The sequence below is a fragment of the Condylostylus longicornis genome, unplaced genomic scaffold (genome assembly GCF_029603195.1).
Source record: "Condylostylus longicornis isolate FDR11 unplaced genomic scaffold, ASM2960319v2 ptg000010l, whole genome shotgun sequence".
Lineage (NCBI taxonomy): Eukaryota > Metazoa > Arthropoda > Insecta > Diptera > Dolichopodidae > Condylostylus > Condylostylus longicornis.
The window spans coordinates 20,268,092-20,556,449 of NW_026577979.1; the positions used below are offsets into that span (position 1 = coordinate 20,268,092).

Genomic DNA, 288,358 nt, shown 5'->3' on the forward strand with positions numbered 1-288,358 from the left:
CGTTTTGTTACATTTTTATATTAATAAATAAAAAAAAAAACTATACGGATGTACAGTATTTTGTTAAGATCCATAAGTAATTTAAGGGCAAACCATAACTTATTTGATGTATTTGGGATAATAATATTGAAACCGCATATACTTGAATTAAATAACAAAACTACTTATTTTGCAGTAGCTTTTGGGTTTGAAAATTAGAAAGTAAATTTACAAACAAAGCGTGATAGAGAAGCAACAAATTTTCCTACAAGGAGATTCTTATAAACTGAGGAGAAGAAGGAAAAAACTAATTGGATTGGGTATATGGATCGACACTGCCCTATCTATTTTAAATGTCCAAGATCTGAATGTCCAATTTAATTATCCAATGATCTGAATAAATTTTGCTATATTTATATGTCCTGTTCCGTTTTTTGGAAATGTTATTGACTCTTCCTAAAATTGAAAAATTGTATAGAATTTTTCCTAACATGTGCTTTTAATAATTAGCAACTGAAGTTATGTGGTATAATTATATTATGTACCTTCAAAAGAATTGTTGGTTTGAGTAATCAAATATAGCTTTACATTATTTTCTTGATTCTATGCACTTAATCGTCTAAATTTTTCAGAACTATATTGTAAATTTAATACTTTTCAACCCTTTATTCTCCATGAATTAAAATTATCATTATGAATTATCGTGTTTTTTTTTATGAGTACCTTATGTACGCGCACCTGTTTGTTTTACAGTTTATGTGTAAATTAAACGGAAACAGTATCAAACTTTTGGGTTTTTAAAATAGCAGAACAGCTGATGTTTTTGTGTTCTTTTTTAATTGTTGTTTATTCCGTTAAAAAACTGATAAACTTTCATTTTCCGTATTTTTCTGCTATTTCATTTCTGTTTTTCTTTTTAATTTTTTTTCTCTTCATTTTAGTCCTCGCGTTTTATGTTTTTCTATCTCTGTATATCCTGTTTATTAACGAAATTAATCTTCTCTTTTTATTGTGTTGTAATTTCATATTATATGGAAAAAGAAAAAAAAAAAATAACTTGTGTTCATAATATTTTCCAAATAGTGGAAAACCAAAAGAATATAAAAGAAAACGAAGAACGGTGAAAATAAGGTAAAGAAAAGGAAAACAAAAACATATCCTTGTCCCACTCTTGTTTTTTATTTTTTCTGGTTTCCGATTTTGTTTTTCTTTGCGTTTCTTTTGGTATTTTTTTTTTGTTTTGTTTTTCATATTAAATAAAAAGGAAAATAAAACTGTTAACGATGTTAAACAATAATGTAAAGGTAGATATTCTCAAAATGTCATTAGTCAGATACATTACATTAGAACATGAACGAATATTTTATTCCGACTTAATTGAAAATATAAAATTTACAGCTATCCGTCTGTTCTCCTGTGCAATATAACAAGACTGATGGAATTAAATAAATCTGAGTTTGAAAGTGTTACAATTTTATTCCCTGAAAAATTTTCAAAGACTCATGTTTTATTAAAACGCTTGTCTTTTGCAACAATTTTTAATCTTGCAATTCTTCAATTGGAGATTAACGTTTTAGATGCAATTAATTTTATTAAAATCAAAATGAAAATATTTTTATAATTAATTATTGTAAAATTTCAACTGCAAATACTGAAATGTACAAACTCTCAAAATTAAGTTATATTCTTCCCCTAAAATTTATTTATGGGAGGTTCTGTGATGCCATCAAATTCGGTATGTCGAGTTTTCCGTGACATTATATTTCTCTTTGATAGTGAAGCTTTTTTAGCGAAATATCAGTCTGTTAGACTGATTGCGCATGCACTCGTGTATCACGGATTGATCAACTTTATCGATATGCCAGGTCTCGAAACTGAACTTTTGGATAATTTTACATTTTTCATTATTTTTAAGAAAATATTCAACTAATTAGTAATTTAAAGTTTTAGGGATAAGTTAAATAATGACAATATGACAATCTACCTAGCTCTTAAAGAAACTCTGGTGCCAGCAAATTAATGTGTCAAGACTTTTATTAAAGGCCGAATTTACATTTTTACATTTTTGGTAAAAATTATGTAGAAAAATTATTAATTATATTTTTTTTTTAAATTTGTTATTTCAACTCAGGGTGTTAAAACAGTGAAATATTAGATTTTTCGGGAATAATACAGCAAGAAAACCGGACTTTCACAAAAGGACCATTTCAGATTTCCACCATGTTTTAGAATTTAGAAATTAATTGACGGATTTTCTTAAAAATTAATACTTGAGTTCTGTTTTCTGTTTAAACCAAATGCGGACTTGAACTTTTCCTAAGAGTCAAATTTCTATTTTTCTATGAGTATGTTAACTAAAAGCTGTCTGGTAAAGCGTTCTTAAAATTTTTAAGAAGTGTTTAAAAAACATTTTCAAATTATTTTGCAACACTTTCACCAAACGAGAAAATACACTTCTGCGGTCGTTTATTAGCTTACCACATCAGATTTTTCTGAAAACAAATTGCAATCAATCGCTATTATTTGTGCTGCAAAAATTGTTGGGGCATAATAATTTTTTTTTTATGTTAACATGATAGTGTTATTCTGATTATAATATTAATTAATATTATGCCAATTGCAATAGGTTTAATAATAAGATTTGATTAAATTTAAATTTTAATTAAATTCGCGGCTGAATTTGATATTCATTTAAGTTTTCTGCATTACAATATTGGAATTTCTACACTGTTGTGTTACATTTTTATTTGGTTTTTCTAAAATATTTTCATTCAATTCACTGTTATGGAATGTAATGAGTCTGCAAGGTTTTTAACTCAGAAGTCTTTGAGACTAATATTGGACCAGTATGAAAATTATTGGGATTCCTTTTTATTTTGGCGGGTTTTGAAGTTTCAACCATTCCACCTTCTTTTATATTATTTTTGTATATCTTCTTAATAAAAAACAATTCCTTCACTTACAATTACCTTCCATTCGCAGGCTATTGATATTGCGGTTTATGTTACATTTACTTTTTGTCAACTTATAAAATAAAGGATATTAAAAGGAATTAAAAAATAAAAAACGAAAACAAAATAAAAGAATTGTGAAACGTTCACATAATTTAAACATATTATGATTTTTCTTTTGTTATTTTGCTCTTATTATTATTATTATTATAATATAATTGTGTTTGTAATTCAGAAAATATACAAATACAGAAACAGAAACAGAAAAAAAAGACAAAATATTACGAAAAGAATGCCTTAAAGAGAATTTTTTATATTTGGTTGGAATTCTAGTGTTTCATTATACATGTAGGTATGCAATTACGAAATTGTATATATGTACACATTATTCATGTATGTATGTATATATATACATATGTATAATATATATTAAAGAGGAACCTACCTTTATCTAACCTATATTTTTTAGTGATTTTAAAATGAAATGTTTCAAGAGTGTTTTTTTTAATTAAAAAGTTTTCGGAGCATGACAATTTATGGAGAAGATCCAGGAAAATATTACAGGTATACATTTAATCTGATTTTTTTATTTTTCTTTTGAGTTTCTGTGCTCTTATTTTGATATTTTTGTTTTATGAGAATTTAATTTTATTTTTTTTTTTGGTTTTGTTTTGGTATTTTGCCTAAGGAAGGATTCAAGGTACAATAATAATAATAATAAAATAAAATGAAGGGAAAAACAAAATAAAACGCGTCGTTTTCATTTAAAAAATCATTCATTTATTTTAGAATCTCCTCATCATCCAGTAAATTATTTTATAATAACTTTTTTTTTTTTTGTTAACATTATTTTTATTTTTTTTTTGCAAATAAAACCACGGACGACAACATGAATATCATCCCGAATATTATAAAATTTTTTTGTTTTGACTTTTTTTATCCTCGTTTTCAAAGTAGGACGTTTTACAACCACGTATAAACTTTTTTTTTTGTTTTTTTTTTTTTTTTAATACATTATTGCTCTCCTTTTTTTTAAATAAATTATAATTTTAATATATTTCGTACACATGATTTTCTTATAACGTACCTTACGTACGATACCTAACCTACGTTTAACTTATATTCAGTTTATTAAATTTTTTTAACTATCCTAAGAATTTGAGTATTGCTAGCTTTTAATAATATATTTTACGTTGCTTAACAAAATATACTGTCATATAAGATGCCATAATGTCAAATGAGTCGACAAATATTAAAATATTATTATGCATAATGGTGGGATCCGAGAAAGAGAGTGTTTAAAATGAGTTTAGAGCAACTGAATTAAATGAAATTTCAATTTTCATAAAATCTAATGAGTTCTTATATTTATAAAGCCATATAGTAATAATTTAGATCTATTAAAATTATAATTTATTCAAATTAAAGAAACAGAAAATAATGAAAAGTAATAATGAGTTTAAAAAAAATTTATGCGAGGTTATAAAACGTTCTACTTTGAGGACTTTGGAATTTTGTACAAATTATGTTATGCTTATGCAAAACATATCATGTTCATATTAAATTTTGAGAAGAATAAAAATTAAACTAATTAAAAAAACCTAAATTTTAATAATTTATTTTAAGCCCAGTAAAGTTAGAAGTACTGCTAACATGATTGCAAATATTTTCGTATTTCTTAAACATGCGAAATTTTAGAGATATGAGAACGAATTTAAATTCTATTAGAAGCGCTAATTTATGTATAATTGACCTTTTTATTTCTTCTTATTCTTAGGCGCAAAGTTTTCCTATCTTTTGTTGCTTCTTGTTTCTTTTCATATCATTCTCGATAGTTTTCTTCAGTGTAGTCGGAAGTCTCCCTCTTTTACTATGCGGTTCTTTGATATTCATTGCTTTTTTTACAATGTGGTCATCTTTCTTTCTTATATAAATACTTTTTTGACTTGTTTGCTCATCATTCAATGCCACACATTAATGCCATCCTGACAGCAGTTTTAAACAGTTTTCCTTTTAGTTCGGGTGGCACTCTTTTGTCACACAAGATTCCGGTAATCCTGATCTATTTTGCCATCTGCTGTTATAACTGATCCAAGATATTTAAATTTAGATGCCATTGTCAGAGCTTGCCCTTCTACATAGACTATATTATGAGGTCCATAAACATCATTACCATGAAAAGATAAGTACATATACTCTGTTGTTGCGAGATTTATGCGTAAACCGTTACATTTGAATCTTCCATTACATTGATTTAAGAATTTTCACTGAGGAAGATTCGATGAAACACAGAGGCAATGTGCTCTTATTTGTTACAGTTTTTTCAATAAAAAGCGTGATCAGATTGAAAGAGTGATTTTGCTATGATAATAAGAATCTAACAAAATTGGAACCAACGAAAACTTTAATCACGAAAACGTGATCCTATAGAGTAGAGTGATTCTTAAATTAAATTTTTCTTTTAATAGGTTTAAAAATCTTTTGGGAAGTATTGCTACTAGCTTATTAAAATTTAACTAGCGTGGTAAAATTACTAGTATAAGTTTTTAGTTGGGAGTTAAGTTTATCTCTAGTATTCCATAATCTAAATTTCTAACAAATTAACATGAAATTAAAGTTTTATTTTCATTTTAATTGTTCTTTTTTCAATTTAATCTAATAATCTCAAGTTTTTGCTCCATTCTATGATTATACGGCTTTAATGCAGTTAGCCAAAACAATTAAGAAAATTCTCAATAAAAACTCTTCATTTATTCCAAGAAATTGTTTACACAATTTTTCGTGAAAATGAAATTTATACGAAAATATTATGAGCTCTGTTCACATAAAATCTGCTTAAACGTTTTATTAAGAGTGTGTAAGCTTAATATAAAACAAGTAAAAACGTTTCAGTCGGTATAAACCGATTGAATTATACCCTGCACCTTTCGTTGTTGTATGGCAATTACTCAAACCTGTGAAATCATTCTATAGAAACTTCACGATTACGAGTATGTCTGACCTATAACTGGACACACAACTGCCAAGTTTCATGAATCTGACTTTATTATTTTTCCAAATATTTAAAATAAGCTTTTGGGCTTGTATGGGAGCCACTCGAACCTGTCAAGCGATTCCACCAAAACTTCAGAAATATCTTTGACCTATAATTGGACACACGACTGCCAAGTTTCATGAATCTGACTTGATTATTTTGCCGAATATAAAAAATTTGCTTTTGGAGTTGTATGGCAGCCACTCGAACCGGTGCAGCTATCCCATTAAAATTTTTAGAGCATATGTAGAATATAATTGGACACATGTATACAAAATTTTGTATTTGTACCTTTATTAGTTTCTGAAAAATTTAAAATAAACTCTTTGAGTTGTATGGCAGCTACCCGAACCTGTCAAGCAATTTCACTAAAACTTCGCAAATATATCTGATCTATAATTAGACACACAACTGCCAAGTTTCATGAATCTAACTCTTTTATTTTTCCAAATATTTAAAATTAGCTTCTGGAGTTGTATGGCAGGTACCCGAACCTGTCAAGCAATGCCACTAAAACTTCAGAAATATATCTGACCTATAATTGGACACATGACTGCCAAGTTTCATGAATCTGACTTTATTATTTTGCCGAATATAAAAAATGTGCTTTTGGAGTTGTATGGCAGCCACCCGAACCGGTGCAGCTATTCCATTAAAATTTTTAGAGCATATGTAGAATATAATTGGACACATGTATACAAAATCTTATATTTATACCTTTATTAGTTTTCGAAATATTTAAAATAAACTCTTTGAGTTGTATGGCAGCTACCCGAACCCGTTGTCCGAATTGGTCCAATAACAATAGGGTTCGTCCTTGGCACAAAAGAAGCAACTTGTGAAAGTTTGGTGTCGATTGCATTATTCGTTTTTGAGTTATCGTGCGATCGGACGGACGGACGGACGGACGGACGGACGGACGGACGGACATGTCTAAATCGACGCAGAATTTTACGCTGAGCAAGAATATATATATATATGTCCATACCGCAGATGACTCCTTCAAGTAGTTACAAACTCCATACCAAAGTTAATATACCCTTCACGAAGTGCAGGGTATAAATATAAAAATCAGTAGCTAGTGTTCTGCTTTTCTATCAGTAGCTTTTTCTATAAAAATCAGTAGCTTTTCTGCATACTGTTGATTTAAATTTTTTATTCTTCATTAAACTTATAACGACGCAAAAAGTTCTGCTTCTAAAGAAATTTTTCTTTATTGGCTCATACTTAATCACATTTTGAAGCCACAGCTTAACTTTTCTGACGTAGGTAATATTATAATTCCTAAGATAATTTTAGAGGGAATATCTTGTTGACTACGAGTTAAATGAGTGTTTTTATAGCGACAAGCTTTCAAAAAATAAACACATTTGGAAACACATAACATTAAACTAAAGCAGGTATTTTAGCTGGAAAGCTAGTAAAAATGTAATGAAATGAAAATAGGCGTGAAAAATTGGTTGTTGAAGACTGAGTGACAGTATTACAAAATTACATTTGAGAGGTTAGTTTCTTAAGAGTAATTCTTCGTTAATTTTGAGAAATTACAACTTACTTTAACAATATTATGAAAGAAAACAACACATGAAGAAAATTATTTCAAAACCTGTGGGTTCTTAGTAAATCTTCAAGATAACTAGCTAACTATGATTTTTGGTATTTGCATTAATTTTTTCATACGAAGAAAAAAATTAATTTAAATTCATTCAAAAGTTAGTTGTGAACGCTAATCTTAAAAATGTCAGAAAATATCCTGCTTCAATCATGTTGTTTTACTGATAATTTTTTTCAGTATTTCAAATACACTTGCGGATATTACTTGCCTTTGTATGTTTCAATTTCGATGAATTTTTTAATATTAATTTCACTTCTGTAGAAAAACATATTTAAAATTACATAGGTACATAAGAAGAACGTATTGGGCAGATTAAAAGATTTGAAAAGTTTTTTGATTTTATGACTTGCCCATATTACTGTTATTCCAAAATTAAATATGAACATCATAAATAATTTCAAAAGAATCAAGTCCTTTTTCCTTACAAATGATATTTATTATACCAATAGAACATTAATTTGTATACGTTTGACATGAATTTTCTTTTCAAAGTAATATTTTACTTCAATATAAATGGAGTGGACATTGTAATCAGAAACACATTTCATCAAGGTCAAAGAAAGCAATGTTGAATTCATAAAACGCACGAGGAAATATTCAAAATCGTTCATCATTATCCTGCTATCAAAACCATTGATCCCATAGGTAATGTAGTATTGTTTTTGAAATTTAATACACTTGTATAGATTTATGAAGAAAAGTAAATTTTTTAATAAATTTTATTATGAAAAAGGCGTACTTAAATCTTTTGAATTTTTGAAAGAAAGGTAATTATGCTTAAAACAAAAAAAAAAGTTGGTTAACCACATAAATTGAAAAAGTTATTTTATTACATAACAAAGTGAGAGAAGCAGAGTATAAGATATTGTTGCTATAGCCTAAGGAGACTGCTGAATCTTCAATTAATACAGCATTTTTTAAAATATATTTAGGACGAACGTGAACTTAGTCGATTTTATCTTTTAGAATTTTGAAAGTCTTATGAGGTATTAATAGACGCTTGGCAAATTCATTTCTAGAAATTAAAGGTAATGGCACCCGTTTTCACTTTAAAATTGGGAAAATATTAGTATAACAAAATTGCTGTTGAACACGGTTAATCTTGTTAAGTTTAACGGGGAAGCTTTGAAATTTTCTTGAGGTGGTAAAAAGCAAAACCTTGCCAAGCTGTCACAGTGTGCCAAACAATTATAACATTATATGCAATACAGTTATAATACTTGCATACATAATAAAATTGTCAATATAAACAATTATTACATACGTGGTACGATTTATTTTCATATAAAAAAATTTTTTAATAAAATATTAGTAAAAATTAAGTGTTCAGTGTGATAAACATTTTTGCTGTTAAGATACGTATAAAATAATTTGAAGTTAGTTCATATGAGCATGAGGTCTGCAATACAGGAATAAATTCAAGCCATCAAAAATATTACTTAATCGAAGTTGAAAGTGTGGTTCAGTAATTTCAGTAAACTACCACCTTTTGCGAAACAATTTGAATTCAACAACATTTTAAAAATCTTGAAGAAATTTCCTGTAAAATTCTTTAAATTTCTTGCTATAAAGTAATTTGTTTAATAATACCCACGACACAATTTATAAGAATTTGTAGTTCAATTTAAAACCAAAGCTTTTCAAATCACATTTCAGATTCACATTAGGATCGAACAGCCGATTTATAGATATTTTTTTGTTTTTTCATTATAGTGCCTAGGTTATAATTTTCTTTTGAAAAAAAATTAAAAAGTTCTCAGAATTAATTTATTTAATTTTATTAAAGTAGTTAGAAATTGAAGTGGTCACAAGAGCGATTGAATCCTAAATGCATAAAGGTTAACCTTTTCAAAGAAGAAATTTTTTAAAATCCTTTTAAAAAATTTATTCTTCTTAGTATTTTACATACAAAAAGCCTCATGTCACCTTTACCTTTATGTGTTTTTATATTTTACGTATAGTTGGGAAAACATAAACTCAAAGGGTATGCTAAACTTGATATTGTGATTGTAATTTTGTTAAGAAGACTATCATCCAAATTTTTGTTATTACATTAATTTGTTTCGTAAAAAAGATTTTTCTGGCACTAAAACTATTGCTGTGTAAAGTTTAAGTATTAGAAACTTAAATTATTTTGTATGAATGTGAGCAAATTTTTCAGCATTGTGTACACAAGAATGAAATAAGCTTTGATTGTCAGGGTACTTGCCCACATTAAAGAAAATATATATGGTCAAAAATATTTTTGAATTACTGGGCAAGAATAGAGGTAGAATACAGACGTAACCTAATTCACCCTAAATCAAATGTTGTCTCCTTGCATAATGGATACTTTTTGTAATTATTAAATGCTTTTTATTTTTTCAATAGAATTGGTTAACCAAATTTTTCTTTAATTTAATTTTTTTATAAATTTTTTTTAGAAAAGAAATACGAGTAACAAGCTCGTTAAAGATTTGGAGAACAGACTTTTGCCTTTATGTTAGACAATTTTCTTGCGTATTTTAAAGAAAAGTTTTTATTTTATTTTTGTTTTTTCAAAGTTTTTCACATAAAAATAGAAAAGGTTTCTTCTTAGCAACAAGGAGAATTAAAAAAGGTAAAAAGAGATGTATTTTTTTTATATTTAAAAAATTCTACTCATTTTACGCCCTATGAATAACCCAAATAATATTTTTCTTTCTAATATTATGAATTTTCTTAAAGAAGCAATGTGGTTTGTGTATTTTAAATTAATTTAGATAAAATTCAACTGAGCATAGAAAAAGGTAATTTTAATTTTATACATAAATTATAAAAATAAAAGAAAGAGTGAAAACAAAATAACTATTTTGAATTATCATCTTTATTCTCCATTTTATATTTTATAAGTATAATGAACTGATATTTTATAAAAACAATGGTGTCGACGAGAACCATGTTTTGTAAAATAGCACATTTCCTTTTAAAACTCGGAATCTTATAACTAGGATGACAAAGATCTGCCTTATTTGAATATTTATTTTATTACCATAAAATTTGCATAAATTTAGGGGGTTAATATTTTTTTAAAATTTGAACTGGTATAAAGATTGAAATGCGTTGGAAATTAATAATCGTTTCAGTTTTATTAAGACTCAATAGATTTTATGCCGAACGACGTTGACATTTTGAGGAACAATAATTGCGAATTCGAGCAAATATTTAATATTTTGTCGATGTCCATCGACTATTAATATTTTGGTCGCCTGTGTTGCGATCTGGTGAAAAAATTATTTTAAAAATTAGCGTAAAATAAGTTAAATAATACCGTTAATTTGATTGGAAATTTAAATAAAAGGATTTTTGCTTATAGCTTTGCTATTCCTGATAATTGGTTGAGAAAGTATTTCATTTTTCTATTTTGAGGAATCTAGAACTTTTGCAAATACAAAAAGGAGCTAATAACCGTATTTCTTCACTTTTTTTTAAATATCACAAACATTTCATAAATATTGTTTCAATTACAGTTAATAACAGTTACTTTGGTAGAAATTGTAGTTTTTTTCAAACAAACAATAAAATAACTTTAGCTCTATTGAGACGGGGTTTTTGCACTAAATTTTAACAATCCTATAAAGAATTTATGTTAAGAGTTTAATTTTATAACAATACCACAATTTAAGATTAAATCGATTTCTAAATAGTATAAAAAATTAAAAAAAATATTAATTTTTCGTTAGAATTGAATCAATTGTTGATAGTCAACCCTTTGGCCTCACAATAGGAATATGTAATTTACTTTAACAAAAGTGTAATTATAGATAATGAAATAATTAAAATAGTAGAACTATCAACACCTATTCAAATTTCTCTATTTGAATTTTGATAGTTTAAATTGTAAAAGTTTTTTTAGCAATGTGAACAAATTTTCTCATATTATTTCGTCAGCCTGGGACTCTGTTAGATATTTTTTTAATAAAATTTTAATCTTTTATATAAAACTCTTTCTTTTCCATAATTAGTTGTCACCCATAGTGAGAAAGTAGGTATATAAAGAAAAAAAGCAAATCTCTTGAAAACATGTTAAAACCAATAAAGGGGTTTTTTCCAAATATACTTTGAAATAATTTTGTATTGTTCTTACGTTAAAAGTAACCCAAATGCCGTAAGCTTAAAATATTTTGTATATGTAAAATTCATAAAAGAAAATCTTAAAATAACGCTTTAAGCATTAAAATAACCCATTTCTTCAAAGCATACAAATATTTTTCTTTTGAAAACCTTATTTTTGGTTTGGATAAAGTTTTTTGTTAGGTTAGAAATAGTTTAAGGATTTTTATCCTTGAATTATTTTTAAGGAATATTAAATTTTGGAAAAACAAAATAAAAAATTTTTAAGCCTATAATTACAATATTTTCACAAATATTGTAGAAATTTTCACTTTCATTTTACTCTCATCAATTTCTTTAGTTTCTATAGATGAAGGAATTTACAGTTTTTTAATAAAAATTAAATCTAGACTTAGATTGTTTACAATATTAAAGTTGAAAAATAGATTGGTGTAGTTAATTAATATTATTTTTGAAAAAATGAACAAGGAAGGTTCTCGTAATGTTCTCGCAAAATATTGTTAAAATGTATTTGAATATTTTAATTAATATTATTAGTGAGTAAATGGAATCGTTTCCTTAAATAAAGTGTTTTCTTCTTTTGACAGGATTCGGTTGAAGAATTTGTTAACGCAAATAAAAGTACCTTAGAAGAATTCCAGAAAAATAATATTGACAATAATTAGGTAATCATTTAAAGAAAACATATAGAGTTAGAAATAAGAAATTAGGTTTGAAGTTTTGAAGAAAACCAAAATTTTGTATACCTTATAGGATTTGGAGTCTAACATTTTAAAAAAAACAAACTCTTTCCCTATACTCTTCAAAACTTTTGAATGTTAATTGTGTCGAAACATAATTCCTGGAAATATTTTACAAACGAAAAATTAATTTGATGTTTTCTGATATAATCAATCGAATGGGTCCGAGAAATTCAGAAAACAACTTTGAGATAGTACAATTCGTATTTAAGAGAGTAAAAATTCCTATTTAACTCAGACAAAATAAACATAAATTAAAATAAACATAAACTTGAGAAGAGCAATTTTCTAAAAAAAAATATGCATACCGCACTTTGTTCTTTTCTCAAAAAACCACAGTTTTAAAAGAAAATCTTCTTAAATAAACAAAATAATATTGTTCATAAATTTGTGAAATTTCTCTGAGCAAAACTTTTCAAAAGAAAAAAAAAAAATTTAAATTTAATTCCTTTGTAGTTTTTATAGTTTTTATCAAGGATAAAATTATCTTTTATTTTACAGGAGTGTGTGTGTACAATATTTAGTTTATTTATTTTAGAATCCTTTTTTGATTATTTACATATGATAGCTGTTCTAAAACGCGACTTTTTTTTTTTTGCAACGAAAAGGAAATCTATTGAACCAAAAATACCAATCTAATGTGGTAATATTGAATAAAATGGAGTTATAAAAAGGTTCAACATCATACCATAAAATTTTAAAAGGAAAATTTTATTTTCCTAACACTTTCATTGTAACGAGATATCAATATTGTCTAAATGAATTTGTGGTTTATGTCAAGTACATCATATAAAATGTTATTATAATATATGTATAACTATATATATATATATATGTATATACAATATATGATAAAATACTCAATTATATACACCTATAGATTTATGTAATCAATATCTACTTTTAATTTTTTCTTTAAATTTTTGTTTTTAATATTAAAATTTTCAAAGAATTTTAAAATTTCAGCTTCATTAAAACAATAAGAAGAAGAAAAAAAACAAAAACAGAAAATAATAAGCACTATTCAAGGTTTAATTATAGTGAGGTGAGGCTAATTGAATAAATTAAAAGCGAGAATATGATCAAAAAAGAATTTTTTAAGAAACCGCAGAGCAGAAAAGTTTAAAACTTATACTCGTAGTATGAAAATTGAAATTTAAAATGTATTTAAAAACCAAAATATAAGTATGTATGTATAAATTTGTTATGACTACTGCTATACCCAAAGTATAGCAGTATGTATGTGGTATATATATGTACATAATTCTCGTTACCTTTATTTTTATATCAAAAAACACAAATTTTTGATGTTAAATTTTATGATATTAATTTTCCTCAAGGTTTTTCAACATTATTTTTAGTCTTAAAAAGAGTTCAGTTCGAGTATAATTTAAAAGTGATACCTATGTAATGAATTTCATGTTAGAGAAAGTTTAATTTGTGTTTTCTAATACATATGTAGCTCCATATAAGGTTGTTATGAATTAGTGAAAATAAATTTAAAAGTTCTACTTTAAGTTGGTAAATTTTGAAGCAACTTTTTACATGCTTTAAATTTGTTAAATATTACTTAAATTTTTTTTTATTTTATTAACATAGTAGAAATTTTTTTTTTAATAGAAATTATTAAAAACCATTAGTCCTATTATAAACCATCTCAAGTTATTGTAAAAATTTTCAATTTTAAAATTTAATTGTTGCTAGTTTGAAACTTGTATAATAAGTAGCTTCCTAATTAGTTATTCTAAATAAAAATTTTGAAGCTTTAACCCTTAGTTATGCGCATCCAGAAAATCACACAATTAGTCTCTTGGGATCCTTACAATTATTTCAATAAAATAGTTTAAAATAAATTTTAGAAATAAAAAAAAAACTAATAATGAAACTCTGATTTCTACATGTTTTATTCAGACACTCGTTTTACACAATGTTAGCATACTTCATTCAATTACAATTTCCTTGTTAGCTTATTTTGAACCAAATAGGAAAGGGGTGTGTTTGTGACTATTACTCAGTCCTCTCTGTATTTATTAAATTTTTAGCATGAATTTTTAGGAGACAGTAAACTGCAGTAAATTAATTTAGTTTAGCACAATTGTTAAAATTTTAATTTTATAGACAATTTATTTCTTTGAAACTATGAGCTTTGCAAAACTTTTATAAAGAAATTCTTTCTTTTCATGAAATGAATTGTAATATTCTATAAAAATAAAATTAAGCATTTTAAAACGCCCAACTCTACAAATTTGTCACAGCTTTTTGTAATTTTTTCTTCATCCCGAAAGTATGGATTTATTAAAATAAATCGTCGGCTTAATTCTAATAGCAAATAACTCATTTTTGTCATAAATTTTTTCATAACTTCCTGTAACTCATTGTTCTAGGTAAACAGATCAATGAAAGGTAAGTAAAGGTTATATTCTAATTAAAATTCTTTTTAAAAATTAAATTAATTAAAAACATTCACAAGCAACCATATAAAATATTGTCACAAAAAAATTTTTTTTTTTGTCTCCTGAAAATGAGTTATTTGCTATTAGAATTAAGCCGACGAAATATTAATATTATAATGAATCTGACATCGTTTAAAAAATTATTCTGCTTAAAAATTGGGGTACTCTACTATTGATTTCATTCGGATTTATTTTAGTATACTTCGTTAAAGTCGCTTTGTTTTGTCGTTTGTCGCACATATGCAATATTTTATTTTCTTTGTTAATTTTCTACATTTCAGCTTCACCACTGGCAAACATTTTTAAAATGCCATATTTTTTCTTAAAGCGGCTCCATTACCTAGTAAAATTAATTTAGCTACTGCCAAAGAAGAAAAATCTAAAATACATAAATAAATAGTTTATTTAAAAACGTATTATATATAACTTGTTTAGGTTTTTTAAATTTGTAATTCCTTTTTTAATAACGTAGAATTCAACGTACAGTTTTTTCGGCTTTTGAGCTTTGCCTCAAAGCTTGAAAATTTTTAATTTTGAAAATAATTTCGACGACGTGCATAAAGTCTCCATGTAAAGAATCGCAGAACTACCAGAATGCTAAAAAAGCGCTTCTATTTATATTTGGATTGCTTAAATGTTAAAAAACTTTAACTGTTAAATTCTACACCAAATATGAAAATTCTTTGACAACCTGCTATAGCATCCTTTACAAATATTTTTAAATCAACTATAAAATTATATTTAATTTCCTTTTTTTTTGTATTTATATTTTAAATGACTAAAAAATATTGTAAAATGTTTCAATTTAGAAGAAAGAATTTTTGATTCCATCTTACATAATAAAAACTTACAATTTGACTAAAATGTAAAATTATTTTATTTCAAAATAAAGGCAACAAAGTAATTGGAATTCACATAAAATATTTTTTGATTATTCAAAGTGAAAACCTTACGAGTAGCTTTTCCTTTAAGTTTTTCCTTATTTATTTTCTTACGATTTTAAGTTGAGGAAGATTTAGTCATGTAGATACTACCACACTTAAGTTTCTACTTAGAAACTTTTGCGAATAACTAGCTCCGAGATATGTTTAATAAGTATAATTATTAAGAGTGAAATTTCAGGTTATTACTCCATTACAAAAGCAATAACCTTATATTTGGATTTGTAAGAGTGATCATAACTTATGTAAGTGGGAAGTGTTAAAAGTTAAATCTTATGTTTTGTTAAAAAATTTGGTGTTGTAGTTATAAACAACGTATTATTCTAAAGTAACTAAATTTTTGCAGTATTGCGGCTCCTCGATTAGAGTGGCAGCAGTATTAGAGCGACTACTTGATCTGAACAATAGTGTTGTATTTACGACACCGTTCTTCCCGCCGAATCCTGGGTTCAAATTCAAGTCACTATCAATATTACTTTCAGTTTCATTTTCAATACTAGAAAATTGCATAGGTTTATGTTAAAAATAATTGACACATATCCATAATATTCATTATTGAAAACCAACAAAAATAAACAATAATTACCAATTACTCTAAATATACAATTAAAAGAAAAATAACATAAACATAAGAAAAACTACAGTAACCAACTAATTTAATTGGCTTTATGAAACAGAAGCATTACTCTACCAGTATATCAGATAACAGTCCCACACTCCATGTAGGAGCGAACAAAAAAATTAATTGGAGGGTAAAATTACTGAAAATTACTGACAATTCATTTTTTTCCTGAAAGGAAAAGCATAATATCAACGTAAGATTATATGAGATGAAAGTATAATTTACTTTGCAGAGATAATTTTATACGCTCGTGGGTGATATTGTTTTTCTTGGTCACTTAATTCCGCTCACAAATATGTTATTCGTCGAAAATAAACCTTTGAAATTTAGCAAAAATGTTTCATTTAATTTTTTAATTAATTGATATAAGTACACTTAGTAAGTTTACTAACTATGTCGATTACATTCATATATCAGATCAATACAGCTGACCAATTCAGCAGAAAAATCCTAATATCTTAAAACAACTAGAAACAAAGAGAATGTTACTAGTTTTGTTTTTCTTCTAGATTCTGTAATTATATAACGATGGGCGAGAACTATTTTATCTAACTACAAATTATTAAAAAAACGAATTACAGAAATCAAATTATTTTAAATATTATTCAAAATAAGGTTGTGTCTTTAATATTGTTGCTTTCAACGTTGTACATCTTAACAAGAGCTCATAAAAATGGTATAGAAGGTGATTCAGAAAGCTTTACAACAACAGGGACCTGGACTGGGTGCCAGATCTCAAGAGTTTCCGAATTCCAGGGATTTTAACGAATTTTCACGAAATTTTTACTTATCCAAGGTTTTTGATTATAACTTTTGTTCTGAAAAAGAAAGGAAGTTCAAGCAAACAGTTTCTGAAAGGCTTAGTAAAGTGCTTAAAATAGACACACTGCTTGATTCTGTATTTTATGTACCTTCGGAACACCATCATTTGAACTTTAGGGAAAATAAAATTTTTCACTTGTTTTATTTTTCAGTTTTTTTAACCAAATAATTTCGTAAGAAATTTTTTTTAAAGAATTTTGCCCAGCTGCGTAAGCTTTAATTTAAGTGCTCAATCATTAAAATTTTGTTTATGGTACAGAAAATATATCACAAAAACCATTCCTAAGTAAAGATTTTAAATGCTTTCTTTTCACTATTTTTGATTTTTATTGGTTTTAAGCGCTCTAATTATCAACTATCATTAATTTAAAACTTTTCTTGGTAGATTAAATTGATAGGTTTTTTATTTTTGCCAGTTTTTGTAAGAAATGGTACCTATATGGTTCGAAATTTTTAAATGCATTTTTGTCAGATTGGGTGCAATTTAAAAATTTGAGAAAAATATTTTCGGAATCTAGACACCACTTGGCATCTGACGTTATTAAAATTAACCAGCTAGAGCGAATTTTTAAAAACATGCCATACAAATTTTGACATTTATTTTATTAGAAAAATATTTTTTTTAATAGGAAAATTTATTTTTTTTTGTACAAAATGGAGTTTGTAAATTATATGGTTCATAATTTATATTTATAATTTAATTAATATTTTGAAGTTAATAAATAATATTAATAAATAATTTAATGCGATTAATAAATTTTAAACAAATTTCTACAAAAAACTAAAATTGGTGTACGATTGATGCAACTAAAGAGCTGTTCCATGTAAGCAAATAATTTCAAATATGTTGTTGAATAGAAACGAATTTGAAAGAAGAAAAACAAAAATGTTTGCCGAATTATTGAATGAATTTCATAAAAAATTTTGGTGTTTGTTTTGAGAAATTCGTAAAGTTATTGGATAAGAAATTCGTATTTTTCCAAATTTTTTGATAAAGGAATATTAAATTAAATTTAGTTTTAGTTTTAGCAATATCTGCTTTAATTTTAATTGAATTTTTGGTGTTTGTGGTATATTTTCTGTACTTTAAAAATTTTTTAATATTTGAGGGCTTAAATTAAAGTTAAGGTAGCTGGGAAAAATTCTATAAAAAAAATTTCAAGGTTTAAAAAGTTTTCTTACAAAATTATCTAGTGAGAAAAAACTGAAAAAATAAAACAAGCTAAAAATTTGATTTTCCCTAAAGTTCGAAAGCTTGGTATTCCAAAGGTACCTAAAATACAGAATTAAGCAACATGTTTGTTTTAAGCCCTTTACTAGGAAGGGCTCAAAACAAATTACCTTTCAGAATTTCTTTGTTCGAAGTTCCTAATTTTTTCAGAATGGAAATTATAATCAAAAAAACTTGGATAAGTAAAAATTTCGTGAAAATTCGTTAAAACCTCTGGAACTCGGAAGCCCTTGAGATCTAGCACCCAGTCCGAACAAAATTATGTTGTTGTATATATTTTGGAATTACCCTGTATAAAAAAAATTTTTTTTACGTGCCATTAAACATCTTACTCGTAATTTTCCAATAGATACAAAGGTTGTGTCTACTAGTTTTTGTTTAAAGATTTCATAGAGTTCAATATGTTATTCAAATACTTGAAACAAAATTTTATTTCAAGTATTTTTCTTTTTAATAAAAAATTCAAATCATTTGGTATTTGATTGCGGCAAAAATAATTTAAAAGAAAAAAATTGTGTTTTTGTGTACTTTATTTCATTTTTTCGCTGACTGTTACAAAATTATTTTAACATTAATTGCTTTATAAATTTACCTTTTCGTTCGTAAAACTTGATGAGTCAAAATATAAAATGTCAAAGGAATTATCAAGAACATTTTTCATTCGCACTCAACAATTCAATTTCAGAACGCATATATAGCAAAATTGTTTGCGGGGAACTTGGAAAAATATTATTCTCTTGTTTGTCAACAAGTTGTGGAATAAAATGTGACATATTTTTCTCTAGGGCAATGATATTTTAAGGATTTTGTTTTTTTTTATTATCACTACTTTATGTATGTATTTATGTATGTATGTGTGTACTTATAATATAATGGATGCATAAAATATTAGCTGTGAAGTATAAAGAAAACAAACTTTCAAGACTAAAGCTAATATGGAAAAATATGAAAACATTTTTATAAGAACATTTACATAGGTACATAAGATTCAAGAAATTTTTTATGTAAAGTAAGCCTTTTTTAGTTGATTTTTTTTCTTTTTTTTTTTGAAATTATAAAAGTGTATATTTTTTTAAACTTTATTCATTTTCACTTTGAAGTCTTTATAAATTTTTATAAAGATTTTTAAAAAAAAGAGCGATTATTGTAATGAAAGTGGATGTTTCTCGGTTACTGTGTCAACATGAAACAATTTGAGAAAGCAAAATCTGTAGGTGTAAAAAGAATTTTTTTTATACATTACAGCGCAATTACCTAATTTCAAAGGTTTAGAATTTCTTTTCGAAGGAGCTACTATGTGTAGTGTTTAACTTTTAATATAGATTTGCATTACTCTATTTATGAATCACTCATTTTAAATATCGAATAATAATTTATAAATAACTATGTATTTAAATATTCTAATATTAAAATGCTCAAATCTAATATTAACAAGTAAAAATTTTTTACAGACGTTTTATCGACGTTAACACCGACTGAATTGCACCCTGCACTTTGTCAATCTGACCATAAAAGTTAATTTTTGAAATATTTAGACTTAGCATCAATTTCTGTTGGCAATCACTTGAACCTGTCAAATCATTCTATAGAAACTTCACGAATACATTTGACCTATAATTGCACACACGATTGCTAAGTTTCATGAATTTAACTTTATAATTTTTTCAAATATTTAAAATTGAATAAAAATATTCAAAATTGAAATATTTATAATGCTTGCTATTCGAGTTGTATGGTAGCTACCTGAACCCGTTATCCGATTTGGTCTAATTGTAATAACAGCCTTTGGCGGAAGAGAACAAAACAAGAAAGTTTGGTGTCGATTGCATTATTCGTTTTTGAGTTATCGTGTGATCGAACGAACGGACGGACATGGCTAAATCAATGCAGAATTTTACACTGAGCAAGAATATATAGACATGTCTACGCCACAGATGTTTGCTTTAAATGGTTTCCAAAGTTATATACCAAAGTTAATATACTATTCACGAAGGTGAAGAGTATAAAAATGATCTACAATGCAATAAAATTAAGTCCAATTCAATTCTTTCCTTCAAATTTTTTTCTCTGCTGAAAAAATCGCTGAAATTTTGTATATAAATTGGTGTTTACTAGAAACTTGTTTCGGTAAGAAGAAAATTTTTATTTATTTCCTCCCCTCTCAAAATTCTAAAAAATGCCATTTTTCAACTATTTATTGTAACGAAACCATAAACATCTTTTAAATTCTGCAAACGCAAAAAGGCAGTGGTAAGCGTTTTCTGCTGTGGTATACTTTGCTTACCTTTTAAAAAACAAAATGGCCATTAAAATTAACGATAAGTTTCTGAAATTCGTTTTTTTTTCAAATTTTTGGTACTACTTTTCTTTTAAACGACCAGTTGTAGTAAATTTTATCGGGCTTTAGATATTAATAAACAATTCATTTTGCTAGAAATTTTTTTTTAACTCGATCCTCTCTCAACTTATTACCGACCGTATTGTGTAAACAATAAGTAGGTTATGTGATGGCAACAAATTTTGCATATCGAGTTTTCGGTGGGAACGTACTTCTCCAGAGTAGGGAAGTGTAAATAAACTATTTTTAGCAACCTGTCGGTCTGTCGGTCTGTGTGTGCACGCGTGTATCTCAAGTTCGGCTGAACCGATTTTGATGAAATTTTATATGTAAGTTTGTTTCCACCATGGCACGGATCGATCAACTTTTGGTATATATCAGGCCTCGGGAACTGCACTTTTTAGCGGGCCTGTTTTACATTTTTGAACATTTTGAAGAAAATATTCAACCGATTTACTTGAAATCTTATATATAAGCTCAGCTCGACCGTCCGCAAAAATTCGTATGTTTTGGAAGAAATCAGGCATCGGCAACTAGACGTTTACTACGGGCCAAATATACATTTTTGTGTATATAAAAAGAAATAATCAACCGATTTCATTGAAATTTAATACATAAACTCCTCGTATTAAAATAATGAACATATAAATTTTTTGGAAAGATCAGGGCTCGAAAACGGATTTGCGGGCCGATTTTACATTTTTCACCATTTTGAAGAAAGTATTCAACCGATTTACTTGAAATTTCATATATAAGCTTTGCTCGATCATACGCAAAAATTCCTAACTTTTGGAAGAAATCAGGCATCAGCAACTAGGCGTTTACTACGGGCCAAATATACATTTTTGTGTATATAAAGAGAAATAATCAACCGATTTCATTGAAATTTAATATATGAATTCCCCGTATTAAAGCAATGAACATGTAAATTTTTTGGAAAGATCAGGCATCGGCAACTAGACGTTTACTACGGGCTAAACATACACTTTTGTGTATATAAAGAGAAATAATCAACCGATTTCATTGAAATTTAATATATGAATTCCTCATATTATAGCAATGAACATATAACTTTTTTGGAAAGATCAGGGCTCGAGAACTGATTTGCGGGCCGATTTTACATTTTTCACCATATCCACAGCACAAATTGATGGAATTTCTTGAAATTTGATATTTGAGTTCTGGTTGTTACCCAAACTAACTGGCGAGCATTTCAGGGAATTCGGGTAGCACAAAGCGAAACTCTACTATGAGCCAATATTACATTTTTCTAAATATGTTAACTATAAGCTTACTAATGTCCTAAAAATTCGAAAGAAGTATTTAACAAACATTTTTATAATATTCTGTAACACTTTTATTTAACTAGACAATACACAATGCGGTCGGTTATGTGCTGACCACATCAGATTTTTTTTCTTAACTCGATTGCTTCACCATCAGATATAATCTTATGTTTATTCATTCTAAAAGTAAGCAATAATTTTATATTTGATTTGGTATATCAGTCAAACTAATTTAAATAATTTGATTACTTTTAGAAGCAGTATTTTCACTTATTGAAAGGAAAAATCTTTCTATCAATACCATTTCCGACATTTAAAATCATTTATTCCCATGGGTATAAAAGAGTTCACGCGGTCAACTATATCCATTCCTGCATTTTCGATATTTTATTATTTTTACAATTACAATCGTGATTCCGGATCGTGTTGGGAAATTAAATTTTAATAAAAAATTTTTCCTAAAATATTGAGCAACTTTTTACAAATGTTTTCTATAATTTTTACCATGTCATCAATAATTCATGTAGAGTTCAAAAAACTCATTTTTCCTAGTAAAAATTAGAACTTTTAATCAAATTACAACAAATGTGGAAATTGTTTTTCTTTGTGAATCGTCGAATGTGGTATATAGACACTTTTTTCAAGTTAAGTACTTTGAACCTTTGAAAGATAAAGAAAAGGAAATTAAGATAAGGATGAATTATGTAAAAATAGTGATTATCATTATTTTATATGGAATAATGCTTAGTATTAAATTTTTTTTGCCTAATAAAGTTCTTATACAGGTTCTTACGCCGCGTATCTGTTATTCAAAAAAAGAAATATGGTGCTCTCTTTTTATTGAAATAATTTCATTTTAGTTGTGTTAAACGAACAAGGACACAGGAAATCAAGCTTAAAAAACAAAATTAATAATGACAAATTTCCAAATAAATTGAATAATTGGCTAGAATAAATTTCATATATCTACTTACATAATACGTATAGGTTTAAATTATCACAGCTCATTTGTTCTATTTGGAAATTCCAAATAAAAATTATTTTATTTTGAATGATTTTTTAAAAATATTTTGAAATCGCACATAGAAAACGCAGTAAATAATTCAAAAGGATGTGATTTTGTACATAAATAATAAAAAAATTTATGTATTTTCTAGAGGGATAAGCAAAAATTTTAGCTTTGCTTCGTTCTATAATTTAGGCTTTTCGATTTGAATCTGAAATAATATACGCAATATAACAATTTCAAATTCATTTTTAAGACTTTGATTCTGGAATATACGAAAAAAACATAAAATTCATTTATAAAAATTTTCCTGTTTTTTTTTTCAAAATATAAATTGAATGAATTTTTGCTGAAATTGAAATTTTCCTGAATTAAATTTGGAAAATTATATGAATTTGAAATATGTAGGTATGTATTTAATCTAACCAATGAACTTTATGGAATTATTCTGTGCAATGTAGTATTCTTTTTGTACATAATTTTTGTGTATTTATTCAGATAAAACTCTGGGTAAATTATGCACACTATTTTTTATTTTGTGACATATGTGATAGAACTAACCATGGTCAATCAACACCGGTATTCTTTGCTATATGACTAGTGGAAAATCTTTTTATTCCTACCCTAAAATAAATTTAGTGAATTATCTCTTGAAAATGGCATGATTGCTAGAGACCGTATCAAAAACGATCTCATATGCGATTAATTTTTGCACAATGTCTTGTGAATTACACCAATAAGCAATTTTTAAAAATTCAATTTTGAATTCCGTAATGTTAAACTTTTTTTCAAAATATTAAGAAATCTGTTAAGAATATTGCCGAAATTTTAAAAACATTCACTTAATTGGCAAAAAAGTTGATTGTCGTTACTTAAGGATTATGTGATTACTCGTGGACAAAATTACGCATGCCTATAGTTGTCGGCAGAAATGCGTCACTGTGTTATAAGGGAAGCACGAATAAACTGTTTTTATTAATATGTTTAGCTACATCTCTGTGAACTCGTGTGGCTTAACCAAAACAAATTTAAAAAAAAAAATTATATCTAAGTTCACTTTGGCCGTGTGACGAAATATCAGGTTTTTGTCTATCTTAGGCCTCAGGAACTGGTCGACAATCACTATTGCCCAATTTTACGTTTCTGATTTTTGAGAGAATAATAAGCAGATTTTCCGGAAATTCACATTCGTGTTTTCATCATAATTTCGTGCAACATTTTTGACGAAAACCTTATATGGAATTGTAAACATTATTAATAAAACTCACATTGTGATCGGTTGTGTCGTGCCGCATATAATTTATTTTAAACCAATGTAAATGATTTTGGAAGAGTTCTTAACGAGGTTTACAGAAAAACATTGTATGGAAACTATACCGATTTTAAGTTTCTCAATAGATACACTTATGCCAATTATAACAGTGGTAAACCCAAAATATTATTTTTGCTTGTAAACTCAAAAAATATGGAATGAAGTGTAAAATTTCTTTCATTTTTAAGAGCTGTGTAGTACCGGCTTTATCTATACTTTGTGGTTGTACGATATGCAAATGAGTTTTTCAAATTAGAATTAATAAAAAATTCGACACAATTCATAAAATTTTGAGTATTTTTAATTGTTGAATCAAAAAACCATGTTCCATTCAAAATATGCTGGTATTACAAATTTTGCGATCAACAAGCGTAAAATAATATTATCAAATTTTTAATTTTAAATAAAAAAAATTAATGATTTTTTTTTTTATCGTTATCACTTTATTTTCAATTTGAAAAAACCTTTTCCCTTTTTTTTTAACGTTCCTTTGAAATTTTTATCAAATCATTTACATGAAGCAAATATGAGATTTTACAAACTCTTTAATTATTCATTAAAAATTAAATAGTTTTATATTACAATGTCAAAATATTATCAATTTATATTCATACAATGATTCCCACTTTGTTTTCATTAACTGACCCAAATATACACGAAATATACAACATTATGTAAATATATTACATATAATATAGAATTCAGAACATTAAATAAAATATTTTGTATATAGATTGAAACTGAATATTATCTACACTATTTTGTATGTGCGTATACGGTGGTAATGTATGCATAAAAATTCCCTAGAATAAATAAGCCTAAAATGTTTAAAATAAAATAACGAAAAAAGGTTTTTTTTTCAACTTGTTGTCAACATTATTATAAATATTTTTATTAAATTTTTCATTCCAATTTGAAAGTAAATCTGATTATGAAGGTATACAAAATTTAGAAAGGAACAGTCAAATGTTGTACAAATATTGTAGTAGGGACATACATTCATTTTGTATAATAATATAATATTGTACGTATAATAGAAAATTTATTCTTTCAAGGGTCCAAAAAAACAAAAAACATCACAAACTAAGAAAGTCAAACTGACCTGTACATGATTGTATACGAAATGAAACAATTTTCTCGTACCCTAATGTGATCATCCTTTTAAAAATAAAAATGAAAATAAAAAACAAAAATTAAATAAATCCTTGGGGAAAATCTTGTACGTCACACAAATTGTGGAACTAAGGTTTTGGCGATGGTACATATGTTACTTTTGTGTAATAGACAAATATTTTTTTGATAAAAATGAACAATTTTTATTTTCAACAGTTAGTGTCTCGGTTGAAGAGAAATGAATCGAGACAGCTATTGTGTTGCGTAAATATATTTCAAACCTGATTTTTTAATTTTAATTATGAGAAATCAATTTAGATAGAATAGTACAGTGCTACAGGTATAATTATAGAAATCAGTTATTAATTTAGAACCTGTTAATTTCTGTTTTATTTACTGGAGGCAAATTATAAAAAAAATAATAGCAAAAAAAATATATTTTAAATAAAGTGTAAAGTTTGTGTTGGCGATCACTTAAGCACTGTCTTAAGAACGATCTAGTATAAGTATTATATTTCATTAGAGAGTTTTTCGAATAGATAAAAAAGTATTCAAAGATATTCCATACGTTCGGCTTTTTCATCTAGATTTAGCACAAAACTATGCATAAGGAAACTACATATATCATTATTAAGAAAAAAAAACTATAAATAAAAATATTTCATACATTTGATTTAACTTTAAATTTGTCCATTTTGAAAAAATTTTCCAGAAGAAAACCCAATGCTAAAAATGTAAGTGAAACCTTTTTTTGTCCTTGAAAATTATAATATGCTTTCTTGTATAACATTATATTATTTTTGTTTACCCTTTAAAGACTGTGTATAGCGTATATGTTCATAAATTGAGAGCAAATATACTTGTTTATATTCGTATACATTTCGTATATAATTTTGCTGTAGTAGTTTACAAAAAACATTTGATTTGATCCCTTATTTGTTTAAATCCCAATAAGAAAAAAGACCAAGTATGTATGTATAATATTATATAAATATTTGTAAATATTAGAATCTTAGGAAATGCTACAAAAAAATATATATAAATGTATACACAATCATGAACTTGTAATTTAAAAATTTTCCAGTGATCTACAACAAAAAGTATAAGTATAATTCGGCTATTTAATGCATATAATTTTGATTAGCTAATAGTGATTTAAGTTCTAATTTTCCATGTAAAAATTATGTATGTATGTATAAATTATGTATGTATAATTCGTTAATTTGTTAATGTGTACGTTACATGTCCTTTACAGATTTTATATGAAATATGAATTTTTTTTCTTGTGCTTTATTAAAGAAACCGTTAAAATTTTAATATGTATAATTCCCAACTTTAACTTAGAATTAGAACTTCACTTTCCATTTGCTTTTTTGTAATAAAGAGGTTCTAAGAGAAATTTGTCCTGTATTTTGAACTCTGATGTATGTCGCTTTTAAGAAAAATGTACATATGTATAAGCATATTATGAAATATTCAATAATTTTGTTTTGATGGCGGCGAAAATTTTTAGCATTCACTTAATTCTTTTCATTCCGTACGTGGTTCGGTCTTTTTACAAAACTTCTACAGTGTTGAAGATAGAAAGTTACGATTTCATATGTAAATAGAACTAGAAACTTACTTTCACAGAAGAAAGTTTTTACCTCGCCCCGTCTAAAAGTTACAGCCCTCACTGTCCATAAAATGCTATTTTTTGACTATTTATTGTAACGAAACCACAAGCATTTTTTAAATTCAGCAAACACATTTTGCTCATCCTAAATGTATGCAATAGTTTTATATTTATTTTGATATATAAATGAAACTAATTTAAATAATGTAATAGATTGCTTTTAGAAGCAGTATTTTCAAAGGAAAAGTGCTTCTTTACAAATCATCGGTTTGACCCAGCTTTATTAGTTTTTAAAATTAAATACCTTAAATTTTTTAAATGTAATAAATTAAAAAGGTGTTATTAAAATTTGGTGTTATTCACTTGGGTTATTATACGTTAATTAATTTTAAAATTTACTTAAAAAATTTTATTACAAAAGAACTTAGAATTCAATTTAGACAAAAATGAAAAAAAATATGACAAATTTTTTGGTTTTTACATAAAAAGTTTATGTTAGAAAGTAGCAAAACTCAAATTTGCATTCACCACTCATTATATTTTTAGACGGAGCAATGTAAGACTGTCCACTTTTTTAAAATTCACATTTAATTTCGTTTGATAACTCATGTTTATTTGATCATTGAGAAATAACCTCGCAAATATACTGAGAGCGCAGATACATCGTCGAAATTTCACCTGGAACATTTGTTCTGCCAAATTCTCTATTCAAAAAATTAAAATCGCATATAAATGTTAATGAAACTGTGTGTTCGTGCATTACTTTTTAAAAGAACATGTACAGATTTCATAATAAAGAATATAGACAAAACTCGAAACTAAAATTTACACGAGCACGCAAACGTATATCTGAAATAGAGTTGGATCAATATGGGATAAGTTATTTCCGTGAAACTTTAATTGTTTTGACACAATTTTGTAGTTGGAAAAATACAAAGGAATAATTTAATAAATAATTTGTATTGCATTCTCGCAAATTACACATAGTTACACACTGTTCTTATATGTTCGAATAAAACCACAGTATAAATTGATGTGGGAAAGGAAGAAAATCTAAATAAAGTCTTCAATAGCTATTACAAATGATTCAAAAATTGAATTTATTGTTTGTTCTTCTTTCAGTTTATTTCAAAATTTAAGAATTCACATTTCACATACTTAAAGACAATCAAAACCTATCATAAATTGTAAAAAAAAAATGAATTTTCTTTTTTTTTAAAGAAATAATTTCCATTTGTATTGATCGCACTCCCATACACATAAAAAATAAATATTGTTCTATATATCTTCTAAATCCTTTTGGGATTTATTGTTTTGCTTACTTTTACTATTCATTTTATTCTTTATACTGATAACAAAATAAAGGTTTTCTTAAGAAGGATCAATTTCGCACACATATCAGATATTTTTTGATTCTTATATAGCGATTTAATAGCAGTAAATATTGTTTTCTTTTTGGTTTTCTCCTTATTTTGGTAAAATGTGATAATATCTATTTAGGTATCGTGCACATATTATTATTTTCTTATATCCTTTATAAATCTTGATCCAGGATGTTTATATTAGTTTTTCTTATTCTTCCTTTTAAATATTGAAATTATATTTTATCTTTCAACATTATTATTTAATGTATGAACCTTAAATAAGTTTGGTATTTACTATCATTTTTTAGAAAATTAAAGCTTTTGAAAACTGTTTAAATTTAAAGTTAAAAGTTTTTTATTAGTTTTTTAATATTATTGTAATTTTGTATGTGTATATGAAACAAAAATTACTCGGACATTAAATTTTGATATTTTGAGAATACAAGCAGTGATAAAAAAAATTACAAAATACATAATTTGGCACACATTTCCACTGCTGTTTTTAATGCTTGAATATTTTTAGAAATTTATTTTGTACAAATGACAATTTGTTATCCTACATTTTTATAGTCATTTGAAGGGCCTTTTCGGGTTAAAGATCAGGTAAGAGTTTGGATAAGGGGATGGAAGATTATTCGTACAAGCTGTTATATGGGCAATGATTTTTTTCGGAGATACCATTTATGTTCTTGTCAATCACATTAGCCTGGAAGTTAATCGAAATTACCATTACATGAGCTATTCAAAAGAAATTTTTTCTCTAGTGTTAATATTCATTGTTCAGAAAAACTATTATAGATATTAAAAGTTGCGACTATAACAATCACCTTGATAAACTTGAGTTTAATATTTTTAATATGATTTATATAGAAACCAAGTGTAAATGGGTAAATACTAAAAACGAATCAAGCACAGAGTGATTAGTTGTTCCTGAAATATTTTTAGATCAATCTGTTCATTTGACATGCCTTATATTAAATTTGTACTTTCAAATTAATTAAAAATAATAATTGTTATTTTATGCTTTTAAAAATGCATAATCATCCATAAAACAGAGAAGGTTGATTTGATTTTTCGCCATAGACTGCCTGTTTACCAATTCTATTCTTTTAAGCAAACTTAATTTTAAAGCTTTGATGTCACATATTTTGGAATTAATTTGATTAAACAACAAAACCTCTAAAAATTTCATGTGCAAAAGTTAATGTACATGTATTTACTTGAGTCTCCACAGTGACATTTTCATATTTAAAAAAAAAATCATTTTTTCTAAGAAAATACTTGTGCAAAATCATTGAAAATTTAAAATAAATTCTATGTTATTCATGCACGTGCAGCGTTACTTTTATTGTATTTTAGCGTTCAACATAATGAACTTTGTCATTTTTATTTTAAAAATGATTATTTCTTCAAAAAAAAATTCGAAAAAAAAAAACAAATATATTAAAAATTAAATCATTTTGATAAAATTTTGTCCAATCTATTTTATTAAATTTATTTACCGATGATGAAAATTTTGTTTCATTGTACTCGTAAACATTTTATTTTAATAGAATTTTTTTTTTATTATTATTATTAAATAAAGAAAAATCACTTAATTTTATGAAAAAAATATGACAAAAACTTTATTGGCACTTCAAAGGAAAGAGCGAATGACATTCCAAGGTAAGTCTTTCGTATAATTTAATAAAAATTTTAAAAATTTTACAAGAAATAAAGAGACTAGTTGCTATAGGGTCAATTTAAAATTTTGAAAAATTTTGTGTGTTTTGAATATATTGCATTTGCTTATTCAGAAAATTTAAGAAAAAATTAATAATATCTATATGTGAATCAAGTAGTGAACTAGAATTATATGGACTCCAATAATTTTATTGTTATTCATTAAGTGAGTGATAAGCCTGTTCAAAATTATGTTATCAAGATTACGAGTAGATTAAAAATTAGTAATTTCTTGGCGTTCGTTTCATTCACAAAAAGAACTCAAATCCTGAATTTCAAGAAAATCTGGTATAATTATATTAGTTCGGTTACTGGGATTCCTACGGCAAAAGTTAATTAACTCTTCTAACTTTTAAATAAAGTCAGGAGCAAGTCTATATCTAAATCGATTCTGCTATAGCAAAAGAACGGAAGTGCGGTAAGGTTAACAAAAATTTTTGCATCAATATATTTAAAGTTCTTCAATGATACAACAAACAAATTGAAACAAAAGTGGCCATGTTTGCGGAGGTCAATATTATGAAATTTTTAGAGCTTATGTTAAAAAATTGAAAAATATTTTGTGCTTAGAAGAATTCAACTACTTGCTTCCCAATTAAAACTTAACATTAAATCTTATTGTCCTTTTTGCAATAAATTTTTTATCGACTTACTTGTGACCGTATTTTTATGTTTTACTTATTTTTTTTTTAATTTTGCAGATTTAAGGAAAAATATTTATTTACACAATACGTATACGTAGTGTAGAGGAATACAATTGCGACTAGTACATGTAAGATGAATTTGAATATTAAATTTTTATATTCTGTTAGTTATTTACTTTAATATTTACTTAAGACGACCTTCTTAAATTTTGTTTGTATTCTTACTCATATTCCAATTTTAGAATTTCAGGTTTGTGTACTTTTTTAGTCTGAAGCTGTATTGTTGTGTATAACATCTTTGAAAGTATTCACATACTTTGTATATAAAATTGCGTACGTTTGTTTCGACCTCCACCTATAAATATTATTTTAGTTGAAGTATACATATTTGTAAATGTCTTACAAACAGCTCTGTAGTAAAAGGAAGCAGGATTTTTATTAAATATATACTTTTATAATTTACAATTTATTATTTTATTATGGTACATTTACATGTCATGGATATCGTACTGAAGAGGATAAGAAGGTACAATACGAATTATTTATTCGAAAGAATATCTGTTGGCTTTAGCTAAATAAAAAAGTGATTGTAGGTTAAGGATGTATAACATGGTCATTATATACTATATAACATAATTATTAAACTTTTGGTTTGGTAGTAAATCGATTTTTAATGAAAACCACAAAGAAGATTAATTTTCTATTACTTGGGAATTTTTGTTTAATCACAATGTGATCGATTAAATCCATGGTTTGAAAAAGAGCACATTTCCAACTTATCAGATTAAATACTTACAGCTTAATTGTGTACCTCTGCGTAAGTGTATAATTTTGTAAAAGCTTAATAGAAGCCGCAATCTAAGAATGAAAAAAAAAACAAATATTGAGATATTTAAGATTGATTTAGACATCTAACTAAGTGAGCAGAAATGATAAGGGAATTTTCGCTTTTATAAAAGCATAAATACAGTATATATTTAAAGCACATTTCACTCACAGCTTTTTGAAGCAATATCTTATTGGAAATTTTCACGAAGTTAAGCACTAAATCTACGACAAACGAGCATTAAATAATTGCAGAATACAATAAAAAATTTTAATTGTAATTGAATTGAAATTTAATAGCGGTTTTAAAATTATAGATAACTTCGAAGCTTGGAACGATTCAAATAAACCTAGGATCCGTAGTTATATATAACACTGGACATCCCGGCCAACAGTAGTATTTGCTTAAATTTACTGAGTTAAAACAGATTCTTTCTTGTATTATTTTCTTAACTTTAAAATTTCGTTTGTTGTAGAAAATTTTTTTTAATGTCAACGTGTTAGTTTCGGCTATTTTTTGCTTGGTAGTTCCAGGCTGATATCAAAATTACATAATTATACCATGCATCTTCGTGAAGGGTCTATTAACTTTGGTATGGAGTTTGCAACTACTTAAAAGAGGACATGTATATTATATATTCTTGCTCAGCGTAAAAGTTGGCGTTGATATAGACAGGTCCGTCCGCCTGTCCGTGCGATCGCACGATAACTCGAAAACGAGTAGAGGAATTCTATTGTAATTGGACCAATAGGCTGTTCAGAGAGTTTTTTAAATATTTTAAAAACTTATAAAGGTATAAATATGAAATTTTGTATACGAGTGTCTCATTACATTCTACATATGCTCTAAAAATTTTAATGGGATGGCTGCACCAGTTTGGGTGGCTGCCCTTCAACTCCAAGAGCAAATTTCAATAAATTCCGAAAAATAAAAAAATCAGGTTTGTCAAACTCGGCAGTCGTGTGCCGAATTAATGGTCAGACATATCTGTGGAGTTTCTAAATGAATTGGTTTCACAGGTTGGAGTAATTGCTATACATCAATGAAAGGTGAAGATATACATAATTCATTCAGTTTATACCGATTGAAACGTTTTTACTTGTTTTAATTAAGATTTGTTATCTCTTAAAATACATACGCTGAATTTATTTAAATAAGTTGGGAAGAAATAGTTATTTGTGTGGGCATTATAAGAGACGACGTGTATACTCAGAAAGTATAGCATGAAAATGAGTTGAATGTGAATATATTTGACTTTAAAGCCCTTTTAAAATAATTTTGTAAAGTTTTAGTAATTTCAAATTTAATTCGTGTGGAATACATTTTAATATTACACATATAGAATTTTTAGCTTGTATTTAAATAAACATTACAACTTATAAAATATAGTATGTCCTACTTTAACCTTTTTATGATCTTTTATGCTAAAATAATTTTCAAAAGTTGTATAAAAAGAGAATAACAATTTTTCATTTTAGCAATTTTAAAAATTATTATTTTATTAGCTGAATGGGCATATCTTCTTGCAAAGAAATGTTAGCAACTTCTATACCATTCAGCTGCAGTGCGTAAAATTCACGTCTATCACAGTTGACATGTCATTATAAATCAATAGAAGTGCATAGCGTATTTCACTGATCGCACGATCTTTAAATTTTAACCATAAGTTGTGAAATTTATGGTTGTAATCCAAAATTCAGCTAAACCGCTTATTCTAAGATGAAGCATGAGAAACAAAAAATTGTACTTAACTGTTAATTTCCGTTATGTGGGCGCAGAAGTCATTTTTATTAACAACCCAGGATGAGCAAAAATTACTTGTGCGTGAGAAAATCAAAATTTTTACGTTAAAATAAAAAAAAAAATCTTTCAAGGATAAATTATGTGTGAACTGAACTGTGTCTAACTTTTGTTTATGTTAAATGTCAGATTCTGCTCATATTTTGTTTTTGTATCTAATAATGAGAAGAATTCTGAAAAGCATTGATTTAATGCAAAAGGGAATTTTACAAAATGAATTCATCAATTTTGCCAATAGCCGTACTTGAATATGCAAGCTAGGTTTTATAATTTGTTCACTCAGAAAACAAAAAAATTAGAAAATAAAAATTAGAGAGAGGTCTTTCTTTGGTTGGTGTTACACCGTATTGAAAAGGAACTTCCCATCAATTTAAAATATATGATTGTTTTGTTTTTTTTCATCTCCGGGAGTGATATTGGGCCGTTTTGTGATATTTTTACATAATTATATTTTATTGTATAATAAGTTAAGTATATATGTACAGTTGAATATAATTTTTTCATAATGACCTGACTTCGGGGCTCAAACCCAAAATGTATGATAAACTATCATTTCAGATGTTATAAAATTAAGTAAGATTTATTATTAGTTTACAGTTACAGTTATAAATATATAGAGTAGATTTTTTGTGATCGGAAACCTTAATCTAAAAAGAAGCAAAATTTTGCTATTTGGAGTTTTAATCAAACCAAAATTATAAATTTTATTATTTTGAAGTTGAAATATGAAGTTACAAAAATTAACTAAAAGTTAATACAATTTAACTTACATATGTATGTGTATGTGTTAACTGAAATAATGTTTTTGCTTTTTCTAGTATGCTTTTTATATTAAAGCATTTTGCGAGCTTCTTTCAACGAGAAAATTATTTTTGGCGCATTGTGGTGAAGTGTTTACATTTTATACTGCTATAACAATTTTTTATTTAAATAAACAATTCAATTGAGCAAAAAATGCTCAATTTCTTTTGAAGTTTCAAATTGACATTGTCAGAATTTGTTATTTGAATTATAAATGGGCAAATACAATAATATTTTTCAATTATTTTAAACTGCGTATTTGACGTGGATTTATGTGAATGTCCTAAATATTAATTCAAAATATTTTCGTATCGCACGTCATTTAAAAAAATTCAATTTGAATTGAAATAAAGTTGAAAGTCAAAATTTTAATAATTTAACTTGAATTTTTTAAATATTTAATTCAACAGTGTGTTTAGGTGTATGAGAACCAATTATAAATTAGTTGTACAAGCTACTTTAAAAGATAGATTGCTCTATTTGAATGAATAATGTTTACAATGTAATCAAAGATAATGAATTTATTTCCAAAATAAATTGCATAATTTAAAAATGTAAAAATTTTTTTTATATAATGCAATCAGAGATCACAAGTCGTTTGTAAATCACAAAAAAAAAACGGAAGAAAGAACACATACAATGAAAATAATAATTTTTATTTTCTCTGTGATTAAATACAGGAAACACAGAAAAAAACAGATTATTTTTCAATTTAATTTTTTTTTAAATTTCAATTTGTTCCGCTTTTATTTTTCTTCTTATTGAAAAATCCTTTTACACAGGATGACTTTTGAAAAAGTACAATCAATACTTCCTTTTTTTTTTGTTGTTATTTGAAAAAGAGACATTTCTTATAAGAATATTTTTGAGTGAGAACTTGTATCATACCGGTACAAACTGAAAAAATTATTAAAGAATCTTCGTATTTCTTTTCGAGAAAATTCATTTATACTCATATATAGCGCGATTATTTGTAATCTTTTTCAGCTTTTAACCTCATTTGTATGAAAATAAATCAGCAATTATGAAAAATTGAAAAATAAATCTTTAATAACTATGCTTAAGAATAAGCTTCCGTAGATTTTCCTTAAAAGTATTATACGATTGGATTACAATAATTCCGTAATTTTTTGCTCAATTTAAATTACCTGAACCTAGAAATACAGCGAAATATTATGTTAATGAATAATTAATATTATTGGAAATAAATTTCTAGTAAAGTATTGCTATAAATAGAATAATTCTTAAAAATGCTTTGTAAGGATTCTAGTGCAATTTCTCATATATTATATTATTCAAATGCATATCTCGTATTGACATATTCACTAACGTGTAGCTCTTTCCAAATTTCTTGTTTATTTTTTGTAATATTTTCAATTACGTTAATAAAACTTTGTCGATGGAAATATGCATTGATTATTTTTTTTAATAAAGTGAAGGCCCGAAGAATTGCTTAAGCTCTCGACTTAAAATTAAAAAAAAACAAAAAGCACAATGGACAAATTCACGGTTTCAATTTGCTATTCAAATATTTCAATTTAATTTTTATCAGTTACTACACTTTCAATGATCCTTTCTGATGTTCCAATTTTTCGTACAATTAGGATAGAATTTCATTGATTATACGTTCCCAAAATTTGAATCGATAGTCGATATAAGCGAGGAAATAATATAATAGAATGCGCTACCAATGTCCTAAATAAAATAACGGAGATATTAACTGAGAAACAATTGTCTTTATAAAAAAAAATGGCTGTAATGAAAGCAAAATAGGTTTTAAAAAAAAAATTGTGAAAAATATTTAAACGAACTTCTTAGAGATGCAATGCTTTAACCTAGTTTGTGTATCGATTGCGATCAAATCCCTTCACTTTAATAGTATATCGAGATAGAATAAATTATTTAAAAAAATTGCACGATCTCACAATTGTTAAAGAAATCGCTTCTTAGTTATATCATTCTAAGTTCTAATATACATCCGGCAAAATATTAATTTCAAAATTTATGAGACCGTTACTTAAAAATAACCCTGTATTTACTTGTATGTGTATTGTGTACATCAAACAAAATATATTATGTGTTTTGTATTTGTTAGTGAGAAAAAAAAAATTGAATATTAAATTTTTGAATTTTTTATTGAAATTAACTTAATTTTTTTCTCTCTCTCTCTTCTTTCTTAATACTTTTTGCATTTGGATTTTGTACTACCAGTAAAAAAAGCAAATGTTTTGTAGCTAGAGGATATTTTACTCAGCTTATTTTCACTTGATTCTGTATAACGTTATATCATTCATAATCAGATTTTCCAATTTTTGACTTGGATTTATTTATTTTACTTTCTTGTTTGTGCTGTTGTTAACTTTTTGATATAAATATTGACTGGAGTGTCAATAACCTCGTTTTTCCTGTCTCGTCAACATACATAAAAATATTCCATTTTTTTTTAGTTTTCTAATGCAAATATATATGAATTTTGTTAAGAGATGGTATATGAGTGATGTTCGGAACAAAAATAATTTTTGCTTCTAAGCAATATCATGACATATTATACATTATGTTACAACAATAAAATGTACATACAAAATCGAAATTTTCAAGGGAAAAGGTAACGCTTATGGTTGTAAAGTTGTAATCTCGAAAAAATAATACAGTGGCTCTACAATATATTCAACTTTAAATAATATTATGACCTTTTTTAACATATAAGACCCAAAGGGTCTAAAGTGGGTAGATAAGACCTTAATAGGCTCGCATAATATTTATTGTATCTAGTTACCTTAATTATTACTTACAAAATAGGATGAGATAGAGAACTAGGATTTGGAAAATAAGTTGTGCTCCGTTCATCATTTTGATTGAAATAGTATAGTTTTTCGAAATTTTTCAGTCCAAGCAGAAAGTAGTCACAGCAACATTATTTTATAAGCTGTGTATGCGTTTAGTAGAAAAAAACAGTTCATTTCTAATAAATTTTAATCAAAATAGACAGTGATAAAATGGAAATCAATTTTAAACACAAAACAATTGCTATCCAGATGGATTCTATCTCATCCAGAATCTATGTTGAAATTTCTGATGCCTTATATTAAATACATATATACTCATTAATATTACATATACTAAAAACGAAAAAAGATACATACGTTTTCGAAACGACATTATTTTTCGATAAGTGTAAGACATTTTTGTAAAGTAAAAGTTTGAAAAATAAAATTGAGAATGAAGATTCAAATATGCAATTAGAAAGAGATGGAAAAGGAAACTGTTGAAGGAATATCAAAGAATAACTGAATTTAACTCATCATAATTTTTAGGAATAAGTTAACTTATAGGTGTGTGTGTGTGTTTATTTGCACAGTATAGTAATAATAATATTTTCAAAAAGAAAAATTGACTCTTATTATTTTCTTATATGCAAATATTGGTTGATTCATGACAGATCACTCCTCTTTCATAATTCATGTACCTTCTTTCTTTTTTTTTTTCAAATTTAAGATGAAAAAAGAAATCATAAGGAAAATGGCACATTGAAAATGTAATAAATAAAATATTATGAAAAGATGGAAAGTCAAACAACATAAAAAGAAGTGTACAGAAAAAATAATGTGCAATTTCATAAATAAATCGAAGGAATTAAGGGAACAAGAGGAAAAATCTCAAAAGAACATGTCACTTAGGATACTTAAACTTATCCCGTAAATCAGAAATTTTCCTGATTTTATTTTATCTGCTTTATTGCAGCAGAATTATATTTTTTGATTTTATTTTCATTTGATGGCTCAATGCATTATTACCAAAAATGTAGAAATTTATGATTGTAACATGATGTTTCTATTATGCCGGAACGGAAATGAAAATGTTTGAATGCCTTTGCCGTGTAATGCAATTAGTTGAAGGATAATTATTAATAAATGCGGTAAAAGTTGTCCCATAATTACAAATATTTAATTTTTCAAAAATGATAATGAAGCAAAAGGTGACCCTTACATGATTGAAATCTTATTTTGTTTTTGAAGTACATATATTCAAACACTTAATTATATACATATAAATTTACTTAAGGGAAATCAAAGAGTATTCAAAAATTACTTTGATTATACTGCTAGCTGGTTAAAATGTTTAATCTTAACTTAAAGGATAATCTTAGTTAGGATATAAAGATATAGCATAATTGTGATTTTGAAAGATGTTTTTCAAAAGAAAGAATAATGGGATTTAAAACTAGAAAAAAGTTTAGCTTAAAAAAAATTGAAGAAAGATGCGAAATTTACTTTTTTAATAATAACAACGTAATGTTGATTACTTGTTTTAGAAAACTGAAACTAAAAATACGAATTTTAAAAATTTTTAACATCTAGTATCGTTATGATTTGTTTTTAATACATATTTGGAAATATGTATATCTAAATTTGGAAATTTTATGGAATATTTCCATATCCCGAACAGTTGTTTTCAAAATATGAAGAAAAATTTGCATTTTAATAAATTTTACTTTGATGTCTTTCATAAAAATTAATATTCTAATTGAAAATAAATTAGACAATTTTTGATTAACTTAGATTGTGCCAAACAGCTTTCCTTGGAAATGTTCAGTAAGATATTTCGATCAAATGTTCGCATCTCCAAATTATAGGAAAGAGAATAATCGTTAACATTGTGATAATATGCATCAACTGACTTGAATTTTCCAATTTCTTATAATTATTCAGTTTTCAGTGTCTATAATATTTCTCGGTGAGATTGTTGTCAATAAAAATAATGTGATGAGTCGAAAATAAGTTGGAATTGCATTTTTAAGCATATCTAACGTTTTTTTTACATACTATGGTGAATTAATCCTCTGCAATCGTATGTCATACTGAAAGTGTTAATACTAATTTACTCTACAACTCGTATTACACACTGGAGGTGACAATACTAATTTACTACTCTACAATTCGTATGTCATACTAGAGAAGGAAATACTAATGTATATCTATAGAGAATAGCACTAAATAAGTGTAAATTTATTTGGGTTATTTGAGATCTTATACAAATTGACACGCGACAACCTTGAAAATAAATCAAGTGCATGTTTCTCATATGTACGTAAGTATCACGCAAAAAATATCTAGTATTTTGTATATGACACCATGATTTCTGTTAGAAGAGCAAAATATTACTTTTATCGTTTGGCACTACTCAAGAGAAAAGCAGCTAGTACCAGAAATTGTCTAATGCGTATTTTTTATTACATAGCAAGACGTTAATAATCGGGAAACATTATAAAAATTTTATAATTTTTTTTATTTATAAGTTCAAAGTTTAAGTACTCAATTTTTTAAAAATACAAAGCAAAAAAAAATAACAAGGTCAAATTTATTATCAAAAGTCACAGGAAAATTTAATTTTCTATTGCATATTTATTTTTCTTTTAAATGTAAACTTAATTCAACAATTATTTTTCTTGGATTTCTTTTATTCAGTATGCATGTTGTAACTAAGAAAATCTTTATTTTTCAATAACAGAAAGCAAAAAGAAAATAAAATAAAAATAAATGTCCTTTTATCCTATTTCAATTGAAATCTAATAAGAGAATATTGTTATATAAAGATTTTCTTCTTTTAAAGAACTCTGTGTTGAAATACAAATCCTTTTTCTTCACTTTACAAAAGAACGGAGCAACAAAAAAAAATACATTTGTCAAGGATTTTTATTTTTCTTTTTTCCATACGAATCAATAGAGTAACAATAATAATGTGTACTAGAGGAAAAAAAATCAAAGAAAATGTGAGAAAAAAACGGAAAAATAAAGAAATGAAATTAAGTTGTGCATTCTAGTTTAGATCCCGTTGTTGCAATCCCTGTTAACTTCTTCTCCCATTTTTCTAACAAAATAAAATGATGACAAAAGAAGAAAAAAATAAAGACCATGTTCCAATTGTATAATAAGGATGGGAGATATGACATTAGAATTATTATTTTATACGGTATACAAACTTAGAATTTATGTACAAGAAAGGACATTCTAGAGCCGCTATGATCCTATTACATATTATGTTCATAGCTATGCATTTTATGTCGGATCTAAACAAAAAATATAGTTTTTCTAAGGAAAGGAACAAAACAACAGAATATAGCAGAAAAAAATTAAGAATAAAATAATTTTAGTAAACGATGTCTAGTCTTACTTATATGGGAATGGCTGCTGCAGAGATTGTTGTTATAGATAACAATATAGCCATTTTGTCACAATACAAACTGCTAGAGATACACTGCATTGTAAAGCTCTTAAAAATTTTCTATAGTTATGCTGCATTTATTATTGTTTTCTTAATATGAAATAAATATTTTTATTAAAAATTTAAATTGTCTGTTTCGTCAACAATTTTAAATAGGTCTATAGAATAAAAACAAGACATATAAAAACTAATGGTTTTATTGTAGACACGGTAGACACAAAAAATCAAATGTTCAAAGCTCTACGTTATTTAAGAATATTTTAAATGGTTTGCAAAATAAAATAAAATGTTATGCTAAGGTAATTCATTCCATTGTTTAAGAACTGAAAATTTAAATTTTCTTGTTCAAGAAACTTATATCGAATGAGGCAATTGACATTCTTACATTTATTTTATCATTGATTTGCAGACAGGTCAACCCTGGTCAATATTGTTAATGAAAATTTGTTTTTACACCACAACAATATTGTGTCAAACAGTGTACAAATCAAATAGAATATTTATTATTTGATCAATAAACTCCTAAATATCATAATACATAAAGAGGCTGAATATATAGAATATTTCGTATTTCAAACCATATGCGAAATATGTTTTCTGAGAAGGTGAGGCTTCATATGCTTGATCAGCTGAGAGTATCATGACATTCCTTTGGAAAATTGATTAACAGGTTGTGAAGAATGGTACATTGTTTTCAGTGTACTGGTGTTGATTGAAGTTGGCAGAAGAAGGAATGCTCGATTTCGTGTATGTACATGGACTGGTGTACATATACATATGTAAACGTATATTAATATTTGTACGCAGTCTTGTTCTAATTTTAAGACATAAGTGATTTAAACTGCGTTTCAGTCTAAAGTTAAACTTAAGCCAAATGTTAGACATTCTTTAGAATAATTTACAAAATGTTGTTACATCTTCAACTCGCACAAGTTCAGATATTGGAATTTTCTAAACAGATAAATTAAAGTTACCTGATTTTTAATTTCATAAAAATTGATTATAGTTTCAATTTGGAAATGCATGATTAAATTCTAAAATTTTATTGAAAGCAATTCCAAATACTCTAACACTTATAACAAGTCATTTATTTCAGTTTGTTTTATTTTTCTTGTTTCTTGCCTCTCGTAGCTAAGTATGATTCAAAAATCATGCAAAGTAAACGTTCTAGATTTAATGCAGCCTTTCCTATCAAATGGAACAAAACATAAGAAAATATCTTTGCCCATTAGAACTAACGTTGCAACGATGGTGTTTTATTATTTTGTCCTGGCCTTATGCCAAGTAATCTTGTATTTTTCTTTTTATTGTTGCATTTTTTAGTCCCTTTTTCTATTCTTATAACATTTGTATTTTGTTTTTCTTTTATTTATTTTAGTTTCTAGGCGATTACCTCTGCAATTTTGTTATGCTCATGCAGTTTTTATACTTTTTTTTTTGCTTTATTTTAGAAGGCTAGTATAGATGCAACATTAAAAAAAATTCTATTTGTTTTTCCTTAGTCACTTTTTCTAAATATTGTCGTATAAATGTAAGACTCTTATGATAAAACTTCTTTATGCATTATATAACAGTCACAGAGAGGAATGGCAGTGTGTAGCTGTGTATGTGTGCTCATGAACGACAATATACTACATACGTATTGCTGTAAGTCATGGAGTTTCTTTCACAGAACATAACATAGCAATTTTTTTTTAATAAATATTTTTGATCTTAACATGTACCTTCACCCAACATGCGATGTAATGAGTTGTGAGTTAGAATTTATTGCTGTTTTTAAAATTTAGTGGTTTCATGCCCTTTCTTTGGCAAATTTTATTTGCTTCTTTTTTATTATTTTCTCTGGAATTTAGAAATAAATTTTTCTTTCAAAAATAATTTTTCTCTTTTGAAAAATAAAGAGAACAAAATTCTTAAAAGGAAGCAATAATAAGACAAACAGCTTATTATGAAAGACATTTTGAAAAAAGATAAAAAAGAAACTAAAATTAAATCTGCAATTTTTTTTACACTTTATTCGCAGGACAGTATTAAAGGACGATTAATTTAATTTTGAAATTCCTTTTACTTAACTTTGTAGTTTTTAGAAATATTTTTCTTTTTCGTTGCTTTTCTTGCAATAACTACAAGAGATGGTCTTACTTGCATTACATAATTTATGCAATAAATGGTTAAAATTAATTTCTTACTTTCTTAACTTTTTACAATAAAAAATGGTGTTGGCAAAAACTAGAAAGAACGTTTAATTCTCAGAAGAAAAATGTAGAAGTTAGAATTTTTATTGAGGGCGATGTAATCAAAAATTAAATATTATGTAAGAAAGAGGTATAGGTGTAGGATTCTCGTAAATAGCTGTGAAACAGTTTTATAAACAACGGTTTTTAAGTTTTGGTTTTAAAATTTATAAAAATGTTGTTTTATTGAGTCTACCTAGCTAACTTAGAAATCTATTTTCCTAAAATATTATTTGAAAAAAAAATAAAGTTGGGTCAAACCAATGGTTTGTATTGTAGCACTTTTCCCTTCAACTAGTAAAAATTCTGCTTTTAAATACAGTATATGTGTACCTATCACACTATTAAAATTATTTTCATTCATATACAAAACTATTTCTAGGATTGCATATATTTAGGATGAACGATTTATGCAGTCTTTGAAATACAGCAAAAATTAATATAAAGTGGGGTTAACATAATTCTCGATTTTTATCGTTAATTGTGTGAGTTAAGAAAAATAATTATATTTTTTAATTTCATGGAATTTACCGTTAGCTTTATGCGTTTATAGAAATTTAAGAGAAGGCGATAACTTGAGAGGGGGTGGACATGGAAAAAAATTTTCTTCTAATGAAATGAACTATTTGTAATTGTTTAAATGCCCCTAAAACTTCTAGATCGGGGGAGATAGGTAAAATTTTGCTCTACGGAAATAAGTTTCTAGTAAAGATCTATGTACGTATTAAATTTCAGCTTTCTATCTTCAAGGGAGATACTGAAAAATTTTTTGATTGCGATATTCCGAATGACCATAACTTTTATTTACTTTAAACAGTACTTACTCTATTTATTAGCCATACATTTCATTTTCGGTTCCAAAATTAAAGAAACTTACCTGAAAAGAGAAAAAAAAAATTTCAAATTAAACCATTTACCATATTCAAGTTGTATTAAAAGATAAAGTTATTAAATGCTTAGGTTATTAGAATTTTCTTGATTTTTAAAAGAAAAGTTGACCGCCGTACGTGCAATTTTATTGTAACTATACTCGAATGTTAGAATTTATAATGAATTTAATTGTATATCGTCAAATTGAAACTAATTTTCAATGAAAATTCTCGAAAAGTAGCTAAGAATGTATCATTGTTTTGAAATTTTCCTCAAAATCTTATCTTACGACGGTATTGACACTACGATGACTGAAAACGGAAAATTGCTTTTCGTGATCTGACAAAAGCATTATGTCAATGAGTCAATAAAATACTCAATAAAACAAGGAAATTTACAAGTCGGTTTGACAAAAATAATACTACTTTATTTTGACAATAATTAGCCTCAGCTATGGAAGTCGGCAGTAAAATTTTAGTTAAAAGAAATTACTAACGAAATAAGGCAAGATACAAAAACTTATCTATGTCTACATTAAGTCAAAATTTTGAAAGGAATGTCTAGCACTGCGGACGCCATTATTATTATTCATTTAACGACTCACACTCTATTCGAAATCTTACTTTGTGTAAATAGGTATTAAAATTAATTTATTTTAATTTCAATATTTTTACATACCGATATATGACATACCGTTGTATAAACTATTAAATTAAAACAATGATAACATGAAATGCTGAATTAATTCTTTACACACAACTTTAATTCAAACAATTTCAATATTTAATTTTACTATTAACACAATTATAATGAACTCTAATCTATTCTCCATTCAAACTTTTATACTATTGTAATAGAATTTTTATCTCTTATAACTTTTATTTGGTTTTTTGCCCCGATTTTAAAAAAACTTATGTATTGCAATAAATTATTTGGTATCTATATAAAATAACGTAAATACGGACTTCTCACTGAATCTAAAATTACTGTGTAATGAGGATACGAAATTTAAAAAAAAAGTTCCCCTTAGACAAATGAAATGAACTGCCTGATCTAATTTTTTTTAATCACAAAGAATTTCATTGAGCCTCAAGAAATTATTAATGCCATAGAACTTAGTTTTAAAAATAGAATTTTACATTTACACGAATGTGATTGCAAAAAACAAACAGAAAAAAAAAATAATACTGTAAAAAAAAATTGTAGTACAATTGATAAAAGCAAATTTTTTTTTATGTTAATACCCAACAGTGTTGTTGAATATGAATTGAAAAATATTTTTTAATGATTTTTCGCTCAAGGATATAAAGTTACACAAATCCTGCATATAGAATCACCACCATTGTCATAGCTAGTTCTATTTTTGTCGCGATTTCTTTTTTTTTTGTTTTTTAATTTTTACTTAAAAGCAATTAACCTTCATTAAAATGATATTCAAAATATACATACATACATACATACATCCATACATAAATATTTGTACTTTGCACTAACAAAAAAGAAACCAGTAATGTTATTAAACAGAATAGATTCAAATCTAATCGAAATCATGTACATATTAAATATTTAAAGAAATATGCTCTTAGAAAATTATTCAAATTTTAACAATCATTTTTTTAGCAACTATAACTGTTTAGCATAATTTTTCCTACCGAATTTAATGACCTGTTTATATAAATATGGCCAGGAAATTATGCGGTAGGGGAATAATATTTTTATTTTTTTTTTATTTTTTTGGTTTTGGTTCATTAAAAATAAGTGGTAGTAGCAGTTAACTATGAAAACTTAATAATAATATTGTGATTAAGGAAAAAAATCGCAATATTAAACTTTATTTCTGGAACATACCCATGTCGATGTTAGTTAATACAGTTGAAAACTGCAATTGTCATACTTTATATTAAAAGTGGTTTTATAAATAAACTTATTTGCATTTTTTATACCCTGCACTTCGTGAAGGGTATATTAACTTTGGTATGGAGTTTGTAACTACTTGAAGGAGTCATCTGCGGTGTGGACATATGTATATATTCTTGCTCAGCGCAAAATTCTGCGTCGATTTGGATATGTTCGTCTGTCCGTCCGTCCGTCCGTCCGTCCGATCGCACGATAACTCATAATAATAAAGTCAGATTCATGAAACTTGGCAGTCATGTGTACAATTATAGGTCAAATATATTTCTGAAGTTTTAGAGGAATTGCTTGACAGGTTCGGGTACCTGCCGTACAACTCCCGAAGCTAATTTTAAATATTTGGAAAAATAATGTAGTCAGATTCATGAAACTTGGCAGTTGTGTGTCGAGTTATAGGTCAGATATATTTCTGAAGTTTTGGTGGAATTGCTTGACAGGTTCAAGTAGCTCCCATACAAGTCTAAAAGCTAATTTTTAATATTTGTAAAAAATAATAATAAAGTCAGATTTATGAAACTTGGCAGTTGTGTGTCCAATTATAGATCAGATATATTTGTGAAGTTTTAGTGGAATTTCTTGGGAGGTTCGGGTACCTACCATACAACTCCAGAAGCTAATTTTAATATTTGTAAGTTGCATCTTATGCATGTAAGAACTTACGTGTAGAAGGAAAGCTGTAAAGTAATTATTTAAAAATTGTTTCAATTTCAGTAAGAAAAGAATTATTATTTTCAGGTTGTCTATATGAGTTGAAATTTTATGCGAATTCATAGTATCATTATAGTATTAATAATACTTAAAGTTGTTACGATATTTCAGATTAGATATATATACTCGTATTATAAGATCATTAAAGTGGGGAAAAAATTCTCATCATGAAACAGACATTGAAATAATTTTTGTTATTACTACTATATTCTTGTTTCCATAGTAAACGGGAATATAAATATATGTTGAGCTTATAACTTATTAATATCCCGAAGTCCATTTGCACTGAGAGGTTGAAAAAGCAAGATTATAATATAGGCTAGCTAGTTAAAACTCTATGACGCAATGAAACTGGGGCGTGATATCATGTACTAGCTCTATGCTCCTCATAGGAGTGAACAAGGAAAAAAAATTTTTTTATAAGAAAAAGGCCATAAGTTTATAAGCGCTAAATAACATTCGCCAGTGAATCAAATGGTTATTTATTGAACCGCGAGTAAATCAAATGGTTATTTATAGAACCCTACCCTATAAAATCAAATATTTACGATATTTGTGGTAATACTTGTACTATACAAGCGTTATTTAAGCTTCGATATGTTACAGAGCTGCATTTTTAACCAAACGTGTGTTTCGCTATTTATGAAGTGTACCTATTTTTAGATTAAGTTAATCGGACTAAACAATATTACCGCCTTACAGTTTTAAGGCAAAAATTTAAAAAAAAATTTATAAAGTTTTTAAGAACTTTATTTATTGAAAAATAATTTAAAATTAATGTCTGAACAATTCAAATTGTGTGGTTCCTTTATATAAAATTTTTCCACATAAAAATAGAAAAACTTTGAAATACACATATTGTTTGTACTTACAATTTTAAAAAATAATTGAAACAATTGTAATAACTATTTTGCCGCCCCATATCACTTTACACTTGTATAGACTCTTTAAATAGACAAGGTTATGAGCAATAGATTCCTTAAATCAATAAATAATAAAATTTTTACAATTGAAATATTCCACTTTATATGATTGAATTGATACTATAAAAATGTATTTAACAAATTTTTTTAATACGAATTTCATTTTTTATGTATGTGTTCAATATCGAACATTTCGTCCTTGAAAATTCAATACTCCCCTTATGCATATTTTATAAAATTAAGTACAGATTAATTGGAATTTCTAGAATTATGAAAAATGTGCGTCAATACTGGCATTGTTTGTAACAGCTGTTGATATACTAATATTTATACATAATTGATAAAATAAAAGTCACTTTTAATTATTTTAAACTATTGGTAGTTAACATTTAACAGGTAAATATAAAAGCTTTTCTGAATTGAATGAATTAAATTTCGAAATTCAATTATGTTTTTCATGTTTTGCTAATTTAATTACAGAAGAATTTTATTTATAAAAAAAAATTTTAATTTAACAGGTTGCTAATTAAATTATAGTTTTTCATAAATTGCGATAAAATAAAAAAAATAGACCTTTTTTTTCTCTTTGCAATGTTCTTTTTTACTGAAATACCCAATAAATAATACAAGGCGCTAATAAATTTGTTAACTTTTTCCATAATTGCTGACTTTTGCATCTATATTTTTGAAATGAGGCATGTTGACCTTGATTATCCCAAAATAAACTCATTCTTAGTTCTAATCAAAACAGTGAATGAAAAAATTATTTATTAAGTCTTACAGAAAAATTTTTGGTTTTTCATAATATTAGCATGGACACTGCAAAATTTATATTGTTGCTCATTATGTCTAGACAAAACACATTATCTCTAAAGAAAAGAAAAAAATGATTTCATCATATAAATATTTTCAGCCTACAAAAGAAACCAATTTACAAAAGTTCATAACTAATTTATATTGAAATCATCGATATTTTTCATTATTGATCAATTTTGAATGTGTATACATACCATTATTACCCTCATTAGATTCATATATGACATTTGAACAAAGGTTATTAAAGAAAATCTATGAAATTCATCAAACTGGAATAAAATTTTTAAATTTTGCTTAACTATTCACAATCTTTTATTTTTATAATAATAAAAATACTGAACCTAGACATTGTTAATGTGATATAAAACATTGTGTTATATCTGATATTGTTCTTTTGCAAATTTACCCATTACGCGTTAAATAATTTAAGAGAGGTATTGTAATCATACTAAAGAGATTTTAAGGAAAGTGCACTTTCATGTGAGGGAAACCTAAATAATACTGTCTTTGACGAGATATCGTTTAATCAGTAGTTTGGCATATTGGTCTGTATGAATTTTAAGAATTCTTTTGCTTGGGAAAATCGTACAGTAATACTCTAATGGAAGATAGATAATAGAAACAGAAGCATTACTTAATTCAAATTTTACATTTCAGTACCTTAGCGCGACTATAATGTTTAAAATAACTTAAAAATTTAGTAGCAGGATAAGGTATTCTAAAACAGCATAATTAAAGGTTTGTATAATTTGTGCAAGTGTGAGTCCCTTTGAGCTTTGGAGCGCATTTATTCGGGTATCACGGAATCAAACCATTTTTTCTTGAATGAACTTATTTTTTTTTCGTTTTACTTTTGAAAATAAACTAAATATATTTATTGTGTAAACAATAAAACTGCTTAAAGTAATGAAAATATTAAAATATCACAGACTACGAAACAATATTTTTTAATATTTTGGTTTGTTTTACATAAAAAAGGCTATAATTTTCTCATATTCTGAATTCAATAGTACTAGTGGTATTGAAAGAAAATTGTGCTACATTTTATGACTAATACAATTTGCAAGTTAATTCAAATTCTCAAATATTATTTAAAGCGGCATTACGCGTGAACAAAGCCATCTTAATGACAATATTTTTCATCTTAATTTTTGTATAAAATAAGTACATTAAATTTTAAAAATATTCATAGGTACGAGTATAAGAAATTGTAATAGTTAAACAGGTCCTACGAGCTTTATTTTTTTATTATGTGGAAAACACACATTTATCTAAATAAATAAACAACGAGTATACATTAATTACTTAGTGCATATTTAGTTGTTTCAAAAATGGTTTTTTTTTTGTATGTCATTATTCCGACTTAAATTTTATGTTCCGGAATGAAACGCCCAATTATGTTTAATTGTTTTGTACATACTCTTAAACTGTAATGCCTAAATATCGAGTTTTTTTTTTCTTATTTTTCTTATTTTTTTACCATTATACTAATTTTCATAATTACACTTTACATATTTATATTATATAATACTAATATATGTGTATATATTAATGTAAATGCATATTTGTTGTAATTGGTATATAATATAATGTGAAACATTACACTCATCTTCTTATTTTCCTATTTTATAAGATTATTATAGAACCACTGTATGTATATATATAAAAATAATGTATATATAATAATAAACACCGTAATATTCTGTTATCAGAAATAAGGCACTTATATAATTTGATATTACAAGTAAAATACAGCAATTTAATAAACACATCTCTTTACACTCATGTGTGTACATACACACATATAACATGTTTATAGATTTTATATAATTATGTACATTTATATGTATATATATTTATACCGCAGACATTTTTTTTCGGTGATTTATGTACAAGATACTTAATTAATATAGCTAACTTTATATATGCATACATACGGACATATATACACTCAGATAATAAAAAGAAAATAAACATAAAAAGGACATTGCTTGAGGTGAAAGGTTCTTAAGTTATTAATGTTAACACATATGAACCAAAAATTAACATGATTTACCATTTTATAGAACTGAAAGAGTCAATAAAACTTGAATTGACTTTGTAGCAATGTGACAAAAAAAAAATGTTTTTGTTATTTTTCTTTTTTGTTTTCATACTTACGTAAATATTTTTGTTCCTTAGAAGTTTGTTTTTTTTTTCTTTTCGTTGTCGACCAATAAATCCTAACTATACATACATGCATATTCATATAGAAATAAGACATCAAACTAACGAGATTCATTTATTCAAAAACATTCTAAAAAGCAAAGATATTTTGTTCCTCAACGGAAAGAGAATAAAAAGACAATATTCCCGTATCCTAAATACCACCAAACACGTACATATACATACATTCATACACATAATTTACGTAAAACATTAAGCGGGTAAGAGAATTTTTTCACACTTTTATACACTATACGTAGATACAAACTTATGTATCTGTATACTAAACTGCGATGCTGTATCTATAATCATAGAAAGATTTTCAAGTGTAAATTCCTTAACAAAAGAAATGTAAATAAAGATGAAAATGTTGTCAAATGTTTTTAGCTTCATCTATTATAAATGATGGTATATTAAAAAGTTAATAAAATTCTGGAACTAGGTATATGAAATCATATATGAAGATAGATTGTGTACCAAACTACTTTTCCTTTAATAATTTAAATAAAATTTTGAAGAATTAAAAAAAAAAAGATTGGATAAAATTGTTAATACAAAAGCAAATACAATAGTGTCACGAGTGAAGAAGTAAGCTTTATTAATTATTGTCACAATTTTTTATTGCAAATACATATAAGCCCAGCTTTTAACATTTTGACTGAAATAGGGTTTGTTTCTTAAGGTTTAATAACCTAACCATGTTTCATATTATGACAAAGTGAGATTGGTTTGTCTCGAGTTAGACATTCTAACGACATTATCAGGTAATGTCGTTAGAATTATCATAATATCAATTGAAATATTTTCAAATTCAATAATTTTCCTCATTTAACCCTTAAGGTGCTATAAGTAATGGTACATACACAATAACCAACCTCGAACGTGAAGATTGTTCTTTCAGGTAATTTAAATGCAAACTTTTTTCCGCCAATTTTATCGTGTATCACGAACGTATGAGAAATTTGTTTTATTATCCTAAAAAAAATTGAAAAACGAATTTATATAATTTTTGACTTTAGTTCAATGAATAATGTTAAAAATACCGAAAAAAAACACTGCTATAAAAGAAAAATAGCACATTTTTCTGAGAGTGAAAAAAACTGTATATCAGTTACGTAAGTGAAAAAAAGTAGAACAGTTAAGCGTTAAATTCAAAATTGAATTAAATAAGTATAGGTAGAGCTGATCGCGTCAAGTTACATGATAATTGCCATTTCGTTTTATACGGCATCTTGTTTTCTTAAATAAATAAAATTAAAATTTATACCATACAAGCTATAGAAACCATTAGTTACCCTATAAACTCATACCATCTCAGAGCTTTTTACCGAAAATAAGCCATACTATCAAATTCGTTTGTATACGATTTCACCATTATACAGTTAACTTTTGAAGTTGTATGACAGCTACCAACGGAGTGAGGGAGCTACCAAAATTTTAACGATAACCAACAGTCCTAACAATATGTTTATTTATGAGAAATCTTGATACTATATCTTCTATAATTTCTGATATGTTGCCTAAAAACTTTTGAAGTTGTAAAAGAACTTGCTCTGCAACCACATCCAATTAAACTAGGGTTTTTGAATTTACTATAATAAATAATTGGTGCAAATTTGCTAAACTTAACTCTTTTTAGCACTTTTCCAAAAAATTTTTTGAAAAAAGTGCTTATTAGTTTCACTCTGTCCGTCCGTCCGTCCGTCCGTCCGTCCGTCCGTCCGTCTGTCCGTCCGTCCGTCTGTCCGTCTGTCTGTTTACAAAACTTCTACACCTTTGAAGATAGAAAGCTGAAATTTAATACGTACATAGATCTTCACTAGAAACTTATTTCCGTAGAACAAAATTTTTACCTATCTCCCCCCCTCTAGAAGTTATACCCTTCCAAAACCCTAAAAATGGCCTTTTTTAAATATTTGTTGCAATGAAACCATAAGCATTTTTGAAATTTTGCAAACGCAGAAAGGCAGTGGCTTCCTTCCCCTTGCGCGGTATACTATAGTTCAACTTAAGAAAAACAAAATGGCCGCTCAAATTTACCGTTATTTAAAGTCCTTTTTTTCCAAATTTTTGATGTCGTTTTTCTTCTAGACCCCAGACTATAGAAGCTTGAAATTTTAGGAGCTTTTAGATATTAATAAATAGTTCATTTTGTTAGAAGAAAATTTTTTTCCATCTGCACCCCCTCTCAAGTTATCACCTCTTGAAATTCGTAAAATTTGAATTTTTGACACCTTATATTTCCGAAACCGCAAGGTTTTCCAAATTTTTATAAACGCAAAAAGCTAACGGTAAATTCCGTGAAATTAAAAAATATAATTATTTTTCTTAACTTACACAATTAATCCTTAAAATCGAGCATTATGTTAACCCCTTTTTTATATTAATATTTGCTTTATTTCAAAGACTGCATATTTGCGTCATCCTAAATATATGCAATCCTAGAAATAGTTTTGTATATGAATGAAAATAATTTTAATAGTGTGATAGCTATACATAGACTGTATTTAAAAGCAGAATTTTCACTTGTTGAAGGGAAAAGTGCTACAATACAAACCATTGGTTTGACCCAACTTTATTGTTTTAAAGTTATAGTTAGGACGGAAGGACAGATATAGCTTAATCGGCTTATACCTCAAACCGTTATTTCTTATACCTCAAACCGTTATTTCTTAGCATATTTATACGAATATAAATTTTATTTGAATAAGGTGAAAATACAGTAATCTACTATTGCTAGGGAATGTATACATTTTTTTTTAAATATTATGCAAAAACTCGAGCAACTTAATACATGTACCTATATTCAGAAATTGTCTACATCTCAATTTTTTTTCGAATTTCCTTACTATATCAGTTATATTTTTTTATTTTCTTAAAAATTTTGCTTTTTTTTTATTTAACAGTTTGGTTTGTGTCATAAGTTTTTCTTTTTTGTAAGGATTTAGCACTAAATCATTTTTATAAAATATTTTAAGTTTTGACTAAAGGCAAGAAACAGAGAAAAAAGAGACAGGCTTTGATAATGGCATAAATAGAGAAAAAAAGAAAAACAAAATTAAGTATATCAAAGGACATGTTTAACATATGGAATATAACAATGATTCTCAAAATGAGTGAAGATTTCCAGTTAGAATCGAGACGTAACATACTCGTATTTTAAAATAGTTGATTTACTATGTTCGAATCTGAAAAATATTATTTTGTTTTTTCAATACAAAACATTTTTCGATCTGAAAAAATATTCGAGCTGACAAAGTCTTTACAAATTTTGAATAATTTTTGAAAGAAATTAATATTTAGATATTTAAAGCAAAAGATTTGGTTATTCAGGTTTATTTTTTGATAAATTTAATATAATATCACATAAAATATGGGGAGAGGCCCAAATATGTTGCAAATATTTCCGAACCCACATTTAATGCATAGAATACAAAATTTTTGGTTATGGATACAAAATTCATATAATGATACATGGATACATTCCTGTATCTCAATTTGAGAATCTTTGTATTTTTACACCACAAGGAAATGTTAAGGATGTTATTTATTTATAAGTCTTGGAAAACTGAATGTGACAAAAAAATTTAACAAAAGATTTTCTTATATTCTCTCTTACTGATATGCATATGCCGCACGTCGAGTCCTAAAAAATAAGTTTCAGTATAACAATATATACCAACATATGTGCATTAAAAAATTTTTTAAGTTTTCTTAATTTTTATGAAACTTTTCGTGCATATTCATCCAAAAAGTTTAAGTGTTTATAATATAGAGATTTTAAAATTTTGTTCTTTTTAGATTTATTAAGTACGTACATGGGAATTACGGTATATATGATTTAGACTTCAATACCAAAACAATTATATGAGCATTCATATAATAAAAATTATTTTGAGAACACAATACACAGTAATCAATGAAGCTGTTGGAGTAGGTTTGTGAAAATACAATTAAAATACTTTCTAAGTTTTTGCCTACTACTAGCCTTACCTAAATGGTGCAGTGTTTGTTACTCTGATACTTTAAAAGAAGGGTCTCGGGTTTAAAGCCCAGTCAGGTCACTATAAAATGTATGTTCTATATTATATAGCTTTATACACATTACATTATACATATCAACTAATTGCCATATTTCAATAATATCCAATATTAAAAATGCCAGCAAAATAAAATAGTGAATATCAATAACCTTAAATATTTAATATTAAACTACGGTAGGCTCCTAACCTACTTGGCAAACTCAATGATGTAAGAAACTGGTGTTCATGGTTATCTACAATATCGTACACTAGCCCTACGCTCCTCCTAGGAGCGAAGTAGGAATAAAAAAAAAACTGGCCTGTTTGCTTGTGGTCTATAATAAAAGAAGATATTTATCAACTTCTAGAAGATATTTATCCAGAAGTGTTGAAATTTAAAATTTCTTCCAGTATAGAGAAAATTATAAAAAAAAAACAATTCAAAAAAAGGGTTTTAAAAGTTTTGCAATGAACATATTTTAACTAAAATGCATTTAAAAAGTTGTTTGAATTTTTTAAGCGAATTATACAGGGTTTTATACATTTAGAACCAATATTAATTTTTTATACATTTTATGTTACTTATTTAAATTCATGCAATCAAAAATTGTTCTTAGGATTCAGTTCATAATCATTGTTCTCTATTACGCATAAAACCCTTGTATAAGTTTTCAATTTGCTACTCAATAAAATCAATTCAATAATCTACAAGGACAGCTGGAAGTCATGACAAGAATTAAGGAAACTTATAAGTTTTTGTAATTAATGCCACAATAATTATTTTATTTGACTTTTTTCTAATATATTTTTTTATGGACCAACATTAATACAAGTATTATACATATGTATGTATACATACGTGCATATAATATATTCATATTTATGTAGTAGGACCATAGAAATAAACATCCTATTATACTATTATAATAAGCATATTATAAATAAAGTTGGGTCAAACCAATGGTTTGTATTGTAGCACTTTTCCCTTCAACAAGTGAAAATTCTGCTTTTAAATACAGTCTATGTATAGCTATCACACTATTAAAATTATTTTCATTCATATACAAAACTATTTCTAGGATTGCATATATTTAGGATGACGCAAATATGCAGTCTTTGAAATAAAGCAAAAATTAATATAAAAAAGGGGTTAACATAATGCTCGATTTTAAGGGTTAATTGTGTGAGTTAAGAAAAATAATTATATTTTTTAATTTCACGGAATTTACCGTTAGCTTTTTGCGTTTATAAAAATTTGGAAAACCTTGCGGTTTCGGAAATATAAGGTGTCAAAAATTCAAATTTTACGAATTTCAAGAGGTGATAACTTGAGAGGGGGTGCAGATGGAAAAAAATTTTCTTCTAACAAAATGAACTATTTATTAATATCTAAAAGCTCCTAAAATTTCAAGCTTCTATAGTCTGGGGTCTAGAAGAAAAACGACATCAAAAATTTGGAAAAAAAGGACTTTAAATAACGGTAAATTTGAGCGGCCATTTTGTTTTTCTTAAGTTGAACTATAGTATACCGCGCAAGGGGAAGCAAGCCACTGCCTTTCTGCGTTTGCAAAATTTCAAAAATGCTTATGGTTTCATTGCAACAAATATTTAAAAAAGGCCATTTTTAGGGTTTTGGGGGGGTATAACTTCTAGAGGGGGGGAGATAGGTAAAAATTTTGTTCTACGGAAATAAGTTTCTAGTGAAGATCTATGTACGTATTAAATTTCAGCTTTCTATCTTCAAAGGTGTAGAAGTTTTGTAAACAGACACACGGACAGACGGACGGACGGACAGACGGACGGACGGACGGACGGACTGACGGACGGACGGACGGACGGACGGACGGACAGAGTGAAACTAATAAGCACTTTTTTCAAAAAATTTTTTGGAAAAGTGCTAAAAAAAGCGTAAAAGTGGACATTGTGATGTGTAACGAATCCGATGTAAAGTAAATAAATTTGTAACAATTAATTTATAAAGGAGAAATTAATCAGGAAGAAAAAACCTTGTACAATAAAAACGTACTATATTTCTTTACGCACGTAAATGTATGTGATTATATTTATATATACAAGGCTCTCAAAGAGGGCTATAAAAACTGGAAAAATAATCTTCAAAAAAAAATTAATAATATAATAAGAGAAATGTACACCCATAAATTAAGAGACCTATTAGTAAATAATGAAGATTGTCACCATTATGTGGTATTTTTACTCATACACGAGTAAAATTGCTCAACACAAATGGTATAGGAAATAGAAAATGCTCAATAAAAAATATTATTTGAAATTTATAGACAAAAAAAAAAATTTATATAACCCCGTGAATGAATGGAATTAAATTTCAGCGTAATCCTATACCACAGTGTCCTTCAATAAAAAGGGAACTTGATTTTACAAAAGATAAAAAGAAAATTGAAAATAACGTTTTAAAAATTATAGACAAATGTGAGTAAAAGTGTTTCTCTTGGAATACATTGTTTTAGATTTAGGTTAACTTGTTTTATAATTAAATTTTACGGCAATGATTTCTAATTATGAAACGGACTAATTCAAATCATAATATTTGTGAAAAACAGAAAAATCTCCAAGCCTTTCGAATAATTTGTTGGGTTTGAATGATCTTCTATTAGTAAATTTGGAATATATACGCATTTGAGACAAACAAATGACTACAATACCCTACGTAAATAACTGTTATAGTACAACCATAATTAGAAATTAATATTTTGGTTTTCATTATCAATTCAACATAAAGAGAATTATTTTCATGATAGTTAATTAAATGCCAGCATGCTGATAAAATTTTTACGAGCGCCTGTTTTTCTAATATTACAATTTATCGCCAATCATATTTGCTTTTATAATCACTGTACTCGTATAGACTTATAAGATAATCGTATCTACTTTATTTTTTAAATTTTTAATTTTCATGTGAATGATATGCTACACATAACACGAATAATATAATAAATTCGGCTCTGTAAAAATCTTTACGCCTCCGATTTTATAATTTTGTAATACTCGTACTTATTGTTCTGGATTGTTAGAAATCTTTTACCTGTGAGTATCAGCATAGCGGTTAAAAAGATCTAACCTAAATTAAAATAATATCTATATTTTAATTAACAAAAAAATTTTTCAATTTCAATCTTATTGAAATTATTTTGAAGCATAAACTTTCCACAAAGCCTCTCCACCTTTCTATCTGGGCTATGTTCCAGATTTGCCCCCATGTTTTTGCTTGACTGGATATTTCGTTAATGACTGTCCTTATTTATGTATTTGTTTTTGTATGACAACTCTTCTGCTTCCTTGAGGGTTCCACTCCACTGCTAGCCTTGCTATAATACATTTTGGCATTCTTAGTATATATCCCAGCCATTCATTTTTTTTATTTTCTTTATTTGTATTTCTATCGGCTGTTGGTTGCATAGAGACCACAACTCATCGTTTGAAATTCTGTTTGGCCAGCATATCTTGCTGATAATTCGATGACATTTGCTAGTGAACACTTATTTATCTTTGATTTATTTCCTAGCAAGGTTTCGCTCCCGTATAACATTGTTGACTTCACGCAAGCATCGAATATTCTTACTTCCAGACCTTCCATAGCCTCGCGAATGTATAGTCTTCTTTAGTTTGTCTTCTATATATCATTTTGTTCCGCTATTTATGCTTATGATACCCTCCAGTAGTTAAATTTATCGATCTCATATTTTTTATCGCATTTTCTATTTCGATTCTTTGTGTGTTCGTGGAGTTGATTCCCATGATATTCCTTTTCTTCTTATTTATTCACAGACCCGCTTGAAATAGTATTGAGGTTACAACTAAATTTTATTTGGTAGTATTCTATTTATGTCAGCAAGAACTAGTATCTAATTTGTTGAAGTATGGTGATCAAATTCAAGTAAAATTGAAATGTATTTTTGTGAAAAAAACGTATGTGTAAAAGGATTAATTTTTAAAATTTGGTATAATATTTTTAAGTAACTGAATTATCAGTTTATTATTATTAAATTATATAACCGAAGATAAAATTTAGAAATCTCAATATCTTTTTTTGCAACAACCGCAATTCAATCGTAGGACCACTCAAGTTACACAATTTCTGAAAAAAATTACAACAAATTAATAGAAAAATTCAGGTTTTACAGTTGCACTGAAAATTGTGATAATAAAAATTACCTGCGGTGGAATCAGAAAAATAAACTGCCTAGAGAGCACGTTAGTGTGTGGGTAATTGAAATTTTGGGTGGCTAAATTTGGGTGTTGGTAAATTTAAAACTATTATTTTACAATATCAAATTGCTTATTTCCCATTTTTGTAAGGACCTAGCATCAGTTTTTCATATTACATGAAAATCACTAAATAATTAGTACTTCTTACTAATTATGGAAAAATAAATTTTTACAATAATTGCAAGTTTTCAATTTAGTTCTAGAATTCAAATTTTTATTTAACATGCAATCGTTAAATTCATAATTCACAAATTATATAAGTTATAAATTCCTACTTTTAAACCTTAATGAAGTGCTTTAATTTGCGATTACGACATCATATTTAACTATACATATTATATATGCATTTCTCTTATGTGTAATAATGTTTTCAAAATTGAGTATTTGTCTACAAAATGGGAACATTCAAATATCATATTAAGACCATTTCTTGACATACTGACTTCTTCTGGTCCTGAATTTTCGTTTTCCATTTTTCTCATGAACGATAGCAAAATACTAAGAACGCACGTACATTTATGTATATATATACAATGTATATACATTATATGTATTCGATTATATTTAAAACATATTGAGATCAAAAGCACCTACAAGGATCTTATATTTAATTTCTTTTCTTTTTTATTTTGTTTTATATTTTTCGCTTTTATTGGATGGGCTTTATATAATAACATTCCATGAATAACATATTATTTTGATATGAACTGAAAAACCTGACAACATTCAGTAAATTGAAAATTCAGAAAGGGAAACATCTTTTATATAATCTATACATTTTACTGTATAGAAGAATTTCTTTCAGTCACGATTTTGCCAAATTATGTATTACTTTTTGACAAATTATGTATTATGTTGGATACAATTTATGTCGGATTATAGCGGTTAAATAACTTGATTCCATATGTACATATATGTAATATGTTTAACCGTATTAAAATTTTGATAAATATAAAATCTGAACATTTATAAAATATGTAGGAATATACAGAGGAAAGTATAGAAAGGATGTATAATATTAAAATATTGTACATTTGTGCATATGATTTATTAGCTTTTGTTTAATATATATATAATCTATTTTGTGTATATATAAGGAAATTACAAACATAAATATTTGATATTCCAATTCTCAAAAAAAACTTTTCTCAGATAAAGCACTAGAAAACTACTTTTCTTTTTCTGTTTCTCAAATTTATTTGCTTATATTTCTTATATTTTTAAATAAATTTTTATTTAGTTTTTTAGAAATAAATCAAATTACCATCATTAACATTGATAATATCCTCTTATATTTTAGTCAGAAGAATAACGAGGTAGCTCTCACTGTATTTTATTCCATATGCAATTACTTGTAAGTACATAATATTTCATACGTTGTATTTAGATTTACCCTGAATATTTTTGGAGAATTTCTCTACTTAAATCAATAAAATGTGTCGGATTAATGAAAAATTTTTATTAATCTAACCCATTCATCAAATTTATAACTTTATAGAAATCTTCTAGTTTGTCGAATTTTTTCAATAAAATCGTATTGAAACATTAAGAGAGATTTTTTTCCAAAGATTAGGGAAGATTTTCATTAATTTTGATAAAAGAAAAAAAAGTTTATGTTCCTTGGTGTTGTAGATTTTAAAACTCCCAATTGCAATAAAAATTCGAAACTAAATTATTCAATAAACAATATTCAATTCAGTCACAATTTTACCCCCAATGGTATGCAATTTTTTTGGAAGTCAATGTGGAAAAATTAGTACATACTTAGAAGCACTGCATTATAAATTCTCATTGCCTCCATTTAATGCTTATTATACTAAATGTTAATTTTAGTTTAAACTCCTCTAGGAAACTGTGTATAAAATCGTATATATAAACATATATAAAAAATTATTCAGACTTTAAAGTTTTGAAAAAGTTTTAAACTTTTGGATGAAAATAGAAAAGTAATTTAGACAAATAAATCATTTTTTTTATATGAAAAAATTGCTTGTCCTTTATTGTTCATAAATAAATGCATTTGAAAATGTAAGTCTTTTGCTTACATGAAAGAGACAACACTTTACTTTTTTCTATAATATTATTGAAATTTATGATGGTATTATTTTGAAAAATTTTTGATTCTCAACCTTTGCTCCCCCTTAAATATCGGTAAATTTTTAGTTTTTGATCTGTCAATGGATTAAGTTTAGAAATTTTTCAAATCCAATAAATTTTAACTCATATATTTTAATAAAAATTTTTTTTATGACTCAAGTTATGCTGACATTATAAGAAAGTTTGTGATAATAAAAAGTCTGTAAAATGAAAATGAAAACCAAAGGTTTTTCTTTAGCAGTTAACCTTTATCAATTTAATACACTTTATTAGCTAAAATACCAATTAATGAAAATAAACACTTGTATAAAGTGAAGGGTGCACACGTGAAAATGCAATTCTCATGCATGGTAATGGTATTAATTACCAAATTACTAATTTTATTACTATTTCTTATTGCAGCTTTTATTGCCCTTCCTGTAACTTTAAATTTGCACTTTGTTAAGAATTTAAATAAAAACAAGTAAAAACGTTTCAGTCGGTATAAACCGATTGAATTATACCCTGCACCTTTCGTTATTGTGTAGCAATTACTCGAACCTGTGAAGTCATTCTATAGAAACTTCACGGATATGTCTGACCTATAATCGGACATCCAACTGCCAAGTTTCATGAATCTAACTTTATTATTTTTCCAAATATTTAAAATTAGCTTCTGGAGTTGTATGGCAGGTACCCGAACCTGTCAAGCAATTCCTCTAAAACTTCACAAATATATCTGATCTATAATCGGACATCCAACTGCCAAGTTTCATGAATCTGACTTTATTATTTTCCCAAATATTTAAAATTAGCTTCTGGAGTTGTATGGCAGGTACCCGAACCTGTAAAGAAATTCCTCTAAAACTTCAGAAGTATATTTGACCTATAATTGGACACATGACTGCCAAGTTTCATGAATCTGACTTTATTATTTTGCTGAATATAAAAAATTTGCTGTTGGAGTTGTATGGCAGCCACCCGAACCGGTGCAGCTATCCCATTATAAAATCTAGAGCATATGTAGAATACAATTGGACACATGTATACAAAATTTTATATTTATAGCTTTATTAGTTTTTGAAATATTTAAAATAAACTCTTTGAGTTGTATGGCAGCTACCCGAACCCGTTGTCCGAATTAGTCCAATAACAATAGGGCTCGTCCTTGGCACAAAAGAAAAAACTTGAGAAAGTTTGGTGTCGATTGCATTCGTTTTTGAGTTATCGTGCGATCGGACGGACGGACGGACGGACAGACGGACATGTCTAAATCGACGCAGAATTTTACGCTGAGCAAGAATATATATATATGTCCATACCGCAGATGACTCCTTCAAGTAGTTACAAACTCCATACCAAAGTTAATATACCCTTCACGAAGTGCAGGGTATAAAGATTGGTTTACTGTAAAAAATTTAGAGCGCACACTTCTTTTTACTTAAAGAATAAAATTTTAAATTAAATTTATGGGTGCTTTCTTTCAGCTCCATTTCTTTTGCATAAATGTGTTATGCCAGTCAAAAAAAATACTCATTATACATAGCTTCTATCGATGAAGTAAACAAATTTCAAATTATTTTTGCAACTGTGTAACTTCTTGGGAGATTATTATCAGCAATCAATATTCCAAGTTCAATAAAATAATTTTTGTACTAGGCTTTAAATTGCACGGTTGAGGTTTTTTCTTTCTTCGAAAGAGTTAGGAAGCTATCTTGACATTTAACCTTATTTCAGATTCTCAGTAATTATTTTTGTTAAAAGCTAAATTTTTGTAGATTTATACCGTTTTAGGCGATTAGGGTGATTCTGAAAGTTATACAACAACACTGCCAAATCTCAAGAGTTTTCGGGTTCCACGGATTTTAATGAATTTTCACGAAATTTTTACTTATTCAAATTTTTTTGATTATAACTTTCGTTCCGAAAAAGATAGGAAACTTAAAGTAACTGTTTCTAAAAGACCTAGTAAAGGGCTCAAAATAGTCATACTGTTCGATTTTGCATTTTATCTACCTTCTGGATAACAAACATTCGAGCTTTAGAGAAAATCAAATTGTTCACTTGTTTTATTTTTCAGTTTTTTTTTAACCAGATACTTTCGTAAGATATTTTTTAAAACCTTGAAATTTTTTTTCATAGAATTTTGTCCAGCTGTTTAAGCTTTAATTAAAGTGCTCAAGTATTAAAACTTTTTTTATGGTACGATATAGCACAAAAACAATTTCTAAGTGAAGATTTTAAAGGCCTTGTTTTTCACTATTTTTAATTTAATTGATTTTAAGCGATCTAATTATTAACTATCATTAATTTTCGATGACAAGAGTCACTCAAAAAAACAGTTGAATTTTTAAGAGCAGTTAACAAATAATAATAAAATTGAAACGAAATTTTATACAAACTTTTAATTTGAAAAACAAAAATTGATTTTGAAAAATTTGAAATTTTTGAAAAGAAAAACTAGAATTTTGTATTAGGAAAAACAAAAAAAATCTAGTAATCAAAAAAATTTTTTTCGAAACTTTCCTTGGTAAAAAAAATTGATAAGTTTTTTATTTTTGCCAGTTTTTGTAAGAAATGGTACCTATATGGTTCGAAATTTTTAAATGCAGTTTTCTCAGATTGGGTGCAATTTAAAAATTTGAAAAAATAATTTTCGGAATCTAGACGCCATTTGGCATCTGAAGTTATTAAAATTTACCAGTTGGAGCGAATTTTTAAAGTCGTACCATACAAATTTTGACATTTATTTTTTTAAAAAAATTTTTTTTTTTTAATACGAAAATTAAATTAAACAACAAATAAACAAAATGGAGTTTGTAAATGACATGGAATTAACATTATGAAGCTAATAAATAAATAATTTAATGGGGTTAATAAATTGGCATAAGGTTGAGGTGTTCCAGTAAAACAATTAAGATATGCGATTGAATAGAAATAGATTTGAAAGAAGAAAAACATGAATTTTTGTAGAACTTGATGAATTTCATAAGAAAATTTGGTGCTTTTTTTAAGAAATTTGTAAAATTTTTGAATAAGGAATTCGTATTTTTACAAATTTTTGAAAAATTTCGTGAAAATTCGTTAAAATCCTTGGAATTCAGAAACCCTTGAAATTTGGCACTCAGTCCGGAAGAAAAGTTTTACCCATTTTCGATCCTCTAACCAATAATGTATGTTGTTGCATAGCTTTCTTAGATACGACAGAAAATTTTCTATTATTTAGAGTATACAAAGAGCTTAGATTCATTTCTCTCTATGGTATTAACAAGAAATGAAAGCGCTCAATTTTTGCGACAGATATTATTTTAGCTTTTAGATACAATATAAAACATTTTCTCAATACTATGCACGAACTGAAGAAACAACGGTGCTGTTAATAATACGTTTAGTATGTTGTCAGAATATTAAAGCGAAATTAGAATCAAAATTTAAAAACTTGTAGTTTTTGTTTTGAAAGAAAATTTAGGAAATTATAGATTTGAGAGTTGATAACATGTGCATACAACACTGCCTCTTATTACAACATTATCTTTGCACCTTTTAATTAATATTTGTGATAACTATCATTATAAAAATTAATTTATTTAAATTTTCTTTTTATTGTTAAGTGATAATTTATCTAAAATTAAATATTACACATTAAGTTTTTTTGCTATCAAATAATTTTTTTTTATTGTTAGAGAAGAGCAGAATGCTAAAGAAGAACTTTGTATGTACTATTTGCTCATAAAAATCTAATTTTCTAGACACACACATGCATGCATGTGCACATGATATTGCTATTATCTAGGAAAACTGAGAAAATGTGTCGAAACACATTAACATAAAACTGTCACTTAATAGCAAGCAATAAATTAAATTTACATTATGCAATAATAAATTATTGTAAATGCTATTATGACATGTTTTTAATTTTTAAATAAAAAGAAAAAAATTTGAAAATCTTTTTATATTGGGAATGTATGTGATAACTGTTAAAATCTTCTTGACGCGCGTTGTAAATGAAAATTGCGTAATGTATGAGATTCCTTTTTATTTATTGTGGTATTGAATCATGTTCATACAAAGCCATTGAAAGTTATCTAGGTGATTTTCATGTAATTCTATAATGTATTTTTCCGTGAGCGCATTATTCTTCTTCTTCAACTGATAATCCACTACTAGATGTTAAACGCTCACATGTTACTGTAGATTTGCAGTTATGTTAGCATAGCCTTCTTAGCATCTTGCACTATGTACTAATTCTCCTATTGTGTTAATACCTGTCCAGTTTCGAATGTTTCCAAGCCATGACATTTGCTCTCTACCTATGTTTCTCTTGCTATCTATTTTGCCTTGTATTGTTAGCTGGAGTAGTTCGTATTTTGGGCCTCGTATAATGCGACCAAAGTAACTTAGTTTTTTGCGCTTGATAATTAGAAGCAGTTCTCTTTTTATATTTAGCCTTTTGAGAATTTCTTGATTTGTAACTCTGTCTGTGTATGAAATTCTCAATATTCTTTTATAACACCACATTTCAAACGCCTCTAATTTGTTTAAACGTCGTCATTTTTACTGTCCACGCTTCTACTCTATATAAGAGCACAGACCGAACATAACATTTTAGATACCTTAATCGAAGTTTGATGTTTGTTTCGGGATTATACACAATACGTTTTTGTATTTAACAAAGGAATTTCTTGCCATTTCAATTCTACGCCTTACTTTCTTATCTAAAGTCCAACTCCTATCAAGTTGGCAACCCAAATATTTAAAATTGACAACACGTTTGATATGTTCGTTATTCATTATGATAACACCACAATTGGTAACAACATAATCGCATTATGGTTAAAAATATTTTTGTTAAAAAATTACAATATATTATAAGACTTAAAAATAGTACAAAATTTTCTAATTAAGGCTTGATATACTATATTAATAAAAAAGAATTTGTAGAGCCCAAATAACAACCCATCGCATTTGAAACTTAATAAAAAAGGAATTTAAATGGCACTATAAGCAATTTCAAGCTTAATGAATCTGCCTTTTTCGGAATTTCTATTTATTTTATAAAATGAAACAAAGAGCATGTTTTCGAAAGCGTATATCCGCAAGAATTGCTTCGATTACTAAGAACGCTCCACTCGAATAAAATTTTCACTCCACATTTACTCTAAAAACAAAAAATTTTAAATTTCTTTAAAAATAGCTGAACATTGACATATAAAATGTTCATTTTAAGGCTAGATATTTGTCTCATACACCACTGCAGAATCCAAGGGTTTACTGATCTCATAACGGTAATTAAAATAGAAGTTAGTAATTTTTTTATTAAGTTTGATAAATACAAAAATTTTACGAGGTCATGTAAATCTGCCTCATTTACTTTAATCGACATGATTTGATTAAATTGTGAAAATTGTGTTTCGAATTTTAAAATTTAATAATTACTTTTAAAATTCAATTTAAATTTTATTTAACGGCATCTATTCTGGAAATGGACTGATTTGAATTACGCACACTTCAGTTTCATGATTAACCTAAGATAATTTGCTTTCAACTATACCTAAAATTCTTCTTTGGTCAATATTTTTCTATTATTTTTTTATTAAGAGATGCACTACAGCTAATTTCGTCTGCATTACAAAAATTACTCAACGAATTAAAAAAATTGTCCAACAATATTTAAAACACTGTGACTTTACACTAACTAATGCTTTCCTGTGACACTGCCAGTATCCACCTAAATAATTTACTTAGTTCCATTACAAGGGTTTTCTCGAAAAAATTAATCGCACGAAAACTCTTGCACGAAAAAATTTTCATCGAAACTTCTCTTGATACGAGTGCATGCGTATGTGCCTGTACTTATGCAATTAAAAAAATATTATTAGGTACATTAAAATTTAATGTTTATATGGTAATAAAATTAAGTCAATATTTTTATGATTTTACATTAAATGGGTGTACATTGAAAATTCTGTTCTATTGAAAATAGCACATAAAGGTTGTAATTAAATGAAAGAAGCGAGGTCATCAAACAATATTTAATTTGCTATTTTTTTCATGGAAGGTGGTTGTTTTTACAAAAGGAAAATTGAGAAATGATATTAAAAATTTTTTATGTTCTCATTTATCATTTATATATGAGTATAACGATTGTATGTGAGTGTTATATACTGTACTTGTACGTAAATATATTTAAAATATATATATATCAAATATGCAATATTTAAAATTAAATTATCATAATAAAATTTACCAATTTTAGTGTGCCTGTACGATTTCTGTACTTATCAAGAACTCAAATAAATATTTTGTAATTTGTATAACACTCTAAAATTCATAATTTATTGAATATGAAGGACTTGTTTTAATACAGTCAAAATATTTTATACTGTAATTGTTTGTTTTTAATAAAATATTATTGAAAATGAAATTGGAAATAAAATTTTATAATAAATTAATTAATTATGACACAGTAAATTATTCAATTTTTCTAAAAATCATTGCAACATTTTTGCTGCTTTGATGCAAAATTTCAGGTCTATTTAAGCAACTATTTCCCGCACATACAATTGTATATTAATTGAAATTATTTAAGTGAGGTATTTGTAAACTAAAAATTTTAGTTACTAACTAAAAAATTTAATAGTCTCGCAATATTCTAGTATTAATATTTTAAATTTTTTAGTTTAGTTAACGTTACTGTCAGCTTTTCTAAGCAGAAACAGATACGTCAAAAATTGCAATTTATTGGACAGATAGAATTTGAAATATTAAGGCGAGTATGTACTAAAGTTGTTAATTAAAAACCTTTGAAAAATCAACTACCTATAGTTTCAAGGTAATAATGGAGGTAAAATTGACATTTACAGTCTGCACAATTGTAGCTCAAAAATTTCAAATGTTTTCAAACATTTCCATTTAAATTTGTAATATGAGAGCTTCCAAAGAATTTACTCATTATACGTTAAGTTTACCAATAATAATTTGAAAAAACAAAACCATTGTTGTTTCAATATGATTAAAATAATTCAGGAAGTCTGCATTTAAAATTTCTATAGATATTAAAATTAATTTGAAATCTCCTTATTAACATGGCGTACAGAGTGATGATTTTTAATTAATTTTTTCGTTTGAAATTTTGTATTACATACGTTTTGGAAATAGTTTTTCTTTTGTGCTTGTGACATTATTATTTCATATGAAATTAAAGTTGATCTACTTTTGTTTTTTCTATAGCGTGATTGAACAAAAAATACTTCACCCGAACTTTATTTTCTATCTGAATTTAAAAATAAATAATTAACAACAAAGGGAAATATTAGTTTAAAAGTGAATTGTTATTTCAGTTTTTTGCTTAAATAAATTAAATTATTTCAAAAGCTATAAGCATATTAAGGTCTCAACTAGCTATGTACATACGAGTATGTATAATAAAATGTTGATGTTGCTAATTATTTACAATTACACAAATTATAATTTGAAATTGTCAAAGTGAATTAGATGGATGAGTTTAAAATATTTTATCAAAGCAAGAATTTTATTTCTATAAATTGAAAAACAAATATGTACAAATGGTTTGAAATAATAGCACAGTCCTCTTTTGTCTATTCGTTGGTCTAGCTTAAAAATTTTTTTAGCAATCAGTTAAAGGCAGCCTCTAAAAATTGTTAATGCATATTTGGCTGAAATTAAAAGCTTTTTGAAATCGGCAAAAAAGGCAATATTAAAATATGTTGATCTGATTTCTAAGATTACTTTGTCTAATTTTTTTGAATGCTGAATGATTTTGAGAGTCTATGCTGTTTAAAGACAATATAACCTTTGATATCTAGTTCATAGTAAACATTTAAATGATTTTAACAACATGCGGATAAGTGTTTTGCTAGGATGAGGCTGGCAGATAGTGGTCTTTCAAGGAAATTCAATATGCTTGTTGAAAGGAGATTTTGCAACATTTGCTGTGCCACATACCAAGAGAACAGAAATTAGTCGCGGAAACTGATATCCCTATGAACCCAATTATGGTCTATGTGGACCATATCCGCCATGTTATCTCATCTAATCGTTATAAAACAAAACAAAATTTTATAACTTTGCTAAGTTTTTTAAGTTATCCTTTAGTACGTTGAAAGGTAAAGGTGCTTTTTGCTAGGCTGTGTGATTGAAATTTAACGGAATTTGATGTTAAAATGCATTGTACGTAAAATTTGTTTTATTTCTAATTTTCAGTAGTTGAACAATTTTAATTATGTATCTTACATTCGTCATAATTCAAACATCATTATATTATTATATTCAATCATAATTTATAACATAAAGGCTTGTAGAGAATTTTTGTTTCGAGTCAAATTGATTTTTCATGTGATGATAAATTGCTTGCCTTTGTTATTTGAGTATGTGCTTAAAGTTGTAATATTTTATAAAAATTATTTTTTTTATTAGAGAGTATTTAATAATTTTCAAAAATGTAAAATAATTTAATTTTAGAAAAGTGCATTTTAACTTATTTAAAATTGTTGTTGATTTCAAAAATTTATTTCCCTCTTTAAAACATAACCTTAAAAATTTTTGGACTGAAGCTTTTTAAGACGCAGTTAAATGATTTATAGAAAAACGTTATGAATGAATTATAAGGGAAGCCAATATTATGTCTGCAGACTATATTGAGATTTCGTGGTTACTAATATCGAGTTTTTGGAACTTCAAATTTCACATTCATTTTAACATTTTCTGTAAAAAAGATTAATAGAACCAAAATTCTTAAAACTATTCAAACTTATTGAAAGATTTCTCTTTGTTGCAGAATAAAATTTGGAATCCTTAATTCACTTATTAAAATAAAAAATTGAAAAATTTTTTGCGAAAAATAAAATGCTGTGAGGTGCTGCGTAGGTACTTTTTTTTTAACCATTATAATTTTAAAATTCAATCAAGCACAAGAATTTCTTGTAACACACTTTTGTAAACATCACCCCGTAAATAAATACTTTGTACTAACATGTGGGAAAATAGCCGAAAAGTTGTTTTTTTTTCACCCCTATTATAAATTTAGCACACAAAAGATTTCTAACACAAATAATTTTCTTTGTTACGTACACACAATTGTGATTAATGTGGGCTGCAATTTTTATTTTTAAATCACACAATTTTAAATTTTTTTTTTTATTTACATTAAATTGTTATTCAAAGCATTTCAGAAATTTAAGATGTGAATAATAATTAGGGTGGATGACTTTACAATATCTACCTCTTATATAAAATTTCTAAACAGTCTTCAAAAGAAATACGTTTTAATAAAGGAAAATAAAGGAAAATAAAAGCAAAAGCAATATGTAAAACTTGGCATGTGTCTGCATATAGTCTTTTAACCCTTATATCAAATGAATAGTGTGGATTTTGAGGTGAGTTTTACGTGAACATTTTTTTTTATTCATTTGAATGAAAGAGGCGAGAAAATATATGCTACCAAAATCTTGAAATATTAAAAAATTTAAAAATGTATACAGTTTATCATTAATAGCTCAACATTTCTTTTGAAGAAAATGCTGTAAATTGATTTACTTGCCGTCGTTTATTCAAGCTTTAGAAGGTAAACATTTTTTGGTTACTTCTTCAAAAACAAGTAACAAATTTCTTTCACAAATTTATTGTACCAAAATGTTTACCAACATGAAACACGTTTTGTCAAAGCAGTATATTGTGAAATGTCCTCTAAAACACTTTAGTTTTCAAAAATATACGTGGTTTTTTACGAATTTATTCCGATATACGAGTAGCATACTTTTGGAACTAGAACGAGAAATTTATGAAATTTGTAGCACACTATAACAGTAAAAACGAGTTTTAGCTTTCTTCCCCAAAAGGTTTTAAAATATTTTAAATTCTCATATAGAGATGGCGGATAACTGGACAAATGGAACGACACAGCGAAACTAGCGATCACATTTTATTATAAATTATATTACAATTGCGAAAGATTTTGCAACAAAAGTACATGGTGCCTGCTAAATAGAGTGGGAGTGAAATCGACACATTCATTGCATTTAATTTTTTTTTATTTGTTTACTCAATTAAACTATTACTTAACGTTGCATATTCAATGCCTAATTTAAATTCTCCTTTTCCAACCACAATTTCAAGTGATTTAAAAAGAACTGATTATTTTACAACACGGGGGTGAAATATAGAAGTGTCCTTGAAACTTTAAAATTTCGTAAGCAAATGAATAATACAAACCAGCTGCAAAATTATCTACTACACAAACTTTAAGTTATTTAAAGTGTAAGACACTCATTTCTACTGGCTTTATAATAAAAAGAATATTTTATTTATTTTAATCTCTTGTTTAAAATATTTTACATGAAAATATTTCAGCCCTTAGGGAAAGCATTAATACTAAAGCATTTGTATTTATGTAATTTTGTGTTTTTTAAGTAAAAATAAATTTAGTATCCTTTTCAACATAAATGAATCTATTTGTTGTTGTGCTCATGGATGTATTTATTTGTGATTATTTAATATTATTACTTCAGCATTAATTTTAATATTGCAGAAGTATTTTATTTTACATAATAACAAAGTTAATCTTGAAAATTCATTGAACTAAATAATTAAATACGAACATTTAGAGAAGTTCACAAGCTGTCAACAGATTTTCCTCATTAATTATTTTAAATGCATAGTTAAATTTAATACATAAAATTTTTATATAAACTTTATTTTTGTGATTGCAATATTGCGAACCTACATGCACACATGAATTGCTTTTGTTTTTTTTTTTTAATAATAATGAAGTTATTTAATAATATTATGATCAAATGAAATTAATTTTACATTTTATAGTTAATAATTATGCTTAATGAAGTGAATGATTGTTAAACTGATTCATGTATGCATTTAAAATATTAATTTTCTTGCAGCTTATTGGGATAATTTCCAAAAAAAAAAACATTAAAAATTATCATTTTTTGTATCATTTTTGCAATCTAACATTGTTGATGACAGTTTGCTGCGGTTAAATTTTCTGTTCATTATTATTATTAATGAGTGTTTTGGAAATTGCGAACTTTAAGTTTTCTGAGTATTTATGAGAATTAATAATGGTATAAAAGTGCATCAAAATTAAATAATGTAGAATTATTAAATAATGCATATATACTGCAAAATTAGTGTAAAAATTCTTAGAATTTTTGATTAAAATAATAGAGACATAGCTTTAATATTACAGAATTAACTTATATAACAATAATGATAAAAGTATTTTGCACAAACATACTAAAATAATAAACTAACTAAAGTAGTGGTACGAATTAATTAGCTTTGCTTCAAAACGATTAGTTATTGAGGAAAATTTTTGTCTTTAAGAATTGTTACAATCTTGTGGAAAATTTTAATCAACAGCAAATCGGCGGAGTTTACATTTAGCAATGAGTGACCAATAGCTTTGCGCAAGTAATATTGAGACCTTTTCGTAATATTGATGTCGGCGATTATGGATTCGAAAAGTGTTTCTTTCGTAATAAATAAAACCGGTTCAATTTGTTTGGATACAAAACAAAGCTAATGTTTTCTTATTAATTTACCATCGCAAAATTTATAATGTAAGTATACGCTAACTCACAGTCAAAACCATTATTAACATACTATAATGCAATAACTTTTACTGTATAAAATAAAATCTGGTATATGCAATATATTTAGGTACATATTTCAAATTGCTTGCAAACTTTAAGATATTTAGGATTCAATAATCAATATTACTTAAGGATCATAATAAAATCCATATATGAGTAGCTAAACTTTTATGTAGTTTTCATAATAGTTAAGAAAAATTATTCATTAACCTTTTTATAAAATGGATTTTCTTTAATAATTGTGATGATTATTATCTTCATTAACATTTTTTTTCCATTTTATGGTTCTTATTATCAATCGTTATGGCCATTAAAATTATCATACATATACAAATTATTGTGCTGACCGTAATCATATTGAAGGTAATATTATTATTTTTTTTTACAAATAACCCAAAATATTATTGAAAAGGACGAAATTTTGCACTCGGAATAAATTTTATTTTTATGTATATAATATTACAGCTTATATGAATTTACCATACACATCACAATATAATGAGTTCTTACAAAATTTGTATTTATGTACATGATTTCTTAATGTATGTCCATATGTATGTTAATAAATTATAGTGCAAAACAGGCATGCGTAGAATGATAATTTGTCAGGGTAAAAGTATTTGTTTTTAAAGCTTCGTACATGAAAAATGCCTGGGTTGTGTCTAAATTTCTTGTGTTTTTATAAATTTTGCGTCATGAATTTTTTCATTGTTACAATTTGGAAATGATAACGTATAAAGCTGGTAAAATTCCGTCTTGTAGAATTCGGATCCGAATTAATTTACTTGTTTATAAATAAATACGCAGTATCAATATTTTGGATAACAACTTCTATATGAGACTCCTATCCTTCTTATTTAAACGAAAACAAATTTTATTATTAAATTCTGATAATATAAAAGAAGAATTTTTGTCTGATTGACATCTATAGTACCACATTAAATTAATCTAAGTAATTCTACAAAAGTTTTAATTCTTGTAAATGAGTTTTACTTATTTGAAAAATTCAGTTCTCTAAATCATTCCGGTACTTATTAGTTCATATAAATGATAGTTCATAATAGATGATTGAAAAATTGCCAGTCATGGTTTTTATATAACGTCACTTTAATTTTGATTTTGCAAATTAATTAACACTTAAAAAATCCAAATAATAATCTTCCTCTTGAAGGTTGTTCAAGTATGGAAAATCACATATCTTTTCTTATAATATTTTCGCGCTTGCTTATTAAATTATTTTGATGAGTCCCAAAATTACCATTCAAATTTAAGAAGTAATTTTTTTTAGTATTACTTTATAAAGTATCGTACAGAAGTGGAGTCACTGTACTTAATTTTGTTAATATTTAATATGCGTTTAAAATTTATTCATTCAAACAAAGTAAAAATATTGATTTTATAATATCTTTATAATATGCTCATATAATTCTGTGTACTTATTATGAACAAAATATAAATTATATATTAAATACAGATATAGGAGGAGTCCAAGGAATTATTATACATATAACAATTTATTATGAATCCTTTTATATTACATTTGTACCCATATATATCCTTTTTCTTAATGGTTTTAATTATAATATGAGAAAATATCCCCGCCTTTTACTGTTACCCTAATAACAATAACAATATTAATAACAAAATACAAAGAATGAAAAAAACTTTTATATTTACAGACCACATAGAGCCATGATGACCACAACAATATAAAACAGAAAAAAATCTTTTAAATATGATATAGAGAAACTTTGTTTCTCTTCCTTGTAATCGCACTTAAAAAAGCAAGAAAAAGAATTTATTCTGAGTAAGTAGATGTCTAACTTTAGTTGATTTTTTGTTTTAGTTCTTTGAATAACAAAAGAAACTTTCATTTTTATAGAAAATGGAAAAAAAAAAACTAAAATGAAAATTTAATAAAATTGGCCTCATTTTGTTATACGCTTTGTTCTTCTCAAACAAAATTTTGATTTTGTCTTTATTTTTTTGCTGAAAAAAGTTATTAAAATTTCACATACTATAAAAATTATTTTTATTTTGGCAAAATATTTAAATTAATATGCTTTAAGTAATTATTCAAAGCCATATTTAAAAAAAAAATATATTATTTTGTTTCTCTACTTTACTAGATATGGTGCGCTCTCTATAGGGTATTTTTCATATAATCCCACCATATTATCCACACACACACAGAATAACTTGGTAATATCTTTGGTTTTCCTGTTTTATTTCCGTAACAGTTTTCTTAATTAGAAAACTTTTATTTTTTTTTACCTTTAGAAAACTTTTGTTTTTGTTTTAGTTTTGATAAAGAAAAAAAAAACTTCCTTAAGGGTAAAACCTATTTATTTTGTTCGCTAAAAATATACTCATGAGTTTTTAACTTTGGCATACATTCAATATTAATGTGTCAGTTTTGCAAGAATAATGTATATTATATATGTATATGTGTAAGTAATATGTATGGAATGTACGAGTATAATAATAATGTTTAAAGGGTATGTTCGCAAAGGATAAATGTGTGGTTTTATTATTTTAATATTTCATTTTAAAAAATTAGTAATAAAGTCAACCCATTTTTAATGTTTCATAATCCCATTGTACAAAATATGAGAATTTTTTATAATTTTTTTTGCCAGCTCTCACTATCCTCATGTACAATATTGTAAATTACTTTTACCTTAAATAATTACTTGAATTCTTTTAATTAAAAGATTTTTTTCGGAGAGTTGGTTTTTCTTGGTTTTTTCAACACCTGTGGAAAGGGAATTTTTTTATTTTTTATTATTATTCTTTCTACTTTACATACGGGTATACTAAGTATTAATGTATGAAGGTATATTGTTCATAATAATATGGAATATCAAGAATGTTATAGTGCATAAAAAATGCTATAACTGGTATAAATGTCATTTTGTAAATTTTAAGAAATATTTTAGAGAAAAAAATTTTCTATCTGAACTAGCTTTAGCCATTTAAGGATAATATTTTTTTTATTTAAATATTAGGTAATGGATTTGTATTTAAATTAATTTCAAATTGAGAACGACAATTAAAATCCTTATAAAAAAAATTTTGTCCTGTAAATTGAATCTTTAAAAAGCTCTTACGTAAGCTTTTATTCTTATACTTTTTATTCAACTTTTTTGGTATTTTTTATCAAAATAGAAAAATGGTAAAAATTACTGCCATTAAAAATGAAGAGAGCATTATTTACATGATTTTGTATAAAACAATCTTTCTGTCTTACTCTATGTTTTACACTTTTTGTTAGTCAGAAGCTAGTTTCATAAAAATTTCAACGATTTCGAATGTGTAACAGATTTGACACACAGTTTGGTTGCGTCAAACTTGCGCGCGATGACCGCAGTTGATCTTATTCAAATGCGTGACGCAATAAAAATGTAGCCCAAAATAATCTCATTCATTGTTATGGGGGTCATTGTGTGTATCTCATAGCAGTCTACACGGACACTGGCCATTGGGCTACCGTTACTCTTTAACTGACCACATGGAGTAGAGTAAGTATGTTGTGGTTGAATGAAATATCGGAGATGAGCATCGGGAACTTAGATAGATTCCTCAAGAGAACCCGGTGATTTAAATAAGCCACCTGTAAGCAATGATTAAATACAAAGTAAAGCCGCCTTATGGGATTAAATGTGTATACATATTATGTACATATAATACGTTCTTTGAGAACTGTAGTGATTACAAATACTAAAAATATCAAATACTAAAAAAACTTTAGCAAATTTTCGATTACTTCACTTCACAATACCATAAATTCGAACATCACACTTCACAATACCATAAATTCGAACAAAATCAAGTTGGAAAATTTTACAAAAAAACTTTCACTTATGTCATATAAGTGACATATGGATTTTCAACTTTGGTTGAAATTATGGAATCCTTGGTACCTTGTTAAGAATTTGTAGTTTTGAATGAACACGACTATCAAAATATAATATAACCTGGCATGTAACATAAGTGAGGAACTAAGTTTCCAATCAATATATTATAATATCGAATTCTGCGACATAATTAGGAAAACCGAATCGCACTCCTAATGGTAAACAAACACGATATATCAACGTATTATTCTTATGAAATTTTCATAATTTGTTCTATGTGTAGGCTTATAACTATTACTTAGCGTGTTGTTATTTAAACTTTTTTCATATCCATTCTTAGGCATACAATCATATTGTGTGTTATGAAGACAATAGTTCTTATTATATTTGTCCCTTCATATTTACATACATATTACATAATTCAATCCATCACAAGCCCTGTATTTATGCCGTTTATTGAATGCGATTAAAATTTGTTATGAGAAAAATTGTATGTGTTATTTTATTTTCTGGGTCACATGCATACTAGAAAATATTAAACATATTTTTGATATTGAAACGCTTCTCTCGGCAGTGATAATAAATCACGTGCAAACAAAAGATGATCTCTTTAAGACAAATGACTTTTTTAATGCGTGCTTTTTTATTACCATGATATACGTAAGCACGTATCTCATTGATAAAATAAAATTCTGTAATATACAATCAATATCGTAGCACATGATAATATTCTCCTTATATTATTTTGTTTATTTATTTATTTATTTATATTTATTTGTTTGGTTATAGATGTCGTAAACAATTTAAAAAAATCCAATGTGGGGACATATGCATGATAATATCATTGACACATTGGATTATTGAAATCGATATTTCACAAATTATACGTACTAAAAAAAAATTATTCAAACATTTTTAACGTCGATGGTCCTTATATTTGTATGAAAAGTGTGCCTGAAAGATATTATGAATTTGTCACTCTAATTATAATATACTGAGAAATTTATTTTAACCACTATCTTATAGTTATAGATAATGTTTAGTAATTGTATAGATAACATTAAAACCAATTTAACTGGACTCTAGTTGAACTCAGAACAAGAAATAGAAGTAAATGAGAAAGAATTAACGCAAAAATTCTATTTATTACTGAAACTTTTATAGAGCATAATTATATAGTTTGTACATTTGTAACCCAATCTAAAGTCATTTTATACAGACTTTATGCAAGCCATATCGAACATACCACGAGGATTGTACATTGCCTTACCTTGTTCAAATTTTCTAAGAAGCATACAGCCGAAATCTTAGAATTTATTTGTGTAAAGAAATTTAAGAACCGAAGTAATATTCACAAAATAATAACAGAAAATCGTATAAAAGTTTCATATTAGAAGATGTCATGTAGCGGCACCATGCCCTTCTGAAGTTTTAATTAAAATTTTCTATACGCTTTCAAAACGACTAAGTTTTCTATAAAGCCCAAATATCTCACAGTTAGTGAAATCAATTCGACTTGTCATTGTTACTTTTTACTTAAAATGTCAAAGGCCATACAAGAACGGCCGCCCATAAAACAGAATAAAATAATAAAATAAATTTTTATACTGTTTTTATAAATAAAGAAGCGATAAATAAAATAATATTGTTCAGTAAAAAAATTGATAAATAAGAATTTGTTAATATCCTTTTTTTTAAGACTTTCTTGTGTGAAAAAAAATTGCGATTTTCAAGGGACTTTGTGAAATGCCATTCACCTTATTGCGAAAATATTGTAAAATAAAAACGTCATATACAATATAAAAAAAAAATCAGAATTTTAAATAGATAAAAAAGTTTATAAGGAAATTATTTTCCAAAATAAAGGTAAAATTTTTGTGCTCTGTGAAGTTTAATTAATCAACAGCACCAAATGCCTATTTATTGTTTCCAAATTAATAATTTATCTTGTGTGTGGACTTAAAGCTCATATAAAATCTATGATTAATTAATTCAATTAAATTTTATGTAACGATAAAAAAATATTGAGAGAATTATATTTTAGCAATCCTTATACTTTATAGATTTTATGCTGTTTAATCCGAAATATAGCTGTCACACATACGCAAGTAAATGTAATTATTTTATTTTTGGTTACTTTTTGTGGTGATGAAGTAAATGTGATGGTTTTTTAGCAATTCTTTTGTGACATCAGTTAAGTTTATACAATATTCTTCATAAGTCTCAATAAATGACATACTCGTAACGAAACAGATTAAAATTTATTTCTCAAAGCTGCTGTACTGCATGGTTTCTTATTAAAGATTGATAATAACTAGAATAACTAAGCATCAGCTTTCTCAATGGACGTAGAAGTCCATTTTTTCTTCATATGCACAAATTAACTATTGAAGGAAATCAGGTGTCAGTAAATGGATTTCTTCTACAGGCCAAATTTGTATTCATTATCATACATAAAAAACTAATTTTCGGAATTTCGTGGAATTTAAAATTTGAGTTCTGTTTGCTTACCGTAAATAAATGACGAACTTTTCAAGGAATTCAAATGGCATGAAATGCATCTCTACTAAGAGTCCAAATTACATTGTTGTAAACATCTTCAGCCCTATCATGAATTCCACTCGAAGAATTCTATGAATTACGAACCTAGCTACGACACGGACTTTTGAATGATCGCAAATTCCTTTCGTGGATTTTATGCATCAGCAATGCCAGCAATACTATTTTTCGGAATGTCAAAATCTGTATTTTATTTAAACTGTCAAATGTTTATTTATATATTTTTGTTGCTATTTGAGTAAAGAACTTTCATACAGAAGCATATTCTGTAGGAGCGGAGTTTTGTAAATTTTTTTTTAATTTTTAGCAATTACGCAATCATTTCCCTTCGTGGTAAATTCGTTCGTTAGAGAAACTCAAACAAAAACTTTCAAAACTTGAAAATTTAAAACAATCATTCTCTTTAAATAACTTGTTAAGTGTGACAATTTCTTTCGTAGACTTTCGAGAGATATTTTTACTACAAACGTAATTTATGATTACTCTATTATGAATATTCGGAGCAGAATTTTACCAATTCGGAATTGGCAATACGAGTATTAAATTAGGCTTTCGTAATTTTTCGAATTTCATAACTACGAACAAAATTCATGATAGGGCTGCTTAACTGAAAGTTTGCTAGCGTCCTTATAATTTGCAAGAAGTATTTAAAGAACAATTTTATATTCTTGGGCAACATTTTTGATAAAGCTAGACAATACACCTTTCGGTCGATTATGTGCTGATCACATCACATTTTTTACCTAGTAGTAAAATAATGCTAGGTAAACCTAGTAAATGAAGCATTCTGAATTTTATTTCACACTTCTTTTCGAAAATAAATTTGAAGTTGATTAAAATTAAAGAATTTACTGTTAAGCTTAAATATAGAAATTTTTTAAATTTTAAAAATATTGGAAATGCATTGTACTATAAGTTCACTGATAACACAAAAAGTCATAATGCTAGGTTGAAAATATTGTTATAAAAGTTGATTTCTTTCTTCTTTACAAACCAAAAAATTTCTTTTTAAATTCCATATATAGTAAAACTTTTCAAATTAAACTTTTTTCCTTGATTTCTGATCGAATTTAATATAAACTATACTCTTTTCTTCTAAAAGGCAATAAATTAAATTAATTTTTTTTTTAAATTAATAAGTTAGGATTGTGTTATATTTCTCATTAATCTTATCGGTATACAAAACTCATCTGGAAAAAAAAATCAGAAAAACTTCGATCTATTCTTTGTGTACTCCGTTACCTTGAATAGATTTTTGATTGAAAAACTTTTACTTAACTTTTTTAATTTTTTCCACCTGGTTCAGTGATTTCTTATATAGGAAATAATATGAGAATACATGAAAATAGAATTGAATTGATTCCCAAAATAATAAGGTATCATACCAGTTCGACTATAATTCATTAAATTTACTTTAGGATTATTTTTGTAGTAGATATCATTTAATTTTATTAAAGAAATTTTTGCTTTATGCATAAAATAACTTTGCTAATTTCCTCTTATAATTATATAATTTTATAAATGTGTAATAAACACATACACACGCTTTCAAATAAAATTTAGGTCGGACAGTAAATTTAAGTAAGTAAAGGAGTTGAAAATACTTTGATCTCTTGAAAGAATGTGGATAGTGGGAGAGTGACAACGTAGACAGAGTTAAATTATAATACACCCAGATTTTGATGAAGAGATTTGGAAATTTTAAATGGGAGCTTTTCCTACTACTAAGGAATATTTATGGAATTTCCAAAAATAATTTCAAAACTAAAATAGAGATCTCTAATATGTTTTCACAATTTACAACATTCATACATGTACAAATAGTGTAATGTCGTTGTCATCTTTCATATTATGTACATGATAATGTCGTTGTTGTTATTGACTTAAAATATTGATTTTTATTGTTTATTGTTTATTTTTAGTACATTTCTAAACAAGTCAAAAAAAATGCCCTATTGGTGAGACTGTTTCCGTTAGTCATCGTCTGCTTTTAAGGTACAATATCTTCCAAATGTTATGATATTCCCGGTAAGTTGAAGAAGTCTGAAATATTGACAGCTTCCGGGCATTGGTAAGTATTTTATTTTGCTGGAGCATTCTTTTATTTTTTGGTACTTCCCTCCCTTTCTAAGTTACCACACCTCAAAATTAGAAAAACTTCACTTTTCAGCTCCTTAATTATATTGGTGAAACGACAAGGTTCTCCAAATAACACAAAAATGCTAACGATAAATGGCTTGTCAATAAAAAATATGCTATTCATCTCAACTAACCTAATTAACTGTCGAAATCGAATGATTCCACCTTTCGATTTCATTTATTTATTCATTTTTTTTAATTTTTAAACAACAATTTAAACACAAGATTGCAAAATGGGAAAAGTACTATTTTACAAACCATTGGTTTGTTTTGTATATATTTGAATAAAATCTCGCTTTGAACTAAATGCCTACGTGGCCTTGTCTTTGTCAATTTTGACACTTAATATAGCAAAGTTTTATAACATAACGACAATGTTTACAAGCAAAATGTAAGTTAGATGTGAAATGTCAAAAAAAAAATTTATTTTAAGAGCTTTTGCAAAAAATTTTTTTATATTTTAAAAAATTTGATTTAAACGTAAAGTTTGTAAAAACTCTGGTTTTCTAATCTCGGAATAATGTATCAAAATAGATCTTAAAGTTTGATTTACTTTAAAATATTTTTTTACCACTTTCAATTATGAACAGCATTAGGCATTGTTTTTCGCAAATATTGAGAAGGAAAAACTCAGAAAATAGACGGAAAGTTCCCATTTTATAGCAGAAATGTGCCTTACATTAGATAAATGTAGCGCTTTTTTAAAGTCTGCAGATTTTTTAATTCCTTGGAACAAAATTTCAGAATACGATTTAAATATTTTTTTTTCAATAGTTGTGAGATGAGTATGAGTTAGATAAGCTTGCTAAGGTTTTCGAAGAATATAGTCAAAGTGACAAGGAATTAGAAAATAAGTTAGGAATTGCTAAATTCCATTTATCCAATTCTAGCTTGCTGTAAAAATTATTAAAAATTCATTAAAGTTCATTCAATACAATTTTATGTACGTTCATTATAAAATTCATAACAAATGAAGAAAAACAAAAAGAGGATAGTAAAGGATTTCCAGATCTATAAAATATACAAACCCCACTTTGTAATAATTAAAAAATCTTAAGTTGTGATTATAAAATTTTTTATTCTAACTTTCATTAAGAAAATTATAAGAAGAAAATCATTTAACGCGGTATCTCTCTATTAAGAACGTAATTTAACTGTAAGAAAGCACTAATTACCACAAAAGTTAGGCAATATGCAAAAAAAAAAAAATTTTAAACAGGATAATTTTAGTATACCAGTGCAATATGCAACATTCATTACCTTTATTTATGGATTTTTATGTGTACGTACCGCAACAAAAAAATTAATTATGTTTCTAAAAGTTTTGTTGCCTTCTTTACTTTTATATATTAAAAATGCATGAATATTATCTTTGTTTTAATAGAAAATTAAAGTCTTAAGTCCTTAATTTGTTCCACAAAAAGAAAAAAGAAAACTTCTTAGCTTCTAAAAAGATAATTAAGGATTTGTTTCACAACAACGGTTTTCTTTCCAAAGTAAATATTGTTTTCTTTCTTTTTTCAATTTTTCCATTCCAAGTTTCATTTTTTTTCTGACTGGATCGTTGAAATTTAATGTTAAGATGCAGGTAATTAGTTGTTTTAACTCAAATAAGAGCTCGATTTATGCTACTCCATTAAATATTTTATTATGAATAAAAACGCGAACTAAACTTTATTTTAACATAATGTAGTTTTTGCGGGACCTAAAATATGTATGTATTGAATACATACAATACATACAATATGTATAGATAAAGAGTTAAATAAAAAGAAAATGCTTACACAAGTAACGTGTACACAACAATCGTCTGGTATGGAATTAAAATTTCGTTGAATTTTTTGGATCAGCGATGAAATAATTAATGTTTTCTGGCAAAACTTACAGCATTCATACTTTGGTATGTACAAAATCCGTAAATTACTCTTGTTATGTACTTTTGTGTGAAATTTTAACTTCTTTACCATAGTCAATAACATTTTAACTTTTTATTCTGCAAAGTCAAATCTTTTCGGTTTATTAGTCAAAAAATATTTTCTTCGATTTTTTCCAGGTAATTTTCAACATCAAAATTTTGGAGATAAGAAAGTTTTATTAATGTTTGATAATATTTATTTTATATATTATAAATAAAGTTGAGTCAAACTAATGGTTTGTAATTACCATTTTTCCCTTCAATAAGTGAAAAAAAAATTGGAAAAAGCGTTAACATAATGCACGAGTTTAAGGGTTAATTGTGTGAGTTAATAAAAATAATTATATATTTTAATGGCATGACATTTGCAATTAGCTTTATGAATTTATAGAAATTAGGAAAAGCTGAAAGTCTTGAAAATATAAGGTGCAAGAACTCGAATTTTTGCAAATTACGTGAAGCGATAATTTGAGAGGGAGTGGAAGTGAAAAAAATTTTCTTCCAATGAAATTAACTATTTATTAATTAAAAATTTGAGCTTTCACAATTTGGGGTCTAGAAGAAAAATTACATAAAACATTTGGAAAAAACGAATTTTAGATAACCGTAAATTTTAACGGCCATTTTGTTTTTCTTTTAAGAATAGGCAAATCACTGCTTTAATGCTTTTGCAATATTTGAAAAGTGGTCATGGTTTCACTGCAATAAATATTTGAAAACTGACAATAGGTAAAAATTTTCTTCTACAGAAATAAGCTTCTAGTAAAGATCTATATATATATATATATATGAAATCTAAGCTTTCTATCTTCATAGGATGTAGAAGTTTTGTAAACATGTCCGGGGATGGAAGCACAGAAAGACGGAAACTCGGAAGGAGGAACGGACAAAGTTAAAAATAAATTTTTTTTGGAAAATATTAAAGTTTTGAACTTTTTTACCCAAGGTAATAATAAAATTGCGCCATATAAAATTAAATTTTGATAGTGTCATTACGCTAACCTTAGAGAGTATCATTAATTGAAAGTTTTCATATAATTTAGCATGAAGGCAGATTACTCATTGCATGTTCATTCTAAAACTACAAATGTTATCCCTGTAGTCGATTAAAGCGTACAGAAAAATGATTCCTTTGTTCTTGCATACGTATAACTCCTCAAAATTTAATATTATTCAAAAAATTGAAAAAAATATTAAAAAGACTTTGTTATATAGTTATGTTTTTAACTACGCTTCATCTTTATAGATATCTAACCTATATATTAAACAAATAAGACAACTAAGAGATGCTGAGCAAAACAAAAACGTTAAATATTTACAATTTGCTGTCAAGAAAATTTATTTAACTGACATAATTAATTTACGTTCCTCTATATTATTATTTCTAACATTTTATTTTTAAACGCACATTTTACAAATCAATATTATTTTTTTAAGGCTGAACCAGTTGCTGTATTTATAAATAGCTCCAATATTTTTAATTTTCGGTAAAACAAATCTAAATGTTTTTGAATGAACAACAATTTAAAACGCTAAATTTTTTATACCCTGCACTTCGTGAAGGGTATATTAACTTTGGTATGGAGTTTGTAACTACTTGAAGGAGTCATCTGCGGTATGGACATATATATATATTCTTGCTCAGCGTAAAATTCTGCGTTGATTTAGACATGTCCGTCCGTCCGTCCGTCCGTCCGTCCGTCCGTCCGTCCGTCCGATCGCACGATAACTCAAAAACGAATAATGCAATCGACACCAAACTTTCACAAGTTGCTTCTTTTGTGCCAAGGACGAACCCTATTGTTATTGGACCAATTCGGACAACGGGTTCGGGTAGCTGCCATACAACTCAAAGAGTTTATTTTAATTATTTCAAAAACTAATAAAGGTACAAATATAAAATTTTGTATACATGTGTCCAATTATATTCTACATATGCTCCAAAAATTTTAATGAGATAGCTGCACCGGTTCGGGTGGCTGCCATACAACTCCAAAAGCAAATTTTTTATATTCGGCAAAATAATAAAGTCAGATTCATGAAACTTGGCAGTTGTGTGTCCAATTATAGATCAGATATACCTGCGAAGTTTTAGTGGAATTGCTTGACAGGTTCGGGTACCTGCCATACAACTCCAAAAGCTAATTTTAAATATTTGGAAAAATAATAAAGTCAAATTCACGAAACTTGGTAGTTGTGTGTTCAGTTATAGATCAGACATATCCGCGAAGTTTCTATAGAATGGTTTCACAGGTTTGAGTAATTGCTATACAACAATGAAAGGTGCAGGGTATAATTCAATCGGTTCATACCGACTGAAACGTTTTTACTTGTTTTTTATTAGTTTGGTCCTGGGGAATAAGTTTCTAATAAATCTTGAGAATTTTGTTTTCTTGTGATTCCAGCGGTATTCTCAAGGGATATTTTTGGCTGATCTATTATCCATTCTAATCTCATATTAGATTTATTCTTTAAAAAATTTTGAAATTAAAATGAAAATTAATTTTATAAAGATATTGAAAATTCTTGTGAATTTTATTGCTTATTTTATAATATAAGAAATTGGGCTAGTAGCAAACTTTTCCATTTCTTAATATCATTACAAATTTTTTTTCTTTTCGTTTTCTCTTTAATAATTTCAGCATTTTGTAACATAATTATTTAATTTTATGTGTGTAGGAATCTTTATGAATGACTCCTGCTGTGATGGGCATTTCAATATTTGCAAACTTTGTATTAATTAAACAAATGTGAAATCGCGACTAGGCTGTTACAATTTAAGACTGTTAATGTTGAAATGAAACAAAAAATTTTGAAAAAATTCATGAGAGAAACTTTAAAGCAAAAGGAATTAATCCGTCGTGAAAAACACGCGTTTAATTAGAGATTGCCAACTAATTCAAAGTACGCCTCAGATACAAAATGATTTTCGGATTTAGTTGATGATAAACAGAATGTCTAATAATAAAATAACTTATAATACTAATAAATTTCAATAAAAAATGTAAATTTTTTCTGGATGTAAAAAAATAAAGAAAATTTTTTTTTGAAGAAATGAAAAAATTTTGTCGAATATCACAAAATTTGAAATTATTGCAACAGAATAATAAGAAAATACGGTATATTTTTTCTTTTACTAAATTAAATAACGAGGAAATAACTCAGAATCAAATAGCTAGAACAACGATAGTTGGAGAAATATTTAAAAATTTAAAAATCAATCGAATAATTGCCCTTAAATAAATCATTTTTTGTCGTTTTGCGCTGCACTACAGTGTAATTGCGTAGCGACAATATAAATAATTGTATCGTAATCTATATAACCTGCTGTCAAAGATAGAGTAGTTTTGAAAAATTTTGATTTTTTTCAAGTTTATTTTATTATTTCCTTTCATCTAAGTTTAGATTTTTGGATTTAAATTAATATAAAGGCTAGTCAAACCACTGCTTTGTAATGTAGCACTTTTCTATCCAACAAAGCAAAATACTGCTTTTATAAACAATCTAGCTATTAATCTACATTATTAAAATAACTTTCATTCATATACGAATATATTTCAAAAATTGCATACTTTTAGAACAAGCAACGCGTGCAAATTTTTTAAAAAAGGTATTAACAGAACGCTCCAATTTTAGTGTTAATTGCATGAGTTAAGAAAAATAATTACATTTTTTGATGGCATAGTATTTATTTTTTTACTATATTACATTTTTAATGGCCTTAGCTTTCTGCATTTATAAAAATTTGGAAAAGTTTGCAGTTTCGGAAATATATACGTAGTGCCAAAAATTCAAATTTTACAAATTTCAAGACGCGATAATTTGAGTGGTAGTGGAGGTAAAAAAACAGTTTCTGCTAGCAAAATGAACTATTTATTAGTATTTAAAGGCTGTTACAATTTTAGACTGTTATTGCAAAAGTTTGGAAAAAAAGGCATTTAGTTTTTGTAAAGTTCAAGTATGGTATGCTACGATAAAAGAAGCCAGGAGAATATGATATAACACGATAACTCTTGCAAGTGAAAATATAGGTAAAAATTTCTATAAAAAAAAGTCTAGTTAAGATCTTTATACATATAAAATTTCAGCTTTCTATTTTCAAAGGTGTAGAAGTTCTGTAGACATGTCCATGGACGGAGTGAATCTGATAAAAACTTTTTTTTCAAAATTTGTTTTGGAAAAGTGCTAAAAGAGTGAAATTTGTGTATCTCTTAGTTAAAACCTTGCTTAGAATTTACCAAAAACTCAAAATCACGAAAAACAAAATAAGAAATCAAATTGGAAATTGCACAGGCTTATTTATTACAGAAAGAAGATTTTTGTCTGGAACATTTTTCTGTCTGATAATTTGTTTTTATTTCTGATTCAATAAAAACGTCAAATTTTTTTAATTCTTTATTATACAACAACAATAAATATTCAAATTTAAAACAATACTATGAGATGGTATTTTGAAAAGTTGAGAATTTATGGGCCTCAGGGTTAACATGTATACTAAAAAAGAAAAAACAAAAATTATATTAGTCTCGGCTTATATAAAGGTGTCAGAACGAACGTAATTCTCCTCACTTTATTTTCAACATATAGAAAATGTTGTTCATACACATACACAAGTATTATTTTCTTCTATATATTATTTAGTATATATGCAAATATATTCAACTTCAAGTGTGTTTGTGATTCTACTAATTAAAAATTAAGAAAAGTTGAAAGAACTTTTTAACAAATTTAAGAATTTCTCATGCTTAAGAAAGTATAATAAAAAAAATAAAAAAAATAAAAAGGCTAAATTCGCGCAAAAAACGATTTGAATTATGCAGTTAAATAATGATTTCCATTTTTTCATTAAATAGTCCTGAAATTCTTTTTAAAAAGGATAATTTTATTTTTAATTTGGAGCCTCTTGCCCTTTTCATGTTACACATTTTTAAAATCAATTTCGTAATGAAAGGTATATGGGAAAGACATTTGTCTGGCGAAGAATTGAGTAGATTAAAATCGCTTTGGAATGTTGAAGGTTTTAGTTATTTTAAATTTTGAACTTGCATTCAATGCCACCGAAATCGTGGCAAAGTTTTGTTTTCTAATTTGGCAATATAATGTTGATTCTGTCAACTCCGGGAAAACTTTGGGAATGTTTTCAGAAGTTGTGCAACCGACAAAATTATTCACATAACCTTCATGATTACTTAGAAACCTAATTTTCATAATAGAAAACAGACACAATTTTGAAAAACTGTCGTAATTTTGTTTAAATAATTTATGTAAGAAAAAATCAGTTTAAAAATCCTTTACAGAACTTTACTCTTCCCAATAACTTTCAAAACAAATTGAAACTTATTAATGCCATACGTCACCACCATATAGAAGTCTTATTTATTGTTGAGGTTAATACAATATTGTGAATTGACTCCCATGAAAAGGCAGACACCGTTTGTACACCAAATTTTATCACGATTTTTTCTCTCGCAACTCGTAAAGATTTGTAACGTTATTGGAAACCGCATGAAATTTAATTTTTTGCTGACTAAAACATTTAAATTTACTTGATTTCCGTTTGAAAATGAGGTTAAGGTCAAAATAAGAGGAAAAAGAAATTATTTAAAAATATGAGATGAATTTAATTAAACCCGTACTATGCAAAGGAAAAATTAATTCTTCGCAAAGAATTTTTAATTTTCTAATTAATAAAATAATAGCTTTCAAAATGAAATTTCAAAAAAAAAAATATTTAACTTTAGCGAATTTTTGATATTTTGTAGTTTTGCAAATTAATTAAATTTATTATAATTTTGACGCTTTTGATTAGATTTCCTTTTTATTTAGAAAAAAAAAATGAATGTATAATAAAGCGTGTATTTAAGTTGCTGTGAATTAAATTCAACATTTTACAAAACGATTTATTTAGATTTTTTTTCTTTCTAATCTAATAGATTTTAGTTGAGTCCTTATGAAAGGGAAAAGTGCACAATTATTATGTTTAGTGCATTCATTTCGGAATCAGTTTTGTTGGAGGTATTAGTTGATATTATGGAGAGGGTAAAAAGGTGGAGAAACCTTTATTTTGCTACGGTTTATCTGAAATTTAATTAATTAAAAAAAAACCTTCTTTGGATTCAATTAATTGAAATTTTATACCCTTTGAAATAGATTACTTGCTAAAATAAATCAGATAATGAATTAAATATGGTTTTAAATCAAAATTAAAATTGTCTAAATGAAATTATGAGAATAGTGATTCTTATTGAAGAAGGTGTTAGATTTAGGTCGAAGTGATTTTCCGATTATTTTAATGAAATTGAACTAAATCACTACTATAGGCGTGTTGAAAATGTTAAACAAAGGAGACCTAAATAACAATATATAATTTAAACCTCAAGAAATTCTCAGTTTATTGTCTTCTAAATTTACGCTATAGTTTACAAGTAATATTGAAAAAGCATTTTATTCAAGTTTTCGAGAAAATTTGAGTTTATTAATATTTTAGTTTATAAAATCGAGAAATACTTTATATCCAACTATCCGAGTGTGAGCTTGAATGCAGCAAAATTCATTGAGTATGGAAAGGTTCAATGAGTTTTGTTCTTGAATAATTATAATTTCTGACTAGTACGCTTCTTTTTATAAAAATCTTATTATTATCTTATTATTAAGATTTTTATTATAAAAATTTTTGTTTTTTACAAAGTCTAAAATTTATCCAATTGACCGATGCGAAGGCTTGTTGCTTTAACTATGTGCAATTGTTTTTCAAATTCTGATGTAATCAATTGAAACTCAAATAAAAATTTTATAGCACTCCAATTCTTAAAGCATTTCGAACATATATCTTATGTATTGTGCGGTATGTATACATAATACCTACTTGCAGGGATCATGATAATTTTAAATTATGTACTTAATAAATTTAAATCAGTGAAATCAAATGTCATAATGCGCTCTAATGTCAATCTTTGAAAGAGCCTACCAATTAGATAAAAGAAACTCCTCCGTTGTTTTCCTTATTCATTTATATATAATAGGATGAAATGAAGGTTAAAGATTACTAGTACCTACTTCATATGAACCTATACATACAAACATAATAATATTAGATTGTGCTATTAAAAAAAGTCAGTTGAACACTGTTTGAAAGGAATAGCATTTTTAATTTTTTGAAAGACTGTTTCCGAAATGTTCATTAGTGCGCTCTTCATCATTCTCGTATTTTGTTTTGTTTTAGTTAAAAACTGCACGATTTATAATAAAACTTATTTTAAAAATGGAACGGAAGCTTCAAATTCTCATCGCAAAAATGAAATTCAAGTAAAAACTTATTATATTGTTCAACTCTTCTTTTTTACTTGAATTTAAAAATCCTTTCAAACGAGATTCAAACACTTTTTGTTTTTTCTATCTTTTCCCTTTTTTTTCATTTTATTTTATTTTATTACTATTTTTTTTTTTGCTATTTTTAAGGGAAATTCTTTTTGATATTTTATAATAAGGGCATTTAAAATTTCTGCAAAAATCATCCTTTGTAAAACAATTTGCTCATTTTCTCTACAAATTGGAAAGAGAATGAGTCAAAAACAAAACACAAAAAATCCTTTTTCTATAATCTATTGTAAATTTTTTCAATTTTATCTAAAAAGAGTCTTTTTTTTCATTTTGTATGCATTTAAGTAAAATATAAACAAAAAAAAAAAATAAAAGGAAAGAAACGAGAAAAAAAATAAAGGCTTTGTTATCACAGAGACAATTACAGGCACATCCCAATAAGAATTGTTACAAAATAACTTTAGGCAATTCTATTCTCAATTGTATTTTTAGATCTATGAATACTTTTAATACGGGCGTTAAACTCTGCCATATTATTTTTAATAAAAAGATCTCTAGAGTTTTCTTTATTTTTTATTTTTTATTTTTATAATTTCTATCCACACCATTAAAATCAAATAAATATTATTACCATTAAGAAAATGATGAATAAAACTCGATTAAATGTGGAAAAATAAAAAAACCCTTCTTTTGTTCAACTTGAAATTATGTGCTGTCGATTTGTGTTGTTAATGGATCAAGCTCGAAGAATATTACAGAAAATTACAGAAAAAATATAATTATTTCGTACAGTTGCTCAGGAAAACTTTCCGAACATTATAGCCATAACAATTTATGTACGACATTTCATGGAAAACTGCTATGTAAATTTTTTGGTTCTTGTGTGTGACGATGTCTCCCACAGTTATTTGAATAGAATCATAGTTAGTTGGCTTAAGTCACTATACGATTTACCAATAAATCGTTTTAGACAAAAATCTAAAATGATTGAGTTCCCAATTTATTAATTGTGCTGTAAATATCTCTAATCAGATCTGTAATTAATCTATCGGTAAGAAAACTAAACGATGGTCTTTTTATGGGATTTATATTAGTTTTTGATAATAATAAGCAGATGGAAAATAATAATATCATGAATGGGACTAAGTTTATGAAAATTTAATTTGAAAAACTGATGAAACATTTGTTTAATCACGGCTCAAATGAGATGGCCGATAAAGACCTGAGATTTATGCTACAATAAAAGTCTCGTAGAAGAATCTATATCATGTGCAGAAAAAAACGTACCATTTTCCATTACAGTGATTATAAAAATATACAAATGGCAATTAGTCATTGCAACTGGTATCATATATCAATTTTATTAATTTCCAGAAAGTTTTTAAAAATCATAATATTAAAATTCATAACGAAAGCTCATAATTGAAGGAAAAATTTGAAGGATAAATGATCGGTTTTCGAGATTTTTTTTTAAGCCCAAAAAAAAAAGATTTTGTAACACAATATGACTGGATTTTGTTTTCCACGAGTGTGACTCAAATTCAAGAATTAAAAATTTCGAATTTCTATTTAAATCTATAATATCGAAATTCTTCCAATCACAGTTTTGATTGACAGCAAATTTCGTATTTTCAATATACTATCAAAGTACAAAACTTGTACCAACTCTACCAACTGATAAACTTATCAGTTGCGAAACTATTGCATTTTTCAAGTATTACAAAGGAAAGTACAAATATACCATGACATTAATGTAAAGCTACGAGTATCACAACTGTTTTTATATTAATGAAAATTTATTTAAACAACGCTCTTCATCCACAAGCCCATTATAACACTTTTTAATATTTTGAATACTGGAAAAATTACTATTTTTTTCTAGAAAAAAAAAAACAAAAGTAACCAGTTTAGTTAGTTTGCAAAATAGAATTAGAGAAGATATAATAAAACGATTACAAGTTAGTATCAGAGAATACTCGGCTTTGTAAAAGGGATAAAATGAAATAATATAAAATGTGCTAATTTTTCAATTGAGATTATATGTACTCGTATTAATTTCTGTTTTATTAACTTTATCTGAATCCATTAATTTGGAAACCGTAATTAATTTGAAGAAATTCTAAAAGAAGCTTTGAAGTTAAGCCTTGATGCATTATTTGATTTTAAATATGATTTTAAATCAATGATTAAAGATTAAAATTAAGAAAATAATGGAGGAGTGAACAACCCGTTTGACTATGCAAATACAATATTAAGAGTTATTCAGAAAATTTGAGAAAAAGAAATATGCCTGGCAAACATTTAAATTTTTTTTGGGTTTTAGTAAAAACTCAACGCCCAAATAATATACTCGGTTGGCAAAATTGTAGTACAAAATAACTAAAATTTTGTTGATTGTTGCATACGTAATAATACAGTTGTGTCGACGGTTTCTTTTCAACTTTTAAACTTATAATCTATTTGAACAAAGAAACTGTTTTGGATATCACAAATGATTGGACATTGACACGATTAGAAGTTAGGGCTAATTTTAGGTAGACACATTTGACGTTTTCAATTGTTTTAACTGACAGACGAAAATTATTTTGAATTATAAAAATATAAATTTTTAAATCATTGTTAATTCATTTTATTCCAGTTTTATTCCAGTTTTTTTCTTCGTAAAAAGAAAAAGAAATTCTTAAAAAAGAAACGAATCGTTTAATAAGTTACAATGAAGTGTCATTTTTTTTCATATTCTTATGATTTGAGTAGAGTATTTCCATTTTCACATTTCATTCATAATGTACTTGAAAAAAATTATATAAAGTCTCCATATTTCAAGAAAAATATATTGATAACTTCAGTTAATTTCAGTCGACCAAGTTAAAAGTTTTTCGTACATTGTCAAGGAAATATCCCGCCAAATATTTGAGCAATATAGATTGAATTAAGCAATTTTTCGTGAGAAATTTTCATAATGAATTGCTTCAGAATTTCTATGCATTTTTCATTTGAATTTAAAAAAAAAATTGAAAATGGCATCAATTTGAAAGTAAGAACTCTGTTACTCCTATAGAAAGACGAAAAACTTTCAAAATGAACGGAAACGGATTTAAATTATGTAGAAATTATGTTGTGTGACTTATTTTAATCTATAGGGTATTGAATCTGTTTTGAGCTACTTTTAAATAAATCTATGGTTCAGTTTAAAAGTCTAAAAGAAATAAACAATCTGCGATCTAATATTTAAACCACTTAATTTATTTAGGCTAATGATTAAAATTTGATAATCTTAGAGTTAGATGGATTTGAAATAAAATTTTTGCAGATAAGTGTCTATTTTAATTCATCGTTTTCCTGGATGGGAATGAAAGGGAATAATAGAAAACTGAGTTTTTTATTTCATTTATTATAACTCTATTACAAAGTTTAATTACTCAAGTCAATAATGTCTGCAATAAGGTCCTTGCACTTGAAAGATTACTTTATAATTTCAGTTTATTTTCCTAGAAAATTTCTTTTTTTTTTTTCTGATTTTCTTATTTTTCTTAATGATTCTCATTTTTATATAAATTGATATACTTATACTGTGATAAAATATGGAAGATATCGTAGAATATTCTTTTAGGTAGGTGCTATGTTTTCTTTTTATTTAAATCTAATTAAAGTAAATATAAAAATTTTCAAAATAGTAGAGCTTTGTATACTTACTTATCCTTCGAATACTTTAAAATGCGATTGTAAAATTTTACAGTAAGTGGATGAGAAATTTTTTTTTCCAAATTTAATTGAGTAAAATAGCTAATAAGATGGTAAAGGAATGGAAGGATAACAAGCTAGAATTTTATTTAAAAATTTGTTTAATATACGGCCTTCCTTCAACTTACCTAGACAACATTGGCTCAAAAAATAATAATTTCTCTTCTCTGAACATATTTTCTAGGCTTTTGCTTTAAGACACACGGAGTATGTTGGTATAAACTTATATAGGACATTGGATTCTAATTCAGTGCTCCGCATTAAAAAATTGTAATCTGAAGTAATTCAAATTTTACTCAGAATACTTCGTCACCTTAAATTTTTCCTGTTTTTTTTCTGCAACATAAATTTTTTTTATAAATTTTTTAGTGTATTTGTTAGTGCATATTGTGTACAGTTGAACTTTTAGAATTTTTCACAAGTTCTTTGTTTTTTATTTAACTGCACAATATGTCCTTTAAAAGTTAAAAGAATGCAACTATAATAAGTAGTTGACAATATTATGACATTTTATGACCCCTACTACAATGACCTAATTTAAGACTCCTAAATTTATAGTTATTGTTTTCATCAAAGTTATTTTTAGTTTCAAAACTAAAATATTGAGTATAGTTATTTAAAACCAAAAAGTTTAAAATTCGAATTTTAAATTCTGTAGAAAATTATGTAGAAAAATTCATAAAAAAATTTTATTATATAGATAGATATAAAAATTCAGGATTTTATTAAATCTGAAAATTTTAACAAAAGGATAATTTTGTAATGTAATTATGTTGCAATTTAAGGAAGAATAATAATAAATAATAATTAAGTTTATGAAAGCTCAAAAATTTTTTTTTTAAATATTATCCTTTAAACTTTTGAAAGGATAATAATATTCTTTCTTTGAAAATTTTGATATATTGCATTTAAGAGAAAATAAAATATAGAAAGGAAATTTAGGTTCAGATATCTTTACCTTTTTTTGAGTAGTTTTTACAAGATACTTGAATTTAATTACGAAATAATAGGAAAACTTTTAAGGATTTTCATCCTTATATTTCTTTGTTTTAAACATTTTATTTGAAAACTCTTATAAATTTTCAATTTTCTTATTTGTAGTTAGAGAGTTTTAAAATAATAATATAATTGAATCCATTTCAAAAAAAATTATTGGAAACTATTAACGAATATCAAAGGATAAAAGCCAATTGCATTACTACCAATAATAGAACACTTTTAATTTTTTGTCGTTAATGAAATATTTTTAAATTTTATTTGCTGGTGAGTTAAATTTTATTTTGTACTGCTTTTAATAGCATAATTAATTGGAAGACTTCAATGTTGGAACGTTTGGTTGCTCTCTTCTATAAAAACTGGTAATTTTAACTAATAGAAACAATAATAATATTGAATTTTCCTTTAATAATTATCTACTTCAGGATTTTTCTTCACTCGAAGATCATAAGAATGTTTTGACATATCAAAACTGCGTCGTTTACATAATATTATCCAAAATATTGAGATATTTTTAAAAATTTAAGAACTGAGAAACCTTAAGGGTTTCGTTTAAAAAAATCCTCAAAAGTGTCATTTACAAATTAAACAGCCTAATCGTGTATCTCGCCGTTTCTCCTAACTTTTTATTCACTTTTAAACCAGAATTATCCCTTTTTCTAATGGATATTTCATTATTCCGATAAAATTATTCATTCTTTCAATAGGATCTTTGCATTTTTTTCCAAATTATCGACTGAATGTCTCACTTTAAAAAATAAACTGAATAAATTTTGAATACATTTTAGGAAAAAACGAGATACGCAATACCAAATAAGTCTTGTCAATCGAAAATTACATCATCAAATATATGAAAGTTACTCACTTTCATCTCACTTGCAGAGTAAAATAGCGAGATAGCCGATCAGACCATAGATGCTGAAAATTTTAAAATTTTTTCAGTTTTTACTTTAAGTACAGAATTTTCATAAACCCTGTTTGTAATATTATTCTCAATAACTTTAGAATAAAAGTGACAGAATAGTGGTGCATTGCAAACCTCTTGATTTCACTAAAAGTTAAGTCAAAAATTCTACTTCCTGCTGTGAAATTAAAGAGTCTTAATATTTGAACTAAATTTTTATTTACCTTTTTTCGCTATGAAAGATTTTTCGGCAAATCTGAAATTAAAAATAAAACACACTTTAAAATTTTTTGGATCTTCAGTTAATTATGAATAAATTTATTATGATAACTAAGCTATATAAAGATGGTGACTAAAATTATTAGGATTTACATATTATTATAAAAATCACTTGTACTTGAAGATATTACTAAAATTTTGTAACTAGAATTATTTTAATTATTAAAGATCTCGAACAAAAATTTTTAATTTTTCACAATTGAAGAGGTAAGTGGACAAAGGGGTTAACTAACATTTTTACGAAAATTGAACTTTTCGAACGGAACATCATTAAATTTCATATATTTTCAACTGTGATTACTTTTATAGCTAGAAACTTAATAGAAGACGAGAATAGTTTTACAATTTGTTAATGAAAAAATGTGTTAAGATGCAAATGTAAGATAACCCCTTCGTCCACTTACCGCTTCAATTCTTACCCAATACCCTAACAAACTTTTGCTTTTAATATTTTTTTAAGCACAACAACGTTTAAACTTGTACCATTTCTAAAATATTAAGGTTAAGAATCATAATCAAGTTTATTTCATAGCGCTGGCATGGAATCACATTACTCTTTTATTAATTATCAGAAAACGTACTATATTTAAGCTGAAATTGTGAAGAAATGAAAGTTGCCGTGTGATGGATAATAATTTTATTGTTAAAATTTTTTGTGGTTGAATTTCTTATACCATATGTATTAGAGTATGGTGTAATGCTGAGAACGAAATTCTTATTAAATAAGTATTTTATCCAAGAAAAAAATTAAATTCATATAAATGTACAAATCCTTATGTGTAAGTACATTATGCGCTTATACATAATATGGAATTATAAAATAAAGAACTGGATAATACGACGGCAATCTTTAAATTTCGCCTCCTACTGACATTAAACTAAATTGAAATACAAAGAATTCTTGAATTTATATTTTAACATTGAAGATTGTTTGGACAAAAGAGGAAGTATTTTTCTTTAGTGAATGTATAAATAAAATGCATATATGTATAAATAATGTTCAACTAAGTCATATTAATATTTAGCTGGGTAGATACGTTCTTCTTCATGCCTCTGTATACTTCTACAATTTTAATAGATATTTAATAGATATATACGTACATATATTATGTATGTATTATATTTGTAAGATATAGATTTTTTTATATACACATATTTAAAGGTATTTCACTTTTTTGTTTCAAAAAGGAAAACGAAGACTTTGACTCCTTTTTTTTAGTCCTAAAAAAAATGTAAATGAAGTATTTCTTCCCTATTTTATCATCAACACTAGAAAATAAAACCACACTATTATGCTCTTCAATACTATTATCGTCATCATCATCATCACAAAAAAGAATTCATTTGAAATTTGAACTGTGAGACTTTTAAAAATCGGAGTTGCCATATATAAATGTTTTGTTCGTGTTTTTATAAACTTAATTATATTTATATATTCTAGGTCATTATTACTAATTTATTTATTATTTATTTTAGGTTGTTGAAAATAATTCTTTAGAATATCTTACTTTTAATATTTTATATTGTGTCAAATACACACCCGCTTGAATAAAAAGGTAAAATTTTAAATGCGTGACGTAAACTCCGGGGTCGTTTGGGTTTTTTTATAAGCTTATCCTAAATTTTGTAAAGTTCACTATTATTTAAACTTGTTAACATTATTTATAATGTTTTTAGACAAAAAATTTGAATTTTTAACATTTAAATTTAAAGTAACCTTAATTTTTTACCACATGTGGCATCCATGTAAACAGGCTTTAATTTTTTATGAATAATTTTTCAACCTTTTAAGAATTTGCAACCTGATTTATTTTGTTACTATCTGCATTACATTTTGAAATATGTACGTCTTTCAAAATAATAATGAAACAAAAAAGACTGGGTTTTACGTCAGACACAAACTAGAAATACGAAGAAAAATAAATTGAATGCGTAAATTTTTATTGAGAACTTATTTCTCCTTTGTCTTTAAATAGAAAGGTTAATTTGAAGACCAATAGTGTGCTCTCAAATATGTAAATTGTAAGTAATTCAATTAATTATTTTAGGAAAGTACCAAAAATTCAATAATTTTCGTTATTATTGTTTCGAAAAATATTTTATTCTTCTTCAATTCCATGAAAAGTTTGGCAATATTTTATTTTTACATTTTTATAATAAAATTTTCATTCAGACTGGAAACAATGGAACATTTTTTATTCAAATCCCTTAAGCTTATTAGCGAAGATTTCATTTTAGTTTCACTTGCTTTTGGTTTCTTGTATGTTTTCTTTTTCCTTTAATTTTTTTTTTTTTGTCTTGAAGAAAATATTCTTTTGATACTTCCCATTAAGATCTCAAAAACCAAATCCTTTTCTTTTCCTAAATTTAAATGCATAGATATATTATAGACCAACTATATATTCCAATGTAAAATGTAGGTATAGATACACGAATATTTTTGGAAACGCTTTCACAAAGATTATTATTTTCTTATTACAGCTATAGCTTCTAGAGGTGTTTTTGATAGAATGAATGGTGTGACAACATGCATAGTACTATGTGAGGAATTTGCTTTAATATTTGATTGATTTTTCAATTTGTTTTTTTTATAACAATACTTATATATGCGCAATGTAGTCTTAAGATGCAGAACTTTCAAAACTTCACTCAAAAATTCATGAGTTAAAATTTGACAAAGAAACAAATTTTCTTTAAACCTTAAGTTCCTTATATAAATGAGATAAAGGTTACTATAACAGTCATTCATCATTTATTTTCGTTTCAAAAAACTTGACTGCTATTCTATGATGTATCTTGTTTAACTTACAATGTTGCAATTTACATTTAATATTATGTATTACGATAGTTCCTTCATTATAAATCTCACCTCGTAAATATTACATAATTCTAATTTAAATGAAAATAAAACCGAAATTTAAGAAATATTTTAAGGTTATCATACAATTAATTCTCACTCTATTAATATTTCATTTATTTCAGTATACATAAAATTATTTAGAAAAGTATATTATATAAAATTTTCAGATATTTAAATAGATATAGACTTAATCAGGGTAAATGATTATATTATGATGTATATTGTGTAAAATAATCAATTATTTGGCAGCCTTATCGTATTATTTTCACTATAAAATCCTTATTTTGATCTCCTTGACGAAAAACGAAAAAAAAAATAGAAAAACAAATGAAAAACAAACCAAAAATGAAAAAACTAAATAAACTAAGCTAACAAAATAATATAAATTTATATACAAGAGTATATAAAAATAGCGTAGAGAGAATCGCAGTCATCAGATGGCATTTTTGCTTATATAAAATATACAAAAACAAAAATGAAAGTAAATAATAATTAATCCTAGTAACATTTTTGTTATGTCTTGGGGCTGAAGTGGAATTATATAAAAAAATAATTCAGAATAAAAATAAAATGAATTTGGTTCTTTATTTTGTAATATTATGTACATTATTATTTATATAGTATGTATGTATGTATAGAAATTGCAAAAGAACACAAATCTTAAAACATTCAACAAAAAAATACATATAAATACATCTTTGTTTGTATGTATTGTTTATTAATAGAAAAAATTTAAAAGAACCACAAATTAGAATTTATTTTTGGGTACGTCCTTATAGAATCTTAAAGTCTTCTAAAAGGATCAAAAATATTCAAGAAATACTTTTAGTTAAAAGAAAACAAACATTCATTTTTAAGATTTATTTGTGTTGTGATTTAAACAGGACAGTACAAAATAAATTTTTTTTATATAAAATTTAGTCATAAGTTTTAATAAAATTGAAAAAATTTCAAAAAATTTATTCAAAAGGCTGCGTTGTAAATTGCAACAATCGTATATGTGTAGTCATTTACCATGAAAATATCCTAGGTGAACAAGGTCTATGAATCTGAAATGAGCTAAAATATTTATTTTAAATATAACGCGAAAATAGGTGAAGATGACCGTGATACCCATACACCAAAGAATGATTACAAAAAATATGATCCAGTTTGAAGCATATAAGAAATGAAAGCATTTTCAATGACTTTTATCAAACCAAACAGCCTTTATAATACATTTATTTATGTAAAATTTCGATCCATATATTGAAGAACTTTTGAAGTTAAAATTACATTTCCCCGAATCATTGTTTCGACCACTTCCAATACTCACAGCATACTGTCATTTACAGTAATAATTTATGCGAAAAGTTCGTAAACTTAGCATGTTATGTCTGATTTATCATTAGAAAAGACGATTCAGATTTCGACGCCGAACAAGAATATTCAAAATGCATACCTCAAACTATTGTTTCTTAGAAAAGGTTACACGTTTCTTTCGAATTATTTTAAATGATAAATAAGAAATAATGTAAAACAATCATAAAAAGCGACCATATCCATGAAGAGCAGCGTTAAAAATTCTAAACGAAATTTTGTGAATATTAATTTGAATGCTCATGGTGAAGTAATGTCGTTAATTTTCTAGTTAGTATAATTTTTAAAGGGTTTATCAACACAAAATGTGCATTTCAAACCTAAAACCGATAGTACTAAATTCAAAGATTTGGAATACCTGTTTGCTGCATTTCAGCTCAATTTTCCACTTGTAAAAGAGAATATGAATCTTAGGCAAAAAAGAAATTAAAATTTTTGGCACAATAATAAAGTTTCTCTTCTTAATTCTTTTCCAAAAACATAGTGAGGTTTTATCTAATTTAGATGCAAGCAGTTTATTTGCTTAAAGTTGGACTTATATCCACATACATTTGCTGTACATTTTCATGCCTTACAGTTTTAAATTTAGTGAATTTTTATATTTAGTTAAAAATTTACGGAAATTACTTAAATGACAAATTTTTGAAAATTATCAGCGAATCCGGGTATCAAAAAAATATGGTTGTTCACAAAAGATTTAAGCGATTGAAAAGTAATTTTTTGTTTCCAAATCCAAGTCCTTAAAAGTTTTAAGGAATTTTTTTTTTTGTTGAATAAACTATTACGTAAAACAATGTTGAATGTACTTATTTTTTATTTTCTCAATAATTGTTAAAAATCTTTGCGATTTTATTCATAACTAGTTAAAATTCTTGTGCATTTTTTATTTGCCCAGTAGAAATAGTTTTCTTCACTGTTTGCAGCAACTCTTCAGATTCTTAATAATAAAAAAAGTTTTCTTCTTCGAAAGTTACAACAATCTGCAATTCCTTTAATGTCTTACAAACACTAGAACAATGTCTAACAAAATAAATTTGCAAATGCAGAAATTTGGATAAGTATTCATTCTTATTTCGAGTGTTAAAATATCCTGAAAATCAAATGAATAAGGGAATAGCTAAAATTATCAAGTTTTATTCTTCTTTAGTTCACAGTTTTCAAAGCACCCATAAAAAAATTTAATATTGAATAACGAGGAAAAAAGAATAAACTTGTTTCACTTGAAATATTTTTTCTACCTTTTAAAGAGAAAGTTATTTCTTGCCAGGACAACACAGGATAAGGAAGCCTTTGAGAATTTGAGTACAGAAATAAATCTATCTACATGCACTATTTGAAAAAAAAATCATCCTTCCTTTTTTTTAATTTGAAAAGAATTAAGAATAAAAGATATTTAACGTAATGAATTTTTATAGTTTAGAGTTCTAAGATGAAAAATTATTGAAAACTTAATTTGAGTAAATTTGCTATTACTTAGCCACTTTAAATTTAAACGTGAGAATAATGTACAAAATATTTTACCGCTCAAGGTACAAAAACTGGAAACAAATGTCTAATAAAATATTAATCGTGTTTGATATTAAAACGAGAATATAGTTGACTGTGTCAACCCTGTGATACCCGCATGAGTAAGCTATTTTAACGACATTTATCAAGCACATTGGGCCTAATAATGAATTCGCGAAATTTTAGTACCATTGCTTCTATAATTTATGAGATATAGCCAAATAAATTTTGAAGTTGTATAGCATCTACCCGAACCAGTACCTCAATCATGTCCAATTTAAAAAGGGGTTCTGGCATTTACCATAATAAACCATTTGTGAAAATTTAGTGGACTTAGCTCAGCTTTTGAGTTATCGTTGCGACGGATGGACGGACGGACTGACATACTTAAATCGATTCGATGCTGATCAAAAACATATTTTTGAGTATATACCATTATTTCTTAGTTTTGCAAACGTAATGGAATAGAAATATAGCCTTTTTTTAATATTGTAAATGCCCGAAAAGTTACTATAAAGTAAAAATCGCTAATCTCAAATTGATTCTCAAACACAGAAAATCATTATAATTGTTACATCTAATTTTTCTGTTAGGTAATTTTGACATTTTTTCACAAAGATAATATTTATCGGATCCATTTTTAACCGAAACTATTGAACTGTGTTTACACTTCATCAATGCTTGCTACCTTTAAACTTGTTAAGAATCTGTTATTTCTGGAAATGAAATAATTTATTTTTAACAAAATTAACTTTATTTTGGAAGATTACGTAACATAATTCGGGTAAGAAAAATTGAAACAATTGACTTACGGGTCACTTTTGTCAAACCAAAAAAAAAAAAAAACATTTTCTCCTACCAACTTTTCAATTCATTTTATGAAACTCAATTCAGTTTTTATTTTTTTTATCTTATTATGTAATTTTTTATTTTCAATTTATGAAATTTTTTGAAAAAGAGAAAATTTATCGTAAATTATATAACATTAATATCTAAAATTAATTAAAAAAAGTTTGCCATAGCAACCTTTACAAAATTTCCCATAAGACTTGAAATAAAATTATTTTCCAAAATTATATCCTTAATGGACGTTATGTATGTATTTGTGTATGTACAAGTATATATAAAACAAGTAAAAACGTTTCAATCGGTATAAACCGATTGAATAATACCCTGCACCTTTCGTAATTGTGTAGCAATTACTCGAACCTGTGAAGTCATTCTGTAGAAACTTCAGGGATATGTCTGACCTATAATTGGACATCCGACTGCCAAGTTTCATGAGTCTGACTTTATAATTTTTCCAAATATTAAGAATAAGCTTTAAGACTTGTATGGGAGCTACTCGAACCTGTCAAGCAATCCCATTAAAACTTTAGAAATATGTCTGACCTATAATTGGACACACAACTGCCAAGTTTCATCAATCTGACTTTATTATTTTTCCAAATATTTAAAATTAGCTTCTGGAGTTGTATGGCAAGTACCCGAACCTGTCAAGCAATTCCTCTAAAACTTCACAAATATATCTGATCTATAATCGGACATCCAACTGTCAAGTTTCATGAATCTGACTTTATTATTTTTCCAAATATTTAAAATTAGCTTCTGGAGTTGTATGGCAGGTACCCGAACCTGTAAAGTAATTCCTCTAAAACTTCAGAAGTATATTTGACCTATAATTGGACACATGACTGCCAAGTTTCATGAATCTGACTTTATTATTTTGCCGAATATAAAAAATTTGCTGTTGGAGTTGTATGGCAGCCACCCGAACCGGTGCAGCTATCCCATTATAATTTTTAGAGCATATGTAGAATATAATTGGACACATGTATACAAAGTTTTATATTTATAGCTTTATTAGTTTTTGAAATATTTAAAATAAACTCTTTGAGTTGTATGGCAGCTACCCGAACCCGTTGTCCGAATTAGTCCAATAACAATAGGGCTCGTCCTTGGCACAAAAGAAAAAACTTGTGAAAGTTTGGTGTCGATTGCATTATTCGTTTTTGAGTTATCGTGCGAACGGACGGACGGACGGACGGACGGACGGACGGACGGACGGACGGACGGACGGACGGACAGACGGACATGTCTAAATCGACGCAGAATTTTACGCTGAGCAAGAATATATATATATGTCCATACCGCAGATGACTCCTTCAAGTAGTTACAAACTCCATACCAAAGTTAATATACCCTTCACGAAGTGCAGGGTATAAAAAACCCTTTTTTATTGGAAATGATGGCAGATATAATCAACAGTTTTAGAAATATGAAGGGTTTTCTTTTTGTTTTGTTTATTTTATGGTAATGTCCTTTTAAAGGTAAACAACATAAAGAAAAATAAGAAAATAAATATAGGAAAATTTTCAAAGTTTTTTAATTTTTTTGTTTTTATATACAATTTCCTTTTTTTTTGTTTCACTTTTTTTTCGGCTTTCTTATGATCTTGAGTGGTCAATCAATTTCATGAAATATATAATAGGACGAGAAACCAGACTAAGAATTTCAAAAAAAAAATTAAAGGAACTTTTAAAAATTTTCCATTTTTATACTTTTATTTTTTAATTCAATTGCTAATGTAAACAGTAAAACGCTACATAAAGTAAACTGTTTACGAACTGTGATAATATTCTGGGAATTGATAATTTATAACCTTTTTTTTCTTTTTCAAAAAAAAAAAAAAACAAAACCAAAAGGAAAACGCAAAATAAGGAAGAAAAGGCTATAAAAAGTATATTATATCCTGAGGTGAGTTTATTTGTGAGAATAGGAAAACTTTTGAAATTGTTTATTGTAATTTTGTTCATATTTTACGATATTATGAAAAAAAAATATTTCTTGTTGTTTAGGGTGTGAAATGGCTACAACATAAAATAATAATGTTTATTTTTAGGCTTAACAAAATTTATTGGTATTATTTTTATAAAAGAAGAACTACAAAAAAAAAGGAAATTTTCTCTTCTTTATATAAAACTTATGAATGAAAACCATTTTATTTATGTGTGGACACACGCTTTAATCGCACCCCTAACAAAACTTTCTAATTTTATAATGACGCCAAAGCTTAAATTTGTTTTCTTTCATGAGCCATTTTGTTCATTCATGAGCCTGTTGTTCTAATTGTGCTCATGAACATAAGATATGTAGAGGTGATTTTTTTCATATTATCAATCAAATGCCGAAAAATATTATTTACTTGAGAATTTTTATATATTTCAATTTCATACATATATGTAATTCGATAATACTATTTTATTGTTAAACTAAATTGATTTTATATGTGACCAGTGACATAGAAGAAGACCTCTATGACATTCATTCTACAATTACTATAATCTTAATCAAATTTCTGCAATTATTTTTTTCTATTTGCATTGAATACATGCAGATTATGCAACATTCAAAAAAATTTTTGAATGAGGAAGTCAGTGGGAAAAATTTTGAAGGTGCTCGAATTACAATTAGATGAGATTATAACTAACTTGTCTTTGAAAGTTTGAAATTTATAATGATACGGTACAAAATCGGTTAAAAATCTAATATTCATAAATTTTTAATTTTTAGTATTTATTAACAAATTTTTTTTATATGCTGCAAAAATTGAGTTTCCCACATCACTATATAAACTTTAAACAAATCAGCGAAGAAATCGAATAGGTAAGCTTTAGTTCTTGATGATTAGATTGACAATGTCATTAAGAAAAATATTACTAACATCTCAAAATTTATTTCAACAAATGACTACATAACTATTTTACGATAACATGCAAATTTCAAAAATTTTGAAAAACAAATAGGGAAAATTATCAAAAATTTTTTTTTACTTTCCAAATTATAGAAATTAATTGTGGGGGTGTTATTCGTATAGATATAAAAATATACAAATGTACAATGCTTGATACTTTATAAGAAAACTATAAATTTATTTTGTAAAAAAAAGTTTGCATTAAAATCGGACCGTTTATCATGCAATGTTTTATTCTTACCTTTTAGGATTTCATTTCTTTCAATTTGGAAATGAAGATTTTGTTGTTGTTTAAATTTAACATTTAGATATATATGTCATATTTATATTTTCGTATTTTATAACTCTTTAACGTCGATAGCATTTTATGTATTACTAAAATAAATATAATGGATTTATCTGACATTGGTTTTTCTCTATTAGAAATAATGTTTTTGAGTGTACGAAAAAAAAACAATTAATTAAGTCAGAGAACGAACACCCGCAATAAAGTTTACGTTAAAATTAGAGCATGTCAATAAATCCGTGGCTTTCCTAATCACAATTTCCAAATAAAATCCACCCTATTGATTATCATATAAAGGTAAAATCAAACTTAACATCGACTCATTCAAGAACTAATATCAATTAAATTTTTAATAACATACTTGACACTGAAGAAATGCCATTCTTACACAAATTCATAACACGACACCTAAATTACCAACATATAGTTTAAGACCTTCTCAAAAGCTTTAATGCGAATAATTAGAAAAATGTTACGATTTTTGATCGGTAATTATCAGATTTACGTTTTGCAAAGTAATTTTTCTTTTTAGTTTTAATATAAGAAATATCTATGTTAAATTTGGAGAAAAGCTCTAATCTGTTAGAGAAAATATTTTCACAGTTTCAATAAATTATTTTCCTTAACAACGAATTTTTTTTAGTTATTGAAAAATTCACATAAAATATCTGAGTTTTCCTAATTACATCTTAAAAATATAAGAAAATATGGACTTATGTAAATGCTGTTTCAAAAATGCCATAATGTAAATTTTTCACATCGTTCATTAAGAAGAATAACGATACAACTCGAAAATATACCTTCCACTTCCAAAATTTAAACTTTAAAGCATTTATAGCCGACTGTAAAATTGCTATCGAAGGCTAATAAACATTGGTATGGAACTATTCTACAAGTATATGAACAAATTTTCTGTATTATTTTTTTACATAAAAGCTTTATATATTAAAATATAAAAGTAATAAAAGCAAATTTGCGACTCTGCATTTTGACTTATGTCAATGTTTTCGCAAATGTGCGACATGCGACGCTGTTTTTGCTGCGATACATTCATAATAATTTGCATATGCTCAATCATTGAATTTATATATTCATCCGAGATTTTAATATAATCGTTTGGATATTTTCTTTTTATGATTACAAGCGAAGATTCTAAAATTTATTTTATGTGTGCAATTACCAATGTTAATTGAAAATCGTCCAAACCAAGCTGAATTATGTTAATTAAAAATTATTCATTATAAAAGTTAAAAGACATCTTTAATAATATTTTCGGTTTCAGTGTTTCTTTATATACCATATGCATTTTTAGATCTAGTACCAATGCATTTGAAAAAAAAAAACTGTTGCCTTAGTAGCTGAACTTCCAAACACAATTATATTCATTACGATTCTAATTAGTTTTTCTTTTTGTTTTTTACTTAAAAATAAAAAGTATTTTTTATTATATTTAGAATTTTTACTGGATTCGAATTTAATTTGCTTTTTATTTCCTCTTCCAATTTTGCTTTCACAACGAATCTAATTGCAATTTTTTCAATACACTCAGACACATGTAATACAAAGCATGTATTTATGTATGTTATACAAGATCAATGCACATAATATGTCATTAAAATGTTATTTGTTTTGTAATTTTAATCTTAACTTTCTTACTTATTAAGTTCTATTAAAATACAAAACTGTAACGTTAACATTTTTAAAATCAAAGCTTGTGTAATAACAAATTATTTATCTTTTGTAATTTTCATCAATTTATTATCGTGAAATAATATTTGATTTCATTTTCTGTATAGATAAAGGTTCCTTTTCATACTAATAATTATTATTCATTATTGGAAAATCAATGATTAAATTCATTTTCACATTTTCTCTCATATTATTTTTTATTCCTCTTTCTTCTAACAATAATTAGAAGAGCATTATTTTGATTCATATATAAGTATGTATGTTTGTATATGGAAAAGGAATTGTTCATATGTTTATATTTTGTACATCAAAGCGTCTGGCAATTTATATAATGGTCTTTTACCAACTTTATTGATGTTAGTCGGCTTTTTATGAGGCATGAATGTTTTAATGTAGAAGTGAAAGAAACTGAGTATAACAAAAACTATCAGAAACTACAATACAATAATTATTACTAGTATATACTAAAAACGGCTTCCCAATGTTCCTATTTATCACGCAGGACTGATTGGTTAATGTGCAAAAATTAAAATAATTTAGTATTAAAGATTGGAGCAATAATAACTCGAAAAAAAAGGAAAACGATGTTTTTGCTAAAATATCACATATTTATATTTGGTTGCTAGAAAATCTTCTAGTTTACACAGAATTTCATAAACAGTTCAATGTGTCATCGGGTACTGGTTATTTTTGACATTATTTACTACTGTTATGCTGTAAACGGAAAATGATTTTTCATTTAATCTACACCTATTAGAATCTCTCATATATCGTTTACTGGAAATTCTCACTTAATATTATTTTAATTCTCCTATTTCTTCTATACTTTCCTCATATTATAACAGTGTTGCAAATAATCAAATAACATGGAGAGCAGTAAAATAATAATATAATTTTGTGGTTATTATTTTCTTATTACCTTCTATCAAAAATTATAAATTGGAATAATAACAAACCTTTATACAATATTATTTTACTTCAATAAAATTCAAACATTTTGATCCTTTTTTTTGTTTTCTTTTATACTTTATCAAACCATTCATAGTATGTACAAAAACATATGTTTTTTATAGTCTTAAATTAACAAGGATGTATAAGAATATGAGCACATAGAATGTTATGCCAATTACAGCAACGAAGAAATCATTGTATGACACATGTAATCTTTCTTCTACTTCTATCATGTGCGAAAAACAAAAAAAGATGAATTCTATAGGTATGTAATTGAAAATAATAATTTTGTAATTACTAAAATCTATATGTATATAATAATTAGTGTATAACAAGATAATATAAAATAAGATATTATTATGTTTTATAAGTTCACAATAAGGAAAATTAGGAATATGAAAATAACCATGACTAACAATATTCATTAGTGAAAATCAAAAATTCAAATTATTTTATATACATTATTTGAAGGTTTCATGGTATTTTAAGCACAATAAAAATACTGTAATGCGATACGTTCATGTATTCAATTGGATTTTCCATCAGCAATTATTATGGATAATAATTTATGAATAGGTATATATAAACTTATTATGTTACGCTTAATAAAATACGTAAGATGAGTAGAATACTCGTATTATAATAATAAGTATGTAAAATTCTTAACTTTTCGATTGAGAAAATAGAAGAAATAACAATTTGTTAAGTTTTTTTCTCTTAAAAGCTTAGACTTTAAATGGAACATAATATTATATAAGATGCTCGTATGCATGTATGCATATATATATGAATTATATGGAATGAAGCACATATTGTCTTGAATGTCAAATTGAATTAAATCATGATGAAATTTAAGAATAATAAATATTTTGGACTAAATTTAAGTCATGTTTTAGTACCATTTTAATGCAAAAAATTATTTTAAAATTACCTAAAAAATTGCATACTTTTAGGTAAGTATACCGATTTTGATGTTGGTTTTGAGTACATTATAGCATTAATAAAATTTAGCTGCTTGTTTAACTGTGTTGTTCAAGTTATTTAAGATATAGTACAAGTACTATATTGTGATACTACAATTTTAGGACGATAAATTAAAAAGTTTGCTTTTAAGCTAAACTTGATTAAGATGATCAGTTTAATTAAGTAGTTGAAATTGTAACAAAATATAAAAGATGATTAATCAAAATAAAAATTTAATCGTTTTTCAAACTTACCATTGCATAAAAATTAAATTTATTAACAATAATTAACAAATACTATTTGAAGATTTCAAAATGTTGTATTTTCCGATGCTGGCCTGAAAGTTCAGAATATAAATCTGATTAAAATATCTCTCAAAATGACAGAAAAAGTAAATACTTTATCGTATATTAACTATTCTTATATTGCTAATACTAAACATCCTAATTGGATTTAAAACCCTACATATTTTTACATTTGTTACAGAAAATTGAGATTTATTAGCACAACTTAAAATAATTATTATTTTAAATTAGCGCTATATGCAATTGCCTAATTAGTTAGTTTAAATTCATCTAGTACCTCTTTAAAAGATATTTATAAATATATAAAATATTCAATGCAACATAGTACGTAAATGTGTCTGAGGCATTTAATAGTATAATTATTACACTCATTACTTTCATGAGTTCATTTGGTAACTATTTTATATTAATTGCAACTGACATAATCGTACGAGAATTATTAATTATTGTGTATGTTATTCACCTTCGCAACATTCTAAGAAATATAAAATAATTAAAAAATGTAATTATTTTATTGAAATTTCAATAATAAAATTTAACGAAATCATCCATCATAATTACTTCTAGGAAGTTTTTTATAGCAATTTCAAGTTTAATTACCGATTAGTGTTACACAAACGTGTACATTATATGGGCGTGTGTAAGTACTTACGTAAGAATATTTTTAATTTGAAAGCATTAAATTTTCTTTCATATTAATTTCACATAATTTACTTTAAAATATGTTCGACTTTAACTATTTTTAATCTAATAAAACTATCAAAACTAAATAATTGAACCATTAATTTAATTTATTTTCGCTATTAAAATTTTCATGGTACATTAATTAAAATAAGGAGTTTTTTTTCTTAAAAACAAAAAAAATTGTATTTTAAAGTAGCTAGCTATATAAAATGAAGTGTCTTGAGTGAAATTAAAACAAATTAAAACGAACAAAAAAAAATTTATTATCCTCTTTTATACGCATACTTTAATTAATCATCAATATTTTTATTTTCTTACTTTTTTCTATTAAAACTGTAATTTTTGACACAAATATTTTAAATGAGAAATATTTGATGATAATTTATGTATAGAAGCTGTTATATAATGTATACCTATTACATATGTGTAAATTAATTACATACTATAATAAATTATAAAATCTAAATTCAGTGCTGATTAATGAATTGGCCCTCAATTTTTCTAAAATAGAATCATGTAATTCTTTTTCGAGCCGAGTTGCGAATAAGTAAAATTAATAATAAACGGTTACCTACAGTTTGAATTCTTCATCATATTTTAGAGTTTTGTATTATACTTAAAAAGAGAATAGGTTTACTCATTTGAATCACCCCTGTAGATTCTCAGAAATGTTTTGAATTTGAAGAAACATTGGTTTAGTAGCATGAATTTCATTTAAGACCAAAAATTCTTGCTTGTTAACGAAATACACTATATGACTTGTTCGTATATAATTAAATCAAATTGCGTCTAAATAAAGCTTAAGTATATTAGTTTATTTAATATTACAAAAAGCAATTTCCTTGGAATTATTAACTACATACCTAATTTGTTAATAATTGGTTTCAATCAACTCAAGATCAATTAGTTTTATTGCTTCTTATTATATTGAAAATTTAAGGTTTATGCAACTTAGAGCATAACAAATAAGTAAACTTAATAAAGATAAAATACGCGTTCATGTTAAATATCAGAGTCATCACGGTATAAAATTAGAAAAAACATTAAAAACCCAAGAATTTATCTTTTTAGTTTTAAAAACGGAGTAAAGTTTAAATTGAATAAGTAAACGGAAATACCTATAATCAAATTTAAGTTACACATTTCGGGGGCGCAATACTAAAATCATATATTAAAATTATATTACTGGTCATTTTAAACAAAAAAATATTAAGAGCAACTTGACTGTATTAAAGATAACAAAACCGCTTGTTGCAATTCGGGTTCAAATTCAAACCCAATCACAGCTTCGCAATTTAAAATTAATTTCAAAAGAAATGATTTTTTTGTTATTTAAGTATATGTGGGCTTTTCCTTTTTATAATTATGTTGGTCAGCGGTGTATTTAAAACCATTTTCAAAAATTTATTTACACTACTTCTGTTGAAAATAAAACATTTTTCACATTTTTTTTGTTTTTAGAAAAAAAAAATACAAAGAGGAAAAAAACTTTTATGCCAAAAAAGAAATATGCATCCTTAAAAACATTCCAAGGATACATAACAGAAAATATGTAGATCGTATATAATATTTATTCAGATAAATTAGTCCGTATAAATAATATGGAAGTTTTCTTAACAGTTAAACATATATAAAGTTCTACATTATGGCATATATACGTAACAGGTATATGAATACCATTTTGCTGATTATAACTTATGAGGCTTATTATTTTGTTGGACTTGAAAAAAGCAAAACTAAAAAATTCATTCGAAAATAGAAAAATAAAAAGAATAAATCAAAATGTAGGTGAACGAATTGAAATCGTTACCTTATAAGAGTTTTAATGCAGATCTCATGAGTATCACTTTAATTCCTTATAAAACAAGAACAAAATTATTGTAAGTTTGACCTACTCTAGCACTTTTTTCAATGAAATAATTTGAATATAATTCAAAAAATAATATTTAAAAAAAAAATATTTTTTTCGTTGCTTATTTTAAGAAAAACTTCTCATAAGTTTAAGAATATATAAAAAAAAATGTTAAATTACGTCAATTAGAAGATGAGAGGCTGTTGAACTCTCTTCATATCCACCCTACTTATTTCATATTATTACATTGCATCTATTTCTGCGTCTCTGAATTTGTTCACCTGCATATTCTATTTCGTTTTTATTCTTTCTTATAATAGTTACCTGTCTAGAAATATAATATAATTTATTACGATATTTACGGTAACATGCTTGAAAAATATTATGTACATACAACATACATACACATATATGTAATATGTGTGCATATATATTTCACTAAATATATCACGTTAGTTTTAGGATATTTTCAAATTGTTCTTATATTTATCATCCTTATGTGTGCCATATTTTTTTATATTTTCTATAACATGCTTGTATATCAATGATTTGAAAATGGATTGCAATTAATATGACGCTACAGAATACTAAAATACATCGATTGAAGCTATGGATATATGGACGTTATGATGAGTACAATAAACTTTTTTAACAGGGTCAGCCTATAAAATGAAGTCATTTGAACAAAAAATCAGAGGCGCACGCTGTATTTGCTTCGGATTTAACTTATAAGCAGAAAACCTTATTTATCGTTTGACAAATAATATAAAAGAAATTCAAATTTAAATTCATGGCGATCAATAACTTTATTTATTCTTAAATTTGCTATAAATTAGTTTAGTAACAGAACCACTGTTTTAGACGGAAATATTAATGGGTCTTTATTAGCCCTCGTAGAGTCAATACGGCGTACTCTATTTTTTCTTATTTTATAAAAACATTTCTTTTACCCTTAAAACGGAAATTAATTACATTTAACGTAATGAGCAACACTTTTCCCCCATTTATTGTAGTAATTTTTTTTTACAGTAAATTCCTTTACAAAATTACAATTTCTCCAACCACATTTTTGCTTACGATTCTGCTATTATAGGAAAATTTCCTACAACTTGAAGTTTTCAAAAAAATAAAAGCTAAAATGAAGTATGGCCTAGCTTATATACGCTGGTATAAGTAGAAAAGAACAAATTTACTCTGTCTGTTATTCTGTGTACGTGTATTTAGTGTTTTGCACCTCTAAAAAGTAAACTAACAGCCATTTTTAATTCAAAATATTAAGACCCTTGCTATTTGTTTATCAAAAATCACTTTTAATATAGAGACTATAAGGAATTTAGAAATATAAAAAATTTTGGAAATGTTAATTCGTATAAGCGTATAAACGCTTGCTCATTATAGAAAAAAATAACTATAAACCGGCACCAGAATAAATTTTTCTTAACATTTTTCTGTACAAAAATTGAGAATTTTCATTTTGTAATACTTTTAAATGCAAGGATTTCTTCACATTTACATTTCATCAGAGACGAGTAAGACGAGTTAATTATAGCATTATTATTTTAGATGAAAATCTTTGCCAATTTAAAAACTAAACCGATAATCTCATTTAATATTATAGAAATTTGTAAAAAAGGACTTGTTTTCATTTTATTTTTCATTTAATTATAGACATTTGAAAATATCCTTTTTTGTGTACAATATAATTTTTGTGAGTATTTCTTAGTTTGTTTTCGTAATTTCAAAAAAAAATCTGATAAGCAAATTAGTAAATTCTCAATTTCTGTAGTACATAGGACGTGGGCCATGTGATGTTTAAAATCAGCAATAACTTCTATGTGAACTACCGGCATGAAGTTGACGTATCTCTTATCTGCTATACACAAACACAATGATTTAAAAGAATATTAATTTAAATTTTTCTTAATTATTATTGTTAATGATACTGCACTTACATGAATACAAAAGATAAAGGGAAAAAAAACAGTTTGCCGACTTGTTCATCTTTTATTTAAAGAATTACAAACATGTTGGTTTGTTTAGTTTTTCTAAATTTTTAGCGTATCCATTTTTATTCTATTATAATACTTGGAATGTATCCTATTAAATTATAAGTGTATTAACTTTTGTATGGAGTTTGTAACCACTTGAATGAGTCATCTGCGGTATAGGCATATAATATATATATACATTCTTGCTCAGCGTAAAATTCTGCGTTGATTTAGACATAACTGTCCGTTCGTCTGTCTGATTGCACGATAATTCAAAAACGAATAATGCAATCGACACCAAACTTTCACAATTTTTTTTTTGTGCCAGGCAAGAATCCTATTGCAATTAAACTAATTCGGAAAACGCGTTCGGGTAGCTGCCAGACAACTCAAAGAGTCGAACATATCCGTAAAGTTTTTGTACAATGGTTTCACAGGCTCAAGTAATTGCTATACAACAATGAAAAATGCAGGGTATAATTCAATGGGTTTATGCTGACTGAGACGTTTTCACTTGTTTAATATAGACTTACCAAAACTAAAATAACAGTATAAACATTTTCAAGGTAACCTAAGTACAAATAATATCTATCTACTAAAAAAAAATTATTAAACCTTAAATAAAAACCTCAAATTTTAAAAATTCTTTTACTTTCCGTTATTGCTACTGTGAATTGCAGCTGGTTCAACAAGAATTAAATTAATATCAATTTAGCTTGCAAGTTGTTAATTTAAATTTGAATGCACTTACATATGTTTTTGGACTTTTGATTCTAAAATTCTGCTTAAATAAAACTGTTCTGCTCAGTATTCAATTCATTATTTTTAATTCTATTTAAAGTTTCCAATGTAATTGCTTTTTACCCACCATATTGTGTAAACAATAGGTAGGTTATGTGATAATCAACTTTTGGGATATTTCAGGCCTCGGGAACTGCATTTTTTATCGGGCTTGTTTTACATTTTTGATTATTATGAAGAAAATATTCAACCGATTTGCTTGAAATTTCATATATATAAGCTTCGCTCGGCCGTCCGCGAAACCTCCTTACTTCCAGCAGAAATCAGGCGTCAGCAGCTGTAGGTTTACTACGGGCCAAATATACATTTTTGCGTATATAAAGAGAAATAATTAACCGATTTAATTGAAATTTAATATATAAATTCTTCGTACTAAAACAATGAACATATAAATGTTCATTGGAAGAATTTTGGAAAGATCAGGGCTCGAAAACTGATCTGCGGGCCGATTTTACGTTTTTCACCATATCTACGGAACGAATTGATGGAATTTCTTGAAATTTGATATTTGAGTTCTGGTTGTTACTGAAACTAATTGGCGAGCATTTCAGGGAATTCGGTTAGCACAAAGCGAAACTGTACTAAGAGCCAAATTTACATTTTTCTGGGTATGTTAACTATACTTACTAATGTCCTAAAAATTGGAAAGAAGTGCTTGACAGACATTTTTATAATATTCTTATACATAACACTTTCACTTAACTAGACAATTCAGATTGCGGTCGGTTATGTGCTGACCACATCAGGTTTTTTTTTATTTTAATGAAGAATGTAGTAACGTTTCCATTATTATTGCAACTTGTATATATTCTACATTTCTAAGTACAACACTATTGACACATCAATAATCAAATTTAATTCTACAATTTATAAATTTAAAAATTTTGCCATATTAGTTTTAATGAATATTGTTTGGGTTAAAATTATGCAATAATACTACATGGGTACCACAAATATATTCATTAGTAAGCAATTATTTGAGTCATTGTAAGCACATCCTTATATTTATACTAAATTTTGTATCTAGGTACTTATTACTAATAAATGTTGTGTAAAAAATACCAAAACTTTCTTAATACATTAAAGTGTAGTAATAATATACGCACAATTGAATTTAATGGGCTCAGAAAACTACGGTACAGTATTCTACAATTTTTTACATATGAGTTCATTCAAACTTTAATACTAACCACATTATTACAATATTATGTGTGTGCATGTATATGTATGTTTATAAAACTTTAAATTAGAATCGAAGAATATAAGCAAGATATTTTTTTATGAAATTTTTTAGTATAAATTCGATTTTGGGTTTAATTTTTGTGAAAAAGAAAATATTTCTGAAAAAATTGCTTTGTCTTTTTTTTTCTTTATGCGTTTTCAGAAAATTTTTTCTTATTATTATATTTGACCTTTTCTTTAAATACAATACTGGTATATTGTTATGACTATGAGAAAAAATATTTTATTCATATTGTAGCTACATGCGTAGGTATATATTAAATGTATATGTATATTTTGAAAACTCATTTAAGTACATACAAACATAAATGTACATTTTATAAGGTATAGGGATGAAAACAATTACATTAAAAATTTCCTTGAAATTTTTTTGTTTTAATATTTTGAAAAGAAAAAAGAACTGTAATTTAAACCGAATTATTTTTTTCACAAAAGTGTTACCGTGTTGCATAATTATGTAGACTACTGAATTGAAAATTGTATATGCATATACTTAGTTTAATCACAGGACAAGATGTAGGGAGTTTTTATAAATATTTTGTACAAAACACTTGATAAAAAAATATGATAACAGACAGGAAATATTTTTCAAATTATCTAAAAAAAAATATGAGAGATTTTTTTAAAACGACATTAACATTTTTCTTTTTTAGCTTGTAAGCAAACAATGCTTTTGTTTTACAGAATTTCGGAAAAATTTATTAAAAATTTATCCTGCTTTTTAAGAAATGTTATTGAAAAGTACGTAAAAACCTCAACTAAAAGAAGCACTTAACGTGTCTAGTTATGCTTTTTTATGTTTAAATTTTGGAAATCGCAGTTACCTAAAAGATATTAAGTAAACCAAGGTATAGTAAGCCATAAGACTTTAGTAAGCCTGGTAATTATGAAAACCAACTAAAATTGCATGAAATTGCCGATATACATGACTTATTTACATGACATGACTGATCTATTTCTTTTTTTATTTTAATAATCAAAGTAATTTCTTTGAACCTAATCTGTATTGCCTTCTTATTTGATAGTTTTAGTTTTCTTTCTCAATAAATTAATACCCTAGTTTTACTAATAACAAATATTTAATTTTTAATATTGACACCATTTAAATAGTACGGCTTGTTTTTTTAGATTACCAGATTTTAACGATAAAAATTCCTAAAAAAATATGTATGTTAATTCCTGAAAAAATATTAAAGAGTTGAGTAAAACAGCGTTCATCGAGTTACAGGGAGTTCATATAGTTCAAGATATTTCATGCTTTTTTATCCTTCACTACTTGATTACAAAAAAAAAAGTTTTAAAATAAGTGCTTGTTATGATAGAAATCTTGAAGAAATATTGGAAATTTAAATTCTCCATTGTGTTGAACTTACGGCAATTCTAAAGTTTCTTAAATTTCTAAAAACTTGGAAGCCTCTTTTTATATATGAATGAATGCACTCATACACGTTTATGCTATTGTTTGTTCGGATATATAGACATAATGATAACTGTACGTTCATATTAACTGAGTATGTACGTATGTTGGCATACATACGTGTAACATCTTATCATTTTATGGTATGGAATTATATTATTAATTTTTCCTGCTTTTTCATTATTATTTTCTTTTTGTTTTAAATTTTAGGAATTTTTTTTATCTTTTATTTAAAAGAAATTTTTTTCTGAAATTTAGATGTTTTAGTTGTACATTCTTATATGCAAACATATGTATATGTTTTTTCCCATACGAACATACACACATGTTTGTATGTGATTTTATATTTTACAAATTACATAATATATGGAGAAATCTATACACACAGAAGCACCTATGTATTTGAGTTTAAGTTATTTTTTTTTTGTAAGGAAATGCTTTGTTTACAAATTAATTCTAGAAAATGTGTAAATTTAAAAATAATATCCTTCTTGTCTGCGTTTATTTCTTCATTTTATACCATTTCTGCTGTTTAATTTTAAGGAAGATAGAAAAATAAAAAAAAAACAAAATATTAAGTATTTTTTTAAGGTATTTTATGGTACATGCCATATATTTTTGTTGTTTTTGTAAGGATCTATATAACTTCTTCTATGGTTCATTTTGATATTTTTCTTTGTCAACATTATTTTTTTGGGGAATTAAATCTTTCGAATTATGCCATTAAATGGTTGTAGAATTTAATTTAGAAATTAAGATGGAAAGGAAATGTTCATGGAAATGAATTAAGATATGTGATGTCTATGGAAGGAATTAACAACAAAAATGTGAACTTCCTTTTTTTTTAATTTTTCTTTTTTTATTTCTGTAATTGAGTAATTTTTTTTTGTTTGTTCTTAGAGAGAAGAAAATCACTTAATCGTAGAAATAAATTTCAATTTTTACCCAAGTAAAACTTTATAACAATTAAACTGAGAAAGAGAATTTTTTGAATAAAAAAAAAGGATTGTAACATTTTTCTTAATGAAGTAAGTTATAAAAACATAAAAAATAAAAAGCCAAAGTTGTATGTGAAATGAAATATATGTAGTGTTAAATGTACACATCCTCTAACATATTAACATTATATTGTAATACGAGTAAATAACGAAAAACAAATAGAAAAAATAAAAATTCTTTATTTTATGCTTCAAAATTAATTAAAAATTTTGATAACAATTCTACACACTATTCCCAATTTTTAAATTGTCCAATTCAAATTTTATTTGCCATTAATGTGTAATAGTATTTGCGTATGTACAGATCTATATTTCGAAACTGTGACATCAGTTTTGAACCTATAGATCCTTAAAACGGTTAATTTATTTATACCAATTTTCTAGTTCCTGTATTAGTTGCAGAAGCGATTCAAAACTGTCGTTAATAAGAACTTTTCCTTTGAATAGGAAAATCACGTGTATTTCTTTGAATTTCGTAGACTTAGAACAAGAAAAGGATAACTGAAAAATATCTGGTACGTCAAATACAAAACTTCTTAATAATTTTCGCCCATGCACATGTGTGGAAAATTCGTAACACTATTCGAACACATGTTCGTTCGAACTGGGATGAATGCAATTATAATTATAATTTTTGCAACCTTTGTAAAACTATAGAAATCCATACGCATTTAAAATGTAATTCCAAATGTATTTTCATTCATCGTTGTTTCGAAAAATTTCATAAGAACTTTTTGACTTATGAATTATTACGGTAATATAACGTTATAACTTAAACTCCTTTGATAATTATACTTGCAAAGTGCAGTTTTTGGAGTGCTACAGTATATACTAAAATAACCTTTTTAAAATCAAATAACAAATTTTTAATTTCATTCTAAGGGACATGGAGTTTAAGCAAAATTTATGGAGATAGATCTTAAACTATTTCAAAATTTTAAGATTTTTTGTCTGTTTAATAAATAGTTTGAATTCTAAGATTATGCACCCCAGAATTGATCCATCACGTAATCAATGACGAAAATTAATTTTTTACTGGAATGAAAACAGTATTGAAACTGGTTTTTGTAACCGGAACGACTACCGAAACAGAATATGATAACATGTAAAATAAATAATAGAATAAATAGAATAAAAATTTCATGGCCGAAATTGGTGATGTGCCTGGAATAATATGTACCTATCGTGTATGACTCAGTACAGAATTAGTAGTTGGAAAATTATATTACGGTAAGTTTCATAATAAGTGTACTTACATATCAGCCTTCTCATTTTATTAAAATCTGAAAATATAAAACAAGTAAATAAAAAGTGTTATTAATCGCCAATTATTTCTTAAAAGTATGATTGCTAATATTTATAATGCCACTAAAAGTGAAGAAGAATTTGAGAACAAAATATGAAATAAAAGATTTTAGATATTAAAATTTTCAGATAATTTTTTTTTAGCATTAGAAACTTTATGAAGGACATTAGAAATAAAAACTTTTGTCCCATAATTTCCGCAAAAATAAAATTTATATGCAAACATATTGAGATGATTTCTCTAAGAAACAAAGATTTTTTTTAAGGTTCAAGGTTTTAGAATTTTTTTCGTAAAGTTAACCGAAAGTGGCAAACTTAAATTTTTCCAATTCTCCTTTAAATGTTTTTAGTAAATACTAAAAACGTTTTAAAAGAAATTGTCAAAAACAACTGTTGTAAAATTTGTGTATCTCTACTCTTCTGCAAACTTTTAAGGAGAAGCATATTAAAATTACAGAAACAAGGATCAGCAAAATGTTCATGTGTTTTCCCTATATATTGCATTTAATATCAGAATTTTTATTGTATCCTTTGACCTAGAAAAATTAACCTTTGAAAATTCTTTCATTATAAAATGGAAGCATAACATACATTTATAAATTTTTCATTTCATTGAATTGGTAGTTTTTTAATATTTCTTACATGTGAATCGTCATTTTAAACATGAAAATAATAAAAATTGCTCAACACCATCTGATTTCCCTATGGTGTTGATTTTTATTTTGTTTTGTTCCTTTTATACGCGTAGTGTATGTATGTATATATATGTTTATAAATACATACATATAATGTACACAATTTTCATAATTTCTCTAGACAACTTAAAATTTTTGCACTTGAAAGCTTAACTTATTTTCCATGAAACGAAACGAAATCGTAATAAAAGAGACAAAATTATGTTTGTTAAGTCAAATGTTTTACTATATGTGATGATACCGGATGATGTTATTACGAGTACAGTTGACAAGTTTATTTATAGCTACGAATGTGTTAAATGGTGTATCTATATAAATAAAATTGTAAATTTTCAAATTATCAAACAAATATTTTGCTATGAGCTTTCTTTAATCTTCTTTAATTTTTTAAAATACATTGACATTTTATGATGAACTTAGTGAAATTTTATGATTTGATAGGGTCATAGAGAAGGTTATAGGACAATCGGCAAATTTTTATCTATTCCAATATCCATGCTTTTCGATCAAACGCATAATCATATAGGCAAGCATGATCATTCTACATTAAAACTAGAGCTTTAATAAAATTAGAATGATCAATATTGTGTTAGAATGATCAATTCAAAATTTTTAAATATTTTTTAGTATTTTATGACAGAAAAATATTGGAAATCGTCAAAAATCTAAAAGTTTTTTGAAAATTCAAATTCCAAGTTTACTGCACCTCAACATCATCGAAATTTACGAAATCAATTTTAATAGAATATTTTCAGTCTTTATTCAATTAGTGAATAAATTATTAATTTTCTTTAATTTAAAAGTATGCCCAAAGAATTCTTCAAGAGATAATAGACGGGGTCATTAATTATGTTAACAAAGTATACTGTGTATAAAATCACATCCTTTTTTACTCAATTTTTAAAATTGCTCTCAAATCTGTTCCTTAAACTTTCTAATGATTTAGAAAGTAATTCAGATCAATTAATGATTTTATACTTTCTAATTTGTCAGAAACGTACAGAAAGAGAGATCGTCACAAAAAGGAAAAAAACACTCTTTTTCAATCAATATTTTTCAATCAACAAAAATATAAGCGAGATACGAAGAAGTGAAATTATAAATGAGGGTAGCAATTTATTTTTAGTTTTTTAATTCTACAAGACACAACCACACAAGATTGAAATTCCAATCTTGCATGGTCTTAACCCAGAAACATGAAAATGTTATTTTTTCCTGTATACATATTATGCTATAACTGTATGTTACCATCAATTACTGAAGGTTACATGGATTATAGACATAATATACATTTAGACATTTTTTTATAGTATTTTGGAAAAAGATCTTCATGAACCATCAATTTATTTCATTTACTACATTACTTTAATTTCCCATTTTGATTTTTGCTTGTTAATCTAATGATTATAAAAAAGATGAACATGGCATGCACATAAGCATCCTTCGAACCTTTTTTTTGAAAAGTAATTTCCTCTATTTGATTTTCTTAAATAAATCATTTTTGCTCATATACTCGTATCAAAATTACCATGAAATAATGTTAAAAAGTATTGCGAATCTTGTATTATTGTATATTATTTTTATAGGAAAATTCTTTGAAGACTACCACATTATTTAAAGTTTGCATTTATATGAAACAGTTGTTGTCTTTTTGGGAATTGATTATTGCGTTATTTCTTAACTTGAGGCTATAGATAACCTAGGATTATTTTGGAGAAATTTTATAATTTTCACGTTATTTACTTAAATTTCTTCAAATCTTTCACTTTTAATAAGGATAACATGTCGTATACATCCACTGAGAAAAAATTTAAACTAATTTGGATATATTTTTTATAAACACAACAGACGCAAACTACCTATATCCGAAATTACGACAACCACACTTTATACATAACTAATTTTCACAGAAATTTATTTCCTACTTCTTTGTTTTTATTTTGAATATAAAATATATATACTGTATTTAAATTAGTCCTCCTTTTGATCTGTTTATGAAAATAAATTATCTAAAAAAGAAATTTGTCAATAAGCTACAAAAATTTCGTATATATATTTTAGTCAAATTCAAAATATTTTTCCAGGAATTGAGAAATAATTTTAGTCACACATTACAAACAAATTGTTTTATTAATGTTTTATATGCCACTAAACCTAGCTCCAAGTTTATTGGAATACAAAACATGAGAATGTAGGTGAATAAAAAACCAAATCGTTTTTTATTCAGCTATATTTTATTTTGGAAAACAAAACAGGACTTTTGCCAAAAGAGCTATTTATACATGCACTTTCATTTCAACATTCGTATATCAAAGTTGGTTTATCTACGAAATTGCTATACATTATATGCCTTTTAGTTTTATTTTGTCCATATAATTGAAATAATTTTAGCGCGTTTGACTATAAGAAGCATTAAAATATGTTTATGTTATATACGAGTAACAGTGATGAGCAACCATTTTTTAAATTGGGCTAAATGAGAAAAAGCGATCGTTTCCCGGGCCGCAGTTATAGCAGATTTATTTTCCAGTTTCAATAATAAGTAAGTTTATTTTCAGTAATAAGTAACTTCAAGGCATTTTGTAGTTATTTTTAAATGTTTATTGAATGTGTCTTAGATATTATAATTATTTTCTTAAACTTAAACATATTATTATAAAAATAGTGATTGAAAAATTATAATAAGAGAAAACAATAAGAAGTATTAAAAGTTTTAATGGAAAATTTGACACTGCTTCTTGTCCACAAGTTTATAAATATTTGCGGGTGTATTAGAAACTGCGACACGTAAACAGGTTGGAACCTTTCATCAGTCAGTCGATTTCGAGCTGATTTCTTGTTAATTTTCATTTTTGAAAAAAGCTGTGGTGGGTTTGTTCGATGAGCTTCCATACAACTCCTTCCTAGAGAAAACCGATATCTTTGAATCTGTTCATGCTACATACTTCAAGTTTTAGGAAAAGTCGTCAAGTCTTGTGCCTACAAAAAAGCTATAATGTGGAGGTTGACAACAATAAGTAAATAAGTGAATAAGTGAAACAAACTTAATTTTTTTTAAGTCGCAAAAAAAAAATTTGTCAGCCCGCTGGTTGCTCATCACTGTTATATAAAGAGAATTTCTACTTTGAGAAAATTACGAGTTATCAAATAGTTTATTTACAAAGGAAAAATATGATTTTCGAAATGGTTTGTGATCATTTTAGATGTATTTTTTTTCCAGTGTTTATAAGAAAATATACGGAAAATTAATTATAAAATCATTCAAAGTATAATAAACAACAAGATAGTAAACAACAAGCAACAAGAAGCAAAATTTTAAATAAAACAAAATTAATTTTCCAAATCTTAACACGTTAAATATTAAAGTAAATTTGTTCTTCACAATATTTAGTTGGGTGACTTAACTACGTAAACTAAAATCGCACGAGGGAAATGAATTGGTCGTTTTCCCACTCTATATTTTTCTCATTATAATGCACACCGAAAATTTGTACCAAAAATATTTTATTGTGTTCAGTTATTCATTTTTCAAAATTTTTATAGTTTCTATATTAAAAAGCAATTTATTCAATAGTATATTTCGTGCACATAGGAACATGCTTCCGAATATTTACCATAAAAACCAAGTTTCTTCAAATTTAACATATGTATGTAATTTACAATATGTATGCATGTCATTTTGAGAACTTTTGAGAAAAGTTTATTTGAAATAAACTAAAAATTCTGTAACTACTTATAGAAATTCAATTAAAGGCCATAAATATTACATAATTTGTGCTACATAAAATTTTGACATCTCCGACTTTAGTTTATATTTGAAATTTATTGAAATTAGCATTATTATGCTAAATAAATATAAAGAATGATATAATAAAGTTGGGTCAAACCAATGGTTTGTATTGCAGCATTTTTATACTTTCAACAAGTAAAAATACTGCTTTTAAAAACAGTCTACTACACTATTAAAATTACATTTATTCATATACGAAACTATTTTTTAAAGGATTGCATATATTTAGGATGAGCGATTTATGCAGTCTTTGAAATAAAGAAAAATAAACTTAAATAGGTGTTAACATAATGCTCGATTTTAAGGGTTAATTACGTGAGTTAATGTCATGGAATTTACCGTTAGCTTTCTGCGTTTATAGAAATTTGAAAAAGCTTGTGGTTTCGGATATACAGGGTGATTCAGGAAGGTATACAACAACATAATTATATAAAACATTTGTGCCGGACTCGGTGCCAAATCTCAAAGGTTTCTGAGTTCCAGGGATTTTAACGAATTTTAACGAAATTTTTACTTAATCAAGTTTTTTTGATTATAACTTCCGTTTTGAAAAAGATGGGGACTTCAAACAAACAATTTCTAAAGCCCTAGTAAAGGGCTTAAAATAAACATGTTGCTTGATTCTGTATTTTATGTATCTTCGGAATACAAAACATTCGAACTTTAGGGAAAATTAAATCTACCCTTGTTTAATTTTTTAGTTTTTTCTAACTAGATAATTTCGTAAGAAATTTTTTAAAACATTGAAATTTTTTTTATAGAATTTTGTCCAGCTGCTTAAGTCTTAATTAAAGTGCTTAAGCATTAAAACTTTTTTTATGGTACAGAAGATATAGAACAAAAACCATTTCTAACTGAAGATTTTAAAGGCCTTATTTCTGAATATTTTTGATTTTTATTGGTTTTAAGCGCTCTAATTACCAACTATCATTAATTTTTGATGACAAGAGTCACTCAAAAAAACAGTTGACATTTTTAAGAGCCGTTATTAGGAAAAAAAGTTAGAATTTTAGTGTTTTTATTGAAAAGTAACAAATAACAGTAAAGTTGAATCGAAATTTTATACAAACTTTTACTCGTAATTTGAAAAACAAATATTGATTTTAAAAAATTTGAATTTTTTGAAAAGAAAAACTAGAATTTTATATTAGGAAAAACAAAAAAAAAATCTAGTAATCAAAAAATTTTTTTCGAAACTTTTCTTGGTAAAAAAATTGGTAGGTTTTTAATTTTTGCCAATTTTTATAAGAAATGGTACCTATATGGTTCGAAATTTTTAAATGCATTTTTCTCAGATTGGGTGCAATTTAAAAATTTGAAAAAAATATTTTCGGAATCTAGACACCATTTGGCATCTGAAGTTATTAAAATTATCCAGCTGGAGCAAATTTTGAAAGACATACCATATAAATTTTGACATTTATTTTGTTAGAAAAAAAATGTTTTTGAATAGGAAAATTTATTTTTTTTTTCAAAATGGAGGTTGTAAATGATATGGTAAGTGGTATTAACATTATTAAGCTAATAAATAATTAAAAAATAATTTAAGGGAATTACTAAATTTAACGTAATAAAATTGGTATACGGTTGATGCAACTAAAGAGGAACTCCAGTAAAGCAATTGATTTGAAATATGCGATTGATTAGAAATAGATTTGAAAGAAGAAAAACATGAATTTTTGTAGAACTAGATGAATTTCATAAGAAAATTTGGTGTTTGTTTTAAGAAATTTGTAAAATGTTTGCATAAAGAATTCGTATTTTTACAAATTTTTTGATAAAGGAATATTAAATTGAATTTAATTTTAGTTTTATTAACCTCCGCTTTGATTTTAATTAATTTTTAGATCACAATATTTGTGGTTTTTGTGCTATATCTTCTATACCATAAACATTTTTTTAATGCTTGACGACTTAAATTAAAGCTTTAACGGCTGGGCAAAATTCTATAAAAAAAAATTTCAAGGTTTTAAAAAATTTCTTACGAAATTATCTAGTTAGGAAAAACTAAAAAAGAAAACAAGGGTATATTTGATTTTCCCTAAAATTCGAAAGCTTGGTATTCCGAAGGTACATAAAATACAGAATGAAGCAACATGTTTATTTTAAGTCCTTTACTAGGCCTTTCAGGAACTGTTTATTTTAAGTCCCCATCCTTTTCAGAACGGAAGTTATAATCCAAAAAATTTGAATAAGTAAAAATTTCGTTAAAATTCGTTAAAATCCCTGGAATTCGGGAATCTTTGAGATTTGGCATCCAGTCCGGAACAAATGTTTTACCTATTGTCGATCCTCTAACGAATGGTATATCTTGTTATTTACCTTTCAGAATCACCCTGTGCAACGGCCAAATATTCAAATTTTACAAAAATCGAGATGCTCGAGCTGTTAAAAAATCTGTAAAATCTGTAAAAAATTTCAAACTTTTACAGCCCGTGGTCTAGAAGAGAAATGACGTCAAAAATTTGGAAAAAACAAATTTTAAATAAAGGTAAATTTTAACGGCCACTTTGTTATTATAAAGTCAAAGTGTAGTTCGTGGTAGAAGAAGGCTTCCACTATATTTCTGCGTTTGTAAAATTAGAGAAATGCTTATTGTTTCACTGCAATAAATGTTTAAAAAATACCAATTTTAGAGGAGATAGGTAAAAATTTTGGTCTACGGGAATAAGTTTCCACTAAAGATTTATATACATATAAAATTTCAGCTTTCTATCATCAAGGGTGTAGAAGTTTTGTAAGCATGTCCACGAACTGATGGACAAACGGACTGGCGAACAAGGTAAAACTAATAAGCACTTTTTTCAAAAATTTTTAGAAAAGTGCTTAAAAATTAGTTGCTTTTCATAATTATTGATAATAAATAATAGAACAGGCATTTCGTTCGCCAAGAAGTGAGCTCATTCTCTAAAATGAGTTTGCAAAATAAAATAGACTTTTTAAAAGTTAAAATATTGTGAGTTTTGTATGAAGATAATGCTGATTAACCCTAAAACGTATATTATATAGTTATATTTTTTAAGTAAAAGTAGCTGCAGCGAAAACGTATAACATGATGAGCATTTATGATTCGTGTCATAAATTTACGAAGAGAAGCACTAATTTTAAATTTCATAAAATTTATGGCAATGAAAGCAACAAAAGTTTTGGAAATTTCAGCACCCAAATTTTTTTTTGAAAATAAGTCAATTTATTTGAAACAAGAAATACTGCAATATTTATAATTAATTATAATAAGTTCAAAACGCGTAAACATTACGCAAATAATTATTACAGCTAAATTTTAATATTCTTATGATATTTTCTGCATTTAGAATGACCTCTTAGAGGCATCGCTTAGGCGGTGATAGGACATTGTATCCCGTCACCGTACTAGTAATCTGTATGATTTACTAAGCTTATTATAGAAAAATTATACCACTGATCACAATAAATTACTCATTAAAATGTTTGAAATATGAACAAATTGTTTTTGCAATTGTTTACCTGACTCTTTTATGTAAATGTCCGCACTTTTATAGCTCCCAAAACAACTAAGTATGTCCAAACCATTTGTTTTTCGTCATAAATGTTGTGTATAAAATAAATTTTGTTGTTTAATTTGTTTTAAAAGTTAAAAATATTTATTTGGTTGCCTTATAATATAAAAATTAATTTTGTTTTAATGACGAAAATTAATTTATTTCAACAAAAAAATAACTTTTTCCTGTAATTTATATAATGGCACCCTGATAAGCTCAAGTTATGATTTTCTGTGTAAAATTATGCTGCGCTCTTCAGGGTTAACACATTAATAAAATACACAAAACTCAAAAATATCAAAATTCAATACAACAATTTTGGGGAGTAAAAGAAAAATTCTAATTTGAAAAACTTTTTTTGGTAAAAATTTTTTATTCCATTTTATATAAGAAGGCATCCTAAATACTCTGATCTAACCCATTTTTCACCACACACTTCTGATTATTCTATGCATTCGTTTCCTAATTTTAAAAAGAATGAGGAATGAGTTTTGTTGTAACAAAAACGCCTCAAGTTATTGGAAAGTTTAGCTATAAAAGATGAACGAATAAGTATACAATTTTTTATACTTTTTATTTGTTCTAACAAATCAATAAAAAAATTTACAACCTTTTTTTTTTCTTTTTTTTTTTTTATAAATAAAATGAAAAATAATAATATCTGTAAAAAACAGAAAAAAGTTAGTAAAAATAAGGACTAAGAAGAAAAGGAAGAAAATATTTTAGGAATTTCTAAAAATGGAAACTTTGACTATAAAATTGATGAAAAAAGAGCACGCTCTTTCTTTTTTTTCTATTTTGACCATTTATTAAGCCTTTGATGAATACTTTAAAAAAAATGTTTTATTCGATTTTTTGCTCGGAACAATCAAGTTTTAAAATTTGTAAATTTGGTGATATTGAGTTTATAATGTAGATTATCACTGATTATGAATCACTTGTTTATTGAAATTAATTTTAATTCAATGGTAATAAATTCTTAAAAAAAAACAATATTTTACCATTATTGTTGTGGTCAATAGTTATTCTGACTTTCGGCACGGAATATTGCTAACAAATTTTGGATGATTTTAGAATTAAAGTTTAATCCAAAGTTTGTTTAGTTGTGAGATTACTAAAAAAATTGAAAATAAAAAAAGGAAAAACTCTATAACTGTGGGATAATTCATTAGAAATAGCGGTAGCTTATCTAATATACATGTAAATCAGCATTTGGTTGGATAAAGCATTACTTGCTTATCGTATATGTGATATATTCAGGTCTATTAGATAAAATATAAAATAAATGAACTATTAAAAATGTTCCAAACATTTTTAATTTCCAAACATTTCCAATTTTATAGTTTGTATCGAAATGAGTCTGCCTCTGTAATTTTATTCACATTTGAAATCATATACTTATAAAAATCAATTTGATTCTGCTAGAATCAAATATTTTGTTGGCCCCTTTGTACAACACAGAATTTTTTTACGAAATATGAATGAATTCAGTGTTATTAATTTAATTTATATTTAAGTCAATTGCGACTTAAGTTTTGATTCTTAATTCACAATTATGCTCTACATAATCTTTAAGAGCAAATTCAATATGAATATCACTATACATTTAATTTTTTATGGTCCAATATAGAGTCTAATGCGATTTTGGTAAATTTTATTTTGATAAATATTCTATATAACATACATACAAGGAACCCACCTCCGACTACTTTTAGTTTGTTTATTGTAGAACATATCATTCCCTAAGTGAACAAAACAAAAACATCTAATGCTGTAGCATGTTACTTTTTTTAGGAAGATACGTTCTGAGGTTTCTACTATTGATAGTTATAAGCAAAAATACCATTGATATAGATGTTTTTTTAGAACTATTTTTATGTGCAAGTTGCAGAATAATTTTATTCTTTATTTCTACTATTTTGAAAGTAGCCCGATAATTTATTGGAACCACCAATTTAAAACAATTTTTTTCGCTAATATTTTCAATTTATAGCGATATTCATTGTTCTTTTAAATAAAAAAAAATTTTTTTTGACTACTTTTTTATATCTTTTTTTCTTTCCTGTTGTTTTTATTTAATATGTAATAAAAAATACACGAAAATTATTTCATCTTGACTCTTGTTAGAGAACAAAATAAATAAAAAAACAAAACAAAAAACAAAGGCCAACCCTAAGGTCTAGTTAAATTAATTTTAGGAAAAATTTAAAAAAAAAAAATTTGGATTTAAAGAATTTTTCAATTGAGATACAGCCGAAGAGCAGCATGCCATAAAAAATGAGGACGAAAAAAAAATTCAAAATGATTTATTTATTTATTGTTGTATTGAAAATAGACACAAATATAAAAAAAAATAGGAGTTACAGAACAAGGATAATAAAATACGCGACGAATTTTTAAAATATGAGAAATTGAATGTTACATAATTCTTTTGTTTCAAAAGTTGTTAAAAGAATTTAATGATCACAGTTAGATTTCATAAAAATTTTTTTATTAATTTTCATTTCTTTTCATTTTAATATATTGGGCTACTGGTATGGCGACATTCTGCCATAACCTTGAAAATGTCATTCTAAATTGTTATTAAGCAGAATTTCGTTAGTTGTTCTTGCTTTTCAATTTAATAAATAACTTGAATCAAGTTAAGCTTACATTATGAATTTATGACATTAAAAAACGTCCATATTTTAATGTAAGGCTGTTTGCTACTAAAAGATATAAAAAACAAGTTTTACGCACTATTTAGAACATTTACCTTAATCGCGCTCTTAAGTGAAGACTGCACCTCGCCATGTTCCATTTGAGAATACAAGTATTCATTCAAATAACGGGATTTTAGGGAACAAATTTAATACGTAATCCTTTACACTATTTTTTACTTATAAGAATGTGTAAATAATTGTGTAAATTATAACCTAAGTCAAGAACACAAACTTTTCAAATTTAATGAATAATTTATTTTTGAATCGTAGGAAGATCTTGATTTTAAGAAGATAACTCGTAAACAACTTTTTCCCAGAAATCTAATGCTTTTATTTAGCTCTAATACTGTTTTTTTACACAATATTTATGGTAAATAAATTATGTATACTTAATAAAAAATTTTGCCATTTTCATTTTTTTAAAATTACGTTACATAATTCGAATTTTATGTTTCGAATATAAACTTTAAATAAACTTTAGTTATCAATTTTAAAAAACGCTTCAATTTATAGGTATACATGTAAAAAAAACCTGATGTAGTCATCACATAACCGATCGCAATGTGTATTGCCTACTTTAGAGTAATACGGAAGATTATGAAGATACCTTTTCAACACTTCTTTCCATTTTCAAGAAAGGTAGTAAGCTTTAGCCAACATTAAAGTTGACTCTTTGTAGAGTTTCGCTTTGTGCCATCCAAATTCAATGACAAAAAATATAAAATCGGCTCCTAGTTCGGTTTCCTACCCCTGATCTTTCAAAAAAAAACACTATAGGTTCATTGTTTTAACAGCCCGAATTTAAATAATAAATTTCAAGGAAATCGGTTGATTATTTCTCTGTATCTGCTAAAAAAATAAAATCGAACGGAGAATAGGTCTTTAGCAAATTATCAATCCAACATGAGATACACTCGTGCACTCTCTAACAATAACTCGTGACGATATTATCGCGTCTCGATAAATCGATAACTCGATTATCGTGTTTCCACCAAAATTACGACTTCCGAAATGTTATGCCATCATAATATAACCTCCATTATTGTATGCAATGCGGTAAGCAAAAAGATTTCCAAAACAAATTCATTAATTCATTTCTTTTTTAAATTTTTTCATAAAATATTAAAATTTTGCAATATTGAAATTTTTCATAGCATATTTTATTAATATGTATGTATGCACCGTAAAATATTCATAAAAATATGTCATGTTTTGAAAATAATACAAATCCAACTTAATTAACATAATTGTTTTTATGAAATATAGAGAATATTACCATGCATAATATACTCGGAATTCTTAATTTCCAGATCTAAAAATATGCAAAAATAAAATAATTTTTATAAATTAATTATAACTTTTTCCTCACAAAATTAATTTAATTATTTAATTTTCCCTAACTTTTTATTTATAATTTGCTTTAAAACCTTCAAATTTGCAGCAAATAAAGAAAAAAAAACTGGAAAATTATTTCCCAAAAATTTTATAATTAACTTAATAAAATAAAAAGCAATTATAATATATGACATGCTATTAAAGTATACTAGCAAACCTGTAAAGAGTTAGTGTTCACTGACAAAACCATTCTATGCGACACTGTTGTATGAGATAAACATCATTTATAATGTATATGTACAAAATCATAAATAGAATTATATTTAAACATTAACGTACATTGCGTTTGCGTATAAATTCATGAAACAATAATTAAATATATTTTATTTCCTAGAATTTAAAATATTTCAACAAATTTTAAAATAAAATAAGCTAAAAAAAGTATTAAAACTTTTTTTAAGGTAGGTGTACACAATAATTTTAAAAGGGGTTGCAATAATACTCTTTTACCTATATGCGTATACAGTGACGTGTTTATAACAATTAATTATCCGTAAGATCATTGTAAACTAAAAATTTAAAACACAAGCTTTTTTGTAAGAGCAAAGAGTGAAGGTTATATTTTTCTATTAACAGACTACTTAGATCATGATTAATTAACCACGAGCTTTACCGAATTTCTGCAAATAGCAAAAAATTATTCATATGTTTTAACCAATTTAATTACTTTGTTAGAGATTGGTCTCTTCTTTTGTAACTACTGACTGAAATCGTAAAGGTTGCCTATAAATATTTTAAAAACTATTGCTGTTTAGTGACTCCATTTTTAGGAGTGATGTAAAAAATTTTAGTGTATCAGACATCGCTGTCGAAACGTTCAAGATAATTGTTAAATTTTCATTCATTTATGTCAAAAACTTCTAATTTCCAATATTATTGTGAAAAGGTGAATAGAACTAGCGATAATAAATCTTATATAATGAATGGAATTAGATATAATAAGTTTTTAATGTTTCTCTCGACTTTAGAGAGTTAAAAGTCTAGTTCTTAGTAAACGTACTCTATGAGAACTATGTAGTTCTCATGTATTTTAATAAATTTTACTTTAAATTTGTTTATCAAAGTTTGTGCGATTAATTAATAACTAAAAATTTTCACAAATAGTAAAAAACACCTACAATAATTCCATATTATAACAATTTAAACAATACTAAATTCAACTAATAAGCCATGCAAACTCCAACTTTACTTAAATAAAACTTTCTAAATATTCATCTTCAATTCAAATACTTAAATTGGATTTTAAAAACATTATTATTATAGCTGAAGCTGAAACACTTTTAAATTTCACCACTGTTTATATTTTTAAGATTATAATTTTTTATAATTCACCAAGAAAAAAACGCCCTTTCCAAATGCTTGAATGCTTATCAATTAAAATGAAAATCATTTCAATAAAAATATTGCTGACTTCAGTCTCTTAATTAAGCAAAAATTAAAAGTGAAAATATTAAAATGCTAATGTCGCACAGAAATCACTTTCTTTTCTTTATATCTTTCACACACACAAACATGTGTTTCATATACCATAGTAATAAAGGCATACATGAATGTGTTAGTTGATAACATTAAGAAATATAAATTTCCTTTTTTCGTTTTTGTGGTAAAACTTTTTTGTACATGAACTTATTATACTGTATATAAAGTAATATAAATATAATTAATTCACTTCTATACACACACATATACCTACCATTATTTGCCATAGACGTAGGTAATATGTATTTGTAGCACTATATGACTGAAACAATTAAATGTTATAAAATGATATAAACCAGATTAAAAATAATAATAAAAGTAAAAATTGAAAATTACAGAAAATATTTTATCTGTTTTAAAAAGCTTCATTATTATTAGATGTAAATGTCTGTATGTACAAGTGGAAGTATATATATATTAGTATATTTTTAAAATTAAACCGAATTAAAATGCTTAAATATTATATATAAATTATATTAGGTGATAAAAAGTTAAAGAAACCAAATAAAAACACAAAAATTTTAATATTTCCTTAATAACAGCAACACGAGTTTTATATTTACGGCACTATAACATATATCTTGTATTATTTTATCCATATGTAGTGTCATAAGCTGTCTGTTTTATGTTGTTACATCTTATAGAAGTTGTACACTTATTTCTATCAACCCTACTACAACAACATGTTAGAACTTAGAATGGGACTTAGGAAAATATTATTTTGTAGTAAATTTAGTTCTTCGCTTGTTGACGTTAAAACGTTTCTCTCCTCAATATGGACAAAAATGAAAAATTGTATTGATAACAATTTTAGGATAAAACTTCTGCACCGTTTAAGATACAATTTTGAAATATAAATTTAAGTACAAATTTAAAATTTTACTTTAAATTACCAAAAATTTATTTCGGTTTGAAGAAAATTTTTACCTATCTCCCCCCTTTAAAAATTAGAGCCCCACAAAGTCGTACAAATATCATTTTTTTTGTCTGTTGTAACGAGACCACAGAAGCGTTTTAAATTCTGGAAACACAGAAAAGCTTTTTCCACCAAGGCTTAGACTTGTTGAGCTTTAAAAAAACAAAGTGGCAATTAAAAAGAGTTTTCTATATCCATTTTCTTTCAAATTTTTAATAGTATTTTTCTTGTAAAATAAAGCCTAAAACGCTAACAACTTTTAGATATTTATATTCAATTTATTTCCCTAGAATTTTTTTCTTACCCGATCTCCTTTCAATTTATCGCTTTCCGAAATTCAAATTTTTGGCACCTTATATTTCCGAAACTGTAAGCTTTTGAAAATTTTCATAAATGGGGAACGCTACCCGTAATTATCGAAAAATATAATTATTTTTCTTAACTAATTTGCTTAACTTCTTTCATTTAATTTAAATTAATTTTAATTTAATTAATTAAAGTTTATACTTCTTTCATTTTTATTTTGTTCATCCTAAATGTATGCAATTGTTTTATAATGTCGGTAGATACATATTGGGTTGATATGTACATATATGTATGTATATTAATGAAACTAATTTAAATAATGTAGTAAAAAGCTAGATTTTCTTTACAAACTTAGTTTGACACATCTTTACATTAAAAAAGACTTGAATTAAGCTAAAACCTTGTAAGGTGACAAATTCTCCCTGAGCAATTTAACTTTTAATTATAATAATAAAATGTGAAAGATTTCATAATTTTCAGATCGCTTTAAAGTTAATGGTATCTAAGATTGTTTAATTTAAATAATCATTTGTTTATACTTTAAAATTTTTTTTACTACATTGGCGTTTTATTATAGATAATTGATAGTTAAGTAGATATAGCTTCAAGAGCTACTAATATTAGTATATATACAGTTAAAAATGTCAAGTCTATCTTTTCTCTTTTGAATTAAAATAAATTATGCAGACTTTTAAACAATAGATTTAAATTGAAGGTAAATTAAAACTTCCTTTCAGCTCTGTAGGAATAGTCACTTCTTACAAGTTTTAATTTAAATACTATTTAAAAACAAATACAGTACGGGCCTATAACATGAAAGCAAGTAGTTAATAATACAATGAATAATATTGGATTTAAAAATATTTTCTATGCAGTAAGCGTTTTTACAAATATTTTGTTAGTTGACCCACATTAATAAACTAACTATGAGGACATCACAAATTCCTAAATTTTTATTTACAATACGAGTACATATATAGATTTGGCTAACGATCATAATAAATGACAATGATATTTCCGAAAAAAAAAATCTACAAACTCTAATAACATTTTAATAAAATATCTTTGTCCTAAATGGAAGTAATAGCACTAATAATAATAAAACCAAATCTATGGTAATGATATTAATAATATTTTCCACAGTAAATTCTCAATAATGTTAACAGCCACTGTAGCAATTCAATTTACAGTCTAGCTAGGCCAATTACCTATTTAATTTATTTTTAATAGATAAAAGAACTTGTAGAGAAGCTATGAAAAAATTAAAACTTTATTTTACTATTATAATTTGAAGATACTCTCAAAAAATTGAACTCATTAAAATACATATTACTGTCCAGGTAGGTAATACACAGAAATGCAAATCGCTAATCATGAAAATGTGCCAAAATGAAATGATTACTAAATTGAGCATACTTAAGTATCGTGATTTTCTTCTATTGTGCTCTTGTGCCCATTCAAAATATAAATTTTAACATTTTCGAATTTCTAGAACATTCACAAAGTATGTTTAATTAGAGGAAGGTAGGGCTTTATTTCTGCCATAAATTTGTTCTTATAAAATTGCAACTAAATATTTCTTCTAACGCAAGACTTTACTGTTTCGTACTTACTATAGGTTTGTACGAATTATAATGAAGACCATATAATAATAATTTATAATATTTTGTAAATAAATAAAATCTAAATGACATTAGAAACAAAACAATGGACAAAAATGAAAAATTATAATAATAACAACTTTAGGATAAGCTCATCAACAGTTTTAAATATTTTACATAGTAGTAAAATAATTGCGACGCACAAAATCCAGAAATTTGAATAACTAAATCAAAAATTTTCAATAAAATAAATTTTATAATTTTAAATGTGCCTTCGTTTCTTTATTTAGCTTATAATCAAAAAAATGTGTAAGAGACAATAATCGACTAGCTCTAATAGTTCTATATCTCTTTACTCTAGAGGTTTTTTTTTTCAAAAATTTGATTATATCTTGAAATCATGTTGTCTACCAATTTAAAAAAATTTTATAACCGCATCTATTTAATTTGTAAATTGTGTAATTAATTATGGTTCACATTAAAAATTTTAAAGTTAAAAAATTTTAATTAGTAATGGGGCAAAATTTATATACAAACTGCTTTGTAAATGAGCGAAGTTTCTGCATTTGGCCTCATAAAACTATGTTTTAAAGAGGTTGTTACTTTCTGAAGAGGGCGATAACGTTATTTTAGTACAAATTGCTGCGGAGCCATAAAAATTTCAAGATTTTTTTTCTAATGAATTCAATGGCTTGAATGTTCGTAGCAATTGATTACAACCAGATGGTTCAAGTTTTCACGCAGTGAACGTAACAATAGATTTATAAAACAATTACTAGATCAACACAACAGTTTTAAGAAGCGGGCTTGAAATTGTGTGATTTGAGCTTTTAAAGTGTTAGCGTAGATTAACGTTAATATCGTCAAAAGAGGTCTCTTTCAAAGTGATTCAGGTCAAATACGAGTTTTTTTTAAAACTAATTTAAGAATTCAAGTTATTTGAATATTTTTTATTGGTTGGCGTTTATGACAAAATTGAAATAAAATAAAAATGTTTAAATCTTTTAAACATTTAAAATTTTTCAAAAATTTTACTCTTAAAATTATACCCTATTACACAATGACATTATGAAATTACAAAGCTATTGTAAGCTCAAAATAATGAAGGGTAAACGATTTCTATAACATCAACTCATAGCTCTTACATTACATTGCTGTTTATCTTAAGTTACATAAGCATTCTTTATGTATGAGTTTTACTACAATTACTCCTATGTATGTGTCTAAGTTTGTGTCATTCATATAATGTGTTATAATACTATGTGTATATAAATATATATAGACATATAAGTTATTAAGAGGAGCGATATTATTATTATGGCTGTCATTTTTTTTTTTGCGAAATTTTCATTTCTTATTTTGTTAAACCAGTATAAAAATTTTACCGAGATCTTTCTTTCATATTCTATTAACCAATAATTTATTTTCAAAAAAAAACATACACACATATTAAATATATTTTTAGATATTTTGGTCAAATTTAAGGATATTTTTATACTTTTATCACTGTAGATCATATCCGTAAGATAAATTTAATGTTATCGAAATTTATATAATATGAAAGTACGATGTCAACAATATATTCATAAAATATTAATATAAAAATATTATTTAGGAAATTGTCATAATATACGAGGAATTTTTAATGTATGAATGTATGCTTGTGTACGGTATTCTTATGGGAAACTGTCATATTTATAATATGATGTAGATTTAAAATATTATTTTATGTCATGTATTTTATATTATAATAACGGAGACAGGAATTATTATGTGTATGTGTACACAACCTCATAATTTAAAAAAAGATTTTCTTAAGATTAGAATTTCTGTAAAATATAGCAATGTTGAACAGTTGGGAATTCTCTATTTCCTTGTTTGTAAAGAGGTTATGAGTTTCTGTATTTTTGAATAAGTCTTGAGGTTTCTGAACTTTTATTAGAAAAATGGTCTATTTTACATTATTAATTTTTCAATTACCGATTCATGAAGCATTTTTAGTAATATTTGAGTTAACATTTTCAAAGATTACTTCGTTAATTTTAAGAGTTTCTTTGTTTAGAGTTGCCAGTGAAAAGTCTCCTAGAGACGATGTCGCTCAAATTAACAGCAGATTAATTTTTAATCTTAAATGGAATTTAATATAAAAATAGTTCTTTATATTTAGTATTATTATTTGAATCAACTAAATTATCGTTACTGAAATTTGAGTAATGAAAAAAATAACTGTTTCAGTAGTTTCTACACCTTCTTATAAAAAAGTAAGTTCTTAATGAATAAATTTGAATTGGTTCTTAAAATGTAAACTTCACCTAATTGAAAAAATTCATTTTCATAAGAGAAAATAAAGAAAGTAAAAAATAGAATAAAATTTTTCTTACTTATGTTAACTTAGATCATTTTAAAAGTTACTTTTACTTACTAGCGTAAAAAATATACTTTTTTTTATTATTACAAGCTTTTCTTTTCATTTTCACTCTAATAATTTTAGATTATGCTCCGCACACTTCTTAAGAAGTTTCTGAATAAGTGAAGAAGTAAAATAAAAAATTAAATTTTAAGAAGTTTTTTCTTTAAAATTATTTGGACAAATTATACCGTTTTATAAAAGTTGTAACAATAGTGAATTCTTTTTTGAAGGAAATCCTTTTCTAGTAAAAGCTTACAATAGCAAAAAAATGGTTTGAAACATAAAATTGGGTAACAATGCTTAAATTTTCATTCTAAAATTGTTCACACACTACTATTTTATTTATTGTTTCAAGTATATTAATTAATTTTAAGTAAAAGCCGCGCTTTCGCAGCGTGGTGATTTAGTAAATGCTTTATTAGAACTGCAACAATAACTGACTGCCTTGAAATAGTTTCTCAGAAACATGAAATTAATTTTAACTTTCAACAGCAGAAAGAACTTTATTACATGGTATATAACTATATGCCATTGAATAAAGTTGGATCAAATACTTGGTTTGTAATTTGACACATTCCCTTCAACAAGTGAAAATACTGTTTTTAAAACCAATCTATTAAATTATGAATAGATGCATTATTAAAATTACATTCATTTATATGCGAATATATTTAAAATTTTGCATACATTTAGGATGTTTAATGAATACAATCATTGAAATAAAATAAAAAAAGATTTAAAAAGGCGTTAGCACAATGCTCGATCCCAATGGTTAGTTGTCCGAGTTAAAAAAAATACTTTTACTTTTTAATGGGACAGCATTTACCGTTAGCTTTCTGCATTTATAGTAATTTGGAAAACTTTGCAGTTTCAGAAATAACAGGTGCCAAATATTCAAATTTTACAAATTTCGAGTGATGATACCTTGAGAGGGTGATGGTAGGGAAAAATTTTCTTCCAAGGTAATAAACTATTTATGAATATCAAAGAGCTACCAAAATTTCATACTGCTACAACCTGAGATCTACAAGAAAAACGATATCAAAAATTTTTGAGTAACGGATTTAAGTTAAGGTAAATTTAGGCGGCAATTTCGTTTTTGTAAAGTTCGAGTATGATATTTCGCGGTAGAAGAAGTCAGCCGTTATCTTTCAGTGTTTGCGGAATTTAAAAATGTTTCTGGTTTTACTACAATTGGTTCTATCAAATAACATGATAGTGTAGTAGAGCTTATCAATTCATTTAAAATTTAGAAACAGAATTAGCATCGAAACCATAAATTAAAACCAAATTAATTTTAAATTTGAACGAATACAGAAAAAGGAACAGTATATTTCAGTTAAAACTTAAAATACGAAACTTAGAGTAATCGCAAAATATCCCTTGCAATATAGCTTTCGCCATTAAGGTTATGCTACTAAAGAAAACTAAACAAAACTTATTTTTAAAATGCAAAATTTACAATTAATTTTCCTTTTCAAAAAATACTTATTTTTTATTGTGGTAGATCTATGTAAACTGAAAAAACAGTAAAACCGAATTTTAGTCTTTCGAAATTATGAGAATTTATTTTCTTAAAGGTCCTTGTCTCCGAGTGTGTGTGAAAAATTTAATATTTTAAAGTATGAAAATGAAAAAAAGAAACTAGGTGATTGTATGTTTGGCAGTTTTTTTCTTTTTTTGATAAATTTTTCTGTATAGTGAAAAATTTTAATTGTAGTCACAATGTATGAAAAATTTTTTCACAAGTGCGTTCGTTCATTTGTGTATATCAGTATGTGAATGAATTTTATTTTAATTTTTCTTTTCGGCTTCGTTAAATCTAATTTTTTCCTTATTTTTTAGATTTATCATAAACCACATTTCTTCATATAATGATTTTTTTACATTAATCATATGTCGGACTGGTTTTGGTTAAATATTTGGTGTTATGTTGAATAGTATTAATACATAGCTCGTATGATATAACAAAGCAAATTTGGTAATGGGAACAAGATTTGGACAATACTGATAAAATTTAAAAATCCTCATTTAAAAATCCTCATTAAGTTAATTGAATTTTTTAAATTTTTAAAAAATTAAAAGTCATTATCGGGCCTTTTGGCTTCAAGATTACCGAAATGTTATTTTGAAACGAGTATGTCATATTATTACTCATTATAATATCTTATAACGCTTCATGGAATCGAATGAGTAGTATGAAATTTCAATTCTTACATTTGCGATTGAGTAGCTCATTCGAGTAAATATAAACTTTTAATTTTTTCTCACTTGAGAAATACCTGATACGAATTAGAGATTTCACCATTTTCCTACCAGATGGGGAATATGTCCTTACAATTAATGTTATTAAAATAATTTCTCATATTCTTATATTCTCTTGCAAAAAATTTAATGTAGCACGTTGATAAATAAAAAAATAGAGCCAATACTATAAACTTACCTAAAATTACAATATGGCTTAAGTTACTCACTTCTTATGTTTGTATCAATACTTTCCAAATATTTCATACACTTGCTATTTTGGTTAAATAAAACTGAACTGGAAAGTCTTTAACACAGTTTATAACATTCTGTAAACGGTCTATAAAAAAATAACTATTAATAACGTCGGTATGTTCACTATTTATATACGGAAACTGTGATAGAAAGAAAAATAATTGCGGTTATGCTGCCATTTTCATATTATCAACAGACTAACGACTCTGATTTTTTTAAAAGTTTCTTTTTTTGTTCTTTGTTTAATTTTTCCATTTCGTTTTTTTTTGTGTTTAAAATTATAGCTTAGTTATTCTAAGTTATTACTGTCATGTGTCATACTCTGACAGTTTTTATATAAAAAAAAAAATTAAAGAGAGTAAAAACGGAGCAACGCTTTATAAAAATTGAAAAAAAAAAATTGCTAACCCACATTTTAAAATCACTGCAAGAAATAATTTAAATTTATGTACAAATCGAAACAACACCGCCAACAAAAGTGAAAGAGAAACAACAGAAAACATCCAAGTATTTTTTTTTTTATTTATTTTCTTTCTCTTTTATACACCAAACTATGTAATTATTTATATCCTACTTGAAAATTATTATACTTCGCATTATGAATATCAGGAATGTTATGCGTATGCCTAAAGTTGAATTGAGTGAACAATATAATAGTCGGTCGATAAGCTTGATTATGGGTATGCTTTCCATGAATGAAAAACTTTCTTTAGTAGAAAAATTATTATGGAAAAAAAAAAAACATTTTAGAAGCAAATTGTTAGTATATAGAGTAAATTATGTATACGTATATAAATATGTATACAAATATAATTTTGTGAAATTATATATATGTATAACATATATAAAATATTTTAAATATAAATATAAAAAATTATACAAGTTGTTTGTTATTATACGGGCATACCCAGAAAACTTTTTTTTTTTATTAGAGCAAAAAACTTATGTTTACCATGTTTAAATTTATGAACATTAAGCAATGGAGCCAAGTACGAGATGAGAAAGAAGAAGAAGTAGAAGAAGATAAAAATTATAACAAGAAAATGTAATTTGAATTCTTTTACTTGAATTCTTTCACATTTCTTGCTGTTTATTCTTATATAACATTATGTTTTATTAAATATTATTTACCTGAGATTTAACCTTTTACAACATTCTTGGCGTTAATTTATATTAATGGGAAATTTGCGTTTTTTTATTTCCCTTCCTTTTCCTACACTTTTCATCAAAAAAAAAAAAAAAAAAACGATGGTAAAGGAAACGGTTTAAGAAGATGTTCATCTAACATAATAAAGCATAAGGTCCATGCTCTCCAGTTTCCTTCTTATCATTCGGGTAAATTGTATATTTTTAGTACTAACTTCAAAAATTTTGTAACTACACTGTTTGTAAAGCACAAATAGCAAAAACCAAAGCAAAAAAAAAATTTTAAAACTTTAGTAATTTCACAGAATACAACAAAAAAAAAGAAAGAAAGAAAACCACACAGGTGGAATTTTTAATAAACCTTCGTCAGATTTAAAGGTATTACGTAGACATATGAATAATATTAATAGACTTTTTTTCCATTTCTACAGAAAATAAATTTGTTTTTTTTTTATTTTTAACGCACTTTTTTTAAAAAAATTTTTATAACTAAATTTCTTTATGAATTTGCAAATAAATAACTAAAAATATTGACTTTTATTTTAAAATGCTTTCTATTGAAATTATTAAAAATAATGCGTTGTTTCTGCTTTGTTTCATTCCTTTTATCCAAGATGTGTTCAAAAATAGTTCGGGGTTTTTTCCAATATTAGATTTCTTTTTTTTTGAAAGAAATCTAATATTGGAAAAAATAAGTTTTCAATCAGAAAGAAAAAGCAAATTCAATGTTTTTTTTAAAAATCAGAGCACGAAGCAGCTTTTAAGGATGTAAATTTTGGTAGGCTCCGTTTTATTATTAAATAATATGAATTAGTTTCAAATTAAATCTTTTAATTATTAATTCATAAATGAGAATGTTGAATTGAATTAAGAATGTCCATATAGTTATTGATTTATTGGTTTATTGATTTTATTTGGTAAAATATTGTAGTAACAATTATTAAGTATAATGAAGAAGAAATTGAAAATTTAAAGGCAACAATTGTGACATTATTTGACGGTTATGACGATTGACGGAAGTGAGCATTAGTTTATGACATATAATGTGTAATAATGTGTAATGTTAAACTTGAATATATAAAGCTATCTTATTTATATATCGTTTCATTGTAGTTTTCACAACTACTCTTCTCAAATTGTATTAGAAACAAATAAACCTATCACTTTTATAAATTGGCAGAGGTATGAAGGAACGCGAATAGTATATAGGCTAACCTCTTTTGAATTATAAAAAAATAATACGGTAAAATGGATAAATTACATATTGTAACAAAGAACAATGTAATTGTGAAATGGAAACCTGCATATTTGAAATAAACAATTTATTGGTTGGGGACAAAAAGAGTATTTTTATCTATTGTTTGTTCAGAAAGTCTTACAATAATTTAAGGTGTATCCATTTTCATTACCTATTTTTTGTATTTTTCTGATATCAGAAACTTTATCTTTAACTTGACTATAGTCACAAAATTATAATTTATATAAGAAAAATACCTAAAAGTTTTACATACAAAAGTGCACCAATATCATACACACTCTAAGAAATTCTTGCTGCAATTTTCTGCAATAATGTTGTACGTCAAAGCAATCTGCATAAACAGTAAAACATTTTCTGGCTTTCATGTTGTAAAAAAATCTATATATCGTCTGTTGAGAAATGAAACAGTGTATAACGTATGTTGATCAAACACTGTTTTATTTCTCAACAGACGATATTATGTATAAAGCACTTTTAAACAAGATCTAAATTTTGTTATTTTAGTTTAAATGCTGCACCGTTAAAAAGCTAACGTTGGGTCCATTTAGTAGAACGAAATTGGGATTTAAATTTTCAAAATCGTATGGTTTTAAATTCGTATATGATTTCATTAAGTTCTTGGAAAACTACCAACTCTATTATAATTTATGGAGAACATAAGAAGATGAAAATGAAAAATAAGTAATTTGTAAATTAAGAATATATAAAATTAGCCAGTTGCACTATCAAACTGTGATAAGGCATTCTAAATCGTTATTTAAAGCATATAGAAATTTTATTTACTCGAGGCACTCCTTACTTTTTGCTGAGTATTCAAAACTGTTATTTAGGCTTATATTCTGCATGAAAAGGTACTGGAAATGTAAATTATTTTATTGAAATTGAATTCACGTTTAAAATTATTCAACATAAGAGTTCTTGAAAATGTCGTTTGCGCTTGTGAGTTTGAACTTAAATAGTCATTGTAGCAGAAGGAAACTATTTTAAAAATTTCAAAGTTGCTACTTGCAGCAAAGAAGGCTTTTACTTTGTTATTGAAGTACTAGTCACAGTCATATGTTTTTAATATACATAACTTACTCTTAAAACATTATGTTACAAGACTTCCGATATTTTTAAATCTGCAAGTTTTTTACTTATCTTGGTTCGCAGGTGTGGTTTGAAATCTGTAATTAAATTATCTGAAATTCAATTTGCTGCAAATCTAGTACTTGAAATCATACGTAATAGACCTAAATTATCAAAAATACCCATATTTGAGAAAATATTTTAACTTCTTAAAAAAATACTTGTTGTTCGATAGTAGAATTATTAGAGTAAAAGTGTTTAAATTTTTGCTAAAATTTAGTACAATTTCTTAGAGTGCACTAGAAATGAAATATACTTATGTGTATGTGTGTTTAACTCATTATATTTCTCGTATTACAATAAAAGAAAATAGAAATAAAACTTTCACAAAATAAAATTCTTTTTACACAATAAAAGTTCTTAGACTTTTTTTTTTTGTTTTTGTAATAAGGGACCAAAGTATAAAGCTATAAAAGTTCTTAAAGTTGTTTTTAGTTTTATCAGTTTTTGTTTTATTCAAAAAACTTTTTCTTTTTATTTTACTAAAACAATCCCTTTAAATATGCGATGAAAATGAGAAAATTTATAAAACTAAATAGAAGAAGAAGTCTTCTTTTTTACGATAGCTCTTGGAATTACATTAAATCAACGTGAATAAAAATCTCACAATATTTCTTATACACAAATACAATCATAAAAGGGAATTTTATTTTTGCTTTTTTTTGTTTTTCTATTCTCATTTTATTTAGTTATCATACAGAGAAAATTACCCTTTGTTTATTATTATTTTATTTTTTTATAATATCCTCCATGAATCTTGAAAACTATATTAAGGTCATTTAATTTCTTAGCACGTGGACTTTCATAATTTAGATCCAGAGCTTGTTAAGTGGCACTTTTGTCTGCTTAGACCAAGCCTATATAAATATTATGTATAGATTATGTATTTTTATATATTTGGTATGTGTACGTTTGGGTATGTAAATATAATTTCACTTCCTTATATTCTATTTCTTTTTTGTTGTTTTGTTCTTTTTATTGTGTGTTCATTTTATTTATTTTGTCAAGTATTGTTGGTTACATTTTCCCTATAAATTTATTAACTGTATTTTGTACACATGTCTCTACATAATACTATATTTTGTTAACGTAAAAGAATAATATGCTTTCATATTGAAAGTAATGCGGAACAATAACCGAAACACTACATTCATTTCTCTTACACATACCTTTATATGCATACTTCATATCAACATAATAATCAATATGATACATGCTCGTACAGTATAGATGATGCTAGAAGTGTGTTATCAGAATAGCTTAGAAATTTATAGAAATTTTATAGGATCTTGTTTTTTATATTCTGTTTTCATTTATTCATTTTATGGTGGTTTTTTTATTGTTTTTTTTGTGTTGTTATTTAATTGGAAAGTTTTATTGAATTGAAATATTTTATTTGAATGAAATTCAATCAATATGCTTAATTTGAAAAAAATTAGATAAAGCGAAAGAGAGAGACAAAAATATTTTTTTTTTATTTTCTTAATCAATTATTCTATCTAATAAAAATTCACTACACTTGTCGTAATTACTACACATTAACAATTTAATATTAATGAATAATAATAAAAGAACTTTTTCTTCAAATTTTTATAGAATTGAATATTGAGCAAAGCTCAAGAATATTTTAGTAAGTTTTTAGGTTTCAGTTTCTTTTAGCAATATAACAATGCAGCAACCCATAGAAAACATTCAGAAAGTGGATTCATTGATTTGCCTTTATTATTTTACGCAATTACGCAAAAAAAATCACCAAAAATAATGCCTTTCAACTTGCTCTTACGTACAAGATGTTATGGATAAAAATTTTTGTTTTTAGTATACTGAAACGAATTACAGCATTAATCTTATTCCTCTGTTTCAAATGAGAAGTAATTTTATTGCATATACTGACAAATTTTTTTCAAAATCATCATTTACAAACTTGAATTATAGTAATTGGAGTGGTTTTAATTTAATTTCCTCACAGATATTTTTAACAAGTTTATTATGTAAATTTATTAATTAAATTTGGTGAAGTGAGCAGATTTGGTCCTTAAAAATTTATTTGAGATCGAATTGCATACCTTTAGGGAATTACATATAAATTGCATACTTATAGGGGATTATTTTCTTAGTTTTTAATTAGTAACCAAAAATTTTTTCATTTAATCAAAATTACATATACAAAACATTGAACTTGAAGAAATTATGCGAAAAAGGTGATAAAGCATGATTTATCTTTTAACATTAATTCTGTAAACTTCTTAATATTCAATATTTTGACAAATTAATTTGTCTCAAATAATGGAAGACTTGATTTTTTTTTAAATGCAATTATTTACAAAATTGCATGTTTTAAATCACGTTTACTAAACAAGACAGTATAAATGTACATAACATCTAAATCTAGAATTATTCTGATGGCACTATTGACATTGTAAATAATATGAAATTTGAAAAACATTTTCATTAATTTTCTTCGGGTGAGATCGATTTTATATCGGTTCAAAATTAAACATTTTGATTGCAGAACATTTACCTTAATATTAAGTTATAACGCTTGTAATTATTTTGTTTCTCTACTGCACCTACAAATAATATCATAGCGGCTTTTACCATAATAAAACCTTAGAAATTAGGAAAAAATTTACAAATTTCTTCCAATTATTCTTAATGTCAGAATAAAGTTTTTATCCTTCGACTAAAATCCTTATAATATCAATAATATTATTGCAAAACTTTTTTTAAATCATGTTTTTTGGTGAATCTTTTCCAAATCCTATTTCAATCGTTACGAAATAACTTGAACAGCTTCAGTTACCCATCATACATAACACAAAAATGGCAGGAAGCCAACTTTCAAGAGTTGTTTTAAGTGTCTGAACAATTTGTATTTTTTATGTTAAACATTATTTGAATAAGAGACCTCCTAGATTGTAAGATTTGAAAACTTTTTAATAAATCAATAATAATTAAAAAAAAAAATAAATAAAATTAAAAACCAAAAAAAAAGAAAATAAGCAGATCAAGAGTTTTTTTTTCTAACCTTATCAAAGAGCCAGAAAATCTTTAAAGTCTTTTCAAATTTCCTACACAAAACAAAAAGAAATTTTTTTTTAGAATGGAGATAACATTCTTTGAAAACGATATACTTATCTGCATAGGATACGGTAGTTAAAATTACAAAACTTTTGTCTTAAAACTTTTATTTCCCATTATAAAATGAAAAGAGAAGAAAGAGTGAAAGAATGTAAGAGAGAATGAAGTACAACGATTTCTTTTTATGTAAACAAAACGTCATCAAAGTAACAAGAAACTTATTGAAAGAAAGAAGAAAAAAAACTGCTTTCTTGCCATAGCCAAAAATAAAAGAAAAAACTTGAATATGAAAGAGAAGAAAAAAAATTGAAAATTTGCGAAAAAGGGGGGAACATATGAAATTTCTTGGCAAGTAAAGAAATTTTAATTTTTTTTCTTGCCAAAGCAGAAATGTTTTCTTTTTTTGTATGCATAAGTAGACACAGACTTTCGTGTAATGCGTCATGTATTCACAATTTAAACTGCAATGAATTGAAAGACAAGTCAGTAAAAAGATTAGATTGTAAGCCATTCTTTTACTTTTTGTTAAATTGAATTTTTGTTCCACTTTTGCTACTAAATGGTAAGAAAAGGAATTTCATCTTCATATAAGTATTAAAAATCTGATGGTACTTATTATTTTGGCCTTAACAAGAAAAATACATCATATTTTCTTATTTTCGCGTTTTTTGTTTGAGACCCGATTAGTTTCTTGTACAAAACATAGGCATACACTTTTGGAATTCACAAAGTTTCTCAAAGGAAAATTTCAATATGGATCAATGTTTTACGTTCAACTAACACTGTTTACCTGTAAATATAATATTACATTAAGATTTCCTTGGCTTATTATGAGTTTTATTCTCTTTTAAAATTTCATGGCCTTGTAACAGAAATTAATTTTGCTTCTCTGTTTGTAAATTCCAAAAGCATTTTATAGGTGTTTTTGAACACTTTATGTACAATGTATGTGACTAAAACAAAATTAAAACTCAGCAAATTTTTTCTTTTCTTGCATTCTTATTGCTTCCAAAATAATCGATTAAAAAATTTAATGTCATTTGTTTACTAATCTTCCTTTAAATTAAAAAAGATTATTGTGATTATTGTATACTTGGATAATGCTCTGCAGTTTATATTGTGAATCTAGATTAAAGCTTAACGATAATGTAATTTATTAAACGTACGAAAAATCGTAGTAATTGAAAAAATGGAATAAAACATGCCTTGCATTAAAATGATTTGAAATTAAACTAAAATTTAATAAAAAAAGTAAAAAAATTTTGAATTTTGGAACTCTTTTGAGTTATGGATGGTTGTAATTTAAGTATGAAGTTTATGAGGGCTGAACGAATGCAATATTATCGTACTGATCGCAGATTGTTTATTTTAACTTCCAATAATAATCAATGGATTCTTCAAGTACTAGAAAAACTACAAAAATGTTAAAAATTTTCGGAATGAGCATGTGCAGTGAAAGTCATTTCATTTTAATCTATTATACTATTGAACTATGAAGATAGTTATTTTCAATAGTTAGAAAGGAGTGGATGTTAACTTTGTAGATAGATCATACTTATCGTAACAATAATGTCCAAAGTAAGATAGATTTGGTTAATTTAAACTGTATGTTAGAGAATTTGTTAAAGATCATTAATGATATTCTTACGTAATGAGCTCTCTAACCTACAAACATCTTCAACTTCATTATACTATTTTTCCCCTTCAAATTGTCATAATTCAGTTGTATGAGTCTTAATTTTTCGTTTATTGTCAATAACAAGAGTAAATAAAATGGCATCTAATACGCGATAAACAATAATTAAAAAAAAGTTTAAAAGAATTTTGAGAGTGAAACGCTCCGTACCAGCCTTACGTTGAACAAAAAAATTATTTGGAGAAGAATCATTATAGAATTAAGCAATCTGATGTTGTGAGCAGATAACTGACCGCAATGTGTATTGTCTAGTTAAGCGAAGGTGTTTCAGAAGATTATGAAAATTCCTTTTGAAATTTGTTGTCTCTTAGTGGCTCTTAGAAGAACTTCGCTTTGTGCCATTCGAATTCTCTGAAAACTTCGAAAAAAATTAGTTTTGATAACAACCAGAATTAGAATACTAAATTTCAAAAAATTCATCGATTAGTTCTGTAAATATGATAAAAAATGTAAAATCAGCCCATAGTTCGGTTTCCGGGCTTCCAAGAAATTTATATGTGTACTGCTTTAACACCGAGAATTATAATTTTAAATTTCACGAAAATTGGGTGATTATTTCTCTTTATTTGCGCAAAAACTGAAATAAACTCGCTTCCCTACCATGGAGAAATGCGTTTCTACCGAAAACTGCAAAATTTGGTGCCATCACATAACCTCCTTTATTGTATGCAACGCAGTTGCTAAAAAGCAAAATATAAATCAACTAATGGGTCCAAATAAAAAAATATATTTAGAGAGGTGACGGAGAAATCCAAGATTCTCTAAGGAAATTACCAAAAGACAACAAAATATGAGCACATGCTATGTATTTCAAAGATGATAAAAATTTCAAAGAAGTTTTTCAAAGAAAATCACATTTTACAAACTTCCTTTTCCTCAATTCAAATACTTTATTATATGAAACTGTGATTGATTTATGTGTGATTCATATGTAGTTGGTTACACGAAAATATGTTATTATATCCAACATACATTCACATATTACGCATGTATACGTACAGTTAATGTTAAATTACGAAAAAAAAAAATTGTGTTCGTACACATTTCCTACAATTGATTTTCCCGGTTCTACAGTTCACAAACATAAATTTTTCGAGAGGAAAATGGTCGAAAGGGGAAAAATGAAACAAATTAACCAAAGAAGAGAGAATAATAATAAAAAAGTTAGTAAAAAATAATTTCTTTTTTGTATCAAAAATTATATTCACTTTATTTTGACAATAAAAGTAATTGGCACACGAGTCTTTAATCGTTTCTTTCGTAACAATTTCTCTTGTATATTGTCATATAATAAAGTTGTATTTTCACTTTTACATTATTTAAAAATAAAATGGGGAAATCAATATAAAAGCAATTGTGTATAAATAATAAAAAAAACAAACCATATATAAAGAAAAATATATACAAAGTTACGAAAAATTATTTGAAAAATAAGCAAATTTTTCTATTTTATCATTGTTGCTACAACCGCACTATCATTACTACCGTTATTATTATTATTATTATTATTATTATAGGTGACAACTTTTTATAACGACAACAATGGAATATAAATTCAAAGTGGAGTGAAAGGATAAAGAAAAATGATGTTCATTGCAAAAAGAAAATAACAAATTTCGTATTCTGTCACTTAATTTTCACCTGAATGGTCAATTTATTTGTTCTTACCTTAATTTTTTTGCTTATTTCCGCTTTTTCAATTGAAAAGGGATCATTAATAATCACAATAAATTTTTTAACAAACTATAAAAAATTTGTTAGGGATGAAGGCAAAGATGATAAAATAAATTTTAAAACATTGCTTCACAGAGGATTTGAGGAATTTCGGCTGTATTAGCTACGATCATACCAAAATAAGGCAACAGTTTTGATTAAACATATTCTTTCTTAACTTTAATAAAAAAAATTTTATACTGTGGTTCCTTATATTTCGCTTTAACGTAAAATGCATTCATTATACGTCAACTTCAAAAGTTTTTTTTTGCAGTTTTCAAGGTTAAGTTCATATTAACTCATTGCAATATTCATTATATTTCATATTTCAGCATTTTTTTTAGAAAGCAAAGGCAGTCAAACTAGTTAGTTGTTTGTCACTTCAAATATTTGCAAGCCCTGTCTCATAATATAAGGTTAAAAAGGTATGCTATTGTAAAGTATATAAATATTGAAGCAACTTCTGAAATAAAAATTTTTTCCTAAGCTGTTCCTAAATTTACTTTTGGAGAGGAGAGAGTAATGTAGCTGTGGACGTTTTTACTCATGAATAGTGTCGAAATGTGTTATAGACTGTTTGATTGATTATGATTATGATTTATTAAATATATATTACACATATCTATTTAAATATTCTCCATAAACCCCAATAACTCTGTTTAATGTTTAAAATCAAATTAAAAACTTCAATCCTTTATAATTTTTTTTTAAATGAACGAGTTTTCCTCCAAACTGAATATTATTAATTTATCATACTGACATTTACAATTTTTTGTTTAGTTGATTTGAAAAGTGCTATTTTTAATTTGGGTACACCACAATATACTCTTACTCTTTTCTTGTTTGCGTAGCATAATTAGATTATGTGCACACGTGAACTTACCTTAGCCATAAAAATTATATATGTATTCTTGAATATACGAAAAAAGCCCAATATATTTACGCATTTTCATATTAATATTAATAATAATGCCCCCAATAAAACCAAATTGAATGAAAATTAAAGAGAGAAAGCATATTATTTTTTACAAGATTTTTCGGTTTTAATATTTTAACATTTTTCGAATTCAATATATATTACAACTTGAAAATTTGTAAAATGTTAACGAACTTTCGTGTCCTATAAATCAACTATCGGCAAACTTTTGTGGTTTTTTGGAAAATAAGTACTATATGTGAGTATAAGTATGGGTTATTCGAGTTTCTTACATTATCTACTTATAAGAAGAAACGACATTTTAAACTGACTTTAATGATTATGTTTTATATTGACAAATAATAAATTTGTATGGAATTTTATGCACCTTATCTACAATATGTTATTTATGATTGAGCTCTTAAAATTTTCAAATTTTAATAGTCGAAATAGAATGATTTTTTTCTTGCAAGCAGAATGATGGGCCTAATTTTTATATTGAATCGGCCGCATGATGCCCATAGACTGCGCTTTACCGACTGCGTCTGCAAATAATATAAGTTCATTCATCTAAATTTTATGACTGGTTAGACAATAAAAATATTATAAACAAATTCTGAATAATATTGCCTGTAACTTTCATTAACATAAAAAACAGTAGAACTAGAACTATAGAAATATTTTTAACAAATATATGTAGGTCTCTAAATTCAAAATGCAGGGTATAGTAGATGTAGTTAAAGATAAGCTTATAGCAATATTTTTTTAAAAGTTAAAGAAAGTCAAGGTAGTTTCTGTGCTCAAAACACATTTAAAACAACAAATTCACCTTTTAAAAGTAGAAATTCAACAAAACAACTTTTAATCTTAAAATGAAATTTCTATTTATTCTTTTTGTTCAATTTTTATTAAAAAGAAAAACATTTTTCTTTTTAAACAAATTTTCATTACTTAATAATTGAGTTCTTATTCATTCTTCATTTTGAAAGTCATAAAGCACTTCACCTTTATGAAAAAGATTTTATTTGCATTTTGTTTTTTTTTTTCGTTTCTTAATAACAAATTCCAAGTATCTACTTCCTATTTTCAAACTATATTTTCCTTTTTGAGAATACAATTAATTTTTTAAGGAAAAGAACAATACCTTAAAAAATTTAAAAAGCTATTTAAAAAGAAGTACGAAAAAAAAGGAAGAAAAAAATGTTCTTTTTTTTTTGTATTTGCACGTACGTCAGTTATGAATTTAAATTTGAACGGATCAAATAAAAAGTTCATGACCTCACGAATAAAAGAAAAAAAAAAATGAAAACACGAAATTACAAAAAAAAATTATTTATGAAAAATATTTTCCAATTTTTTTTTGTAAAAAAAAAACCAAGTTAAATTAGATTGTCTCTTATACACTTACACCCAACACAATGTTCAAATCTATTTTATGAAAATTTCCAATAAATATGCATAAATCGAATTTGAAATCATTTGAATGTAGAATGTACAAAAAAAAATATTAACTCGATTTATGACAAAAAGAAAAATCAATTTCTCTTCATTTTTGGTCTGTTGAATTTTTGGGTTCGAAAATTTTGTATTTTCGCCTTATGTTCTTATAACAGAAAAAAATTGTGATCAATATTTTAAATAATGTCTGGCTCCATTTTTAAGTTTAGATTTTAATATTTTATGTTAGTAGCCATTATTTTTTTTATGTAAATATTATAAAAATTATGAAATATTGAAGAAAAATTTCAAATTGCCCGATCTTTAAATTTTTCATTTTACAACAAAATTTAAAAGTCCTTTATGAAAAAAAAATGACAAAAAGGAAAAAAACTAATACAGTTTTCTCTTCAAATTTTATTCTTCTTTTTGATGGCAAATATTTTCCAAATTTTTCAATAATCATTTCTCCAAAAACAAAAAAAAATAATAAAAAGAGAAAAAAACACAACAAAATAAACAATAAATAAAATAATAAAAAATTCACCATCGAATTATTTCAGATTTAATGCCCTAAAAGAAAAGAGAACAAATGAGAATAAATAAAAATCGTTAGAAAAAGACAAAATAACAAAAACAACAACGACAAAGAAAACAAACGGCAACAACAAAAACAACAACGACAAAAGAACTTAAATCGAAGTCTAATAAAAATAATGTTTTCAAATAATTTTTAGCCTTGTCCTTTCTAATTCCATTATTAACTCAAAAGAAACAACAAAAAAAAATAAAGAAAAAACAAGAAGAAAAAAAAATTCAAAGGATGAAAATATCCTATAAATAAAGTTGAAAGGAAAATGAAGGAAAAAATTATTGCCATCGATTGCAACTGTAGGATATTTGCGGCATAATAAAAAAAATAAAATCAATCTTAGGGGCTCATAAAAAGAATATTGTAATCATAAAATACATAAGATTGTCAATAAATTGATTTTTATTTACAATATTCTGAAAAATTCACTTAAATTAATAAATATGTTTTATATACGTGAAATGAAAGCCTTTTGAACAATGATGATTCACTTGAACTAAATAAAATATGTATGGAGAGGATTTTGTACGTTTTATACGCTTTTTTTCTTTGAAGAGAATATAAAAGTGCTTATTTTTCAAGGAAATTCAATTATAAACACATAACTTATAATGCAATTGAACTTTGTTTTTATTACATATTCATTACACAAGCACAAACATTTTGTTGTTGCAACAAATATTCGTTAAAATTTTATATGGTAACTGGAATCAATTTAGAATCAAACAACAAGTTGTTTTTTTTTTCTTTTTGTGAGAAAATTCTTATATTATGAAAATATATGTAAAATTCCTATAAAATATAATTTTATGAATATTTTCCAAGTTTCAATAAAATTTAGGGATACTGTAAGTTTTCAATAATCGAAAATTATTTTTGCAAATCAATATTTAAAATTTATAATTACATTGAAGCGAATTGCAATTCAAAATCGTAGTTGTCATGGTCCAATTTATTCACATCATATGCAACTTTATAGGAAAAACGTAATGAAACCATTGCAATCATATAGATACTTATTTTGACAGTTTCACTTTTTGTACTTTAAATTTTATTAAAATTTTGCGAAGTTACAATTAAAATAAAGCGAAAGTTGTCAGATTTCTAAAGCTACATTCATTTTGTTATTATTAAAATTTTAAGCGAACAAATTAAAATTTTAAGGAAGTTTCTAGTTAATTTAGTATTGTAGAAAAGTATTTGCTGGGAAAATTTTTCTCGATTGAATGTGAAGTTATCACATGTATAGTGCTAAATTGCTTGAAATTTGTATTCCACATTAAAAAAATAAATTCGTGCTTATAATTATAAAAGTACTGCAGCAATTATAAAAGTACATACTGCACGTCACAATAGAATAGGGGAGAAAGTGTAAACTAACGTGGAAGAGCCAAAACCCACACTACGAAAAAAATTTTATTTGTCGTACTGTACTAAATAGATAAACCGTTTCGCTCCAGTGTTTTTTCTTTAATTTAAATGTCCGAATTTTATATTTAAAAATATCGGAAACTTCAAAATTTGTGCGATCTATAAAATTTAGTTAAATTCCGTATACATCAGAAAATTTGAGTTTTTTGGTCGAAAAAACTGACGTAATGAAAAATTCGAACATAAAGAAACAATCAAGCTCTTAAAATTTATTGCTTAATTTAAAATATTTTAAAATATTTAAAGAAAATATCATGTTATTTTATGTTGGCGAATAATTATTATCGCAATAATTATTTCGAAATTATTAATTAATATTAATTCGTAATGTACTTTGAATTTGAATAAACCAAAGAAATACGAAAACTATTAATTCGTAATTAATATTACGAATTAATTGGGCTATAATTAATATATTAGAGTTTAGGGTTTACTGTTAAAGTTTTAAATAGCTAACAAAATTCAATTTAATTTATTTTATAAAAGAAATTCAAAGGATCGAATAATTACTTCATTATGGCGGTGAAAGAATTGTTTATTAAGCTTTGTCGGCAATTGTTTTCAATTCAAAGTACAAAGAAAAAAACTTTATTAACAGAACTTTTTTGCTATTATTAGTTTTTAAGATTGCTATTATCATCTTTAGTTTTCTTAAAAGTTTCGTAAGTTTTTATAGCTTTACCGTCCACTTCTCAAGATTTGAGAAAACATTATAAAAAACAAAAATATAAGATTTAGTTTAATAACCGTAAAAGTATTGCTTCGATGCAGCTCTGAACAACATAGAATTGTAAATCAATATCAAGATAATGGAGTCGAATAGTAAGTAAGAAACAAATAAGTTAAGAAACAGTTAAATCCAGAATTTTACCTAACACTCTCACTAATAATGACTTTATTATATTTTTCATCAAAATCTCAGCTGAGTTTAAGTTTTCTGTTACTGTAAAATATTAAAAAAATTTAAATATGGTAGTAAAACGTTTGACGATTTCTGGTAGTTAAAAAATCATTAAAAAAATAAAAAAATTCCGTATTTCAAATTTTCTCAACGTTTAGTCAATTCCAAAAAATGATCAGTGCTCATCTTTACAGAAATAGTTTAGATACATAACAGCAGAGTCATTTGACGCATTCATTTTTTTAGAAATAACTTACTTTTTGTCTAGTTTATCATCTTCCCTTCAATCACTGTTTTCTTCTTTGGATTTATGAGAAAGTCGATACGGAATAATGAAAAAGACCTCCGAAATTAATGAAAGTCTTAGGTTTCGTATTTATTTCACTAAAAAATATCAATCACCTATTATAGATAATATCGGAATTCTGAAGTTGAATTAAAAATCGTGTGGTCAAAACTATGATAGCATCACGAAATTTAATTATTCATTTTCATATTGAAAAAAATGTGATAAATCTAAGAATCGCAAAAACAGAAAGGAATGGAAAGAATAAAAATAAAATCATTGCTTGAGGAGAAAAAAAATGCTAATCTCATTTCCATTTTTATCTTTTCATCATTATTGAGATTCAACTAAATCAATGAGAGAATCTCTTATTTGTTATATTATTTTTTATTTATTTATTCCTTTTTTTTTTGCATGTCCTTCATGGATGCTAATACTGTGCTGTTAGCACTTCTTTTTCTACTTTTAAATTTTTATATTTTATTTTTTTTTTTTGTTGTTTTTCAAAAGCATGAGCAAAACACCCGCAATTTTCATTTTGATCACAATAAAAATAAGAGAAGAACCAAAATGACTCGATTTGTATATTTACATGCCTACATATAAAAGAATATTTGAGGATTTAAGAATGAATATTTCGATGTGTAGTGTACACAACAGAATATAGGTATAGGGAGGGTATGTATGTATAAAATAATAAAAGTATATTCGTTAATATATACAAAAAGATTTTGAATAAATAAAATTTTCGTTATTTTATTTTGATTTTTATTTTATGCCTATACGCCTAGATTTAAGAAATGAGTTTTTGATGCCAAAGAAATTTCATTGGGTAGCACAATTTTAATTTTTAATCAAATGAAAGACCAAGAGCACCAAAGCATTTAAATTTTATGGTTCATATAGGATTCATTTTATGAAATGAATTTTTAATCAATGTTAAAAAAAAAATATAAAAATGATTATTTTTAAAAGCTTTGCTTTAATGCTTTTATATATAGAGTAAACCGGTTTTCATTACCAAATTTTAAATAATTGAACATTAATTTAAATAGCATGGACAATAAACACTTTGAATTTAGTGTTAATTTAAAAAATAAAAACCATAACACTTTTCATAATTATTAAGAGTAAAGAGAGTTGTTTGGATTGAATGTAGTTTGAATTATTACACAGGCCGGTTGTATGTTTAAAGTAATTATATTATGATTATGTAAAATATTGTATTTCAACTACCACACAGGCCATATTTTACTTTTAGCATAATAATTAAGTTGTAACTGTATTTGTACTCAAGCTATAACTAAATTTTATTATATGGTTCTTTGTGGGCCTACAACTTAAAGCAATAAAGATTCAGCTTTCAATGTGCTGAGGACGAGAACTTCCATTCAGAATAATGTTTTTATGTGAAATGCTCTTTATGTACTCTCTATTTTGTGAATAAGTACTCTCTATTTTGTTGATAATTTGGGTTGGTTAACTTTCGCGTAATTGAACCTTGCTTTTTATTATACCGTAGGTTTTATAAATACCTCGATTCAATGTAGAGTAATAAATTAACACTTTACTCATAATGTTATAGTAAAACGTTACTTTTATAATTACTTTACAAAGTATTTAACCCAAGTTTCTTGAGATTTATTGTGACGCTGCTAAATTACAATAAATTCTATCGGCGTATTGTTGCCGTAAGCCAAAACTATTACTTTCAGACATCGATCAAAATAGAAAAACTTTAACAGAGCTTTGATAAAACGCGCATATATCCAACAAAAATAAATATTCTTATAGCACATTAAAATTGTTTTATTAAAATTGGGACTCAAGACGCAAAAGAAGCCATAACAAAAGAGTCAGGGTTGATAATCTATGTAAATATAAAAAATGTAAACAATCGTTTTAAAATTTAGTATTTATAACATTTCAAACATAAATCCCTTGCTGGTTTTGCATTTTTAAATTGTTTGTGGCGTAATTTCCATCTATTTGTACTTAATAACTCAAATAATACTATATAATACGCATATACAGGCATGTATACTCATTATCATATACCCAAGAGTAGTACATAAATAATATTTTGTAAATTCAAATTATATTTTTAAATTATTTAAGGGTTCGTATTATATATTTTTTTGCTCTGATTAAAGCCTACTTCTCTTATTACTATAAAATATCAAGGTTATATAAGAGCGCTGAACCTTATTTACAATATCCTAGAGATAAATACATTATAAAATCCTTTTCTTTTTGAAAATACTATAATAGATATACAAAAAAACCCTAACCAAAGTATGAATTTTATAAATTTATTTAAAATTTATGTTCATAAGTTTTATTTATTTAACACAAAAAAAAATATAGGAAATTGTGTCACATACTATGAGTTCATTTTTATTTAATAGATTTACAAACAAGTTTACAGTGCGTCCCTGAAGCAAATTTTTGTTTTAAAAGACATAAAATTGGACATTTTATTTTTCAATTCTTTAATACTCGTAAAGAAAATAATTGAAAATCATGAAATTTATGTACTTTTTACAAGTGGCTCTCTTTTGATTAGAATACTCTGTCTATAGCACACAAAATGAGAAATATAACACAGACTTCGTTTAGTTCTAATTTTCAGCTTTGTATAAAATAGTAAATTATATACATATAAATATGTATAGATGTTAGATCAAATAATAAAATTGTGAAAAGTTAAGAAATTTTAACCTTTAAGTTACAAAGGCGCATATAACTTTATATAATCCTAAGTTTGATGCTTAAATATCCTAAAATTTTAAGAAATTTCAACTGAATTAACGTGTTAAAAGTTAGCAAGATATTTCTTTCCTGCACAGTTATATGTAAATAAATATACATATATATGTATGTACATGGGTTTAGTAGCATATAAATTGTCTTTGCAAATCGATAAATAGTTATTTAATTTGGCATTTTTTGCAACAGACAAGAAGAACCCTAGAAGGACGAAAAAAACATTACAATTTTCATGTAATCTCTGAAGACTTACAACCCGCAGATCATTAAAATCATATATGCAAATCTCGAAATATTGTTTTCTAAATATGCCAGTGCATATAATTATGACATTCTTAGCATTATCTATCACGATAAATTTCCTAGCGCATATTATATTTTAAGATTAGTTGATATTAAAATTGTAATATTTTACAAAAATTGTGGTTTGTAAGACACTGATTTCTTTTTGACGGAAAATGATATTATAAATGAATTGGATTGCTTAAGAATTGTATAAACTGGCATAGGTTTATTTTTCATCCTTGATTTGAAACCTTCTATAAAATGGGTGACGATAAGCTACTTCAAATATTTGCACCAATCATTTTATGATTAAGTGAGAGCTCTTGAATTTATTCCAATAATGAATTAGAATATTAGATAATATAGCAGAACTTGACCATACTATCTATTTCAATTGGAAAGTCAGTTAGGTCAAGTTTTTTCATATTAATATTCGCTATGAATATTCAAAGACTATGCAAATAATATAGAATTGTAGTCATCTTCCAATTGCATGCAGTATACACACTTAATTATGAAAAATCATATTTTATCAGAGCAGTCATACAACTTGTAATTCTGATGTTTTATAACTATTCAGATCAAATTATTCAAATTACATTTCAGTATTGTGTAGTTTGTAATGATGTAATCAGAAACATTCCCTTCTAAAGAACTTGTACCTTAAATATATTTGAGTGCAGTTGGATAATGATATAAAGAATTTGTAGTTACACTTGAGTAAAATGTACATGTCTCTGCTCATCCAGTGACAACAAAATATAATTACTTCAGAATCTGACAACAGAATGGAATTACTTCATTTTTTAAAAATTTAAAAGATTTTAAAGAATATTAGAGTCTATACGGCAATGTGAATTGCGGTGTTATTATTTTTAATACTCAAATAATTATTTATATTGTGTAGCTGTTGTTCTTTTTATTTCAAATTTACTTATCACAAAAGTAAAAGAAAATTTTTTGCTTTTATTCAAATATAGTAAAATACGTGAGTTAAGCCTTTAAATTAAAAAAATCAACATAGGATATGAGTTTAAAATATACAAAGTGTACACACACAAACGTAGCATCAGTATTATTGTGTACACTTAAAGGGATTGAATCTACGATTTTTTTTTAAGAAGAAAATTCTCTTTGTACTTGTATACAGAATTTGTTTAATATCCCCAAAGGAATTGAAAATTATTGCCTATATACAAAACCGGTACATAAAAGAGCAAAAGAAAAACTTTTCAGAGTAAAATATACGATCCTAATAAGTGTTTTTTGCTTGTATGTATTTATGTATCAAATAATGTACGAATAATAGCTATATCTAATATAGGACCAGTAGTATATATATATTATTTTAAGAGTACTTATTATATGAGATGATCATTGAAGTTGAACGTACACCAATTTAGGAATCAAAATAAAATATGTAAGTACAGACATGAATTCAAATTATTATTTCAAGGAATAAAAAAGATAAAAACTAAAAACATAAGATTCTTTCCGGCTATATATGTACTTACATAACTAATAAAAACTGTAAAATTTAAGTTGAATGTATGGATGTATATAAAATATATTATATGTGCGTGTATAAGCACACAAGATTTTGAGCGCACCAAATTTTTATTACGGATAAGGCAATTCATATTCTACGAAAATTTAAAAAAAAATTTCAGAAAAACGACTCATACGAGTATAAGCAAATGCATAGCATTTCGAAAGTGTGAATACGAGCACTTCAAAAATTATTCTGTAAATTATAACAGGATTCATATTCAAATAATTCCGACAAGATTTCGTAATATGTCTTGCGTTTATGTGAGATAAAAGATTTTTGTCTGATTGGCCCATTACAATTAAAATTTCTTTACTTGTAAAATTACACTTTTTCTTATCGAAGTCATGGTTTTTTTACTAATTTTATGTAATCACAGAAATTGACGGAAAAATATTAAATCTATTGCATCAAAATCGGGTGAAGTTAATTTCAAAACTTTCTATTAAAAGCCCAATGAAAAATCTGTTATAAAAATCTGTTAAAAAATTTCATTTCGCCGTACTGAATAATTGTACTCTTTATAATTTGAACTTATTTCGTAGAACAACTCATTTTAAATTTCTCAATAAAATTAATTTCTTGCGAAGATGAATGATTTGGTATTTAATTGAAAGTTCGCCTTTAAAAAAGGAAGAAATGCCTACCTTCATTCTCGTAATATTTCATGGAATGAATACTGCACATCATATTCATCACATAACATAAATTATAATTCTGTATAATTGTACATATATAACGAATCAAGATATTTAACAATAACAATTTTCCTTTAGTATATAGAAAAATATTTGTATGTATAAGAGTATTCGTTCACAATAAATTATATTGCTAAAATATACATACGAAGGTACGTGTACAATTGGAGTAGATTGGCAAGTATATACGTAATTGGAGTATCCCCTTCTGGAGAATGCCTAAATAAAATATATAGTTGTACCAAATACCAATCATCTTAATGTGGGGTCTATGCGTATAAAACATAATCCTGCGTACCTACACAATTATGTTCTGGTATTAAATCTACTGTCTATATAAATACAAACCTCTATACCCGATATTTGTTTTAAAAATGATTAAAATATTAAATCATAACAAACTTTTAGAAAAATTTCTGAGACTAAACAAAAGTAATGTTGAATTAAAGTAGAAGGAATTCCAGGGTATAAAATCTGAAAAGATAAAAAGGGAATCTGGATAATAATTTTTATCCATTTTATATTAGTAACAAAAAAAAAATTAAGGATAAAGAATTGAATAGAAAATAATATTATAATGAGAATGAGAAAATGTTAATGATTGAAAAGAAAATGGTGGCATGAAAATATGAGAAAGGGTCAACTTTTTCCTTAATTAAATCATTTTGTCACCATTAATATGAAAGGAAACTCATTCATTTTGTTGTTGTGGTTCTTTCTTTTCTTTCTTTGTTTTGGATAAATTGAATAAAAATACATTTTATGGTGATTTTTCTAAATCTACATACATACAATGTCTACGTTTGTGTATTTTATATTAAAATAATAAATTTTATTATGTTAAAAGGACACAAAATTAATGACATTTGCTTGATGAATCAAATTATTTTCAAGGAAAACGTCAATTTTGTATATTGAAATATTTTCGTGACCTAGTTTTATTGTTACATTTTTAGTCCCCAGATACTTTTCTGATGTGTAAAAAAATGTAGACCATATAAATAATTTTGCAAATATGCCATAAAATTAAAATTTCGAGGATTGTAGCAAAGAAGTTGTCCACACCATTGAATTCAAACCTTGTGACGTCACCATCATTGAGCAGAAACTTTGAAAAACTCGTAGTTTTAACAAATAATCTTCCAAAGTAAAAAAATCTTGTATAATCTTCTGAATCTTTTTTGCGTGTCTTAAAATGTTATTAAATAAGGATATTTGAGTTATTTAAACTATATGATAGATGTACTTGGTAAAGCTTTTTATTTTAAGATCATTTAAATTCTTAATAATATCTTAATATTTATAATTTTGAAAATAAACTTCCAGTCGGTTTTTAGTTGATCTATAAGGCTGCAATTATTTTATAGGAATAAGCCTTTAAAATTTAATTTTTAATAGTCCTTTACAACATTTTATGGTGTTCATCCCCAAAACAATTTAAAATAAATGTTTTTTGAGACTATGACGTCACAAAATATTAATAGATTTGCAAGGTTAACTTTTTCACCGCAAAAATTCCAATTCCCAATTACTTATTACCACAGGCTATGATGTGTGAAAAGAATTATTTTGAACTAAAACGGCAGAGGATACTTTTATAATTATTTCCTTGTGTATTTAAACTTTTTTGCTTATTGTCTGTCTAAAAAATAAAAACTTTAAGGAAGATGCAGCATTAAAAAAATTTAAAACATATTTTATTTTTTATTTTATCCTTGAATATTAATTTATGAAATTTTTGAATTTTCACAGCTGATCTAAATAATTAGGAAAGAGCTTTAAAATAATTTCATAATGAAATGATGAATACTTTTTGAATTGATTGTGTTCTAGACGTATTCATTAAAAATTAATTTTACAAATATTTCGAATAACTATGCAAATTTCTTTTCCCATAAGTATTTTATTTAAACTTTGAGTTTTAGGCACAAAACGCATCACGAGTTACACAACTCCTGTTTTATTTAGTATATTAATTCATACCAGAAAGAAGTATAACACTTCTTGTTGAAAAGTAAGAACAGTTGCAGTTTTGCCGATTGCGTACCTGCTTGCGTATTTGTGCTGCAACATTTGCAAAATATAAGAGTAAATTTTTTGGTTCTTGAGATTATAGATTTGACATTAAATTATTAACATCTTATATTGGATTATTAACAGCTTATATTGAATTATCAACAGTTTTATTTCTGACGTACATCTTACCGACGCAAAATTACGTACGTATTACGGAAGATGTAACTTTCAAATTTTGGAATGTGCTCTTGTACTCATTTTCTTTTATATTTTTTGGGATGATAGGCTATTACATTTAATTTTTTTTCAACGTTACGTATTAAGACTTAAATCTTGATTGAATTCTTTAACTGCTAAATAATTCTGTGTATAAGGATCTGTAATCATTTCCCGACATAAAGATTATAGATTATAACATCTATCATCCACAATACCCACATTTTAATTAACACACTTTAATTAAAAGAATAAGCTTTAAAAGAATTAATGAATAATAAAACAGAAAATTTGGCTATTTCTCTTATTAAGAATATTTTAAATCTTAAATAAATCCTCCATCCAAAACAAGATTTTCAATTTTTTTTGTATTAAAACAATAAAACAAAGATAAAAAATATTTGGTTAATTTTACTAAAATGTGAAACCAGACAACAAGCTATCAATATCCTTATATATTGTACAATAATATTCCAAAATACTTTGAAAATTTTTTAAGGCTTTATTCATTTCGTAATTTTATAGAACAGATAAGAATTATAATATTTTACCTTTCTTCATCATTTTTGCCAATTATATATACCTTTTATTTTTATCTCTGTAATCATTTTTAATTAAAATAAAAAAAAGAAGATAAACTTCAGTCCCATTCTTCAACCTTTCATCTTCCATATACTAAAAGGTTCTTCTATTATTTCCGTTTTTATCATTGGATCTCATGGCCTCATACTTCAAGAAATCAAAATGTGAAGAAATTATATTGTGAATATTTTAAAAAACTCACCTTCTTTTAATATTTTAACTTAAACATGAATAAATTTTGATAAATAAAATTATTCTAAATTATTATAAAATAGATATACATACGTATGTACATGTTTTCATGGTTTTATTAGGTATGTATGTATAATATTCAGAAAATTTTGTGAGTCCGAAATTCTGGTTAAAGAAACTTAAACAACTATTTAAAATTTTTCAACTTTAAATTTCATCATATCAAAATTATTTTCAGTAAATTTATCTACAAAATTTTTATTAGGTAAATTTACTTTTAAAAGTTCTTACTAGAGTAATGGCAAATAATCTGTGCAAGCCTAAACATTTAATTAATGTTTAATAGACGTAATGTTGCAAAAACAATATAACAATAATTTTCTCATATTTTGTTAAAATATAAATAAAGAGAAACTTATTAGCTCCTAGGTCGTAAGTCCAATTTGGCAATTGATAATAAGGTATTGATTTATAACCAGATCACAATAAACCAATATGGCTATATTGCATTCAACTTTGGGGTTGTGTCAAGAAGACTCACATTAAGAAAATTCAAACCTTCCAAAATAAAGTTCTACGGGGCATGGTAAATGCGCCATGGTATGTACGTAATGATCACATCCACAAGGACCTAGGGGTTCTTTTCCTTGTAGATGAAATTAGAAGTTGTGCTACAAAGCATAGGGCTTGTGTGGAACAGCATGTAAATATGGAAGCAGCTCGGCTGCTAGACACTGGCGTTATGACAGAAAGACTTAAACGGACAAGACCTTTTGATTTAACACGAGATACCAACACTTTTATGGAAGGTTTTTTAATTCCTGTACGGAAAAACCAAATTAGCGCAGAGGTAACAGTTGGTCTGTGGGACCAGTTTTACCTGTTCACAGTTTAGGTGATTTTTAAAGGGTAGAAGTCACGCTCCCCCACTGTCGGAGGAAAAAGGCATATAGCGCGTCATTCTTCTTCGTCTTTCGAGATTTTTTCACCTAGCACAAAAAAAGAAAAATTTTTTGTAAAAACTATTATGAAGACTAGCAAATTTTCTCTAAAGTGTAGAAATTATTTTGCAATTGAAAATTTTGTAATTGTGAAAAAATTTGTAACTTACATTACAACTATTTTCCGGTGGACAAAAATCCCTATATTAGATTAGATATTTTTAATATTTTTTAAAGATAAAAAACTGAATTGTCTTAGGACACATGTTTCAGCAAAAAAGAACAAACATACTTTTTAAAATTATTGGTGCGGCTCACTCCATTGTTAACTAAAATAAATATTTTTAAGAACGTTTTAGTTTTTACTTACACGTAAAATTTTGGTGGTATTCGTTTTTAAATCTGGAAGTAGAAAAATAATTTTACATTTAGTATCAATAAATTAATTTAAATAAAAAATTTTAATTCGAAAAAGATTATAATATTCTAGAAATTAATCACAGAATTATGTATTAGCAATTAATACAAAATTTTTTAAGTATAATAAGGCAAACATTCTTTACTTATTTCCTATATTTTTATACTTAACAAGAAAAATTTTAATACAAATCTCAGTTTATTTAGAAATCTGAAAATATTGGGCATCTTAGCTGCTACTAAATATGTATAAGGGAGAATTTTTTTTAAATCCAACGCTTTATAGGAATAAAAAATTTGACTAAGGATATAACATTTAATCTCCTTATGAAAATCTTAATCCATATGCCTGCACAAGTTGCCTTGAACAGGCTGGTATATCGGGGGCTGTTTTATACCAAGACTATTTCAAGTATATGCCTTTAAATAAAGCGCTACATTTATTGGACTTGTACCATAGTGCGTTTTCGTAGAATAAATAAAATGTTTTGCAAAAAAGACTTGCGAAACAATGTTACATAACATAAAATTAAAGTAGATTAGAAGCGAACTCATCACAATTTAACTTTAAATTGTAAGCTACTTCAAGCTACATTTGACTGAGCTTCAAAATTCAAATATAATATTAATTGCATTAGATTTCGCATTATATTTGTGAACATACATTATATATACATACATAAATACGTCATAGAAGATCCTTTTTTTTTATGTTTCGTAACAAAAACAAATTGCATTTTTTATTAAAAGAGAAATAGCAATTAATAACAATTCTTCGTTTTACTATTTGTTTTATTAGCTTTGCAAGTTTTGGAAAAAGGAAACATTAAAAGTTTGTAAAAAAAAATTAGTACTCGTATTTTACCGAAAAGGAAAATCGAGAAAGAAGGATCATGATATGAAAAAATCTGCAAGTACAAAAATATTTATGTGAAAATGAAACACTTCGTACCCAATATAATCATCGTCAGTGACTACCCAAATATTAAAACACTACAATTATTACAATCGCAGTTTTGAGTTACCTTATGAAAATGTGTCTTTGCAAATACACGATTAAGTGCAGTTGGAATGTGTTCCGATGATATTTTTGGCGTCATGGATCTTTTGACCAATTTCATTTTATTTGCTTGATATTTTCGCAATTATGTTTTTCAATATTTTCAACGTCTTCATTTTTGATAATAAAATTGGTTCGATCTATCGGATCCTTTCTTTTTTATTACAGGAATTTATGACCTTTATGAACTCAGTGTGTTCGCGAATTCTCGTAATATGTACAAATTTTCATATCATTATTTTGATTTATTTTATAGAGTTTTCTCAATTGGGGTTTTAAACTAAAAATTTGAATTGTGACTACTTCCTAAGTGAAATTTAATCTAAAACTTTTATATTACCTAATGTGTAGTTATAATAGCAGTAAACCTTTCCCATCTGTAACGTATATCATTACTAATAATACATGAATATACAACAAACAAACAATCCAACAACTTTTCAAACAACCTTTGCAACCATACAAAGCAAAGAACATTACTACTCGTAATAATATTTTTCACAGAACAATAATGAAAGTTCATTATTCACACTTGTTAACAGTTTTATAATATTAACAAAATAAATTATTTGTAAATTATTAAGCTGAAAGTATAATAAGAAAAATTCATTCCAATTAATTAAACAAAACTACGTATTTAATAACCGTATTCCAATTATCACCAAATTTTCATTTTAAAGAGTGCTGTCGAGTTGAATATACATTTAAAAATTATGAATAATTTTCTTATATGATTTCATATTTTAAAGTATCCACGCTAGAATAAATTTCCATGTGTTTAAATTATTTATAGTGAAGAATTTTCTAAATATGAAACTACTAAAGAAATGAATAGTTTTTAAAAAGGAACAGCGTGACCCCCTTACAACTGAACTTTTCTTATAAAATTAACAAAAAGAGGTATTCTCTCATCCAACCTGGAATATAAATGAAAAAAAAAATTTATGCGACGTCTAAATTAAAATATCACAATTGCATATCATTTGTTTTTAACATTCATGCACAATACACAATTTTAAACCTATTTCAAAGCAATTCCTTATTATTTAACGTAAAGTTTAAGGGATTTTTAATTGTGATCAAAGCACGAAAAAATATTTTATTGGGGTAAAATTATAAAATTTTAAAGTAAAACGTGCTCGTGTTATATCACTCCGGTTTTTAACATTTAAGAAGCACTTGATGTCTGAAAATTTACGATTTTTTGCTAGTAGCATACTTCGAACAACAAAATTTAAACATTTATTTCATTCTAATGATTAATTAGTAGGTCGCATTGAAACTAATGATAGAAAAAGATGTTTTGATCAGGAACCTGTTAAATGACTCTTCATATATATGCCCAAAGGCATTAATTTGACTATCAAAACAAATTACTTTGACTAACCAGTTTTTGTTTCTATTTGCGTAAATAAATCAATTTTGGCTCTAGTTTGCTGAGGTTAATAGAACTGGATTCGACTATAATTTTATGATTTTTCCAAACAACATTGTTAAGTTTTATGTAGCATACATACATGTAATGAAACTCGATACAATCACTTTTAATTAAACGTATAGCATTATTATAACATTTTTTCCAACTCACTTTGCTTTTATTAAAATAACCCTTTCAAATCTTATTATAATAAAAATAAATCAAAAACTGACTAGCTATAACTTTATCGAAATACATACATAACTATTTTACCAAAATTACTCTAATATTTTTAGAGTTTTATACGCAAATTTAGTCATAAATTACGTTAAGATTTAAGTGGAATCGTTTTGCTTTTAATATTTTATACTACACTACATGTAGACATACAGTATGCACACATACTGCGTGAAAAATATGAATTGGAAACATGTAGACGTAAATTCATTGAAATTTTCTTATGAAATCAACAAATTGTTAAAAATAATTTTGAAAGCAATTTAAAATGTAAGATATGTTTTTATAGAAATCAGTCTATATCCCTTACTATTCGAAATGAAGGCAAATAAAGTTTCTAACATCTAACATGAACATACGTAGGGTTTGAATCGTAGTGTGTAAGGATGTGTGGAATATTAAATATGTATACATAAAACTTATATAAGTATACATTTTTTCCCAGTGATATTTCCAATCATTTTAGTTGAGCTCCCAATATCACTACTTACTGCTCCTTTGTAGAATTACAATCATATTCACTTATATATTTTACAGAAGACTAAATCGCACGAAAAACATTTTAATAAAAGAAGAGGAGAACTTGGAAATATAATGGGTTATGGGTATATTGTAAAACATCCAAATATATATGTATAATATTCTATATAAAAAAACTGATATACATATACAAAATTTTATATTTAATTCGCAAATTACCAAAAAAAACAGGAAAAAAAATATGTGTCAGACTCATATTTAGAAAACATGAACGACTCAGGTAATTTTTTCTTTACACGCAAGTATACATAATGTTGTACATTTTTACTTACATGAAACACATATAAAATTACCAGTATTGCATTTAAGTCACTTTTGCTTAGTGAAGCCATTGTGTTTAAAAGTAAGAGATGAACCGTTTTCCCGTTTCTCCTTTAAAACGGACGGCTACATTTTTAATAGAAATTGGTATAAGTTGTTACGAAGGTATGCAATATAAAGTATTTTTAACAGTTTAGTTAGAAAAGAAAAATGCTATAAATTTCAACGGATGAAAAGAAGAATCCTTTGTGTGTTTTGTGTTATACTCTACGATCTCAGCCAGTAAATTTATCATTTACATTATACACTTTGTGTTATAAATTTATTTAAAACTTTGTGTTATTAATTAAAACTAAATAATATCCGAATTGTATAATAATGTTACATTTGACTCAATTATCGTACTCATTTCAGTTTGTCTTATGCGAAAACAGAATGGGAGGCATTATGTTGGCTATTGAATATTTTTTAAATAGCCAACATGAATATTAGATTCAAAATATGAATATTAGATTCAAAAAAATTCTTTAATATGATCAAACTCATAGCAGTTAATGAAAATGTAATTATACTCTTCCATTGTTAACTCTTGCTTACAAAATTCACAAAAGCTGATTACGTATCCAACATTTGACTGCAAACACAACACTGGTTTTACACAATAATGTATTTGTTCCACGTATTTATAGTGACCATACTATATATTATTTCTTGAGGATACTATATTCAAAATTTATTGAATTTTTCTGACAAACTCAATTTCATACAAAATCGTTATTAAAAGCCTTTCTTTTGCCTTTAATTAAAACTTCTTGGCTTTTTAATTTAAGCCCTCTTTATTCAAATAAATATGTAAATCTTAAAAAATATAAAAACTATTCAATGGAATTTCCTCAACAAAATAATAAAGTAACCCTAATGTAGATCTAATACGAATAAATTAATTTGTACCCCATTCAATTTTAAAAAGATGGTCCGTGTGTGCTTACATTGTCGTTTTTTAGCATTTTGTTCAATTTCAATGTAGATACTTTTATACTTTTATACCCTTATTAATAACGCATGTGTGATATTAATTCTAATAGCAATTACAATTTTCAATTTAGAGAAAATACCAAAAAAAAAAAAATATTTTCAGACCGAAGCTTTCTATCATTGCATGTTACCATCAAAAATAAAACAAGTAAAAACGTTTCAGTCGGTATAAACCGATTGAATAATACCCTGCACCTTTCGTTATTGTGTAGCAATTACTCGAACCTGTGAAGTCATTCTATAGAAACTTCACGGATATGTCTGACCTATAATCGGACACACAACTGCCAAGTTTCATGAATCTGACTTTATAATTTTTCCAAATATTTAAAATTAGCTTTTGGAGTTGTATGGCAAGTACCTGAGCCTGTCAAACAATTCCATCAAAACTTCACAAATATATCTGATCTACAATCGGACACACAACTGCCAAGTTTCATGGATCTGACTTTATTATTTTTCCAAATATTAAGAATAAGCTTTAAGACTTGTATGGGAGCTACTCGAACCTGTCAAGCAATCCCATTAAAACTTTAGAAATATGTCTGACCTATAATTGGACACACAACTGCCAAGTTTCATCAATCTGACTTTATTATTTTTCCAAATATTTAAAATTAGCTTCTGGAGTTGTATGGCAGGTACCCGAACCTGTCAAGCAATTCCTCTAAAACTTCACAAATATATCTGATCTATAATCGGACATCCAACTGCCAAGTTTCATGAATCTGACTTTATTATTTTTCCAAATATTTAAAATTAGCTTCTGGAGTTGTATGGCAGGTACCCGAACCTGTAAAGCAATTCCTCTAAAACTTCAGAAGTATATTTGACCTATAATTGGACACATGACTGCCAAGTTTCATGAATCTGACTTTATTATTTTGCCGAATATAAAAAATTTGCTGTTGGAGTTGTATGGCAGCCACCCGAACCGGTGCAGCTATCCCATTATAATTTTTAGAGCATGTGTAGAATATAATTGGACACATGTATACAAAGTTTTATATTTATAGCTTTATTAGTTTTTGAAATATTTAAAATAAACTCTTTGAGTTGTATGGCAGCTACCCGAACCCGTTGTCCGAATTAGTCCAATAACAATAGGGCTCGTCCTTGGCACAAAAGAAAAAACTTGTGAAAGTTTGGTGTCGATTGCATTATTCGTTTTTGAGTTATCGTGCGAACGGACGGACGGACGGACGGACGGACGGACGGACGGACGGACGGACGGACAGACGGACATGTCTAAATCGACGCAGAATTTTACGCTGAGCAAGAATATATATATATGTCCATACCGCAGATGACTCCTTCAAGTAGTTACAAACTCCATACCAAAGTTAATATACCCTTCACGAAGTGCAGGGTATAAAAAGCGATGAATAAAAATACAAAAACGGAAATAATAACGAAAGCAACCAAATAAAATACAAAGAGTGTTTTATAAAATTGATGGTTCGAAATGGTATTAAATCTTCCTCTTCGTATTTTCTAATGTTTGCTTTATAACATCTAAAATATTTAATTTTGAAAGGAAATAAAATTCTAAAATATTTAATTTTTAAAAGGAATGATCAACAGGCAGTGAAAGACTAGAAAAAATATTTATTTTTCCGCAATGCTTTATTTATCCTTTTTTTCTAGAGGATAATACTTATACATACACGTTTTTTAACGAAAATATTTACTCTGATTATAAAAGTTGTTGTCATTACTGTTCTTGCCGATACAATAACATTTTATTTTTCGAAGTTTTATATTGTTTTATTACTTACGTGAAATTGTAATTATGGAAGAATTGACCAGTATATTATTATACGCTCAAGGTCCTTCTTAAATTTTAAAGGTTCATGCTACAATATGTTTTCTAACTTTGAAAAATTAAGTAAAAAACTTGAAAATAATCGCACTTTCTTACTGTGTTAAAGCGCTGAAGTTATTTTATAATTTCGGAGCTTTTTCATAATTTATTTGAATTTAAACTTACTAAAGTGAAAACTCAAAAATTTTGTTTTCTTTTTCAAGGTTTTCCCTTCAATCTTTTCACAAATATATTATTCCACAATTTTCCCATTATTCTCTACAAAATGTTTATATTAAGAATGTAATCATTCTCATGGCAGTAATACATTTGTATTTTAATTCGAAAAAATTTAGTTTATAAGTCTTAGATCGAATGTTTTTCCACAATCATTATCAGTTAAATAAATGAGAGTAAAATGTAATCCGGGAGTAAATTTAAAAACTAATGGAAGCCAATAGGATTCATTTTATTAACTTCTCAAATATTTGGCTGCGCTCATAAAATTTGGATTTTATTTTTTTTAGTTTCTTTTGGAAACCCTATTTAATAAGTTTTAATTTTAACATCTTCTTATAGTAAAGGATACGCCTTAAATTGGCCAATTAGTCTGATTATCTAAAGCGATCTATATAACATTTATTTTAGAATAAAATATAAGAACTATAGCTAATATCAAATACTTTTTCTTTTAATGAAATACTCTAGGATTCCAGAAGTTTTTTTAATTAACAATTTGCAATAATTAATAATGTTGATAATATTTGAAAAATATTCCAAAAAAATCTTAGAAATTTAATTTAAAATGTTTAGAAAAGTTAACTGTTTCATTATACTTATACAAAAATGCGCATTTTAAAAAAAAAATGTACGTATTCCAAAAAAAAAAAAGAAAATTAAAAAATTAATCTTTGAGATTTTCAGACTTTCCAAATTAAACAAAAACTTTCGTTTTATTTTAATAAGGAATCTTGAAAATTATTTTTTGGATGATCCGCATTACTTTTTAAGGAAGAAAAATTTTTAATCTTTTAATTCTTTATTTATAGAACATTTAGCGGCTAAATTACATTTTCATTTTTTCTCATTTTCTTCTTCACTTCTAACGCTTTGAAAAAAGTTTTGAATATCTTTATTTAATTTACAAAATTAATGATAATTTAATGTAAGTAAATCTCTTGTGTCACTTGAGTATTTAGTCCTTTAAACCGCCTATAAATTTTATCTGAATAGCTGTTTTTTCCTTTTACATTTTTTACTTCTATGTAAAGAGAAAATCATTTAACCGACTCCCAACTGCTAAAGTATTTTTTGTGCTTATTTTACTGAAATCTGTTTAATTTTTTATTTTTCTTTTTTCAATAAAAATGTATGTACAAACAACTTTTACATTCAGAATATTAAAATTTAATATCTTATGTATATTAGTAATATATAAAATTGTAGTATTATGTTCACAATATAGTCCCTCTCTCTGTCACTTTTAGTTCCTATACATAACAATGGCGTAATATAAAAATTCATATAAAATGTATGAAATATGTTAATGTGCATATTAAATAAAGACAATTTACATTTTTAATAAAATTTAATTTAAGAAATTTTATATGGTAATGAAATGGCATGCGAGTGTTAGTCACTTTATTTAAAAGAATTTAAAAAAAATCAAAGCTGTAACTTTTAAAATTTCTACACTAGCTGTATAAAAAAATTTCTACAAATGCTGTATTTGCAGAATATTACAGGATAAAGCAAGAATTACAGAAATCAAATTTTCGTGTAAGGTTAGCTGAAAACAATGTAGTTTTATAAAAAATTTTGTCAATATTCGCTTAATGGAGTTTAGATGGAACATTAAGCGCTTATTCGAATTTAATAATTGATAGAGCTTTATACACTATACTCGTATCAGTAAAACCACAACAAATTAAAATTAGTCTTTAAAATCAATTCGGTCATTAGTTTCATAAAGAGAAATCCATAAATTTTTATTTAAGAAGGTTTTGAAACATTCCAATTGTTTTAAGAAAAGTGATAAACAAACTTATGCCAGTTACCAATATTAAATGCGGGTCGATCGGCTATGATGATTGTTTTGATTACTGGAAATTAACTAGGCTTAAGTCCAGGTATTCAGGGCCTCGTGCCAAATTATTGAAAATGAAACTTCTGAATTTTTACTTCCCTTTCCTTTTTCATTAAAATATATTTTTATTTCTAAATATCTTTTTTATCTAAATTTTAACATATCTAATTTGTATAATTTTTATTATTTTAGATGTTTTAAGTTTTTTGCTAAATATATTTTTATTCGATACTGCGTCGTTACTCGATCACTAATAATATGAAATTGCTAGCTTTGATAATTTTAATTCACAACATGATCATAATATTAAAAATCGCTAATGTCCAACGTCGCCGGTGATTGCCACATACATAATTTTAATATTTCCTCTCGTATTTTCTGGGAAATCTTAATAGTGTTTCTTTTGTTCGTTACAATTCGACAATGTTGCAGTTTGTGCCAAATGTTTTGAAAACATAAATATACAACTATTACAGCAATTGGAATAGTTCCACTATGAATAGATTATTCCATATCGATGTGAGTCCAAGTCGGCCTCTTAGAGGAATACCCGCTATCACAAATTAATATAGAAAATTAATATTATGTGAAAATAGAAAAACAATAAATTGAATGAAAACCAAATCTAATTAAAGTTCTTAAAAATATAAATCACAATATCGTTGTTCAGAAAATACAAGCACGTACAATCACCATGAATTTAAATAACATGATATTTAAATCTAAATGAAAAGCAAAATACAATTACTCTTATTGTTACATCACTTATGCCTACAAAATGCCTTATTAAAGCTGTTGTATAAATTCTTGTTTGTTATTAAAATTTTTACTGTACATTATAGAATTTTTATTCAAATATGTGTCTATGTACTTTTCCATGTAAAAAATGTATGTGTGTCATCATGTAAAACAATATGTGTTCTTGTTTCTTTTAAAAAAAAAAACGTTCAATAAAACGTATAATGTTGAAAATGTGACATATTATACGTATGTCTAATGTCTATTCAAAAATTTAGGATACAAAAAATTTTCAAGGACGAATTCTAAAAGTCTTTGTATATTTTAATGTATTTTTTTCATTTTATATTCTGTTTAAAATGGTTATAGAATTGAAAGCCTATTTGATAGAAATCCAAAACCAAAAACATTTTCCTTTATTATTTCTTTTATATTATTGTATATTTACGCATGTGTCTTGTTATCTTACTTGTCTTTTTGTACTATGTTAAAGAACACATTTGGTGGAATACACAAGACGATACGTTAGTATATTTAAATTTTTGACAAATATTTGAATTATAAAATGTTATTTACTTTTGGTACGTTAAGACTAGCGAGTGGGAGCTGAGTAGATCACTCAATTCATTCTATTTGAAAAAAATGTGAGGCTACTAATTTTTCTGAAAAATGTGAGGCTACTAATTTTTCTGAAAAATGTGAGGCAGAAATTTTCTCTTAAACGAATGAAAATAACAGCGTTCTTTAAAAATCAATCTTTTACTCATTATTCTCACTAATACAATTTTAGATAAGTTATGTAGAGTAATATTAGATTTTAGGTTGGGAAGTAGATCGAGTAAAAATTCACTTCAATTAATATAAATTACTTTTAAATACCTAGAAACTGCTAAGCATTCAACCTGCTACAACTTACCAAAAAAATGTGTCAAAAATTTGAAAAAAGTATCTTGGGTTAACCATTAATTTCAATGACCGTTTTGTCATGGCAATGTTTAAATCTATTGTTTCGCGTAGAAAAAACATCGTTACTTTTTTTCATTTATCTTTTGGTTTCGATGTATTAAATTGTAAAAAAACTACAACATTGTTAGGATTGTGAAAGTTCGTAACTTCTGAAAGGAGGAGGATATGTAGGAAATTCTTTTTTGTGAAATAAGTTTTTAATGAATATTATTTTTGGACATAGAACAATAGAAGTATGTACAAGTTTTGTAAAGAGGCGTACAGGCGGCTAGTTGGTGAGATTAAAGCTAACAAAAAGTATTCTTTTTCCATTCTCTTTAAAAAATATTAAGAAAACAAAAACAAAATCCAACTATATAAATTGCAACGGCATATACACATTAAATTAATCAAATATTGCAAATAAAATAGGCACGTTCTTAAAAATTAAGCTTTATCATCTTCTTAAAATGCGATTTTCCATTAAATTCCTTTACGTGTAATACGAATCGTGAAAATTTTTTAAATTTCCAAGTTTTCTACAAATTATTACATATGCATGGTTATGTTTGCGATAAAACAAGAAATAAAATTTTAAAACTCAGATAACTCTTAGTATATTTGAACCAATGTCAACCAAATATAGATAATTTTTGGATTTTTGTTGGAAATTTTAAGAAGATATCAAACCTTCTTACAAGAAATCATGGTTTAACCTTTGTTTCTTTTCCAGCCTAAGATTAAAAACGTTGAGTTATGCCTTTGAATGTTGTCTATTTTGTAAGCAGAAAATCTCCAGACATTTTGTAAAACAACATTTATATAATTAAATAAGCAGTTAGACTCTTAATTTAACCATGGTAAAAATCTATTTTTTTCTAATATTGTGGGAAAAATCAATTAGAAAAGCAAAGAATGTGGAAATAAATAAATTTTCCAGAAATATTTAATATAGAAAATAAGACTAAGTTAAAATGGACATGGTATAGCAATTTCGGCATTATAATATTTAAAATTTTTAATTAAAGCACTCAAAAAGGCAATGAAAATAAAACTTAGATTACTTATGTAAAAATCTTCATATTGGATTTAAATTCACATTCCATAAAATTTCCTTTATAAATTTAAACAAATGTCGGAGCTATTTAGTTTTATTTCCGTTGAAAGCGTAATAGCAAGAAAACGATCGATTTATTTGTTTGCCATCAGCTTGACTATAAATTGTCCATTATTTTCTCTTTAAAGAAACCCATGATTTGTAATTTTATATAATAACATCGACGCTTCCAGTTTTTAATTAACCCTTTAGGTAGTACCTCAAACAAAAAATGAGGAAAAAAAAATTTCGGACAAAAGTTATAGAAGTTTAAATTTTATGGCAGTCTGAATAAGTTTACATAGAATGAACCGTTATTTTGTAATTCATACTTTTGAAAGCTTAATAAAAACTAAATATTCTCGGAACTCTTTTTATCTCATTAAATTCATTTTGCCTTATTCAAATTTTCTTAAAGATATTAATTAGACACAATTGATTAGAACACAAAAGGGTTAAAAACACAAGAATTAAAATAAAGGCAAAAATTAAATTGAACTTTAAGGTTCGAGGGTACATACATACAAGATATTGGCAAACAAATTATTAATAAAATGAAAAAGTACATAACCGCCAACAAGAAAAAGAAAATCAAACAAGAAAAAAACAAATTATTTTCACTTCAACTTCAGTCACAAAAATGTGGTGAGCAATTATTAAAGATGTGCGAAAAAGACTTTGTTTATCTTCTTTTTTTCTTTCAAACTCACCATCAATATTTTTTTTTATAATGTCAAAAAAATTTGCGTAAAAATGTCACGTTCTTGTCATATTCTCCTTATGATTATTAATACTGATTGGTTACCTTACCTAGAATATTACACTTTCTCCCTTGAAATGAAAATAAACATAAAATTGAAAAAAAAAAGTGAAGAAAAATTAAAGAAGCAAAACATCGAAAAGTATTCATCTCTTTTTACACAGTGTCATCATGTGTGAATGTGTCATGTTTGCCTTTCTTTCTTTGCCTTTCATTTCTTATTAATGATACTGTACATCAACGAGAAAAATGTATTGAACTTGACAATTTTAAATAATCACGTTTAAAATTAGGTGACTCCTTCTGTTTTTTGATAAAATTTTCATAGAATGTCAATAAGAGAAGAAATATGATATTTCTTTATTCTTTTTGTATAAGTGTTCATTTACTTAAATTAAGGACGCATCATTTTGTCACAATATGTAAAAACAAAATGATGAGTAATTATGACAAAATTATAAGGAATTGAATTAAAGATTAAATGCATTCTCAAGCGTTTTAGAATGAAAAAAAAAAATCCGAGGTGAACCGCACTTAACCTACCGCATTATTAAAGTATGCAACACTATGGAAGTTTTTAAACCCCATATTTCAAATTCTATCAAAGGTAGTGAGTAGTTTTTTAGTAAAAATTGCAATTTATTCTTATAATAAGCCTCATTTTCTGCCAATATAATGGGCCTATCTGGGCTGTGTGTACCTCACGATACTCTCGACAAAGTATGTGTTATTAGTTGGTTGTAATCAAACCTAACTATTTAAATCAATCGTTTATTGTATAGCCATTTATAATTTATTTCCTAAGAAACTGATTAAAAATTGTAGACAGTTTCGATACAATAAGTCAAAAATATCACTTTTAACACTTTCATAGCATATAATTTTACTAGAAATAACTTGTATACAAAATTTCAGTCTTAAAGGGTATTGAAGTTTTGTAAACAGACACACGGACGGCGGCAGAATGAAACTAATAAGCACATATTTTTCCAATTTTAATGAAAAAAATTTTGTTGGAAATAAAAAAGACAAAAAAAATATTTTGCACTCATGCTCAATATATTTTGTATGTGAAGTTACATGCACTTACGTAAAACATAACGCTAAGTAACACAATTTAAAATTCAAAAGACTCCCATTGGATTAGACTAAATCGATAAAATTATAATAATATTCACAACAGTTACATAAAAATTTTGAATGAACTTAATGCTGTGTTGCGGTGCTACACAGATTTAAAAAGCCCTAAATGAATGGTTTTAGAATTATAAGCATTTTTGATTAACTATGTAAGTCAATTTTCGTTTATAAAATTTAGTTGATTTCATTTTAGCTAAGATTAATACCTCAACCAGCTCTAATGTACATTTTTGATGTTCGTGGTCCATTCTGTACATTAATTTATTGCAATTAGAATTTACTTGTGCAATTAGAGTCAAAATCTAGTATTTCCAACTAAATAACAATTCTCCCGAATATTTCAAAAATTTATTAACTGCCTATTCACTTCCATTTTCTAAAAATCAAAATTTGAAAACCAAATTTATAACAAGCATCAAACTCTCCAATTTTTAAAAACAAAAGTTGTTGAATCGAAAAAACAAAATAAAAATTATAGAAAACCCTCGCCCTTTACAGACTTATCAATTTGGAAATTATAAGAGATATATGTGCTTCCGTTTTTCTGTCCCTTATTAAATTACTCTCTACCATACCGAAAACAAAAAATACAATTGATTTTATTTATTTTTTATGTAAAAATAAATATTTGAAAAAAAAAATTTAGTGTCCTTGAAAGTTTACAATAATGAAAATCTATACTCAGTCAGCAGTTTCAAGAATTTTTTTATTTTTAGAAATAAGGGCTATTAAAGTGTCAAAATATATTAGTTAGACTTTCTTTTATTAATATCACATTGCATAATCACATATTCGTTTGTTTTTTGTTATAGAACCATGATAGTGTCTCTTACAGTTACAAGTGTACGCACGTTCAAGTTAATTTTCATTATGAAAAGAAACATAATGTTAGCTATTAAATTGAGATTATGAACAATATCTAGCACCTATTAATAATGTTAAATCTTATTGAAATCTAAGTTCAATCGATTCATTTTTCTGTTTATTTTGGGAGTCTTTAAAATTATTTCATGTCCACATGTTACTTTAGGCAACTAAAAATTATTTGAAGTTTCTGTTTAAGTTAAATAATTTGTTGTTATGGACTTTAAAATGTACAAATTAATTGAAAAACTGGAACCAAAGAGAAATGAATTTTATATTAAATTAATCGAAGAGAAATTGATATTGGAAATCACATCAAAATTTGAAATAAGATTATGCATATTTCGTTATTCAAGCTTCAATGTTTCAAATCTCCTCTAATTAAAAAAATAATTATAAAAATTTTTGTGCTGTAAAATGGATCCTCACGCATATGCTATTTTTCTGTCTTACAGAAGTGAATTAACGTTCACTTACTATTGGGTTGCAGTTTTCCTCTTACCGGGGTTTGGATATACAGTGTGATTCAAAAGGGTATACAACAACATATATCATTGGTTAGAGGATCGAAAATGCGTAAAACTTTTGCTCCAGACTAGGTGGAAAATCTCAAGGTGTTCGGAGTTACTGGGATTTTCACGAAATTTTTACTTATCTAAGTTTTTTGATAACTTCCGTTCTAAAAGGGATAGGAACTTCAAACAAACAGTATTTGAAAGGTCTAGTAATGGTCTTAAAATAGATAATGTTGCTCGATTCTGTATTTTATATACCTACGCAATACCAAGCATTCAAACTTTAGGAAAAATTAAGTTTTCCCTTTGTTTTATTTTTTCAGTTTTTTCTAACCAGATAATTTCGTAAGGTATTTTTGAAACCTTGAAATTTTTTTATTAACTTTTGTCTAGCTGCTTAAGCTTTAATTTAAGATTTCAAATATTAAAATATTCTTTATGGTACAGAAGATATAGCACAAAAACTAAAAATACTGTAAGCCAGAAATTCAATTAATATCAAACCAGATGTTGATAAAAGTAAAATTAAATTCAATTTAATATTCCTTTATAAAAAAATTTGGAAAAATACGAATACCTTATCCTATAACTTTACAAATTTCTCAAAACAAACACCAACATTTTTTATGAAATTCACCTAATTCGGCAAAAATTTAAGATTTTCTTCTTTCAAATCTTTTTCTATTCAAACGCATTTTTGAAAATATTTGTTTACATGGAACAGCTCTTTAGTTGCATTAATCGTACACCAATTTTAGTTTTTTATAGAAATTTATTTAAAATTTTTTAATCGCATTAAATTAACACATTTATTAACTTCAAAATATTAAGACCATATCATTTAAAAACTCCATTTTGTACGAAAAAAATTATGAAAAAAATTTTTTTTCAATTAAAATAAATGTCAAAATTTATATGGCAAGACTTTTAAAATTCGCTCCAACTGGTAAATTTTAATAAGTTCAAATGCCAAATGGTGTCTAGATTCCGAAAATTATTTTTTTAAATTTTTAATTTGCACCCAATGTGAGAAAAATGCATTTAAAAATTTCAAACCATATAGGCACCATTTCTTATGGAAATTGGCAAAAATAAAAAGCTTATCAATTTTTTTTACCAAGAAAAGTTTCGAAAAAAATTTTTTTGATTACTAGATTGTTTTTGATTTTTTTTCGTTTTTCCTAATAGAAAATTTTAGTTTTTCTTTTTTAAAAATTTCAACTTTTTTAAAATCAATTTTTGTTTTTAAAATTTCGTTCCAATTTTATTATTATTTGTTATATTTCAATGAAAACATTAAAATTCGGATTTTTTATCAAAATAACGGTTCTTAAAAATGTCATTTGTGTTTTTTCGAGTTACTCTTGTCATCAAAAATTAATGACAGTTGACAATTAGAACGCTTAAAATTAATAAAAATCAAAAATATTGAAAAATAGGCCCTTCAAAATCTTGACATAGAAATTGTTTTTGTGCTATATCATCTGAACCATAAAAAAAGTTTTAACTTTTAAGGACTTAAATTAAAGCATAAGCAGCTGCGCAAAATTCTGTAAAAAAGATTTCGAGGTTTCAAAAAATTTCTTACGAAATTATCTGGTTAGAAAAAATTGTAAAATAAAACAAGTGGAAAATTCAAAAAAAATTTTTTTTCAATGGTTGATAATTTTTCCGAAATATAATTCTTTTATTGGTATGAAAAGAAAACTTCCTTTTATTCGAAATAAAATCCTTTTTTTGTTTTTTTTTTTTTTTTGCTAATATATTTCGTGCGCTACACACGCACTTTATCAAAGCTGATTTTCTGAGAAGTGGAAAACTCGATTTCCCCTAAAGTTCGAATGCTTGGTACTCGTATTTCGTAGGTACATAAAATACAGAATCGAGCAGCATGTCTATTTTAAGAACTTTACTAGGCCTTTCAAAAACTGTTTGTTAATGGAAGTTATAATAAAAAAAACTTGGGAAATTAAAAATTTCATGAAAATTTGTTAAAATCCCTGTAACTCTGAGACCCTTGAGATTTCGCACCTAGTCCGGAACAAAAGTTTTACCAATTTTCGATCCTCTAACTAATGGTATATGTTGTTGTATACCTTTCTGAATTACCTTGTATATACACAATTTATTTTTTAAGAATAACAATTTTAGCTTCCACTACAATGAACCTATCCAGCTAAGAATTATTTTTATTTGTATAAAATTTTCACTTTTCATTGTACCTACAACATAGGCTTATTGTACTCACAAATAATTTCTGTATAATTTTTGTAAGAACTTTAATATATGTATACATAAGTCATACAACCCAAATCTAAAATAACAAACAACTAAAATATAAATAAAAAGTAAAGAAAACAAAATTATTCAAAAAAGCGTTCTGTTTCAAGAAAATCTTTCATTTGAGTATGGAAAAAATTTAAAAGTTTTTACATAATAATTTAAAAAACAACAAAGAAAATACAAATTTCTTTTCTAAACATCAAATGTCAATTTTTTTTCTTAGAATTTTCTGTTTTTTTTTATTTTCTTCGCTTACAAAAAGTAAGACAAGCAAAAACTTTGTTTGTTTTTTATTTTATTTTTTTTTGTTTTAAATTAAAAGTTTTAACGTTAAAGAATCTCTAATGGTAACTAAAACATACACAAAAGGAAGTAACAAGGAAAACCAAAAATACAGATCAACTATTGCTAATCGACCTAAATATTGTCCTTGATAATTCTACCAGGACAATAAACGGAACAGAAAACAATGGAATATTATAGAATATACCTAAGTACAGTTATTAAAAATTACCAACCATCTTATAAATACCTACTTACATTTTCTTATACATTTAATATACTAACATACTGTTATACACGTCTTATATTCATAACACTCTACATAATAACGTACAATGATTGTGCATGTTAAATAATTTAACAAGAAAACTTCTTATACAATATTATAACGGTTCATAATATTATTATTTCCTTCAGAAAATCCTTATCAACTTCTATTCTTGGTAAACGAAAAAAAAAGATGATAATAAGCCTAACAACATTATATTGTTGTTGTTGTTGTTTTTTTTTATTCTATTACTGTATTATCATAAGCGGTTAAGTAAGGGTTTTTAATAATAGCCTCAAAAATTTTTTAACAGAATTCTTTAAATTCCAACATACTTTTGCCTTATTTTTTTTATGTTCTTACTCATTCTTTTCCCCCCATTAACGCCAGTAATACATACATACATAATATAAAGACAACCTAATATATTATTATTATTATTATTCCCTTCAATGTAATATTCAACATGTTTAGAAACCAGAATCTAGTTAAGATCTGAAAGCATTACAGAATACATTGTTTTAAAAAGTTTTAAAATTTAAAAAGAGTGGAGGAGGGGGGGGGGGGATGGAAGGTAGCCAAAAAAAAACAGAAAAACAAAAAGTTTCTTATTTATCAGGTGAAATCTTTCAAAAATGCGGAAAGCAACTTTTTGTTTTGGTATGTTGTTCTGTTTATTGAAAATACCGGCAGAGCAAAAAAGAAATAAACAATTAAATAAACTTCTAAAGTTTTCTGCTTTTGTCTGTTTGTCTTTTTTTCAAAATATGATTGCTTGGTTTGACATTTTACATGCTAATAGATCATAAAAATAACATTAGTAAATTTTTCTACTCCCAAAAGTATGCATATATGGCAGATGTCAGGAAAATTTGCTGTAATTAAATGCAATATTGTAATGGTTTCTTTTTGTGGGTAATCTTATAATTTTTTATCTCTAAATCTTACGTTTTATTAAATGATTTAATTTATAAAATTCGGTGCAATTCTTATTTTAAAAAATCACACCACATCACATTTACATTTGAACAAAATTTATTAAAATTTTTAATTTTATTTATTTTTCCGGTCAAAGGTAAACTTTTTCTAAAATTATTGGGGAAAAAATAATTTCAGCTTGATTCTTAAAACAGATTTCAGCTTAATCGAAATTTAATTCCAATTTAATTCAATTAATTTTTTCTGTAATCAGAACTGAACTCGTAACTCAAATTTTGGAGTTTTTTATGGATCTAGCTAGTTTTGAATAGTTTTTATACTGTGAAAAAATATATTTTAAGAATTGAAATAACATTCTATAACTTTAACTAAAATATTTAATGGAACATATAATAAATTAAATTCAGAATTTTTTTCCATGCCATTTATTAAATCAGAAAATTTGAAGTATTCAAGATTCTTCCTTTGTACTCAAGCCAAAGGATGCTTTTTTCTGCTTAAAAAACTCATAAATAAGTTATTCTCTTGTCTGTGCTTAAATTTCCCCCATTTTTTAAGAACTGTATAAAGTTTATTTGTACATAGCATTGGAAATTAATGAATTTCCTCGTATCTATCATCCTCCACAAAAAATTTACACAAACTTCTTATGACATTTTCTGGTGAATGACATTAACCAAAAAATTTCTTTCATTTTTTCAAAATTAATTATGTATTTTGAGAAATTCTTGTCTAATATCAAACAAAATAATATTTATTTCCTCTATATTGTGTAATATTAGGGAGTAATGGTATGCTCAGCAGAAACCATTACACTACTGTTATCATATAAACGGTAAAAGTTTTATTTTAATTCCTTTTTTTAACACAAATTGCTTATGTTTTTATTGTTTTTGTTTGGTTTTATTGTTGTTGGTTTTATCAATTTCATTAAGAAAAAGGACAAATAATCTAAAATTAATTACTGACATCTAAGATCGACTTTTTTCAACCCTACATTAATTATTATCTTGTTTTTTTTGTATTTTTCTTGTTTTTTTGTAAAGATGATTTTATCTTGTCGATAGCTGCTATTGTTAATGAGGTTATTTTGTGACTTTAATAAGTTTTTGTTGTTTTTATGTTACAGGACTAGCTACACGCATAAATACATATCTAGTTTTAAGAAAAACAATATTCTCATATTACGGTGGTATTACCAAAATCAATATTTACTGACATTTCCTTAAATTTCGTCTACACAAAGAATTTTTTTAATATATTTTTTTTTCGTATATATTGTGCGTTTGCTTTGTATTTAATAGAAGATGTTCAATGTGGTTTTTAAGTATTTTAAGTAAAATTTAATGATAAAAGCAGAAAAAAAGACGAAAAAGATGACTTTTGATCTAAAAATTTTTAGAATTTTCTTTTCGTTAAATGATCTAAAAAATTTAACAAGAATTCATTTGAATAGCATCTATCAATTCAATTATATTAGAAGAAAATTTAAAATAACATTTCAGTACAATGACAAATAAATGAAATTACTGTACACTTCATTGTCTTTGTTCACAATAGCAAATGGTGAATTTGTGGCTTCCCAAAATTTGGCTTTTATATTTTTTAATTTAATCATTCGGCTGTTTGTTAATTTATTTATTCTCCATTAAAGTGAACCAGCCAGAATAAAGCAAATACCACTCCTTAACCCGTCTTTGTGTTAATGTTTCGCTGCACCTATAATATTGATTTACTTATTTGGTTGAACACAAAATTAATAATTCAGTTAGTTTCTAATTATTACTTCAAACTTAAGACGTTTCACGAATTTCAATGGTATTTGAGAGAAAACGATCGATCAGCGTTTCAATTAAAAATTAGTAAGTCAGCAAATACGTTTTCGATAAACAATGGAAATATTCAATAAACTTTACAGTTAGTGTGAAATGTTTTAAAATTTTAATAGTTGGTCTGGGATATTTTGAAAAAATTCATGTCAAAAATAAATTTAATTCTATTAAGACATTTGCTAGAATAATATCACACTATCTTCAAACGAAATAGTTTTAAAATTCATACAATTGAATTTAATCTAATTTTTATAAAAATTAGGCACATTAATACCATATCACGTGGCCAAATTTCTTCAACTTTATGTATAAGAACAAGTGTAAATATAAGTTTACTTTAAAACATACTATATTAAATGAAATTTTAAAAAATGCTGACTCTATAACCAAAACGTTTTACAAATGTAACTTAAACAATAGACTTGTGCACTCTATGAAATTTGTATTGGAAAATTGGTTTTAAATCCAATGTGCCTGTTCTGTCAAGAAGTTTGAACCATATCCTTGGTTTCTAAGAAAAACACTTCAATTAAATGAAATCAGAAAATTATGTCCTATCCATTTTTACTATGCTTCTTTACATGCTAGCATTATAAATGAAATGCAAACTTACAATACCCCATGAATAAATTGTATTTTGTGCAGGTGTACTAATTGAAGGTACACATATTTGCTGAACAATAAATTTTAAATGTCATTTTATTTAAGTAGCTTTTAATTGTTTTATACTGACTGTATAATAACTTTAATGCTAACAAATTTTCCGAAAATAAACTGATGTCAAGACAACAAAAGCTACAAAGAAAAAAACGCTACAAAATAAAATTACATTAATAAAATCAAAGGAATTTCTTGCCATTTTCTTAATCTCCCCCTCCCAACAACAATAATTTTTAACGATATTCAAGTTTCGTATATAATTATATTTTTTTTATTTCCAAGTTTTAACATTTTTTCTATTGTTTCCGGAAATATAACATATAATTCCTTTGTACGTAAATAACCTTTAAATTTTATTTACATATTTTTTTTATGCTCCTGAAGAAAAACCGGAAATACCTAAATTTGATTTTCATAAAAAGTGCTAGAAAGGAAAACGCAATAATAGGGAAGATTACGATAAAACAAAACATAAAGAAGGATATTAAGTTTGTATGCTACGGGTTTTGTTGAAATGGAAAAAAGTAATTTGCATGGTGAGGGAGGAGGGGGGACACTGACACGTTTGTATTACAAATGTATTAAAGCTAATCTAATTCTGTGTATCACAAAATATTTTTCTTTTTTGTATGTTAAATGAAAATATTGTATGCTTTTTTTTTCAAATATAACAACGGATTTTTTATATTTTAACAGGACTTTTACACGACATTTTAAGATACGATTACTATAAGGTTATTTCAGCCAAAAAAAAAAAATTAAATCAAAAGAAACTTAATAGGGATTGTGATATTTTAATATGCTTTGGAAACATTTTGTAGGCCAATCACATAAATTATTTGAAAACCTTTAAGAATTAACTCTTTGCCTTCAAAATATTAACACGATAAATGTTTTCATGATAAAATTGCTTTTTTTTGTGGCTTGTATAACACCATTTATGTTCACATAAAATCACACTAATCAAAATATGTACATTGTTGCATGTTAGATTTTTTAAAAAGACTTAATGGCAAGACTTAAACTAATCGAAGTACAATGTGTATAGCTATAGGAACTTAATGAAGAAAAATGCTTTCTGTACTTGAAATTAATTCTTCTATAGTCTTGATTTAGTTTATTAGCAATAATTTACTAGTGCTTTTGAACTAAAATTTAATTACTTGATTTTTTCCACTAAATTAGTGCAAGCAATCATTTAATTGATTGACATTCAACTTGAAAATGTTCAAAAAGAAAATCGGTATAATTTAACGAATAGAAAATATTCTTTTAACTGCAATTATTTAAGAAGTATTAATTTTCTTTTTTAAATATTTAGTTTAATGAAGTTTTAAAATAATTTTTATTTTAGAAATCCATATAAGCAAATGTACAGGAACAATATTTTCCGATTTTGAATGTTAAAAACTATTGGAATGAATTGATCAGGGATTTACAAAAATTTTGGAAAAATTTCAAGTTTTACCAATTTCGGTGAGGCATATTAGACCCAACAACCCATTGGTTTTAAAATTTCATTTGAAAATATATAATTCATTGAAATGTGTTCAATGTATTCAAATATATTCGCATTTTAGAAAAACTTAACACATCAATATCAATGAGAGCTTCCACTTATAATATTTATCTAATAACTTCAAGTTTTGGATTTATGAAGTTTAAAGCAATCATATCTAGTCTGTTTAATTTATAGGAACGATTTTGAAGCATTTCGGAACAAATTTAGTATATTTCGCATTCTTTTAAAGAAAATTTTTTACATCCTGTAAATTATTCAAGAAATGAAAACATTTCGTCTACATTTTGTATCAAATATTTTGTCCCTATACAGCAATGCTAAACTTAAGAATTTATACGAAATATTTTTACCTCAAGTTTCTCTTTGATTCTTTAATAGAATGTTAAATTTGTCAATCAAAAAACTCATCATTTTTAATTAAAATTGTTTTCCAATATTGATATTCGATAAAAAGAAAAGTTGCATACTTTACGGCGAGTAAGAATTTTCTTTTTTTAATTGGTATTTTTGTAAAAAAATTTCTGATTATTATCAAACGACGATTAAATGCTATTAATTTGAATGGTTAAATTAATTTCTCGCATATATATGTATTAGCATAGGTATATGTATACATATGTATGTATATTATGTACATGTATATGTTTATTTCTTTTTTAATTTCATTTCACTTTCATTCAAAATTTTTTCCATATAAAACCATTTTGTATCACACATTTTATTTCAGTTTTTTATACTTTTTATTATTTTGTTTTGTGCTGTAATTTGTGTTCTTCTTTATAAAAGAAGTGAAAGAAGAAAAAAAGGCACAAAATGATACCATCGTGCTTTTTTATATGATTGTATTGTAGTTGTAAACTACACAGAACAAAAAAAAATTAATAGAAGAAAAAATTTTGTTTATTTGTTTTTTGTTTCTTTTTGTTGCTTTCATTTTGACTGTTCTTTATGACCTACAAAAAAGAAAAGAGAAAATTGAATATGTATATTATACGTATACGTCCTTAAACGGCTAAAACGTGATCCAACATAAATAGAGGAAAAAGAGTATATAAATAAAAAGGTAAAACAAAAATAAATTAAAATCCCTTAATGTTATATTCATTATAAATAAAACTGAATACAAAAGATTTATGTAAGTATGAATGTATGTTGATATTTATGTATAATAATATATTATATAAAATCTTTATCTTGGATATACAGACATAATATTATATTAGATACATACATATACTAATCGTAAGTACATAATACGTTAATATATAGTGTAAAGTTTGTTGTGGGCGGAAGGGAATTTTTTTCGACCATTCTTATACTACAAACTTACGTATGCACAATATATTGTACTTATTATACACACAAATGTAATAATATAAATATAAAAAAAATGTATATACCTGCATACACTACGGTTAATGTAGTTTTTTTTTTTAATTTTTCTATAAGTATGCAAGTATAATAATATGTATGTATGTATATAATAATACTTTAATTTTGTCCGCTTTTCTTCCATTCATTTAAATTAAGCGACGCTTGACGACAACCAGTAACAAAACGAAAGAATGAAACAATAAGAAATAAGTGAAAAAAAGTAGGTATAACGGTTTTTGATTTTATATACAAAAAAATTTCAATTCAGAATTTTTATTTGTTTTATGTAGTCGGCAAAAAAAAAATAATAAAATTTATAGTACCTATTCAGTTTTGAAAATATTATAATAGGTATTGTTATCAATACATAATTGTATAACACTTGTTATTATATTTGTACAACAGATTTCTAAATGGTACACGTTTATAAAAATGTTGCAGACCATTTAAATATAATTTAGAATTTTTGTATGTATAACATTTAATTTGAAATTTAATGAATAAAATTTATGTATATAAAACTTCTAAAATCATTCTATTATACAAAAATATTTAACATACATAAATATTTTTTCGACTTATTTACATACATTATAGGCATACGTATTCATACATACTTAAATACTCTGATATGGCTTCGGAAAGTGTAAATACAGAAATCGTTGAATATCCACTGTTACTTATTGAAATCATTTTTCAAATTGCCGTAAAATTTTTTGAAATCAGTGGTCATTCTACTTGACGGGGCTAATTCCCAAAATGTCATTACTATTCTGTACGCTATTGAAAATATTATTAGCAAAAATTGAACAATAGCTTTATATCAATCTGATAAATTGATAAATCGCAAAATTTTATACTAAAATTAGATTATACTTACCATAAATTAACTTGCTTACTTACTAAATTGCATACTATGAGTATAAAAGAGCTATACTTGTCTTATTGTTAATTTATTATTCGCTGTGAATGTACTAAATATTATGCTAACTTTGTTAGCAATTAAATAAGTAAGCAAAACAAAACATAATCGGAAATTGTTTTATATGTGGTCGTAAACTATCCTAAAGAATATTTCAACCATATTTAATTTTTTATGATCTACAATGTTTAAAATAATAATTAGAATAAAAGTAGGCACTCTTTTGAATTTTTTCTATTTAATTTTACTGACGGATCTTGCAAATTTGTTATAATTCAATTTCTAAAACAAAAATTAAAAAGTTTTAACCGCATAGTGCAATAAATACAGAAGCTTCACTAAATTTAAATTTGTCTAACTTGAATATTAAAGAATGGCCAATTTGTGAAATTTGGTTTCGGTTTATTAAAGTAAAGTGGTAAGAATAAATATTTAAATACTTATTTGTTAAAAAAAAGGAATTAAAATTTTCGATAAAATTTAATTATTTTAACTGCTTTGAAAACTTTTTTAGTTTCTTTTAAAAGCGATTTTTTATTTTAAATTTTGGGGAAATTATTCTAGTAAAACTTTTAATTAAATTTTTTTTTATAATGAAGCAAATATTGAATGAACAAAAAGATTCGATTTTGCTCCACTCAATGGAAAAATTTTAGATATTTTTTCGGAAAAATGTCACAGTTCGCGAGGGATCTGAATATTGCTTGATTTTCTAACTACTATTTGAAACCCAAAAATCTTTCGGAAAAAGTGAAATCTTCTCAATGTGTATCTACCTAAATTCTGAATACTTCTCTAAAAAACCTCTCAATTTCACTAAAATTTGCTAAATATCATATTTAACGCAGTAAAAAAATTACTGCTAAAAGGTTTTACATAATTTATTTTTCTCAAATATTTAACAATTTATTGTTGTTCGTCTCTGTTTATTTTCGCAATGTTAATTGTATTAAATTTTCTTTATTTAAAGGTACTCAGTCACTCATTCTAGTGTTTCTTCTAGAGAATGCTCTTATTTATTCTTGCCCTTCTTTTTTTTAAGGTAATAAACAAAAACCAACCTTTTAAAACCCAGTAAAGAATTCAAGATCTGACTGGTCATTTGAATCCATTTTGTAAATTAATAACGCTTTGTTTTTGCATATTTAGACGGCATCAAAAATGGGAATATAAATACTTTAAGTTGTACTTTATTTTGCCGTTATAATATATTCAGGCTGTTTAAAAATGGAACAAAAAAAAAAAAAAACAGCAACAACACAAGACAAAAAATAAATTAAATGTTTTTCTTTTTATTATTTTTTCAGTTGTTTCTCTTTTTCCTGCAATATTTTATTCCATGTATTTAGGAAAATATTAAAAATTTTATTTCTACGTTTATAAGACCCAAATAAAAATTTTGTGATGTCTACTGAAAATTTCTTTAGAATCAATATGTTGTATGCAATAATTCAATCTGTGTTGACTACTTAAAAGAATTGATGTGGTTAATTTTAACAGTGTTATTATATTCTTTAGGTTTTAATTATTTTAGTCCTGCTATTCTTTGCCTTTCCTCCAAAATGATTATATGTATATGACCATACGTTTCTTAAGTAGGTTACTGATTATCTTAAGTAGATATTTAGAATAGAATAATAATTTGGAAAATGCAATAAATTATTCACTCAAGCATCTTAGAATTGCCTAAAACAACTAAAAAGTAATTGTTAAAATTTTTTTTTAAGTTTATTTTTTATTTTCTTTCATTTACGGCAGATTTCACTGTGTTATTATTACATTGTTCCACTTTGTTTCCGTTTTAATATTATAAAATTAATGCCTTCCTTCTACTTCCATTACAATGCGAGTTGTTTTTTTTTTTCAAATGAAAGACGGAAAAAAAAGTGGAAATATGGCAGGACAAGAATAACATTTTTTTTTCTCTCCTTTCATTTTTCGAAGTGAGAAATAATTACATTGATGAAACATTAATTTAATTAGTGTATAATGAACAGATGTTTCAACATACATACAATATATTTTTGTTTTTCTTATCGTATATACATATTTGGCTATTGTCCAAGTTTAAATCTTAATTTAATAAGGATGTTTGGATTACCTTTAATAAAAGTGAAAAGTAAATGTATAATTATTATATGAGACGGAAATATTTTAAATTTAATGCCCTTTTAACAATATAGTATAAATCTTCAAAGGCATGTATTAAGAATTTAATTCAATAAAAAACAAAGTTTTTTAATTATTAAATAATTCTTTAAATTTCAATTTAACAAGAATATTTTTTGAATAAAAATTATGTGTGAATTTGCGAATCGAAAGAAGTTATAAATTATTTTAGTAATATTGTTCAGAAACGTTTGAGGATTGAAAAACCAAAAATTGTTACCCATGATTCCAAAATGACTATAGGTTACAGCCCCACAACATAAAACTTATAAAATGGAAATTTCAAGAAATTTTCAATCAAGCATGGCTTTTCTGATTGAAAATTTCTTCTATTCATTTATACATTCATGCAATGCAATAAGATCATTATTGCATAACATAAACATTACAAGGTCCAAAATTTTTTGATCCTTTGACTGAAAATATCTGCAAAGAATTTCAATCATATGAAACTTATTTTAGTGTCATAAATCGTATATAGTGTGCTTTATATGAAAAAATGTGCCCTATATAATCACGTTCTATGAATAAAAAATCACCAAAACAGGGAGATTTAAAATGTAGCAAAATAACCTATATTAGAAATACACTGAGTAACTAAAAAAGACCACAAATTTCAATATAAAATCGCCAACCTAAAATATAGAAGCGTCAATAGATTCAAATCCAATGACAGAATTTCAAATTCATTTCGACCTGTTGCGTTTTACCTCAATTCTTCTATTCAAATATCGTAAAAATAATGAATTTATATATTAAATGTATAACATAAAAAAATAAGCTCCATATACTAAATGAAATATGTGAACAAAATCCTCATTTAAGTGTCTTTAACCCTGAAGCATTAAAAGTTACGTTTACTAATTACAATTTGATAGTTCAATTAAGATCTTCCCTTATTTACAGATAATTGTTTCATATAAAGAATACAATAAATCTATTAAATTTTAATTTCTGAAGTGAGTAATATAGTCAAATAGGTTATTTGTATTTAAAATGCACTTTCATTTAAAAAGGAAAAATAAAATATATAGGTGATAATTGTATTTTATAGTTCTTTTAATTTCTTTAGACAAACCTTGTGTATAATTGGCTGGATTTGTACAATAATTGTAACATGCAAAGTAAATGTAGAAAGCAGGGATTTAAAAGATTATTTTTGTTGTGTATTTTGTTGAAGTACGCTGTTTTAAATTCACACAAACTAGTCAATAAAATTAAAGGGAAAATCGTTATAATAGGAAAATTTCTTTTGTCATTAAAATTAATGTAGAATTTGCTTTTGGATTTTCTCTATTATTTTCAAATATTGAATTAATTAAAACAAACTCCGTTTTTATCGTTTAATTTTTTAGTAAAACCTATTTCAATATTTTCATCAAATTTGACCGACCGATTTATGCCTGCATAATACAAATAAAATTTAATTAAGAACAAAATTTAGAAGTTAAAATCCAACTATGTAAAACTTTTATTTGATAATCCAAAAATCATCGCTTAACATAAAATTATTTTTCAAAAATATTTTAGAGAAATTTTATCTTTTCTTTGGGAAATAAATTTTGAAGTTCCCTTATTTTTTACATAATTATGTACAAATCAATTTATTTGAGCAAATATTTTCCTCATTCGTTAAATTTTAAATTATTTGCTTCAAACAGTATAAGATTAAACAGAGTAGCAAGTAAAATTGGGTTTTGGCACAATTGCATTATCATTTTTACCGCTAAAGGTGTTACTTAGCCTATTACCATTTTCGCTAGAGAAAGTGTTTCTTACTACTCTGAGTTGGTATATTTAAAAAATTAGTGAATCAACAATAAGCTGATTTGATGCTATCGATTATTTTCTATAATATTAGCCTCATAAATGTTTTCCTCCACAAAACATATTATGGTAGAAATTGAAAGTGTTTCTAAAGCTGCTTCCAATAGAAATCAAATCAAATAATTATAAAATATGTGAATCAAGTAAGTATAAAATTTTCTGAGTATAAAATTTTGCAAAATTTTGTGAATCTAATTGTTATCTAACTGTTGTCAACTGCATTACGCTTTCCCATTGTAAGATTATGGTATGAAAAGATTTTTATACCAATTATTTCAAGAAAGATAATTTATTTCAAATATCTATAGGTACCTACGCTATGAAAATAAAAATTAATTTAAAATATTACTTTTGTGTGTTTTAAATGCCTGTATAAAATACAAATATAAAATTGAATTTACATTAATTCCAATACAATGATCATAGAAAGAAGAACGAAGAAAATTTAAATTTAATTTAAAGCGACCTGAAGTGGAAGCTCTTCACAAAGCAACAATAATTTTACATTTTCTCTTTCCACATTATCTATTCTTGTAAGCATTTGTAATGTAAAATACAATAGGAGTAAAGTAATTTGTGAAAGAGAAGATGAAAGGAGAAAAGTCGGAACAATTTAATTTGATTCATGTTGTTTCTAAAAAATTAATTGAATTGTTTTGAATTTCTCCTCTCACTGCGTATTGTTTTACAATCTTCTTTTATTCATATTACGTTTTCTTAGAAGAAAATCTTAATTATTTAATATAGAACACAGTGTTTCATTAATGAAAATATGATGTTTCTTTAATTTTGGTTAAGGGACATAAAAATATTTCAAACGAAAGTCAATCATTAAAATTAAAGCGCATTTATCAACATAGTTTTTAAACTCTTTCTATTGAATTTATGTAGGAAGTAGGAATTTATACGAAAAAATTACGAATAAAAATTTTAATGTATAGGTTATTTTTTCCTTTGGTAATCTTATATGTAAAGAAGTTCAACGAGAGGGGGAAGAAATTGAATTTATCCACAGTTGCGAATTATTTCTTAAATATGGTCGCCAAGGAATTACTTAAAATATTTTATAAGCATGTCATGATTTTCTGTTGTTATAATTGCAGTAATTCATAATAACTTCATAATATTATAACAGCAGAAGCCAAAATAAAAAATTTTGCCGATGTTTTCACAATAGTTCAAGATTTTCATTTAAGTGCATTGAAGCGTGATTATCAAAACTATACCGTGATATTTTATCAAAACTATAAGCGTGATTATTTGTATTGTATCTACTTTGATTTGATATCAGATGAATGATTCAAATTCAAAGACACATCCTATAAGCCTTGTTCTTCTACATCACAAAAAAAAGCAAAAAAAAATTGCTTTTCGATGTTTCTTAGGAAAAAATTTGTGTAGAGAAGAGTATTTTAAGTACAGGAGAATTTTACTCTCTTTTCCAAAGCCTATGTACCATAAATTCGTTCTCTCTTATTTAATTTGTATCATTTTTAGTTAATAACATTCTCCTCGCATAGAATTTTAATAATGATCATCAAAACAAGGTAAGATAGAAAGCTATTGAAACTTTTTATTATTAATTTTTAAAACATCCTATTAAATTTTTGTTCTGGAAAGGTATAATATGTACCTTAAAGGTTAGATTTACAAGTTTTATATTTTGAACTTAATATTTCAAGCTTAATATTTTGATTTAAAATTTTCCTTTAATGTTAAAAAAGTTTCAGTAATGTGGAATTGCTCTATTTATTATACACAATATGGAGCATATTTGCTTGTAATAAGTGCAACCTCATTTTAACCCGATTGTTTAAATTTGAGTTTAAACAATAATCGAAAGAGTTTACTTTTCTTAATCTAAACAAAAATCAAATCAGTTCTGGTTTGAGCGTATTAAAATTACTATGGAAGTCCACAATTCAAAAATACGAGTATCTGTTAAAAGTTAGTGTGATCTTCTGATCTTAGACCGAAATATAATATAATATCAAAATATAATTTACAGAAGTGATAAATCAACATATCATAAATTTTTATAACCCTAACACTAAATTTATAAGATAAAAATAAGTAGAAACTGTTTCAATTTCTCATATTACTGAATGTAGTTTTCCTTCTTCAAATTTAGTTTAATATGTAGATAAAAATTCTGTTGTATAATCCAAATAATTTGATTTATGAATATATAAGAAATGGTACTTTCGTTCATTGTCACCAGCAATAAAACAATGACTAAAAATTAAAGCATTCTTACAACGACTCTAGATAATTATCATTCGTTTTCTTACCTGTATAATGTCATAAATTAAAAGAGGACTGTCATGACCTTTATTCACTAAATTATTCAAAATTATACTTTAAAACAGTGCAGGGTATGTGAATACGTTAACATCAACATAATATACGGCTACACTGGTATCCATACAAGTACCGACTAGTTATACCGCGTGCTATATGCATAACCAATTTTTCATTTGAAAAATAAATGTTTGTAATGTCTCTTTGTATATGTAAATAAATGTGTATGTATAGAGTTCTCAGAATGTCTGGTAGATTAGAAGTGAATATTTTTATGTTTTTCCTTAAAAAGTTAAAAAGTTTTATTTGTACTCTATGGAATTAAGGGTAATTGAGCATAATTTACTTGAAAGCGAAAGATTTATGATATTTTAAAAATATATTTTTTCGCCCTAATGTTTTCTTTCTTTTTTCGTTTTGCTGTTTTTTTTCCTTTTTCTACAAAAAATTAGTTAACAAAATGACCACCACTCACCTAACACGTTTTGCATGTTTTTTTGTGTTTTCATTTTTTCATAGTAACCGAGAATTCCTAGCAAAATAATTTTGATTTAAATTTTGAATTTTTTATTAGCTTTTCAAGAAACTTAGGAAGAGAAATTTCAGAATTGTGTACAAATTATTCTATAATGACTTGAAGAATTTTTTGTATGGTATTTGTGTTGTTAACGTTTTAAGAATAAAAAAAAATATTACGAGGGAAAAAAATTAATTTATGATATTTTAATTTCTCGTAAAATAAGTTAAACCATGAAATTTTGATGATTATTCTGCGTTAAAAAAAAATAATCATTTATCAAAGAAAAAAACAAATAGAGTGAAATTTACATCATTTTCTATCAATTAATTATTTGGATTTGGAATAGTTGATATTACATTTGGTAAGTCTATTCTCTTCTTTGAACTTTTGAGCTTAATTGTTTAATTATTGCTCTTTAAGGTTGTCCTGTTAACATTTCTCAAAATTATGAAAATTGATTGCAACATGTTTGATTGAAAAATAAAGCAATGCAACATGTTTTGTATTTGTTTTCTAATTAATCGTACTATATTAAGATATAAAGTGAAATTCTAATATTAATGACTTAAAATTTTGTAGAACAAATATTTTATTGAGAAATTTAAATATTATATCGTGAAATTTTAAAGTGAAGGTAATTGGTTAACTCATATGATCCGCCAAAGGAATTGGACATGAAAATTTTCTTTTTATATAGATTCAAGAAGTTAATTAAGCAACATAGCCGTGCGTTAAACGAAAGTCTGTCGTATATTTCTCTGGTATGATATTTGTTTCTTTCGGTAAAGCAAAGAAACTTTGATTTAAATGACGAAATGAAAGCAATTTTTGGTAAAAATATAAAAAAGTAATCACTTTGTATTAAAATAGGAAATTTATAATGTGAAAGCCTTTGGTATTGGAGTGCATTATTTTTTAAAATTTGGAAATAATACCAAATGTAGGCTCAACAAAACTCAAAGAAATGCTATATTTAAATATATCCATATGCTTCAATTACACATGCATATTTCTTTTCAAGAATTCCATTAATTACAATGCACAAAATTTTATTTTAATAAATTTCGAATTCCTTTTCCAGCCAAAAACTCGCAGATCAATTCATATTCACATTGAACGTCTTACACATAAAATATACTATGCAAAAGACAATTTTTGATTTGAATTACATAAGTATGTATATGTAGCTATGTATGAAATAATACAGAAATAATTTTGTCTGACCTCTGTGTATAGAAAATATTAAATAAACTTTGGCTAAGTGCAAATATGTTTTCGTTATAATCATATTGGAATAAAATGCATATTTAATATTGTATGAACAGAACAGTAATTGTTCTTTCACAGTTACGCTCAAGGGTATATATCCCACGCAGTTTCCATTATTTACAACATAAATAGTCTTCATTTAATTTTATTTCATATTAATGAAATCAGAAATATGTGTGTTATATGTGTACACATACAAAATGTACAAGGTTATGAAAACTTGGTGTCAAATTATTAAATTAAATTTAGATTATTTTTAAAGTGACTGATTTCAATATGAAGTAGACGTTTGAAATAGAAATTTGATACTTAACGAAAGTACTAAAACAGAGTCTCATCTAGTTCTAAATGAAATTTGGATATAATACTGTTATAGACTAACGTTATATGAGGTTTGCTTTATCCCTCATTCTGCTATGAGTAGTTAATTAGTACTATTTTTAATATAGTTAACAATAACTTAGAATTTTCTGAATTAATATTAAATGTAGCGACTCTGAATTATTCCTCACGATTAAAGAAATTAATCCAAAATTATACATTTTGTATTCTTAACTTATTGAAAAACTCTTTACAATGTTCCAAGACAATGAAATGGGTTTTAATAAAAGCGAGAAGCTCATTGTTAAAGTCATCACGTACAATTTCATATTGTCTAATTTTGTTGTTATGTTGAATTTTTGATAATAAAAATTTTTTTACTAATAATATTGAGAAAAATTCTTGTTTTGGCGTTTTATTGGCCATCAGAGTTTTATATAAATCTCAGTGGTTACTCCTAGTAAGCATTTCGAAAAATGTAAGTATGTAGAAAAAAAATATTATTAAATGAAATGAAAATTTGAAAAGGATTTTTTTTTATTTCTTACAAACAGAGATTCTTTTTTGATTTGTTCTTGTTTCGATTGGAATTTCGTATAACAAAATATGACGTCATTTTATTAGAAAAGTAAAAAATATTTTTGCATGAAAAAATTTATTAACGTTTTATTTTTTTTTTTAAATAACTAAAACATTAATAAATTTTTGAAAGGGTAAAAGTTCTTGCCTAAAATCAATTTTTAATATAATTTAAGAAAAATCCTCGTCTCATAAAGTATCACGAACTTGTAGACATATATATGCAATGCGCACTTATAACTGTGGGTTCTGTAAAACAATAATTTCCAAATATAGGGCGTCAATTTGTTAAAACAATATTTCCTTACTTACAACTTACCTTAATTGCTGGAATTATCGTCAAATTATGTTAGTAATTTGAATTTTAAAATTTTAATATGTTAAGATATAAGACAAAAGATCTTTAAATTCTAACAATCATCAGATTTCTTAAACACAAAGAATTTTATTACATTTTAGATGCCCTTGAGATTCTAGTAAAATTTCAGTTTTGAATTAAGTGTTTAAAGGAACACAGATTATTTCTCTTAAAATATGAGATTAAAATAAGAAACGTCGGGTAAACTTTTTTCAATAACACATGATCTGTCGAGTTCCGAAACGAAAAAATTGATTTAAACTGATAGCATATGCAGTAAACTTTAATGTACAAACTCATTGTGCATAAAGTTCTGCACAATTTTTATGAGTCTTCGTGCATACATATATACTTCTTATATAAAATATGTATTGTGCATGGTGTGGTATATAAAACCATTATATGCATACAAAATAAAAATGCTGAACTTAAATCTCAAATAATCTGCAAAACTGATAGAGGTTTTGAAAACTCCTATCTTACTTGTTTTAAACATTTTTATTTTTGGATTAGAATATAAATTAGAATATAAGATTTCATTCTTTCGAAAGTCTTCTCCTAAACTTTGCTTCAAATTAAACTTAGAATTTTCTTTGCTTCCGCATATTTTATAATTCTCATTATTGTGAAATTGTAAGATGAAATTTGATTTGATTAATTATAATTTCATTTTAATAACATAATTTTGCTCTCATTTATGTAATTTTAAATTTTGCCCCGAAAAATATGCAATTTTAATAAATTTTAGTTTTAAAAAAATATATTTGTTGAAAAATTCAGTTAAATTTAATAATTGAAGTTATTTTAATATTTTAATATCAGAAATATTTTAAAATCAGAAATATCTCAATATCAGAAATAAATTTAATATTCAAATTGGTTATCTAAGTCTTAATCTTTTTAACAAAATTTGTAACTAATTATATTTTACAATTCTTCTTATTTACAATTATTCAATATAAATTTAAATTTATATTGAGCAAGTGTTATTCATTATGTAAAATTAATTACAATTTTTTATTGAAGTGAAGTTTTCTATTATGAGCTCATTCTGCATACAAGCATATTCAGTCTAACTCTTTGGTCGTATAAAACACTTAAACCATTTAACTTCGAGTTCAAATTTTAATTTGTAAATATGAGAATCGTATGCCGTCATTAAAATTTAAATTTTAAATAAAATTTATAAATTTTGAATAAAATTTAAATACGCTTCAGTGTATTTTTACATATGCACTACAAGTAAACATACATTTGAGTAAATAACTCAAATATACTAAAATAGTTTTATTTGCTACGACCTACTTTTAAAATCCCTGATCCTTGAAAGGTGATTTTATACCAACAAAAAGAAAATGGAATAACGGGAAAAACAATTTTCCCTAGTAAATATGTGAGTTGGAATAAAAATAATGTCAAAAACAAAATAATTGTTTACTTGCTATAAGAAAATTTTATTTTTGTTAGTAAAACCCAATATTTATTTGTTTTTCGAAAAAAGAAAAAAGAAAAATAAGAAATTATTTATATTTAAATTAAAGTTTTGAAAACTTAAAATTTCGTGTTTTGAATCCTTTTGTTGCCTAAGCGTATTTTTGTTTTTGGTTTTTCATTAACAATATTTCTGTTTGTGCCTCTGGAGCAGCAGGAGCGAATTATTCAATGTACAAATAAAACTAAATACAAAAACCCCATTATATTTTGGCATCGTATGTGATAAATAAATATATTTATGTATTTTATAATGACGAGTTCGAATATGTAAAGAAATTAATTACATACATATGTATAAGGATATTCACAACGTAGAGAATTTTATATTGCTAAAATACAAAATTCTTTGAATGCCCTCTTAAAAATATATTTTTTTATAAATATATGGGTATGTACGTATATTCTGCTTTGTTTCTGTATTAGGTATACAGTCTGAGTTTTAGCTGTGGTGTAGGTATTTATAACCGAACAAATGTTCTTCGTTTTTGTCTCGAAAAATCTTTATTTAGAAAACAGAGAATTAAATACATTTTTAAGAAACAACCAGTACTTTTATTTTCAATAAATGGTACGTATAGTACACATTTTGTAAGCGATTAAACATATAATGAAGATGCAGAAATTTAATCAAATTTTACATCAGAAATTGCTGATTACAAAACTATATTTCAAATTTTGAGGCTGTATGGAAAATTAAGTACGATTTGATAAATCATGCATAAGACAAATTTTCAGCATTAAATGATAATGTAGTATAAAATTTTAACCTATTGCACAAAGGGACAAAATTTACCGAACGCATTGTGTATACAATAAGGTAGGCTATGTGATGGAAGGAAATTGTAGATGTCAAGTTTTCTGTGGGAACGCACTTTTAATAGTAGGGAAGTGTAATTAAACCAGTTTTAGCAACCTGTCGGTCTATCGGTCTGCGCGTGCACGCGTTTATCTTAAGTTCGGCTGAGCAGATTCTGATGTTGGAATCATGAAATTTTATATGTAAGTTTATTTCAACTATGGCACGGATTGATCAACTTTTGGGATATATCAGACCTCGGGAACGCAAATTTTTATCGGGCTTTTTTTCCATTTTAGACCATTTTGAAGAAAATATTCAAGAAATGTTGACACCTGTCTTCTTGCAAAAGACTGGATTTGGCCGTTAGTAACTGGACGGTTACTAACGGCCAAATACACATTTTTGCGTATATAAAGAGAAATAATCAACCTATTTCATTGAAATTCAATATTCAAATTTGAGGTGTTAAAGCAATAAATCTATAATTTTTTTGGAAAGATCAGGGCTCGGAAACTGATCTGAAGGCCGATTTTACATTTTTTCCATATCTACAAAACGAATTGATGAAATTTCTAGAAATTTAATATTTGAGTTCTGGTTGCAACTAGAAATTACTTTGGAACTTTTCATATAATTATCTAGGTATGTTAACTGAAAGCTTTTTTGTGTCTTAAAATTTTAAAGAAGTATTTAAAAAACTTTTTCATAATATTCTGGAATACTTTTAATAGCGTAGACAATATACATTGTGGTCGGTTATGTGCTAACCGCATTAGAATTTTTTAATATCAATTTGATGAATATTAAAATAAAAGTATTGCAATAATTTTCTTTCTCATCTTCATAATAAGACATTTATTTACTTGACTATCTGTAACTTCACTTCCTCTTTAATCAACAGGTTAACAATCTTAACGATTTGATTTGACTTATCATGATTTCTGGTTTAAACTTACTTGTTACAGTTGCAAGGGTTTGAAATATTGAAGTTCTACTGTAAATTTTTGAACGCATGTTTTACATATTAATATTTAATTGAAGAAAATTTCTATTAAATTTAAACTTAAGATCACCATAGTTAAGCATTTATACAAATTGTTTTCAAACTGGAAACTTTCCTTATTAAGTAATAATGTATTTGCGACAAACCTGATGACATGTTCAAATTTAAAATTAATAAGTATATGTACATATGTATTTTTTCTCGTTTTATTTAAATGTAAACTTTTAAAATACTCTACTGCAGTTTCTTATTTGAAATTATTAACTATATTAACTACAGTTTTATTTTCTTTCATTATTTTCTTTTGTAAATTGTTTATCATAAAAAGTCTTGATTCCACGAATTTTATTTTGCTCCCCAATTAAATGTTCTCTCAATGGAATAACAAGGGCTTGACGATTTTTAAAAAAAAATGAAATAAAAATTTTTAAAAAATAAGAGAACAAATAAAAAAATTATTAAATAAAAATATGAAAAGAGAAGGAGAATACAAACAAGAACAGTTTACAAAATAAAGTTTACAAAATAAACCTCATTGTTTCCTTTAAATTTTCGAGCTGTATTCTTTTGAACATTGTTAAATGAAAATAAAAATCCCATTAAATTTCGTATTTCTACTATAAGGTAACTTAGGTTAATGTGGCAGAGATTGTGTGAGATTTTTACAAAATCAACTTAGTATATTGGTTGCATCTAAAAGAAAAATTTTTAAATATCGCAAAATTATGTAAATACCTAAATATTGCAAAATAATTATAATGTTTTGAATGTAGAATTTCTTCTAAAACAGAGAGTTAAACAACTTTTGACCCATGTCATTCGCGCGTTCTATGAACACGATTTTATTTTATTATGCCATATTTCAATTAGATGTACGATTTTCTTACTCACAAATGCTATTTGGATTGCGTTACTAAGGTCGAATAGAAATTAGAAAATAAATTTTGAAAAATGCAAAAGAGAATTCAAAGTGATCGAAACCAATTCACATTGACCTTTTTCCGAACATTGTAACAAACAAGTGTTAAACTAAAATGGAAAGATCCCAATTAAATACTTGTTATGTTTTTCAATTTAAATTCTTATTATAAAAATTATATAAAGTTTTCATGTTGCCTGAACGCTACACTTTACCATATAAAATGTTATAGGATGAATTCTACCTGTTTGTATACAAGGAATGGAAATTTTGAAAGACAAAGTAAAAGCTACAAAGCATATAAAATAAACATTGTTTTTTTTTTGAAAGAAACAATAATACGAAAGAATTGAATTTATATTAAAAAATATATTATAAATTATAAATAAAGAACAAATAAAATTTATGAATTATTATAAATATTTTAAAATGCTTTCAAAGGCAACCTACCTATTTTGCAGTTGACGCAAAGTGATTTAAATTTTGAAATTAATAAAAAGAAAAATATTAAGGTTGTTTCCAAGGTCATAGAGTTCAATCAAATTTCATTGTTTTAAAGGTCCTTCTAATACCAAGGGTGAATGTGTTTAACTGTAGTCTTGCAGATGCGGAAAATGTAGCATCTAATTGATGGAAACTTGCTTGATTAACTAGTATTTAAGTGATAGCAATGTGCTAGTAAGTACGAGTATAAAGATACAGGAAATCCTATATTAGAAGTTATAGGACTTCCTGTATCTTTATACTCTTATCTATCTTTATACTCTAATATCTAATGGAAAATTCTTCAAACAACTGCATAACAGATAGATGACTTAATAAACGAACGAGTTAAAGGCTGAAAAATACTCATAACTTCTATTTCATTAAGAAAGAAGATATCCAAATATCTTTTTCGGTTGAGAACATACCTATATAATATATTTATGCGGTATTTGAAACAGAAATTTTAAAATATGGTGCGACCGTACATTATGTAAAATTATATTAAAAGTTACAACAAATTAACTAACCAATTTATGAACTGTAATAACAATGAAAGAATATTTCAAATTGAATAGAAATATTTATGGAACAAGCAATTTTGGAATTTTAGTTCGTCATCGCGTTCACAAATTCTCTAATTAAATTAGTTTACAAAAATTTTTTTTAAGTTACTTGTAAATTAAAATTTCTTCTGTATGCCTTAATATAAATTTCATCATTCATGCTATTTCAGATTCAAAACCAAGAAGAGTGTTATTAAGAATAGAAGCTGCAAACAACTTAAAATTTCAATTTTCCTGTATAAATTTTACAAATAAAATAAAGTTTTACTTTAGCAAAATATATTCAAAAACTTCAAGTATACACAAAGAGCAGCGCTTATTTTAAATATTTCATGAATATGTACTTTATATTATACAATATCCTTTAGATGTATAAGGAGTATCTGCTTCTTCTCAAACCAGAAACAAAAAGAATTTTGGTTCTCGTTTATAAAACAAAATAAATTCTACAATCATCCTTTAGAATTTTAGGAAAAAGGAGTATAGTATTGAAGTTTTTAAAACGCTTTAAAAAAAAAGAGAGATCCTTAATACTTTGTGAAAACACACCTGTACTTTAATATTTTATATTATTATTGAAGGCGTTGTCTTGTTGTTTTTACTTTAAACTTTCAGCAATATTTATTACTTTTAGCTTTGACTGACACTTCATTAAAAAGGCGTTTATCACACTTTATTTCAATTGATAAAAAGATATTTTGCAAATAAATAAATGGGTTTCAAAAGTTATTTTTAGACTAAATGGTCGCTTACACATTCAAACAAATAATTTAAGAAAAGTTAGAGATTTTACGCTTTTATTAGTGAATTACCCTTTTCAAATGGTGACAAAGTTTTAGCTACATTTTTTGCAAACTAATTTAAATTTGAATTTTTTTTTATATTATGTGAAAGGTAAAAGCTATTTTTTATTTGCGGACCCCAAGGCTTCTCAAGCAACAAAGGTTATTAATTGAAAGGGGATTTAAAATTTTTTAAACTTAATTTTTTAAAACTAATTAAACTCAATTATTTTTCGAAAATAGATTCAGTAATTTCAACAGATGTTACTTACTAATTAAAGAAAGCGTAGTCTTTCGAAATTCTCTCTAATCAGTTGCTAAATATTTAAATTGTCATTAAAAATAGCTAGACCAAAATTAAAAAAATTTTTTTTTTTTAGTTTTTGCGAATATGTTTTTTGCCCTGCAAAATATTTCAGATTGTATCTGAAATTGTTTATATAAGCAGAGCTTCTTAAGAAATTGCACAGGCAGACATTAAAATAGAGGTTTTCATGAAAGTCTCGTGCTTTATAGCGTGAATTTTTTCTCAAACAATTTTAACGAAACATGAAACATAATTTTATTGAAATTCTTCTTCAACTCTTAATTAATAACAATAAAGAAAAAATGTGAAACTCAATTTTTCAAAAATTGCACGAGAAATTTTAAGATACAATGCAACCGACTGATAGCCAAATAATCTCTAACATCTCTGGCAGTTAAACTATTTTGTAGTACCTACTTTTTATTTACAAAAAAAAATTATTTATATCATAAATTTATAAAGTTTATTATAAACCAATAAATTATTTTATTAAATTGAAAAGTTTAGTATCCTTTGAGTATAAATAACATTTAGAAAAAAAATAAATTAATATTAAAAATTCTGAATTATACTTGTGGCACAAAAGATCAAAGAAATTAATGTTTTGCTTATGAAAGATAACATAGACAAATTTAATTTAACATTCTAACCTTTTCATATATTTTTACATGAAAGGAAATCTAAAAAGGATTTTTGTCCAGCAGACATTATTTTTATTTGTATGTTTTTCATTCTAAATAATTTTCATTTTGAGTCTTAGATCCTATTTGAAAAAATACAAAGAAAAAGGAAAACGCTTTGTATGCAAAATACTTTAACTTAGAAAAAAAATTTTATACCACACTTTAAAGCAATTCACTTTCCTTTACATTTTAAATATCTTTTTAAATTGAAAAAGAAGAAACATAGAATTGGAACCGCACATAATCGACTAAAATTTATTCAGAATCTCATAAAATTACGCCAAAAACATGTAAAACATAAGATTATCTTTATAATTTTAAAAGAAGATCCAAAGATTTAGTAAATGAATCTAAATCACTTTAAGTGCTACCTAAGATTTAACTAGTTCATTGTACTGACAAGCGATTTATCTGACATACTGCCGATTTTTAATCATTTTTGAAAATCACCACACCAGACCTGTCATGCAGACAGTATAAGTGAAAACAATACTTGCCTTATTCTACACAAAACTGTTAGTAATGAAAAAAAAAAGAACTTCAATTACATTTTTGGGATTAAATTTCATCTTTCTTTTACTAAAATGGAAATATTCAAGTGATATGAGTAAATTTTCCTTCTATGCTTTGAAGTAAGCTTAAATTTTTTAGGTACTTGATAGCATGTATATAAAAAAATTTGTGTATGTATATGAAGAAGAATATCATGCACAAATGGAGTGGGAAGAAGAAAAATGAGCATAATATGAAGTTTAAACGTATTGCTTTCATCTGTTATGTTTGTTATTTCAACTATTTTGGTGGGATTCACGATATAAACAGGAGAGATAAAGCCAAGAGCACAGCTCTGCTGCACACTAAGACCCCAATAGATCTCACACATCCCTAACCAAATGTAGGATGATATTAAGAAAAACCATGAGACCAAGCAGGTCAATATAATATCATCCTACGAAACAGTTTAGCAATAATGAGTTGAAATTGCTTAGGTATTCCCGCAGATACCACACAAAGCATATAATGTGAAAAACTTATAATTGGAATTATTTTATACAAAACTTCGTTCTACAAATTTGCCTTAAAAAATTCAAAAATTGCAAATTTGCCTCTACTTTTAAATGCTAAACTAAGAAAAACTAACTCTTTTACTGACGTCAAACAAATTGAACATATTTAACAACGAGAACAGATATAGTTGACCGTGTTAACTCTGTGATACCAGTACGAATAAATGATTTTAAATATCGGAGATAATTGACATACAGTTTCATTCAACCTCTGGCTTTTTCGGTCTGCTGCTAATTTATCTAGTATGCTCTTCGAGCATACGTTCCCTCGTGCATAATCAGCAAAATTTTTCGTTTATAATACATAATTATTGTTCTTTTTATTTAGTTCAATCGATTTGACGCATTTTTTATGCCTTATTATACCCGTACGAACGTATGTTCGAAGGGTATACTAAATTTGCCTTACCGTTTGTAACGCTAAGAAATAACTTTGTTAGATATAGACTCAAGTGTATGTTTTTGATCAGCGTCAAATTCTGAGTTGATTTAGCTTTGTCTGTCCGTCCGTCCGTCCGTCCCAACGATAACTCAAAAACTAATTGAGCTAAGTTCACCAAATTTTCAGAAATGATTTATTGTAGTAAGTGCCAGAATCCTATTTAAATTGGACATGATCGGGGTACCGGTTCGGGTAGCTGCCCGAAATTTATTGGGCTATATCTCGGAAACTATAAAAGCTGTGATATTGAAATTTCACACAAGCGAATATATTAGTAAGGCTGTCGCTAAAATTTCTTGGCTCTTTCTGGTAGCTGCCATACAACTTCAATAGTAGTTTATTTTGAAAAACACATAGTACTGAAATTTTGCATAAATTAATATGGTAATACGGCAACTTAAAGTCATAGTCTGCCTCATAGTTAGATATGGCACATTAGTTATTCGCACATCGGATAACAAATTCGTACGGGTATCACAGAGTTGACAAGGTCAACTCTATTTTTTTTCTCGTTTTACCTTAAAAACAACAGAAAATAAAAAAAACTACATTCTTGCATTAAAAGAACGTACGACTAGTCAACTTTCCACTGATAAATTGATAAATAACTAATTTCGTAAAGCTATTGAGGAATGCAAAAAGTTTTGTTGACCAAAGAAGAGCATTACAAAAATTTTTAGTATTTGTGTGGATCCTACTGAACGCTAACAGTATTTAGCACTAAATAAGTATATACCTATTAGAGTGCTTTGCCAAAACATAAGTTAAACTGTTACACTCTCTGCCCAGAAATGCCACATAATATAATAATGCACAAGATAATTTTTACCTACTAAATCTTTGTATTTTAGACTTTGTAAAGTTGAAACCCATTGTGTAGTAGAGTGTTGTCTATATTTTCCTTGTACTTCGTGTTGAGTATACGAATTTTTATCTAAATAATCATGTTAATTTGTGTGTTCAAATAAATGATTTCTTTTGCATAATTGCAGAGACGCTTTCGTTCAAAGTCTGCAGTTATTCTTAAAATTGAATTACAAACGTTTGAATTTCGGCATCATATGAAAAAAATGTCGCCGAAACTCACGAATTACTAAATTTTGAACTTATTTACTTTTTTCTAAATATCAAAACTCTGGTTTTGAATCTACATTGAAGCCAAAAAAATTGTCAAGTAAGGCATGCCCATTTCAAGAATTAACTGCGAAAGAGTAAAGAAAATATTATTAAAATGGGTTGGCCTATAACAAAATTCATAAAATTTAAAAATCTTCTTTTCACATTGTCTTGTCAATATTATGCAATATGTATGTACATATGTATATATTTTGTAAAATATTTTGATAATAAAAATATAAAAAAATAAGCAAAAATTATTAACAAAGTCCTTGATTTATTTTTCGTCCATTAAATTATATTTTTTTTTTATTCTTCTAGAAAGCTTTCATTTTCCAAAAGAAGAGAAAGGAAAATGAATGAATCCTTTTTGGCAATAAACCAAAAAAATTAATTTTATGAAATAAAGTTTATTTTATTGATAATTTTTAATAGCCATTTTTAATTTTAATATCGGCCACATTATATAGAATAAAATACATAATATGCAAAAAATAAACCTTATTTACATAATAGAGGCCCATATACACATTTGTGTATGATAATATGTAGATTGTTGTTAATTTGGCTTAAAACATTGTGTTTTTCAAAATTAAAATCTTAAATTAAATTTTCGATATAATTTTCCGAATTATGTTAATCTTTTTATATGCATTTAATTAAATTTATTCTGTCGGTTTTAATCTACAATACTTAAGTATTTAAAATTGAATAAAATTTAGTATTTCAATCGGGTTTCAAAATTATTTAAAACTGTGAACCACGGTCTTAAAGATTCTTGTGATTCAATGATCTGCCTATAGTGCACTTAGCAATTTACTCCGATAATATAGTCCGCAATTATCACATTAATACGATATATGGTTATAAAAAAAATAGAGGTCTGTTGCCTTACATTAATTGCAATTTTACATTCAAAGTCTATCATGAGTAAGTCATCAGAATATTTTAAAAATTTTACTCTTGCCTTTTCATCGTAAAACAAAAATCGTTAGAGAATAAGCAACTCTGTATAGCGAAAGAAAATCAAATTTACTTGCCAGTTGAATATGTTTTGATGCCTTCTAGTACAAAAATTTTCTATAAAATTAAAATATAAAATAAACTTAAACTACTGATACAGTAAACGCATTCCATGAACTAAACATCAAAACAAATTAATTAAAGAAATCGTCATTGTATTGGTAAATTAAAAGAAATAAACTCAGTCATCAAAAACAAGAGTCCTTTTTTTGTAAAGAGTTCTTAAAATAAATTCCAGATATAAAGATTACATGACATTTAATAACTTACAAACAAATAAAATAAAAAAAAAATTGTGTGTATGTTGTATTGAACAGATTTAGATTTATTTTTGGAATATCCTTTTAAATATGTTCTTTTCTTTTCCTTGACATGACCTTGAATATCAAAGAGAATGACATCATCAATTCAAATCAGTTAATTATTACTGAATATTTAATTTCTCGACATTTAAATTGAAAAGGAAATCTCGAGTTTTATTTTTTTTATTAGCAAAATTAAAAGCCAAATGAAGTGAGTAAAAAATTATTTTAGCATCTACTCTCATATGTTAAACATTCGTATTTCGCCAGTTCTGTGAAAATTATTAAAAATGTGAATTCATTCGCATCCTCCATAATATTCTATACTTCCTCATAATATTCGAAGCAATTCTATATTATTATAAATATTCTTTTTAATTTTATTTTTATGAAATTCAACATAAAATAAGATTATACCAACTTTTAATATATTTTGCCTACACTCATGTTTTTCGATAATTTCGATCTTTAGTCTTCATTCCAATGAAAAGTTAATTAGGAGATAACGTAGGATGAAAGAAAGCGAATTGTGAATGAAATATAAGGAGTAATGTTAATCATGAACTAAAAATCATAAAGTGATTAACAAATTACAATAATTTGAGCATGTTAAATTGTTTGACTAATGGTTTTTGAATAGTACTTCATACAATTCGAGCATTACCCTAATCAAATCAAATATGCACAATTAAATATAAATGAATTTCATCATTGAGTACATTCCATTTTCATGAAAAAAGAAGCTAGTATAGTGGTAGTGTACAGCTTGCTAATGGAATTCTTTTTTGAATATGAATTTATGCAGTTTAGGCATAAGCAACGAATAACTGAACTACAAATGTATAGCAAACAGATGCACCGCTTACTTTTTATTAAGAGTATAGGCTTTATTTTGATGAAAACTTACCCTCAGTCATTGATTGTAAATTGGGTTGCATAAAAACTAAATATAGAAATCCAATCTCAAAAAGTATCAAATCCAGTAACATTTCAAACTCTTTATCGATTTTTATTCAAAATTTAGTTATAAGAAGTTTTAAGATTTCCCAAATGTATAGCTTTTACTTATGAACGATTCTTTTTGAGAAGCTGAAACAAATTTTGGACATTCAATCCTTTTCAATGTATAGCGAAACCATTGATTACGCTTGTTTACACATTTCATTTAAACATTGAGAATTTGGAATATAGTCACTGTCATTAAACGTAGTTACTCAAAGACTGATATCTAAAATCTTAAGGCAGAAAAACTCCCAATGCTAAAATTTTCCATTATGATATTGAAAAGATTTTGACTTAGTAATTCAAAAATAAAATATTTACTTTTTTTACATAATTAAATGTCATATTTATTTACATATATTTGTTTTAACTAATTCCTTTTTTGATAAAATAATATTATGTAACTAAAATTTTATGGGATGACACTTAATGGGAAATTTCACCTGAAATATAAAAGTAAAATTTTCAAAATTACCTTTATTTAGATTATTTGGTCTTTATTCGATTTTATTTTAAAATTATATATACAAACATGCGTATAAACTCATACATTATTAAATTTAATTACGTAGTATGAAGTAAACTTAATTTCTAAGGACCAAACAATGCAAAAAGAATTAAAAAGTTTTCTTGGTTATGCCATTTTGTGCCCACTAGCAATAATTCTTTAAGTAACATATTTTTATCTCATAAGTAGTATCCTAAGGAGATTCGATTTTCAAAAGCAAAAAAAAATTAAATAAAAATTTTTCTTTACTTTTCATTTTGACATTTTGAAATCTCACAACGCAACTCAGAATAATGAAATTTCAAAAGATTTTTTAAGAACACAATAGGTACGAGTACTATTTTCACATTCATACCAAAACGAATTAATAAAATAAAAAAAAGTCATCGAAAACTCTGCTTTTTCTTAAAATTGAATTACTACTGTCTTGTACTTGAGAAATTAAATTAGAACAAAACAAAAACGATGTAAAAATGAATTATGCTTATAACCAAAACTCTTCGTTCGTCCTTTTTAACTTTTATTATAATAGCACACAAGCACAACAATTCACTGTGTAATTTCATTATTAAATTCACATTAAATAAAATACGTGCAAAAATCTGAAAATGGCAGTCTTGAGTTAAAAAATGAAAAATAAAAGGCAAAATTTACTACAAAAGCGAGCAGAGTAAAAAAAAAAAATCTAGAAAATAATTTAAACAATAAAAGAGAAGATTTACTGCCATTTTTATTTTTGTTTTTGCTCGAATATTTTTTATTTTTCTCTAAGTGTACTTGTTATACAAGTAGTAAATTCGCCGCAAGACGTTTTTTTCCAAAATAAAAAATCTAAAGTAGAAAAATATGTTCTTTATTGTTGTTATTTATTTTTGGTTTTAAAACAGTAGTATATAGAATCTTATTGGCTCCCACTTTGATTTTAAAAACATTATTATAAGAAAATGTGTTATGACTTACATACGTAAATATGTAAAAAAAAAAATATATGGTATTTTATTCCATGTGAAATAAATTTGCATGTGCGAAAAGAAATTCCGTATTTTATTCAATTTTAAGTGGCACAATATAGAGCAAAGTGTAATTAAATTCTTAAGTAGTACAAAGAAAAAATCTATTAAGAAAAAAATGATTAAGTCAGGAGCATTCCTTGTATTAAATTAAATCGAATCCCATACAATTAAGATGTCATCTTAGAACATGTTCCTCATTTTGTTTTGAAATTATGGATAAATTAAAAGTTTTAGTTGTAAATGTTATTATAATGCCCAGTTATTATATTTGAGTCTAAAATCTAGTTGATTTGAATTAGGCTTAATAACTTTCCCTTGAAACACTAAAATTGCGTTATCGCTATAAGATTGAAATTAAATAAAAAATTCTGATCCATGTCTTTTGTCCGGTAGGTATTTTAATTTACCTTCCCTTCGCTTTAAGAATTGTCCGCAGGAAAAGGGTAAAAAATAAGTTAAATAATATTTAAGATAAATATGACACGATATATTGAATTTCTATTATGAGATCTCCTAGCATATTAGACCAGATAATATTGAGGAAACCTCACAGATTATAATTGATGGTTAATACTGATTCGATAGTAACTATAGTGAAAAAAATTTCGTTTTAAAAATTCTTGTCTCCAGTGTAATACCCTAATGTATTGCACGTGCCTTCAAATTTCCCGAAAAAAAAACATTACGATTTTTTTGTCTGTTTTTGTTGTTCTATTTTTTATTGTTTAGTTAATTTACTTGTCTTTATTGTTATGTTTTTTTTTATAGACGCAAATTGCATTAAAAAAACTTTTTTTTTGTCCTCTCAGTGTTTTGTTTAGAATATTTTTATGTTTTTTCATGCTATTCAAAATTAATACGAGGTAATCATTTCAAATAAAAAGGCGAAAGCTAAGAAAAACAGAAAAAAAATTAAAACAAAAACAAAATTAATTTTTTTATATTATTTTTCGTTTCTTTTATTCGAATACAAAATAATTATATGTGAAAAACTTTAGAGTGTGGTAGTGGTGACCTCCTTATAGCACTAGTATAATTACACATACCCGATTTTTGTTGATATTTGAGAATGAAGAAAATACCAACAAAAATTTTTACCCTTGTATTCTTGCCTATAAGTTTTTCTTCTCTTTGGTAGTAACAATAGAATACTGAAATAGCATACAGAATAGTAAAAACAACGATGAGATTGCAAAACTTGTTGGGCTGTAAAACACACCGTAATTATCGTGTATACCAGAACTGTCACACAAGAGAATTGTTAGGGTGTTAAATAACTGTCAGATTGGAAAAAAAATAAAAGAAAAAAATAACAAGTAAAAACGTTTCAGTCGGTATAAACCGATTGAATTATACCCTGCACCTTTCGTTATTGTGTAGCAATTACTCGAACCTGTGAGATCATTCTGTAAAAACTTCACGGACATGTCTGACCTATAATTGGACATCCGACTACCAAGTTTCATGAATCTGACCTTATAATTTTTCCAAATATTTAAAATTAGCTTTTGGAGTTGTATGGTATGTACCTGAACCTGCCAAGCAATTTCACCAAAACTTCACAAATATATTTGACCTATAATTGGACACATGACTGCCAAGTTTAATGAATCTGACTTTATTATTTTTCCAAATATTAAGAATAAGCTTTTAGACTTGTATGGTATCTACTCGAACCTGTTAAGCAATTCCACCACAACTTCAGAAATATATTTGACCCATAATTGGACACGTGACTGCCAAGTTTCATGAATCTGACTTTATTATTTTTCCAAATATTAAGAATAAGCTTTTTGACTTGTATGGGAGCTACTCGAACCAGTCAAGCAATCGCACCAAAACTTTACAAATATGTCTGACCCATAATTGGACACACTACTGCCAAATCTCATGAATCTGACTTTATTATTTTTCCAAATATTAAGAATAAGCTTTTTGACTTGTATGGGAGCTACTCGAACCAGTCAAGCAATCGCACCAAAACTTTACAAATATGTCTGACCCATAATTGGACACACTACTGCCAAATCTCATGAATTTGACTTTATTATTTTTCCAAATATTTAAAATAAGCTTTTGGGGTTGTATGGCAAGTACCCGAACCTGTCAAGCAATTCCACTAAAACTTCACAAATATATCTGATCTACAATCGGATAAGTAACTGCCAAGTTTCATGAATCTGACTTTATTATTTTTCCAAATATTTAAAATTAGCTTCTGGAGTTATATGGCAGGTACCCGAACCTGTCAAGCAATTCCTCGAAAACTTCGGAAATATATTTGACCTATAATTGGACACATGACTGCCAAGTTTCATGAATCTGACTTTATTATTTTGCCGAATATAAAAAATTTGCTGTTGGAGTTGTATGGCAGCCACCCGAACCGGTGCAGCTATCCCATCATAATTTTTAGAGCATGTGTAGAATATAATTGGACATATGTATACAAAATTTTATATTTATAGCTTTATTAGCTTTTGAAATATTTAAAATAAACTCTTGGAGTTGTATGGCAGCTACCCGAACCCGTTGTCCGACTTAGTCCAATAACAATAGGGTTCGTCCTTGGCACAAAAGAAAAAACTTGTGAAAGTTTGGTGTCGATTGCATTATTCGTTTTTGAGTTATCGTGCGATCGGACGGACGGACGGACGGACGGACGGACGGACGGACGGACGGACATGTCTAAATCGACGCAGAATTTTACGCTGAGCAAGAATATATATATATGTCCATACCGCAGATGACTCCTTCAAGTAGTTACAAACTCCATACCAAAGTTAATATACCCTTCACGAAGTGCAGGGTATAAAAAGAAATTTGGAATATTTTAATGCCCTATACTTGCTTCACATAAGGTGAAAAGAAGAAAGAATGAATGAATTAAAATGGATAATAAAACTTTTACAGGTAAACTACGAGTAAGTAATAACGAATAAAGGGAATGAGAAATTAAAATTTAAAAAGTGGTGAATAAAAAAACAGAAAGAAAAATAAAAGAATTATTTTAAAATGATTATTAAACTTAATGAATGGTAAGACTGTTTACTTTTATATTTGTAATTAAATTTGTACAAAACAAAAAAAAAGAATTAAAATTAAAATTTGTGACTGAAATGTGAGCACATTTAGTAAGTAATTAACTATGTAAGCATTATTAAGATTAATTAGGCAAATACTTAGCTTTTACACAAAAAATACGAGGTATAATTTAAAGGCTCCCACGATTTGGGTATTCTTCTAAAACAAATTTTGCAAACTCTGTTATTTTTACACATCAGAATAGTTTTCAGAAGATTGTAAATTGGCAACATGAAGAAAATATCATTCTTATGGAAAATTTTTCTAAACATAAGAGGAAACTGAACTTAAAACTCATAGCAAATTTGATATTTTACGCTCTATAGATAACCGTCCTTGCGGCTTTAATATAATCACTTTAAGATATCCTCTACATTTTTGTCAAATTGTATGCGAATGAAAAAATTATTTTAATATTAGTTTTGATCATTTAGAAATAAAGCTTTATGATATCCAAGATCCAGACATTGTTATAAAAAATATATATATAAGCTTAGAAAGCAACACGAAAATTTAAATTCACATAATTACCTATAATCATTTCGAGCTCAGATTCCAAAACTTCACCAAATTATACTCATTTATGCAGTAAACTATGTAGATGAACATTGTTATTTGATTTTCAAGGCATATAATTTCTCCGAATTTACAAAATAAATTATTTATAGGATTTTAATTGGTTAATATTTTGCTATTTAAAAAAAATAATTTTAAAATCAAAATTGACTTAAATTTATTATTGCTATCATTAATTTAAAATATTCCCTGTACATATATGTATGTGTAATATATAAAGCAAGTCCACGAAAATTTTACATGTATAGAGGCCAATATCAATACATTAAAAATTGTATAACAATTATGAATGCTGTTTGAATATTCAAAATTTTATTATAGTAAGCAAAATTATGTACAAGAATACTCGTAACATTTGCATAAAATACTGATGAAATTAAAATATGTGTTTTCCGAATTAATAATAATATTCTCAGCAACAGTTCCATCATCAAATACCCCTAAACGCCCAATGATAATAATTACTGCCATGCAATTATTTATAAACCACAAAAATTTTTACGACTTCTTTTGTATTGTTTTGCTTTAGGTTTTTCTTCTTGTTCTCCACATAAATCTGTTTTGTTTGTTTGTACAAATACGGGAGAAAAAATAATGTATCCTTTTATAATTGAAATAAAATAAATTGGTTGAATTTATTTTGGGAAAACAATAGAAGTAGATTTTTTTTTCGAAAACACTGAAATATTGAAAAATATATTACCCTTGTTTTCATGAAAATTTTAAATTTTGTTTATGAACACTCGCTTTACTGTAGCTGTTTTCATTTTAATTTGACGATAATATTACACAGTTTTATTTGTACAGACCGAACGAAAAAGTATATTTTTATATTATCTAAGCGCTTAATACTATGGTTTTTGTAATATTCAAAGCCTAATAGAGTTTTCCTGAATCATGTTAAGAACACATAAGCCTTAATTATAAGAGTTTTCAATACAGTTAAACAATCGCAGCACTACCCTTACTTACGGAAACTATAAAGTATGTTATATTTCAGTTTGTTAGAGAAATTTTTGCCTAAAGTAAATCTCAATTCTTTGTAGATCTTACTTATGTATATTTGAATAATTTTAATTATTTACAAAAGAAATTTTTCGATATGATTTCAATACTTCCATCTTATACAAAACATCACAAGAATAATTATTATAAGAACTGTGTGATTATACTGAAATTTATGTGCCTTTTTTGCAATAAAGCAAAAATTCATAAAAATTGTATTACAATTTACAGATTTATTTTTATAATAAAGAGGACAATGTTTAAAAATTTGTTATTAAAATTGTGGGACTAATGATTTTTAATTCTGTCATTATTCATTTTGTAATAATTTATTAATTTGGGAATTTTAATACAACAAAAAAAGGAAGAAATGAATATTCAAAAAGAAAACATTTAAAATTTTTTTATAGAAAAATAATTTTTTTTTAACTCTAATTTGTAATATTGTATACATTTGCATACTGCTAGCCACCACAGAACAATAACAGATTTATTTCAGTAGAATATCAATGGAATACAATAGCAACAAAGTAAAATATGGAAGGAAGATTTCTCAAATAATGTAAAGTTTTTATTTTCATTGTGTCTTTTATCATTTAATTATAAATTGAATTAAAATAAATTTCCTAATTTAAATGAAAATGAAAACAATTCCGCAATTTAAGAAAAATTATGATGAATATATGAAAAATTAATTTTCATTTATTTAACTAATAGTAATCAATTAGTCTAACTAATTGATCGATCTGACAACATATAGCCAGCTCTTAACTAATAATCAGTTCTCAACTAATTTTCACTTCATTTGAGTTGTATGTAATTAGGAATTGTAACTAAATTAAATTAAGAAGCACTGCATTTTCTTATTAGTTTCACTATGCTTTACTGTTAGCTCTTTGCACATAATATTATATATATTGCAATATTCTTGCAACACAATGTAAAAAGTTTGGCTCGTTGAAATTTGTGATTTTTCAGAATGTAAATAAAATTTTAGTAAAAGTCTAGTGTTCGTAACTAAAAATTACATTTTTAATTTTAAGGTTTTTCAAAAGCTATTAACAATGTCCAATAAAATTATGTAAAATTTTGCAGAATTTTTCTTTATAAATATAACATATATAAGATTCTCATATTGTTAGGTTTGAGCATATTACCGTGTGCCATTGATATTACTAGGATGAAATCTATTGGTCTGTTCTCCTTATAAAGATAGACTAGAAAATGTTGTACACTCGCAGGATAATCGCTGATATAGACAATAAACTTAAAGAAAGACTTTTTCAATACTCGTCATCACAATAAGGTTTAAGGTTGTAATGAGCTGACTATTAGGATGTTCTGTTGCGGTGAATTCTGGCAATTTTGATTAGGGTGTTAAGTAAGAGTGGTTTCTTATCTCTACTTTATAGTAATTCAAATTATGTTTACTCGTAACGCAGCTCTTCTTGATTTTTTCTATAGAAATTTTAATTCGCATGACAGTGTGATTCTTGATTTAAGCAATTCGTCTGATAATTGAAACTGAAATATATTTTAAACTGTTTATATAATAATGTCGAATTTTAGTTTACCTTACTCATTCATATTCTGCATATTTTATGAGTTAATTGATTAAAATTAAGTATTTTAAAAATCAATTTTTAAATTAATTAAAACAAAAGTAAAAAATATTAAGAACTTTCATTTTCATTTAACAGATTTCTAATTAAGGAAAACAAAGATAAAATTGTATTTTATATTCCCTTTAGTTTTTCAAATATTACAAAATAAAACTTTTCTTTTACAAAAATTAAAAAAGTTTATTTAATCATTTTTTACTTAAAAAGTTCTTTAAACACACCAGACAACTTGAAACTGCGAATTACAAGAGGGAATATGAAAATATGAAAGAAGTTAGAAGGTGAATAGGTGCGTATAGTCTACCCCACGTTCATAAAAAGGTATTTTTGTTATTCCTTATTTGAAGGCCACAATATCAAAACACTTTGAGCTTTGTTCTTAATAAATTTAAGTAAGATACAAAAAATAAAAAGAAAAATTATTCGTTGCAGACAATTTCTATTTTAATTACAACACCGTATGTATGTTTGTATTTCATAAACAAAAATACTGTTATGTATTATTGGTACCTACGCAACTAAGAAAGTTGGAAAACCATTAATATTTCTCTGTGACTTTCTGTACATGGTCATTTTATAATACCAATACTAAAGCTCATCCAAGGACTGTGCATTTGTTTTGTAAATAATTTAGTATTGTTCCAATATTTAACATAAATTCGTCATTCTTAGAATTATTTTTTTGGAATCAGTATGATTATTTTATTACATTACAAATAAAATTAAAAATTTAAGATATTCGATTTCATTTTATTCTTTTGAAATTTAACAAGAATAAAATAATTTTATATTATAAATTATGAAAATTTCCAAAAATTCAAATAAAATTGTTAAAATATGAAATCTTTGGAAATTTATTTTCAAATTGCGAAAATGATATTGTAGATTTCAATATTGATTTGGAAATGAAAAACTGAAATCAATAGCCTAACAGGTTAACTTAAGGTATTAAATTTAATTTTTAGAATACGAGAATCGGAAATTTGAAATTAAAATAGCCAACAAAGTTGTATAACTTGTAAATCGGAAATTTGTTCAAGAAATAAACACGCACAATGTATAAAATATAGCTAGCCCTAAGGATAAAAAATATTATATTTTGCCAAAGACAAATAATACAAAAAGTATGTAAATAAAGTTAGATTATAGCTAAATCGTTAAACCCGACGTAAAATCGCGAAGACTTATTCTTGTTCGGGTAAATATCAACAATAGAATTAACAGAAGTAATAGCAGCAAACAGCACGCTGGTTGTGAATGCAGAAAATGTGTCGTAATAGCGAAAGATAAGAATATCAGTTTGAGTTGAAGAGTCGTCGTCTTTTCAAACTAAGTCTTATTTTTCTAAAGTCAAGATCAAAGTAATATTTTTCAAAAAGAGCTTCAAGATTAAAAATAATTATCGTTATTTTACAAGTAATGCTTAATTTAATGGCAGTAGTTTTTAAAATTAACAAAATGTTTACAACACCTCGAAAACAGCAAATGATTCGTTCATATCCATTTGAGAATTTTATTCTCACTTTGATTTGTACTTGTGTCTCCACCATTCTTCAGTAACAAGGAACAAATCATCTTAATTTATTGTTTTTCCTTTGAGTTTAGGTAAAATTTTTCGTTTATTTTTTAGAAAATAAAATATTAACAACTTAATGGCATATTCAAATTAATTGTAATTAAAGCTCGTATAATATCGAGAAAAACATGATTATGTTAAAGTTCTAATAAAATAATTTAAAAGAACTTAAATCCTTTATTTCTAATTTATTCAACTTTGAAGTACAACAAATCGTTAGAAAAATTATAATATTTTCAAATAATAAAAATTTAAAATTTATGAATAGCAATGAAATTTCTACGAAATTTATTTTGTAAATTTATTTCATACATAGTTTAGGTATTTGTTTCTTTCACCTATAAAGTTCTTATATAAAGAGCTAGTCTCTTTCAGAATATTAAAATACGTCAACCATATCTGCTTTTTCATGTTTCTCTTTTCTTTTTTAATTACAGCATTTTCTATAATTGAAAAGTAGAAAACCCAAAACACTCTTGGATTGAAATGTAATGTAACAAGTAAAAACGTTTCAGTCGGTATGAACCGATTGAATTATACCCTGCACCTTTCATTGTTGTATAGCAATTACTTAAACCTGTGAAACCATTCTATAGAAACTTCACGGATATGTCTGATCTATAACTGAACACACAAGTTTCGTGAATCTGACTTTATTATTTTTCCAAATATTTAAAATTAGTTTTTGGAGTTGTATGGCAGGTACCCGAACCTGCCAAGCAATTCCACTAAAACTTCGCTAATATATCTGATCTATAATTGGACACACAACTGCCAAGTTTCATGAATCTGTCTTTATTATTTTTCCAAATATTTAAAATTAGCTTTTGAAGTTGTATGGCAGGTACCCGAACCTGCCAAGCAATTCCACTAAAACTTCGCAAATATATCTGATCTATAATTGGACACACAACTGCCAAGTTTCATGAATTTTACTTTATTATTTTTCCAAATATTTAAAATTAGCTTTTGGAGTTGTATGGCAGGTACCCGAACCTGCCAAGCAATTCCACTAAAACTTCGCTAATATATCTGATCTATAATTGGACACACAACTGCCAAGTTTCAAGAATCTAACTTTATTACTTTTCCAAATATTTAAAATAAGCTTTTGGACTTGTATGGGAGCCACTCGAACCTGTCAAGCAATTCCACCAAAACTTCAGAAATATCTTTGACCTATAATTGGACACATAACTGCCAAGTTTCATGAATCTGGCTTTATTATTTTTCCAAATATTTAAAATAAGCTTTTGGACTTGTATGGGAGCTGCTCGAACCTGTCAAGCAATTCTACCAAAACTTCAGAAATATCTTTGACCTATAATTGGACACACGACTGGCAAGTTTCATGAATCTGACTTTATTATTTTGCCGAATATAAAAAATTTGCTTTTGGAGTTGTATGGCAGCCACCCGAACCGGTGCAGCTATCTCATTAAAGTTTTTAGAGCATATGTAGAATATAATTGGACACATGTATACAAAATTCTATATTTGTACCTTTATTAGTTTTTGAAATAATTAAAATAAACTCTTTGAGTTGTATGGCAGCTCCCCGAACCCGTTGTCCGAATTGGTCCAATAACAATAGGGTTCGTCCTTGGCACAAAAGAAACAACTTGTGAAAGTTTGGTGTCGATTGCATTATTCGTTTTTGAGTTATCGTGCGATCGGACGGACGGACGGACGGACGGACGGACGGACGGACGGACGGACGGACGGACGGACGGACGGACGGACGGACGGACGGACGGACGGACGGACATGTCTAAATCAACGCAGAATTTTACGCTGAGCAAGAATATATATATATGTCCATACCGCAGATGACTCCTTCAAGTAGTTACAAACTCCATACCAAAGTTAATATACCCTTCACGAAGTGCAGGGTATAAAAAGAGTGCTACCCAAGTGCTGTTTTAATATTTGCTTTGTAACAAAAAAAAATTAAAAATATTGTCAAAGACTTGAACTAATGAAAATAATTACAGTTAACTAAAAAATTCTTTTCGTATTCTTACACAAACAATTTCCATGAGGTTATCTAAATTTGAATCTTGTAATAAAGAAAATTTTACATTAGAAAGACGATGTTATCAAAGAAAATTTGGGTCAGAGTAAAGCAGTTTTATAATTAAACTTTTTGTTCCAATAAAAAAATTTTTCTTATTTTTTCTCTGTTATTGAAATTTTACTAAGAAATCGTTAAAAAAAATAAAAAGAAAACAAAAGATGAAAATATTTTTCTTTTAATAAATAGAAGGGTGGGTGGGTTTGGGTGCATAGTGTGTATTGTAAAATTATTATAAGTTGTTAAACTTGACCAAAAAAGTTACGCTTTTTAATTTTTGAATTAATGTTTCTATACATAACTGGGCAAACTTAAATTAGAAATGTAAAGATTTCAAAGTGTTCTAGTATTATTTGAGTTCAAAATGATTAAAAAACCGATTCTTGAAACTTTAAAAAGGTTGACATTATGAAGAAACTTAAGAGCATAAAAAATATTAAATACAAAATTGAAAAGAAAAAATTACAAAAAAAAATATTTAAAAACATTTTCGAATGCTTTAAATTTAATACGAGAATAATAAATTTTTGGATCTTGGTTGAGCTTTTGCATTGCCCTTTTCAGTAAGAGTTACCAGACATCTGTGTATAATTGAACGACCAGGATATTTTTCTGAAATTGTAAAAATACAATTAACTCTTTACATAATATCAATTTAAAATGCAAAACTGATACAAGTGTTTCATGCATACATTTATTATGATCCAAAGTCATAATTTTAAAGTGCTGATAAACTGCGAAAACTTAATATCTTCTTCCAATGTCTCGACCACTATCATTATAGTAGTTTTTATTTTAATACTAATTTTGTGGCCAAGTACATACACGTATCACAAATTTTAAATTAATTTTATCATTTCTGAAAATGTTACATCAATCGTTCCTATGCCTGACATGCGGGCAATAAATTTGCTCTATCTTTAACAGAAGCTTGGCGTTCCAGAAATAAAATATTAAAGAAAAATTTGTTTGATCTGCTTTTCTCGTGAAAAAATTATAGAATTCATTACGTACATTATCCAAACAAAGAATTAAAATTAAAAATATACTGAAAAAGACTAGAAACAGCGTTGATAAAATTCCTGATTATCACACATCGACCTCTAAAAATCATAAAAATTCATAAAGACATTATTTAAATTCACTTTTGACATAAAGAAAATTCAAATAAAATATTGAGTTATGGAAAAAAACAGACCACATCTGTTGAACTTGATAAAAAATTAATTTATTGAATTTTGAAAATATTCATGAGATAGTGAAATATTCGACATCTAAAAAAAAAAATTTGTAATAAATTTATTTTCACAATTATCTCAGCATTTACATTGGGAACTGAGTTTAATATTCATGTTACATTAAGAGAGAAATATGTGATAAAAGAGAAATAAAATGTTTGAAAGTAAAATGTATAATACGTGCAGTTTGTTTCTGGAGTAAAATTAAAAGTTCATAGGTAACAGCATATTTTAAAATTGACTCTTTTAATAAGTCTAAACTTATCATGTGGATGTTCGCTTCATCAGATTCAAATGTTTTCTTAACAAGTAAAAATTTAACTTGAAAGTAATTAGTAATTTACGTTGCCTTTGAAATTCAACTAAAATTTCAGTGACTACTAGTTTAATTTTAAATTAATTAAAAATATGAAAATATAAAAGATGGGTTGATGACGAACGGTAATGAATGAGGAAATTTAAAAACTTAATATCATTTTTGTCTTCTTCAACTTTCGATATTTGTCCCCCATATAACTCTCAGACGATAACGAATATTAAATTTTGCAGTTCTCTGTGGCAACAAATCGGTTAGAATTATTCCAATCGCTGAATCGAATTCCTAAAAATTTATCGTACTTAACTTCTCACGTTCCATAATTTGAATTTAGGAAGTACAGCCTAATATGTGACTCTTAAACCACTCGCTGTTTTCTTGAAAATGTTTTTTGTTTAAATTTCAAATTTATGTCAATATTTTCGAAAAATAGAATAGAATATTGTAATTTTCTTCCATTACATTAAAGCCAAATGGCCCTTATTATTCTTTTAAACTATGATTTTTATGATTCTCAGGTTTATTTATACTTTTCATATGCCAACGTAGTTGTATGAAATTTTTTTTAATAACACTTTTTAATCAAGGTTTTAAGTGTCTTTAATTTAGTTATTCTGAAGTGCAGCAATTTGAATAATGACAACAATAACCAAAAAGAAACAAAAACAAAATCTGAATTGCATGACACTTCACAAAACGAATCAAAAAAATTGTAATTAAAAAGTTATAAACGAATAATAGAATTATATATGGCCCTCCCCTTCACTCCGAGTGAACAAGAAAATGTCATTAAAATTCTTTTAAAAAACGGAAACAACATTTAACTTGATAATATGGTTACAAGCATTTAATGCTCATATCCTATAAAGCGTTACCGAGCAATAAAACGAAAAAAAGAAGAAATTCCTTGCTTTTATAGTTGACTACGTGATGGTTTTATTTCGTTCTTTTGTCACTTCGCTCATTTTCTGTTTTTCTCTTTTTTTTTCTTTGGGTTTATATAAAATAAGATTTTATACTTTTATTATTTTCTTTGTTAATTTTTATTTTGTGTCCTTTTTCATTCTGACAGGATTTTAATGATTTTTTTCTTTTTTGTTTTCAACTTGTGTTCTCTTTTCGCTTAACCCATATAAAAAAAACCCATAATCATTTCACATTTACCAACTTTTTCTTTCGCTCTTCTTATTGCTTTTCACTTTTTTAATATATTTGGTTTTTGTCTTTTTTGCATATCACTTAAATTATTTGTTACTTAGAGAAATTCATTTCATGCAGGTAACTCTTGGCATGACAATATTTATTCCTAAAAAAAATTTTTAATGTTTTCGCATTTAGTTAAACAAATTCAAATAAAGTTTAGTCATGTGTTTTTGGAACAATAGTAATGCAATAAGGTTAGATATATCGCAATCTTCACAGGAACCTCTTTAAAAAGAAAACAATATTTTAAACAAATGTGAGAGTCATTTTTAAATTTCACCGAATTGTATTGAACTTTTTATGGCTAAAATATGTTTTTTTAAATACGCGTTCTTTAGGGCTCAGGCAGACATGGAATTTTTAGTTTTACAATTACTGCTTAATTGTAAAATCGTTGCGCGGACATCTAATCAACAAAACTATAGCGTCAATTCAAACCGATTGCGTTAACTTAAAATTGCAATCAGTTTGTAGAAAACTACAAATAGTTTGATTACTAAGTTGTATGCGATCATACAGTTGCTTTTGTGTGCGCTTGAATATAAACCTATAGAATACAAACAAACAATCAAACAGTTGCAAAACTAAAAATTAGATGTCTTTATACGAGTATAAGCAATTATTTGTGGCGTTGTATGTCGAATTGCTTCTGTTAATGATGTTATAGACAATAATCTGAGGAAAGTCATATATTCCAATTGCCCTCCAACTAAAACTTTGTTTTCTTCTGACTTGAATTTTTTTTTTATAACATTGTTAATCAAATTTTTTAATGGGAAATTTCTTTTGTAGAGCTTATAAGTATTATTAGAGAAAAAAAGCTTGTTGTACGCTTTTCTTCATTAGAAAAACATTTTTTTAATGATTCTTTACTATGTGTACTTTATTGAAATAAATAAAGTACATATATAAAGATTCCCTGACGTCTACATAATACAAAATATTAGAACAATAAATTTATCAACTACAATGCATTGTTGAAATAATTCCGACTAATGCAACAAGTAGATTCCTAATGCTTTTGTTAAAAATTTGTAAGGGAATTGCTTATTGTTTCCGTTTCCAATATTCAAATAAAAAATTTTATCTAGAGGCCCATCGAACAAATAATGGATGAAAATTGCGCTTTATTGTTTTTTACTTCTACATAAAAAATCTCATATTGACAAGAGTAAAATCAACAAGAAAATACAAAAGGATAGCACAGAGCAGCATTTGAATGACACCGTTTAAAATATATTCAAATAACTAAACAGAATATGCGGATGTGTGTATCATAAAAAAAACTTGTAAACATAATGTTGTGCTTTCTAATATTAAAGTATGTAAAATCACTCGTATTCTACACCGTTAATCACAAAAGAGTTAAAAATGATGTTCAAGTTTTCCAAAGTTTTTCTATTACTATAATTTTTTGGTGATTTTTCACTTTTATGTCCTTAGCCCTTTTTCAAAATAAATGAATTTTTTTTTTGCTAGGTTTAAGATTTAATGTAATTATTCTGATTTCATTAGTTTTTTTTATTTTCACCCTTCTTTATTCTTATTCTATTTAAGTTTTCATGTTCGATTTGGTTTTAATCGTGCAGAAAATGCTTCCTCATTCATTTATTAATAGACTTATTATAATAAAAAGGAAGGGGACAACAAAAAGTGGATGTAGTAAGAAGAAAAGATGTAACGTGTTTATTTTAAATTAAAATTATGTTAAATAATTTAAATTCAAAAGATAAAAATTATAGAAATTTTCATAAGGATTTCATCGTTGTGTCAGATCGCATATATTTTATATTATAAAAGACACACTTGGTTGGATTTTCTTTGAATTTTATTTTTCCTTTATTGTTAACATTTCACATTAAATTTTAAAGATTTTGCAGTATTTTTATATTTCACTTTCATACTAGAACTGGAAAATGAAAGAATATTAGTTTAATGGACGGCATTGTGAAGGTTTGATCACTGGAACGACTTTAAAGGATGTGATGTTTATTACTTACTACTATTTATAGTATGGGACAGATATCGAAAACGTATACTCTCATGTATTACGCATTAAAAATTTGTTTTCACGAGAATTACCAGTGAGCATAAAATTAATTGGTGTAGATATTCACCATCGAATCTTAGGTCATCGAGATTTTTATCTAAAAACATTCTTCCTTTAATATTTTCCCTTTAACATGAAAATTATTAACAAAATAAAAAAATTAAAGAGAACCTTTGAATTAAAGTACCAAAAAAAATATAAAACTATAACGAGGTCATAATATTATATTCTAAACCTTCTATATTGGTATATGAAAATCAATACCGTCATTCCCGTTCTGGACAAAGCAGCGTTTAGTGTGTATTGGTAAAAGAAAATCAAAAATATAAATCCTAATGAGCTGTTTTGCTTTAAGATCAAAGAGTTTCGTTAACAAAGTATGATACATACATACATCAGTTTTTGAAAAATGTTTTGAACTCTTCATACCTTAAGTTCTTAATTTTTAGAAAATTATTTTATCAAAGAGTTGTCGTTTTACGGCAATTATAGCTTATATAACGATTTACAATTTTTTTTCTACTTATTTAATTTCATAAAAGCTTCAAATGAATTTCTACTTCTTCTAATTTAAGAGACAATACAATTGAAACTATTATGCATTGAAATAAGTAATGGACATACACAGTACTTAATTATTTAGGCTTTTATTTAACAATTAAATTTCCGTTAAAATAACTGAAAAATGTTTGAAGACCCGGTTTATCAAAATGTCATAATGCTAATTTTTAATATTAAAATTCTTAAATGCATGCAAAACAACATGAATATGCAAAAATTCGTAAAAGTATTGTGACAAGGTAAAACTGAAGATAATGATAATATGACTTGAGTTGAAGGAAGGTCTAGTCTAAAATTAAGTATACAATCAACTGACTTCTACATAATTATGCTCGAAAAATTTGAATGAAGAACATTAGTAAATTGTGTTAAAATCAAATTAAAATTTGTTCAATAACTTTATGTAAGTATACACATAAGAAATGTATGATATATTGTAAAAACATTATTATCATATAAAATTATTATTTTAGCCCTGATGAAGATTTAAAATTAAATCGAAATGTTGGTGAAAAGTTGAAGAACCTTGTTTTATTTGTCCTACACCACACTACACAAAAAAAAAATTAAATTCTTCTATTGTATTTGGTGTAAAAATAAATTATTGAGTATAAAATTCAAAATTCTTATGAAAAAGCTGAAATTTTAAGAAAAATTATCTTTTGTTTTAAAAGGAAATGATTCTTGAATTAAAAAATAATTAAGCGAAAATAATTTTGAAAACTTACCTTTTTTCTCCTTTTTATTTTTTAATCAAATATAATAAATTATTTTTAATCCTTAAATTTATTCTTTTGTATTAAGTATATATTTTTATTCGATTGTCCTTGTAAATAAAATAAAATAAAATTTTATTTTGAATGAATGGCAATAGGAATATGTTCAAAAATTCAGTGATAAAAATCACTTTCCATTATTCAATAATAAAGAATTTTTTTTTTTATTTTCACTTTGACTAATTTTTGTTTTCCTAGAATGTGCTATACTATATTGTTATTACAAATACAAGGTTACAGTCTTTATATAAAGTTTAACGTTAATTTAAGAATTCATTTAAGATCACAAAATAAAAATTCTTAATACACTTCCAATTTATATCTAAATTCTATAATTTCTATTTGAATATAGAGCAATTCTTGCTTTCTTTTAATATTTCAAAAACAAAAAAATAACAAAGTACGATAATTTCACATTATACAATTTATTTTATATCCCAATTATAATATAAATTTAATTTTTTTAATATTTACCTATATATTTTATATTGTATTTGCATAGTCTTTGTTTAAATAACGGTTATTATACTATAATTAATTTTCTTCTTTTCATGGTGGCTAATTTTTGAATTTTCTTTTACTTTCAAAGTAGAAAATTTTCATATGATTATTGAATTATGTATTACGCGCCCCCGTTTTTTAATATAGGAGTAACTGTAAGGTTTTTAACTTATCTGTGACTTAACTGGATGAATTTATTCATTTTCTTTTATTTTTGAATTTTTTTCTTCTTCTTTTTCTTATTTGCGTAAATTATTTTTAATTTTCTTTATTATTGTTATTTTTTTTTTTTTGTTATTTACATAAAAAATAAAAATGAAAAATTAACTTCTGAATTAATTTGTTTTAAATTCACTGAAATGTGAATGTTAACCAACTTTACTGTTAACCAAGTTTTGCTTTAGCATTGTTGGCGTGTTTGTTATTTTGTTGGAATGTTTGCGCGTTTGATATTTTTGGGGCGATAACTCTCTATAATACAGTTATGTAATTTAAATAACAGAGAATAATTTTTATTCCTATTTTTAGAGAGCATGGATGGCTTTTTCATTTTTTCCTTTCATTTTTCATTGCTTTGTTTCTTTTTTTTTGTGTTCGTTTCGTCCTTTCTTTGTACTTTTCAACATCAGCGACTGTTCAAATTTAAATAACTCAATAAAATCATCGCTGTGAACTTTATTCCACTGAATTTTTTTTCTTTATGTTTTTTTTTAATTTTTGTTTTTGTCTTTTGAAATATGTATGATGAAGATGAAGATTTTCTTCTTTACATTTTATTATTTATGTATGTAAAAACTCAAGAAAATTTTCTTATTTCGCAATAAAATGAAAAAAAAAAAGAAAGGATCTACTGATGGTTCTTTTAAAAGATTAGAAGTTAAAAGAATTTTTGAAAATATTTTTTACTTAAACTTTGTACACTTTTTTTTATTTTTTTTTTTTTTTTCTTGCTCAAAGTCACTAATTTAATACAAAAAATTCCAAAGTTTGATTTTCTAATTTTCTTTTATTGTGACAAGTTTTTTGCTTTTCTCTGAAATTTCTTTTTTTTTTTAGTTGATTTTCAAATGTACTGAATTCTAATACAGTTTATGTTTACTTATGGTTATGGAAACGAAGATAAATTATTTACATGACAAGTTTTTATTTTAATTTTTACAAAATTTTTATTGCAAAATTTAATTATTAACAAACACAATTAAATTATGTTTTACTGGATTTTTTTGTATACTTTTTTAATAAAAACTGAGAAAGTTCATTCAATGATGTCAACGTTAACACTATAAATTTTTTACTTGCATTTCCAATATGCTACTGCAGTACCATGTTAAGATTCGCCAATTCTGTAAGATGAAAAATTTAAATTGCAACCATGTGTATATTTCTGAACTTTTATAAACAACAACAGTAGTGCTATAGTTGCACTATCATTGTCAAGACTCTCACTATCACTATTATAGTCAAGACTCTATAATTAAAAAAATACACATTTTTATTGCTGTTTTGGAAATATTAAATACAAAGTAATTTAATTTGAAATAAACTTAAAATAAAATGAAAATAACAATAAAAAATGGCGGAAAACAACAAAATCAAATATATTTTAATTTATTTTTAATTTTATCAAAGAATATTGCAGAAACATTGAATTCATTTTTTAATTTTTCCAATGTCTCTAGCTTCAATTCAAAAACAGATTTTTCAACTTAATTTCTGTGTTTGCATCTTTTGAATATCAGGTGGAAACCACAAAGAATATTAAAATATTAAAAGTTTCACTAATTTATAATTTATACGGGTTTTTCTATATTAATGTGATAATTGTGTAAAAATGCGGTGACGTAAAATTTTAAACAAAATGTTCGATCTTAAAACTTCCAAACAGTTGTTCTTTATATAACACTCCTGCCTTCACTTTAACAAATCTCAATTATTATACATAAAAACAAAGTTTTTTAAATTTTCAAATATTTTTTTTTATGTTTTCTGAAATAAGTTTCGTTATGAATTTTGTAAAGAAGCAAATCATAGGGATGGAAAATGGTCATGACATGAGTCGTGTTAAAAAAATTTGCTTTAAACAACGTCTTAAATAAGTAGAAAAATAATTTATTCTGATCTTCGCCAAAATTAAATAACCGCTTATTGTAAGTTTATAAAGATCTTTTTACCGACCACATTGAAAATTTTTGAGACCACATTGGAACGCACTTCTAGATGGTAGAGAAACGTAAATAAACTATTTTGAGAGAGATAGGTCGGTGTATCGCTTTGCTGGTTTGTCGGTCTGTTTGTGTACGCGCCAACTCAGATTTAACAGAATCGTTCTGAATATGGTAACTAACACATTTTTCAGAATATGTTTACTAAAAACTGACTAACTTCCTTAAAATTGAAAAGAATAATGTTTAAAAAATATTTTCATTAGCTTTTGCAACACTTCCGCTTAACCACACAATACACCAGATCTAAAAGCCCGGGAGGACCCACGTTCAAAAAGTTGTAAGGCTTTTGGAGACTTTTGTAACGATATGCATCATGGCCATATTTTGTTGAATTTTTATAAAGCTCCAACAGGGAAACTAGTTGAGTGTTTTATACATAAATGTGAATCTCTGCATCCTCAAATAAGGGTTTTTAACAACTTTATCAAAAGTAATTAAAAAATAAACTGAAAAGAAGAAGAAGGCCAATTTGAGAACACCAAGTTATACCGACTACATCGATCATAATATAAAAATCGATTCATGAATGCACTACATTCAAGGCAAACTCATATCCTGTACACTTTTTATTGTTTCACATTCTCATTTTGTTTCATCAATTTTATTTTTATTATTCTTTTCTCATTTCGTTACGAAAAAAATAATATTAATGAGTTTTAATTGAAGTTTTTCTTTTTCTTTTATTTTTCACTTTAAAATTATGAAAGCCTTTTTCCTTTTTGTTGTCCTTATTATTTTTTTAATAATAATTTCGCTTTTTTTCAGAAATTCTTTTTTAATGTTTAAATTATCAAACTTTATTAGTTCTAAATAAGTAAAGATTCGTATTCATGCATACGTATGTATGTATATATGTTTTAATGTTTATAAAATGTAGTAAGATGTAGCAAAAATGAATGTTTCAAGGGCAAATACATCTTTTTTATATGCACGCATATAAATACACACATATCCATAATGTATATATTGGTATATATGTATGTGCATATATTATTCTGTCCATTATATTTATTCATAGATTATTACTGAATATACGAGTATATGCGTGCGTGTATAAATGTATTCATTTTTATATCTTTATTCTCTTTTCCGTTTCATTATTATTGCTTTGTCTTTTCTTTATTATTACATTTTTTCCATTTACTGCTCTTATCCTGACTTCATATGTAATTGTTAAAAGAAATAATAATAATAATAATATAAATTTCTATATCCTGTGTAGATCATTTCAGTATATACAACATATTAGGTATGTATGTACATTATTATATCCTTGTAATATTACATATGACTTTGAGTTGTTTTTTCTAAAGGAAATAATATTACATTCATGTACATATATATGTATGTTTGTGCTTATATAATAATAAAAACGTAAAAGAAAAAAAAAAGCTTTAATAAAAATGTTTACTGTAAATTTATGTACATACAATTATGCACACAAAAACAGATACACATATAGGTATACATATATGCTTATGTAATTCATGTGTACATTATTGTGTATGTATTTATATTATATTAACGTAAACAATATTTTTCTAGGGTATTAAATGAAAACAATTTTGCAAGACTTAAGACTTTTATACGAATTACTATGAATCAATAATATAATAGTAGACTGACCAAAGCGAAATTGGCTAAACTCCTCGCCATACGAGAGGATGGTGCATCGTGGTCATAATAAGAACTTTTAAATTATTTTCTTTGTGATACATACAAACAAAATTTATTACAGTTGTAGTCACTGTAGAAATTTTCAATTCTTTTGTTTGTTTCAGGCGTAAGTCATTCAAATGTAAAAAAAAAAGTAAAAATATTCATTACAATTTAAATCACCACCAATTAAATGGAGACCTTCGTTCTCTTAATCTCTTAAAACCAACTAAACATAACTTTTTTCTTACAATTTTTTTAATTAGGCAAAATAAGATTTTAGAAAAAATTTAAGCATTTTCTGAGATTATTAAATCTTGTTTTACTCTGAGCTTAAATGTTTAACTTTTAAAGTTTGCGGGAATATTGTATTTAACAGGAGAATTTAGAATGAAACGTAATTTTTGAAATTGAAATATAAATATTATAACCAAAACCAGGTATTATTTGCTTTCAAAGTGTAAATCACCGATTTTTAAAACAATTTGTTTCCATAAACTTGTTGTCAGTTCAACTAAAACCTCGAAAAGTATCATTCACAAATATTTTAAGCGCGATATTCTTAATGCCAGGCATGGATGAATAAATATTCAAAACGCAAAGAAAGAGCATATAATTAAATTAAACTTAAATTTACTCGACGTAGTCTGATAGAAAACTGGAATCCTAGTTTATCCTATCATTATTAAAAGTATGATATATTTTCGCAAATACCCTAGCATATTGACACATCTTATATATGTTTTAATAACATATTATTATGTACATAGATTATTTTTTATTTTGCGTCATATGGAACTGAGAATTAAAAATATAAAACCGAAAAAAAGCAATATTTAGTTCATGTGTATTAGAAAATATGTAAAATTTTGTGGTTTTATATGTAAATTAAAATTACAAATTACAACTTGCGCTGAATAATGAATCATTTACTGAATTTAATAATATAATCTGGTAATAAATTGAAAATGAAACAGAATATAACAAAATACATTTTTTACTATTATTCAGAATAGAAATGAACACACATTGTTTTTTTTTTTTTATTTTGTATGCTAAAAATATACATAATTAAATTTTATGGAACATTTTCCAAATGATTTCAAAATGATTTTAGTAAAAATATAGTCAAATTAAATGACCACAAAGAAAATGGAAATGATACAAAAAATCAAAATATTAGAAATGAAATATGTATGTCAGCCTGCCGATATAACAAACTCCGATTTAGACTCCGATTAAAGTTTAAAAAATTTTTTTAAATTAAATTTTTAAGCTAAAATGCCGATACAGAATAAGATCCTGCTCTATAACTAAATTATTAAACCGGTTTGGTTGTATGATATCCAGTTGTGGGGATATGCCAAACAGTTACATGTCCAGCGAATACAAACGTTCCAGAATAGGGTTTTGCGGAATATGGTGAATGCCCCTTGGTATGTGCGAAATGGAAATTTGCAGAGAGATCGAAAGATTCCATGTTTAGTTGACGAAATTAACGAAAGGGCGGTGAGACATAGAGCTCGTCTGGAGAAACATGTCAACGTGGAGGCCTCTCGGGTCCTTGTTATCCGGCATTCTCCCAGAAGGCTAAGGAGGATTCTGTCTTCTGATTTAGTTGAATCTTTTTCAATCTATATTTAAGATAATTTGATGGTTGGTGTAAGGGGACTAGTATCAGAATATAAGGAGAAGGTTTTTGTGGTAAAACACATAACTAACTATGGGTTGCCAGGGAATGGCATGTTAGTAGCTTTCCTCCTTCCTTCGATGAAAAAAAAATTAAATTTAAAAAAAAAACGATAGACTAAAAATTTTCAATATTTGTATGCTTTATGACATTGCAATCTCTTACGTATACAAAATGGTAGATGTATACCAGTTTACATTACACAAGTTCTTTGATAAACATAATTTAAATTTTGTTTTATTATTGAAATTCGAATTGAGATATAAAGGACTCAATTATTTTTATAATTAAAGGTCATTCATAATTAGAAAATTATATAAGCACATCTCGCTTCAACTTATTTTTCAATAATTTAGATGTTTAAAAATGAATACATGTATAAATGAAATACTGACCTCCCCCTCCCCCTCATAAGAAAAATGTAAATTTGTACTTTTGTTCGTGTTAGGAAGAGTCCGACCTAAAGGATAGTAAAAATTAAATGCTGCAGGTTAATAATATTTATATGATAAGTGTAAATTAGATAGTCATTGACACTACTGAAAAAACATAGGGGAAATGGTGATTCCAAAGATTTGAATTTATTTATATAGTTAATGCTGAAATTAAAGTTAATGCTTAATATTTAAATTTTGTTTATATAGAGTGAGACGAAGCTTCAGTTTTGCAACATTTTAAAAAATTGATTAAGAACTGCTATTCGTCGGGGAGATGGTAGCATAAAATTTTGTGTTTGCATTCCACAATAATTGCATAAAACGAGCTTTTATTAAAATTCAATATTTAAAATTAAATGATGAGTTCAAATCAAATCAACATTTAAGTGTAGAGATTGAAACGATATTAAAACAGCGATGGCAGGATAAGAGAAATTATAACTACTTGGAATTATTTTTGCAAATGTGCATAGTTCTTAGCAAATTTTTTGAAGAAACCTTTATTTTGTAATTTTAAACTGTTATTATATATGTATAACAACTATTTATACAACGATATGCATTATCCTTGAAGAATTGAAAAATTATTTTTTCTATTTATTATAAATTCAACTAGTTTTTTTTTTAAATATTTTTATAGGTAGGCATTCTGACTTCGTTTTTATTGTAAGTTATTCAAGCAAACATAGCTAAGTAGCCCCTAATTTAATTTACACTTTCCATTAAATTTAAAAATAAACTTCTATATAATGCTCAAGTACTTTACTCTAGTTTTTTAATTTTTTTTGCCTTTTTTTCTTATCATCGATTTAGTTCTACCTTTAATTTACTTACATATACTTACATATAATATATTTTGAATAATATTCTAAAGTTCAAAATTAATTAAAAATGTTCCACTAAATTACTATAATTTTCTAGTCTGGTTAATTTTGTATTACTTGAAGAATCAGATAAGAAATTATTTTGGTATTAGCAACAGGATACTTGAACCATTTTCAGAATTCAATTTGTTTCATTTTAATTAACATTAAATTCCAAATTACATTCTATTTTCTAAGAATGTATCAGCAATTATATTGAGAGTTTAGCCGTACATATATGTACTTGCAGAAATTTTTTAAGAAATACAGTTTAAGAATTACCAACATTAAGTTGCAATTATTGTAAAAATGCTGAAATGAATTTTTTTTCAAAATATGCGGAAGCGTTACATGAAAATCTTCAGAGATTAGAGGGTAGCTCAACACGATGCATAATTTTTTTTTATAAATCCTTATAATATTTTACTTAAAATTTGAAATAGGATAGATTAGTTAGAATTCGGGATAATAATGCTCATAGATCTTCAAATTTAACAATCATCACAATCCTTTAATATGATCCTTTTAAACATATAAAATGGTAGAAAATTTTTTTACAATTCCGAAATTATTTTGTATACAATTCAAATAAATATCAAACATAAAATTAAACCATGTGTACTTGTATAGTTTTTTAAAAAAATACGCAAATTGTAGGTCTATCTACAGAAACCATGCATTCAACGAATAAATCTAGCAACCTTTTTAAATTTGTACTTTTAAATAGATTTTTACATGCTCTCATAACACAAAATAAAACAAGTTGTAGGCTTTATTTTTCATTTTATAAAATTAAATGCATTTATTTATGATACTCAAAAATCTTTGGTATAGAAATTTCAACCTCCTCTGATTTCTCTAAAATTATTGAATGACACAAAATATTACCCAATGTTTATAATTACACGAACATACGATATTATTAATATAATTTTCTTTCATGCGGTAATCAGGACATCATCTATTTTATATTAGAATTTTAATAAATTTACTACATAATTGCTTTTCTTTGAGTTGTGTAAATATTTTTGTTAGTTTCTAAATTTTTCCTTTTTTTTGTCTTTTTCAATCAAAAATTGCTTTTAGAGCACAAACATATAAAATTCTCATTAGCTTTCAATGATCATTTTCACTAAAAATTATAAGCTATCAAATGCACATATTATATAAAAAAATTGTGGCACCGCGATATAAACACGATAGTATGTAAAATTGGGGTAAGACAAGGATTACATTAAAAAACATTTACAGGATACTAATGAACATTCTTCTTCATTTCTTTTTTTTATTAATTTTTTACCTCTTTTCGCTTACGCGACACAATTTTTTATTAACTAAATTTTCTATAAAGATATTAAGGTTAATATTTAAAAATAATTTTAGTACTTAGACGATTCACATGTAATTATGTTGAATCTGCCTGTATGCAACTTGTATTTGCTTTCTAATGTTTCATTATAGTCGTTTACTTTTATTGGTACGATGCAACGCAAATCCTACCTACCATCTAAAAAATAAATTTTTAATTGATGTACTTGATATGAGTATGACGTGACTCTTACAAAATCTGCAGACGGCAGAACATAACAGCAAATCGTATTGTCAAATTTTAGTAATAGAAAATTTAAATTTACATTTAAAACGTTTTAAAATGTCATTTCTTTACCAAGGCAATGCAAAAGGTGTTATGAGTTAAATAAATTTTTTAGTAGTTAGAAGTTTTTTTTTAGTTTTAGAAGTTTTTTAATGTACTGTAAACGACCTATTGGTGACCTTATACAACACATAATTATTTTTCATTAGGAACATTTCATTATTTCAAGAAAATTTAAATTGCTCATAAAGGTCTCTAATTTAGAATATCATTTAAAAATATTTTCTCGTTAGCATTTCACATTTGGAGAGGAAGTAACACACGTCTTTAATCACTACATTTTCTGGACAAAACTAAATCTCAAGCAGATTAATGCTTGCGAAAGCAGAATTATTTTCCAAAAGCCACGAAAGAATAAAATCGTCTTAACTATAGGTCTGTAATTTGCTTTTAGACCAGTGATGTGAATCTGCACATGGACTTAAATTTTATTTTTAATTTTGAAATAAAAATATTTCGCTGTTGTTATACGAGTTCAAAAATTTCACATTGTGCTTTATGCCCTAATGTGAAATTTGCAATAAAACTGTAAGCTTATAAAGCAACAACACGGTTCAAGTCTTAATATGTTAAGTGAAAAATAAATTATCTGAAATAATTATAGCTTTCCACTCGATGCCTTAACCATAGTCTTGCGTTCAATATATAATATTCTGCTACATATATATGTATGTACCTATGCATAATTTTGTATATATCCAAACAAATACGTGTTTTCTTTCTCATGACGATCTATTGAAGACTTTATACTCATGTACTGTTTTTATTAAACATAAAATAATCTAGGGAAATTTCAAGCTGATATCAACATTTTAGTGAATGTATGCCAAGAAAACTACATTGGAAAACTATAATAATTTTAAAGTATAAATGTATGCATTGTATATGTAAGTGTATAATGTATAAATACATACATGTATGCATATTGCATAAGAACTTTCCCTTTAAAACTTGAAAATATCAGATTTTCAAGAAAAAAACATAAAATATGAAAAATTTTGAATACATGCTCTTTTTTTGGGAACAAAAAACATTCTACGTTGTACTTATACCTATATACTATCTTTATAACATGTGTACATAATAATATTATAACGTCCTGTTTCTGGTTTAAACAATATGAGGATAGCAAAAAAGTAAAAACGAAATAACAAAATAAAATATAAGATTGCGATAATATAAATGCCCAGAAAAGAGTACAATATACCCTTAAATAAAAAAAAAGGATATGAATTTAGTATCAGATAAAAACAAGGATAAAAACAAAGTAATAGAGAAAATAATATGGGAGTAAAATGAACTCTTGAATTGAATAATAACAGGGAAGTATGGCAAGGCACGACAAGGCAAAGCAAAAGTAAAAAAAAAAAATGAAAGAGAACAAAAAATTGAAAAATATAAAAACAATACAAAACAATAAAAATAACAAAAAAATATTGAAGTGTCCATAAATTAAACGAAAGGGAGTTGTTTGTGATTTCTGATTTTTTGGCAGAACACAATGTACATGTACACACAGACAACAAAAAACAAATTAAAAAACAAAAGAATAAAAAAATTAAAAAAAAAAAAATACAAGACTAAAATTCGATTATTTAACGTGCAGTCTTCCGTCCCTTCATATTTTTGCTCCCTCTTTATCCGGTCCTACTGGATAGTTGTATAGACACATATTGGCTTTATGTATTTTAGCTTGGAAGAAATGATTTTTTTTGGTAAACAAAAACAAAAAGCTTATTTTTGACTTCTTCTTTCTTCGAATTTCAATATTTTTTTACTTTCTTTTTCTCTTTTTCCCTTTTCTTTGTTGAAGGAGAATACACCATTCAAAAAAAATTTTTAACAGGACTCAAATTATAAATTTTCTCATGAAAATATTCATAGTTTAAATTATTGGAAGGTATTACAAAAGTTGTAGTGTTGTTTAATTTTTAATTAAATTTTATAATCAAAATTTATAAATTTTACTTTACTGGAATAATGGGTCTGTTTATACGGGTATGAATAGCTCTTCTCACGGCTTCGTTTCTGCAAAAATAAAATTCATTTTTAAAAGAGGGAATGTGAGTAACGGTTTTATTTTAATAGTTAAAAACGATTTGATGCAATCAATTATGTTTCACTTTCGTCAGAAGTCAACTAAAATTTCAAGTTGTACCTCTCAATAGAAATCTACTAATACACAATTCTTTTACTTCTCTGTCTGTACTCTATATCGCAGTTTCTTTTTCGACTAAGAATTTGTATATGTATACATATATACAGTTTATACCGGAATGGAACACTGAACCTACTGATTCTTATCGTAATATTTAATTCCATCTATTCTTTCCAACAAGCTTTGTATACAAAACAGTGTAAATTTAATAATACAAGGTCTTTTGAAAAAATTTAAAGAAGGTGTTGTTTGAGAATCTTTTTATATTGTTCTATTAGAGTACGTTACATGCATTTGAATGTTTTCATCAAAAGATAAAACTAATTTAATTTCCTATGTGTGACTCATAGTTATGAAAGATAACTAACTCTTCAGTCATTTTTACTTGTTTATAACTATGTATACGTGAACACTGTTTTCCCTAGAGAAGTTCTTGAGCCTTTGATTATATAGTGTAGGATAGAACCAAAAAAAAATTATATGAAATATTGTATTATGATAAGCAATAATTTAATGCTTGTAGAAGAGGAAGAAGACTACTCGTTTCTATTGTATAAGGCCACAAACGAGAATTATACATGAAATACTTCTTAAATGTTGTTCAAGGAAAGAGCAAAAACAAAAAAATTACAAAATCAGTTCACTAAAACAACTTTTTTTTCCTTTTGCGAAATAATTTATGCCATTACAATTGATCGATTTTTGCTTTAAAAAGCAAGAACATTTTTTCCACTTCAAGCTGAACGAAAATAAAAAAGAAAAATATGAAAAAAGAAAGAAAAGTATGGAAAAACTCAAGAGATTTTAATAATAATGATCCTTTGTTTCGATTGGAAGACTACAAAAACGTCATGTAAGTATATATAATGTATTTTGTACATAATTATATTGTAATTAAATTGATTTGGTATAGTTAAATCACATAGAAGAACAAGAAAGAGAAAAATTTCAAAATATGAGTTCGATAAGGTCGAAATGATGAATGAAGTGGTTCGTATAACAATTTAATTTAATTTATAGGCAATACTATTAAATCGTAATTTTATATTCCTTTAAAATATTTTAAAATGTTAGCAGAAATTAACTTGATTATTTCCATTTGGTAACATTAATTCAGTAATTAATTTTTGAAAATGACATACAAAATCATAAACAGGCGAAAAGCTTAAGATTTTCAATATTTTTCGAACCACCTTTTAAATGAAATTCCACTTAGGATTTTTTTTATATTAATCATAAATTTTTGTTTCTTATTTTCTCTTTTACAAATATTTTTATGTAATTAATAACAACAACTAAAGCTTAAAGCCCATAATTCCGACAAAAATAAAATTCAACAATTTTTTTTAATCACGAGCAATAAAAAATAATATCATGTCTAGTATATGTTAAGAAAATCGACTAAAAAGATATTGTAAGTCAAACAATTAAACAAGTTTCGGTTTACTCTAGAATTCACAATCAAAATTCCTTTTTTTTAGCAAAAAATTTGTGGAAAAAAGTCCTTATTAGTTTCACTCTATCCGACCATCCGTCCGTCTGTCCGTGTGTCTATTACAATTATTTACGATAGAAAACTGAAATTGCATATGTACATAGATCTTTACTAGAAACTTATTTCCATAGAAGAAATTTTTACCCCCCTTAAAATTATTTCCTCTCAAAGTTTAATTTTTCAAGTAAAATATTGTAGCAAAAACAGAAGCATTTTTCAAAATTTTGCAAACGGAAAAAAGTATTGGTTGATTTCTTCTATCGCGACATAACATATTTGAACTTTACAAAAAAAAAATGGCCGTTACAATTTATCACTATCTAAAATCCGTTTTTTACAACTTTTTGATATCATTTTACTTCTATATCTCAGGTTTAATAGCTCTTAGAAATTTATGAATAGTTTATTTCATTAAAAGAAATTTTTTTTCCAGCAGCATTCTCTCTCAAGTTATCGCCTCTCGAAATTTGTAAAATTTGAATTTTTGACACCTAATATTTCCGCGATTGCGAGCTCTTTCAAATTTTTATAAACACAGAAAGGTAACGATAAATTGCATGCCACTAAAAAACATAATTATTTTTCTAAACTCATGAATATAAATGAAACTAATTGTAATAATGTAGTTAAGAATGTAATATAAAAACACAGATTGTTTTTAAAAGCAGTATTTTCACTTGTTGAAAGGAAAAGGGCTACATTACAAACCATTTGTTTGACCCAACTTCATTCTTATTTGATATTTTAAATTCGTTGTTTTTATATCTCAATTGTTACATTAATATAAAAAAAAATTTTTTAATATAATATAAAGGAAACACATGAATAACGATTTCCTTTGTATCTTATACAAAAGAAAATCTAAATTCTAAAGTAAAATGGAAAATACGGAATTTCTCTTACCTATACATAAGAAGCTATTCATTATTGAACTTGAAAAATTGCTTGAAACAATAAGAGGGAAGTAAATGAAGTTCGGTTTGAATTATACAGTAATGGCCTAAACTATTTTACACCTACCTTTAGCAGACAACCCTGCACTATTTATTAATCCATACGTGAAATTAACAGTCAAATTTGGTTTTACATAGAAAATTTAAGAAATTGAGAAAACTTGTTTTACCAATTTTTCCATTTGGTTTCTATTAGAAAGAAAAACTTGAAAAATTTATTTTTTTTCAAACCCTTCCAATATTTTCTCCCTTTTTTTAAAATTCGTGGAAATATTTAAAAATTACTTAGTACCTTTATTATAATAAAAAACTTTTTAATTTAATAATTTTATAAAAACCACTATACCCTTGCAGTATCGATATGCAAAATTTGTGTTGAAAAATCCTTGCAAACTATTAACCAAATAATAAATAAAAATCTTCATATATAAATATAAAAAAACTTTTAAATGCATTTCACATAAAATGAACGTTAGTATACACACATACAGACATACGTTTAAAGAATAACGTTTAGGATTTTTGATTTTTCATTCCCTAATTTTTATGATTTAGAAAACTGAATTTAATTCTAAATTTATAATATGTGTGCTAAAATAAAGTGAAACGACGAAATCTTTTCATTTTCAAAAGCCTTGACCTTTGATGAAAGGAAACACAAACACCAAAATAAGCAAGGATAACCTATAAAATGATTTTTGTTTTTTTAATTTCTTATTATTTTGTTTTTGGTAAAAGGCAATGCACATAAAAGTACCATTACTAAAAAAAAAAAAATAGTGCCATAGCGCTACTTGTATATGAATAAAAAACCATGGCAGTAGCATCAGGAAAGCACATGGAATATTTAAAAACCACAGTTAGAAAAATATTATGTTTTCAACAAGTGCTGCTAAATGTTGAAGTTTAATAAAAAAAAATGTGTGGTTCTTATTTTCATTAGATTTAATATTTAAATCACAAATAGTATACATATATGTATGTATTATAGAAATAGTTATATATATATGTACATAAGATGCACATATGTGAATGCTTAACAAATACTGCTATTTACATGGTGAACAGAAAAACAAAAAATTACAGAATAAAAAAGGAAATCTACCCTTGATCGTACAATATTTTGCTTTTGAGATCCACTCAACCTAAATGAAACGAGAAAAGATAAAGTTGCTTTATTTTGTACTTCTCTTTCACAAGATTTTCATGTTGATTACTATTTTTTCTACAATATATATTATATAAATATCCTGCATGATTTATAGATACAATGCATATAAATTTATAATAAGTACTCAAGGAAGGTCATATCAACCTCAGATATATTTTTGTATACATATTTCTTTTATATAATATGATGAAATTCAAATCCATATGTTCGTATTAAGCATTATAATGTTGTACAGTCGATTGAAGAACGACGTAGGTCAAGTAAATTTGCGTATAATTATTAAAATATCTTGTTTCTTCTAAAGAAGGCAAATTTTTTTCTCAAGAAGAGCAACAACTCTCATATACCTACTCATTATTTCCCAAATTAGTAATCAATTTCAGCATCGAGAGTAATTGCGTTTATTCAAATTTATTTAGTCATGTTTATGGTATTCGTAAATAATTGTTACTATTCCGATTTCCTTTTTATAAACTTGTTGCTCCTGAAATTTTTTTCTTTTTCGCATATTTAAAATGTTCTGAGAACTTCGAATGAATTACTGAAAAAAACGTAAATACCTGTGATTTTTTAATAAAATAATTTATAAAAATGTTTTTATGGAAATAAGTTTTACTTCATTTAATGATGATGTCATGCTCACATAGTAATTCTAATGTTAACCTAATGTTAAAACGTTTTCCAACTTAATTCTAAATTTACAGATGCATACACAATTGGCAATATAAATGTAAAAAAAGAAAAAATTCATGAATTCTCTTTATTATAGTAAGTGCAAATGTTATAAAATACAGGTATTTGGTGTGATATTTATAACGCCTACACAACAGCAGCACATAAAAAAATTCTAACACGAATGTGTCACATTCTGATAACTCCATCAAACAATGTAACGAAAATAATATGGGAATATATGTACGAATTTTTCAGTAATACTAGGAACATGAAATGCCAATAAAACGAATTCTGTTCGAGTATTGAGCAACAAATTTTCTTGATCTGCGACTAACACTTACGACTAAGGACTGAACTTACGACTAGTGAATATACGTGCATCATTACTCTTATTCGTATGCTCTTAAAAATATTAAGCGACGACGAAAAAAATTTTCTCGTTCACCATCATTTTATTGAACATTAATAATTTCGGGGTCTTTTTGTACTGGTGCAATACATTCATGTTCATGATACTGAATTTTTATAAATACATAAAAACTATACTATTCTCTTTCCATATACTAGAATCAAATAACGTACAAATTCATCCTTAATTTAAAATAAAAATTCTCAACCTAAATATTTTTTGATTTTGTGACCGGATGAGAAAAAAAAACAAAGAACAAAAAAAAAAAAAAACAAAAATAAAATTAGCTTCTGCAGTTTTCTGTAAAATATTAAAAAATATTTTGCAGTTCCGTTATTTTAAAAATTAAAAAAAATCGCCGTACTAGAAATTTGCTCTTACTCACAGTAGATATCTCAAAGTTCAGAATAACTAGAATACGTCAGCAAATTTTTTGTTTTCCAAATAATTTTCGAATTAAAAAATTTTTATATTTTGAACTTTTTTTTTTTTGTAAATTTGTTTTGAAGTTTACACAATTTATAAATAAGGGTTACAAATACAAAGAACGGAAACGTTATTTCAGAAATTAGAAGTACTTACATAATATAGTCGATAAAACATAGAGGTTAAAAAGGAACAATTCTTTTTTCGTATACGAAAAATTGTTTTAAAGGAGTATAGTACATGCACATAAGTAAATTTGAACACATACACACAAGGTAAGTTAATCAACTTAAAATTCATAATTTGAACATCCCAAATTTTAACGTTAATTTTTCAGGAGAATGATTGATTATTTCTCTTAAATACGCAGATATGTGCAATCGACCCGTAAAAAAATCAAGTTTCCGAGACCTGCTATATCTCAAAAGTTGAGATCCGTGACATGGCCAAAATAAAATCACATGAACTTGAGATACACGCTTGAACACACAGACCGACAATCGACAGACCAACTGATAGAGAGACAGGCAGGCAGACATCTCATTAGAAATACCGAAAACTCGAACTTTAAAATTAAGTGCCATCACATAACTTCTGGTGCCTTCTATGCAATGCGATCGGTAAAAGTAAATAAATAAACAGAAATAGGAGAACTCTCATATGGTAGAACGATTAGGGCTACTGTTGTTATTTTTTTGCAGGACATTTAAGAAAATAAATTTGTGATCATTCAACCATATGTACATATCTAACAAAAGTCTAGATATATTAGGGAAATAAATTACAAAGTAAATCTTAATTCCTCTTTGATTAGAATTTATTGCTGTTAATATTAAATTCAAATTCCTATTTAAGTGAGTTTCTTATGTTAAAAGTTTCTGAAAATCGAATTTTTCTCTAATTTTTGGAATGATTGTTTGCAGTTATTTGAAATTTTGTAAACTCCGCCTTCATTTCTTAAACTTAAAATTCGTATTAGCAAATAATTAAATATCGCATCTCTTAGAAATTTCTAAACGTTAAAACACATCCAAAATGAAAGCAAATTTAATATATTCACTGACGGAAATTTTCACTTTATAATATTCTTATAAAATTTATTTTATGCGCTTTAAATTTCCTCGAATTTTATATTGTATAACAAAACAGAAAGAAAGATGTTAGACAAGAAGGATAAAAAAGAAAATACACCTATCTATCCCGTATATCAAAGAAATTATCCTTCAACGATTCTATAGTCAAGGACAATTTAAATTTTTTATGTTGTATGAATTTTTTTTTTGTTTCGTTTCTTTCTGTGGAAACAAAAAAGAAGAAAAAGAAGAACAAACATTTAAGATAACAAAACTCCCACTTTTTCTTCACAGATTCATTCGTGTTTTTTTTATTACTTGTTATAGCAATAAAAACTGGGTATGTAATCAACGCGTATTTTTCACATTTTCTTTGATCATTATTGTAATATTATTTTCGCAGTTTTCTTTTATAATAAGAAGATCAAAATCTAACAACTTTAGTTCAAACAAGCGTTTGGGAGTGTTCTTCTTTCATTTTTTTTCCTTTTTATGTATGTATATAAAAAAATATGCTTAAGTATAAAAGGTTTTTTTTTGAACATTTTTTATTTCAATATTGATTTTTTCTATATATGCTTTTCAAAAACGATTAATACGAAAATTGGCATACATCTTACAAAGATATGAATGAAGTATGTCTCGAATTTCTACATACATTTCAGTATAGTGAATAAAAAATGAAAACCACTAAAAGTCTATGCTAAATCTAATAAGACAAAATTCAAAATGAATTGGAAAAGAAAAAGTTCATAATCTTCGAAATTTCTCTTGTGATCATATAACGAGAGTGCAATGCATAAGCCTGCAGAGTATATAAAGAAAAATATTTCAATTTCTTTTAATAACATCCAATAATAGACACATAAAATGGAATTGCACCATAATAATTGTACATTATGTTCTAAAATAGCGCAATTTGTGTTTTATGCCGGACGCGTGATTATTTCAATGCAATAACAATATTAAGCTTTATTACAAAATACATGCGTTAATATTGTTGTAAAACAGTGTACTCAGTCTGTACCTATATAAAATTGGGTCTTTCGGAAGCTTATTATATGAAAAAAATATATTACTGTAATCATTTTATGCTTACCCACTGAGTAGAACATCGTTTTTTTTTACTGCTCTTTCAGTTAGAAAATTTGAATCAATAAGCCAGCTTAATGGAAAAAAATTTCAATGTCAAGCAAATTACTCAAGGTAAACAGTTTTTAATACCTTATTCATCTTACATAGCAGAATGAAAACATAAAAATTTTGTGGAAAAAACAAGGAAAGAAAAAATTTTATAATATTATAATTTAAATAAGCAGAACTGAAAACAAAAATACCATAATAGTAACCAGGAGAGATCCCTTGTTTTAATTATTACATGTACTACAACACTATTTTAATGCGAAAATTTGAAGAAAAAAAAACAACTTTCAACTACTAAGAGTTTCTGTAGGCAGAGGTGTACGTTTAGTATATCAGTAATAACTGCCTCGCATATAATTAGGAAAAGCAAACATTCAAATATGCCATATAAAAAATTATTATTAATAAAGTTAAAACAAGTTAATTAAGTAGGTAATTTAAAATAAAATAATTGTATTAGTTAATTAATTAAAACACGCATGACCAATTATTTCAAAATATTCGTCGGGATACGTAAATAAAATAAAATTCGAGAATTTATCAATTTCAAAAAAATTTAACAAAATTAAAAAGTTTCGCTGAGCCGAACCAAAGGCGCTTAACATGAATTTAATTATTCAGGTCATGCTGGAATTAGCAATGCAAATGCATAATTCAAATTGGTACACTTGTTTTTATAAGATGAAGCATTGTAATTTGGTATCAATTTCAACAATTTCTTGAGCAAACTAAGCCCCTTGTTAATTTATAAAAACAGAAATTCTTAAAAAAATAAATACTTGTGTGGATCTTTGGTTTTCTGTGTTACAAAGAAATAATTTACACTTTACCCGAACCAAAGTAGCCCACGTACATCCCTGCATATTAGTACGCCTATTAACTATCAAAAAAAAAAAAACTTTATATTTTGCCCTATACTCAATTTTAATTAAATTAACATTTTACAACTTAAAAACAAAATTAAAAAATATATGAAAAATTTTACTAAAATTTCATTTTTATATTAATTAAAATATATTTATTCTAATTAAACATCATGTTATTAACAAATTTTATTTACCCATATAGAAAAATATTTCAGTAATTTTATGTATTAGGGAGAATAATAGCACATTCTTATACAAAATGCGTTAGCCTTGACTCAATATTCTTTTCAAATGATTTCATACAATGTATAGGATTATTTCAATTTTTTCGAAAACTGTACAATATTAATATTTAAAGTTATGTATTTTTGGTATTTTATTCATATAATTTACACAAGCAAATTATTATTTCTAAAATATTTGAAATAAAATTAAAAAAATTGAAAGAAAACAAATAACTTCCTCTCCTTTCATATACATAGTAAAATGACCTTTTGCCATAGTATTTTAAACGAACCTTTTAAATAAATTAGAATTTTATTTCAAAAATTTATATATGAGACCCATATTTTTGAGAAAATTAAAAAAAATGTGAAAATATTTTTTATATAAAATTCATTTCTTTACACAATGTTTTTCTGTTTACAATATAAAATTGTCATAGTATTGGTTTTAGACCACAAAATGAAAAGAAAAGTATATTGTATGTAAAGAAAGGCGCCAGTGTAAATACAAAATTTCTTGCTATTCTTATACTAGGATAAAGTCTTTTAAAGCAATTCAATGTATAATGTTTTTTACTCCAATTTACACAAGTGGTACATGCGAATTTATAAATATTTTAAAAATGTTAGTTAATTGTTAAATATGTATGTTATGTATAGAAACTTATTGGACATTTTGGTTTTCTTTACATTATTTTATAAAATTTTGATTTTATAATTTTCCGAGATCACCTTCTTCAGACGATTTCCTTGACCAATACAGCATTTGCTTTTTCTTTAATGACAATACTTAAAAATAACTCTTTACTGCGACTTAATTTGAATTCCATTATTTAACACCATTATGATGACTTTTTTCGAAACCAAATATTACAGTGCTGTGAATAAATATAGACTCAAAATAATTTTTAACGTTTTTTTTTTTATATTTTTCAAATTCAAAAAATTTGTTACGGTTTCGAATAAAGGGGAGTCCCCAAAAAATTCTCATGTACAAATATTGAATTTTTCTTTCTTTAGTGATAATTTAATTGTGATTAACGTAAAGTTAATGTGATATATGTAGATGTGAATAATTATAAACTCAACCAGTAATTAAAGACTTTTGGCAGAAAAATATTTGTGTTTTTAGGTATTAATGGAAGAAAATAGAACCAAAAAAGGAAAATAAATCAATTTTTATATATTTTTTTTATGTATAGAAATTACAAGCAATTCTGAAAAGATGCCACGAGGAAAAGAGTTAAATGAGATAGAGCAACAACGTATTCTCGATTTAAGAAGCTGTGGAAAAACGCAACGGGAAATTGCAGTAATTATTAACAGGTCCCAGGGAGTAGTTAAAAACTTTTTACTGAAAGGTAAAGAAAATTATAAAGCCAACAAGCGTCCAGGGCGTCCTCAAAAATTAAGTGACACCGTTAAAAGGGCTGTTTTAAGAGAAATGTCGAAAAATGGGACTTCATCTTCCAAAGTTGTAACCAAATTTGGTCTAGATTGTGATTCTAGTTTAATTAGGAAATTGGCTGCGAAATCAGAATATCTGAAATTTCGCAAATGCATGCCAAAACCGAAGTTAAAAGAAAAGCATATTGTAGCAAGACTACAGTTCGCTGAAAAGTACATACAAAAGCATCACATGTGGAAACATGTAATATTCAGCGATGAGAAAAAGTTCAACCTAGATGGCCCTGATGGTTGCAACTTTTATTGGCACGATCTCAGAAAAGAACCAAAAGTTTTTTCAAGAAGAGGCCATGGAGGTGGATCAGTTATGGTGTGGGCGGCATTTTCTAAGCGTTTAAAGTCGGAGATTGCATTTGTTAGTAGTAAAATGAATTCTGTGCAGTATCAGGGATTATTGGAAAATTATCTTCTCCCATTCATAACCTTGACAGAGGACGAGAAAGTAATATTTCAACAGGATAACGCACCAATTCATAGAGCTTCCACAACAATAAATTGGTTTAATGACTTTGGCATTAAATTGTTACCATGGCCGGCTTTAAGTCCTGATCTCAACCCCATTGAGAACCTTTGGGGCATCCTAGTGAAAAAAGTTTACGACCCAGAAAAGCCGGAAATCGAAAATATTTGCGAATTAAAGCAGCGAATATCTGAAGCCTGGAGAAATATACCAAGGTTGACTTTAAAAATCCTCAATCGAAGTATGGCCAATCGCTTGATTGAGGTTATTCAAAACAAAGGCAGCTACACGTCATATTGAAAAATAGTCGTTAAGAATAGTTCATTTTAGTATAAGAAAGTTCTTTGAGTTTATATTTTTTCACAGCTTTTTGTTAAGTTTTTTCAAATTATGAACATCTGTTTTTAAAATAAATGAAAAAAAAAAAATTTAATTTCACTTTAAAAACTTTTATTTAGAACTAGAATCATGTTTCAGTTTAGTTTTGACGAATTGGTGAAAATATTTTAACTTTTTACTTAAAAATTTGTTTGAGTCTATATTTATTCACACCACTGTATATTAAAAATGTCAGAAACAGCCTTGTTAAAAATGTGATAATTTAGAAAATGTTTTACTTTGTAATTATTTCTTGACTATAAATGCAGTTAGGTAATTTTTTCAATAACTATCTATTTGTAGTATTTTATGTTGTTTACGTGTACAAAACTATAATCATTTAAAAGGATATTACAACCAACATGTCATAAATTTGTGACAACATTGCTGCATGCAGTTATAAACGCTTCAAACAAGTATATATTATATGGTATGCATGAATTTAGTCGTACATTAAATTCTAGTATATATAGAGTTTTTGAGATACTTAATATTAATTTAAAATTTATTTAAATAATAAAATATTTTGAGATATTGTGCTTTCTATTTTGTACATTCGCTTTATATAATATAAATAAGTCATAACAATTGCAATAGAATTTCAAATGTTAGCATTTTGGTAACAAAGAATTTTCCAATTGCTTTGTACATTTCCTTGACAAAACATTTGAATTTATAACATCTTTCTTATCCCAATAATAATAACAATTAATATAATATGAATTTTATGTTTTATTATTTTCAAAAATATCCTTTGCAAGGAAAAATTTGTAAAATTTCATTTATTTAAGCTTCCAGATAATAATTTAAATTGCTTTTCTAAAACAAGATATTATTTAAGATCAATTAATCATAATCTAATTTTAATTCTATTTTAATTAAAATATTTTTAAGCAATCTTTTATGAAAATTTATTTGAAACTTGTCCTTACATGGCACACAATTATTTATATTATTCTTTGACTTATTAATAAATTATGCCTTTATAACAATTTTAACGCAAAAGCAAGTAAAAACGTTTCAATAAATCAATTGAGTTATACCCTGCACCTTGAAAATCTGATAATAAAAATTAGTATTTTAGAAATTTAAAATAACGTTCTGGGTTATAATTACATGGTAGGTACCTAAAGCTGTCAAACCATTCCACACAAAAATTCAAGTCGGAACTGTAAATGGATTGCCATATTTCATGCAACTAGCTTTATTATTTTTCCAAATTTCAAATTATCTTTTAAGGTTATATAAAAGCTGTCCGAAAAAATATAACCATTTCATTGAAACTTTCAGGATATACATAATATATAAAATGTAATTAGACATAAGTTTAAGATTATCTATTTGTGTTATATTGCAGCTACCCGAACCCCTTCAAAGTATTTCATGTATTCATATTTGAGTTATTGTTCGATTAACCGAAAAGACAATCATGTCTAAATAAACGCAGAATTTTCAGTAGTGTAGGTATTTGAAGAATTTATTAAAATTTTGGAAAATGATTGCTTTTTCTTTTAAAAGTCTTATAACATAATTATTGCGGTTGTCTTCAAAACATAATTTTTACATAATGGATTTATTTTTCTATACCATTATCGAGTAGTATTAAAAAGGTACAAAATTATTGAAAAATTATTAAAAACCCAACCCAACCACCACAATAATCTGTAACAATTTTAGGTAGTTTAAAAGCGAAATGTTTATTATTTTTCTTATTGAATCTATGTATTTAGAACGGCTGAGCGTTACAGTTATAGTTTTGCTCAGAAATATAGTCACCCGTTACGTCATGTATGCAATAATAGAAATAGATAACATAGAAAGCTTTAGGGTACGCCTTACTAGTCAAAATAATTGTACTGACATTAATCTAATATAAAAGTTCCACTAATATTCTTTGGATATAAGCTTGTTGTAATACGAATGTTGATTTTCAAATTTTGCGGTTTATGTGTTTACAGGTTCAATTCTAAAAACTTTAAGAATTGACATATTTAAACTCTAATACTAGCACAAAAATTGGCTCTTATTAGAAGTATTTCAGAATTAAAATTTCTTTAATGTCCTGTATATACAGCTCTTATTGAATCCTTGGGAATTAAATTTTTAAATTCTTTGTGTTTAATGAATATTCTTTTAAGGAATATTTTAAGGAAAATTCGTATAATAAAATTTAATGTTTAAAACATCACATTTCATGTACATCTTTCCGAAATGATATTAAAATTCAATTAAATTTCAAATTTAAAATTTCATGTTAAAAAAATTATGGTTTTGCATTATTACGCAATATGTATACCTTTATATTTTATATGTATTGGTTTACTTTTTATGTAGACATAAAATAAATTTATTTATTTTTCTAAATCAAATAAATTTATTTTATTTGTTACAAAAAAAAATATCGTATTTCAATTAAAATTCATGATTGTTACCTCTTTTAAAAAAGGATATTCAAAAAGTTTTTTCTTCTTGCTATTGAAAATTTAGCATCACACCATTATCAAAACGTAACAATAAGTTTTGAATGAATCAATCAATATTAGGAATAAATAAAAGAATTTTGAAATAAATGAATGAAACGAATTGTGTAAAGAACCACGGTAATAAATAATTTATGCCACTATAGGGCTACTGCATAAGATATTGAAATTTTTAATTGACACTTGTCTTTTAACAGTACTAGTTTCGGATTTTCACGAAGACAATTTAGACAATTACCTTAGGTTTCTACAGTCCCTAAATACAAGTATGATAAATAATAAATATAAATGATTTTCAGAACCCCCAAAACAAAAGTTCTTAATAAGATGCGAAATCATTCAAATCCGAGCCTGAGCAGTTCATAATATATACTTGTACGCAAAAATCATTACAATCTTTTTATAGTTAACAAACCTTGATCTGTACTCTCGCAATTTTTATTACTTTATTGCAGTGTACACTATAAAATTTTTCTTAAAAATTTGAATTTGAACAAAATTATAAACTGAAATTTTATCATTATAATACCTTCAATGACGTTATGGTTACAGTTATAAATAGAATAGTAGTGATGTTATATATTCAAATTTGCCATTTTTTTTATTCCAATATTTTGTGGTTAGGATATTTGAAATTGGCGGATTCCCATAATAAACAAAAATTTAAGGGAACTATGTGGTTCAGTTTTATATTTTTTGCGAAATCTACAATAAATTTATATTTTATATTATTTTATTAAATACAAATATTAAAGTAAAGGTTTGCAATATTTTATACAACAATGTTCTATAAATACAAAATGAAAAAAATACAAAGTGTTATAAATTAAATTTATTCAATTTAGTTTATTTTTCTCGTATTTGAAATTTTATAAACTTTTTTGATTTTCCACTCAGTTTTATAAAGAACCAATGCTAAAACATTTTGTGAATTCGAAAAAATTAAAATTGTTTAAGGCTCGATTGAACCAAATTTTTTTTTTCACGATATACATTATGCACATAATGAAAATCATATCGAATCTCTAAAAGTTTGCAAAAAATATGCAAATTTCCAAATTAACATTTTTATATGCGCAATGTCATTTAAGTTTTGCATTCAGTTTAATTATATAAACCTCGTTGTATAAATTAAAATATTTTATAATTATTTTTTCAGATTATTCTGATTGTATTTTCTGTATAGAACACGCCTGAGGAAAATTCACCTTTGGTTGAATAGACTTAGTTGCATAAAAACTAACCATTAAATCAAAATACTAGTGTTAATTTAATTTTCGTCCAAATTATGTTTTATTACGATCTTCTTGTTTCATTCTTCAGGAGAGTCTAGTTCCGATGTTAATAACCAATACCAATATAGAAATAAAAGTTAATGAATTTCAACAAAATGTCTTTAAAAAAGGGTTTGTGAGCAGCAGTTCTAAAAATGCTTTGTTTACATGTATTTGTAATATTCTTCTTATATTGTTACCGTATTGCCCATATTTATTGATAATTAATGGAATTGAATTTTAAAAAATTAATTAAGTATCTTTCTCTTAAAAAAATTTGTCCTAGGAGCAGCATTACGAGCCAAAGAGGGAAATATACTAAATTTTGACGCCCGTCAATACCTTAAAACATTTTGTTCGGTCCGCTAATGAAGCAAATGACCCAATTCTGCTATGGATGCCATACATACAAAAGTACAGTATGCTAATAATACGTAGCAAAATAAATGAAAATCTAAAATAAAAAAAAATTAAAAAATAAAGTTATTGTTGAAATAATTTGAAATTCTTAACAAAAAAAAAATACTCAAAATTAATTGTTTATTTACTCATAAATATTATAATTATCAGTTTTCCAGTTTATTTTGAATATCTTTATGTATATTTGGCGACAATTAAAAAATAATTAATTAATTATAAATTGAATAAAGTAAATTTTTTTTCAGACAAGTTATGGGACTAATTAATTTTGTAGCATAGTTTGTGGGAAAAATAAAAATTCATAAAATTTATTTTCTATACTTTTGGAATTTGGAAATTTTTTTATGATTTTTTAATGAGCTCTTTGTTTTGTTTAAAAATTATTATAAATTTAAAAAACAATTTTATCATAGATTTTGCATAAAAAAGCAAACATTTTAAATTAATTAGTTTAAGCTTGTGGAAATAAATGCAAATAATCCCATTAATATTCAAAAACATATGGCAAATATTAGCCAAAACCTATTTGGCGTGTTAATGATGAGAAATTTATGTTGTGCATAATGGAATAGCACTTTGTAAATTAATAACAAAATGTACTTTTTATGACAACTGCCATAATAGAAACAAGATTTTTGGACAGACAATCGTCTCTTGAATTAGCTTAAACTTCTTGTTCAGTTAAAAGTTTATTGCACAGAAATCCAAATTCATAATTATCGTATGATAAGTACTTAATATTAATAATATAAAATTTTAATGATAGTAAGTTTGACAATATTCTCTAAAAACCATTTTTAAAACAGACACAAAAAACCTCTCAAAAGAATTTCTAATTTTCAAAATTTAAAATTTAAGAAAGTTTTTTTTTTACTGAGTTTCGCATTTCGAACAGTTTTAATTGGTTTTTAATAATTTAATCTTAAAAAATTAATTAGATCATGCAAGACATAATATAAATTTTTAAAGAATATACATAATCAAGGTTTGTAATACCCCCAATAGCAATATCACAGTAGAACCGTAACATTTTTTGTTCATTCCTTTATTAGTTGTTTTATATCAATAAAATATGTATATGTGTAATATTTATTGGACCTATTCTGAACACAAGTTGATATTGTAAAATCTTATTTAACAAAAATCATAGCATTTTAGAAGGAACTATATAATAAAGTGAAATTTTAAATAGTGGTGTTCATGTCTAAAATATGGTAATATGCAAAAATGTTACTTTAGCGGAGGGGCTATATGTTTGGTAGAACTTAATTTCAAAACACAACATTAAAAACAGGATATAGTAATTGGTGTTTAATTTCTTTAATTTATCCGCTCATTGGATTCGGAAGATGTATACATCCCTGAATTACCTTTTCTAATATATAAAAAATGTTTATAATTCATATTTCCAGAATTCGACTTGTTGAAATTCATCGAGCATATTCAAGATTTCCTCTTTTAATTATTATTATTTAATATTCTGTGCCTTCTTTGATTTATACAAACTCTTGTAAATCAAAGTTACTATCCTTTTGGAAAAGTTTATATATTAAAGACGCTAAAATCCATCAAACTTTTTATTTCCCAACGTTTCTATATTTGCGAAGCAATTAATATATAGAGCAAACGATATTTAGGAGAAAATACTTATTCGATATATCTAATCGATAACGTACCGTAAAAACGGTACCACGTTGTTAAAAACATAAGTCTCCTACATCCAAACTTTCAGGCATCATAGTTCTGTAGTGTCCTCCATTAGCTAAAAAATTGTAATTAACATTGTTCTTAATGAACCAGGGACGAATAAAACCATTAAATCGTGTTTCGATTTTATATACTTTAAAATTTTAAAATCAACTTGCACAATTTCTTCTACGCTAGGTTTAAGTTTAGAATAGTCAAGAGAAGTGGCTTTCGATGGCTAACACTTTTATGCAAGTCCTTTATAACGAATACTAGAGTATTCAAAGAATTAAAACCACAAATGATTTAGGTAAATATTTTTTTTATGAAAAATTGAATTGTAATGTCCCTGACATAACACTCATTACATTTTTTATAGATGATTATAAAATATAAAAAGAAGGGATCATAGTTACTATTATATGTAAAATATGAAAGTAGATTAAATCAGTGGACATATTTGAATAATAAAAATATTTTAAATATAATAATTTTAATTATTCACTTCGCAAGGCTCACATATGCGTGCATAATTATGAACTTATGTGTAAAACTTTTGTAATGCTTGTTAGTGAAATTCATAATGAAATTTTTAAAATAATTAAAAATGATAATAATTGATGAAATATGAATAATTAATTTGTATTAATCTGATTAAAAAAGGTCGAAAAAAATGCATTTTTTTAAATTTAATTAAGATCTGCAGAATAATAAATTAAGTTAATTTTTTTAGATTTCAAAACAAAAAAAAAAGAGAAAATAAAAAATTTTTTAGTTTCACTTAATTTGCAGTGACGTGCTTCAAAGTAATCAGTTTTAATTAAAAAATTTATTCACAACTTTTTCAACTCATAAAATAATTTGAAAATGGCCATTATTTAAGCATTTTCCTTTACAATTTCCACTTTTAATACCAAAATTTGAAATTTCAGAGTTTATTTTCCTCTATCCTGTGTGAAAATACATAACCACTTTTCTGTTTTCTCCACTTTATACTTTGGGCCATTCTCTTTAGATATGAAAAAAAATTAATTTATTATTTGTTTATTACATATTTAATTATTCGAAATCTATTGTAATAAAATTCCATTATCTCAAATTCTTATGTATTCAAAAAAATAATTAATTTCTTTCTTAAATGCTATTGAAAAAAAAAAACACTCGCCGTTAAAACAACCGACACCAAATATTCACCATTTATCGCCAAATTTATTTAAAAGAAAAATTTAAAATTCGAAGCAGAAAAAAATTATTAGAGAAGAGCACATTTCTTTAAAAATCATAAAACCTAGACATATTTTATATCTTTAGATTGAACAAAATGGACAAAATTTCCGATTTCATACAAAATTTTACGTGATACTATGTTGGTCTTAATATGGTGTTAAGGGTTCATGAATTAATGATGGCATAAAATTTTTATATAAATGGTTTGTTGTTGTCCTTTTATCAGTTTTGATTTATTTCGGTAAAACAAAAAAACTGATTTTGGAAAGAAGAGTCCCGTCGTTGTAATGTTATTTTATCACAAAATGAAAGATTAGGAAAAACAATAATATAATGCGAAAAATTCTCTGCAAAATGCAAGTTATTGCCACTCTTCGGACACGAGGTTGTAATAACAAAATATAATTTTCGAGAATTTCTTTTGAGTAAAATGAATTTTAAAAAGTTGAGTTAAAATATGTTCACATCAATGATTATAAATGTAAGTCTTTGTGAGAATTAGCGTCAAATCGAGATTCCTCTGAAAGACCCAATTTGAGAGGACCACTTAATTAAATTGTTTTTTTTTTTTTTGGACTACCACTCCTTCTGACGACTTGCTTGATTCTATTCAATTGATGCATCAAGTACATGAGAATAAAGAGAAAAAAACTACTGTTTGCAACAGTAACTAATACAAGTTTTTTTTTAACCTTAGAGTTCATTTTACAGACATATCAATAAGGTTCATGCCTTCATTAAAGAAATTGGTAATTTTTAGATTTATTATCCTTTATCAAATAAAAATTTTATAAAAAAAAATCCATAAGCTTCAGTAATTTTTCTAAATAGCCGCATAAATTTTCTGTAAATAAACTAATAAGCGAGCACACAACTATAGATTGACTGACAAAGTAAACCCCCATTAATTCACAAAACATGCTAAATATGAAAATATTAAAACATAAAAATTATATTCTTTAAAAAAAATATCGATGAATATTGATTAATAATCTGAAGAATGAATGTGAATAATAATTGAAGGGGTAGAAAATCATCGTCTGAATCAAAGAGAAAGGAAAAATTAATTCAAAATTACTTTCATTATATTTAACATCACATTAAAAACACTTCAGTCGTTATTTATTGTGAATAATAAAATGCGAAGGGTTGATTTTTGACTAATATTTTTTTTTTAACGAACGATATTTTCCGGTTAACAAATGAAATATAATAAAAAGGGTTTCAAAAAATTTATTTTTCATTATAAAAGAAAATAAAATTAAAGTATGAAATATTTCATAAAATTATTTTCATTCAAGAATTTCTATAGAGAAAATTCTCTCTATAAAAATATTGGGAAATATTGTGTAAATACGAATGATGAACAAATAATATTCAAGTTGCGTACATACATACGAGTACATTCATAATAATAATATCTCAGTTGTTTCACACACACATGTACACTTGAACACAAAATAGACAAAAAAATACATAATTGTGTTGAAGTTTTCTTTTTTGATTGGGAGCGATTGTTTGAAGACGGAAGAAAGCAAAGAATATCGATTCAATCATTTTGGATTTAATTTTTTAATAAATTTTTTAATTAAATTGGTTGTACGAAGTTGAATAAAGCTCAGACAATAAAAAATACAATAAAAAATTCTCAAAGTTTGTTGTTTTCTGCGCATTATGAATCGCAACAGCGATATTTCAACTACCAGACGATAGGGCGAAAATGCTTCCAATATTTTAATTAAAATTTAATGAAACTTCATTGAATAGAGCTCAAAGGTAATTTTTATTAGATAATTCAGAAAAATGAATAATCTCAAGACATAGGGGCAAGAAATAGTTTAAATTGGTAATTTAAACTACTTGATTAATCTAAATACAAATTTCATTTGTTATAACGAAATATTTTCAATATTTTAATACATGAGATACAGGCTATTGCCGCAAGAATGCTCTTCCATTGAGCTCTCTATGGTTGAGCATAGGAAATCATTATTATTTTACATTTCCTGTTACGCATAGCACTGCTTGTTTAAGTTAATTAAAGCATTACCCGAAATAGTATCTTGTTGAAATTTTTAAAATGTTCTATAGACAAGCCAATTAAAGAAATGACAAATTATAATTGATCTTTTACATTAATGCATCTTGAATTCAATTAAATCACGCTTTGCATCCATGTATTGAATTTTTCAATTTTTGGACGCTTATATAATTTTTCTCACATTGCTCTCATTGCACAAAAATGTATAATACTCTGAAAAACGAAATTAAACTATAATTTATGAATGATTGTAATCTTTGAGCCTAAGCTACGCAAGAACCGTTTATCAATTTTAAAGTCATAGATTTTGGAGAAATTCAGTTGTAACTTTCTAATAGTTGTGCTCAAGGAAACCCTTAAAAAGTCATCAAAACTTGGCATTAATCACAGCAATTTAAAACTTTTTGAATTTAATACTTATTGAATTTTTGAAAATTCTGCTCTTGTAGAAAAGAAGGTTAACTTCATTTCATTCACAAGAAAAATTAAAAATTTCCAAAACTAAATTAGGTGGACAATAAATTATTAAGAGATTCATATAACATAGTAATATTCATTGCAATATCCTATTTAATATTATATTATAATGTCCAGGGAGTCTCCGGAATTTTCTCGAAAGTTTCTAAGAAGGGTTTCTAGGGATTTGAGGGTGTTTTTCTTTCCCCATTAAATTTCAAAATATTTTTAAATTACGTATATAATGCATTTCATTACTCAAATTCTTCAATTTTAAATTAGTTATACACATTAGGTAAAACCATTAGCTTATAATGTTTGCAAATCTTCATCAATAAAATTAATTTAGAAAAATATTAGATTTCAATATTAGGAATCAATAATAATATTTATTATTTTCTTAAAGTAAAATATTGTTTAATGGATTTAGACTTGAATAATGCAAGAGTTTAAAAAACAAATACTGAAATTGAATAATAAATTAACAAATATTAATAGAAAAGGAAAAACATGTAATGGAAAATAAATAATCCTTTAAAAGTCCTTTAAAACAAAATTCTGTTTGACTTGTTACATGAGTGCGTAAATCAATTTAAATTAAATAGTAGAATTATAGAACAATATGCACAAAGGTAGCAATAAATACCTATGTCTAAAGACAGAAACTTAAAAAAAGTTTGATGTGATCAGCACATTATCGATCGCAAATATTCAATTTCTGTATAATTTTCAGAAATCCTCAATAAATTCCCATTAAAGAGAGAAGTGGAGTGGTCTTTTAACATTTTTTTTTTAAAATTTTTACTATAAATATACTATAAAGAATTTTTACTATAAAAATACTATAAAGAAGAAATGCAAATTTGGTTCCTATGGTAGAGTGTCACTCTGGAGTTCGACTTACTAAAAAGCTTAATGCTTATAGTGTTTATGATGACAAAAAATTTAGTAAAGAAGGGTCTTAAACTCTATTGACTTAAAAATTAAGTTAACAGAGTCCGTCACCACAGCCAGGTTGTCGATTATATCAACACAATGGCGGTACAGAATATTATACAGCAACTGCTATCGTTAACGATATCAACTTCTAATATGATACGATTTTACTTCTTATGTTTATTTTCTATGCGGCTACGTTAATTCTCTAATTTGTGCCAATATGAGCAAGTTCCCATAATTTGAACAAATACGTGTATAGTTCTGAAACATTTGGATATTTTATTTATTAAAAACAGTTAATTAAGTTATAATATTCAATTTTGCTTTTTCTTAGGAGCTTTATCTGCAGCCTGATATTAGCATTTTGTTTTTATTCTAACTTCATCATAAATTATTATGATTTAATTAAAATTCAAGATTATTATAATATGTGCGTCACTGAAACCTGTACACAAATAAAATTAAAAATTAAAAAAAAAAAACAAATTTTAAAAATATTTCATTGTCCCGAGGGATTGTTTCATTTCTTTTAGCTTCTTTTTTTGATTAATACTAAATGATAAGTATGAAGATTTCATGGAAAATAGCTCAAAGGTCAATTGCTTTTCAAAACAAGAAAAATATTTTTATTTTTCTTAGGAAAATTTTAAAAGAAAATAAAAAATGTTAAATAATTAACCTGCTTATCATGAAACTTCAAAAACAATATCCAAATATTTTTATAGTTAAAGTGCAGGTTTGAGGCGAAAAACAAAAACCAAAAGAACAAGAAAAATAAAATAAAAAAAAACTTTTAAGTTAATTTAAATTGTGTCCTTTTTTTTTTGCCTTTTTGCTTTTTTAAGTACTTATTTTTTGAAATATTTCCATATATTCCAAGCCAAATTTTAATTACAAAAACCATTACTTTTATTAAGCTAACGATCAGAAATTCAATGTAGGGCGAATTGTTGGTATAAAATAGCTTTAAGTATTTTGGAAAATTGGAACAGACACATGGCATTACATAAGTTTGCTTAAATGTATGTACACAAATGATAAAAATTTATAAAACTAAAAATAAAAAAAAATCTCTATAGAAATTTATTTTTTTTTTTTAATTTTCCATTATTGCTCTTTGATATTTATCCAAATTTTATTTATGAAACTAAAAGTATTTTGGCAAATATAGAATACCGATTTTAATCGACAACATATGATCGTTATGAATGAATTCTATATCCTCTATCTTGCCGTATTATTTTTATGTACATATGTATAAATAATTTCGTATGAGAAAATAACGCTATACAATACTTTATTTCCTCGGAATTTTTACTTAATTATGTGTAGTGGTTTAATATGTACACTGAAATGAGCTTGTATTTATTATTCTGCAAATTTTATGTTGGGGAAATGGTTATTTGGAGAGTGTAATATTTTTATGTATCGAAAGTTTTGGCAATTATTTATTAAAAATTTCACATTTAAATTTAATAATTTCGGATTCCCAAAATTATTCTAAATAAAATTTTTAAAATATTTAAAATAATGTTATCCTACTATATTATTTTTAAGGTTATTTCCCCAAAACTAACGTACGTTCTGTGCAATAAAACAATATAACTACAAACTGGTCTTAAATTTTGTTAGTACATTACATTACGTTCTACTTTATCATAACATTATGAATACAAGTATTTAATTATGTATAAGAAAATTGTCAAATTGTTGATATAAATAAATCATATTATATTTAATTGTCATAACTCCTAGCTGAAAAGAAACTACATGTGTTTTAAAAATGATTTTTTAACAATTTAATATCATTTCGATTAAATTTTAGATATTTCAAAGATTGTTCTGTTTTGCTAAGCATTACATAACACTGTTAATAATTTTCCAGCATAATTAAATATAAAACGTAACAAAAATCAAATATAGTGACAAAAATCAGACTATTGTATAACCACAAGTATCATCACATAGCTTTCGAAAATTGAAAAGCTAGAAAATGTAGGAATTGCGCAAATTTTTTTTTGAAAATGTTTTTATCTCGGAAACCATTAACTTCTACTTCTTCGCACGATTCTCACCCATTTTCAATTATTTAAAACAGCTATAGTAATTTGTTTTTTTATCCTACTTCGCCCCTAATGTATGGATATCTTAGAAAACCATAACCCAGTTTCTTGTGTTATTGAATTTTACTAAGTAGATGACAAGCCTACCGTAACCTATAATAACACTGCGTAATTACACAGAATCATACTGTATGTATTCACAACAAGATAAACTCACATACAGACATTTTTTGTCAGAAAAAGTTCAAACCAAAGAGAAGACAAATGAATTTTTTCACTACCTTGGAAGTTTAAACATCAGGATTAATTGAAATTCCCCATACAAAACATTTACGAACGGTTTTTCCCTGATTTAGCTACTCCACAATATTTGCACTTTCAAAATCAGTAAAAATGAGAAAAATATTTATGACAATTAGCTAATTTTCATCATTACATTTCGAATAATGTTTTTAGATTTATCTCTGCAGCTTGACCGGCTGGCTGTCAAAATAAATTAAATATTTTGTTTTACATTAATTACATTATTTTTAAACAAAGAATCTAATATGATCATCACATAACCAACCGCAATGTGTAATGCCTAGTTTAAGGAACACTTCCTTTCAATTTTAAGGAAGTTAGCAAGCTTCAAGTTACCACACCTAGAAAAATCGAAATTTGGTTCTTAGCAGAATTTCGTTTTGCGCCACCCGAATTCTCTGCAAAGCTCACCAGTTAGTTTCGGTAACAACCAGAATTTAAATATCAAATTTCTAGAAATATGACAAAAAAATGTCAAATCGGCTCCCAGTTTGGTTTCCGAGCACTGATTTCTCCAGAAATTTTGTAGGTCTATTGCTTGTTTGAAAATTGATAGAATATTTCTGTTATATATACGCAGAAATATAAAATCAGCCTGCAAAAAGATCCAGTTACCAAAGTCATATATATCTTTAAAGTTGACCAATCCGTGCCGTAGCCAAAATAAACTCAAATCAAAAATTTCATCAAAATCGGTTCAACCAAACTTGAGATACGCGTGTGCAGTTATAGATAGACAAACCTAAAGACTGACATCTCTCGAAAAATATTTTTTTAAGCTTCCCTGCTATGGATAAGTGTGGTCTCACCGAAAAGTCGATATGCGAAATTTGGTTTCATTACATGACCACCCTTCTTTTATGCAATGCGGTCGGTAAAAACAGATTTTATAAATACGATTTTGTGTAACATATCGGATGCAGAAAGAATTTGTTGAATAAATTCTTAAAAATATCGAATTTATTGATTTTTTCCCTATTTCATTATATACAACAAAATATTCCAATAGAAAATTTTCAATTAATTCTCTTATTTATGAAAGAACTTTTTTACCCAATAATTTTGACATCGATTTATTCTTAAAACAAGAGTATTTTTATTTCAAGTACTTGTGAGAGAATTATTCATGTATGTATGTGTGCTGAAACAATTTTCAATTCACATAAAACATTTTGTTGTGTTTTCCTATGTTATGGTTACCTATGCCATATGACAAAATAAATAATATAAATTGTGAATCCCATTATAAAATAATATTCCCATTTTAAAATTGTATAGGCTATAAAGAAATTTCATTTCAGAAATATTATCCATAAGTAGAAAAAATTTAAATAGAAATAATAAAATTGAAACAAATTAATAATACAATTAAATGGAAACTAAATAAAAAGGAGAGGAAAACAAAAAAAATCATATTTAAATTAATTTTCAAAACAAATAATTATTTCTATTAAGTGGAAATCTTTTAGAAAGTGTCATTAACAAAAATTTTATACGAACATACATACATACTCGTATACATATTTGAGGACATTTTCATACACATGTATGTGTATTGTTTCATGTGACATATAGAATTTTATAAAAATTGAGTACTTATAAAAATTATTGTCAACATTATAACCCTAAATAAAATTTGATATTTACGATCCATAGCAGGGCTTGCCAAATTTCTAAATAAATTCTAATTTGAAAGTGAGCCAAATTAGTAAATAGAATTTTGAAAATGAATAGAAACTCTATTCAATTTAATGCGTAAGTACATACAATATAGACCCTTTATTTGCCTATGTTGCAGAGATATTAATTTCTGAAATTGTAACGTTGAAAAGCCAAATTAAGATTCAGCAATAATTTCTGTTAATATTTTTACACATACTAACAATTTACATGAACTTTTCCATAACACAATGCTAGCTATGAATAATCAACTTATAATATTTCAGACACAGTTCACTTGAACACAAAGAATTATTAAGAAAATCTTCTAGTGCAATTAGTTTATGTTTGCCTAAGATCTCTTTCATAACAAACTTTTAAACGGAGTTCTCTCCTATCTTTAAGCTTTCATATCAGCTTATTGGTGAAACGCACGTTCCAAAAATCTACATTGCTATCCACTTTATTCGACTTGCCTATGTATACTCTTTTTGTAAACGACCACAATTTCATAAATAAATTTATGATACCTGTAGAAAGACATCAAGGAGCACTAAGATTTTAAAGTGGCCATTTACGTTTTGGGATAATAATACATAAAATTTCGAATGAATTTGCTTGAATTTTTTCCGAAACGTACTAAAAATTTATAGAAATAATTTTCCGACAATAAAAACTTTTTCAATTTCCATTATAAATTTTCGTCCTAGTTAATTGCATTTGGTCTTTGTTTTGAATCTTCCTCTTTATTAAATTTTGTTGTTAATATTATATCAAAAATTTTCTGGCCCTTAAAGAACCTTATCAAAGATTTTCTTGTAAAAGAGTTAAATTTACTTTATTGTGAGTAATAATTAAGTAAATTCTTAATTTTCCAGGAAAAATTTTCATTCTTTAAAAATTCAATCGAATTTGTTGTTCATCATGCCACAAAATATGAATTGAAAATTCAAACGGAATAATATTATTTTGGCTGTAACAGTTAAGAAAATTGTGTTGAATTCTTATATAATTTCTAGTGAATAAAATAAAGTTAAGGCAACTAAATTAGATTGAATTCATTACAAAAGGAATAAAATTTAAAACAAAAACTAAAATTCCTAGAATAAACAAATAATTTTGGCTAAAGGAAGAATTGTACAAATGATTTTAGATTGAAGCACTCTAAAATACGAGTATTTTTGAGAAATTTGTAAACAACACAAATTTTGGTGAATAAAAAGTTCAGATTATTCTAATTAAGCCCAAATCATTTAACATAAAAAGGAAATACTCAACATTTTCTAAGAAAATTTGTACTTGATTTGAAATTAAATTAGTTTTAAATTATTGAAAATTAAATTATAAATCTTCTTTAAAAGATTATTTTTAGGTTAGGATTTGTAAGAAGAGAAGTAAGCGTAGTGTGTTTGCAGGGCTAACAAAAATAACAGTCGAAGTTTTGAGTGCTATAATGAAAGCTGGAAATATCATTCGTTAGAAAGCAAATTTAAAATGAAATTTTAAATATTTGGAAAAATTAAAAATAAATTGGGGAAAATAAGCAGACCAGAAAGTAAAAAGGTCTGATGTTTTATTAAAATAACTTAAAATATTAAATTAATAAAGAGAATAAAGCGCGGAAGTAAGGTTGAATTTTCCAAAACTTTACGCTGCTGTCAATTTAAATCTTTTCTGAATTTCCAATTCAAATTCTAATTTTAAATGTGCTATTTCCATTTTTAGAAAAATATTTTTAATAGTCTGATGACTCATAAAACTTGATTTGTAATTTCTATCTTTCACGGCTACCGGAGAATATAAAACCTCCAATTGTTTACTGTTCCTGAAATTTTATTTGATTCTAAAATTTGTTAAATCCAATTTGCTCTTTTTTCTCCTCCCATCAATACACCCTTACCCATTTTTATATTTTTTTCTTTTATAGAAAATATAATTTAGGAGTGCTATACTCTATCAATTTTCTCATGATTATTATTTCCTCATGAATTTCAAAAATAAGTGGATTAAAAGGATCGTTAAGAAAAGATTATCTTGACTTAATCAATTTTTAATTTCCTATTTATTATTAATGTACATTTTCCTTACTTCCTAATCTATAAATTAAAAAAAAAATGAAAAGAAAAGAAAACAAACCCACACATATATTTGAATAACATTGTAAATGATTTTGACAACATTTGATTCATCAACCAACCGAAAATAAACTGAAGTACTTTTTTATGTTTTAATATCCTTACAACAATATTACGAAAATCGATTTTATTTTATAAACAAACTTGTTAAACAGAACACAAAAAAAGGGGGAAAAAATGAACGTCCTTGGTTTGCATTTTCCCAACCCATACGTACCACATATTATACATAATAATGTAAAAAAAATATATATACATAATATATAAAAAAAAAAGAACAAAATAGAAAACCAGAAATGGACAAAAGGAACCCTTTTAGAGAAAAGTTATAATAAATTGCAATAATCAAAGATAAAGATTCTTAGAGATCCTTACATATAAACATCTGTATAATATTGTACAATTCCGTGTACGCACATCAACAAATTTTCACTTGAGTATTCATTTGGAACTAAAAAATTACCATCATGCCATATTGCTACATTGAATAACACATTGCAAAATATAATATGACATTCGGAAATACCCTCAGCTGTGTCATATATAATAAGATGAGATTATGTTAACTTTGCAATTGATTATAATACAAAAAATAATTCCTTGAATTCTTTATCAGTGACGTCAAATTATCGGTTGTTTGTTTACTATTTTTTTCATACGTGAACAATTCTAAAAGGTTACCATGTTTGCATTTTGAGTCAATAACCACATTCATTACCACACGTTCACAAACCTAAAGTATTACCAGAGCTTATGCTCTCCGGTAAACGTTGAAAAAAACGTGGGAAACCGCATTTAAATTTTTAATATACTTCTTGATGTCATTGCAGATTAAGATCTCGGCAACTTATTATCTTTAATTGGAATTTCTTAATAAGAAGAACAAACTAACAACCATTTTAGGCATCCAATAAAAAAAAATTAAGTTCGATTAAATAGTTGAAATAAAACGAGCTTCTAGCAAAAGCGGTTTGAATTGGAAAAAATTTTCGAAAAACAAAATAATCTCTACCACCACTAATTCGTGTAGCAAAAGGAATAATCACAAATATTAAGTATTTTCAGTGACAACAGTAGAGCATATCGCAATTTACCTTCAAAGACATAGTACTTGAAAATGCATAATATGTAAAGTTTAAAAGAAGAGGTTTAGTCAAATTGTTTGCAATTTTTCTTGCGTGACATGGAATACTTGGAAACTGTTGTTTGAAAACTTTCACAAGTTTTATTTTAATTATTTTATATTCAGAAATTCTTGTTAATAACAAAACTTTACATTATCAAATGACCACGAAGAAAAATTGCGGCAATCTTCGAAAACTGTTTAGAAATCCATTTTGCATTTATAATAAATTATTAAAAGGCGGCATTAAAATATATTAGAAAACTGAAGCATTAAATGAATATTAAATGTGTGTGTTTTAAAGAAGACTTCCATTAGCTCAAAATCGGTTGCATTTAGGTTAAAATAACAAAATTAGTTTTTTTTCAAAATTATTTCCTGTATAATATGAATGCATTTTTTTTGTTTAGTGTATAGCATATTCGAGGAAATACAAACTTTAAAGGTATTATGGAGTTCAGTAGCATAAAATAATTTTTTTTATTTTCTAAAACCAAAGTCATAGCACAACTCATATCTATCACATTATGAATATAAAAATATTTTTTTTTAATGTTAAATTTTCGCATCATTGCATACTTTCAGGCTGAAAACTAAATGCGAAACGTCACTGGTATCAAAAATTCTATACTCACGTTCAAAAAAATTCAATTTTTGTATTATTTCTACAGAGGATTGAAACTAAAAGCAAAGCAATTTAAAAAAAAGTGGTAAGAATGAAAAAAAGGATATGAAAGAAAAAAAAAGAAATTTAAATAAAATTGTCACAAAAATAGAAATTGAAACAACAAAAATATCCGAAAGAAAATAAAAAATTTGAGAGTCAAGTTAAGAAAAAAACAAAGTGACATAATAAATGGCTAACCAAAAATAGTTTTTCAAGAAAATAACGTCACTTTGACCTTATTATGCTTTCAAACGGAACACAACCAGAAAAACAAAAAAAAAAAAAACGGTCGATTGGTCTATGTACCGACTTTTATACCCAAAACCTAAAATTCTTTAAAAATAAAGTTGCAATAAATGAGCAAGAAACATACGTAAATAAAAAAAAAAAATTTCGGAAAAAATTCCAAATGAAGAGATTTTTTTACTTCTGGTAGGAATTCAATGTTCGACCATATTTGCGCCACTATCTTGCTATATGTGGTTAATATTATCAAGAAATTTAAACAATTATCTTTTCAACTCATAATGAGAAGTACGTATTAGCAGCGACATCTATCAGTTTTCCAACTAGCCGTACTATAGTTCTTAAAATTTATGCAAAACTTGAATCCACCAATCTATCGGAATAATATTTCGCATTGAATTTCGATAATACTTGTAAAGCGTAGTTCTCCAGTAGGGTGTAAGAGAATTCAAAAATTTTGTAAAACTGTTCGTTAGTATTGTATTTTAATACCATAATTTATGCCTTTTTTATTCTGCTAAAACTAAAAGATAAAAAAAAACAGAGAAAACTGTTTTAAAAAATTCATTCACTCTTGAAAGAAGCACAGAGAGACCACAATATTTTAAATCTTTACGAAAACTTTTCTGAAAAATTTTTAAGCTTTTTTTTTCTTTCTCATTTTACAAAAAGATACAAAACTTTTCCTGCTCTAAATTCTTCTTTTTTTTGTATAAGTTGTTTCGGTTTCATTTAACTTTCTTTTGATATCCTTAGTGGATTATTATGAATCCGAGTCTCGTTCTACCTAATGACAGACTTCAGATTTCTATCAGATTTCAGTATTTTAACGCGATATTTATAACGGAATGAAGAAATCACCAAAACAAATACAACAATAAAAAGAAACCGACAGCAAATACAAATACTCCACACAAGGATCCAAAACGACCACAAGGATTAACTTTTTATTTTTAGAGAATGTACGAAAGAGAAAAAGGAAAGCTGTATTTTTATAAGTAAATTTTGTGGTCAATGCTGCAAGTAAAAGTAATAATAGAATAAGCCATAAAATATGTACTGATTGTGTGAGTACGCAAGCATAAAAACAAAAAAATTAATAAAACAAAACCAAAAATGACCTTTAACAAAGTTTTTTGTTAAGTAGAAGAGAAGGAAATTCAAGGTGAATGAATCCCAAATTATACAATAATTTATAGATTTAATAATGTCTTAACAGTTATAGAATATTTCGAATAATATAAAAACTATAAGATTTATTAATAGAGTAATTTTTTGTATTCGTATTGAAACGTGATCCTAGTACATAAATTAAATACCTATTGACTGAACAAATTAATCGTGAAGTACTTTTAACTTTTATCAATAATAAATTTTCACATTTTTCAATATAAAGAAAATAAAAAAATTTAAGGAAATTTAAAAAATTTTTTTCATATAAATTTCGTTTATATAAAAAATCATAATGCAGAGAATTCATCTTACTTGCCGCTTAGAGTTTGGATAGGGACAGGCGCGGTTCTGATGTATTCGTCGCCCTAAGCGGTTCCTAAAAAGTGCGCCCCCCCCCCCCCCCCGTTCAACCTTTTCACCTATTTTATTACTGTGAACAAAATTTAATAGGCATTGCACATTGTGCATCATAAAGCAGTTTCTTGTAACCTTATTGTGCTGAATTATAGAATTAAAGACTGAAACTAAACTTTCAATTTTTTGTTTTATAAATTCAAAAACAAGGTAATTTATTTAACTGTACGTTTTTTTATGAGGTTATGATCAGATTTATATCAATCACTTAAACTTGATTTTTTGATTTTAACAACCAAAAAATTTACTTTTTGACGTAAGTGAAACTTATTGTAAAAGGTTCTATGAAATTTATATCAAATGAACCTTTTCAAAGCTTATTTGAATATGAAAAAAAGTAAAAAATTATTTTTATTTTTATTCGTAATTTTATTTTTATTTTTATAATTATTTTTATTTTTATTCGTAAAATTTGGCTTTTTATTTCACAAATCGCCTGAGAAATGAAGCAGCGTATAAAAAAAGTTTCGACTTGCATTCAAAAATTTAAGGAAAATCAAAGTTTCGTTCTAAAATTTGTGACTTAAAAACTAAGCTTTTCATGTACATAGCTATAAGCTTTTATACTGTTCATTATATTTTTTAGATTTTATTAAAATAAATGCATTTACTGGTATTTATAGGCTCGTGGTTTTGAAATTTCAGAATGTCGTTTTGCTTAACTGTTTTAATTTTGGAGATAAATGTGTGAAGCAAATTATGCGCCATTTCATTTTACTCTTATTTTTTGGATGACTTACACTACATCAATTCAGCATAAAAATTCTTAACATTCACTTGATTATTAAACAACATTTTTTCAATTCAATATAAGTAGTAGATTTTATCAATTAAAATTTAATTCTGTGATTGATAACAGTTTTTTCAAAAACGAAAGCAGAACATAGTAGTAAAAATTCATAACGATCATGTAATTTTAAAATTCATTCAAAATTTTTTGTTGTTAAACAAAAACAAAATATTGGTATACACAATCTCAATATCAAGCTATGCTTTCCATCATTTAAGAATATTGCTCTCATTCTCTTTTTCTAATTTCTTTCTATTCTCATTCTTAATTTGTGTTTTTTTTTGTTTTGTTCTTGTTGTTTACTAATGCAATAGTATACAGAAAAGTAATACATTATAATAATGTGTTTGTTTGTTTGGTGAGTGGGCGCCAACTAAGCAAAAATAAAATTTTGCATGTATGAAACAATTTAAATATAATGTGTACGAACGAGTGTAGCCACTAAGCATAATAAAAACATTGCTTTGTGATATAATTATATGTGTACGAGCGAGTGTTGATAGGGAGCAATCTCAGCAAAATAAAAATTTTGCTTTAAGAGATAATTATATGTGTACGCATGAGTGTTGATCTTATTCATATTAGACAATATAAATTATGTGTACATGTATTTTTGAATATTTTTATTTGTTGCGTACATTGCTTCTATATACATATGTATGTATATTATATGAGACGATTTCACTTATATATATGAACGATTGAATGTATACACTGTGTGAATTTGTTGCGCACATTGCTTCTATATATGTATATATATATTATATGAGACGATTTCACTTATATATATGAACGATTGAATGTATACACTGTGTGAAATAATATTCTGTGTTTATAGGCATATACAGTACATAAAAAATAAGAATGAAAGAGTAGTGTAGAGTAAAGAAATGTATGAGTAATTTTAATTCTATGAACATTTTTTGTTATATGGAGCAAATAGAAAATATGTGTAGGAACAAAATATTATGTTTGCATGCAGGTAGATTTTATTAAGTTAATTTCGCTATAAATTGATGTATAAAAAAAAACTTGGAATCCTTTTTTTTGGGTGAAAATTTTTTTTTTTTAAATTTAGGGGTTTTTTAAGTTTTCAATGGCGCCCCTATTTTTTATCGCCCATTGCAAATGCATACTTTGCATGTATGATAAATCCGGGGCTGGATAGGGAACTACCGTTATGAAAATCGCAAAAAAGGTATATAAGAGCTGTACGATACGAGTTAATTTAAGTGAATCTGATACTTTTAAAATTTCTCAATACATTTACCTCAATAAGTTTAAGACGGCACTTTCAACAATTATTCTGATTTTAAGTACAATCTCTGCAATTTTTATTTTATACGAGTACAAAACTTTGCTAATACCTTCACATTCGTCGAAAACTTCGTAGAGCATTCTCAAAAGCTCGTTGGGTATTACCATTGTTCTTACAATTATACAATTGTTCTGGTTAATAAATTTGTTAAATAAATCAAACGTTTTTTATTTGAAATTAAATCAGTTTAAATTTTTAGAATTTTTTCAACAAAATTGGAAGAAAACGTGTTTAATAATGTCACTTTTTCTATCAGTCCGCTCGAACGTGCGTGTGTGTGTTTAGAAAAACCAGTGGAATTACATTGCATAAAAATTGACCTTTAATACAACAAAACTTATTTTTTATTTCTCTAGAACAAAATTGTTTTTTAACTATCTCGTCTAAAAATTATAGCCTGCAAAGCTTTAAACGTCCATTTTCATCTTTCCACTCCCCCCCCCCAGCTATCAAGCAAATATTCCTACCTATCCATCAAACTCGATCACTATGTTAATTCTTCCCTGTATCTTATTTTTATCATACAGGAAATGCGATAATCTAATATATTGCACTTGTATTATTAAAAGCCTTTCACTTTTTGAAAATATAAGTTATACTTTACAGAACAATGGTTTGACCCAAATGTTTTAAATATCATTTTATCTACACAAACTTAAACTAAATTTTTTAATCCTAATTATTACACTAGTTTTTTATATTACAATTGAAAATTGGAAAGTATACACAGCGAATAGTTTTGTTCAAGAATGTTATGTTTAAAAATTTGAATAGACGCACTTCCATATCACGTGAAGCAAGAACATTAATTCATTTCAGATTCAATGATGAATATTTTAATATTCAATAAATTTTTTAACAAAACTCAAACTAATGTACAGCATTGTATTGATGCCATATTGAATGCTAGCTAATTGACATAAATTTGCTTCTTGTTGGTTTTGAGTTGATCACTTAATTTTCTTAAATTTTTTACCAACAGAGAAAAAATATTATGTTGTACTATTTTTCTGATTGTTTTACGAAAAGATAAAAAAAAAGTGCGTATACATAGAAGAGCGTAAAGAACTTCGTGCTACTGCCTAATCGATGGGATAAAATGTACCAAAAAGAAAATTGGAAATATTAAGATTATTTAATTTTGCGGCGATTCAAAAAATATAGCATGAGTTTTCCTGAAAACCGTCCATTTTTTATAATCTGACATGAATAGAACAAGAAAAACTTTTCATTAATGAGACAAAAAAAGTTTTAGGATCAGTGCTACTTAAAATTATTTAATTAACAAAAAAAATTAAAAGCCAAATAGCATCTAAAAAATTTTGAATATTAAGTATTTTAATAAACTTCTTCATTTTTCACACAAATAATCCAACATGGTATAAGTTTAAAATAACAACAATATAAACTTTTCTCTTCTTATTTAATTTAGCTTTGGTGGTTATATAAAACGCATAAAAATTAAGAAATTTTAATTCCAAACACTTTTTCCTAAATAAAATCAACTTTTTAATCTACTTTCTAATCTACAATGTTTCCTTTTTAGATCTACTATATGAGTTTCAAATAATTAGAGAGGAAGAGAGAGCAAAACTGACTTGAACAACAATTTTTCAAAATAGTAGTATCGTGCAAAATATTGGTATGTTGTTAAAGCGCTGAGAATGCGAAGGACTATAAAGTTTTTATTTAGATTCGCATTTTTACTATACTAGACTGCAAATGAGCAACGTACAAGATCCTAGTAAAGGTTTCAAGAAACATTCACCAAACATGGTCATGCGGCATATCGTTGAAAAACTTTTCAACTTTACAATTTTGTATGACAATTTAAAATGGATACAGAAACCATTAAACATAATTTTGCCAACACTAATTTATTTTTCGTTAAATTTCGAAAATTCTATAAAACGAGCAGTTTGACATAATGGTACATAAAGATAAATAATTAAGCGAATGTATAACTCTTGAAAAATATAATGATTGCTTCCATTATGATACTATTAGAAAATTTTGCACGGAACCCTTACAATATTTTATAAACAATGTACATAACTAAGAGCATGAAAAAATTTTTAAAGTTGTATATTAATTTCAAAGTATTTTTTTTATAATACCCCTAACCCCTAACCAAGCTAACTGAACTAAATACATAGCAGTTACTTCATATCAATTACTTCTAAACTAAATAAACATGAAAACGTAATTTTTTTTGTAAAAGCTAATTTCTTAGCAGAGACATCTTAAGACCTTAAATACCCAAAGCTGGTGTTCCCCCAAAAGTATGCAAAATTTTCCGTTGCTTACGAAAAAAAACATTTAATAATTTTTCTTTCTATCAATGAATTTGAATTGTATGAATAATAGAAAATTTCAATATTAATGTATAATAAATGGCAAAATTCAATATTATCAACGGGGCAGACCATGTGACCAATTCAATTAAAATCGGTACACTTCGGTTAAGTTTATGAATTTTTGTTATTTTGACACCTTTCATGTTTTATATTTGCTAGACTTAACGTTATGTTAAATCGTTTGGAAGCACGCCATATATTATTTTGCCCGAAATCGTTAAAAATTTTCCATTTTGGGCAATTTAATTAAAAGGACTCGGATTTCGACTTCATACCAAGTGATGAAATGAAAATTCAGTATTAAAACTTTTAAATAAAATAAACTTTTCTTAATTTTAAAAGCCAACTTTAAGATGAAAGGCCCAAAAATATTAATTAATATAAACTACAAGTTTAAAACAGAGAAACATTTTTTTTTATTTAAGGACTAAAATTTTATGAATAAAAAAAAAATTTAAGTTTTAGTTAAAATTGAAAATGGAAAAAATTTCAATGATAAAGTTATTTTTTGGCACCAACGAAATAACAAAATTAAACATTATTTAGTATTCATGCATAAGAAGCAAATTTATGTGTATTGTGCTTTACATATTTCACATACACATACGTAATGTAAAAATAAAAATTATGAATTACAGACTTTATTTAAATATGTTCGACGTACATGGGCTTTCGTACATAACCCAAAACTACTGTTTACTTTGATTCACTGCTCTTCGAAAATATAAGCAAATGTTTTCGCCTGAGAATAGTATCTATATAGTCTTTTATTATGAAGATAGAAGATGAAATGTTATACATTTAAATATAATATTGTATATTTGGATCTGTGGGAAGAAGAAAAATAACAACATTAACTAACCTTACCCGAAAAGGATTTTTAATTCTTATGTTTAGCAAAATCGAATCAAAAAATTCTACGCCTTTAAATGTACCTAAAATATAAGAGCAAAATTCAAAAATTGAAAGTTATAAAGTTGTTCACAACACTACATTTTCGAGTGTGGTGAAAAAAAATATGCGCCCCAAAATGTGCAATATTATTTTTATTTTTTATTTCATTCGGATCTTTTCAGAGTTTTCCCTTAAATCCATTTGATAAGGGCAAAAATCTTCACATTTACAAAGCTCTAAGCAGTATCCGTAAATGCCTAGAACAACAATTTTAAAATTTCAAATTACAGAGTTTTGTATTTATTGCAAATTGCTAAAATTTAGAGCAATATCTCATTATTCGTCCTCAGTATTGCTTAGAAAATACTCATAAGTAAAGTTTCATTATAGTTTTTAAAAGAAATTACAATTTTCCTTAATTCAACATAAATTTTTGTAAAATCCTTTAACAAAAATTGCGGTTATTCTTTAGCATATTTCCAACAAAAATGCCACAATAAATAAACAATCATTTACTTCATTCATCCATTTGTACGCCGGCCCACTGGTTTCTCCATTCACGCGTGCTTATAGAATGTTAATTTCTATAGTAATTTCTCTTGAATAATATTTAATCATTTGTATATTCCCATTGCTCCTGACTAGCTCTCAAGCAAAAAAAGTTAATAAAATTAATCAAAATCTAAAAATTTAATTTTTCTATCATTAATAATTGATAGTATTACAATTTGTTAGCATTACAAAATTATTTTTTGAATGATTACATGATACTATAATCTAAAATTATAAATTTCATCAAAGTTATACAAATTAAAAGGATAGCGGCAAATATTTTATAAAAATACACTAATGTTGTGATTGACTTAAGTAGCTACCTCGTCCTGGGTATCCAATATCGACAAATTAGTTTTAGCCAATATCGGTTATTGAAAAGAAATATGGGATTTTAAAAACGGTAGATTTGATGCATAATTGTTTTTGGTTTTTCAAAGAGCATAATCAAACGAGTTTCCATTGACATTTGTTTTTTTTAATAAACCATTTAAAAATTATAAAATTTTCATAATCATAATATTATCAAGGTGAGTGTAATCAGTGAATCGAGAAAATATTACATATAAAATCTACTTTATTATTATTATTATTTCTTATCACCACAGATACGTAAATTTAAGTGGTACATACGACCACAATATAACTAAAGCACATATATATATAAAGATCATACGTTTATGTTCATGGGATGTATAAGTAAATATGAATCTATATTAAAAATATATCTATGTATGTATTTAATACAAAATATTCTATTTAAAAAGTATGACAATGTCTACTGGTTATACGATAATAACAAAGACGACGACAATAATTTTAGTGACGGCAACTTAATTTTTTTTCTCTGTTTCTGTTCCTTCTTTTAAAACTGAAAATATAGTATGTATATATATATATATATATATATATATATATATTATAAATACATTTAAAATAATATGAATATGTACATATATGAATATTAGTACATATACAAGAGTAATACGTGGAGATAATTGTATAATATATATATTGAATGTGTATACACGAATGCTTGTATATATCCTTTTTTTTCTCGCATATCCTCTAAATTTATGATGCAATAAAAATTGTATTATTTTCTTTTCTTTTCAGTTTTTTTTAGATTATTCTCTTCTTTTTCTCTATTATTATCTTTATTTATATCTACATGTTATATATTTGTGTATATGTATATATTATATCTATGAATATAATATGTATGTACTGTATAATATACTTCGTTCATATAGCGTATATTATTTACGTATGTACATATTGTATGTGTATATTATTCTTAATATTTTTATTTTCACATAATCAAAGAAATTTATACGTTAAAATTTGTAGTGAGAAAACTTAAAAGGAAAAATACAAGCTACTATTATAAAAGAAAAACATTTTCGAAAAGAATTTTCATAAGGAAAATCTTAATATCATACCGAATGTGAAAATGAAAATTATTATTGGAAATAGAAAAGTTACAATTTATTATTTTGTTCCACTTATACGAGTATTCCTTGTTTTCCTTGTCTTTTCTATTTCTCTTTTGTTTTTGTTTTCTTGTTCTTGTATTTCCTATATAATTTTTCTATTTAATTTTTGTATTCACGTTCTGCTTGTTCTGCATTTTCACGTATATTTCTCATTTTATACTTTTAATTGAATTTATTTGCATTTTTTCTTTTCATTATTTTATTTTTTTATTGTTTCAAATAGAAAATTTTCATTTGGATTCTTCATTTCTTTCTCAATATGACACTTTTTATTTAAAAATTTTTTAATTCATTTTACTTTCATTTCTAGGTATTTTATAATTGATTCGATATTTAATTATACAACGTTATGTAAACAAATACAGTATTATGTATTTTAAATGGAATTCAAATTTTAAATATTTATAGTATGTGCATTATAATGCCTAGACCGTAAATATGTAAAATTTTTAAAGTATAATTGAGTTGAACAGAATAAAATATTGCAGATATTTAAGCATTCATGATAAGAATTTTATGTATTCTATCTTGTTTCTGTCACAAATTCCATTTGTTATCCTTAAAAATTATTACAATATTTGTAACTACTTACATTATATTATAGTCACGGTAATAACGGATTCAAAATTACACTTCCGTTCTATTCACTTTCATTCTTTTTAATTATCATATTAAGTTTGCGTTTTTATATGAAATAAAATTGGAACGCTAATAATTTCTTTTTCACTAAATGCTTTTTGTATGTTACTTTCATTTATAAACATTTTAAAATAACAGCCATTGTTCATTTATATATACATATATTATTTATGTATTTATATATATTTCTTTAAAGAATACATTAGTGTAAAATACATTCATTTAAATTTTAGTTACTTTTATTTTTATAGAAAATGTAAACGTAAATCAACCATTTTCTTTATATTATTCTATATTTAAAATGAAACATAATTCAGAGAGATTAAGTATTTTTATTCACTTTCACTATAATAACTATGTGTGTAGATATATTTTAAATGTATTATTACTTAGTTTACTAAAAGCATAATAATTATACTATATGTGATTTGCACAAAAAGCGAAAACATTAAAGTGAACAATCATGAATAAAAAAATAATAATACGAGTATTTCATGTGTGTACGGATGTGAAATGAAAAAAAATTTTATTAAAAAATAAAATAAAAACTATATAACAAAAATAAGTGTTATTATGTACTCATTTCAAATAAATAAAATAAAATAATAGTAAGATAATTTTAAATATATATATAGATACAATATACAAGTAATCAAATGAAATGATAATGTTCTATTGTATGTAAACTGAAACAAAAATATGTGAAAAAGAACAATAAAATTTAGTTTTAATAACGTTTTAAGGGATTATTCATTACCAAATTGTACGAGTAGTATGTAAGTATTTAGATATACGATAAATATATGTACTTCATTGTAATATTAAATTATTTGCACTCGTTTGTTATGTACACGTAGTTTCCAAAATTAAATTTACAACTTGTCAATTGTAGTTTTATTGATTATTTTTTATTCTAACCAAGTTTGTTTTTAAATTGTTTTTTAAATTGTTCGAATAAAAGTGCAATTTTTAAAAAATATTAAATTTTATAATTCTGAAATTTTCTACGTAAAATACCGTACCATTCAATTCACGAAATTCTTTTGGCATAAGATTCTTTTATAATTTTTTTTTTTAAATTTATTTAAGAAACATTGAACAATATTTTCACTCTGATTCACAGCGGTCACTTACATCTTCCTTTTACATTCTATGCGTATTTATTATAGAATTTTTTATAATTTTTTCTCTTTTTCATGTGTATGTTAAAGGATACAGTGAATTAGTGAAAAATTTTTTTACAAAAATTACAATTTTTCTTTCTTCTTCACTTATTTCAATATTTTATTTGACACACATTTATTTTCTGTAATTTTATTTGATATTTTATTGCAAGAAAATACAAAAAAAAACTTTTAATTAAATTAATAATTTTTGGCACATTTAATTCAACTAAAATTTGTGGAATTTTCTTGTAGTATTTTTCTTGCACAATTTTATCTACCAAAATTCCTTTAAAAATTGTCCAAAATTGAAAAAAAAAATAGAATTTAAAACGGAATGGTCTTGGCAAAATTAGGATTTCAAAAATAGCATCAGAGAATCAATTTTAATGGAAAAAAATTTTTTTGCTATCCTTATTGTTATTTTTTTTTATTTTTTTTTGATTTTTAAAATTTTTTTTTGTTGTTTTATTTTTTTTTTTCATAAAATTTCCGCGATACTTAATTCGCCTGGCAACGCAGTAAAATTTAAACTGATTCAGTGTTATCAGAAATAGGACGAAAAAAAAAAATATTTTTCATCTCTTCAAAAAACAAGACCAAAAAAAAATACACAAAAAAATTGAACTGAACTGAAAATTATTCCGTTATACATTCTTTTTTCTTAATTTTCATTTTATTTTCCAAAAAATTAAATACTAATATCTAATTTCGAAAAGAGCACAATAAACAGCAATAATAACTGAAAAAAATATAAGAAGATGCGAAAATCAAGCAAAAAGAATAGGTAGACTTTTTTTTCAAAATTTAAAGAATAAAAATTTTTCTGTACCAAAACACAAAATACAAAAAGCATAAAACGGAAAAAACAGAAGAGAAAGTGAGAAAACAACAAATATCTCGGGCAATCCTGAGAGAATTTATTATATGTAAAATAAATGGGTAAGAAAATAAAATTATTTTTAGAAAATAAATTTTTCAATTTTTTTTTTTGTTTTTGTTTTGGTAGAATTTTCGTTTCGTTTAATTACTGTAACAATTATTAATTTTTTTTCTTGTAATTGATTTCGATGAAAGAATAAGAATTTTCTCTCATTATCGAATTATTTCGAATGCAATCACATAGTTGAAATAATTATTCGAAAATTCTATATTTTATTTTTAGAACAACATTTACAGTTCTCCATATTTTTTCTTATTTTTGAAAAATTCAAACTCTCATCTACGATGATACTACATTTAATTTTAACTACGAATAACTACATCTATAGTCAGCACAAAAAATTCGAAATTAAATTAAAATTACAACGTGATTTAAGTAGTATAAAATATTATAATAACGGGAATTCGAAATACATATGTATTTTGAGTAAGAGTTCAGAAAAAAAGGAGAAAATTAATATTACTCGGCTCTTATTTTACATATTTACTCAGAAGAATAATAGTCGATATTAAAGAGAGTTTGAGAGAATAAAAATAAACCGAAGGAGAACTTTGTAAAAGGGGAAATTATTTTTGTAAATGAATTTGAAGAATTTGAAAAATTTTCATTTTTTCGAAAGTATTTCGAAATCATTCTCTCTTTCAGGATTTTACTTTTAAGAACTCAATAATTCCAAAAAAAATACACCTTAAAATATTCTTAAATTTTTCTCTTAAATAATTGAGTAATGAATATTATTATTATTATTGGACGAAATAAATGTTGAATGAATTTCGAACATGAATAAAATGAAATTATGTATTTCGAAAGTTTAATTAAGAATTTTTATTCTACTTTATTTCTTAAAATATTAAAACAATTTGTCGTTTGATTGTTTTAGTTTAAAAATAAAACCTGTGCAGAATTATTCTCTTATTTCTGCTTGTGCAGAATAAGGAAAATTTTGTTTTAATTTTTTATTGTTTTATTGTTTCACCATGCACTTAATAATACCCTTATATTAATGAATGAAAATAGATCTTATATACTATTATTATACTAGAAATTCATTATTATTGTACTAACTCAAATGTCGTGTATATATCAAGCAGAGTATTAACATTATGTACAAAATATTATATGAGAATTAATTATTAACATAAGTATTAAGAGATAGAAATTAATTAAGAATATGAAATTCTCCATAACGATATTGGTTTAATTAAGCGAACTTAAAATGTAAATAAATTTTAACTTACTTTAATACAAAAGAATAAAATTAATCTTACTCATCAAAATCAAAGTGGGGGTTTTGAAATTATTTTATTTAAAATTTCCGGTCACCAACCTGTAGAATTAATTTATGATTTTTGAGCATATATAACTTTACTGTATTTGTACTCGTATATAAAACATATCCATTTCTCTTAATACCTATAGCAACTTTTATAGAAAATGTTTGTATTTATTGTGCATCCGCTAAATATATACAATATAATTATGTAAATTATACACACAAAATATCTGTAAAATTTTTTATATTTCCTACCTATACAATATATTAATATACAACAATTCCAACTCCACTCTCACGCCATTTGGCTCAAAGAGGATGAATTGAATTCACTTGTTTATCATTCATTTTCTTTTTTTTTTGTTGTTTGAAGTAAAAAACGTGTGCACAATATATACACATTCATCTTCATAATTTTAAAAATATGCTGGTCTTGTACAAAACAAGGCAATGTTATTTTAAACATAACTGTATACGTTCACATCATCCTTAATACATTATTATTGTATAGGTACATAATACTTCAACGTAATCTACAATATACACAATATTTTATACACATTATGTACTAATATGTACACAATATAAGTAGGTATATTACGTTAGAGGTAATGTAGATATTTATTTTTGTATCCTTTTTTTTTAAATTTTCTTATTTTTATTTTGCTTTTGTTTCCTTATTTTTATCGATTACAGTTACATCCGTTGTAAAAATATTATATAATATGGGTGGGAAAACGAAGGTTTGAAGCAACATCGACATTTAATACACAAATATTAAAATGTTGTTGTAGGTTTTCAAAAATTTTCATTTTATTTTCCTTTTCGCTCTCATCCCTCGCCGTTGCTTACACAATTTAGATAAAGAAAATAATATATTTTATTAATATTTTGTATTTCTGTATATACCACTCATTCTTCCTTGCAACTTTTTATAAGTTTAAACTGCGGTTTTCAAGTAAAATGAAACAAAAAAGAAATAAAGGAAAAATATTTAAATTTCATATTAAATAAATATGAAAGAAAAAAGAAAAATAAACAAATTTACTGGACCAGAACTTTTAGCGATTATTATTATGCTAAAAGAAGATGGAATTTTTATATAAAATTAATTTTTTGATTTTCTGATTCTACTTTGAAAGAAAATTAAAAAACAGAAAAGAAATTAAGTTAATGTAAATTACAAATAAAATAAATTAAAAATGTAAAAAAAAAAGATAGAAAAATTAAGTCTGAAAAAGGAATGGTGAGTGTCCGTTTTTGTTTTTTCTTTTCTTTCCTTTTATTTGCAATGGTAAACTTGGAAAGTTGTTCTTTCCTACTTGTTGTTTTTAACTTTCCCCAAATCTACGTAGGCAATCTATATTGAGTGGATAGAAAATCTTGGTGTACTTACAAAATTGAAATTTTTTATTGACAGTGCAGCAATTTTTTTCCTGAATATAGTCCCAAATCCAAAGAAAAAAAAATTAAGAAGATTCTACCTACAATGGTCTATAAATAGTTGTAAAAGAATTCGTCATTTTTATGTGCTACATAACTTTTTTTTTGTGACGACATTTGTAGGAGTTGTCATATTAGGTCTGTAACCAGAGAATAATTACTAATAAAATTGTTTTAAAAAAATTAAAAATTTTATATATATTAGTTGCTTAAATGTTTTCGGTAAGCAAACTAACTGAATGTAATAGAAGTTTAAAGAAATATTCATTACATTCATAATTATAGTTACCGTATTAGGAAATATGTTAGAGTTGATAGCAAGTAACCATTGATTGTATGTTATTAGCAAATTGATTTTTCAAAGAAAATATATTATGATGGTCTAAGCGATTATTATTTATACTTTAAATTTAATATGAAGCTATGTTTTGCAGTTGAGTTTTGCAACAACCATCTATTGTTATACTGATAAAAGTTAGGAAGCAATTCACACATATTTTATTTTTTAAATTGAGTCAATTTTCGACAAAATTCGTTTTGAATTTCGAGCAACTTTTATCAACGTCATAACAAATAGGCGATGACAATGAAATTGTATGAATTTTCATACCATTTTTAATCAAATTTTAGATTTTTAGAAATTTTAGACTGGGGTACTATTAGAGGCAACATTACTATTAGAGGATAAGGTGTCCATTAGCGTAGATTTTTCAAGTTATATGAAGTTAAACTTTTTAAATACAAGAAAAGTAATTTATTTCTCATAAACGACTAAAAACAGTTTTCCTTTTAGGAACAATGTTTTATTCACATAGGCGCGATTAGAAGATAGAAGAAAATTTTGAATGCTTAACCTAAAACTAAGTGTCTTAGTCATAAAATGTTAAAAGGAGCCGAACACTATTCTAATTTTGTTAAATTTTATGTGCTTCGTGGTTTCTACGCAGAAATTTTTCAAAAAATGTTACTTTTTTTTCTTCGAAGTTGCTTTTATCCAATGTAATCCTAACTAAGAAAAGCCGTAAATGACTACCTATAACAAACCTTTTACAACAAAACATAATTAAGATTAACAGGGGTAATTTTATATTTGGAAAATATAAAGAAACTTTGTAGAAAATCAAAATATGTTTGCATCAAAATTCCATTGTTTAATAATAAAATTGCGATAAAACTTTGTAGTTTTTGATAATTATTTTATGATACCTAAAAGTAAATAAACAATTTTTGATGGGATAATGTTAAACTAAACATGAATAAAGTGTGTATGTGAATTGGTGTGTGTTACCCTTCATGATATTAACTGGTTATCAAATCACCTATAATCAACTGGGGAAAGTGCTAGTATAATTTGTTAAAAGTTTTTTACACAGTTGAATAATTTATGAAATTTGGTGTAAAACGAAATATACGCCTTTACGTGTAAACGCGTTGTATAATTTCTAAAACAAAAAAAATTTTTTTTTGTAAAAAAGTTGTACATACTAATTTGAATTATTCGTGTTGGTAAAAAACTTTCTTCTTTTTCAGAATTTTAAATGGCTTTGTTGACTGATAAATCATGGAAAAGTTAAAAGTTTTGATGAAATTAAAAAAAAATATATGAACAGGTATGAATGAACAAGTGAAAATCTAGTGTTCAAAGAACTTTTAACTTCATGTAAAAAAGTTATTTATGCACTTTCAAAATATTGTTTTACAATTTTATATGAAATATTTAAAATTAATTAAGCTTTAATAAACTATAATGTTAAGTAATTTTAAAAAATTGAAGAATTTTATGCATCGCAAATTTAAAAATATTTGTATATAAAGGATGCCATAAATAGTTATTAACTTCATTTTCATAACATACCCTTCTTAAATAATATTGTTGCAGCAAATCAATTAAATACACTTTTTAAACACTTTATATGAAAAATTGCATATCGCAAGGGGCATATGAAAATTAATAATTTTGTTGGCATAAACACAACTGGAGCTATTAGAACTGTACAAAGTTAAATGTTCTAACTGAATACATTTGGCGGGCGCCCGGATTGGAATGTACTAGGGTAACATTATTTCTTTGACTAGATATTGACCTGAAAATTCATATAAAAATTCATAATACGTTATACCAATAAAAAAGAGAAGACTTTGGCGAAATTAAAAAATAATATTATACAATATTTGAAAAATTTAATAAAATTCTACAAAAATACCTTAAATTTCTTTCAAAATTTTCTCATTTGCAATTGAAAAATGGCTAACAAATTACTTTGTCATGTATGAATAATGTATGACGAATTAAGGAAACTTTCCTAATACAATCATTGAACGTAATTAGAGTGAAAGAAATTATTTGTCAATTTTATGACTTTTACATTTAAACACTTTAATTATATCACATTTCACACTTTATGTTTGGAAACCCACTACAAAAATCTTTTACTTTAATCATCGCAATAAAATTTAAATTTGACCACCAATGACCTTAAAAATGATAGCACAAAAGCAACATTTCGTATTTCATTTATAATTGTAGTTATTTAGAATTTCAATTGAGAAGAATTGGTTTCTAAAGTTTACAAACATTTTTCTATTAAGCCTAAATTTTTCTTCGAAATGCCCTTAAAATTTGCAGGAATTCTCAAACATTTGAAATTGAATACAATAATGATTTTTTTCATGAGTAAAATTTATAAAAAAAGATCTTCTCATACCGTGTAAACTGACCATGAAAATTTTATTAAAATTCTAAAATTTCCTTTCGTTCTTTGTAATTATTTTTTCTTCTTCTTTTGGTATAGTCAAAATTGATTGGTATGGTTCTAATACTAGACGTGAATTTAAAATTTAAATGTTCTTTTCACTGCATTATTTACGTACGGATGTAATCGACTCAATTTAAAACAAACACGTTGAACGTAATACAAGGAATATATTTAATCAATTTGAAATACTTGCGTTCAAGGTGTTGAAATAAAACAAAAACACAAATTTAACTAGTAATGATATTAAGATAAATATTAGTAATGATAGAAACTAAATAATATTGTATGAATAAAATTTTCATAGTAGACTTAAAATTGCGTTCCGATTATTATTTGAATGGCTACATATGTAAGCATTTTATTTAAATAAGGATCAATATTTGTAATTTGGTGTTCAAATTCTGAACCTTAGCATCTATTATTCCAATACTTTTCCTGGTTTATTTTAAAAAAATGTATGGAGTAATAGAGCAATTCAGTGGCCTCAAACACAAACCGCCTAACTCGAGTTAAGACAAAAATGAGATATGTTTACCAGCGAATTCTCCGTTTTGAGTTTCATATGCTCACAAAATTTGGTGGTTCTA

General features: G+C 25.8%; 1 long non-coding RNA gene across 1 annotated transcript; it reads right to left on the reverse strand.

Annotated features, from left to right (window-relative positions):
* Positions 1-43,352: 43,352 nt before the first annotated feature.
* On the reverse strand, positions 43,353-230,069 carry LOC129619046 (uncharacterized). Its single transcript, XR_008697840.1, has 5 exons — positions 229,870-230,069; positions 166,357-166,388; positions 119,791-119,817; positions 95,825-95,856; positions 43,353-43,640 (listed from the first exon to the last, which is right to left on the reverse strand). It is a non-coding gene; the product is annotated as an uncharacterized LOC129619046 (long non-coding RNA).
* Between the last annotated feature and the right edge of the window lie 58,289 nt (positions 230,070-288,358).